This window comes from Xyrauchen texanus, chromosome 18 (assembly GCF_025860055.1).
Source record: "Xyrauchen texanus isolate HMW12.3.18 chromosome 18, RBS_HiC_50CHRs, whole genome shotgun sequence".
Classification (NCBI taxonomy): domain Eukaryota; kingdom Metazoa; phylum Chordata; class Actinopteri; order Cypriniformes; family Catostomidae; genus Xyrauchen; species Xyrauchen texanus.
The window spans coordinates 16,600,715-16,844,507 of NC_068293.1; the positions used below are offsets into that span (position 1 = coordinate 16,600,715).

Here is a 243,793-nt window from a genome sequence, read left to right on the forward strand (position 1 = left end):
GTTGAGCGTCTGGGCATGTGAGAGTTGCAGTTTCAAAAGAAATGCATATTTGATCAGCTCTAGCCTAACCCAAACCCTAAATCTAAACATCAGTAATGTTTTAAAGTAAAAATAAAATTTTACAGCAACATCAAAGTCATTGACATAAAAAAAAAAATCCTATTTCCCATGGGACCAGAACATGTGTCTCAAAGGTTGCCTGCACAATCATCAATAGTGCTACAGGGAAACATAATCTTTTCCAAATTGATGAAAAAATGTCTGATGAGGGAGGGTTCTTGTAGGTAATTTCGCAGAATGGGACGATTTCAGGGTACATTAACTTTCGGAAGCAACATGTTGTTCCCTTTCAAAAAGCTACACTTATGATGCTGGGCTGAAAAGGGCTTTGGGAACAGCTTTAGGTGTGACCAGCTGTGAATATGTGTGCAACACGTCAATGAACATTGACTGGGATTTATAGCCTCTGCCGGTGACATCATTGGATTCACCTGTGGCAGGGCTATAAATAAATGTGTCACAGGTGCATGGTCAGATCTTTTGTCTTCAGATCACTCTGTGTGTGTGTGCTTCATGAGCCTGTCAGAAACTTTCTACTTTCCTCTGTAAGGGGTTAGAATTGTTATGCAGTGCGCAGAAACCTTTCTCTTTCTCTTTTCTTTAAAAAAAAAAAGATGGAAAAGAATGACTTATAAACTCTATAAAAGCTCTAACGTTGACTGAAACAGACACACACCAGTTTTGCTTTGTGTGTTTGGGGGAAGAGCATGCTGCTCTTGCGTTTCAAAATGCTTCACACTCGTCTTGCTTACTTCCAAGAGCCAGCACCCACTCTTTCATCGTGGGGCTCTCGCATAGATCTGGCTGAGGAGCGAGAGACGGGTCTGTCCCTATCGCTCGCTCTCTCCCCAAATCTAGCTGATCCCTTTCGGTTCACGAGGGGGACGCTTAACCTCTGTACATTCCACGCACAATATTAAAGCGGCTGAGGAATTACTCAAGGTGGTTACTCGGGCTGTGGCCAGACTATAGTTAGACTATCTATTTCTGTCTGGTGGCCAAAAATAAAAAATAAAAAAAGAAAGGGAGGGAAACGCTATATCAGTTCCTTCCTTTCTTCTATGACCTCCATAACGAGCGTTCTCATTCATGGAGGAATCCTTATACTTCCCGTGTCTTCGTGCCCTCGACGTCGACATATTCGACTATCGTGGGTGCTGAGGCTCGGGGGTATTTGGTGATGCCGCCGGTAGAAGAGACACTTGCGGGTTATCTCTCGCCTGGCTCAGCATCATCGCTAAAGAGACCCACTCTCCCCACAAAGCTGTGCAGGACCACTTCCACGCTTGTGGGGAAGGCTTAGCAGGCAGCAGGTCAGGCTGATGCTGCCCTGCAAACTATGGCAGTGTTACAGGCGTACTAGGCTAATCTGTTGAAGTATTCGGTGATGCCGCCGGTAGAGGAGACACTTGCGGGTTATCTCTCGCCTGGCTCGGCATCATCGCTAAAGAGACCCACTCTTCCCACAAAGCTTTGCAGGACCACCTCTACGCTTGTGGGGAAGGCTTATCAGGCAGCAGGTCAGGCTGGTGCTGCCCTGCACACTATGGCAGTGTTACAGGCGTACTAGGCTAATCTGTTGAAGGACCTGAGTGCGGGCACCACGGTCGACGAAGAGGCTTTCTCTGAGCTTCGTCGAGCTATGGATCTGTCTCCCTGCACGACCAAGCAGATGGCCTGCGCCACTGGCCGGTCTTTGTCTGCTTTAGTCAGCACAGAGAGACACTTATGGCTTAACCTATCGGGTTCTTGATGCCCCGGTTTCGCCTTCTGGCTTATTTGATGACGCTATGAATATAGCTATCACCAGGTTCCAGGAGGCAAAAAGTCACGAGGAAGCCTTCAGACAATTCTTTCTTCGCCGCACTCAGGGGGAGCCTTTCCCTGAGTACCTGAACGACTTCTACGCTCGGTTTGAAGTGCAGAACGACGTGATGGCGAGGAAGTCCACCCCTCCTCCCAACGACCAGGTGCTCTGTCTTACCACGGCAGATGTGAGGAAAACTCTACGTAGAGTCAACCCACGGAAGGCTGCTGGACCAGACAACATTCCTGGCAGAGTGCTCAGAGGATGTGCAGACCAGCTAGCAGATGTTCTTACCGACATCTTCAACATCTCCGTTGTTCCAACGTGCTTCAAGGCCACCACCATCATCCCCATGCCAAAGAAGTCTTCAGTGTCCTGCCTCAACGACTACCATCCCGTCGCACTTACACCCATCATCATGAAGTGCTTCGAGAGGCTCGTCTTGAGGCAGATTAAGACCCAGCTGCCCCCCTCACTAGACCCACTGCAGTTTGCGTATCGTTCAAACCGTTCAACGGACGATGCCATCACCACAACCCTCCATCTGGCCCTCACCCACCTAGACAATAAGGACTCATACGTTCGAATGCTGTTCATAGATTTCAGCTCAGCATTCAACACAATCCTTCCCCAGCACCTGATTGGAAAGCTGAACCTGCTGGGCCTGGACACCTCCCTCTGCAACTGGATCCTGGACTTCCTGACTGGGAGACCTCAGTCAGTCCGGATCGGGAACAGCATCTCCACCACCACCACACTGAGCACTGGGGCCCCCAGGGCTGTGTGCTCAGTCCACTGCTGTTCACTCTGCTGACTCACGACTGTGCAGCAATGCACAGCTCGAATCACATCATCAAGTTCACCGATGACACGACCGTGGTGGGTCTCATCAGCAAGAACAACGAGTCAGCATACAGAGAGGAGGTGCAGCGGCTGACGAACTGGTGTAGAGCCAACAACCTGTCCCTGAATGTCGACAAAACAAAAGAGATGGTTGTTGACTTTAGGAGAGCACAAGGTGAACACACTCTGCTGAACATCGACGGCTCCTCTGTGGAGATCGTCAAGAGCACCAAATTCCTTGGTGTTCACCTGGCGGAGAACCTTACCTGGTCCCTCAACACCAGCTCTATCACCAAGAAAGCCCAGCAGCGTCTCTACTTTCTTCGAAGGCTGAGGAAAGCACATCTCCCAACCCCCATCCTCACTACATTCTATAGAGGGACTATTGAGAGCATCCTGAGCAGCTGCATCACTGCCTGGTTTGGGACTTGCACCGTTTCGGACCGCAAAGCCCTGCAGAGGATAGTGAGAACAGCTGAGAAGATCATTGGGGTCTCTCTTCCCTCCATCAAAGACATTTACAAAAAACACTGTATCCATAAAGCAACCAGCATTGTGGACGACCCCACACACCCCTCACACAAACTCTTTACCCTCCTCCCGTCTGGCAAGAGGTACCGAAGCATTCGGGCCCTCACGGCCAGACTGTGTAACAGCTTCTTCCCCAAGCCATCAGACTCCTCAATACTCAGAGACTGGTTTGACACACACGTGTCCTGAGTTGCACTTTAATTACTGTCACTTTATAACTGTCTGCTACCTCAATAACTCCTATGTGCATAGAACATTATCTCATAGTATGTTATATTTACATTTTTAGAAACTGTCATCTTTTTGCACTACTGAGTACTGGTCGGCGCTGCACTGTCTATTATCCTGTTCATTGTCAGTAATTTGTTGTACTGTCCTGTACTTTTTGCACATGTTTGCACGTGCACTTTATATAGGTATATATAGGTAGTTTATATAGGTATTTTATTTCGTTGTGTAGTCTCATGTGGTCCTACGTTGGTCCTTTGTTGTTTTTATGTAGCACCATGGTCCTGGAGGAACGTTGTCTCGTTTTGCTGTGTACTGTACTAACTGTATATGGTTGAAACGACAATAAAAACCACTTGACTTGACTTGACCTTTCTTCAGACAAAGAGCTGCTCAGAACATCTAAAGCTCTGAGTGTGGTCCAAATAGATACACAGAGCACGTACCAGATACAGCAACGAAAAGGCTGGGTCTGCCTCCTACCGGGGCAGCGCTTGCAGGTTCACGACCTGATCCCTGAAGGGGGTCGTAGGAACCTTGGGTAAGTAGCTGGTTGCGGTCTCAGGATGACGTGAGTATTCAACGGACCGAACTCCAGGCAGGTGTGGCTGACAGAGGACGCTTGCAGGGCCCCAATCCTCATGATGGAAGCTAGCGCTATCAGGAGGGCCATCTTCAAGGAGAGGGCATTGAGCTCAATTGAGTCAAGCGGCTCGAAGGGGGGTCTCTGAAGGGCCAAAGATATCTCAGGAGGGGAACAGGCTTGGCTTGGGAGGATTCAGTCTCCGGGTGCCTCTAAGGAACCTGATAATCAAGTCGTGCTTACCCAAGGAATTGCAGTCCATTGCGTTGTGGTGGGCCGTGATAGCGGCTACATACACCTTCAAGGTGGAGGGGGACAGCCTCCGCTCCAGCCTCTCTTGCAGGAATGAGAGCACTGACCGAACTGCACATCTCTGCGGGTCTTCAGCTCAGGAAGAACACCAATTTGCAAACAAGTGCCACTTCAGGGCATAAAGTTGCCTGGTTGAGGGAGCTCTGGCTTGGTTGATCGTGTCTACGACTGCAATGCTAGGTCACTCAGATCTTCTGTGTCCCATCCAGGGGCCAGACATGGAGGTTCCAGAGGTCTGGATGCGGCTGCCAGAGGGTGCTCCGTCCCTGAGAAAGAAGGTCCTTCCTTGGGGGAATATGCCAGGCAGGTGCTGTCGCGAGGAATGTGAGATCCGAGAACCAATTTCAAGTGGGCCAGTAAGGAACCACTAAGGTTATTTGTTCCTCGTTCTCCCTGATCTTGTACAGCACCAGTGCAAGAAGGCTCACTGGGGGAAATGCATACTTGCGCGGCCCCGGGGCCAGCTGTGTGCCAACGCGTCTGTCCCGAGAGGAGCTTCTGTCAGGGAGTACCAGAGCGGGCAGTGTGTGTTGTTGGAGGCAAAGAGATCTACCTGTGCCATGCCGAATCGGCCCCAAATCAGCTGGACCACCTTGGCCTCCACTATCCGCTTTTTGAAAACTGTTGCGACAGCGTGTCCACCACCGTGTTTCGGTTGCCAAGGATATGAGTGACGTGCAGTGACCTGAGTCACTGCAGACTACAAAGGAGGAGATGGCAGGCGAGTTGTGACATATGACGAGAGCGCACGGCACCTTGGCGATTTATGTATGTTACCGTCGCAGTGCTGTCTGAATGGATCAAGACGTGCCTGCCCCGAACCAGTGGGAGAAACCTCCACAGGGCAAGGAATACAGCCAGCAACTCTAGGCAGTATATGTGCCAATGCAGCCAGGCCCTATCCAGGAGCCAGCAGCTGCGTGTCCATTGCACACGGCGCCCCAACTCAGTTGAGAGTCCTCTGTGGTGACCACGATACCTCGGGACACCTGCTGTAGGGGGAATCTTGCCCGCAAAAAACAGAGGTCTGTCCAAGGATTGAAATTCTGATGGCAGGAAGGGGTGATCAACACACGGTATGTGCCGCAGCACCATGCCCATCTCGGGACTGGAGTCTGAAGCCAGTGCTGAAACGGTAGCATATGCATCAACCCGAGCGGCACGACCGCGGCCTAGGATGCTATATGCCCCAGGAGCCTCTGGAAATGTTTTAGAGGAACCGCTGTACCGGGCTCGAAGAGAGCGAGGCACCTGAGCACTGACTGAGTGCGCTTGTTCGTGATGCACGCTGACATTGAGACTGAGTCTAACTCATGCTGAAAAAAGAGATGCTCTGAACCGGGGTGAGCTTGTTCTTTTACCAGTCGACCTGAGGTGAGGGCTAAGGTGCTCGAGCACCTGGTTGCTGTGAGCGCATAGTAACTCTTGAGAGTGAGCCAGAATGAGCCATTCATTGAGGTAATTAAGTATGCAGATGCACACTTCCCATAGCAAGGGCTGCCTCTATGACCTTGGTGAAGACGCGAGGGGACAGGGACAGGCCCAAGGGGAGGACCTTGTACTGATACGCATGGCCGTCGAACACGCACCATAGGAAGGGTCGGTTTCGAGGCAAGTTGGATGCAGGTTAGAATCTGTCTCTGCATGAGCATTTTGAACGGGAGTTTGTGCAAAGCCCAGTTGAGAACTCGCAAGTCCAAGATTGGCCGCAACCCACCACCTTTTTTGGGTATGATTAAATAAGGGCTGTGGAAACCCTTCTTCATCTCGGGAGGAGGGACGGGCTCTATTGCATCCTTGAGTAGCAGAGTTGTGATCTCTGCCCATAAAGCACTGGCTTTTTCATGGCGTACGGAGGTGGAGCGAATGCCGCTGAAATGAGGTGGGAGCCGGGCAAATTGAATCACGTAGCCGAGTCAGATGGTCCAGGCCAATCAACGTGACTGGTTGGACAGCGAAAGCCACGCGTCCAGTGTCCGCGTGAGGGACACTAATGGGACGATCGTTTTTGACGTACCGGGTGGGGCTTCTTGGCGGGGGAGAAGCAGGTAATAATGCATCGGGAGGCAAAGGCGTGTCTGTCCCGAGAGGGACATCCCAGTCGAGTCCTCCTCGTCAGAAGCCTGAATGAGCTCCGATGCAGCGGCGATGTCCTCGTCCAATTCCAGGGGCTCAAGGGAGAATGCAGGCTGGCCGTGAGGTGAGCTGTGCTCATCCTGAGCCCGGATTTACCCAGCGTAACCGAGCCCGCTGCGATCCCCAAGTCTTCCTGAGGGAAGAAGGAGTGACGCGGGGGGTGGCTGAAGTGCCGTTCATTTTTAGGATTGAAAGCCGCGACTGCAACGCTGCCATGGTCATGTTCTCGCAATGAGTACATGAACCATCCACAAACGCTGCCTCAGTGTGATCGCTGCCCAGGCACACAAGGCAGCACCTATGACTGTCGGTCTTGGAGTGATATCGACCGCATCTGGGAACTACACAGAGGCATCTTTAAAAAGACGTGTCCTGAAAAGGACGTTCAACGCCTGCTCGTGTATTGCTCTTTTAAGAGTGAAAATAAACTCTTTTAGAGAAATCAAACTCTTTGAGGCAGGGAAAACACTCTTTCAGACAGAAAGTGCTGTCGAAGCGCTCAGGGGCGTGGACTGCACAGAGTGCAGAGAGAGAACACCGCTGGAAACGCCCCGTAGAATCCAACAACAGTGCTTCTTGACTGACAGACACACGCCCGCTTCCCTTTATACCCGTATGTCCGAGGGCGGGACAATGCAAATTCTGTCTGCCAATTTCTCATTTGCCTTTTCTCAAGTTCAGAGGTATGCGAGGCACCCAAGGAAGACCACTTGTATCACTTCATTCAACACAACGTCAAGTGAGTGACAGAAGGGGAACTAAAATTCTTTAAAACAAGATCAATCTGATTGATCTTGTTTTAGAAACAACACAGCATACGATATTTAGGTTTTTCAGAGAATGTATTTTTAACACGTGTATTTTGTCTTACTGTACTGGCAGAGTTTTATAGTCAAAACAAGTGAAAAAATCTACCAGTGCTGAAGAAGTAATCCAAATTATTTAGAATATGTTACTGACCTTGAGTAATCTAATGAAATGCATTACAAATTACATTTTACAGCATGTATTCTGTAATCTATAGTGGAATACATTTCAAAAGTAACCCTCCCAACCCTGCCTGTCACCATAACCCAGATACATCACCTCCAACTAATCAGACTCAACTAAGACCCAGAGATAAGCACCCCTTCACCTGGCAGTTGACATATGCCCCTTCCTGTCTCCAGACCTCTCCTCAGAGAGCTCCTGTGGCTAATAACTAATACCATGCCAGCCTCAAAGGCACCGGTTCTGCAGGAAGATTTGTGGGCAACTGAATCACAGGTGGCACCTAATTTGAACAGGCGTGAGCAGAGGACTGACTTCTCTCTTCCGTCTCAATTCTTCTGTATGAAAATGGTAATTTATTTCACTCCAGTCTGCCCTGCTGATGTCTTCTGGAGTCTGTCCTCTCCTTGCCAGAGCAGGTGGACTAATTCTCAGTGTGCTGTAAATGAATGTACCGCTGCACCTGGGCTCCACAGGTGGGGAACCTCTGGAATGACAGCTCACATCACAAACATAATCAGCAGACTACTTCAGAAGTGGTGCCCACCCCCAGAGGCTGTCAGATGGGCACAGAAGAAAAGCTGATGTGTGGAACATTGCTCTACAGCACAGCATGCTGGGAATTGTTACTAAAAGTTCACATTACTAAAAGGGCTCTTGAAGTATTTAGCTAATAAATAATTTAGAGCTGACCTGAGGTTTCGTTTCTTTGTTGTTGTTGTTGTTTTTCCCCATATAACTCACAAACAAAACAGTTCATTTTAAATACATTTATCACGAAAGCAACTGAAAACAAATTTATTTTATACATTTGCTCAGAATTCCACTGGAGAATCTATGACAGAAAAGAGGACAGCAATCATGGGATTGGTGACTTGGCAGTCTGGAGTAAATAACAGTTTCATGTCGTTTGAGGTTACAGTCATAGATAAAGAGAACTGGGCATTTTATTCCAAATCCATATGACTTTCTTTCTTTTGTGGAGCATAAAAGGCAGAATCTTCGGGACTGGCAGCCTCAGTCACCATTAATTTCTATTGTATAATTTTTGCTTTTTTTTCATACTTTGAATGTGATTGGTGTCTGAGTCTGTCAGTCCCTAACATTCTACTAGGGTGATTGACATAGGGTTGAGTAATGACAGAATTTTAATTTTCAGTTGAAATCCAATCCAAAGACATCAAAAGATATTGTTTAATCTAAATGGGAGTTTGAATGGAATGCCAGTTGGCTGTTATAGAGAGGTGAGATGAGATACATAATGTGTCTTTCTTTTCACTGGCTTACGAAATTGCTAGCAGCAGCCAACCGCTTGGATTGCATTGATTTTTTGGTTTATTTATTTCTTGAGGAATTGATTTCATGACAGTTCACATGCAAGTAAATTTATTTGAGAATGCATTATTTCTTAGACATGTTTCTCTCTCATGCTGATTTATATTAATTTGTCAATTGAATATGGATGGAAATACTTATCTAATAAATTTGATTAACACACTAGTCTATGCAATGTGGCAGATTTAATATTTTATGACTATATCTGGTAACCACAGCAGTTCTACTTACAAACCTTCCCATTGTTTGGCAATGTGTGATGTCTCTGCTGCTGTTATGCAATGTAGAGTGAAAGACAGAAGAAACATGAAAAATGGAGATGAACAAGAAACAATGCCTTCTAGAGTGTTTTGTTAATATCTGAGATATTTCTAATAGAGCAATTAAGAGAGGGGACATTCTTTGTCAGTAGTCATTATTCAGATACGGTCTAACTAATTTACTGCTTCAGCACTTTGCATTTGTAACAATGTTGATAAATTGGCATGCAAACAAAAGAAACAATTATGGATTTGAGCTGTAATTATAGATGTGAGAAGGGCCACAGCACACCGCCGTGCTAGTCCCCAATACAGCTGTTTCATCCAGATAATAATTTTTTATCACCATCCTAAATAGTTCAACAATTATAAATGCTGTTCTTGACAGTCCTAATTATTTTCAATATCTTCATAATCAAAGATATTTTCAAATACTGAAGGATTCCGGCCCTGAAGCATTCTGCCATCATGCGTTTTCTTTTTCTTTTCTAAATAATTAATCATTGAGATAAAATTATTGACTTAATTTGCCTTCTTATCTGGCTTTTTCCCCAACACACATCATTAATTATTAGTGCAAAAATAAACTTACCCACATGTTCAGTTGGTTCACTAGTTTTTGGGTTTTTTTGACAGCCAAGAACATAGACAGTGAAGAAACAGCAAACAGGCCCATCTCCATCCCAATACTGTGGGGTTCAATTGAAGGAATTGGACATAAGCCAAAGGTCATCATTTAGGTTAATTTACCATTTGCCTAAAAGTGTCACAAATTTCTGCTCAGATTTCTGTATCAACACATACAAAAGAAATGCCAGTAATTCACGATATACATATCCCAATATGCATCTCTGATCTAACCACTGATATACATATTTTCCTTTCAAATCATATTTAATGTCAATGTTTAATGTGTAAGAATGATAGTCTTTTTTTAGAAGCTTTTGGCAATACAACTTTGTGATAACATGGACCCCTTGGTACCATCTTATGAAAAGACACTATTTAATAAAACACAAAACTCTGTTTAAAGATATCTCTGAATTTCATAACTGTCCCCCAGTTCTCCTGATATTTTGTCTCTATATATTTCTCTATATTGTCCTCCATGTCAATATTCTCTTGGCCTCACCTGTCTGCACAAATCCTCACAAAGTAATCAAAGCATCAAGTGCATTCACTTTCCTTCAAAGTGATGTGATCGCAGTGATGTGGCTAGGATACAGGTGGCCTGTGTGACCTTCTTCCATATTCAATTTAGCTGTCCCTATGTTGCTGTGGACCGGTCATCCACCAGCTGTTCTCCCCACTTCCTTGTGAAACAACAAGAACATCAGTCTGGGGATGACTTTCAGAGCCCTTATTGATGATGTTGTCAAGGCAAGGGAAAGAGCATCTTAATCTCTCTCAAATAATACTCCTGTCTGCTGCCACAGTGTCCCAAGCGCTTAGTGGCCCTTTCTCCCCGGAGCACCCCTGAGATCCATGCTGACGCTCACCTCTCTAATTCTAATGAGTCCCACTCCAATTAGATGCCATTGCTCCAGGCCAAATATCGCCCCAAATCCCACCATATCTCAGTGGATGTTCCAGTATGTGAAGATGCTGAGAGAGAACTGTCTGAAAAAGTTTGTCACTGGATATCAGCATCATAAGAGGGGGTGAAAAAGTGTTGTGAAAAATCTAAAGGCATTTTGACCAAATGCAAGATTACATTTTTAACTCTATAAAGGGTCAAAATAACCTGAACAAAAAAGTCGGGTTAAAATAATGAAAGAGCGCTACATTGATATTACCACAGATAAGGAGTGTTACATGTGGTAAAATCTCTGTAATGTGAACTCGAGTGGCTTTTTGCTTTTATAAAATGGTGGCAACAACAACATGTTAAAAAACATCAATAAAAAGTTACATGAAAGCTGCAATATGGAACTTTGGGATCTCTAGTGACAACTGTGGTTGAAACCTAAGATTTCAAGTTACTTTCGTAGGAACATTTTACATGAGTCTTGTTTCGGCACTGCTCTTCTGCATGGATGAATCTCATAGTTTAAGGTTACAGGGGATCACACCGAGATATTCACATGCAGGGCCATCATAGCAACATATTCACATGCATAGTAATAGCATGCTATTTTTCTTATTGATATGTTATTAGTATAAACATTTATAACCGAGAAATTACTTGATTTGGGGAGTATAAACAACACTCTTAATTACATATTTTAATATCATTATTCATGTGGTTTATCCACCACTTGTTTATATTTGTATTATACTAATAATATCTAAAATTTAAGAGGTGAATTTCATGATAGAGTTAAATGTAAGACCTTAAATTATTTCTATATTACAGTCTAGAGCCTCGGTGGACAATACGTTCAGGATTTTTCTGAGGAGCCGGAAATGGTCTGGCCACAACAGTGGCTCGGCTCAGCGACGTGGCAGGGGAGACACAACGTCTCGTTCCCTCCATCGGGGAACGGAGGTTACATACGTAACCTAGACATTACCCTTCTGTCGCTCTCTCCACGTTGTGTCAGAGAAGCAACACTAGGGGGTCCACTTAAAAAGTGCCATGCGCTGAGCCGTGTATGTGAACTGCTGATACAGGAGCGAGCAGGTATTCCTACATGCAGAACGACCAACTGTATCAGGCTGCACGTACCCTTCCCCAATGCCCCATTTAAGCCATCAGACTCCTTATCGTTACCCTGGAGGGGGGAGTCAACTCGTGAGGGGACAGTAATTATAATAATAATAATAATACATAAGTCTTATATAGCGCTTTCCAAGGAACTCAAAGACGCTTTACAAATGAAACAATCAATGGTGAGAGTGGTATTATAGATTGTAGGCAAGGTGAAATAGATGGGTTTTGAGCAGTTTTTTGTAGGTGGTCAGTGAGTCCGAGTTTCTGATGTGGATGGGTAGTGAGTTCCAAAGGGTGGGGGCAGCGATGGCGAATGCTCGGTCCCCCAAAGTTCGGTGTATTGATTTGGTGATGGGTTTGAGAAGGCCTAAGTCGGCAGAACGGAGGCGTCGGGAGGGGCGGCGATGCTGTAAGAGGTCTGTGAGATATGGAGGTGCGAAGTTATTGAGGGCTTTGTAAGTGATGAGCAGAACTTTGTAATGGATGCGCTGTTGTACAGGCAGCCAGTGAAGCTGTTGAAGGACAGGGGTGATGTGGTCTCTGGAGCGGGTGTGGGTGAGGAGGCGGGCAGCGGAGTTTTGAACGTATTGCAGTTTTTTTATATCAGAGGATGGGAGACCATATAGGAGACTATTGCAGTAGTCGAGTCTTGATGTAATGAATGCATGAATGAGAGTTTCCGCAGCAGATGTGGAGAGGGTAGGGCATAGACGAGCAATATTACGTAGGTGGAAAAAGGCAGTTTTGGTGATATGACGGATATGGGACTTAAATGTGAGTGTGGGGTCAAAAATGAAACCAAGACTTCGGATCTGGGGAGAGGTGGTAACTGCATGGCCATCGACGGAGAGAGTGAAGTCTTGGGAGGAGGGGAGGAGTGATTTGGGACCAATGACGATGATTTCCGATTTATTGCAATTTAGTTTAAGAAAGTTGGCGTTCATCCAGGATTTTATTGCAGAGAGGCAGGTTGTGATGGTTAATACTGTGGCAGGAGTGATGGATCTGGTGCTAAGGTATAGTTGTGTGTCGTCTGCGTAACTATGGAATTTTAATCCATGCTTATGAATGATAAGTCCAAGGGAAGCATGTACAGGATAAACAGAAGGGGACCTAGCACCGAGCCTTGAGGGACTCCGTGATTGACAGGTATGGTGTGAGACGTACAGTTGTTGATGGATATGAATTGAGATCTGTTGGTAAGGTAGGAGGTGAACCAGGAGAGAGCTGAGCCAGAGATGCCAAGATGTTGTAGGCATTGTAAAAGGATGGAGTGGTCAATGGTGTCGAAGGCGGCAGAGAGGTCAAGTAGGAGGAGGATGGAGAGGGAACCAGAGTCAGAGGCGAGCAGGAGGTCATTTGTTACTTTGAGTAGTGTAGTTTCTGTAGAGTGATGAGTACGGAATCCAGACTGAAAGGTTTCGTAGAGCTGATTTGATAGGAGGTGGTGTTTTAGTTGAGAGGCGACCGAGCGTTCCAGGATTTTAGACAGAAAAGGTAGGTTAGAGATGGGGCGGAAGTTGTTGGGGTTGTTAGGATCCAGGCCAGGTTTTTTAAGTATTGGTGTGATGGCTGCAACTTTGAAGGAAGAAGGAACTGTTCCAGAGGTGAGAGAGGAGTTGATGATAGCCATGATGAGTGGGCTGAGGCAGGGGAGGCAGTGCTTGACCAGTGCAGATGGAATGGGGTCCAGTCGGCAGGTTGTGAGGTGGATTTTGTTGAAGTGGTTAGCGATATCAGTTTCTTTAATGACTGATAGGGAGGGGAGAATGATGTGAAATGGAACGGATGAGTCAAATTGAGGGTCTGTGCTGGGTGAAATGTTCACAGAGAGTTCTTGGTGAATGCTATCGATTTTATATTTAAAGAAGTCGATTAAATTATTGCATTTGTCCATGGTGAATAAGTGAGTGATGTTGTCAATGGGTTTGAGTAATTTATTAACTGTGGCAAACAGAGTCCGAGGGTTGGAGGCTCCAGAGTGAATGATCTCAGAGTAAAATGCTGTGCGGGCTGATGTGAGCGCTGATCTATAATGATGGCTGTGATCCTTATAGGCTTGTAGGTGTACAGTGAGTCCAGTTTTCTTATGTAGGCGTTCCAGTTGTCTGCATTCTTTTTTGAGTTTGTGCAGTTCAGGAGTGAACCAGGGAGCAGAGCGGGAAAAAATAACTGTTGCAGTTTTCACTGGTGCGAGAGTATTGAGGCTAGATGTGAGTTTGCAATTGTAGTGAGCTACTAGGTCGGCGGTGGTTGAGTTTTCAGGGATGCTGGGTATGGAAATTTTGTTTGTGATATGGGAGGAAAAGGCGGTGAGACAGAGGGACTTTAGATTTCGGTAAGATATGGTGCATGTCTGCTTGAAGTGAGGGCTGGGGAGGTTGATGTGAAATGTTATGGCGAGATGATCAGATATGGCCAGGTCTGTGTGTATGAGAGTGTCAATATTAAGTCCAGTTGAGCAGACCAAGTCCAAAGTGTGTCCACGGGTGTGGGTGGGGAAATCGACATGTTGTGTGAAGTTAAAACTGTGTATAATGTCCAGGAAATCCATGGTGGGTTTGGAGGTGGAAGAGTCGATATGGAAATTGAAGTCACCTACGAGTAATATGGTTAATGAAGTTGTGCAGAGTTGAGTTATAAATTCTGAGAAATCTGACAGGAAGGAAGGATTTGGTTTGGGAGGACGATAAATTGTTGAAATAGTCAGAGGAGTGGGGCCTAAGAGTTTAAATGAGAGGTGTTCAAAAGAGGGAACCGATGGGATGGGGAGAGGGCGAAGCTTGACAGTTTGTCTGTGGATGACAGCAATACCACCACCCCTGCCTTCAGGACGAGGTTGGTCCATATATGAGAATCCAGTGGGGGTGGCTTGGTTGAGGGAGAAATAGTCATGAGGTATTTGCCAGGTTTCAGTTAAACAGATTAAATCTAATTGTGAGTCCAGGATGAATTCGTTGAGAATGATGCTTTTATTGTTAAGGGATCTTATGTTCAGTAGTCCAAGCTTGAGAGACTTTTGTTTTGAAAGGGATGATGCGGAAATGGGAACTGACCAGAGGTTGAAATGGTTCACGTGACGTTGGCTCTGATGACGTTGTGCGTTGCTGTTTTGATGCCGGGACGTAGAAGAGAAGCAGTGAGGAAGTGTTGCGCCGAAGCTGTCATTCCCGGTGGATATGTGTATTACGTTTCTACGGGAGCCTCTGTGGATGTAACGGTGGCGTTGAAGTAGTCCGAAGGTTTTTATTTCAGCGATGAGCTCCGGAGTAGCCGATGAATAACAGTTTAGCTGGAGTAGCTGTTTGGCTGAGTACTGGAAAACCATGAAGTTGTTAGTGGATTTTGGCAACCAAGGAGGCAGGATGAAGAGCAGAAAAAGAACTAGGACCAGGTACTGCATCGTCCGGGAGGAAAGATTGAGTCGTCTTGGGTAGGAGAAGTTTGCGTAGCTGCCCGAAAGCGCGGGTGTTAACCCGATCGATCCAGCGGTGTTGCCAACTATACTATCCGTAGTCCCTAAACGCAGTCGAACCAAACTGGGTCGGGACCTTCGGTAGCAGAAACCTGCAGGCGAAAAGGTCCAGGTAAGTGCTGAGGTAGTTTTAATTCAATAAGAAGGTTTGTTTAATTCAATAAGAAGGTTTGTTTTGATTTCCCGGAGGGAGAAGCGGCAGCCAAAAAACGCGTCAGCGTCCTCTCCCCTCCTACCAGAGGAATAGCAATATTCTTCTGTAAGTCTCGGTGTAGAACAATGGACTTGGTTTTTAATGGAGCCAGTCCTCAGTACCGTGGTATTGCACACAGGGGGAGTCCGAACAGGAGGCCTTACCTGTGGAGCACCTATACCATTACAGGGTAGCTTGCGGTACCCACAGTGGTTTGGGTCGGCGAGTTCCTCCGCAGAACTGTGACCCACGAGGGCTAGGGAGGAGTCAACCAGTGTCCCAAGATGGGATCTCCTGGGAACGACGGCGCACTGTTTTCCCTTGGTTAGGCTAGGTGCAAGCGGTTCACCGGTCAGATCATCAGCGTACTACCGAGTTCTACGGGCTCGGACCTGAGAAAACACGGGATGATACTGACTCAACTCAAGCCCTAGCCAGTGCCCACGAGGACGCAACACTCCTGGTGGAGTGAGCTCGGACCCGCAAGGGGGGAGGGCACGGCCTGGGTGTGATAAGCCAGGGAAATGCCGTCGACAACCCAGTGAGCGAGTCTCTGCTTGGAGACAGCGTTCCCTTTCTGCTATCCCCCAAAGCAGACAAAGAGCTGCTCAGAGCGTCTAGTGCTCTGTGTGCGGTCCAGATAGATACGTAAAGCATGTACTGGACACAGCAGTGAAAGGGCTGGGTCTGCCTCCTCCCGGGGCAGTGCTTGCAGGTTCACTACCTGATCCCTGAAGGGTGTGGTAGGAACCTTGGGCACATAGCCCGGTCGCGGTCTTAGGATCACGAAAGTGTCTGCCGGACCGAACTCCAGGCAAGTGTCAGCTAACAGAGAACGCATGCAGGTCCCGACCCTGTTGATGGAAGCGGCGTGATCAGCAGGGCGGTCTTGAGAGAGAGGGCCCTGAGTCCAACTGAGTCAAGCGGCTCGAAGGGGGGTCTCTGGAGTCCCGTGGGGCGACCGAGAGATCCCAGGAGGGGAACAGGTTAGGCCGGGAGGGAGTCATCCTCCGGGCACCTTTTAGGAACCTGACGATTAAGTCGTGCTTACCAAGAGACTTGCCATCTACTGTGTCATGGTGGGCCAGGATAGCGGCGACATACACCTTGAGGGTGGAGGGGGACAGCCTCCTCTCCAGCCTCTCCTGTAGGAACACGAGCACTGACCTAACTGCGCACTTCTGTGGGTCTTCGTCTCGGGAAGAACACCAGTCTGCGAACAGACGCCTTTTTAGGGCATAAAGATGCCTGGTCGAAGGGGCTCCGGCTTGGTTAATAGTGTCTATGACGGCCGAAGGTAGGCCGGCTAGATCTTCTGCGTCCCGTCCAGGGGCCAGACGTGGAGATTCCAGAGGTCTGGGTGCGGATGCCAGAGCATGCCCCGTCCCTGAGAAAGAAGGTCCTTCCTCAGGGGAATTCGCCAGGGAGCACCTGGTCTCTGTGCGCGCATAGTAACTCTCGGGAGTGGGCCAGTATGAGCCAGTCGTCGAGATAATTGAGTATGCGTATGCCAGCTTCTCGGAGCGGGGCAAGAGCTGCCTCTGCGACTTTCGTGAAGACGCGAGGAGACAGAGACAGGCCGAAGGGGAGGACTTTGTACTGATACGCCTGGCCGTCGAACGTGAACCGTAGGAAGGGTCGATGTCGAGGGCGAACTGAGACATGGAAGTACGCGTCCTTCAGGTCTACCGCTGCGAACCAATCTAGATGCCGGACGCCAGATAGAATTTGTTTCTGGGTGAGCATTTTGAACGGGAGTTTGGACAAGGTCCGATTGAAAACTCGCAGGTCCAAGATCGGTCATACGCCGCCGCCTTTCTTGGGTACAACGAAGTAAGGGCTGTAGAAGCCCTTTTTCGTTTCGGTCAGAGGGACAGGCTCTATCGCGTCCTTGATTAGAAGGGAGGCGATTTCTTCACGCAGGGAGTGGGCATGTTCGCCGTGCATTGCGGAGAAATAAATGCCCACGAAGTGGGGCGGAGACCTGGCAAACTGAATTGCATTACCGAGTCGAATGGTCCGGTGCAGCCAGTGTGACGGGCTGGGCAGTGAAAGCCACGCCTCTAAGCCCGTGCTAGGGGCACCAAGGGGACGAGTATTTTGGACGTACCCGGCGAGGCTTCGCAGCGGTGCGGAACAGGTAACGTGGCGTCGGGAGGCACTGTAGCGTCCCGAGGCTCTGGTGCTGAGAATAAACTCAAACGACACGCTACACAGTAGCTGGTCCTTAGACATGATGTAAACACGCATGGGTGAATGATGTAAGCCTGCTATTTTGCGCCAAATCCAATTTAACAGCAAATAATTATTGTTATTTTTAAGGTTTTGAGCATAGATTCTTTTTTATGTACTCACTCAATTATGGACTTTTGTTAATTTTAATAAAAAAAAATCTAACATAGTGCAGCTTTAATTATTAATAATAATAATGTTTTCTAAATCTCTTCCAAATAATATCATTCATAAGTCATTATCCTAACTGTAGGCTGTTTATGGTTGTTGCTTAAATATATAATGTGCCTTCACATTTAGTAGTCATTTTGATGGCTCATACCATTGAACGTGTTTAACAAAATTAGAACTTAGATTCAGTGGTATCCATTTAATTAATACAGATATAATCCTATAAAATGTACCCATGTAACGGTATGTTTGTGTAGGAAGATTGTTGTTGTCCTAGGGGGTGAGCGGTGGCATAGTATTTCTGGTCATGTCCTCCCTGCACATCTGCTTTTGGGCTCTGCACCAACTTCAAATTAGGAAACACAAAGTGGGATTGAAAGGACATCTGTCATACAGGGCTAGCCAGAAAAACTCATCACAGGCCCAGAGCCTCTATGCTCTTTGATTGGCTTCTCAACTGTAAACATGGCTTCATCCAGCCAACAAATGGCCCATGAGGAACAGAAGGAGAGTGCAGACAGGACCGCTGGTGATGTTGAGGGAAACTAGAGTCATGTTCCGCTATTCCATCATTTAACATCTGGCAATAACTTTACTGCTCACTGCAATTGGATTCTGCACAGTGTTTGTCATTGTCAGAAATATTTGGCATCAAAATAAAAACAAATTTTAACTTCTCTATCTCTGTATTTGATGCTGTTAACTCACAGGAGACAGATGACGTGAGCACCACTCACAGTCTTCTCTACTCTTGGTAGTCGCTGCCAGGGGCGGAGTGGCAATCGGGACGATCGGGACTTTTCCCGGTTGGCCGGCCGGCCGATGAATTTGCGCGACCCGGCCCACAGATTATCCAAAACGGCCGTGAGACATACGTGGCCGGAGCGGGAGGGCGCCGTTACAGAACTTTCATGGTCACAAATAAAAAAAAATGACAATATATTTTGTTTGTTTGTTCTTAAATTAACGTAGAATGGAAAAAAAGCCTCCTGGGAATGGGGAATGCGTTTATGCAATGAACCGATTGCAGGTCAAGTCTATTTACAGAAATATAGGGAGATAAATGAGCGCCCCCTTGTCTAATGGCAATATGGCATGACCCAAAGATTACGTCAACAAGTGCTGCAGGTGAATTGACAGAAAAACAGTTAGCGGGCCTCTAAATCATTGACGTTAGTGTTAGGCAAATGCCAATGCAATATAGAATGAGGTCAACATCGAATTTACAATCTAATGAGTTGTATTTTATTCTAGCTTGACTCGATTTTGGCAATGCATGTTTAATCACATCTAAAGGACATTCAATTTTTGAAATTTTATGGTTTAGGTGGTGTAATTAGCTTTCCCTTAAATTGAAATTGCCAAAATTGTTCACCAGATTTGCCTTTGTACAATAGAGGACTGTATTGTGCATGATGTGGGGGAAGATAAATAGGTCTTGATAATTTTTATATCACATCTAGATGTGTCAACATCAATTGACATGCATGTATCCCTGGACATGTCCTATCTGATCTTTCTCTGTCCTGGATGGAAAATATTATAATGCATTAACAGTGTATTGGAAGATTGGAACACATTCATTTTCTTCACACAGATAGTGCATTCAAAAATGTTCAATGTTAACATTGAAATTCATGTGCAGTGAGTGCAGCATAGCCAGACCTTTAAAAAAGAAAGTTGGTTTGGTTGGGAGGTGGGTGCATTGTATACCCCTAACACGCAGCCTATATACTATCAGGGAAAATGCAATTATCATTATGCTGTAAAAGTTTAATTTGTATGTGTGCCTGTTCTGTTTTTCCACACAGTCTCAGAATTCAGTCAGACTCAGCCCAGCGATGATGCTGATGATCAGACAATGCTAGGAGAAGTCACGACTACAAGTACAGGTGTGCACACATTGCACAATGTTATAGGTACAACAGATGATAGAATGCAGTGTAAAGACTAAACAAAATGCAGAAGTTCATTAGTGAAATATTATAGGGAAATGTAATGATTGCAACATATGGAGAATGAGACATTATATTGGAAAGACATGCTGTCTTAGTGTAACATAAGTGTGGATTATATATGCAACTCATTGGTAACACTTTACTTGAAGGGGTGTGCATAAGACTGACATGAAACCTTCATAATCATGTCATGAAACATGTCATGCATATGAAGGAGGTTTTATGCATGTTTATGACAACTGTCATCAAGTGTCATTCGCTCAATTATGACATTTTTAATGCAAATGTGACAAAGTTTGAGATGTCTTTGTTATGACAACTTGACATTACCAAGACAACATAAATTGTCATAAATGTCATAAACATGACATAGCAGATTAATTATCAAATTCTATTGCATGATATATGAAATAATAGAGAAAAAAAATATTTCCACACATTTTATTACCAGTCATAGAGCACATTGAACAATTCAACACATAATTTACAAAAATTATAATAATAGGGGGTAGATCTAGGTATGTTACTTTGGCACAACAACATGCAATAATGGGAATAAAAACAAAAAGTGCAGTCTATTTAATATATATCTCTTTATTTCATAACAAAACACAATTTATGAAAGATCTTCAACATCAACTTCATTTAAAAAAAAACATTTGTGCTTAAAAGTAATACAGTTAAATCCAGTTACCATCTTAGTGGGGTTTGTTACCTAGAAGTAACAATGCGCATCAAAGGAGTATTATTTTTATGCATTCATTCTCATTAAATTTTCAAAAACTGGATAGAAAACCAATTTGTGTTGTTTAAAACAGACTAAAGAACAAACAACACTGGTGGATCATTCAGTATTTCTAGGCTATGCCTATGCATACTTATAGCTAAACTGTCATCATAAATATTGTTATTGTTATTAAGTATTTTAAAAAACAAAAAAACAAGGCACATACTGACAGATACTTATAAGTCTTGGTATCCTTCCATCTGTGTGAAATGTTATATTGCTGATAATATTGTATTGCTCACTAGCATGAAAACAGGGAATTCTCATTCCACTGTTGCATATTGTTGCTTTGAGGCAACATAGCTATTTTACCCATTTACAAAAGAAATATTCAATGAAAACATAATCAACAGAGTGAAATTAAATCAGAACTTACCCAAAATTGTGAAAATATTTTTTTTTCATGGAAATCCTAAGGAAAATGTCACTTTTTCAAAGTTTTGTGGAGCTGAAAAAACATGGCTGCCGCATGTGAGTGCAGGTGAGAAAAAGACATTGAAAAGGGGGTTGGACAAGTCATTTGATCAAATACAAGCATTCTATTGGCTTTTCATACTTCCTCCAGATTATAATAAGCTTTTTTTTTTTGGTGTATGATTTTGTAAGCCTGAGAATATGAGGGAAAATGGGTATGTTACCCTGAAGCAACACTATGCAATAGAGGGTTAAAAAACACTTAGATTTATGGGTTAACATTACATTAAACTGTCATGTGATTGGTTTTGACATTGGCTGTCATGAGGCCATTATAACTGTGTCATGAATATTTTTCTTGACTTCAACTACAGTGGTACAAATTTAATTTGTCATTAAAAGTTAATTAAGTGTTAATACTTTTAATGACAAATTCAATTTGTACCACTGTAGTTGAGGTCAAGAAAAGTATACGAGACAATTTATGTTGTCTTGGTAATGTCAAGTTGTCATTACCAAGACAATGACAGGTTTTTGATGTTTTGGTTTGTCAAGTTGTCATAAAGACACCTCAAACAATGTCATAATTGAGCGAATGACACTTAATGACAGTTGTCATAAACATACATCAAACCTTCTTCATATTCATGCCATGTGTCATGTCAGGATTATGAGGGTGTCATGTCAGTCTTATGCACACCCCTGTAAGTAAAGTGTTACCTTTTGTTTTACATCATCTTAACCAGACATAGAGGAAGATGCTTTGTCGGTCAATGCAAGGGAGAGTGAAGCCTCAGGGTCCAGAATAGAAACAGAAACAGATGAGGAGAGGGATGTGGAGAGTAGAGAGGATGGACCAGCTGAGAAGGAGACTGAAAGTGTAAAAGTTGGACCAACTGAGGTGGAAATTGAGAGTATAGAGGCTGGACCTGCTGAGGAGGAGATTCAAAGTAGAGAGGCTGGACCAGCTGAGGAGGTGATTCAAATCGTCAATTATTTTGCCCGTCCCAAGTCTAAAGATCTGTCTTTATTTTTCAATATCACCCCCAACAAACCCCAAGAAAAACCTTGCCTAATATTTTTCATAGTAGGGATGGGATCAACCGCAAGTGGTTGACTTACTGTGAAGAAAGCCATGCTCTCTTTTGCACAGTTTGTTTAAAAGCCCACTGCTTTTGACAGCGCTTTTGTTAGAGGAGGCATGCAATCCTGGAAGCATGTACATCAAAGAATTGAGGAGCATGAAAGAAGTCGTATCCATCGAGACTGTGCAGAGGCTTACTTCTTGAGGGCACATAAAGGGGACATTGAGAGTAGATTAAGAGGAAACCAGCTCTCCCTCCATCAAGAGCAAGTCAGAAGAAAATGGCAGGTGATGGATCGTGTAGTCAATGTTGTCAAGGTAATCGGAAAACAGGGTTTAAGCTACAGAGGCTCCGAATTTGAAGCTGCCTACACTTTGGAAGACCGAAGTTTAGACCACGGTAACTTCCTTGAAATGATCATGCTCCTGAGTATGTATGACCCCTGCCTGCAACAACATTTGACTGAATGTATCAAAAAAAGTAAAAAACAGCATGAAGCTGGGGCAAGAGGCAGATGTTCATTGGTCACTCTGCTTTCAAAAGATACAATCAACAAGGTTGTCAAAGTGATCAGTGGGCTGATAAGGGAGACAATTGCCAGTGAGGTCAGAGAAGCTAAAATGTTTTCTGTCCAGATTGACACCACTCAAGACATGACATCCAAAGACCAGTGCTCTGTGATTCTCAGGTATGTCACAGATGTGGTCCATGAGAAGTTGGTCGCTCTGGTCGATTGTGAGGCTTCTACTGGGCAGTATTTTCTCGATCTCCTGAAAGAATCACTCACAAGACTTAATCTTGATGTGTCATGTTGTGTAGGGTGTACTACAGATGGGGCAGCCAATATGCAGGGTAGTTACAAAGGCTTCTCTTCCTTTCTATCAAAGGAGGCCCCTAACCAAATCCACGTCTGGTGCTATGCTCATGTCCTAAACCTAGTATTAGCAGACACAACAGGCAGTGTTATTCAGAGTGCATCAGCTTTTCACTCTCTTGAATGACATTGCTGTTTTTATAAGGGATTCTTACAAACGCATGAAGAAGTGGGAAGAAACCAGCACAGACAAGCGACACAGAATACTCTCTCCAATAGGACAGACATGGTGGTGGGCAAAAGATGCTGCTCTCACAAAGGTGTTTGGGAGTTTTGGAAGCCCTGACAGTGCCATGTATGTAGATCTAGTCTTGACTTTATCAGTAATTCAACTAGACAGAACCATGAAGCCTACTGCTAGAGCCAAGGCCAAAGGATACATTGAGGGTCTCCTAAAATTTGAGACAATTCTCACAGCCCAAATCTTCCTACGGATTTTTGAGCGCATGTCACCCCTGTCCAAATACCTGCAGACAAACGGAATGGATCTCCTGACCGCACACCGCCTGGTAGTGGGAACAGAGGATGGGCTGAAGAAGTGTGTGCGAGACTTCAGTGGCGTAAAAGAAGCTGCAGACCAGTTTGTGGTGTGGGCTAATGGTGAGCTGCTGAAGAAGGAGGACTGTGAGATGGAGGTGGAGGTAGCACTACCTGAAAAACGGGTTAAGAAAAAGAAGATCATGCCAGGAGATCTGGCAGAAGATGAGCTCTTAACAGCAGCTGAGAGGGACTTTGAGGTGACCATACATAATGTCATTATGGATACTGTCACTCAAAGTATCCATGAGTGCTTTGCTGTGAGTGCAAAGCTTTGCTCACATTTTGCCTGCCTTTATCCAAAAAACTTCCCTGAGGTAAGGGATAAGGGACTTCCAGGATCAGCAATGCAAAACATCAGCAGTTGCTTAATGAAATTTGATGCCAGAGCCACTACTGGTACCTTACAGGCTGAGCTGGACAAGCCTAGCCACACAGTGGGAAAGACTAAAGCTGTCCCCATTAGAGGAGTACAAGGTGCGGACCTCAGGAGAAAATGATTCACCTGAAGGCACAGAGGATGGTGATGAAGAAGAACCATACGATGTAGAAAGGCCAGAATTGGTCCATGTTAACTGTTCTATGTGTAAGAATTGTGCCATTTGTGTTTACCTTATCTTGGCACAATAGAATTTACTGACAAATTCATACCATGTAATTGGACTGACCTACAAATTTCTTTTGACATTATCCACTACTCAAGTGGCCTGTGAGAGAAGTTTTTCTACCCTTAAATTTGTGAAGAACATTTATTTAATTACCTGTGTTATTAGGTTGGCATTGTCTACACTTCCTTTTCTATATACTGCACTTAAATATCTATAGTTCCTTACAAATGTATTGAAAGTGCCTGGTTTTCCAGTGGTTGATTGGCTTGTTGTATTGCATTAGCACTATCCTTACTTCCTTTCAATGTGTATACAATGCTATTACTTTGATTTATACAAAAAAATATGTTCATATTTAAGGCTGGAAATTATGAATGTATAGATTGATATGTATAGCAGTTGAATGGCCTGTTTAGGCCTGTATTGACAATGTCTATATGATGTTACATTTCAGCATCTGTTTATTAATAGAAAACCCATAAAAGCTTTAAACCTACACTTTTGTCAATAATGTGCATTTGTCTAGTGCCGTCTAGTGATCAGGTTTCATATTTCCGTTAAATCCTTCCCAAATGCTTAGACTTGGCTGGCGTTAGAACAGATGGAGGAATTCAAGAAACATAGCATAATCTGGGTCTTCATCCAGATAAAAAAAATAGATTTAGTATTTTAAACTGACATACATTTTGTTTGTGTTATTGATATATGGGTGTTGCGTTGGGCCGGTGGTGGGCCGGTGCGGTAAGAATTTTAGTGCCCCACTCCGCCCCTGGTCGCTGCCGAGTCACTTCTCATTTGCATAAAGTTAAACTTTTTTCAACTTTCTTAAGTCAGTGGACATGCCCCGTTACCAACATTTCTGAACAATTTGGTGACCTAGGCGAGATTGTGAACAAGGTGTGGAGTTTTGGTCGTCTCGGCGAAGTATTAGCAAGTATTTCGATTTGGCACCCCCCAGCCAATCATACCCTAGGCAACTGCCTAGTTCACCTATGCCTTGAAATGGCCCTGATGTCGCTCATGTCACCGGAAATTACCAGTTCTCATTGAAAATGAATGAGATCATGTTGCTTACAAGTTTCTGCATGTGTGAACGTGGCAGAACTGTCTATAGGTCTGCACTAAGTTTGGTGGATGTAGCTTGATAGCTGTAGGAGTTACACTTAATAATTGTTATCTTGTTTTAGGGATTTTGCAAAGGCTAAACCATGTCTGTAAAATAACAGGATGTTAGCTTTAATTACTTTTAAAAATATAAATCTCTTGTTAGTTTTAAGGGAATTAAAAATTAATAAAGAGATGATCATAAAAAGAATTAGGTATATAAATTCATAAAAAAATCATAGCCTTAGGATATCCTTTTCGCTTTATATATTTTTTTTTATTGTATATTTTATTTCCGTTTTGAGTGAGGCTGGAACCACTATATCTTTTCATTTTAATCCAACTCCTTCTTTAAAAGATGAGAATGGTTCATTCTTGTTCTCAGGTTGTCAGTTCATGAGAGCAGACAAAGCACAAGAGTTGGAAGGCTAAGCACACAGATGACTGTGTTAATAAAAATGTTCTTGGGAGGTTCGTCATCCAAGAGGAAATGCTTTTGAGAAACGTAGTAAGTATTAATTCTGTGCCGTCCATTTCAGCTGGAATCTTTTGCAGGAACATCTACTGGCAGTTAAATAAGGTCTTTTAATCACTTTATTTTATTCTTTCTTAATACCACTATGTTCGGTCAGCATTTTTTTCTGTTATTAACCAAAGTATAATAATAACAATTTTATTTAATTCCCATGATAAAAACTGACAATGTTGTATTTGTTCTTTGACAACATGACTTTAATTGTCACAGGACCAAATCACATTGTTACATGTTGCTTTGGCACTCAGATTCTGTTATTATAAAATTATTTTATTTTTGTGAAAAAGAAAATTGTTCCATCAAAACTATTTTCTGAGGAGTGCACATAAAATAGAACTGGCAATTAGAAGAATTATCTCCACCATCTGTTGCTAATTGTGTAGCTGCTAGCTTCATAAACAATGGAAATGTCTGAGAACCAGCAGCCATAACACCCTGCATCTCTTTCCTGGTTGCCCACTAAAGCTAAGCAGGGTTGAGCCTGGCCAGTACTTGGATGGGAGGCCTCCTGGGGAAAACCAAGGTTGCTGCTGGAAGTGGTATTAGGGAGGCCAGCAGGGGGTGCTCACCCTACAGTCTGTGTGGGTCCTAATGCCCCAGTATAGTGACGGGGACACTATACTGTAAAAAGGCACCATCCTTTGGATGAGATGTTAAACTGAGGTCCTGACTCTCTGTGGTCATTAAAAATCCCAGGACACTTCTCGTAAAGTGCAGGGGTGTGTCTAGAGCATTTTCAGTGGGGGGTGGGGGCCATGCTGGGGCACTGCCTTCAAATGGGGTGGCTGCCAGTGACCAAAAAAATAAAGCTAAATTCTACAGTATATTACATAAATCCTATTGCTTTTATTATTTTTTTAACTTGAATAAAGTTACTTGTAAACAAATGTAGTAATAAAGCACATTTTTGATTAATTTCGTTTTTTGTCATCCCTGTATATATCCATTATGTTAAATTTGAGAGCCAGTGTTTATTATTTTTAGTGTTTTCATAAAATTAACAAGTTTATAAAATAAAAGCAGTTTTAATAATGAGCAATTTTAAAAACCCAGAAGCAGAAACGATGTCAACTATTTTCTTTTAATTAGTTTGGCCATTACAATACAGTAGTTTTATTCACAATCTCTTTCAAATATTAAAAAAAACAATTCCCCCCCACTGTAATAATTCAAATGGTTTGGCCAAAACATCACAGTGTTTCATTCAACATTTCTTTCAGATTAATTTACCATAAAGCTGAGTAACACAGAGTTAAAGTTTTAGCACTGTAACAGTTCAAATGAAAACACCACAGTTTAAAAATAAAATATGGATCCATTACATTGTGCTCTGCTAATATATTAAAGAACAGTCTTTAGTTTAGAAACAATAAAAACAGTAGCAGAAAGAGAGGAAAACAGTCGAAAAAGAAAGAAGGCAGACCTCAACTAAAACAGCTGGATTCTTCTCTTTCAGTGGTGACTGGCAAGCTCACCATTATTATTTATAATGGTTGCAGAGTTATTAACTATATTGATTAAAAATAATGGTATTGAAGGTCTTTCAGTGTTGGATAGACATATACTTATAAGCCAGTTTGCTGATGATACAACATTGTTTCTAAAGAATGAATATCAAATTCCATTAGCTTTACAGTCTATTAACCAGTTTTCTAAAGCTTCGGGGCTACATTTAAACCTAAACAAATGTGTAATGTTAACACTGCATGAGTTTCCTTTGCAGTCATTATCTAATATACAAATTAAAAGGGAAGTTAAATATTTGGGGATTATTATTTCTAATGATAAAGATGTTATGGGGAATATAAATGTGTTGAATAACAGATAAATGTAAGTCCATATTGAATAGATGGCTGCAGAGGGATCTTACCATTTTTGGAAGGGTTCTTTTATCTCAAATGGATAGTTTGTCCAGACTCATCTATCCAGCCCTCTCCTTGCCCATATCGACACAAATGATTAAATTAATAAATAAGGTGAATTTTACATTTATTTGGAGAAATAAGTGTCAGTACATTAGAAAGGAGGACATGATTAAAAAATATGAAGGCGGTGGTGTGAATGCTATCGATTTTGACATTATGAATGGTGTTTTGAAATTGAAATGGTTAAAATCCTTCATTCAAAATAGCCACTCCTTTTAGTTTATTGTCCCCAATGCTATCTTTAACAAACTGGGGGAATACACTTTCTGTTATGTTGTGACTTTGAGTGCACCTCGTTACCAGTTAAACTTTCAGCCTTCCATCAGCAAGTGCTGCTCTATTGGAAACTATTGTTCAAACATAACTTCACTCCTCACAACACTCCAGTTTGGAATAGTAGATATATAAAATTTGGCAGAAAATCTGTATATCTTGAAGAATGGATATCTAAAGGGATTTGGGCTATTGCCCATTTCTTGGATGATAATGGAAATTTGTTACTGTATAGAGAGTTTTGTGTACCGTTAATATGTTTAATAGAATGATTAGAGCTATACCAATTCCGTTAAGATTAATGGTTAAAGAAGACATCTGTACTCCAAAATCTCCCCAGTACTGAGACAGCTCTCCTTAGAAGGTTATGATTTTTGTGATAAAAAATGTACAAATAGAGTCATTAGAATTTCTTTTTTACAGGCTTATTACCCAAACCCAATTAGACGGGAACACGTGCTTAAAGATTTTGATAAGGTTGAAATAAAAAAAATTAGGAAAAATTATTTGTCTTTTCCTCTCCCTCCTAAAGCTAAGGAGGTGAACTTCAACATTTTAAATGAGATTTAAAGAATTTTAAGATTGAAATGTAATTTTGATGTGAATAATTGTGTTTTTTTGTGAAACAAATATTGAAAATCTAGAGCATGTCTTCTTTGATTGTGATCTGGTGCAACCCTTTTGGAGTGAGGTGCAGAATTGGTTAAGGTCTAGGAGGGTTGAACTCCCACCTCTCACGTGGAAGTTAATAAGGTTTGGTGTTTGTCTGGAAAACAAAGATTGTGATTTTGTTATAAATTTCTTGTTATGTTTTGGAAAGTTTTTCATTCATAAATGCAGATGGTTTAAATCTAAACCCAACTTTAATCACTGGATGAATGAGGTTATGAATGAGGTTAAACTCTTGTGCAAATCTTTAAAATTTGTTAAAAATCAGAAAGCCCTTAAACTGATTTCTCTTTTGGATACGTTTAAATTAATTTAAAAAGTCCCTTTTTATTTATTTTTGTTTTTTTTTCTATTTAATTATTGGTTTGTTCATAGTGTGTTTTCTGTTCTTTGTACTAGCTATGCTCAACCTATGGCTGAACAATTGAGGTTATATTCAGAGATTTGTTGATGTACCTTGTTTGTTTGTGTTGTTGAAGGATAATTAAAAAAATAAAAAAGTATGTCGAAACAATTTACGGCAATTGTAGACAGTAGTTATTTGAGAAAATTGTTATGTATATTTTGATAAGTCACTTGTGATTTGTATCCTTTTTTTTTTGGCAATAAAGATGACTTTATTAAGCTTTAAAAAAAAAAAAAAAAACTTCTTTGAATCACGAACTTCAGTAGAGTCTATAAACCGATTGGCCGTAAAATGAACCAATCACAAGACATCTTATAGGGGGGGCACCTGGGGTGGCCAATCGAATTTCAGGGGGGGCCACCACGTAGACCCGCCCCTGGGGGTGTGACCCCGGTGTCCTGGCCAAATACCCCCCATTGGCCCCTATCTACCATGGCATCGTATTAATCTCCATCCCTGAATTGGCTACATAACTCTACTCTCTCCTCTCCACCAATAGCTGGTGTGTGGTGGGCGTTCTGGCGCACTATGGCTGCCGGTGCATCATCCAGGTGGATGCTGCACACTGGTGGTGGTTGAGGAGATTTCCCCTATACAATGTAAAGCGCTTTGAGTGCCTAGAAAAGCGCTATATAAATGCAAGGAATTACAGTTAGTACCTTTTAGTCTTAAACCAGACCACAAAATGTCATTCAGTGGTTCACAAGTGACAGATACAAGAAGAACTACATAGTTTGACTGTCCTCAAAGCATACTGAAGGATGCTGTCTATATGAATTGGTAAACGACAAACTATAAAAAACTGAGAAACAATGAGTAAATGTCATTGAATGCAATCAAATACCTGCCAGGTTTTCTGATGTCCTTTCATTGACAGAATGATATTGTTCTGTATATACAGTATATTCTTGAGATGTTGCTGACATGTTGAGCTATCTAATATGTATGTCGAGCTATACAATAATACTAAAATACACATATTTTTAAGTATTGCCTATACAGTAGCTTTCTTGTTTGCTCATATATTTGTATTACAAATATATTTGTGTGCAATTTAAACACTTGCATTTTGTGAATATCTGCCATCTCTATGGCAGATATTGGTCAATGTATTGCGTAATTTTGGTTGCTAGCAGGTTAGGAGGTGAGAAACAATTTGTATCAGGTATAGATTAAAGATATCAGGTATAGATTAAATACTCTATATTAGTATCATTATAAAAGTATTAAAATAAACAGATAGTCTTTAAATCAGTGGCTCATGTTTCCATGGACTATTATTTAGCTATCACTGCAAACAGGCTCTGTGATCAAATATGTGTGATACTGTGATGAGGAGGAGGGCGTGGCCGGGCCGTGATGGAGCACAGCTGTCGCTGAAACAGCTGGTCAGCCAGAGACGCCAGTTTGAGAGAGATGCATGTGGCCATGTTGCATGTGTGTCTGTGTCCTTATGTTTTATGTTGTTTTAAATTCATTTATATCATTGAAGTTAATGTTTACTGTTCAGCCGGTTCCCACCTCCTCCTTGCCAGTCCTTATACTGTTACAGCTGGACGAAACCCAGGATGGAGGAGGGATGCGCAGTTGTAAAGAGTCCTCGCCGCTGTGATCTGCCAGGGGAGAGAGGGATCTCTGCTGGAACCACTACCATCTGTTGAAGAAGGGGAGGAGTGGTTCCGTCCACCTGGGGCCGGAGGACACGCTGCCATCCGCCAGGAGAGGAGTGAGCTGGCGTTCGCCAGACGGTGGAGGAGCCGTTGAGGACCGGGCAGCAGTGTGTCAGAGATGGGGGGGTTTGGTCAGACTGGTGGCGCCTCAGCCTGAATCGGGCGGGGGAGGAGTGTGACGAGGGCGTGGCCGGACGGAGATGCCGGTTCAAGAGAGAGAGAGAGACACACTCGGCCATGTTGCATATGTGTCTGTGTTTATTTACGTTTGTTTTAAGTTGAGTTACTCATTAAAACTATATGTTTACTGTTCAGCCAATTCCCAGGGCAGACGGAGACACCGGTTCAAGAGAGAGAGAGAGACGCATTTGGCCGTGTTGCATATGTGTCTGTTTATTTATGTTTGTTTTAAGTTGAGTTACTCATTAAAACTATATGTTTACTGTTCAGCCAGTTCCCGCCTCCCCCATGCCATCCATTAACTTTTACAGATATATATAGTTTTCCTAGTCTATGTCATCACCAAATCTTGTGGTACATCAAAGCATCTTGTGTTGTTTAATGTGGCATTTTAGAATCAAATTTATAGTTAACATATTTCCTGAATTTTCCTGTACCACTGTATTTTTCGTGTGTCGAATGAAGTGACAAAAGGGGTCCCATTCAAAAACGCCACATACTAGTCCGTGTTATGTGAACTGCTGAGACAGGTGAAAGCAGGCTCCTGCGTGCTAGAAGCAACTGTGTCGGCTGCACGTAACCCTCCCCAACGCCCTGAAAATAGATGTCATATACAGACCGTGTGGCAAATACACCACGAGGGTTGTGAAGCCATAAGTGGGAGCGGCACGGTGGTTGGTCCTGCCTGATGAGGGAGGAGCTCTACAAGCACCGCGACCGGGGGCAGTGGGACTGCCCAAGGGAGATGAGGGTCCACCGACAGGGGGACCGTACCACAGAAAATACATCACGGGGCGTTTGCCTGAGGAGAGAACTAAGCCCGTGGAGCCCTACCCCAGTACAGAGCACCTGTGGCTCCTAGTGGGTCTGGATGCGAATTGCACTGCAACGCTTACTGGCTAACCTGGGAGAGAAGGCGCACTGGATAAACATGGTGAAGGGCACTGTGTGCAAGCGGAACACCTGGTTGATTGTGCTAAAATCTCGTAAAGGTATTGGGTGTTGACCAGCCCGCTGCTCTGCAGATGTCTGCTAGGGAAGTGCCGTTGGCCAGTGCCCACGAGGATGCCACACTTCTTGTTGAGTGTGATCGGACCCGCCGAAGCAGACAAAGACCATCTAGAACATCTAGAGCTCTGTGTGCAGTCCAAATAGATACGCAAAGCACGTACCAGACACAGCAAAGAGAAGGCTGGGTCTGCCTCCTCCAGCAGCTTGCTTGCAGGTTCACGACCTGGTCCCTGAAGGGTGTTGTAAGAACCTTGGGCACGTAGCCCGGTCACGGGCTAAGGATAGTATGTGCCGGACTGAACTCCAGGCAAGTGTCGCTGATAGAGAACACTTGCAGGTCCCCAACCCTCTTGATGGAAGCTAGCTCTATCAGGAGGGCCGTCTTCAAGGAGAGGGCCTTGAGCTCAACTGAGTCAAGTGGCTCGAAGGGGGGTCTCTGAAGGCCCGAGAGGACCACTGAGAGATCCCAGGAGGGGAACAGCCTTGGCCGGGGAGGCAGCCTCCGGTGCCTCTAAGGGACCTGAAAATCAAGTCGTGCTTACCCATGGACTTGCTGTCCACTGCGTCGTGTTGGGCCATGATAGCGGCTACATGCACCTTCAAGGTGGAGGTGGGTCTTCAGATCGGGAAGAACACCAATTTGTGAACAAGCGGCACTTCAGGGAGTAAAGTTGCCTGTTGGAGCTCTGGCTTGGTTGATCGTGTCTACGAATTCCCATCTTGTCCCATCCAGGGGCCCGACGTGAAGGTTCCAGAGGTCTGGGCGTGGATTCCAGAGGGTGCCCCGTCCTTGAGAAAGAATGTCCTTACTCGGGGGAATTTGGCAGGGAGGTGCTGTCGCGAGGAGCATGAGATCTGAGAACCAAGTCCGGGTGAGCCAATAAGGAGCCACCAAGGTGATTTGTTCCTCGTCCTCCCTGATATTGTACAGCACCAGTGCAAGAAGGCTCACTGGAGGAAATGCGTACTTGCACAGCCCCCGGGGCCACCTGTGTGCTAATGCGTCTGTCCCGAGAGGGGCTTCTGTCAGGGAGTACCAGATCGGGCAGTGAGTGTTGGCCTGGGAGGCAAAGAGATCTACCTGTGCCATCCCGAAATCAGCTGGACCACCTGGGGGTGGAGTCTCCACTGGGTGAAACCTGTCGCGACAGCGCGTCCGCCGTCATGTTGCGATTTCCAGGGATATTATCGCTGCTGACTCCAAATGAGGAGACATATGACGAGAGCGTACGCTGCCTTGGCGATTTATGTATGCAACCGCTGTGGTGCTGTCTGAACGGATCAAGACGTGCTTGCCCCGAATCAGCGGGAGAAACCTCCGCAGGGCAAGGAATACAGCAAGCAACTCTAGGCTGTTGATGTGCCAACGCAGCCGGGGCCCTGTCCAGGAGCCAGCAGCAGCATGCCAATTACACATGGCGCCCCAACCCCCACATCAAGGAACTACACAGAGGCAAAACAAAACCTATGTAGTTTCCAGAATGTTGAGGGTAGGTTTGTGTGTCAACCTTAATACAAATTTCTCTTATGGTTACCTATTTTTTTGTTCTTTTTCTTTACTATAAACAAATGTTCCGGGAACCATAACTTGTTAGCCAAGTTATGTACAGTTGTACAGTGTTCGTAATGTTGCATTTACGTAATAGATAACTCCTTCAAACGTACAGCCCACACTATTGAATTTATTAAGACCCTATGAAGTCATCACATTGCCCTAGATACAACCTTTTTATTTACATAAAAAGTGCTAAGATATTCCTAAACAAGGCTATACATATATCAGATCAGTGTATGTGCCCATTAAGATGCCTAAGATACATGTTTTGTTTTTATAATTGTTTTTCTTTTTCCATGAGTTCATGATTGATTTCTATGGTTATAACTCAATGTGAAAAATGAAATAAATGTTGGAAATGTGTGGTGCATTTATTCACAGAGGCATGGTTTCTCTCCAAGTTGTAGCACTTTTATAATTTCCAGTCCTAATGCCGTTCATATCTGATGGGTTTAACTATGACTGTTTCAATTAATGCCTCCTCAGTCCTTTAATGTATCAGCCTTTACTGGTACTAATACACGCTTCTGTGCTCTAATGTCATATTTACTGGAAGACCGTCAGTGCCGAGACGCCATCATCCATCTCTCTTAGAACCCTCTATCACCCACCCCCAGGGGGTCATTACATATAAATGATGTGCATTAAAGCAATAGAGGTGGGCAGCTTTCTTTATGGGAATGACTTCAACTCCAAATCTTCCAGTAGAATTTTCTTGTCTGGGACTATTATAATTCAATGCGGTTTTTTTTATTTTCTTATGGGGAAAGTGGCTGCAACTTTCTGTGAGGCATTGTCCACTGGTTGAGTGAAAGCTCTCTTCAGACCAGCAGCTCAAACTGGCTTATTTGTCACTTGGTGTGATTGTTCATTAGCTTTTGTGATCAGAATGAGGTGAGAAAAATATAGTGGGAATAAGAAACAGAAATAAAAGGTGCTGTCTATTCCTGTTGATTGTCTCACATAAGCATGCAATCAAGATGGAGTGTTATTTTTAAGGCACCAGGTGTGTGTTTGACAGTGTGTGTTTGGAGGTGGTTGGGTATGAAAGGTTATGTTTCTACCATTGGCAATTCTGCACTCGAAAAAGAGCTTCTGAGGCTTTTCCATCTGAGACAACTCATCAGAATGTAAGATTGTATGTAATTGGGGTGACGCTTTTTGTTTGAACTCCTATAGGTAAGCTCATTAAACCATAATCCAGCAGTAACACACTCAACGGGTGACCCAATAATTGAGCTCAAGTGATAATCAGGTTAGGCATGGTGCTCCATGGGCACAGATCTGCAGTGAGGCCTCTGCTCATGTCTTAGAAGAAGGCATAGAAAGAGAGGGTTTGGAGAGAGACAGAGAAAAAAGAAAGAGAGGGGGCAGGGGTGCAGATGGAAACAAGGGAGGTTGCACTTTTGAGAGCACTAAGGCGTTACACCACTTAACAGAGAAACCGCATAGAAAGATGAGAGAAGATCTTGATTACGCAGATGAGAGCATTCCCACTATGACAGCAACAAATCATAGCTACCTGTTAATTATACACACTTTAGGGCCTGAATAATGCCAGCGTCTCATTCACTACCAGCCATAATTTGTCTCCTCCTTGTTTGTCGCTGGGCTGAATGTGCAGAATGGTGTAATGTCAAAGCGTATTTGTGTGTAAGAGTAATGCCCATTACCATAATAGCATAATAACGTCCATTAACATTTTCAGAATTGCGACTGGACCAGATAAAACGTCCTAATGAAGGCTTTGGCAATTAGGAAAATGGATTGGGCACCAATAAGATTGTTTACATGGCTGCCTCTGCTAATGAAATTGTTATCCTAGAGGCTGCAAGCATTGCTGCTTCTTAATCATTGCAAAAAGCAGGGTGCAGACACAAATCGTAAAACGTGAAATAATAGCTGAGAAAACTGCACAACACTTCAAGTCACTGGAAGAGTGTTCAGCATTCAGATAGTTATCGAATGTGTGTGCGCTAAACCATCGGTGGTCAACTGCTAGGTCAAAAATCTTTCTAGGGTTTTGATACAGCAGGAAAATATTAATGTAAATAATAAAAAGCAACTAACCATATTAGCATGTACAGTTAGAAAAAATAAAAAGGCTTATTGACTTTTAAAAGGGAGGAGAAATCAGAAATTAATTTGTCATTTGATAGAAGCTAGCCAAAATGAGTAGATGCCAACATAGGCAGGTTGCATGAAATGCCCTCATCCTCAAAAAACAAAAATATATCTATGCACGATCAAATGATTCACACTACATTAAATATGCACCCTTACAAAAATTGAGAGTTCATAACAAATTTGTTGCAAACTCACCACTGATCATTTTCACACGCAAATGAGATTTGCTGTAAACTTGAAGCAAATTGTCCATTGTTGCCAAAAGTTTGCCGAAGGTTCACAACTAGAAGTGAAGAGCTGCAAACTTCTGGCAAACATTTGCAGTGAATCAAAAGCTCATTTGCATGTGAAAATAGTGAGCGGCAAACTTGTGTCAAATTTGCGGCAAGTTTAGATTTTTGTAAGGGCAGGTGTGGTGCTGGCTCACCACTTTATGCCAATGTAAAATCTGAAGAACCATTAAACCAGAGAACCACTGTGCTAAACGATCTTCCAATCTTATTCAGAGTACAGTTCTACCTAAACATCAGTACTTCAGAAGCTGTGACAATACTTGAATGATAAATACACTTTGGCACAGCAAGAGATACCACTCAAGCATAAGAGATGATATTTAGCATTGTAGAGCGTTTGACACTTGGAGCCATGTCAGAGTGGGCGTCTTTCACGCTTGAGCACTAATAGGTTACCCCTGAGTAGTAACCCAATATGAACGACATCCATATTCAGAGTGGCTGTTAATCACTGGCATGGCTGTGGCCATATTTCAGTGCTGGCCCTTTCTGCCTAGGAATCTATTCCCACTGACTGTGTGCGAGCTGAGGGAGATTGATGGATGCAGGGCGAAGCCGAACCGAGCAAGCCCTGCCAATGCACCATATTATTCTCACTCTTTTAGACTAACAGGTTCTTAACACAAGAGGTACTCTTCTGTTCATGGACAACTGCCAAGCCCTGCCCACAAATTTCCTCTGGCCAAAAATGTAGTGCATTTACAGAAAGGAAATACCTTTGTGGGGACAATAAATATCTTTCTTTTCAAACATAACAGACAGAGACAAATGCCCTCAATCCAGTTGAATTGACCAAGTGAGGCACACTGAATAATCCATTTCACAGTTCATTTCTGTCTCCCTGGATACCCTGAGCTCAATTATGAGAAATAGAGAAATGATTACAAATGGCTTCTTATTGGGATGGCACTGTGAAGACACAAATGTATGTGGGAAAGGGGAATAAAATTCAAAGAGATTAACACAGCTCGCTTTTCCCAAGCACAATAATTCTCTCTCTGTCTTCAGCGGGGTCACCAATGTACAGACTAAATAGTGTTATCAGGACCAAACAGCCCCCAGACTCCTGCAGTGTCGTAAGCAACCTGTTGTGCAAATCCTACATTGCTCCGAGCTGACGTGCAGGTTGGGGAAGTGGGCATGTCAAAGACCCTGTTTGTACCTGGTTTTAAAATCTGTTTCCAGTGATCCAATTACAAGTGAAATTGGATTACATGTACTAACTAATTAACTTAACTAATAATAAAAGGTTTGTTCATCCAAAAATGGACATTCTCTCATCATTTACTCACCCTTATGCCGTCCAAGTTCTGTATGTCTTTCTTCCTTCTGCTGAACACAAACGAAGATTTTTAGAAGAATATTTCAGCTCTGTAGGTCCACACAATTGAAGTGAATTGGGTGCCAAAATTATTAAGCTACAAAATCCACATAAATGCTATATAAAATAATCTATAACACTCAAGTGGTTAACTCCATATCTTCTGAAGATATGGATTTATCTTCAGAAGATATGATAGGTCTAGGGCTGGGTGATAAAACAATATCAATATTTATCGCAATAAAAAAAACTCCACATAAGATAAGCTTTTGAGTAATTTTCAATATTTAGCCTGTGTTCTACATCTAGACATGCATGTTGCTAAAAACGCTAGCAGTTTGGCTTTCTTATCATATGTTTCCACTGCCGCGTAGTGAGCGAATGTGAGTGAGCACTTTAATTCCTTCCTATGGAAGCCGAGCGTCAGGCTCGTTAGGTGGATTGTAAAATTCCTTAGTGTTGGGAGTGGCTTTGTGCGAATTTCTTCCATGTCAGTGAAAACGCAGCCTTAGACTGTATGAAGTTGCTATTGCCCCCGATATGCAGGTCACCGCGTTCTGGATCCCAGATTGATTCCATCTTGACTGCAAGACATCACGACGGTGGTTACGCCCTCTCATCGTCTCTAGTGAGCAGCGTGACAAAACAAAAGTGCCGGTTACATCATATCTGATCTTTCTGCGCTGTATTCTTGAATATTTTTATCTTGCACTGAAACACGCTTCACTTATGCCCTGTCTCTTTAGACCATAAAGTTTTTTCTTTCTAAATGTAGTTTTATTAATCAGCATGTTCCAAACCTTTAATAATAAACTAATAGATTTCTGTTCTAATTTTGTGAAATTATTCTATAAATTACATCTCTGACAAGGATGAAAGACAAAACAATTACTAGTTTGTAGCCTAGTCTTTCTAACTTTAATGAAAATAGAAAAATGGTCCATTTGGACTTTTACATTTTCAAAAGCTTCTCTCTGGAGATATCCCTGAATACCTATACAGTATCATTCCTCACTCACAAGGGCTTCTATGCCCCCATACTTGGATATCTGTATGTAAAGAAATATGAAAATAATTTTAATGTAAAATTATATATATATATATATATACTGACATTATGATTCAAAATGAACAGATCATCTCATAACTTTCACATACAACTGCACTCAATTGATAAATATTTTCATAGAAGATCCCTCAGACACCACTGCATTGGCGCTGTCTGGGCCCCCAATGCAGTTTTGTAAAGACTATTTAGGATTTTGTTTTCTCTTCTTTTTTTGGAAATCCAAAAAAAAGTGCAATTTGCAAATGTGATTGAATATAGTGATAAATATCGATATCGAATTATATGAAAATGAATATCGTGATAATATTTCTTTACCATATCACCCAGCCATAGATAGTTCTCTGTGTAACAGATCAATATTTAAGTCCTTTTTTTCTATAAACTCTCCTCCCTTGTCAGTCAATCTCAACTTCCCTATCACTTTCAAATTCTTCATTTGTTTTTGGTGATTCACATTCTTCATGCTTATCACCCTACTGGCAGGGAGGAGAATTTATTATAAAAAACTCTTAAATTTTGATCTGTTTCTCCCGCACACATATTATATAATGTCTGAACACATGGATTAACCACTCAAATCTGGATGTGATTTTACAAGACAGAAGTGAACCTCTTCGCCTCTATAAACAGCGCAATGTCTCCTCTACTTCTCCCTGAGTCAAAAACAATGGTGTTGTTACGATTGCAGATGAAGGCAGGCGTGGAGACAGGATCTAATCGCAGTGCAACTTTATTAACACGGAGAAAACTTAGACAAAACCAAAACAAAGGAAATACCCGCAATGGGGAAATAAACCAAAAACACGGAAAACATACGAGGAGTTTTAACAACTAGGATAAACATATAAAGACCAAGGAAACAGGCGTCCACAAACATCAACGATAGACAAGGGAATGGAGAACAAACAGGGTTATATATACAGACACACTAATGACTAAACGACATACAGGTGAGAACAATGAAGTGCATGGGCAGTGATGAAGGCAGGGAACTCTGGGAAATGTAGTGCATGACAATAGACAAGTGAAACACGGGGCAGACAACAAGGAAAACGTGACATGGAACGTGATCAGTGAAACAGAAAACACGGGACAGACAACAAGGGATTGTGACATAACCCGCCTCAAAAGGACCGGATTCCAGACGGTCCTAAGAAACAAAAAAAATAGCAAAAATAAACAAATGTTCAAGGAGAGAGGGCCTAGAAAAGGGGGAAAACAGACAGACCAAAGGGGGCACAAGGGACACAGAGACAGACCAAGGAGGCACAAGGGACACAGAGACAGACCAAGGAGGCACAAGGGGCAATTAGGCAGTCCATGGGGGCACAAGGAGCAATTAGGCAGTCCACGGGGGCACAAGGGGTGGACAGGCAGACCAGGGAGGCCGAGAGGGCCGACAGGCAGTCCATGGGGGTATGAGATGGGGAACGGGTCAGGTGGTCTGGGAGGCGTCGACCGGTCAGGGACAGGTTTAGGAGGCCTAGGAGGTGGAGTGGCCACTGGGGGAGCTGGCTTGGGTGGCGGTGCCGTGGAAGGCGTAGGCTGTGTCGAGGGAGGCTTCGGAGGCGGAGCCGAGGGAGGCTCTGGAGGCTCAGGAGGCGGAGCTGTGGGAGACCCAGGAGGCGGAGCCGAGGGAGACTCAGGAGGCGGAGCCAAGGGAGGCGGAACCATGGAAAGCCCTGGGGGCTCAGGAGGCGGAGCCGAGGGAGATGGCGCTGTAGGCGGCTCTTGAGGCGGAGGCCAGGAAGGCTCTGGAGGTGGAGCCGAGGGAGGTGGCGCCGTAGGAGGTTTCAGAGGCGGAGACCTGGAAGGCTCTGAAGGCAGAGCCGAGGGAGGGGGCGCCGTAGGATGCCCTAGAAGGCTCTGGAGTCTCTGGGAGCAGAGACGTAGGAGGCTCGGGAGGTGGAGCCATAGGAGAATCTGGAGTCTCTGGGAGAGGAGCCCTGGGAGGCCCGAGAGGAGCCCTGGGAGGCTCGAGAGGCAGAGCCCTAGAAGGCTCGGGAAGCTCGAGAGGAGGAGCCCTGGGAGGCTCGAGAGGCGGAGCCCTGGGAGGCTCGAGAGGCGGAGCCCTGGGAGGCTCGAGGGGTGCTGGCTCTTGGACGGTCATGGCTACTGGCGCTGGCTCTTGGATGATCCTGGCTACTGGCGCTGGCTCTGGGACGGTCATGGCTACTGGCGCTGGCTACTGGCGCTGGCTCTGGGACGGTCGAGGCTACTGGCCCTGGCTCAGGGACGGTCGAGGCTACAGGCGCTGGCTCGCTGACCGGGGCTGGCGTGGGCTCTGGCTCGCTGACCGGGGCTGGCGTGGGCTCTGGCTCGCAGACCGGGGCTGGCGTGGGCTGGGAGGCGGAAGCCCGTCTTCTCTTCCTCCTCTGGGCGGACGAGGTTGACCGCACTGGCTCAAGGGAAGTGAGTGGCGTGGGGGTGAGCTCGCTGACAGATGGGGCTGGCGTGACAGGAAGTACCATGGGCGACTGGAGAGTCATCACTGAGGGAGGAGAGGTAGGATCCTCCTCAGCGACGCCCACGGTGAACGGTGAACCACAGAGCAATAAAGTCGCTTCTATGTAGTCCCATAGTGTCCAGCCGCGCGTCGCCGGTGGCAACCGCTCCTTGAGCGAAACATGTAAATTGCCCCTGAAGAATACCACCAGGGATGAGTCCGGGAAGTCTGAGATATTCGCCAGTTTGATGAAGTCGCGGATGTGGTCTTCCAAAGGACGGTCCTCTTGCTTCAGGCTGAGCAGCAGGAAGTTTGCACGTTGCACCGCTAGATCCATTTGCGGTCTATCGTTCTGTTACAATTGCAGATGAAGGCAGACGTGGAGACAGGATCTAATCGCAGTGCAACTTTATTAACAGGGAGAAAACTTAAACAGACAAAACCAAAACAAAGGAAATACCCGCAATGGGGAAATAAACCAAAAACACGGAAAACATACGAGGAGTTTTAACAACTAGGATAAACATATAAAGACCAAGGAAACAGGCGTCCACAAACATCAACGATAGACAAGGGAATGGAGAACAAACAGGGTTATATATACACAGACACACTAATGACTAAACGACATACAGGTGAGAACAATGAAGTGCATGGGCAGTGATGAAGGCAGGGAACTCTGGGAAATGTAGTGCATGACAATAGACAAGTGAAACACGGGGCAGACAACAAGGAAAACGTGACATGGAACGTGATCAGTGAAACAGAAAACACGGGACAGACAACAAGGGATCGTGACAGGTGTGAGATATCCTAACAGTGTAAAATAGATACGTTTTTAGGTGGTAATGCACAGAAGGGGGGCTGCAGGGGCGACTTCAAGAAAAAGCATGTTTTCTCACGTTCATTTGGAACATGCTTTCGAGGGGTGTCCCTTTCCTGCAGCAGTGCCCTTCAAGGGAGCAAAAATGCAGTTTGGAATTCGCCCTGGAACATCAAATTTGCATTGCCTCAGAAGAGTAACAAGTCAGAAAAAAGTCCACTCTATGTATTGTAATGTATATTTATTAAAATAATAAAACTTGATTGGTTTTCAGATATCACATAAAACTCTCATTTTCAACATTGCACACTTGCCGTGTAGACAGCGTTATTAATTATAATGCCAGCATTCGCATTGCTTTCAGTGTAGAAAGAAATTCAATACGTCTTTCATAAAATACAGTCATAAACTGAAGGAGCTGACTGATTCAGCCTAAACCAGGTTGTTTTTTTGTTAAAACTAATAAGCCATTAAACTTATCATTTTCAAAAAGTACTATGGTATGACATTTTTTTTTGGACATGTAGGCTACAATACCAAGGTAATTATTCAGAAACATATATTACTATCTTGACACCATCATTGTACCATGGTTCTGCCACATTATTGGTGTAAGATCCTAAATATTAATGCCAGAATTTTTGTAAAATAACATACTATTAATATAAAAGGAAATGAAGAGAAAGTATTATAAAATGTGTCTGCTGTATAAAGAGGATGATGAGGTCAGAGAGGAAGCAGTGAGATGACAGGATGAAGTGAAGGAGCAGAGATGACAGAAAAGGAAGAGAAAAGTGATGAGACAAGAAAAAGATTTGAAGCCTTTGAAACAATGTGGTTTTACCAGGATAACACCATGGTACTGAATGATAACTATATTCATTTTTCATGATATTGTAATGGTACTCCAAGGCAGTGGGGATTTCTTTAAGACTGCAAGGGAAGCTCAGCTTCCCTTATAATGTAAAAAAAATAATGGTCAAATATGTACTATTGTGTAAACAATTTATTGACTAAAAATGCGTTAGAACACGTTCATCTCGAAGACGAGTTCATTCAGAATCAGCTACATTACATATAGCAGGTCGGCTGACTCGATTTACTTCTCATACATTCCCAGTAGCGTCAGTGCATTTCCCTGTTGAAGCCGAGCGTCCATTGACTTCAATGTGGCTGCTCTGAACAGTTTTTTCAGTGCTCCGAAAATAGACGGTCATTGGATAAATGCTGCGATTATGTCCCGCCCACGGACGCTCAGCGTCTCTGGGGGTGAATGAGGAGTGGGCTGGCCCGGACTCGGGCTTCCGCGTGATGATTGGAGGATCTGTCGAAAGACTGCATCTCCTTTTGATTGACAGCGAATCTGTACTATAAGAAGTCACTGAAGCTATTTCAGCACTCAGTCCCATCGCGGATTTCTCAAGTGTAGTCGAAAGACAAACTGCTGCAACCTATTTCTTTATATTTGTTTGGCGAAATTGCTAGTCAATTTGCATAATACATTTCACACAATTATACACCACATTCCTTGTTTCAGTTTTACCAAGTTTAATATATTTTGTTTTAGAGCGTTCGTTCGTTCGTTCATTCATTCATTCATACAGTAGGCTAGGCTAGCGTCGTACGGGTGAAACTGCACATGATGGCAGACGGTGCTAATATTGTCGAACTGATTTTGGCGAAGCCATTTGAAAGTCTTCCTTACGAGGAAAAAATTAGAATTAAACAGCAGGGCAGATCAAAACCTAAGATTGATTTAGTGCAAAAAATAGGGTAAATAAGTTTATAATGTAGGCCGAAAATGAGCTTCCCCTCTTTGAAAGACCAGCAGCCGCCACTGCTCCAAGGTACTTAAAACATACTAAGGTTGTCTAAAAAAGCTCTGTCATACCATCATGCTTTTTGTGATAAAAATAACAGAATAGGTTCTTATTTTCTGATAAGGGAATCAATGCAAAATTAGGATATGTACGTATATAATAAATCACTTAAATACTCTAAAAGCCAAGAAATTAGTTTAGTAAATAAGCACTATTCATTAATATATAATAATGATTGCCCTTTTTATCCTTCCATCCCTGTCCCTGCTGAGGTCTGTGCATGCCATTGATAGGTTTTTATATACACAAAGGTGTATGTATTAGATTAGTACAGTGGCCCAGTAGTGCACAACACAACGAAATTCAAAAAGCAAACATAAGTTCACAACACAACGGAAACAAGCCACAACACAACGCAAAAAAAGCCACAACACAACGGAAACAAGCCACAACACAACGAAATAGCCACAACACAACGGAATAGCCACAACACAATGGAATAGCCACAACACAACGGAAATGCTCCCGACCACTAGGGGGACAGGTGGTCTCCGGAAACAGTAAATTGCTCTCAATCTCCCATGCGTTATCGCTGGCGGTCTGGATTAGTGATGGGCAATCCGGCTCTTTTTCGTGAGTCGGCTCGTTTGACTCAGCTCACTGAAAAGAGCCGGCTCTTTTGGCTCACAAACGGCTCTTTAAAAAAAAATGTTTTCTCTATGATAGGTGTGAAAACAATTCTAATTCAATTATTAAATGAAATCATACTCGCAATGTCTCACAATTTCTTTAAAAATGAATTGATTTGTTATGAAAAAATAATACTATTAAGCATTTGCATTAGAACTTTTTAATGTATAGAAACAACTTTCAAAACAAATACAATCTGAACATAATAGAACCCATATTAAAGAAAAAGCTGTTTCTCGAAGCTCCGCTAGCTTCACAGTTGGGTGCACAGTTCGCATATGCCGGTGTAGGTTGTGCGTAGAACCGGCTTTATGCGATATTTTTTTTTGGCAAATTCTACACTGTGCTTTAACATTGTCCACATCATTAAAGTGGTTCCAAATGCTGCTGTGCTTCCGACTCATTTTCCTGCTTTTGCTTTGTTTTCACATGTGTTTTTCCTCTCCTCTCCTCCAAGTTTGACGCTGTGTGTGTGAAATATCAGCTTTTTAGTGCCGACGCTGCCCCCTAGTGGTCGGGATCATTTCCGTTGTGTTGTGACTATTCCGTTGTGTTGTGGCTATTTCGTTGTGTTGTGGCTATTTCGTTGTGTTGTGGCTTGTTTCCGTTGTGTTGCGGCTTTTTTGCGTTGTGTTGTGGCTTGTTTCCGTTGTGTTGTGAACTTATGTTTGCTTTTTGAATTTCGTTGTGTTGTGCACTACTGGGCCACCGTAGATTAGTCTAATCAAACATATTATCTGTTATCAACTTTATATTGAATTGGTATAAAAAAATTTAAATACATTACTTTTCATCCATCTATGCCTTTTCCCTAATTTCGGTCTCATTAATTTCCTTTACAGCTGTCCACTGTGTCTGGGTAAAAACAAGTATATTTCTTTAAGTTCAAGTTGAATGCATTAAAGGCATTCAAAGAAGGGTATTTTGGACATATCAGTAATACACCTCATAACATCATCTTTTTTCTAAGAGATTCACAATCTGCCATCTTGTCCATATTTGTGTGGCTGAAAGCCCAACATCTAATCAAAAGCATAAGACATTACAACACAGCACAAAAAAGGGGAACAAGAAGTTAGAATGATATGTAGAAACTAGTCTAGAGGTAAAGGTCTGTAGTCTGGTATGCATACCTGCCAACTCTCCTGGTTAACCTTATTTCTCCCGTTTTTCTACCTCTCCTCCCACTGTACTCCCAATGTACAATCTCTCCCGATTAACTCACAATTTCCGCATCCACACTTTGCTCATGAGAATATTTTTGAGCTACAGGTAGCGTTACCTGTCCCGTAAAATATGGGATCATAATGTTTTTAAATATGAAATGATGAACCGAATTAAATCAATAGCCTACGGGACGAGATTTGTCCCATAAGCTAGTCAGGTGGCATCATGGCAAAATTGTTCTAGATTGTTAATTTAACATTGATACATGTTGGAAATATTTCATATGATGTGTAATGGATCGTCTGAAAAGTCCACACATTGTGCTGAAAAGTGCTAATACTTTGGAAGATGTGGTAAGTGGAAAGGTTCGATAAATGTTCATTAAGATGTTCAAAATTACACAGATCCAATAGACTGGCATGTCTTAAAAGTAACAGCTTTCTCTAGAAACTCAATCATTGTTTTGAGGAATGAATGCTATACAATGCTTGAAATTGCAAAACAAAAATGAAGATTACATACAAAGGTGTACACTACAGTCTTCAAAGACAAAGGGCAAGAGGATAAGTACATCAGAGTCTCTAGTTTGAGAAATAGACACCTCACATGTCCTCAGCTGACAGCTTCATTGAATCCTACCCGCCAGAGGTGTAGTGTTAAAAAAAGAGGTGGGTAAACTATAAATTCTGGTGGACCACGACGTGGTCACCCGGTAAGGTGGGCCACTGCCTACCGGTGTATGTGTATCCTGATGACATCGCTATAGGCTATCATTTGATGGTACTACCAAGGGTATCACTGGTTGTTCCCTCATCATAGGTCACACAATCACTATTCAATTCATACATTAATCTAAGTTCTTGTTAAAGAGACCCAAGAAGGTATAATATGGTTGAAATCTATAAAGTTTACTAAATGACAAAACAGAGAGAACAAAAATATTTAAGAGAGATAGAGAAGGAGGCTTATATCCAGGGCTTCCAATGCAATGCACTTGTACATAATGATTAGGGATTTGGGATTATTTTCATAGTCGATTAATCTGTTGAATATTTTCTCGATTAATCAATTAGTTGTTTGGTCTATAATATGTCAGAACAATGTGGATCAGTGTTTCCCAAAAGCCCAGGAGGATGACGTCCTCAAATGTCTCGTTTTGTCCACAACTCAAAGATATTCAGTTTACTGTCACAGAGGAGAGAAGACACTAGAACATATTCACATTTAACAAGCTGGAATCAAAGAATTTTTTACTTTTGTCTTAAAAAATTACTCAACCCGACTAATTGATTATCAAAATAGTTTAGATAGTAAAATAGTGCAGATTAACGACAGAAGAATGAATCTGGTGCCATATATTTTAATTTTAAGAAAACTCAGTTTCTGTAGGCCTAATTAACAGAAGAAAGACAAAATAAGTTCCATTTTGAACACAAAATAATATACAGTGGTTCTAAACACATAAATTTAACAGATTATATTCAGATATCCATTTCAAACATCTGGCATTGAATTACAAAAAAGAAACCTAATCACAACCAGCTGACTGGTCAACACTGACAGTAATGCAGCCAGGGTTTCCCATACGTTCATTTATTTGTGGCGGCCCGCCACAATATCAACGCTGACCGCCACACATTGATTTTCGATTTATTTTTTATTTTTTACTAAGCCTATTTAAAATCGTATTTGATTGCAGAGAGCCGTAGCGCATTCGCGCAGCACTAGGCTACCTCTTGCTCGTCCCTCTCTCTCTCTCTCTCTCTCTCTCTCTCACCCGTACCTCTCGCGCTCTCTCTCCGTCATGGAACACCGCTGCATAAATCTGTCCAACACAGCACTGTCAGTTATTACTTATTAGCCAGCATGCAAGGAGCCTAGCAAATAAGGAGAGCTAAGTTATTGTTAGAATACAGCTGGATTTTTGAGGTCAGCACGCTGTATATAGCTGGTAGTAGTCAATATCGATGCACGAGCATGGGAAACACTGGCAGCAAGCGCATTATAAAAGACTTCGTCTTAGGTTTAACAACCTATGAAACTAATAATGAACAATATGAAACTAAAACAACATAAGCTTAATTTAAAATGGCTTAGGAACTATCTATTTAGAGGTGGATAAACGCAATTTAGAGGTGGATAAACCCTCTTTGGAGGTGGGTAAATGCTATTTCCGAATTTTGGGAGGTGCGTAAACGGCGTTTACGTGCGTTTAGCCTCCACTACATCCCTGCTACCCGCTCAACACCATGATGGCCCCTTTTCATATTTTTAAATTCTGTGCTATGACAACAAATTAAGCAAATGTTTATATTTATTTCCCTTGATAATATGTTGGATGATGCATCATCATCCTGTACATGCTAAAAGTTGATCTATACATGTTTGTGATGATGTGATGGGTTGCCTTTGAGTCCTACATGCCCACATTATATATTTGTATAGTTATAAGTTGTATTATATGCACTTGTTGTCTTTTGTTGTTTAAGGGTACACATTAGGCAAGAAAAAAATACAACAAGAGTTTTTCTTTTGCTTTATTAATTTGAAAGATGGTCTCTCTACCTCTCTAAAAACCCGGTTTTTAGAGAGGTAGAGAGGTTTTAGCAACCCTATTGCAGTTTGTTTTTCTCCTTAGTATGTAAGTTTGCCCAACAAACATACATTCATACATACATACATGCATACATACGAAAAAGGGTCAATGAAGCATTGTCTCCTGATGCCTTCCTGGTCAAGACCCCACAATGTTACAATTTAAAAGTAATGAACATTGTTCTTAACGGGGGGTGTCTTAACCAATCTTACCTATATGTTATTACAGTTATTACATCAGTGTGTCCTCCTGTGTATCCTGTAGGATACTGTTGTCACGTTCCTCTGTTGTCTGCCCTGTGTCATCATCACTGCCATTTTGTTAAAGAACTACACTTCCCAGTATCCACCTGTCATCATCACTGCCATTTTGTTAAAGAACTACACTTCCCAGTATCCACCTGTCATCATCACTGCCATTTTGTTCATTGTTCTCACCTGTGTCCTATTTAGTCATCACTCCCTGTGTATTTAAGCCCTGCTTCTTGTTTTCTCCTTGTCTGTCATTGAATGTTGTTGACGTTCGCGCCCATGCCCATGCCCATGCCCATGCCCGTGTTCCCGTGTTTTGTTTTCATTTTGCCCATCGTGGTAGTTTTGTTTGTTCATGTCTGTTTGTTTCCTTTCATGTCAATAAAGAGAACTGCTTTTGGATCCGCACCCCCTCGTCTGCCTTCGTTGCCTCATTCGTAACAACTGTATTATTCCTGCAGGAAATAACCAGTTGTCCTGTAGGATCGATTAAACCTTTTAGAACCTTACTTTATTCCTGCAAGATGTTTGCAGTTGTCCTGTGGAAATGACAAAATCCTGCAGGATTTGTATTCTTTGTAGGAAATATGCTGGCTATTCCTGCATGTCTCTGTTGTTTTTAGGTTGCATTATAAACCCTTTAGGAATATCCTGTTTGTCCATGTGTCCTGTAGGATTTCATCATTACTGCAGGATACCTGAAAACATCCTGCTGATAAAATTAAAATGCTGCAGGATTCCTGTAGGTTTTTTTATTTTTTTTTGTAAGGGCAGGTTGAGTGTATCATGAGGGAATTTTCAATTTTGGATTAACTATCCCTTTAACAAATGTAACCTTGTTGTGAAGTGTTACTGTTTTAATTTAAGTGTACTACCACAATGATAACAAAAACTTAAAGGAATGTTCCAGGTCTACTACAAGTTAAGCTCAATCATTTGTGACATAATTCATAGAGTGCCTCATTGCAAACCAGATTTTTGCTTTTTTTGGAGGAACCCGTAGAAATGAATTGTTGTGATAATCAATATTATGCAACAAATGCTGCAGATTAACCTTATCTTGTGTTGAATCCGGAACATTCCTTTAATTGATATTGTCATTTATGGTCCTTAACTGAGACTGTGCAGCATATATATTGCAAACTTTTTACAGATTTTTGGTTTATAGGTTATTCTGTAATTTTGCAATATCTTCTTTTGTATTTGCAGGCTTTAAATCTGACAAGTAAAATGAGAATAAAGGAAAAGTAGATGCAAGTATTGTGCATTTACTACATCATAAAATGCTGTTAGAATGGTTGGATGATATATTGCTTCTTTACTTTCAGATGATTGAAAACTATTTAGCTAGGACCAGAGGACAAACAATGCCTTGCAAATCTTGAGATGATGTGTGTGCTCTTGAGTGCAGTGTTCTGTTGTATTTCAGTAGATTTAAGTCATTTTCTAACATTTACTAATCTTTTTTTTACTATTCACTTGGTAATTACTCATAACTTTTCATTGTCACTCAATTGCTTGTATTCACAGCAATATGTTATACAATTTGCAGGTGAAAAACAACTGAGTAAAAGATAAGGAAATTCAGAAAATGCCTTCTTAAATTCAGCTAAATTCTGCGCTCTGACCATTTCAAGTTTACTTTGTGTATTGTCCTGTGATGTTATTTTATCAATATACTATTTAGCTGTCAGACCAGCTAAAATTTCTGTTCATGAGTTTGCTTGTCCACCTAGCCCCTGGAAGTGGAAACGGTAAACAGATTGTTATGGGTAAACATATTTGGCTTACTGTCTGTAAAGGGTATTTCTTTTAATTCAACCATAGAAATTAATGGGTAACCATGGCAACTGGTATTCGTTTTATCCACGCTGACACACGGCCCTATTATAGGATGTGTTGACGACTGTATCAATAAACATTTGTGAATAAGTAAATGGCAACCCGGATGAACATTAATTGGTATGAGTAAAAATAAATACATAAATATGGACATGCATACACAAACACACTCATATGGCAATATGTTTAATCTGTAGTGCATATAAATTCTCCAACAGCTCTACTATTTGAACCTTGACCTTGAATAAGAATTTACTAAGACCAGAAGTGCAGAGAGTTTTTCTTATCTGAGTTTTTGTAGCTTGTTGGAAATAAATCAATCAATGGTGAATGAAACTGAATGTTTCTCATTCCCTGTGCTCTGAGGAAATGGTTTCCTATTTGCTGTCATTTTTTTTCTTAAAGTTTTTAAAAACAGCAGTTTTTGTGACTGTGTCTACTTCCCAGAGCTTTTCATTTATATGCACTAAGAAGAAAGCCCAGGAGACAAAATATCACAATGATTATCATTTGTATTAATGTTTAATTATCAACCTAATTATTCAGGGGGATTTATCACTCCCTACCTCCCAAGTGATGCTTCATTGCAATCAAGCTGACTAGATTATATCCGTGACAATAACGTGAAAATTTGACTGAATTCACTTCTCACAAATTGCCATAAAAACATCAAGTCAGCTAATTAATTACCCAGGCAGTACGATTAATTTAGATGCCATTTACTGATTTGGATTGTTCTTTCAGGTGTGTCAAGCAAAAATGGATGGGTACCTCAGCGGAATAAATCATGGCGTGCATAATGCAGGACAAACAAACAAAAAGAGCTTGTCATCATGAAGATGAGATGTCTTTGAGAGCTACTGATCCAGTACTGTGGCAGCCTGCGATTACTGTAAATTATACCCCTGGAATCCTTGCTGTGCAGAATTAAAATTGGTTTGGTGTCTAATTTGTACTCCGCAATCAGAATTTTGATTAAGCTTGATATTGTGTCTGCAGTTATAACTTCAATGATTCAGAATAAACAGCAGTTAGAAACAGTTGGAGTGGAAAAAAGCACTAATATTTTCAGAAAAGTAATCAACGATAGTTTCCAAGTAGATCTGCATTCAGGCCAAACTAATATTTTCTTAACCACTGTCTGCTACTATAAAGCAAAGTTAGTGAGTAGAAGGAGCACCAGGGAAATAGGGAAATTGTTTTTAGATTACATTTGGGTGGAGTTGGGTCCGCTCTCAACACTTTTGCTCCCTCTGAGGTGAGACCATGGTCACTTTTCATTAGCTCTAAGCTTCCTCACGCAGAACTGTTAGTGCCCTGATATTATGCCTGATCTGGAGAGTAAAATTTAGCTTTCCCATCCACTGAGAAGTAATTTATCAGGCTGTCGGGAGGCTTAACAGAAGCTGAACACAAGGGAAAAGTTTGATGGACTTGATTGAAAAAAACAAAAAAAAACATCAGGGAGCAACTTGTCAAACATTATTAATTCTTCTGGGTGATTTGTGTTCAGGTCCCCAAAATCCATCTAAATTGCACTAATTTAGGCAAATTTGACAAATTTGATCACAAGACATATATTAATATTTTGTCTCGCATATGGTTCGTAACCTGAGATCTGTCATCATATTCTTCTAGATCTTTAAACAGACTAATCTCATGAAAATGAACATGAAAATGTTATTATGTTGTTCATGACACATATAGTTTATTGCATCAGTTTTGAGGTGAAAAAATCACAGATTGTCAGCATAAACTTCATCTATACAACACCAGCTGTTAAAGTCTTCTACTTTTACTTTTTACTTTTGATGTGAAAAAAGATAAATATTTAAGTATTTCTTTTAACTCTAAATCATGCTTCCAGTTGGCAGTGCTACCCGTGTGTGACGTAATTGCATTGGCACTTGATACACACGATCTGATGCATGTGTGTCACAGCCCGGAAGAACAGCGCTGTTTACAAGTGAGAAGGAGGAACGCTGTAAAGTAGCTTGGTTGGTTTTGGCTTCCAAGATCTGTTATTATCTGTTTACTGTGTATGGTGTGACACAATGGTGTGATTGTGTGCTTATCCCAGATGTCTCAACCAAGTTGAGAATGTGAGGTTACTGCGGTATACGTGGCAATGTGAATACGTCACACGAGAGACCACCTGGACTCCACCCTCTCCTGAAGCGTTGGATTGTAGTTAAAAAGTACTTAAATATTTAGATTTTTTTGCACCAGAAGTGATTTGTATTGCTTTAGAAGACATTAATTTAACAGCTGGTGTTGTATGGATGAAGTTTACGCTGACTGTCTGTGATTTTTGGACCTTCAAAAGATTTATCACCAGTCACTTTTATTTTAAGGACCTACGTACTAAGCTAAGAACTTTTTCTATTTTTCTTCAAATGTGTTCTGGTGAAAAAAGTAAGTCATACACACATGATATATTATGAGGGTGAGTAAATACTAAGATCTTTTCTTTTTTGGGTGAAATATCCATTTAAGATTAATGCTCTATTGAGTTTTAAATAAATAAAACCAACCTCTCTACCCTAAACCTTAAACCTAAACATAAACGATAGTGTAATAAAAATCAAAAGTGAGATGAAAACCAGATTTGTTTTTAAAGGTTAAGCTCTATCGACACAACCTAACTATCTACCCTTAATCTTAAACCTAAACATAAACGATAGTGTAATAAAAGCAAATGTGAATTTCAAAATGCAATTGCTGAAGGAATCACTGCATTTTGTGGTGCTTTAAAGATTTGAATATTATATTACATTTCCTACGTTCTTATACATTCTTCTCAGTTAGAAACAGCTGAAGTATTATCAGTGGACATACTGTGCCCCATGTGTGTAACATGCAAATCCCCATGTCTGAAGCATTTGTGTATAATACGGTTATATTCATGCAAATAAGCCTCTAACAAACAAATCAATACTATTTCATGGACAAATCACAATCACCTTTTCGACCTGTGCAAAGCCAGGTCTTTGAGGTTTCATCTAAAAGCAATTTATAGCAAGGCCTAGGAAATGCAAAGCCAGCCATATCCAGCTTGCTCTGACATTTCTGTTTGAGTCAAGGCCCTGCACTTTGTTCTCTTGGAGGACACGATATTGATCTGAGTTGGTGTCAAAGTAAACTCGACTGTAATGCTTCAAAAATGAGCGCGTGGTTTACTAAGTCAACACTTTCAGCAGTTCTGGTAGAACTTTTGGATTTATTTGAGAATGGGCCCATACATCTATAGAGTAAATCAATTGCCCCCCTGGCAGGTTATTAAACGCAGCGAAGAAACGCTTCTGTGACTCCAGACATCATCATTATTTCTGCCAAAAAGGACCAAACATTTGTTCTGGGTTTCTGTGAGAGACCAGCTATTTCTGCTTTGCAAGTGTACATTCCTTTTGAAATCCAACACACATTTGTATTCTTCAGATCAGCCTCAAAATAATTTTGCATCACTGTCCTCTCCTGTCTCCAGTGAATATTAAATCATAGCAATAGATTCAGAGGAGTTACTAGGATGATGGATCGGACTATCGCTGCATTTACAGTATTTTAGGCCATGGTCAGTTACTGAATTAACGTGTGAAAGAATATTCAGATTAATACTGTAATATGGCCATATTCTGATTATGTATTCATGGTAAGACTGATATAACCAGATCAAGCCAATAATCTACTTTTTAGAAATCTTGAAGGAATAGTTCACCCAAAAATGAAAATTCTCCCATCATTTATTCACCTTTATGCCATCCCAGATGTGTGAATTTCTTTCTTCTACAGAATACAAATTATGATTTTAGAAGAATTTCTCTGCTCTTTTGTTCCATACAATTCAAGTGAATGGGTGCCAAAATGTTGACGCTCCAAAAATCATAAAAGTCAGTATAAAAGTAATCCATAAGACTCAATCAATATCTTCAGAAGCGATATGATCACTTTCACATTCTTCTTCTTGTGCTTTTGGAGATTCACATACTTCATGCATAGAAAAGGACATAAACATTGATCTGTTTCTCACCCACAACTATCATATCACTTCTAAAAATATGGATTAAAACACTGAAGTTGTGTGGATTACTACGGAGCCCCCGAAGTGACCTGTGCAAAAAAAAATCTAAGAGACTTTCGCGTGCGCACGAGAAACTATCGCGTGCGCACGAGATACTTTCGCGTGCGCACGAGATACTATCGCGTGCGCACGAGATACTATCGCGTGCGCACGAGATACTTTCGCGTGCGCACAGTATCTATCGTGTGCGCACGTGTTACAGTTTCCGGTGTGTGTGTATAGCTCTTTTCCGATTGCGTCATTGCCATCATTCATTTACTCAAAGATACTGAGAGCATGGATGCGCATGAATTTATAGAGATATATTTTAAACTTGGCCTTCAATACAAAGACATTACTGTCTATGACATTTGTAATACTGTCATGGCTGAGACACGCTTTGATCTTCCAAAGGACACTAATCAAGCAATAGACTTGTACTTGCATTTAACACGAGAACTACCGGAATTCTGTAACTACTAGAATGGCCATAGTGGTCATTCTGACCGTTCATACTAGACTGTATCTCGTGCGCACGCGAAAGTCTCTTAGATTTTTTTTTTTGCACAGGTCACTTAGGGGGCTCCGTAGATTACTTTTATGATGCCTTTATGTGTTTTTTAGAGCTTCAACATTTTGGCACCCATTCACTTTAAATATTCTTCTAAAAGTCATAATTTGTGTTCTGCAGAAGAAAGAAAGTCATACACATTTGGGATGCCATGAATAAATGATGATCATTTTTGGATGAACTGTCCCTTTATTCAAACCACTGGGTTATTTTTGAATTAATGAGAATTTTGAGTCATGTAAATGCCTTATTTGGAATATTCACTCTAACAGAATATACATTTATATATGTGTCTATATGAAATTAATTCTGGGTACTTCATGATGCAGACAGTTGTGGAAGTCAAAACATCAAAGTGAGGGGTTTTTGTTTGTTTGTTTGTTTTGCCAAATATTAAAAGAAAAGAACATCAATATACAGATGGGCACCTCAACGCCTAAATTTTGCAATTGGTTCTTTTGTGCTGTTGTAAAAGGGCAATAGTTAGTTGATTAAATTACGGCGTAAAACCACTAAAAATTTATAAATGCTTGAGCTAGTGTTTCCTGAAGCGAATATCATGAATAGATTGTACATGTGCTAATTTTCAAATGTACAGGAATTTTCCAAAAGCATGTTAAAATTTTACACGTTTATTTTTTAAACATTTTACAGAATAAAGGCTTAATTAGAATATTAATCAGAAAATTATGCCTAAACATGTTCATGGTTGTGTATTATTGCTTAAATTGTAAAATGATGTGAAACTTCACTGAAACTTCAACTGATTTTTCACAAAATGTCACATTTCATCGTAACTTGCCATGTTTTTCAAGATAACAAAAACAACAGCACATAGAGACAGATTTGCATGCATGTGACAAGTAAACAACGATCATACAAAAAATTATGACTATTCTTTTGGTTAATTGGAACCTTAATTTCGCATCTCTGATGTCCTCATTAAAACTCTCTGAACAGATTTCAAACATAACATAATCAACTATTCAGATGGAATGAAACCACCGTGGCCTGCTACGGCTTGCCAAAGGGATTGGGTTCAAGATGGTGAAATATTAACGAGGGCGTTTGTTTGACACATTCATTCCTGGCTGTCTGCTGCCCTGCTGCCAAATGCTTAGTGTATATCACTGTGTTCATCATGTTTGTGTGCATGCATCTGTGTGTGTGTGTGTATGTTTGTGTGTGTTGGTGTAAGTGTGTGTTATCTATAGTCTGGACAGACTTAGGGCATCTCAGCAGGCTACACTGTGTTCCTGGTAAGCAGATTTGTGAATATAGCAAAGCTTTGAATCATGGAAGATAATAGGCCAGTTCACTAACACACGCACACACACATGGGCCTTGGCTCATTTCTCAGCAGAGTGCAAAAGCAGCAGGATGAGGGAATGCATCAGGACACAGCCCCACATGTCACACACAATCTATCGGCTTTCATTTACTCCCCAGGCAGCAGAGCATGTCATACAGTTAGCTCGAAGCTAAGGGTCTACACAATCCTCCTTGTATGCTAAACAGGGACAAATCTTAGAATTCACACTGCATAGATTCAGAGACTATTTAGCTTGACAGAGCACTTGTATTAAAATTAATGGGACAGACTGGAACACCCAAAATGGCGGATGTAGAAACGGAAGTGGCCTTACAGGTAAAAGAGCCAATCACTTTTTAGATAATGTCCGCTGACTGCGGAGGATTGTGTGAGAGATACACACACATGACGGACATGTCCTTAAACTATCTCTCTCTCTCTCTCTCACACAATCCTACGCAGTCAGCCTTTATCCCTCTCGGAGGCTTAATTAGCCTGATAAGGGACTGGGTGTGTATGATCACAACCCGGCCCTGCCCTCCGCCCTGCCACAAAGTATAAACCCCGAAACTGGCATATCTCTGTGCAGTCATATGAAGTGACCATGATTAAGGGGGATGGGGGGATGGGGGATATTGAAACTGCACCTGGCTGATGCACAATCTGGCATGGGCATGCTCGTCCCTCGAGCACGCTTGCTCCAGTTAGATTATAATGTGATGGCTTGCCACAAAGTGAATTATAATGTATATGTTTTGTGGTGTCTATCTTATCATGAAACAATCTGTGATATGCAGCTCTATTGAGAATAGAGAGTTTGTTTTTTTGACAGTTAAAGATGGATCGATGTGAACAGAAAGGTGAGAAATGTAGTCTTATCTACACTGCAACTAAATAATTTTATGATTGGTTGTTGTTTTGGCTTGTTTGCAGAAATAAATATCTAAAACTGTCTGATTTTAATTTAAAAAATCTTTAAAACAAGATACATTTACCTGAAGCAGCATATAATATATTTAGGGTGTGTTTATATTTGTACAGTCGTTTGGTTCTCTTGGTCTAGACCAAAAAAGAAAATGATTAATTTAGTCCTGGTTTGCTTAGCATTCACATTGGCATTTTTAACACCGTACCTAAAGATACAAAACAAAAGGCAGAAGGATAAGATCACAAACTGATTGGACAGCTTTTATGACATAAATTTTGTTGGAACTTGCCAAACATCCAAAACTGCTAGGCTAAATGTGCTTGTTGGATTTATGTATATATGATGGTATTTTTACCAGCTGAGAACAAATGAAGAGCTAATAAAATGAGTAAAGGAGTCAAAACAGCAGCAGGAAGTCCACCATTGCACACACAAACGAAGATATGCTATAAGGACGGCTAATGACGGTACTGAAATATAAAGGGCAACATAACTCCTACAATGAGAAGATCCAGGTATGCTTGAGGTCAGTATTAAAGGCAAATTACTTCCTGTTATTGGTCCGTTTAGACGTCTTTGGTCCATGATGTTTTCATATATCAGTCGAACAGCACCAGAGTTCGATTGGAAGCGGACCCTTTGTTTAATGGAAACAAAGAAGAAGGTGATAGAATCAATGTGGAGAAATACAAAGAACTAAAGATGCACATTTAGAGTTACGTCTTAACAAACACATAAGAATAAGAACTGACAAAGAACAAGAGAACATGAGGGCAAATATATACACAGACTAAATGAGAAAGATGGCAAGCACCTGTGAAACAATGATGGGAGACAATCAGGAAATAATTAACACAGACAAGGTATACTTTCAATCTAAGAATCCTAGAGGGTGTCAACATAAATGTCTTAGGAACTCAAAGGTGACAAACTGTGACCTTTATCCATCTCTGAGGGTTGATTAGCCTGATTAGGGGCCGGGTCGTGATGCTGCACACCCGGCCCCTAATAAGGCTAATCAAGCTAATCAGGCCCTCCACCCTGTCACATTCCTCCCTAGTTCTCTCAGGCTGGGGAGCCCCCGGCATGACACCTACGCGCCGTAATGGCGATAGTGCCAAATTAACAAACAAAACAATTAAAAAGACAGGGAAAGGCCAACACGGAGCGGCAGTGGGAGAGAGAGAGAGAGAGAGAGAGAAAAAAAAACACTTACTCGCCGGTTCTCCAATATGCCGTAGCTTGGTCCTCGGCCACTCCTCCAACCTCCAACGAATGACAGCCGTGCCTCCCCGGACAGATCAGAGGCAGTCTTCCAGCCCCTGGTGGATGGAACGCTCCGTCGCATTCTCAGGAAACAGAAGCGGTCTCCCCTGCCCCTGGCAGCAGTTTTCCCACTCCAGGTGGTCGCCAGGAGCCCCTCCCCACTCACGGTTGGCGGTCTCATACCCCGCCACATTTCAGCGGCTGGTAGGGGTCTCCTCCACCCCTGGCAGCTGCCCTGACCACTCTAGGCGGTCGGTTAGGAGCCCCTTCTCCCTTTGCGGTTGGCGGCCGTTCGTCTGCTCTCAGGTGGCCGGACTACTCCGTCCTCAGGCGGATGGCCTCGGCTGCTCATTGGGGTGGATGGTAGTGGCTAGGACTCTACTACAGTGCATCACTCCTCCTTAACAGGTTTCGGCACCAGTGTAAAGGTATTAAAAGAAAGGAGGAGGCGAGAACCGGCTTGATGATATAAATAATATTTTAATGAAGAACTGAAACAAAAAGACAACACACAAATGTTTCGGACAGATGCCTGTAAATCTCTCTCTCTCTGTCCCACTGCAGTCTCCAGTCGGCCTTTATCCCTTCCTGAGCCTTGATTAGCCTGATTAGGGGCCGAGTGTGTAGCATCACGACCCAGCCCTTCCCTCCACCCTGTCACACTTATTTTGTTGTGGATGTCCCAATGTGGATACTAAATTTACACTTTTCAGAGAGCTCAATAAAATATTCAAATTATATTTTGGTTGCATTTGAGGGCAAAAAAAAATTATTGATTGTGTGAAATAAGCACATAATATCTGAATATCGATCGCAGGGCTCTCAATCAAATCAAATAGAAATTGTAATGTGGCATATATGTCCCTGAATCAAATTGAAATCGTTTAATGGCAGATATTATTTTGTGAATGAAATGTCCAATTTACACCCCTAATTAGGGCGCCCCTAACGTCAGCGTGTAGCGAAGAACAGCCTGTGAAGGAAAGTCCTTCCCTTCAGATTGACTCGTTCCTTTGAAGATGAATGGCATGCACATTCTAAATTACATTGACAATTGCTATTACTGGCCCAATCTGAGGCTCTGCTATGAGAGCACAGGGATTTTATACCTCACCATTTGAACAGCCTGGGTATCTACACTCACCTAAAGGATTATTAGGAACACCTGTTCAATTTCTCATTAATGCAATTATCTAATCAACCAATCACATGGCAGTTGCTTCAATGCATTTAGGGGTGTGGTCCTGGTCAAGACAATCTCCTGAAATCCAAACTGAATGTCAGAATGGGAAAGAAAAGTGATTTAAGCAATTTTGAGCGTGGCATGGTTGTTGGTGCCAGACGGGCCGGTCTGAGTATTTCACATTCTGCTCAGTTACTGGGATTTTCATGCACAACCATTTCTAGGGTTTACAAAGAATGGTGTGAAAAGGGAAAAACATCCAGTATGCGGCAGTCCTGTGGGCGAAAATGCCTTGTTGATGCTAGAGGTCAGAGGAGAATGGGCTGACTGATTCAAGCTGATAGAAGAGCAACTTTGCCTGAAATAACCACTCGTTACAACCGAGGTATGCAGCAAAGCATTTGTGAAGCCACAACACACACAACCTTGAGGCGGATGGGCTACAACAGCAGAAGACCCCACCGGGTACCACTCATCTCCAATACAAATAGGAAAAAGAGGCTACAATTTGCAAGAGCTCACCAAAATTGGACAGTTGAAGACTGGAAAAATGTTGCCTGGTCTGATGAGTCTCGATTTCTGTTGAGACATTCAGATGGTAGAGTCAGAATTTGGCATAAACAGAATGAGAACATGGATCCATCTTGCCTTGTTACCACTGTGCAGGCTGGTGGTGGTGGTGTAATGGTGTGGGGGATGTTTTCTTGGCACACTTTAGGCCCCTTAGTGCCAATTGGGCATCGTTTAAATGCCATGGCCTACCTGAGCATTGTTTCTGACCATGTCCATCCCTCTATGGCCACCATGTACCCATCCTCTGATGGCTACTTCCATCAGGATAATGCACCATGTCACAAAGCTCGAATCATTTCAAATTGGTTTCTTGAACATGACAATGAGTTCACTGTACTAAAATGGCCCCCAGAGTCACCAGATCTCAATCCAATAGAGCATCTTTGGGATGTGGTGGAACGGGAGCTTCGTGCCCTGGATGTGCATCCCACAAATCTCCATCAACTGCAAGATGGTATCCTATCAATATGGGCCAACATTTCTAAAGAATGCTTTCAGCACCTTGTTGAATCAATGCCACGTAGAATTAAGGCAGTTCTGAAGGTGAAAAGGGGTCAAACACAGTATTAGTATGGTGTTCCTAATAATCCTTTAGGTGAGTGTATGTCAACTGGGTGAAAAGCACACTTCCCCCAGCCAACAACTCTCCTTTTCAGCTCGACTCAATGAGCATGTGTGCGCACCTCAAGACTATTCACCAGTCTGTGTCTGTCTCAGTTCAAACTGGGAAAAACATTTCCACTGAAGTCTTTTCAGAAATTGCTGGGGTTTATTAATTTATGTGTTTCTGCGGCATCTGTCTTCATACCGTTAGGTGTTTGTGGGGGTGGGCTCTTTTCATTTGGGCCAATAATCATCCAAATGCATATGGCAAATGCATTCCTAAAAGGGCAGGGCTCAAACACCTTATGATACAAAGGCTTCAACTAGGTCGTGGATGTGACAAGGCAGGCAAAGAATGAGGATCTAAGTGCAGCTTTATTAAAATAAACAAGAAAACTCAGAGCAAAGAAAAACACAGGGAACCTAGCACAGAGCATAACAAAACATGCAAGAACTGACAAACTATCTGGGGAAAACAAGGGCTTAAATATACAAGGGAACAAACAAGGGAATGAGGAACACCTGGGGAAACAATCAGGGAAAGAGAAACAATCAGGGGAAAACCAATCATAAAATTAAACTATACAAAGAACTAGACAGGACTGGGACTGGGTCAGGAGGCCAGGTAGGAGGCCACAGGACAAGGACCGGGTCAGGAGGCCAGGGAGGAGGCCACAGGACAGGGACGGGGTCAGGAGGCCTGGGAGGAAGCTACAGGACAGGGACCGGGTCAGGAGGCCTGGGAGGAGGCCACAGGACAGGGTCCGGGTCAGGAGGCCTGGGAGGAGGCCACAGGACAGGGGCCAGGTCAGGAGGCCTGGGACGTGGCCACAGGACAGGGACCAGGGGGTTAGGAGGCCTGGGAGGAGGCCACAAGACAGGGACTGGGTCAGGATGTTGAGCTGCTATAGGGGAAGTTACTAGTAATGAGGACGTAACTGTTGAAGAAGGAGTCTCTAGGGGAGTGGGCGGAGCCGCATGAGGGATGGTCTCTGGGGGAGGAGCCGTGGTAGGCGGAGCCGAGGAGGGCTCCGGGGGCAGGGCCGTGGAAGGCTCGGGAGGCGGGGCCCTGGCAGGCTCAGGAGACGGGGCCGTGGAAGGCTCAGGATACGGGCCATGGAAGGCTCAGGAGACAGGGCCATGGAAGGCGGAAACGTGGAAAGCTCAGGAGGTGGAGCCATGGATGACTCAGGGGGCGGAGCCGTGGAAGTCTTTCTTCTCCTCCTCCTCCGGATGGTCGAAGTTGTGAACGCAGGCTCTGGGACAGAGGAGGCTGGCAACGCAGGCTCTGGGACGGACGAAGCTGGCAACGCTGGCTCTGGGACTGACAAGACTTCCAGCTCGTTGGCCATGGCAGGCGTGGGCGTTGGCTCGTTGGCCGTGGCAGGCGTGGGCGTTGGCTCTTTATGAGTACTCTCAGAAGCAAACATCTCTCAAATGAAATCCACGTACTCCACGTTTAATCACCGGTCTCCGGCAATTCCTTCCATTCATGGGCAAGGAGGCCGATCTGGTAAATGGACTTCAAGTGATTATCAGCAATCCAGTGCATCTGGCAATGGTGCTGAACAGACGTGAGTATTCAATTATAGAGAGGTTCACTCGGCTCAACTGGAGGAAGACCACTGCTAGATCCATCTTGGGTCAGTTCTTCTGTAACTAGGCAAGCAAAGAATCAGGATCTAAGTGCAGCTTTATTAAAATAAACAAGAAAACTCAGAGTAAAGAAAAACACAGGGAACCTAGCACAGAGCATAACAAAACATGCAAGAACTGACAAACTATCTAGGGAAAACAAGGGCTTAAATATACAAGGGAACAAACAAGGGAACGAGGAACACCTGGGGAAACCATCAGGGAAAGAGAAACAATCAGGGGAAAACCAATCATAAAATGAAACTACAAAGAACTACAAAAAACCTAACAGGAAACAGGAACTAAACAAGAACTTTTAACATAAAAGCACAAAAACAAAAAGACAACAGGGAATGTGACAGCGGAAAAGGAATTCCCCAAAGCGTTGTCTTGTTCCCTTCATCTCAGGGAACCGAGGTTACAAGAGTTACCCAGAGACATTTTTAAACTTTTTAGCTTAAAGCTCATACACATATGTTCACAGAACTTCATAGTCCCTGATGTGAGCATAAAGTGTAACATGAGAAGCAAAGCTGAAAAGCTCAGCTAACACAGTTACTCCACTAAAATAATGGAAAATTCTGCTCTAAATTCTGCTTATTAAATGCATATATAATTGACTGAAATGATGCACTGTTTTTTTGTATATTTTTTGTTTTTATGCCGTTTGCGCTTAATGTATTATCATACAATATACGACAGTTAGTTCCGGTCCTCAATTCTGATTGGACGAGAGACGTTCCATGAGCACTGATGGTCTGACAGGATCAGCACTCAGACGCTTCACTGTGTGTGTATATCACTCCGCTTGTGTTCATGCCATTCTAAACTATGGCATAAGAGCAGTGCATATCTGTTAGGAGTTAGTCTTTATTTTTGAAATTACATATGTTAGCCAACAGGTGGTGGCAAAAGATAATTTTTGAGTGTAATATGAGCCAGTTTGTGAATTAAAGTGAATCCCTTAGTCATTGTGTACATAGAACAGCGCTCTGTGATCGCTTGTATTACCACTACAATACTTAAGCTAGGATATTGTTTTAAATGAACAATTTCAGGATTAAGGCTCATTGCAGCTGAGAGACACAAAGGACTGTTTGATTACAGAACTTGAGGTGCTTACCTAGTTTCCACATTGGACGCACACTGTTTAAAAATAGCGGCGGACAATGCTGTTTCTATAGTGAATGACTCTTGCTTGCCTACCATGAAAAAGGGAGAAATACCCCCGCTTGGATGCTGTTTTTCCACTGAGAAAGCTGACCTTCAGAACGCTGACAGCATATCTGCTTGGGAGTGGCAACAGGTGATCACACACGCGCCTCTCTCTCTCTCTCTCTCTCTGTTTCTCTCTCTCTAACACACACACAAAGACAGATAGACACGCACACACCCATCAATCCATCCTTTTTTATCCAATAACTTGTTGGAAACAGCGCAAGCCGTGATACTATTTCTGAAGTGAACTTTTTGAATTTCTAACGGAGGATTGGACCCATCATTTATATATTCTTAAACAAGTGTGGCCACTTCTAAGAAGAACCTTTTTATAGCAAGTCCCTTTGAGTGATGGAAATCATGCCACACACATACATGTACAGTAATACAGGTGATGTTCTACGTTCCAAAGGACTCTGCAGTATATGCCACTGTTAACCTGAAGCCCTGTTGTTAATTTGCCTGTTAAAATAAAAGTACAGTTATTTGTGCAGGCACTTTTCTCTCAAGCAGTGTGGCCCTGTTCACCCTTTCAACATCAACAAATCAACTGCATGCAATTCATTATCCTTATAAAAGGTTATGGCAGGTTGATAAATGGGAGCCCCTGACTCATGTATCAAGTCCCTTAGATAAAGCAAATTTATGTCATAAATTATTAACTGCAATTCAGTAGGGTGAGCTTCTAATCTCACAGTCTGTCTGGGTGGCTTAAGGGAGAATTCTCAACATAAAGGGTGGCACAAGCAAAACAGCTCTGCACCCTCTAACGAAAGCAAAATCATTACCGTGTTTTGTAGTAAACACTTGACAAACCTAATAGTTGAAACCCTCAGATTGACAAAAAAATCGGACACAGCTAGCAAAAAAAAAAAAGCTTTGCTGCCACTGCAAATATGTGTACAGAAATGTGTGCATTTATTTAAACAGTGACAAAGGGTACACTTTAGTCTGGTCAGATGTGTAAAGAATATGTGAAGACTCCTGTTCCAGAAAAACCGGTCATGTTGATTGCTGGCACGCATTCTCATCCCACATTCACTTGAGCTTATAGCCCCTGTCAGATCCAGAAAACAGAGGGGGAGAGATAGAGAGAGAAACACTTTTCTGCTTTTGTCTTTTGTCCCCTGCAGAGCTATTGCCATGTGATCGAGGGTGAACTAAAAAAAAAAAAAAGAAATGTCACAGCTTCTAAAAATACAAAGTCCAAAAGCAGAGCTATAGGCATATTTTGCTCTCCTCCAAATATTAGAAGTGCAATACAGATTCATTATTCATGAGAGTTGAGATGGAGGAGGGGAGGGGGAGTGGGGACATATGGCGCACACTGCGTGTGGTGAAATATTAAAAAGCCATGTCAGTGCAGAGGCCACAGTCCCACCAGGTGGGCAGATCTACTAGTCAAAGACTGCTCTCTCTTGACAACCAGCCCCTGCGGACACATGCCTCAACATTCTGCACCCAGAGACAAAGGCAGAGGGGACAGAAAGGTAGAGAAAAATTTCCCTGCAGAGGTCAGATGCAATGGCCAACAGTATGACATCTGTGGTCTTGGTGGATATTGGAGTGGACAAAGATAGAGAGAGTTAGAGGCCAAACAAATTAGAATAAAATGAACTGGTCAGAGTCTTGATTATTTTCACGACCGGATGCTGCATTGTAATCACATGAGAAGAGAGCTAATTAATGGTGAGCTACACTCACCATTCATTTTCACCTTAAAATAAAACAGGATTTTCACCTTAAAATAATACTTAATGGACATGTAGATTATCAGAGTCATTGGAAGATAAATGATATACTTAATGTAACTGCTGGGTTTGTTTGTAAGCTATTAGTTAATAGGGATGAAAATGAGCAGGTTGGTAAATTACCATAATGAGTCTAATAAAACCCAAATCATTTATCGCTAATGGGCTATCTACACATGTTCATAAGGATGGATTGCTGTCCATCATGGTCAAATCCTCATGTGCCCTTACCTGAATAGAGCACAAGATGTGGCAGAGCATGCAAAGTAATTCAAAAAGAGGAGCCAACAGAAAAGTCACAACGTAGAAGATACTCAGTTTAAAGTTTAAAAAATTCAACCATTTGAATTGCCCATTCTTATGTCATTCCAAACTGTATGACTTTCTTTTCTCTGTAGAATTCCAAAGGAGAAGGAGGGAATAATTAGCATGTTGCTTTCTTCCATACAATGAAAGTGGATGGGGACCAGGGGGTTTGAAAGTTAATAGAGAACAAAAAAAGCATAATAAAATGTGTCAAATTGACTCGTGCACTCCAACCAAGTCTCTTAAAGCCATATGATAGTTTTGTGAGAGGAACAGACAGTTTAAGATGTTATTAATTGAAAATGTTATCATGAAAATTTAGCATGATGGCTGTCTGTGGTGGCCATTCACCTTCATAATATGGAAATGAGCTGCTTGGACATTCTTCCATAAATGGCTTGTCTTTCACAGAAGAATGTCATAGAGATTTGAAATGACATGAGGGTGAGAAAATGATGACCTAAGTTAAATCACTATTGTCACTATTGCTTTAATAAAAATGATCCCATGCTACGAAAGTTCCTTCAAGAACCCAAGAGACAAGTACAAAAATAGAGGGGAAACAGACAGACAGACAGAGACACAGAAGGGGGCTAAGCATGTACCCACCCTCTTTGCCAAGCCTTGATCAGGCCCTCATAAAAGGTTCTTTCCGTTGCAAGCCAGCTTTCATGAATAGTGCTGATGACAGCCCCCAAATTTCCATGCGCAGTGAAGTACCACATAGGAATCACAGGTGGTGCCTGGCTCCACTGCTCCAATTAACCTCTTCCACACTGCTCTACTGCTGACTGAGTCTGCTCTCTCTTTCAGGAGGGACAGCAAAAGCTTGGAAGATGATGGATGAACCCATTGAAGTGCAGCATCTAAAAAGTCTGAGAATGACGAGGTTTAGAGCTCCATCATCATAGCTGTGTCTTTTATGTTGTAAACGGATAAACCTCCAGCAAGTCCATAAGGTGCCCACAAGGGAGCAGTAAACAAGACGAGACTGTAACTCACAGGCCTAGGGACAGATAGAGAGGAATGTTCTGGAATGACAAATGATTTTAAAACCCCTCAACCGAGAGAATGAGTGTGAAATATCTATGATGCAACAAAGCAAAGACAACAGTCCTGTCTTTGCTTTGTTGCATCATAGATATTTCACACTGAGATATTTCACAAATGACATGTCCATTTAGAATATCTCGCACAAAGGCTATGATTTATATAAGGGTTGTGTTTAAAAATGTGTAAACTTAATAGCATAAATGTTCAAGCTAATCTACCTGTATCACTTACCAAGGATTACATCTTTCAGATGAGCAAAGTAGCATTAGCATTTGCATCTCAGTTCTCCCATTCATTAAATATGTAATTTAAGGCTTACCTAGGGCTGCACAATGAATTGAAAAAAATTAGCGAGATTACAATTACGGCTGTCGCAAATAACATATTATGGAAACACTTCTCATATTTTATAACTCTGCAATTAATTGAATGGCATCGATGCTAATATTACTCTATTTTAGTGTTTCCCAACCTTTTTTCTGTCACGGCACACTTTTTACGAATAAAAAATATCATGGCACACCACTAACACACATAACCATCGTCAATAATTTTCTTTTCCATGTATTCTGTATGTCTATGTAGCATGTTTACTTGTAATTTTTTTAATTCGGCTATGCAAAAAACACAAGTCACATAGGTATGCTGTATGAGGTCACAAGTGGCAATTAGGTAATGAAAAAACAACAAATATGCATCTTTTCTAATTTGTAGATTTGTTCTTACATATTAGTTATTGCAATGCCACAGCAAATTACAGGGATGCAAACTCATGAGGGATGAAAAAAGTGAGACAATCACTGGTAAATCAAATTAACTGCACAATTTAGCAGAATTAGCTGCAAAAATAAAGAGTATTTTGGTGAGGAATGCTTCTGTTTCACAAATTTGCAAAATTGTATTAACTGATTATTTCAGTGACCCCTTCTGGAGATGTCACAAGGTGGCGACAAATGAGTATCTTATGTACTATGAGTGAGTCAGTGAATCATTTGGAGTCATTCACAATCTAAATCTACCAAGAGATTTTATAGTGTTTAAGCATTAAAAGAACAAAGCAGATCTTTAGTTTTACTTCAGTTTGAGCATGATTTTTCAATCCAAAAAGACAACAATAATAGTCTTTTAATATTCATGAGTATCAATAATGTCCTTAGCTTCTCCTTCATTAAAACTTGCATGACTACAAATCTGTCAGTTTTTCTCTCTCTTCCAAATACATGTTTTCAATGTTTATTGTGTACATCTCTCGCTTTCTTATGTGGCAAATTCGTAAAATCGCCCCTTCTTTACGCTTTCAGCATGCTTGTCATGTGAAGGACAAAGCGCTGCTTGGCGCTGGCATTGAATGGAGCATTGACACCTCGACTCAACTCATGTTAAATGCGATTTACAATGACGAAAGAAAATTATTGAAACTCTAAATTATTATTATTTGGCTATTATTGTGGTCTTTTCTGATAAATGTCATGCTCAGCTGTTTAAATACTGTAGGAAAATTATACTGTGGATCTGCTTTGTTTTAAAAATTCTTAAATATTCTGCTGAAGTCTGTAGTTTCTTTTATAGCAGAAGGTAATAAAATAACTTGTTTATGTTTAGGTCTTATCATTTTCTTGGCGAATTTAAATTAGTTCACTAACTGGGGTTTATTTAATATTTCATTTAAAAACAATTATGAGACATTCAGTATCTCTTCAAATATTTGGACAGTTTTTAAATATTTCTTCTTGCTTGGTACTCTCAAAGACATTATTTGTGAAGTAAAAACCTGTGTTAAAAACCCTTTGGTGTAAAGTGGTGTAATTTCATAGACTTTAATGTCTGCAGCGCTGATGCAAGTCATGTGAAAGCCCCTTAACATGTATAAAAGTCAATTATGCACATTAATCGTATATCTTCACTATCACAAAAGTGATCATGGTTTCAAACTGGTGAATTTCATCAAAAAGTGTGGACTTTGGATCCCTGATTTTTTTGTTTTTTTCATGCATTTGTTAATTTTCCATGGCACACCTGACAGTCTTTCACTAGTTTAACACTAGTGTGCCACAGCACAGTGGTTGGGAAACACTGCTCTATTCGGGATTCATATTCCAAGGTTTTGTTTCCCTGCCTCAACCTCAGGATTTATATTCCGAGGTTTACAGAGCCTGCCAGATCCAGCTCCATTCCTGCTTGATATCGTACTCCCACTGCTATGTGTCACTGATTGTTTGACGACTAACTGCAGCCTGTGCCAGCCAGATACATTACAGTCTACGGTGATGGACTTCACAGAGGATGGTCTGATGCCAACTCCAACCTTAAGACATGGGATACTGCATGTGCCACTGCCTGAATCTTGGACTTCACCTCACTGAAATTACCTGCCAGTTGAACTGTGATGCTTCTTACTGATCTCTGCCTGCATCACATTGGTCAAATTTTGGACTACACTCTTAAAATGGAATACATTGACAATCAATTAATTGCCAACAAAAGCCTTTATCAGTCAACTAACAAAGGACAATGCATCCATGTGAACTTCTACAGTTAATCCAAGATGAACCTCAAAGACATTAGTCATTTAAATATTTTTGGTTAAACATTGGCACTTAACACTTATATAGTTTACTACTTTTAAACCATGACTTGCACTTCACCAATACTGGCATTATATTCATGCTGTTTAGTCAGAGGGGAACTGGCCCCTACAGTGAGCTTGGTTTCTCCCAAGGTTATTTTTCTCTATTTACCAACTGTTTATGAAGTTTTGTGTTCCTTGCCACAGTCATCTTCGGCTTGCTCACATGGGTTCTAAATACAATTATTATTTACTTATTTATTTTTTAGACAATTTACACTCATATTTTGTATAAAAATGCACAATGATGAATCTAAGACTTTATAGATGTTAAAGCTTCATTTTCTGGTAAAGCATGATTTTCTGTAAAGCTGCTTTGAAACATTGTGTGTTGTGAAAAGTGCTATACAAATAAAAATGACTTGACTTGACAACTTGACAGCAATACACTGAGGTCTGCTGTTGTTGCATCAAAGTTTTATATTTACAATGCAGCTGTGTTTGCAGTGGATCAGCACCATAACCAATTACAGCCATGTCTATTGCACATAAATGCAATGGTCAATCAGAGGCATTTCAATTATTCTATAGGCCTTTGAGAAACAATAACTGGTTCTAATGAGTGAGTTTGAAGCAGTATGATACACAGATGAATGCTTCATGTATGCTTGTACCGTTCTCAGCTTGTTTTGTATGTTTAACCTAAATAAAAAAAAACAAATTGTCCATGCAGTTGCCCCACACAAAATAAAATAAGTATTTCAATGTTAATCCTATGAATCAAAATTTATAATCTTGATTAAAATATCAAGGTAAATAATCAACAGTTATAATTTTCGAAATAATCATGCTGCCGGAGAATCGTCATAAAAGTGAAAAATAAATGGAAATACATTAAATAGAAACAGCAAAGTGATTTATCAAAGTTGAAAGTACATGCAATTTAATACAACCTAAAAGGCAGGTATTAATCTGGTTTATTTTGTACATATTGTCATTGTGGCAAAAAGAAGACTTTGAGAACAGAAATATGTATGCATCAATGTGATAATAAATTACTTCACTTGAATATTTGGTAAGGAGTTGTGTGGCTGTATCTGAACTATGTACATGTGTGGCTATTTTCATTATTATTCTAAGTAGATAATCAGCAAAACAGCCACAAAGTGCACAAGCAACTTAGTACCTTTTATTTGGGATCTTAGTAAATCAGGGGCATAGTGATTTATTTGACATAAGGTTATTTCACCACACTGCTTGTTCCCCTTAAATATACAGTAAGTACTTCTTTCTTGCTGTGTATGGTTTTTGACTGATTGCACTCTCAGGGAAATACTTATTGTTTTTTGCAGTTTTAATTTACATTGTAACTAGAACAGTGCAATTAATTAACCTCCACTAAGTAGCACTTAATAATCCACATGGAGTGATGTTAATTACTTCAGTATGATAATCATAAACGGTCATTCAGTCACAGCCATGATGGAGATTCTATTGTCCCATATGGTAAAAAGCTCATTGTCCCATTTTTTAAAACTGTTTGCTTTAAAACTTTTTTGTTCCGATGTTGCTGTTTCATAACTCTAGAGACCTGTGTTCTCAGTTACATTTCATATGAGTATCAACTTTGTCTCAAATAATTATCATATATAAATTATAAAACATTTCTTAGGATGTTAAAGGAGGCAATTGTTGGTAAACAGTAAGACTACAGAGGTATAAAATTAATATATATATAGCACATCTCAGATATGTTAGTCTTGGTTGAGTTTGATGACGTGCCTTTTTTTTCTTTTTCTTTTTTCAGGAGACAAATTTGAGAAGCAAAGTTTCCATTTACTCTCCATTTCTTCTTGATGAAAGATTAAGTGAACAAGTTGAGAAATAAAGAGTGTTTTGTTCAGTTTTAGTATGTGGATCACTGTGACACCTCCACAATTTAAATGTGTTCAGAAGTTATATCAAATCTCTGCCCATATCACTGAAATGATTGCAACCCTACTCATGAGTGGGCTGCAGTATTAAAAGACTGACCTGAACTTCCCTCTCAGGTCAGGAGAAAAATGCTAATGAAATCATGCAATCACAAGCAGAAGTGAAAAACTTTGTAAACCTTCACTGTATGCTTTATTAATGCAAGAGCAGCAGAACGAACAATAAAGAAGAGGCTTGACTGACGCAGAATTTTGGCAGGGTACAGAGGAACAGGATCTGCCCCTGTCATCTGCGCTTTACAGGCAAGCACTGCTAAATTAGCCAGCATGGCAGAACCACTTCGTTATGCTGAAGAATAATGCGACCGCCATTGCTGTCCCATGCGCGCAGACAGGAACTACAGGGGTGTGCGGCAGCAAACATCTCATTCGAAATTATAGCGCAGGCGCATAGTTGAACATCCTTTAACTTAACACACAACACACACACACATTTGCTCACGTGTACTTTACACAATCTTGGTTAAGGATCACCTATGATTTCTTACAAATACAAATATAGTATTTAGTATTGCCTAAATACTTTTAAAGAATAGTTCTGGCCCTAAAATCTGAGCATTTGAACCCACTGTAAAACAGCTGATATACATTATTCACATTTATTAAAACATCTCCTTTTGTGTTCTGTATAAACCAACTTGAGGTTGAAGAAATTATTACATAACTTTCATTTTGGGGTGAACAATTCCTGTAAGTCCTGTCTAATAACTTATTGCTTCCAAACATACTGTTTAATCTTATAAACTGTGCTGCATGCAGACTTGTACCCTGAATACCCTGAGTTACATAACATATTCAGCCAAATATCAGAGAGTGTGGGGAATGTGCTCATGTGTTCTGGCTCATTCTGTGTGAGCTGCGTTGGTCGTTGTGCCATGGCGTGACCGTCTGGACTCGACACAGGGATTACAAGTGTCCACTGTGAAGAGGGATGGGTTTCGCAGGAAGTGACATGTGCTGTTTCACACCCCGCCCACTCGTTGCTGGTGGTTAAGTGAGGGTTGGAGGCTCTAAGATTACTAGAAAGGCTTTACATTTATTATCATACTAGTTTATTCATTTGGCAGTGATCATAGCGATCATAGCTGGTGACAGGCATTACATGTCAATGCCAAAACTGTCATAAAAAGGAGTAGATATTTGAATTCTGACTCTTGGAGATGACAGGTCAAGGCACAGTTGTTTCAAGTACATAAAACAATTGCCATGCTCCCATTTTCAAAGCTTTAGGTAGAACATGTGACTGGACAAAAATCTGTCTTGTGCAACATGAGTCAGCAATACACAAAAGACTGTATATTTTAAATTCATATTTTTTATAAAAGCTGATAAAAACTTTTAGCTGGCCTCACACATAGACTAAAAGTCATTAAACTTTAATATAGATTTTATGGGGTGTTTGAACTCTAAGGGGGAATTGACTTCCAAATCATGGCCGTTTCCAACACACATGTCATTGCTGGGCCCAGCGGATGTTTTCAAAATGTATTTTCTTGTTTGATGTTGGCCATGCTGGTTTGTGATTAAAGTACTTGCAACAAAGTTCTACTCAAATGCATTTCAGTCAGTGGGTGGTTCTAACAGCAGATGAAGACTGTGAGAAAACTTGCTGTGTTGTTGAAGATGCAGACCTGAGCCTTCACTGAAGATAAAGCGATTCCTCCATCTGCAGTGTCTGATATGCAGCTTCACTGTAACAATCTTCGTGTTCAGAAAGTTTCCAAGCCGCTTTGGTGCCACAGCTGTCAAGTGACATCAGCCGAGGTTTCCCTAAATTGATCAAGCACTGAGAGATTACTGGTCAACAACAACTATTTCTCCCCAGTCACTCAAATATCTCCCCACACACAGGCACACACACATACTAAATATCGCCCTCTAATGGAAGGTAAACAGACTGTACTTTCTTTCAGCACAAGCCTTCCTATCCAGAGGTCACGCAACAAATAATTATTATTTGTAACTTTGACGGACAGAGTTGTACAATTTCCATCATGGTCTAGTTTTATCTGTAATGTTTAATTTAATTTACCCCAAAAATTTTATAGACAATATTGTCATTTTTAATTATTAAGAATGTTGATTCATGGCCAGAGATCATTTTCCCTGGGAGTAGTTAAGCTTAAAAGTGCACTCAGGAATTAAAGTTTAAAGTTATACTGACACCTAGTGAATCCAGCATCACGCAAAAGTTTTCACATACAGATGCAATTGTGGAAATGTGCTATTCACAGTCATCCATGATTCATCTATTCCTTGAGTAATAATAATACATGGGTCTTCGCCTTGAGTGGCCTTTTTTAAAATTACCATATATTTCTTTAGGAGTAAACATTTTCAATGAGGAAAAATTACTGAGTGTACTTTTAAGAAGTAACACAGCTAAAATGGTATGGTATACTATTCATGCTGTAGGCAATAATTTAGGCCTATATTATGTCTGAGTGTTGTCATCATTTACTGTTATGTTGATACAAGAATTTTTTTCTTCTGTGTAATACAAAAGGCGATATTTAGTAGAATGTTCAGGCTGTTTCTGTTCTCATGAATATTCTAGCTTTTCCAAACAAGAGAGACATGCTAACCCAAATGTCAAATTGAAAAAAGTTTTTTAAAAAAAGGACCATCAAATTGGCACAAAATTAATCCATATGGCTGGTGCACTATATTTGAAGTCTTCTCTGATTAAATTTTTTTTATTGATTTGTACATATCACAATCAAAAACAAAACATATATATATATATATATATATATATATACACTGAATAAACATTTAACCCCTTCTATTACCCCTCCCCAAACACCAACCCCACCCTGACCCCCAACAAACATCCCTGTGGTCACATATAAATATGCACACACACACACACAAAAAATTTAATTATATATATATATATATATATATATATATATATATATATATATATATATATATATATATATATATATATTATTATTTTTATTAAATAATAAATAAATATTTATTAATATTAATATATTATTAAAATAATATATATATATATACCCAAAATTAACTCTAACTAAATCACACAAATTAGCTAGGAATAAAATGGTCAAATGCTTAATGCCCGGCTGAAAAGCCGTTACTTGACAGTATGCTGTCAGAGACAAAGCTTTGGATTTAGACCAATTGACTCCTGAGAATTTAGAAAAGGAAATAATAATTTTGTGGTGGCAAGGCATAGAGCTAGTGGAGTCGGAGACAAATAATAAAATATCATCTGTGAAAAGGAAAAGCTAATGCGTCATACCTCCTGCCACCACCCCTGGAAAATCTTCTTCCTTTCTTATCGTGGCTGCTAATGGTTCCAGGGCAAGACAGAACAATAATGGGGATAGAGGGCAACCCTGCTGGGTTCCCTTATCCCGAGTATAATAATCTGAATATTAATTTGTTAGTACTGTCGCTACCGGTTGTCAACAGTATGAAGTAACTTAATTCACCTATAAAAGTATTCCCGAACCCGTATATTTCCAAAATATTACAAATATAATCCCATTCTACCATATAAAACACCTTTTCAGCATCAAGTGAGATGGCAGTGACCGGAGTCTGATCATTCACCACTGACCACATGATACTGATGAAACACATAATGTTATCAGAAGAGCTGTGGCCCCGAAAAAAACCCCACCTGATCTATATGTATAAGAGATGTTATAACTTTATTTAATTGGTTATCCAAAATTTTTTACAGTATTTTTACCTCTAGCTGGATCAGGGAAATTGAATGGTAACTCTTACACTCCTTGCAGGCTCAAAAAATGCAGTTTTTTGAGCCTGCAAGGTGGGAATGTCCAGTGGAAACGAAATGAACTGCGACACAATAAGAGGTTCTGAAAGTGCTGTAATTGTTTGTGTGATCACTCTGCTTACAGAAGGTTGTGACAGACCCAAATCATCACTGCTGCATTGTTGCATTTTCCCAGTTGCCAAATATCGTAATGTAGTGATTACTTTCATTTCTGGCGTTATGGCATTCCTGCGCTGTGTCGGTGATGTTAGCGCATCTCTAATAAGATCAGTCACAAACATGATCCCTGCACGATCTAATCTATAGCGTCTTAACAACTCACTGTCATCCATTGTCTGCAACACATTTCTTCTCTCTCTTCGTCTTTCTGCCATTTTCTCCTCTGCTAAAGAAACTCTTAAGCCTCTTAGAAGTCCTCGTCCGTGCTCCTAACAATTTTGACCTTAAGACCTCTTTTAAGGGTTAAGATACTCTCTGAATTACTTTTTTCTTTACTAGGATTTTTTCTTTAATTTTAGGAGTAAACGCCCACATTTCTAAGAATTTTCTTAGAATTTTGTCACTAGGAGCTACTTTTTGCATTAAGATTCTTTATGAATACGGGCCCTGATCATCAGTGTTAGGTGTGTAAATATTATTCAAAATCAGCCTTTGCCCCTAATTTCTGCTAAAACAATAATGATTCTTCCTAATTTATTTTTAATCTGTTTAAGACATTTTAAGTGTAGATGCATACTTATGAGTGTAATGACTTGAGCCTCTTACTTGAGCCAGCACTAAAGAAAACATGTCCACCCTGTATCGTCCCAATTTTTTCAGCTTCCTGTGGGGAAAGATGCATTTCTTGAAGAAAAACTATATCATATTTCTCACATTTAAGAAGAGAAATAAACTTCCTTCTTTTTATGGGGTGCCCCAACCAATTCACATTCCACTTGGAGAGAGACAATTCACTCATATTAACATTTTACATTTTGACATATTAGAAAAAATAGATTGAGTGTCAAAAATAAAATTATAAAGACCACATTCCAACATTAGTGTAACAATTAAACCCCAAACTTCCCCCCAATCCAAACAAATAGAAAAAAGAGAAACATGCGCATTAACCCCATACACAACAGTGCAAATTGTCATTCAACCCTCTAAACTCTAAACAGTCCATGTACGCCTTCGAGAGTCCCTGCAACAACTTTGCCATTTTATTGCTCAAGTCTGGTGTTTCTATACAAATTTTGTGCGACAGAATTACCCAACAGAAGATAATCTATAAAACAAACTCCATCCAATTGGTGGGATAAACACAAAGAACATGTAGATTCATCCACATAACTGTCCCAAAGTTGTGTTCCTCCACAAAACAAGCTCCAGCCACCAGGCGGAACCAGCAAAAAAAAAAAGCTGTTCAGTTTCCTCTGGCAGGCAAATGAATGTTCAGTGAGCCGGCATTTTCCACTTCTACATAAGTGCAACAAATTACCCTGTTACTTCAATATCCTCCAATAAATACTCCACAAAACAAACTCCAACCAATAGGAGGCATAAGCACATAGTATGTGCTGATTCATCCACATCACTGTCCCAAAGGAGTGCCACTAAACAAAACAACTCCAGCCTGTAGGTGGCACCAGCACAAAAAGAAACAAAAAAGGTGCTCAGTTTACTCATACAGTCAAGTTAATGTTCAGGGGGTCCACTTGGCTGCAACGTGAGAACCACAAAATAACTTACTCATTCAATTGACTTTATGAAGAACATCACTTGCTGGGGACATGTAAATATTTTGCAGCCATCCTTAGCATCTGGTCTCGATTTGGCCAGGATCATCAGTGCAAAAGTGACCTTCCATTGAATCGATCACGCTTCTCTCTTGAATTAATTTGCAAAGTCTGGAAACAAGAAAATGCTGTGGTTCTTCCAAGAAAGCCTTCCTTTACTCCTTGCCTTGCGTAAAACATGAGATCTTTATCAGATGAACTCAGAAATGTATCGGTGCCTGTCTCCCTGAGTGGATTGCCGAGCCTGAACCCTGTGAGCTCACTCGATTTCCAGCTCATGGCCTGTTATGTCAAGCAGACTCTGGAATTTCACCATATCCTGACCTTCTTCGTCCTCAGGAATTCCAACAATTAGGACGTTATTCCGCCAGTTCCAATTCTCCAAATCCTCCAACTTCTCCCAAAATCCACCTTGGTTGCTAGCGGATTAGCAGATAATTCCCTCTCCAATGACTCCAAATAATCGATAATCCGTTTCTTGACATCCCCCACTCTTGCAACTACCTCAGTGAATTTAATCTCCATGGCAGTTATCGATCAACATATTACAGCAAGATCCTCCAAGTCAGCAACGACCTTCGTCGACATTGTCGACATGTTCAGGAATTATCAACAAATTTTCCCCAATTCTCTGGCTAAATCGGCTCCCTGGCTTATGGCCTGCTGCTCAGGGGCGTCACCTTGAGCAAGTAAGTGTCTTTTAATGTCTTCAGAGCCCGAGGATTTTGAATTGTTTGACATATTGTCTTCCTAGAACAGTTAAGGATCAGGGAGTGTCAAATCTCACGGTTTATGACATACAAAATATTAAAACTAGCAAAGTGCGCAGAGCTCACCGTTCACATGTCCGAACCTCGCTCGGCATCACGTGACTCCCCTATTTTAGGTCTTCCAACATCATATAATAGCTGTGTGTGAGGAACAGACTGAAATCTTAAGCATTATTCAATAAAAAAATTTGCCTTTTGCTCATTCAAATTATAATGTTTTGAGTACTTCTAGTGCATTCCAGACAACTCAGAATTTTCCCTCCTTCTACTTAAAAATAATGACTGGAACACTGCTTGAAGTCATGAGAAGCATAATTTGATGCAATTTCCAAGATGACAACAACCAACGAGCATAACATGCTGCTGCTTTTATGTATCAATGGCTACGTTTTAATATCTTTTTTCTCGTAAAATAACTACTAGATAGCCAGCAAGCTAGCATCTGGAAGACAATATATTTGACGTGTAGATCTGACCTTGACGTATGTTGATTGACTGGACCATTGAGGAAGGAAATGGGAAATTTAAACTCAGATATTCCCGCCTCAAACTTCATATGGAACTCTGCATTATTTGTTATAATGGTTAGAAGTGCAGTGCACTCAACACCATATGAGGAAACAGAGAAAAAAAGAGTGCACAAATTTAGTTTCTCACATTTGCTGGTGCTTAGGTAAGAATGGTTTTGTTTTATCTCAGTCAAAATGTGTGGTCAAATTCATCACATGAGGGTAAATTTCCAGATAACGCAACCTCTGTTCGCATCATACATGAGATATCCTTCATAGTTTTAAAATAAGGTAGCAACAGCGTTCAAAAACGTTTTTCAGTTGTCATGAGAGGTGCAAGCAAATTTTACTTTCTGCAAGACAAGCAATAGATTTTCATCACACGTTTCTACAAATAGTTTCACACGTGCATCTTTATTTGGGATGTATTTTCCCACCACAAGGAGGAATCTAATGAAAGTTAGGTCTTTTCCAACCAATTTTGCCTTCTATCGACAGCTCAGTTTTTACATCTGAAGCTTAATTGTTCATGCGATCCCTGTATGCCATTTTACAATTCTCAAACAGATGAAACAGTTGGGAGTAAATGTGGGTAACTCGACTGTGGTAGTGATCTAAACCCCATTGTGCCACATATTATAGTGTCCTCTGTTGGCTGCCCCTGAATTGCAAGACACATATGAGGAGTGAGGTTCCTCTGTTTATGACACAAAACCACAGAATGGCATAGAGTTCCTTGGTCTGTTTTGATGATCCTATTAATAGCATTTTTGGTGGTCTAAAGTTATGACTCATTAAGGGGGAGAAAAAGCAGGCAGCTCTTCATAAGCAGTTCCAGCTTCTTCCATTAAGAAGTCCAGCGTTGATGCATAATATGCCCTCTAAAACATCTACACAAAAATCTATAATGATTTGTGGGATACCTTGAACCTGCTTTTGTGTGCACCAGATAGGCAGCATGCATTTATTTTATCTTTAATTATCATGCAGGTTGTGCAATCTGTGGTCAGGGACATAAAATTAAAGAATTAGAAAAAAGAAACATGCTTCGTAAACAAGTGTTTGTCTAAATATGTGGGATTCTGTTTATTGTATATTAGAGCATTGACCTGTCAGTCCTTTCCCATGATACATTCACCCGGGATATTTAATCGCAGGTTTTTCAGCTCAAGCACTCTATGGTATGATAATAGAGGGAAATGTGGTCTCCTCTGCTGTTGTGTGGCAGACTTATTGACTTTCTTATATGCTCAAGAATAATGAACTTACGTTCTGAAGTTTTTTTTTTTTTTTTTCTCCAGACATCTCTATCCAGCATTAATCAAGGACAAATCCAGCTATTTTACTTTGAGTTAGTTTCACTGTCTGTCGAAGTAAGTTGGAGTTTTGTTTCATTGTAATTTTGTTCTGCACCGCTGTCATTCATGATGTGCGTAACACAGCACTACATAATTGAAAACCAAGTGCTGCATCCCAGAATGTCTTTCTCAGCAGATTCCGATGCTGTAAGCCCTTGACCAGCAGAGAATTAATAATTGTTACATGGGTTCCATTTGCTTCAGTCACCCTCTATTTGGAGCAAAAGATTTAACCCTTTTATTATTATAGTATTATATATCTATCAGCAAATACATTGCTGAAATATATTTTAAAATCTGTTAGACACATAAATTGGTTTGTGAATATGGGTTCTTTCATTTAAGCCCTTTAATTAGTTATAAGCCTTTCACCATCAAACAATATGCAATTAGAATAATATTACACATTTTGTCTCAATTTTGTCGCACATTAAGCAGGCAATAGACGGTGAGAAGAATGAGTGCATTTTGGTGCACATGTAAAGGTTGAAATCATGGTTTGTGTTTTTCTATTAGTGGTAAAGGTATAGTTCTCTCATTCTCTCATTATTTACTAACCTTCATGCTGTCCCAGATGTGTATGACATTCTTTCTTCTGCAGAACAGAAAACAAAGAGTTTTAGAAGAATATTTCAGCTCTGTAGGTCCATAGAGTACAAGTGAATGATGGCCAAACTTTTGAAGCTCCAAAAAGCACATAAAGGCAGAATGAAATGAATCCATAAGACTCCAGTGATTAAATCCATGTCATCTGAAGCAATGATAAGGGTGGAGGTGAAACAGATCAATATATAAGTCATTTTTTACTATAAATCGCCACCTTTGATCAGCCATGACCAGTAGGTGGCGATACATACAAAGAATGTGAATTGCCCAAAAATAAAATTAGTGGATATTTATAGTAAAAAATGATTTATATATTGATTCTATTATATTGCTTAAATAACTAATATTGCTAGGGTGGTCAGACATCTCGTTTTTCCAAGGACAGTCCTGTATCTAAGCACATTTTCTAGTGTCCCAACTTATTCTGAAAGAATCTTGTTTTGTCTCGTATTTTCCTTCTCTTTAAATGTCTCTATCGCCAATGCAGCTTTCTTAGTCATGTGAGAGTTCTGATCAAAGGTAGCCAAGGATACGGCTTATAAAACCAATAAAATCACACATGTTATTTGAAGTACATGATTAGAAAAAACTATCCAATCACAATCCCCTATCAATATACGTTCAGTTAGTGAACTGATTGAATGGTCAGTTTGAAAGAGCACACAGATGAAATGCGGCTGGAAAAAATTTAAGTAAGCGTGCATGTACATTTAACGAGGCTCTTCAAATAGAGTTTACATTTCTAAAAAAGGGAGTCACAGACAGAGCCTAGTAAAATGAGGTGCGAGATTTGTGGAGCTCCCTTTTCCATTGCCCATGGAGGCCGCACCGACATCACAAGGCATGTTCATACAAAAAGGCATGTGGATGCTGCTAAAAGTAAAAAGTGTTGCCGATTTTTTTGTGAAGTAAAGTTCTGAATCTGACAAGGTGAAGGACTTTTTGCTGATCATTATGTTGTGCAAGGCCATAACTTTGCACATTCATGACCTGAGAAAAGTCTTGCAGGCCAGGCTGGAGGAATCATTTATAACCTCTGACAAGCAGTTGGATGCCCTGGTTGAAGCTCATGCAAGTTGTTGATTCCTTTTGTGCAGTCAGAAACGTTTCATCTACATCGTTGGATTACCTTCAAAATTGGAGCCACTCATTGAAGAAAACAAGAAAACTTGAGTGGGCCCTACTGAGAGACATCCCGGAGTAGAAAGACATTCAGAGCATCGTCGAACACTTCTATTCCAGAATTCCCGCTTTCAGTTTGACTGACGAAACCATGCATCTTGATGAGTGGGCTTGCACGAAAAATGTTGTCACTCCTTGTATCACTGAGTGGAATATGAACAAGACAGCCGTGTCTGAGAGATGGACAGACGTTTTTTGTGAGATGTAGAGCAAGACCATTAACTTTAGAGTCTTAGCCAAGGTCGTAGAGTTTGTTTTACACCAGCCTGGGACATTTGCATCTGTGGAGATTGTGTTCTCATTAATGCACTGACATGGGAAAGCACTGACACCGGATAAATCTCGACTCTGTGACAGTCATGAAGGCAATGCTTTTCATACATCTTCATTTTAGACTGGACTGCTCTGCATTTTATGATAAACTCTTGAATGACAAGACTGAGAAAAATTGCTGCCAGTGAAAAATACAAGGTGACAACAGTTACAGATGCAGATGCACCCTCTACTTCGCATTAACCAAGTAAGGATATGTCAATTTTATTTTGGCTGGGAGGGGGTTGTCCCATTTTCAACAAGCAGGAATCGGGTCACCCTACACAGAGCTGAGATATTCTTCTAAAAATCTTTGTTTGTGTTCTGCAGAAGAAAGTCACATCTGGGATGGCATGAGGGTGAAATACTGAGAATTAAATTTTCTTTTAGGTTACCCCATTCATTATACCAACATGATCATAGGGTAATCGACATGTTGCTTCTGAAAGCTGCCTTAAATTGAACCACATACTGCCGAATTACTGACAAACGCATCCACAGTCAGACAATATTGCATCGATTCAACCGTGAACACATTTCCCTCTAGCACTATTGAAAGCACATTGTGAGAGCAACATGGGCTCTGGTCCCATGGGAACCAGGAAGTAATAAAGTAATAAATGAAATGTAACCTTCGATTCATGTTCACCATGGTTTATGTGAACACGAATCAAAGGGTAAATTTTCATTCTGAAATTACATTTTTACTCCACTGTTGGTTAGGTCTAGGGTTGGGGTTTGTGTTTGGGCGTATGGTTAATAAAATATGCATTCCTGTCAGGGTCAGATTATGACCTGGTCCCACTGTGTCCAATTATATTTTAAAGTTGAGATCTTCTCAATCTATTTTCATTGATTTAAGGCTCTTTTAATACCAGTTCAGTAATTTACAGTCAGATTAATTCAAGAAACCATTCAATGAAAAGCCACTGTTCTTAAAGAGACAGTACAATTTTAAAGTTTGTCAAACACAATGTAAACTCAATGTAAATACTACAAATTATGCATACATAATGCATATATTTACAGGGTCACAAAAATCATGAAATATTTTAACCTCATCAAACACTTTAAATATTGATAAATTTAACAAATACAGTAGACTTCTACTGTACATATGCAAGGGTTTGGTGAAATTCGGTAAAGAGTTCAGGTAGTTCTGGCTCACACTGCTTTACCTTTACTAACTCATCTGAATGATGGAGAGCGTTCCATTCAGAACTGATCATCCCTACACCCTATTTCCTACAAATACTTTACCCTCCATTGTGAGAGCTTTGAAGAGCTGAAAGGTGTGGGGCTTAAAAAGAGTGGTCTTTTGGTCATTTGTTTGGGGGAAATTCTGTTTGGAACTACCCAACAGCTTAGCTACCATTTTTCTTCTTCCATCGAAAAGCCCTGCGAAGGCATCATTTAAGCCTTTTCAAAGTGTCAAAAAATCCCTTAGACTACATAACATTGACAGAATGTTAAAATGAGCAACGAGTCTGTGTTGGAATGTTCATAATTTCAAACTTCAGCTGTCAAAATTTACACACAAGAAATTGAATATGCTTTAAGATGCTCTTTTTTCTTTCTTATTAAGATCCCACACAAATTCGAGATTAGGAATCGGTAACACTTTAGAATAATGGTCCGTAGTTAACAAGTAGCTATGCAGGAAGTAATAGGTAGTACTGCATTAACACCGAACTTAATACTATTAACTAATATGGAAGCAATATTAACTAAGCAGTAAGTAATAGGTAATTTAGTACAAAGGTAGTTCCTTGGTAGGTATTTGATTATTACTAAAGAAATATATCCTCATTGAGAACTACTTGTGAACTAAGAAATAATAACCAATTAATTACTAATCACGAAAGTAACATGTCTAAAAGTGAACAATTGTGGAGGTATGGTCATCATGGTCATAACATTTCAGAAGCATGTGCCTCAATTGGGTTCTTTGTGGAAACCAGTTTATGAATATTATCTCCCCAAATACATTAGCTACAGGTTGAGATTGTGACTACTACTCTTGCCAAAGGATGGACGTATGTTCTCTGTTTATTTCAAACTTAAACATAGAATAATACTAATAATGATATATTTTTTAAATCTTAAATAATTAGGAAGTGATGTTGACACTCTCATGATTGGATTAGTTCACTATCATGAGCTCTATTGAGTGTCAGTTCAATATATCTCAGACTCCAAAGACCTACCTTTATGTTACAGTAGCTGCCTGAGGAGGACTTCTCTTTAGGATATGAATATAAACATTGATGTTCTCTTGTCAAAAACAATTTGCATCTTTAATGAAGAAATTGGCTGCATTTATGTTGCGATAAGCGCAAAACCACATCTTCCAGATTACAGTGTTTGTTATAGTGCCTCACAGAACCTGTACAGTATGAGTCAAATATAAAATTAAATAACTTGTATTATTTGTGAAAAACATGTTAACTCCTCACTAACTACTCAAGCGTTACCTTATCATCCCACGAGGAACTACTAGTGATGTGGTCCATTATTCTAAAGTGAAAAACATGTTAACTCCTCGCTAACTACTCAAGCGTTACCTTGTCATCCCGCAGGAACTACTAGTGATGTGGTCCATTATTCTAAAGTGAAAAACATGTTAACTCCTCGCTAACTACTCAAGCGTTACCTTATCATCCTGCAGGAACTACTAGTGATGTGGTCCATTATTCTAAAGTGAAAAACATGTTAACTCCTCGCTAACTACTCAAGCGTTACCTTGTCATCCCACGAGGAACTACTAGTGATGTGGTCCATTATTCTAAAGTGAAAAACATGTTAACTCCTCACTAACTACTCAAGCGTTTTTTTATTATAAGCACTGAAACATTTCCACAAAATCATAAAAGAAATTTGGCACAGTTATGAAACAGTTGAGAGAACTGAGCCACAGTAATTTATCCTACAAAGACATGCACATACACACCAACCACACATATGCTCACCCACACACAGGTACAAGCAATTTATTTTTTAGTACTGTATACTCCAAAATATTAAACTCTGTATTGTCTTCTAATATCTTTTAGCAAACGTCCTAGAGGACCATCCCTGTGGTTGTGTCCAAGCCAGTATGTCCACTCAATGCAGGTCAAGTGTTCCTTTAACAGCTTTTCTGTCCTATTGCCTCTCAACCTCCAAATCTGGCTTTTATATGTTGACCATGCTCTTTCTATTTTCTGGGTGTGGCCTCCATGAATTGGGTCTACAAACCACCTGCTATGATTCACAGCGTAGTGAGTGTAGCCAAGTGTGGTCAAAGCTCTCCTGTAGGGTCTCCATTCGTCACTCAAAATGGTTGATCCCTGGCGAACATATCTTGTTATAATTGGAATCAGGTGATCTCTTGAGCACCGTTCAATTAGCCTCAAAATTGGTCGTCTTCTAACACCCTTAATGGCCAAGATACCAAAGACCCACTTTTTTCTTCTCCATGTTCCGCCAGCTCTTCCTCGTCCATACTAAAAAATTAAATAAAATAAAAACATTCAATAAGTTTCTTGCTTTCTCTTACACTTTTGTCTGTGTTATCTTGCATATTTAGTTTGTCATCAGTGTCCATACATTTTACAACATTGTTTTGTCTTTAAATCATTCTATTCAAACAATTTTCTAGAATAGCTAATATAACTTTTGCTCAAGCAAAACTCACTGATGTTACTCCAAGCATGTTACTCCAATCATGATGCTCCTTGCTTTGTTTTACCTTTTCAAAAGGCAATTTATTTTTGTGATTTGATTTGAAAGTTAAGTTGCACAAGATCCATTATATATTATAGCCTTAGAAATACATGTAGATATTCTACCTTTCTTTTGTGACGGAAATTGCTTTCATCTATGACTGACAAACTCTGTCCTTCCCCCACAACCTGTCCTGTCTTTCTTTTGTACTTTCTCAAGGCTTTTCTACAGACCATTCTTAGCTTCTTTGTCATTTTGCTCAGTGTTGCTGAGCTTCCAGCTATCCCGTCCTTGATCATATCCACTTGTCGTAATCTCAGTCCTTGACTATATCTGTTAACCAGAGAGAAAATGTGTAAAAAGATTGGTCATTACAGTATCACAATGATGTTTGCTTTATCTTTGCAAAAACATATTCGCCCAAAGTTAAATTATTCAGTCTGCCAATATGACAGGGTCTTTTAGTCTGTGATTATGAGAATAAAGTTGTAGCAATATGATGACTTTTATTTTGAGGATAATGTCAAAATTATGTGAATAAGGTCATATTACAACAATAATGTTGTAACAATACATGAATTATCATTCATGAATAATCATAATATTTTGAGAAATAAGTAATATTGTGTGAATATTTAATCCTTTAACTGTCACACCTTTTTTTTTAGAATAGACGTGAAAATGCACAATCCAAACTTAAATGGTTGCAATGAGAATGCTTTAGAGACATAGACGTATGTTTGGTCTTGTTTTAAAGAAGATACCCAGCAGATTATTTATTTTTTTATTAAAGTATGACAAAAGATATAGAAGTTTTAATGTACAGTTAATCAAATATACTGTAGACATTTTTATTTTATATAGAATACATATTTTACTATAAAGTATTTTTTTATAGTTTTACTATAAAATTACTATAAAATCAAAGCCATACATCTAAATAAGTAACAAATGAATAAATTATGTTCTAAATATCACTTCTATCACAATATAGTTGCCAAATATGGAACCTCGAGACTTTTGTGTTTTGTTAAGATTAGAAAAGTTTTTGATTATAAAAATCCTACATTTTAGAATTTAAAGTACCATTTCCATGGTAACACAACGTCACATTTCAAAATGGTTTTCACAGGATAAATTTTGAGTTTGTAAGCTTTCAAATATTACCTAATTTATGATGATTGCTAAAATATGTGATACGAAAAAGGGAGGGAGGTGTAATACTGTAATACATACCGGTAAACAAAAGTCATCCAACTTTGTAAGCTGGTCCTGCTGTTTTCGAATATCGATCCAGCTCTGCAGCTCTTTGTTAATTTTCTAGTATGTGATCTTCAGCGACATACCCTAAAATCACAAACATTCAACATTAGTGTAGGAGTGTTTTTAATTATTTTAAATAATTTCCTTTTAAATAATTTCCGTTCCTTTTTTTTTTTTTACCATTGATATCCATCGCGTGTATGTGACTTTTGTAGTTTCATCGATTTCTTACAGATGTTACACTTCATTCTTGACTTCATTAGATTATGTTTTTGTAAAAAATCGATTATTTTTTTAGTCCCTTTTCTATCCCTGCGATTACAAAGAGAGAGGATTTTCTTCGAAAGTCCCATAACAACAGGCAACAGTTACCATCTACAACCAACTCTAAACCAAAGAGAGTGATGATGGCGTTAGTGATAGTAGCGCATTTGACTTGACCCCTGAACTTCGGAAGTAACGTACTGCCTGAATTATTTTCTACATCTACTCCACCCACAGTTTTCAGGAAATATTTAAAAAAGAAAAAGAAAAAAGAAACTAATAGCCTAAACGCAAATTCGATGTTAATGTTTATGTCCTTTCTATTTATTTTTATTTATAAAGTAGTTTTACTGAGTTATAAAATTGCACCAAAACACCTAAAAAGTAAATATAGCATAATTAGGTAATAATTTGTTTATTTGTAAAAATTTTGATTCTTGTAACTATTTTAATCAAGTAGTTTTACTATTGTCCTGGTTCAATTTGGATGGATCACCTGACTCGGATCAAATAAACGTCACAGGATGACACTGATTCAATTTAAAGGAGAACATTTTAAAACAAAAAACATAATTAAAGTTTTGGAAGGCTTAAAATTGAGTGGATTGATGCCTACGGTCAACTACATTTCGTATTGGGACAATATACTCGAAGAATCGTGTCCATCAGTAGAATTCACGTGCAGAGACGGTAGCTTATGCAATATTGCATTGACGCGGCGCCATATTGGAGTTAGTGAATCCGATAGTTCACATCAGAAGACAGCAGCATGGCGACGGAGCGAGAGCGCAAAACTGTGCGCAAGAGAACTGCACCTCAGCGACTAATTGAGGATGACAAGGAAGAAACCGGTAATGTATTGTGTCATTTATGTTTCTTTGATGTTGGTAGTGTAATCCATGGGTTCTCGACTGTGGCCCTTAAAGGTCCCCTGACATGAAATTTTCACTTTCTGTCCCCTCGTGTCTAGAAATTTCAGTCGGTGTAAACCGAGTTTTGGCTATCTTTCTCTGTCTGTGAGAAAATGAGATCTCAAACGGGCAGCGGGCTGATCTTGAATCTCCCCTATAAGACGTCATCCCCCTATATGACGTCTGCTTTGCCCGCCCAGAGAATTTGACCCACCAATGAGAAAACGAGCTAGGAAGTACGAACGCGCGCGATTTTAGTTTATCCTCGAGAGATATTATGGCGTGTGACCGATCGAAGCACAAAAGTTGCTCAATAATTGAATGCACAAATGATCACAGAAGTCTTTTTTTACTTCATCCAATCCCCAGAAGGATCAATGGATAAATTTAATTTACTCGGTCACAGTAGAGCGAGGTTGTGGAGGGCTTTCTCGGTTACCATGGATTTCTAAAAGCGTTCGCAGCTCTTTGAATAAACGTAGGCTATTTGTAAGAGAAATCCCACCACTATGAAGGAAAACGACCATCGCGCGAAACATTGCGCTGACAGTTCTCATACGCAATGAATAACAGCTCACGCGCTGCGGTGTTCGCACTTCACGTACGAAATCACTACGGCAGCGACGCGAACAACTCCGAAAGGTAGGTAATTTTTCTTTCTTTTTTTAGGAGAGGTAAAGGTTTTACTGTTGATATTTCTTTAAATATGTGGATATTAACACTTTAATATCGTCTTATGGTGTGAATGAGTGTGAAAAGATGCGTTCGCAACATCTGAACGACTGCGTGTCTAAGTGCCATTGCAATATATCCAATGTAAACACCCACACTACACCTTGCCCCGCCTTTCTCCTCCTCATTAGCATTTAAAGCTACAGACACCGAAACGGCACGTCTGAAGGAAAGCTCATTATGGGTTGGCTTGTAGTGGCTATAATTCTGTACCAAGGCTGAATTTTGTAAAAGAGATTTCAGATACAGTACTAGGGACCACTAAGGCCTATATCAAAGCCTACAAAAAGAAGCATGTCAGGGGACCTTTAAGCTCCACTTTCCTGCAGTTTAGCTCAAACTCTGGTCAGTCTCACCTTCCTGTATCTTTCTCGTATTTCTGAGGATCTTGATTAGCTTGTTCAGGTGTGTTTGATTAAGGTTGAACGTGGATCTCGAGGGCCAGAGTAGAGAACCCTGCTGTAATCAAATCTTAAACTAACTTTAACATTCTTGGTTAACATACAACATTCTTGGCAGCCTGTTGACAATTTGCTAGCAAGCTAGCTGGGTTTGGTATATGGGTAATGTAATTTCAAGACCAACAATTATTGTTATCAATATTAAAAGCAAAATTGCATATTCAGTTCCCTCAAAACAAATTTGTCAGAAATGTTTATTACAAAAACATGTTATGATGTTGGAAGGGTGATGAAGAGAATGAACCCAATCGCAGCCAGTAGTCACAGCACACGGTTTATTATATACAAATAAAAGGGAAAACAAAGCCCACGAGGGAGCAAAACAAGACGGAGTGGGTCGTTCCTGAACGATCCGTTCATCGCGTCTGTCACGTGACAAATGAACGAAATTCGGAAGGTAAATTAATTATGTTCCCTGTAAATTATTTTTGACTGCATTATAATGATTTCTTTATTCAGAATATGATCAAGATTGCATAGATGGATGTGTTCGGGGAATTTGGCGGTTAGAAGTATAACGTTTAAAGACACTTGAATGAACTAAATTACTCGAAAAAAGATTCGTTCATTTTGATGAACGAGTTCGAACAGGAGAGTCAGTAAAATGATCCGAACTTCCCATCACTACAATGGTGACTAACTAGACTATGACTTAGACAGATAACTACAAGAAAACAAACAACTGATACAAGAAATAGCTCAACAAGACACCAACTCTTGACAGGATACTCACAAATGTGCTTGACAAAGTTTGACAATGGACCGACACAGGACAGCAAACACGAGGGGATTAAATAGAGAGAAACTAATGAAGGAAACAGGTGATAATGGGGAAGCGTTAATGACGAAACAAGGAGGGCGGGGCTAGATGACGAGACAACACAAGCACATGGCCCAACAAAAGGCCATGTGTTTGCACATAAAACATGGGTCTGTCATGTTCCTGCCTCAAGACTAATAAAAACACAAGGACTATATGGCACGATCATCACAACATGATTTTACTTTTTCACCTGGTGTCCTAACTGAATATCGGTGGGATAAAAAAAAAAAAATTATTTCCATAGCTAATGTTTATGACTAATTGTGTTTTTTCCCTTTACATAAAAAAATCTAAACATTTTGCAATTTTCACACGTGTAAGTATAGTCTATATATATATATATATATATATATATATATATATATATATATATATATATATATAGGCTGTACACACACATATCCTAATGATAATAATAACAGGCTGTCAGATTAAAAATAAATCATCCTTATCTCTTGAAGACATGAAAGTGAGTTGCTGTTAACTTGGAGACAATTTATGATGTAAACTATAGTTTTTATACAATATGTGTTTCATGTGGAAGACACATTCTAAATAATTTCTTGACAGATTATTTGTTTGTTTTATATTCCAGCACAAGCACCAACCCAACAGGTGACCATCAATAAACTCAAAGAAGAAAACTCGTTTTTGAAATCTAAAGTTAATTTCCTTGAAGAAAAATGCAAAGATGTGGAAAATGAGAGGGATTTTCTTCGGAGCAGTTTAACCAATGGTGAGAACTGTTTTGGAGTGTTAGCTATTTGTATTTGTCTACAATTAATATCATTATTATAATTTTTTGGCAAACATTTGCTTAAAAACACCATGTTAGTGTAAAAGAAAAAACATGTGTACTCTCTGTGTAAACTGTAATTTGATTATCATTTCCTTATTTCCATTTTGTTCCAAACTTTTGTGATTTCTGTTTGTGGAAAGCTGGTTTAAAATAATGCCTATTGTAAAAAGCACTACACCGTGAGTCTTCACAATGTTCCTGAAGCCTCTCCAGCAATGCACATTTTGTAGGTCTCCCTTATTTAACATAGTTAAATTAACTCATTGCTGATTAGCACACTATGACCTGAACTGGGTGTGTTCAATAAGGGTGACATTCAAATTGTGCAGAAGGCTTCAGGAACGGTTTGACTGCTCTGCACTAATAAAAATGACTCTAAATGATTCTTTTTTTTTTTACAGCACTGTCAACTAAAGAAACAAAAGAGCCAAAGAGGTCTATTGTGATCACAGATTCTTCTGATGAGGACCATGTGCGAGCAGAAAAGAAAAAGTACAGAAAGGGAAGCAAGAAGACCAAAAGAGATGACTCTCCTTCGAGTTCCTTCCAGTCCTCATCTTCCTCCGACTCTTCTTCAACACCTCATAAGACTAAGAAGTACAAGAAGGGAATGAAAACACAGAAAAGTGCAAAAAGCAGAAGAGGTATGTTCAATGGCCTTTCAACATTCTTTTTAATTAATGTGCACTTTGTGCTTGCTTCTCTTCCATTCAGAAAATTAAAGTTTGGTTATCTCTTGTACTGTAGATGTTGATAACGTACCTTTGTTCCCTGAGAGTAGGGAACTCACACTGCGTAGATGACGCTATGGGGAATGCCCTCCATGTGAGGGCATTCCCCGAAATCAAATCGAATTTGACCAGCGACAGCCTATAACGTCACTGCTAGTGCGACCCGGAAGTATAAAAGGGGCGACTAGAGAGCATGTCATCCACTTCTGAAGGGACTGTTAAGCAGGCATCCCCGAGGCATGGGTAACGATGCAGTGTCTCGTTCCCTGTTCTCAGGGCACAGAGGTTACAGTCGTAACCTAGACGTTCCCTTTTAAAAGGGAACTCGCACTGCCTCTGTTACTAGCTGCCTCAGCACTAGCTGGACCTGAATCGCCTGGCACAGATGTCTGTCCCTCTTCCCTTGAGAACAGGGCAAACAAGAGCAAAGTTTTCTCAAGGGAAAAAACTCACAGTTGGCACAAGTTGTGTGTGTCATCTGATGTCAATATCTTAGACACGGATCCACACACTTCTTGAAACGCTTATCACTTGCCATAATTGTTCTTACCTTTTTCAGATCATTGTAAATCAGACAAAACAGTCCCAAAGACGAAAAGAGGATGACATGTTCTCTAGGCGCTGCTTTTATACTTCTGGGTCACTCTAGTAGTGACGTCACAAGCCGGTTAATTTCGATTGCCGTGATTGGATAGTTTTTCAGACACTGGTTCGCGTAAAGGGGGCGCGTTCCCCAATAGCATCATCGACATGGCGCGAGTTCACTTTCGAAAGGGAACATGAAGATATGTGACCTTTAGGACATTGGCTCAGTACAAAACATTTTATAGTGTAGCGCAAAAGTAAATTAACAGTATCTTTTAATATTTTGTATAGTATTATATTATACTGTTATGTATTATTTATTATACTCCGAAGCCCTTAAATATGCATGGGTGGCTGTGGCTTTACACTCACTTCAGAATTCAGGTGGTCTGCCTTTACTAGCAAACAAATTCCTATATTTATAAATGTATTTATTAATACAATATATTCTGTAATGTATGAAATGCAACTCCCATGTAGAGTCTGCATATATGCTTTGAGGAAAAACTACAAAATTATGTTATTTGGAGGAAATTGTTAAGATGAATGGATTTTAGTGTTTTGTTCTTTGTCAGTATTTTTACCAGAGCAAGTCATAGGAAGATACAAAAAGGTCCTGAAGTACCTGTCAAAAGGAGCAACCAAAACGGAGGCATACCAAAAGTGCGGTGTGGATAGGAAAACGATTGTCGATACGTCTGCCATTGCTGAGTTGGAAGCCTGTGACATCACAGCGTACAATAAATTACGTGCTGCGTTTCAAAAAGGGCAGAAGCTGTTTGCAGACCGTTGCCGACAGTTGTGCACACAGGAACCAGTGTGCAGTGCCATAGAGGAAAAAAAGAAAAATGGAGAGCTAATAGACATTCCACAAAAAAATAAATAACATGTTGCCAGGAGATGTATGTACATTCTTATGTACATTCTGTTTATCCTCACAATCTAATTGTGTTGAATGTTTTTATTTTATTTTATTTAGCCATTATGTTTGACTCAGTTTCTCATCACAGTTTGTTGAATGTGTTGAATGTTTAATTCCAAAATACAGAAATTTTGTTTAGTTTATGGCTAGGTTTTATCATTGTACCAAATTTGATTGAATTTACAATGTTTAATTCAGATATTATATTTTGAACAGTGCTTTATTCTTGCACGTCCAGTTGTGCATTTTTTGCATTATGCACTATTTTCTTTTACGATTACATGGAAATCTTCCAGTGCATTTAATTAAAAAAATGTTGGACCCAATCACTGCAGTTGTTTTATGTTTTATATAGTTTTTGTGGGGTGACATGTTAGTGAGAAGTTAACATGTTTTTCCATTTAAAATAATAGGCCACATCACTAGTAGTTCCTGCGGGATGACAAGGTAACGCTTGAGTAGTTAGCGAGGAGTTAACATGTTTTTCACTTTAGAATAATGGACCACTTCACTAGTAGTTCCTGCGGGATGACAAGGTAACGCTTGAGTAGTTAGCGAGGAGTTAACATGTTTTTCACTTTAGAATAATGGACCACATCACTAGTAGTTCCTGCGGGATGATAAGGTAACGCTTGAGTAGTTAGCGAGGAGTTAACATGTTTTTCACTTTAGAATAATGGACCACTTCACTAGTAGTTCCTGCGGGATGACAAGGTAACGCTTGAGTAGTTAGCGAGGAGTTAACATGTTTTTCACTTTAGAATAATGGACCACATCACTAGTAGTTCCTGCGGGATGATAAGGTAACGCTTGAGTAGTTAGTGAGGAGTTAACATGTTTTTCACTTTAGAATAATGGACCACATCACTAGTAGTTCCTGCGGGATGACAAGGTAACGCTTGAGTAGTTAGCGAGGAGTTAACATGTTTTTCACTTTAGAATAATGGACCACATCACTAGTAGTTCCTGCGGGATGATAAGGTAAAGCTTGAGTAGTTAGTGAGGAGTTAACATGTTTTTCACAAATAATACAAGTTATTTAATTTTATATTTCACTCATAATGTACAGGTTCTGTGAGGCACTATAACAAACACTGTAATCTGGAAGATGTGGTTTTGCGCTTATCGCAACATAAATGCAGCCAATTTCTTCATTAAAGATGCAAATTGTTTTTGACAAGAGAACATCAATGTTTATATTCATATCCTAAAGAGAAGTCCTCCTCAGGCAGCTACTGTAACATAAAGGTAGGTCTTTGGAGTCTGAGATATATTGAACTGACACTCAATAGAGCTCATGATAGTGAACTAATCCAATCATGAGAGTGTCAACATCACTTCCTAATTATTTAAGATTTAAAAAAAATATATTATTAGTATTATTTTATGTTTAAGTTTGAAATAAACAGAGAACATACGTCCATCCTTTGGCAAGAGTAGTAGTCACAATCTCAACCTGTAGCTAATGTATTTGGGTAGATAATATTCATAAACTGGTTTCCACAAAGAACCCAATTGAGGCACATGCTTCTGAAATGTTATGACCATGATGACCATACCCCCACAATTGTTCACTTTTAGACATGTTACTTTTGTGATTAGTAATTAATTGGTTATTATTTCTTAGTTCACAAGTAGTTCTCAATGAGGATATATTTCTTTAGTAATAATCAAATACCTACCAAGGAACTACCTTTGTACTAAATTACCTATTACTTACTGCTTAGTTAATATTGCTTCCATATTAGTTAATAGTATTAAGTTCGGTGTTAATGCAGTACTACCTATTACTTCCTGCATAGCTACTTGTTAACTACGGACCATTATTCTAAAGTGTTACCTAAGAATCAAATAAGAAAATTTGTGACTAACTGTTTTAACTCATTTTGTACAAAAGGACAGGTTTTCTTTCATTAAATCCTTTCACATGGATCATGATTATATCATAATCATTGGGTTTTGCACAAATGTTTCACTCAAACTCTTAAAAATAAACAATGAAATTAGGAAAAATGCTAAATAGAAATATTTGTGGACTCAAACATCGGAAAATCACATCGATGCGCTTGTTTTTGTTATTTGTTTTTGTTTTTTTGGGGGGGGGGGGCACTCCATGTTAAAAAGGTTGCTGACCCCTGTTATACACACATAATGAGATCTCACCAAAATGTTCAGCTGATATGGAATGAGCAGATTGGGTTCAATTTTAAGTGTTTCCTCTGTCCTCTGGAAGCAATTAGCCCACTGCACAGTGAGCTCTCTAAAAGAGGTCACAGTAATTGCTAGGAGGTGGGTGATAAAAACGAAACCAGTTAAATTATTATAGCCATACAGGCACATGGTTTGCGACATCAGGTCTTCATCATTAAACTGCCTCTGTCGTTAACAGGGCCTGGGAGGGAGATTGTAGATTTAATATGGGTGTTATCTTCTTTGGAAACCCTACCGAGGTATGGATTGTATTTTAGATCGTATGGCGTTCCTCTTTTTCCTTGTGTTATAGATTCATAGTACATACGTGTCTCATAAATTGAAGACGACTCACTTTTTATATCAATTCTGTCCAAGCCTTCCTGATGTCGAACGAGATTCTGTATGAGTGAGTGAACTTTCTCAGCCCCAAATTTAAAGCAATTTAGAGATTTCAATAGAAAGCCAAACATAATGACAATGCAGGAAATGGGCTGAAAGCCTAAGGAGCAGAGAGAGTCTTTCTGAGTGGTTTGTACATGTCAGATAGTTTCTATGAAAATATTTAGTCCTTGTGAAATGCACATGAATACATTTTATCATCAAATACAATGCCTGACAGAGATTAGAGCAGAGGAATCAAGCGTGATTGAAGGGCCATTACCAGGAGCAGTTCTCTTCGAATGCTGTGAATTTCCTTTCCTTAAGGCTGGAAAAAAGTTACTTCCATCTACCTCATTTTGAATGAAAAAAATCTTCTAATGATTGCGTTTGAAGTCTAAATTGTCAGCTCTACAATTTCATAATGGGATTTACCCATAGGCACACTACCAAAAGTTATGGCCAATCAAATGCAATTCTTAGCTTTTTCTTCATTTGAATGAATAGATCAGAGCAAATTTACAGTATTCCGAACAGAACCTCTGTATTCTTTTTGAATGCATATTTGAAATCAATAGTGGAATTTAATGATACAAAGCTAGTTTATCCATTAGCATTATATAGTGGGGGTGTTTCTTCCTCAATCACAAGCCTGAAAATCTGTGAAAAGTTTATATCAGTCTGTGTTGTGCTCTGGCTCACAAATTGGTTCTCATGGGGAAATCTTTATCTAGCTGTTTATGAAATGCTATGTATTTTTCCATGTCTGAGTTTATGATGCTTTTTCTGTTCTCTTGTAAATGGAGACATAAATCTTGTTATTCACTGAAATATTAACCAATTTCTATCAAACACCATTTATTCAATCCACAAATTGAGTCTATAAAATCTAAAAGCATTTTGATGTATTGGTGCTGCAGCAGAGCTGAGCAATTTGTTTAACTTTCCAAAGATGAGCTTTGCAGTTTTAGTTTTATCAAGACCCATGCCAGATGTTATTGTTATGGATTAAATAAACTCATTAGAGGGCTAATTGCCTTGTATAGAATCACTATTCCCAACAGAGAATACTCCAGATGTGTGAGCTACAGTGGTTTTATTTCCTGTGGTACTCAGCTTGTCCTTATTTTTGTTTTTAGAGTGTTTGAAATTGTAAGTGCTTCAAAAACTGTCAGGTCTTTGTGCTTGTGAATTCGTGTGCTTGTTGCAGAGGAACTCCACCAGGCACAGCATGCCATAGAGTTACAGAGCATTTCATTGATCTGCTCACATTAAATATGTCCAACACCGTCTGCCTGACAATTGAAAAAATTTCACTCACAAAGACCCAGTTTGATCTCTCTTGCTTTTCCCAGAGACGTGTGCCATTTAAAATCACACATCCTCTTTAATTAGTCAGGTTTGGAGTCGCCTGTGACATTTACAGTATGTTTCCATATTATACATGCATCTGTTCTCTAACCCATACCTACACACTCTCACAGCGAAATCGCAAGGATTCATACGACTTTTCTAAATTTGGCAAACGACTGCACTTGTATGAATTTCTACGACTTTCACTTCAGCCAATGACGTTGCTGGACATCGTTTCCATCTAATACGCGACAAGTACTAAATTGTCACACACAACAGCTTTCTATCATGTTTACACACTCTAATATTATGCTCCTTGTTGGCATAATAAACTCTGAAAAAAAAGAAACGTCCTCTCACTTTCAAATGCATTATTTTCAGCAAACTTAACGTGTAACTATTTTGTATGAACATACAAATACTCAACAACTAAGACATCAACTGAACAAGATTCACAGACATGTGACTAACAGAAATGGAATAATGTATCCCTGAACAAAGGGGGTCAAAATCAAAAGTAACAGTCAGTATCTGGTGTGGCCACCAGCTGCATTAAGTACTGCAGTGCATCTCCTCCTCATGGACTGCACCAGATTTGCCAGTTCTTGCTGTGAGATGTTACCCCACTCTTCTACCAAGGCACTTACAAGTTCCTGGACATTTCTGTGGGAATGGACCTAGCCCTCACCTTCTGATCCAACAGGTCCCAGACGTGCTCAATAGGATTGAGATCCGGGCTCTTCGCTGGCCATAGCAGAACACTGACATTCCGGTCTTGCAGGAAATCACACACAGAATGAGCATTATAGCTGGTGGCATTGTCAAGCTGGGGGGTCATGTCAGGATGAGCCTGCAGGAAGGGTACCACATGAGGGAGGAGGATGTTTTCCCTGTAATACACAGCATTGAGATTACCTGCAATGACAACAAGGTAAGTCCAATGATGCTGTGACACACCGCCCCAGACCATAATGGACCCTCCACCTCTAAATCGATCCCACTCCAGAGTACAGGGCTCAGTGTAACGCTTATTCCTTTGAAGATAAATGCGAGACCGACCATCACCCCTGGTGAGACAAAACCGTGGCTTTTGCCGGCCCTGTTTGGTCCAGCGAAGGTGGGTTTGTGCCTATAGGCAACGTTGTTGCCGGTGATGTCTGGTAAGGACCTGCCTTACAACAGCCCTACAAGCCCTCAGTCCAGCAGTCTGAGCACTGTCTGAGAGATTGTGCATGTCATAACTCAGGCAGTTGTTGTTGCCATCGTATACCTATGCCTCAGGTGTGATTTTCGGATATACCGATCCTGTGCAGGTGTTGTTACACGTGGTCTGCCACTGCGAGGATGATCAGCTGTCCTTCCTGTCTCCCTGTAGCGCTGTCTTAGGCGTCTCACTGTACGGACATTGCAATGTATTGCCCTGGCCACATCTGCAGTCCTCATGCCTCCATGCAGCATTCCTAAAGCATGTTCACACAGATGAGCAGGGACCCTGGGCATCTTTCTTTTGGTGCTTTTCAGTGTCAGTAGAAATGTCTCTTTAGTATCCTAAGTTTTTATAACGGTGACCTTAATTGCCTACCATCTGTAAGCTGTTAGTCTTAATGACCGTTCCACAGGTGCATGTTCATTAATTGTTTATGGTTCATTGAACAAGCATGGATAACATTGTTTAAACCTTTTACAATAAATATCTGTAAAGTGATTTGGTTTTTTACAAAATTATCTTTAAAATACAGTATCCTGAATAAGAGCTGAGTTTATTAATAAGCATGTCCTTAAAGCTTACTTCCACATTAGACATCCGGGCATTTGTACATGATGAAATCCAAGGAACTTGTGTGAAATCATACGAAATAGCCAACTCGTAAAATATGTACAAATTTAGACTGGGTTGCCCATACTGCACTTTCTTCCTCCTGGACAGGAGTTTCTTTAATGATCTGCATTTTTACAGTTAATATTTGCTTAATTTCATTGGTATTTGACTTAAACCTCATGTTTTGTTCACATTCTGAAGGACAATGTCTTTTTTGTAGGCTATATAAAAACTTATTTAAGTATTGGGTTAATAATTCATGACTTTTCCTCATCTTATGAGAATCGATTATGGACAAACTTTTAACTTGACAACCTGCTTCAAAAGTACTTCAAAAGAAAAATGACCTTTACATTTTTCAGTTTAGGGTCTTACTGACTCCAGATATAAAATATTATTAAATCCAAGAATTTTCACCTGCTAAGACACTCTGATTGGTGTATATATTGTGATTTTTTTTTTTTTTTCTACAATGTGTTTTTACATGCGGTCAAATTGACCACAAACTGAAAAAAAAAATAATTTCCCATTCATGAACATTAGGTCTAACACAAAATTAAAGCTTTCATCATTCCTTTCCTCTGGGCTTTGATTAGGTCAGGGGAAAAATGCAATAATCTAATGAGAAAATGAGAGGTTAATTTTGAAAATGGAATAATTATTTTTACATTTACATCATTGTGGTCTTTAGAACCACAATCATAAAGTCCCAGCAGAGCATGAGGGTTAAATATAAGCCTATCCTGTTGCAAGGCTTCAACTCAATATTAATCGAGTAGACTTTTAGTTCTTATTTCCTACCACTATCTGGTTTTCTGTTCATCCTTCCGTTTGGAAATTAAGACTCACTGTATATTAAAGAAGATTGTATTTGAAGGTTATGAGACAGTTTCACATCCTCAGGCTGTAATTCCCTTTTCATTTTAATCTCAACTCATGCACAATGAAAATAAAATATCACCCATCTGGAGGATAGCAAGAAAAAAACACATCATGCATAGACTGCTGCTGATCGTAAACAGTTTAATCCTCTTGACTTTTGTATAATTTCTTTAGATACTGTTGTTGCTAGGCTATGTGCAAGAACCACAAAAATAGCTGCAACAAGTAGAACATAAAAACGCTTATAAAACTCTCGCATTTGTGAAGTTTACAACATCTGCCAGAGAGAGCACGAATGCTGTGCTTCAAACTCATACACCATGTCATTGTCACGGTTGTGGAGGCATGTGATAACTGTAGTCAAAGTGTTCCATATTTACAGCAGTGTTTGAACAATCCAAGGAAAGCGAAAACCACTGGGTGTCATAGAGCAAGCCGCAAGATTGGAGCTGACAGCTTCTCTGAGGTATCGCCTCAGGGGAAATTGCAGACAGTGCAACTAGTGGTCTGTTTGATAAATCAGAGGCCTTTAACCAACGCAGCTGATGTGTGCCTAGTAGCCACTGTCAGAGGTGATTCAAACAGAGATGAAATGGTCTGATTACATCACAGAAAATGAACAAACTAATTAGGAGAGCACAAAATTCTCCTGCTTTTCCTCTTCCCCAGCCCCCATGATGTCAAACAATAATTGATGACTGTCATCTGTAAAACAACATCTCAGGACATATTGTGTAACTTTAGGTACTCTCAAAGAATGTCTGATTCTAATGATCAGAGAACAACATGAAATGCATGATGTTTTCATTGACAAGCATGTGTCCTGTCAGATTGCATATGTCTGTGCAACAAAAGCATTTTAACTTACAGATTCTCAATGTCCGTTATGAATACTATAAAATATTTACTATTTCCAGTAATGACAGTGCAGTTCCTATCTACTTGAATGGAGAAAGACCAAAAACTCAAAAACGGTTGGTCAAGATTAGGATCAAAGAACATATTTCAAGTCAGCAATAAAATCTGACAAGACTGGTATCATAAATTGTAAATCTTTACCGCATAGTATGCTAAAAAAAATTATTATTCCAGTTTGTAAGCCAATGCACATTCTAGAATTGATTGACAGGTGATGTCTGTATCTAAAATTGTATTGGCTCTTTACCGTAACTGTAAGGTGGAACTTCCTTTCTACATCTGATGAAGTTTGGTGCTCAGAGCTCCTTGGTTGAGCGTTCCAATTTCTCCATTTATTTAAATAGAAGTGGCCCGTCTCTGCTAAATAATCTCTGGTCCGACTAAATCCACCAATCAGAACATTCATTTCATACATGTTTGGATATTTGCAAACCAGTCATATTTTCCATTTCAGTATGGGGCAGGATATTTCGAGCATCTAATGATGATGCACAAGCATCCCTGGATTAACCATAATTTGCACTGTAAATGTAAAAACGTGTATATATATGTATGTATATATATATATATACAGTAATAGGCAAAAAAATATATAATTATGGGACTCAGTTGCCCAGCATCTTTGAAGAGCATCAAAAATAAGCACTTTTGACGCTCTTCGCAGATGCTGTGCAACTGAGTCCCGTAATTATATCTTTGTTTTGTTTTTTGTCTATTACTGCTTGCTTTTTCTCGTGATATCAAATAATTCCAATTTATATTTCTAAGTATATATATATATATGGTAATACAAGATAACATGTTAACTTGAACATAATACTACACCCATATTAGCTATATAATGCTTAACAGTTTATTGAATACTTTGTATGTAAATTAGATTAGATTAACTATAAAATATTAGCAATTTTCATAGTAGTCTAATGAAAGGAACATTAATGACACCTATTAAATGACTTTAATTACAACAGTCTTTTTTTATGGAAATGGAAAATATCTCTTACACATTTTAGATATGTAGTAGCCTATATGTAAATGTAAATATATTCATTTTAGAGACCGGATCCTACCTAATTTCAATGTATGCCCACCTCTTCAGACACTACTACACCACAGCATTAATCCATATAGACCAAATGAAATCATTTACACTTGACTTAAATCTGGCTAAATATTTTGCAGACACTTTGGAGATTATAAGCAGATGCAAAGCATAACTTTTAAATCATTATAATTAGCCAATTCTAATTGGGATCACATGGTTCATGTGGAGAAGAGATCAGGATTAGTCTATAAAGCAGATTTAAAGACCATGCTAGTGTGAAGGCCTAGGATTTTGTTGATTATTTTGAACTGAGCTATAATGATAAAGATCATTAATCATGAAAATGTATGAAAGGTCATGCCTTTCATGAATTGCAAATAGAAAATGTACTGTGCTAATAATATTACAGCTAAATACATACATTCATGTTTAGTGTCTCTGGACTGTCATGTGTGATTTGCCTGATGGTATAATAATGTCTTTGCTGCATAATAACTTGTGCAGTCGCTTATTGTGTTTTCACCAAGTAGGACACACCCCTGAATCAACATCCTTTGCTCCTCTCTTAACCTTATATATATTTTAAAAGTTAGATTTTGATCTTTGTTTTTCGTTTTATGTAAAGAAACCCTTAGGGAAAGGGCTATGTTTGTTTGACAGCAGTGCTGTTCCAGAAGATATATAATGTTAGCTCAAACAGCTCTGGTGATGTAATTGCAAGTCTTCCCAAACCTCACACCAGCAGCTAAAGGTTAATTTGCTCAGCCAGGCTGCTTGTGCCTCATCAGCATTTCTATAGCCCTGATGTTAAATGATGAAAACTTCCAGTGCCAAGTCAAACAAGAATTTTGAATTTTAATCCTCTAGCTGGAGATGAGCATGTCTCACTGTCTCTCTTTTGATATTTAAATGTATTCCCCACTGAAAGATGATGTTTGACTGAACTGGGACAACCCAGGCTTGTTTAGAAGAGTTCTGGGAAGGACTTCTGGAAGTCGCACAAATAAATAGCATCATGTGTAATCAGGACATATGCTTAAATTGACAGAAATTATGTTCCAGCTTGGATGGACTGCATGGTTGAATTTTCTTGTCAGTGTACAAGACTGGCCAAATATTTAAATGAGTGTTTGAATGAATAATAGAGGAAATGTGACATTTGTGGCAAAATTAGGATTTTTGTGCATAAGCATCCTTCACTCCTCATTGGTTGGAATGCACTGCAGTGTATGAGAGTGACATTGTCATTTTGTGGATATTCTGGACATAAAACCTTATAACAAGAATGAGGTTGTTTTTCAGAGCTGACCTGAATTAATTATTGTCTGGCACATTTTTTCTTTTTTTTTCTTCAGATTTATCTCCTCAGCCAGCTGAACACAAGGTTTATTTTTACATCAGGAACAAAACAAATTTATTATGAATCAGTTTGGCATGCTGATATCGTGAGAGAATGGAGAGAGTACGGTTTAACAACAAAATCTTGTTATAAATCATGTTGTTTTCTACCAGTTCACTATCATTTTTGTTCATTTCTGTTTTCTGAAATACAGAAGAGCACCCCAGACATAGAGAAAAACGTAATAATAAACAAAGTTACATAAAGGGTCTGGAAGCCTCTATGTTTGACGGAGCTCATTTATTAAAGGAATAGATCAGGTAACGCTTTAGATTACAGCACGCAATTTACAGCGTGAGTACACCGATTTTACAGCAAAGTGTGGGGAATAAAGGGGTAACATCCTGGAAAATTACAAATAATTTATACTGTAAGTATTTTATAACTAAGGGGTAACTATTCTATTACGTGGTATGACATTATACTATGCTAAACAACAATCTTACTTTGAGAGCAATTAAGCAAGAACATACACAGCATACCTTTCTGTAATAATAGTGTACCCATGTAGGATACTGTAGGTATTTTTTTAACTACAGGGTACATCCTCTATTATTACAGGATGGATTAGGTTTTTTTTTTTCACTACTGTCATCTGATTTTGGTTCCTTGCCATTGTTCCCTTTAGCTTGCTTATTGGGGGCTTAAATTGCTAATAATATTCAGAAAATATTATTGAACTAACTGTATTGGCACTATCGGATGAGAATACAATTGAGCTGAATTGAGCTGAATAATTACATTACCGTCTTGAGCTGCTTAATAGCTGAAATTGAAGTATTTTTCATAATTGATGCATTTTGAAACATTACTGTTATTTTTCTCTTCATTACTGTGAAGCTGCTTTGAAACAATATGTAGCCTATAGTATATAGCGCTATATAAATAAAGTTGATTAAAGTTAATTAAAACTTAACTTGACATGATGCAGCTATTACGTGGTTTATGACCTACTATGCTAAACAACAATCGTTTGGGATTTAGCAAGAACATACACTGCATGCCTTTTTGTAATATTACATAGGTTTTACAATATATATATATGATACGTATGATTGTTGTTTAGCATAGTAGGTCAAATATCACGTAATATTACAATAGTTGCATATTAGCTATAAAATACTTACAGTATAAATTATTTATAAATTTCCAGGTTGTTACACCATTATTCCTCCAACTTTGCATAATTGTTTCCTCATACCTACAAGTAATTTATAGGTACACTATTATTACAAAAATGTAAGCTGTAAATTCAGTGTACTTACGCTGTAAATTTCGGGCTTTAATCTAAAGCGTTATCATAGTTCACACAAAAATTATAATTCTTTATCATCAAAATTTCCATCATGCTGTAAGACTTTCTGTCTTGGACCAAAAAAGGCATTTCAACCTAGTATACCAAGTCAACCAAGTGGAATAAACATTGGTACAATAAATTTTTGCAAACTGACTCTTATATGCCGCATTTCATGTTTCGCTGCAATTTACTGGTAAAATTAACTCTAGATGTGCTATAACAAGTGTACGTTTTGTTAACTTTCACACAAATCACATCTACAACTGTTGATTATGATAAAAAAAATAGTATTTTCGTACTATTATTCACACTGCTGTTATGATATTGAAACACTTTTACTATAATGTATCATTTGAAAAAACACTTGTATGACAAACCCACCTACTTTTGCACACTAATTCCAAACTGATTAACTTCATGTTAGCTCACCACTTAGATGAGTGTTGGACTTTGGACTTGAGAGACACAAGCAGACAAGTGAAATAGAAGTGTCATAGAAGTGACTTGAAATTATGCAGTTTCCCTCTTGCATAAAACTCTGGGATTTCCTCAATGTACCAGCACATATATGTGTGAACGTGAAGGACAGTCACTATTTTGCATTCGTTTGTACTGTATAAATGGGTATAGTTTACTTATGTATGTGATTTTCCTACTGTATTTCCAGAAATTTTGAATTCTTTCCACTGTGTTGACTTGTTGTTGGGCACCATCCCATGACGTTTGTTTGGAATTTGCACGAGATGAAGTTATACGAGTTTATGCGACCAACATCACGCAAGACCATACGAAATAGCCAACTCGCAAAATATGTATGATTATTCATGAGATCGGGTTGGTTCCACAGAAGAAAGCATTGTGGGTTTGGAACACATGTGGGAATGAAACACATGTGGGTGAATTAATGATGACATAATTTTAATTACTTTTCCTATCCCTTTAATTATTATGATTTCACAGTAATGACAAATAACTTAAGTAACTTTGGCATTTTGGCAGAAACTGTTACCATGGTAAATGTTTAAAAGGGCACCCTATATTTGATTCTTATTTATTTATGCTCTACTTTTCCCTTTATGTTTTTGCTGAGCTAATTTCCAAGGCATGGCCTGCAGCTAACTTTTTGTGCAAATAAATAAATAAAAATGAAGATATATTCCATCAGCCCTCTCAGGTGAATTATGTAACCATATTTCCATTAATCTGAAACATGTGTGCTATTTTCCCATTGAAGCAGGTTTATTGTGGTTGAAGGGCATGGCCATCACAATTACATTAATCCATACAAAATCCAGTGCCAGGACTTGTATTTGTTGCATGTGGTTTCCTAGGCAACATTTTCAACACTTTGTGCACACTGCTAGACAAGAAAAAAAATATCTACCTCTTTGAAAGTGCCGTCATTTTTTACCTGTCACTTTAGCTTTGTTCTTTCAAACTGGAGCTACAGCACAAGGGATGGGTACAGTAAAACAAGCATCCATTTTCACATCCAATCAAGTAAGTAGATCTGAAACACAGGGGTTTCTCTGAAACACCTGTTAACAGCTCTTTTGTATTGCCGCAGGGTGGAGGAACATCAATGATCTGCAGAATATCCTCAGGCAGATCTTTAAAACAACTAATTTAAAGGGGTGGAGTAGGAGAGGAGTGTGTGCGACAGGGTGACTGATGAAGGTCTGGTGGGTGGGCCGCAGCGCTCCTGTTTTCACGCTGATGGGAGATCGAGTCCCCAGCCATCTGCTTCTTGGCCCACTCCAGGGACGCCTGTCTAGATGAATATGCTCAGCTAGCAGAAAGGATGACACTGTGGTAGCACTCCTCCTCTCCTGCCCTCTCGAAACCCACCGCTACAGACAACACATAACTGCACCGCGTGAAACGAGTGATGGGCGACGACGTGACATCCATGGTGGGGGTGGGTGACTACCTTGCTTTGGCAGCGCTCCATCAGATAGTTGCAGCCATAGAGCTGTCAGGCACATCTGCCCACACCATTCATAAGAAGACATGCCCAAAGATGTACCACACAGGTACGGTGGTTTCTGTTATATTTGCATGTATTTATCACATCAGCATACTCTTGCACTAGCTGGTAATTGCAAGATTTAGCATTTTAAAAGCAATAATACCTTTTACGTTTTATAAGTTTCTTTGTTACAAATTCATATTTGTGCTTTGGGTTTCTTTACAGGAAGCAGGAAGTGGTATAAATGCGTTACGGTTTCTTGGCTTTTTTTATAGGTATTATATATTTTTAACTATATAAAAAAAATAAAGATTTGTCCAAGTTAAATACAAATTAAAGGTGCACTCAGTAACTTTTCATCAACAGTTTTCAGTTACAGATGCCATTGTAGAAATTCACTATCCACAATCAGTCAAGTCTTTTCACAACACACATCGTTTCAAAGCAGCTTATCAGGAAATCATGCATTTAAAACAAATAAAATATCAAATGAAACTGTAATATCTATAATGTCTTACAGTGATCATTGTGTAGTTTGATTAAATATGATTATAAAATGTGTATATAAAATAAATAATTAAATAATAATTGTATTTAGAACCCCTGTGTGCAAACCGAAGCGACAATGGCATGGAACACAAAACTCCGTTAGAAAAATTGCTGTGTGGGCCTGTACACTTCTGGATATCAGCATGAATATAATGTCAGTATTAGTTATTTGTGTGCAGTGCAAGTCGTGGTTTTAAATTTGTAAATTAAGTAAGTGTTAACAGTTTTATAAAAATATAAATAAACGTTTTTTTTTATGAACTTTACGATGAATGATTTAATCGGAGGCTTTTGTTGGCAATTAATATGTATTCTATTTCAAGAGTGTAGTCCATCAATAAACAAAGGTGATGCAGGCAGAGATCAATGAGGTCTGATGCATCTCAACTCATCGCATTTCAACCTGTAGATCATTTCGTTGAGGTTTGATGGGGTCCATCCTAAATCAAAGGTTCAGGCAGTGGCGTATGAAATATCAGATGTCTTACAGTTATAGTTTGCATCACTTCATCCTCTGAATTCAAAAAAATTAAGGGATGTCTGGCTGCACTGGCTGTAGTTGGTCGTCATCTCTCAGCGACACATAGCAGTCGAGTGCGACACCAAGCAGGAACGGAGCTGGCTTTGGTATCCTCGGGATATGGAACAAATAGAATAATATTAGGGTAGATGCCAATCAGCCATGAATAATTTAATCCAAGAGTGAAAGTGTCCAATAACAAAATGGTTACTGAGATTAAGTGAGCAGTATGCAGCTGGTCATGTGATTCTAAAATGGCATCTCCCATGAGGCGCCCCTGCCCCATGTAGAATAAAACAGCTTTTATAAGGTTACTGATATGACTACAGTCCTCATCTCATGTGAGTGGTCATGATTTTATACATATTTGTGTTTCAAAATTACAATAAAATTTTGTTAGGAGTAAAACTTTTTTAATCTGGAAAAAATTACTGAGTGCAACTTCTGTGGCGTGCAATTCTTAAACTTGTCCCTCCAGTTGTAAAAACAAACAACAAATGTGTTACAGTAGTGCACCTACAAAAGGACTCTATGTGACAAGGCATTCCAAAGGGTAAAATGTGAGGATCATACTTTTTGTCCAAGCACTTTAATTTATTCTTGTATACAAAAATGTGTAATTTAATCTGAAAAATTGTCTAAATCATCTTTGCAAGTCAGTCCACTCCTCGGCCATCTTGAGAATGCCCCTGGGTAGCTATTTTAGATGCAAGCAGCATAAAAGTATAGCCCCATATACTTGAATGGGGAAAGGCAGAAATCTTCAAAATGGTTGGTCTGTATATAAAAGGAGATTGGCTGTTTTACCTGTAAGGTCTGTATATAAAAGGAGATTGGCTGTTTTACCCGTAAGGCTTCCTTTTCGACATTCGCCATAAAAAGCACAACAGTGCCCGCCCATTTTTTCAGCTGTCGGGTTTCCGGAAGTATTTTTCCCAGCTCCAAGGTAAATCACAACATTACAATCTTTTTTTTTTTTTTTAAGCAAAAAATTACAAAATCTGACAAAAAGAAAGGTGCAATACTGAAATTCCTGAAATAGAGATACTGAAATTGAGAAATACAATCCCACGAAGAATGATGTAATCGAATATAGAAATATGGCAATATATAAAACTGTTCATTTTGTGTTGTTGATTTAAGTATAGAAACAATATCATTTATGTTTATGTGAAATATTCAGATTTATACAAATATATAAGTAGTTTGAGGGTGAAGGGAGACTCTTTTGTGTCTTTCACAGTGCGTCACGCAAGTGGGTGGTCCCTTCCGTGCTTGTCTGGAGGGATTTCTTGGCCGTTGCTCTCTGATTGATGGATCTTTCTCTGCTGGACCATGGGTAGTGTAGTTGAATTCTGCTATTAAACATGATTTTTAAACAATAAAGTTGAAATAACATGGATTGATGCTTCATTGATGCTTTAACTGAAACATCTACCATCAATTAACAACTTCTGCGCTTACTGAAGGTCTGTTTTTGAAGGTTTGCAAGTTAAAATCTGTAAAAATACATTTGTCTATGGAAAACAAATTATTACATTATTTATTTTTGACTTCCAGAACCAGACTCTTGTGCTCTACAGGGCATTCTAATTTCTCCCATTCATTTTAATACAAGTGGTCTGTCTTGGGCTAAAAAGTCTTTATTCATAAATTCACCCACCCATATAATCTTTGAGTAATAAAGGGTAAATGGATGTGGCTTGCTGTCCACAAAAAAGGGGCTCGAGGAAGAGGCTCGACTCAAGCTTTAAATTAAAAAGCTGCTACTGTAATGTCAAGTCTTGTGGCTTTACTTTCGAAACGTGTATTTTAACGTATGAGTGCACGGATAAGATAACACAATGGACGGGGCTACCCAAAGTGGTGCTGCAAAATAGAAACTACATCTTTAATAAAAACGTCTTGTTGCTTGTAAGACAAAAAACACAGATTAAATTGTATTAGATGTTACTTTATTGCATTATTTAGGACACCGTTTAAGGCAGTTACCTGCATGAGCTAAGGACATATTAGAAGTTGAACAGTATTTGTTAGAATGCATTTTTTATATTGTATGATCTCTAATTATCCTTACGCATTGAAATAAATTATCCAAACCAAATCTGTACTGTTGTTGGCCTATAGTATTTGGTTCTTCCATTTGCAGTTGCAGTGGTTTCTCACCTGTTCCCTCCTCTGAGACGGTACATTTGAATTTCCTTCCATCCATTTACCTCTGATTGTGTGATGTTCTGCAAAAGATGCACGGATTCAGTTCCTGCTGAATGTCATTTTTAACTGCTATGCATGAACGAGCCAGACGTAATACACTAATGTCTCTGTGTGGGTATGTGTGTGAGTGTGTCTCTCTCTTCTGGTGTATGTTAATCCCTTGAAGAAGCTGGACTTGTGATCAGCATGTTAGTTTGGTTAGGTGTGGAAGCTGCGGAAAGCAAAAAAGCCATTTCAAAGCAGGACTAGAGCAGAAGCATATCAGTGTCCCAGCAGAAGTCTCAGTGCTGGTATCAGGGGAGTCTGTAATAAGAGCACACTTTCTGTGGGCTGATTAAAAGGCCTGTCATTCCATTAGCTTAACACTCACATAAATGTGCACACATAAACTTAGTAATGGGCTGTAATAACATGTTGAGAAGATAGTATTTCTGTATCTACATGACGGATGGTCTTTCCATCTGAGCATGTTCAAGCTGAGAGCCATGTGGCTGCTAAATATTACCATTACAGGATTTGGTTAGTGATGCAGGCAGCAGAAGCCAGTGGGGTATTCTGCACATCTGTCGTACCCAGGGAACTCAGACTTGTAAACTCCATTAAGTATTTGTGAGGGTAATAACTGATTCCTGTCTGATAAAGCAGAACTGCAGCCTTTCTCATCTTCTGCTTCTCGAACACAAACACGTCTCTGGTGTTCCGGTCCAGCAATTTTCAAAACAAAACAACACCACAGCAGGAAGTGCTGCCTGTACCACCCATGTTCTCTGCCGCTTATCATCAAAACCATATAGGTTCTTACAGGTATTTGGATTATATCCTTTCATTTTCTCCCTGTCTGAAATATGGCTCTCGGCTATTTATTTTTGTAGGCTTCCCCCTTTGCTTCTCTGAGGAATTCCATTAAGATAATTACATCGAGGCTGTGCATCCTCACACCCCTACAAACATGTTTACTCCTGCGGGCCGCAGGTTATTGCAAACATTTTAAAATCAAATTATTAGAGTGATTGGCAGCCTGTGGAGGGACCGTCTGTTATTAAAGATCCCATTGCACTCAGAGATACTAATAGTGTCTGAATCACAGGGGTACATGAACACCCAAATCACTGGCCTCTGAGCTCCAATTCTGCATTCATTTTAACAAAACATTAGCTATTTAATATGAGGAAAAGGGAGTGTGATCAAGTGTAAATGCATTTGTCCATATCAAAGCAGACGAATGCAGTTTTTTTGCCCTCTGAACCAGGTTGTTACCCCCAGGCTTGCCCATAAAAATACATTCACATTCTAGCTGAACATGATCGGAATAACTGTGTATTGCCTGACATTTATGTGCAAAAATGGTTTTAGAACCTCCTGAATTATATCAATTTATAATGCATGTGTTGATGAAAACATTGTTTAAATCCCACATGTTTTTGGACAAACTAACAAGGCCTTTCTTTCCCTAGGCAGCCATGTTGTGTTTTCTAATGATGCTGCTCTGTGGACTTCTGAATACAAAATAAATTGTAAATGTTGTTTAGAGCAGAACTCTTGTTCTCTGATTGAATTTTGGGCATATGAAATCCAGTAATTAGACATGCACATGTCTTCCCTGTAGAAAGCCTTTGGCTGTATTTCATGCTTAAACTAAGGGCAAATAAGATTTTGTTTATAGCATCCATAATTTGTATCCAGTTCAAAATTTGGATCATCTCTACGCACTGTAATTTTAACAGAAATAACATTTGTAAAAATGCTACGATAAAAACCTGATACTTGGTTTACTGTGAGTTATCTTACCATATAGTGTGAATTTTACATCCAGCCTAATCTCGTGAAATTTTTTTGCAACATGTCATTATGTGGTTCATTTTATCTATAGCGGCAGTTCTAAGTTATCCACTTAGTGGCACTAAAAGCGAGTTCAAATTGATGAGGATGAGGATTCTACGGTTAATGCTTTATCAAGTTTTAAATCCACAAAACCAACCTCCCTACCCTAAACCTTAAACCTGAACCTAATCAATAATTTCAAAAGCAAATGTGTGGTGGCACCTTAAGATGACACACACACTAGGCTGAGAGCTAGGTGGATAGGTCAGTCCTTCCACTGTTCCTTTTCAGCTAAGGCCAGGGGTACTGTTGTCTTAATCCCCTTTAAACACAGGACCACGATTGCCGATATAGAGGGATGATTCTACATAGTCACAAAATAAATAATTTCAATGTCAATGACTGTAGTTAACATTTACGGGCCACACTTTCATGAACCACAGTTTTTCCAAAAGGTGTTTTCCAGGGGTGGAAAGAGTACTGAAAAATAATACTCAAGTAAAAGTACTGTTACTTCTTAAAAAATTTTGTTTGAGCAGAGTAAAAGTGTTTGTCCTAAAAACTACTCAAGTAAGAGTAAAAGAGTAGCTCATTTAAAAGTACTCATGAGTAGTGAATATTGAGTGCTGAGTTGCGAAAGCTATGTCCCTTTATAATAAAAACTCTATGCTGCAATTTAAAAATGTAGCACACATACTGTCATTTACATTCCCTTTTATGGCTGTTTGCCTGAAAGAATAAAAAATATACATATTTTATAGGTGTTTGTGACTGACAACTTTTAAAATACATCACTTATCTATGATTCTGTAGACACTACATGAATCTGATGGGGGAAAAAATTATTAAAAGGGTGACATGATTACAGACATAAAAATATGAAAATGTTATTTTCAATATCATTATGTTTGAAACAATTATACTAAAATCAGTGTATGTGTAGGGTCTAAATTTCCCTTAATGCCGACTGAGAGAGTTATTGTTACATAAAGCATGTTCATAACAATGCAAGGAATGCAAAAAAAAAAACACAAAAAAGCAGGGTCACTTGGCACAATAGAGGCGGTAGAGTAGTTGTATGGTACAGGGGCAACATCGGGCTTTAAAGGGAGGGCTGTCCACTCTCTCCCCTTCTTTTCACCCTGGCCATAGAAGCCCTTGCAGAAGCAAATCGCTCAGTTGAAAAAATTCTCAGGTTCTGTTCAGGAAATCTCTTTGTACGTGGACAACGTCTTGTTATATGTAACCAAACCTGCGTTGATTATTCCCGTAATTTTAGATGTTATTGAACAATTCAGATCATTCTCTGGTTATAGAATAAACCTAAACAAAAGTGAACTCATGCTGGTAGGGATTAAAGGTCTCTATCAAATTTCTCAAGTTCCCTTTAAAGTTACTAAAGAAAAGTACAACTACCTCAGAATCGTTGTCACCGCAAGCCACCGGATCAAGCAAATGCACCTTTGTGAGACCAAATGCGAGGGGGGCCTGGCACTCCCAAACATCCGTTTCTACTACTGGGCTGCGAATCTGAGAATTATGACAATAATGTTAAACGATAGAATTGGACAATGGGATTGATTTTGTCATGAATGAAGCTAGGAAGCAAGTTGCAAGTGACACTCTGTTTATTAACAGTAAATGTGAAAAATAGGGAAAAAGTCCAGGGTGAAGGTCTAGTGACGCAGGGACTCCAAAGGTCAGATGAATGAGGTGAGAGAAGTGATGAGGAGTGCTGAACAAACAGGACGAATCCAGATAACAGCCAATTGAACACGAAACAGGGACAACGAAGGCGCTGGGCTGGAACTCACAGGGATCAACACAACCGGACATCACAAACAACGATCTGACAAAGGAGATGAGAAAGTGGTGAGTATTTAAAGGGAAATGGAATGAGTTACAGCTGGTGAAGAGGAGTGATTGCAGCTGATCGCTGATCACGTAACGAGTGGTCATGCCCACCACATCCACGCACACACACACACACATGTAACTGACAAAGCACGAGACAAGGAAGAGACATAGGATTTATAAACCGTGACAGATTTAGGTTACAACATAAGGAATGTTCCCCGTACGACATAGATGCCATGATACTTTCACCTATACACTGTAAAAAAAACTATCTACAAAAGTAACCCTATCATTAGTATCTGCACAGTAGGTGACCTCTGTATGGAGGGGAATTTTGTCCCCTTCAAAATGATTCAGGAAAAATACAAACTCCACAGGAGTAATTTTTTTAGGTTTCTGTGAGTCAGAAACTATGTGCAGTCTCATTCAAAGAGTTTGTATCAGTTGGCCCTTCCTGTCTAAATTGATGGCTTAAGGATCATTCTGGCAAAGAAAAAAAATTTCCTGCATATATAATACCCTTCAGTCCTCCCAATTACCATCTACATCCTCATTTAAGGCTGCTTGGGAGGAGGAACTAGGGACGGAGATTCCCAACGAGCTGTGGGCGGATAGCCTCAAGAAAATTAATCAATTCTGTATAAATTCCAGACGCTGCCTCATCCAATTTAATATCTAGCACAGTCTTCACTTCTCAAAGACTAAACTACACCTTTCCAGATGTTTCTCTTATATGTGATAAATGCAGGGCTACTGAAGTGACCCTACTTCACAGTTATGCACTTTGTCCTAGGCTTCAAGATTTCTGGCACAAGATTTTTAACGTCATCTCAGAAGTCGTCAGACATCCCATTGACCTGGACGAGTTTCTAATAGTGTCCGGGGTTCAGAGGCACCAGATTTGATTATTTAATGCTCAACAACAATTTATTTCATACAACTACAGTTTCTTTCATACAACTCATTCTCCAATATAGCATATTTGAAGAAAAAAAAATGAAAATTTGGAGGTGAAAAATGCAATTACTGAAGCAACCACATAATTCTGTGGTGATTTTAATGACACTTTCAACTCATGTGTTGACTGCTGGACCCATCCATCCATCCATTCATCAAATGTTATTTTGTTCTATAGAACAAAGCTTGACAAATATTATTCAACAGATGCATTTGGTGAATACAATGTATGAACTGCTATAACAACTCGACTGATGGCATAGAGGGGTCTTGACTGAGAGAATCTCTGTGCAGAGAGAAAAGTAAAAGTCAATGATTCAAATATGAGGGGCCATTCTACATCTATCCTCCCACGCTCTCTTATGACCACACTCGGCTGATCAGCAACACAAGGCCACTGTCACGGAGCGCTCTGCTACGCCTCCCGCTGGTTTCATCCGCTCCCTCTCCCCAGACTTTTAAGAACTACACTTCCCATCTTCCCCTCTGTCATTATCTAGCTCCATCCCTGCCTGGTTTACCTGATTATCCTCATCACTGTCACCTGTGCATCATTATCTCCCCTATATCTGGACTGCCCCATTCATTGTTACTTTGCGAAGTGTTGTTCTGCTCTGCTGACATTACCAAGCGTTATTCCCTGATCCCCATTATTCTCTGGACCTTAGATCTCTGCCTGGACTCTAGACCCTGTGATTCTTTGCTGCCTGCCCTGACCCTTGCCTGTGTCTGACTATGAGTACTGGATTGCCCCTTTATCTGTGCCTGCCCTTGTTTATGTCTGCTTCTCTCTGTTTGATCATATGTTTGAATAAACTACTGCAAATGGATCCAAACGCCTCTGCCTCCATATTACAGAACACTTCGCCGCCACAGGATCCAGCAGATTTGTTCCGCCTAGCCCACGAGGTTTCTCTACAAGCATCAGAGTTGGTTACACACCGCCAGCAGCTGGTTAAATTGACTACCCTCACTGAGGAACTGGTGAAATCCATACAAGCACTCACCCCAGCGATCACGGCCGCTAATCAGGCTCCACCATCTGCCGCACCTGCGCCTTCTCCGCCTGTTGTGAGTACCTCTTCCAGCAATCCCAAGCTGTCATTCCCCGAAAAATTCACTGGGTCACCCAGCTCTTGTAAAGGTTTTCTGATGCAATGTGAGAACTATTTTAACCAGACACAGGAGCATGCCGCCGACGACAGCCGTATCTCATTTGTGTGTTCGCTCCTCACTGGAAAGGCGCTGGAATGGGCAACAGCGATGTGGACAGGAGGTCAGCTCTCTACTCTCTCTTATGATTTGTTTGTTACTCACTTCAGAGAGGTGTTCGAACACCCAGCGGGCGGAAAGGATCCGGGGAACTCCTTCTTTCGTTACGCCAGGGAAGCTCTACAGCGGCTGATTACACTCTCGCCTTTCGAACGCTCGCTGCACAGACGGGCTGGGCTGAGGACCCGCTCAAGCTGTTATACCGTAAGGGTCTCATCTCTGAGCTTCAGGGAGAGCTAGCCTGCCGCGATGATGGAAAAACTTTAAATCAGATTATGGAGCTCGCCATTCGCCTCGACCATCTCATCCGGGCCCGCCGCTCATCGTACAAAACTAACTACTTTGTTAATCCCCCAGTAGGCACGGAACCAGAGCCTATGCAGATCGGCTTCACCCATATCTCTACGGCCGAGCGTGAGAGGAGAAGGCGGCATAATCTGTGCATGTATTGCGCCCAACCTGGTCATCTGAGAGCTGCCTGTCCAGTGAGACCTCCTGGGAGACCCACACCCCCAGATTCGATCGCGGTGAGTCCCCATGTTTCATCTCTAAACTCACTCATTTTGGAGATTTCGTTAAGTTCTAATGAAGAGTGTGTCAAAACTAAAGCACTGGTTGACTCAGGAGCGGCAGGGTGTTTTGTTGATCTTGCTTTTGCCAAAACTCATCGTCTTCCTCTCGTCTCTTGCGATCCCCGGATAGCAGTCGCAGCGCTGGATGGGCGCCCCCTGGGGACCGGGAGGGTACAGTATATCACACAACCCCTCACGCTTAACATCGGCTCTCAGCACACTGAAATTATACGTCTATTTACCATTAATTCACCTCTTCATCCAGTAATACTAGGATTTCCCTGGTTGAAGGATCATAACCCCCAGATTTCCTGGTCAGAGAGGAGGATTTCCCTTATGGACGATAGCAAGGTCCAAGCTGTGGTTAACTGGCCCCAACCCTCTTCTGTGAAGGAGTTGCAATGCTTTCTGGGGTTCGCCAACTTTTACCGCAGATTTATACGGAATTTCAGCATTATCGTGGCTCCCCTCACATCCCTTCTCCAGGGAGGGGGGGAAGAGGTTCAGATGGTCTCCCGAGTGCACTTCTGCGTTTGAGCGGCTGAAAGAGAGGTTCACCACAGCTCCCATTCTTCACCACCCTAATCCAGAGAGTGAGTTTATCGTGGAGGTGGATGCTTCTAACACAGGAGTAGGTGCGATTCTTTCACAACGACATGGCAACCCGGCCAAGATGGTCCCCTGTGCGTTTCATTCTCGCAAACTCAACTCAGCAGAACGTAATTATGATGTGGGCGATCGCGAACTCCTGGCGATGAAGGCAGCCTTTGAAGAGTGGAGGCACTGGTTGGAGGGCGCACGCCAGCCTTTTACTGTCCTCACGGACCACAGGAATCTGGAGTACATCAGATCCGCCAAGCGTTTGAATGCGCGTCAAGCTCGCTGGTCCTTGTTCTTCTCCAGATTCAACTTCAAAATCACTTACAGACCGGGGTCCAAGAACGGGAAGGCTGACGCTCTCTCTCGCCTGTTTGATAGTCCCCATGAACCATCCAAGCCCGAGTCTATTCTTCCCTCCACACTAATTGTGGCACCCGTGCAATGGGATATAATCGCTGAGGTAACTGCTTCACAGCAAGATCACGCTGCCCCGCCAGAATGCCCTGCAGATCGCCTCTATGTTCCCCTCGAGCTTCGCCATCGTGTCCTCCAATGGGTTCACTGCACTCCCAGTGCGGGCCATCCTGGTATCACGGCTACCACTCAGCTCGTCTCTAACCAGTTCTGGTGGCCCACTTTGCAAGCCGACGTCATCACTCTCATCCACCAATGCGTAATTTGCAACACCGTCAAATCCTCTCATCTCAAGCCTGCTGGTCTGTTACAACCTCTGCCCGTCCCTCAGCGCCCCTGGTCCCACATTGCCGTGGACTTCGTCACCGATCTGCCCCGGCCCCAGGGGTTCACTACCATTCTGTCAGTGGTTGATCGCTTTTCCAAGTCATGCCGCTTCGTTCCTATGGCTGGATTGCCTACCGCCCTTCAAACAGCTGAGGCCCTCGTGAATCATGTGTTTCATCTCTTTGGACTTCCTGATGACATTGTTTCTGACCGCGGCCCCCAGTTCACATCTAGAGTCTGGAGAGAGCTCTGAACCAAACTAAACATCAACGTAAGCCTCACGTCGGGTTACCACCCTCAGGCCAACGGTCAAGTGGAGCAGCTCAACCAGGACCTCATCCGTTTTCTGCGCACCTATTGCCATCAGAATCAACACGACTGGAGTCGCTTCTTGGTCTGGGCAGAGTACGCCCAGAATTCTCTGGTGAAACCAGCTACAGGATTAACCCCATTTCAATGTGTTCTAGGCTTTCAACCCCCGCTCTTCCCATGGGCTGGTGAGCCATCCGATCTCCCCGCAGTGGACGCATGGCTACGGCGCAGCGAGGCTACCTGGAACTCCGCCCACGTCCACTTACAGCGCGCTATCCGCCACTATCAGCAGCACGCAGATCGGAGAAGGCGCAGCGGACCTCAATACAGGCCTGGCCAGTGGGTGTGGCTCTCCACCAGGGATCTCAGTCTTAAGCTTCCCTGCAGAAAACTCTCCCCCTGGTTCATCGGGCCATTCGAAATTCTCCGCCAAATCACTCCTGTCTCTTTTCGTTTGGCTCTACCTGCTCATTACCGCATCTCACCCACCTTTCATGTGTCTCTTTTCAGACCCGCTACTACTCCCAGGAGAGAGGTGGTCCAGGAGGAGGTCACTCCAGTGCAGGCTCCCCCCATTGAGGTCGGCGGCGCAGTGGCATACCGGGTGCGGATGGTCCTGGATTCCAGACGCCGTGGCAGGGTACTACAATATCTCATTGACTGGGAGGGATACGGTCCCGAAGAACGCTCCTGGGTGAGGTCTCAGGATATTCTAGACCCCTCGTTACTCTCCACTTTCCATCAAGACCACCCAGATCGACCCGCACCAAGACCCCGTGGAAGACCCAGTCGTCGGCCAGGTCCTCGCTTCCGGAGCCGCTCGCAGGGGGGGGCTCTGTTACGGAGCGCTCTGCTACGCCTCCCGCTGGTTTCATCCGCTCCCTCTCCCCAGACTTTTAAGAACTACACTTCCCATCTTCCCCTCTGTCATTATCTAGCTCCATCCCTGCCTGGTTTACCTGATTATCCTCATCACTGTCACCTGTTCATCATTATCTCCCCTATATCTGGACTGCCCCATTCATTGTTACTTTGCGAAGTGTTGTTCTGCTCTGCTGACATTACCAAGCGTTATTCCCTGATCCCCATTATTCTCTGGACCTTAGATCTCTGCCTGGACTCTAGACCCTGTGATTCTTTGCTGCCTGCCCTGACCCTTGCCTGTGTCTGACTACGAGTACTGGATTGCCCCTTTATCTGTGCCTGCCCTTGTTTATGTCTGCTTCTCTCTGTTTGATCATATGTGTGAATAAACTACTGCAAATGGATCCAAACGCCTCTGCCTCCATATTACAGCCACAGAGATACATAGCAGGGAGCTGTAATTACTGCCTTAGCCAAAAAGAGCTCTCAAAGATGGAGAGGAGGTGCTGACCATGAGCACGCTGTTATGGAGTGGACGCTGAGATTAAGTGCATACTTACTGTTCCCTTATTCTTGGAAAGATTATCCCATGTTCTCATGCAGATGCACTACATACATTTTTATATTTGAGAGGACCATGCACAGATGATCAGATACCATAATTGTCACAGAATTGATGGTTATTATTTTTTGTTAAAACATGGTTCTGATGGTACAGATGAACTGATTTAACCATAACACAATGACCACTTCTGGTTTTCTCTTATGGTTACACTGTTCTACAGTTTCTTTGATAACCTGTCTGTCTCTTTCCTTCCACCTGTCTGTCAGAGGCTGATGACTCAATATTAGTCCAAATAGGAGCTTGTTTTTTGTGCACTAGACCCTCCATTAAGAAATCATTTAAATGTCAACATAGTACATGAAAGTGCAAAGAGATGAGTCATGGCCACCGTTTCATGACAAGCTGACAGAATAATGATAACTTCTAAAAAGGAAGTTCTTTAATGTTTCTCGGGGGAGTGACAAGACACAACATTAAGAGTCTGTGGAGGTTTTCAATAAGAACTTGGATGGATGGTTGTAAATTAGGTTACATTTCAGGAGTGAAACTACCACAAGCAGACATCTCCCTCATGCATGATAAATAGACTATATCAAGCACCGATTTTCAAACAGGGTGCACTCCACGTACCCCAGAGGGTTTTTGTTTTGTTTTGTTTTGTCTTTACAATAAGGTTCCATTTGTTAACATTAGTTAACATCATTAGTTAACATGAACTGACAAAGAACAATACTTATTAAGCATTTATTAATATTAGTTCAAGTTAATTTTAACATATACTAATACATTTTAAAATTCAAAAGTTGTATTTTTTAACATTAGTTAATGCACTATGAACTAACATGAATCAAATATGAATTCTATTTTTATTAATTAATATTAATAGAGTTTAATACATTCTGTAAATATGTATTGTTCATTGTTTGTTCATGATACCTAATGCATTAACTAATGTTAACAAATGGAACCTTATTGTAAATTGTTTTTTGTTTTGTGAAACGTGTTAAACAGAAATAATGACTTTGAAATACAGTCGTCAATATCGTCAATAGTTTTGGTGTCAATGAAGAGGACATTTGGGCTTTCCTGATTGTCCTCCCCTGACAACGTCCAGCAAGTAGGTGATCTTTCTATATTGATACATAATGTATTTTGGTGGTTAGGCAGTGTTCTTAACAATTTATTTGTTTTAAGTGTTAAGAGATCTAAATACATTTTCATTTTTCATTTTCTTTATGTTAAAAATTAAGATAGGACAACAAATGTATCATTTTGTAAAGAGTGTGGTAAAAACCTCCTGAGGAATGTTTAGTCATTCATGATTGATAGTTTGTGGGATTGTGTCATTATTTGTGGATTAAATTAGTATTATTATATGTCCAGTGACTACACTGGCTTCAACAGGTGACTCATTGTACACGATATGATTGACTGAATGGGAAGAGAAAAAATCATGGATTGAATTGATGGAAAATGACTATGCCACATCATAGTAAAACAAAACCAATTTGAATGCTGAACAAAAGCGATTTCTATAAGTGCTTGATGAATAGCTTAAATTAGTTTCTTAATTTATGTTAATTCATAGTCTCGCGGTAATTCAAGTCTCCTGCTACAACACAAATTTGATTAACAAACATTTAAATGATCATTTAGCCTAAATTATGCAATGAATGTCATTGTTCCGTTGTATTCTGCTTCTCTGCTCTTTACTTGGCCACATCGACAGTATGTGTGCTGATAAATATTGCAGAGGGTTTTGTGGGTTATTGCGTACTGCGCTGAGCCAGGAGGACATTGCAGAAGGCTTTGGATAATTTACTGTGCCATAAAGGCAGCATGAGTGATTTTCTGTAGTATTTATTACCCCCACCCGATGAATTGCCAAACCATTTCATTCAGTTTATAGCTTTATGCTAATGTGCAAAAATTAAATTAAGTTGAGTTTATTTATTTGATTTTGAGTTTGTGCACTTTGTGATTTATTTGACTCTTAAAGAAATGGCAAATGATGGAGAGCTAATAGCATTTGACACCTGGACATTAAATAGTACTCTGAGTTTCCAAATGAAAATAAAATAAAAAGTTGCAAAGCACAAATACACATCAATGAAAATATTATTATTTTAAATTCAACAAGAAATTATAATTGACCCTATATATTTCTTAATACCATTATTTTTACTTATTATGAACCATGCATTTGTGGGGGTTGTTTCTAAGAAAAAGTTTTTCTTCGTAATCTTTCATCAAAATGTAATAACTTGCTCCGCCCTTTGACAAACTTTCAGTCACAAAGCCTTGTTGAATATCATGTTTCCCGGAACAACATCAAATTACAGAATCAAATGGATTGTGAATGGCCTATCTTTGAGGCCTTTGAGAAATAAATTAATGTGTGTGTACTACGATGCATTACTTTACAGAAATAAGCCTCTGACCTTTTCAGTGGTTAGTTTAAAAAGGGCACTGCTTTGATTTAGTATCATCCCATGGGTATTGTGAACAAATGTATGGACTTATTAAGTTAGACCTGCCACTGGTAGCAAACATTCATGTCATTTATCCATTTTCTGTTGGTCTGTTTCAACTCAGAATGTGATGATGGATGCAATAAATATTAGTGTGTGACTAAATAAGTTTATATATAAGTCAGCCGAGCACTTGAAGCCAAGCCATCAAAGAAAGCATTTATTTAAGGCCAGGGTTTTCAACCAGGGGTCCATGAAATTACTGCATGTGGCATGGAATGATACATAAAACATAAAGAAATTTCTCAAGAAAATGTAAAAAAATTGATATATTTAAATAGGGGTGGTCCCTGGGTCAGAAATGATTGATTGCTCCTGATTTAAGGCCCTGTTGGACAGGGTGGTAATGTGTAGAAAGCTAATAAAATAACAAGTCCACAAAGACCCTAAACAAGGATTTAAAACACAAGTGTTATATAAAAGAAAACATATTCAGAGCCAAATAATTGACTGGCCATTAAAGAGTTCTATTTAAAAGCAATAATTAGACTTAATTTATAGGTGCTCGATTATATTGCTCTATATGTTTGAAAGATAAAACGAATAAGATAAAACGATTGATCTGTAAATGTATACCTTTGTAAAGACTGTACATTAATGCTGGTTCAAGATGAGCTACTTGTTAATGCAAGAGACTGCCTACCCCCTAGTGGACATTGTGGAAACATGCAACTCAGTTCACTGATTTCGATTTTAATATAGCAAAAAGATTTTCCTTGGACTTTTCTGTTAAACAGTACATTTTGAACTCTGTAGCTTAATCTTAACTTCATTTAGATTTAATGTAATTTAAGGAAGTATTTCTATAAAGGGTATACCAGACTCTCAGAAAGCATGCTCTGGACAGGCTCAGACATTTAAACTTTTTACACAAAGGCAAGAAAATCAACAGGATGTCTAAAAGAACATAACAGGATGGAAATAAAGACCTAAAGTTAGCCATTGCACACTGAGGGATTGAGAGTTGGCTTAGATGAGGTTGCCAATTTTAATTTCATGTTGAAATTATTAAAAAGCCTGCAGTAGATTTCTGTAATTCAAAAAGGACAGAATGTTTTTTGGACAGAATAAAAAAAACACAACAATGAATATAGCAAAATATCATAGAATTCAAAAATACATTGCTAATACTTACAGATATTTGCACTGTTGTTTTCCCACCAAAAAGAAAATGTAAAAAATAATGATGTCACTTCCTGGTTATTTCACCTCTCCCTGTTGGATTTCTCACAGGGAGGACTGTTGCAACAGTCTACCATCCATGTGATGAATCAGAAAAACGGTAATGCAATGCAAAAGGTGTGACAATCTATACAGTATGTAACCCGCACACACAAACACAAGACGAGACAGTCACAATGTCGGAGAAAACTGCTTTATTCCAACAAAGCAGGCAACAGTACAAAAACAGGGCAAATCCAGTGACGAATGGTCAGGGTGAGCGTTAAATCGAAGCCGTGGAATCAAGATAGGGTAAAGGGGCAAATCCAGGAGAGAGTGGTCAACGAGAGCGTAGGGGGTCAAAGCCGGGGTAATCAGAATCAGCGAGACGGGACTAGAGGGAGCAAAAGACAGGGGAACAAGGGGAGCTCGAAAGCCGGGGAATCAAGAGGAAAATGACGAGACTAGTGGGAGCAAAAGACAGGGGAACAAGGGGAGCTGGCAAGCTAAGAGGTGAACGAGAGGAGGTCAAAACTAGACGAGACTAGCGGGGGGCAAAGACACGGGAAACTAAATACAATAACCAACAACCGTGAGACGAAAGGGTAGTGATATATATAGGGGCGAGTGCAGGTGTAAACCATGACAGGTGAAGAGACGAGTGCAGGTGAAACTAATGTGCAGGAGTGCAGATGACGCGAGTGCAGGTGGTCATAATGTTCTGGGGGATTGGAAACGCGTGAGAAACTCGAGGAAGGGAGATTGCCTACGAGCATGTGAGCGAGTAGGAGCAAAGTGGGCGTGAGGGCTTGAGCGAGCAAAAAGAGCATGCGAGCTCGAGGGGGCGGAGCGAGCGTGGGAGCTCGAGGGGGCGGAGCAAGGGAGCAGGGTTCGTGACACAGTATGGGCTGCTCAGTACAAGACTTCTTCTTTGATTAAACTGTGTCGCTTTAAAAAAGCTTTTAAAAAAATGCTATATAAATTAACAAATCTATAATAAATGGAGAGTGTTCAGACACAGACTGGGTTAAGGGTCTAAATCGGTGTTCCTCAACCAAGGGGCCTGCCCACTTGGGCCTCGCCAATCTTCTGCAAGATGACCTAAAATTATTTGACATGAGTTATACTACAATAATGTAACTTAATTAAAAAGCTAAAATTGCTTATAGTTACAGAGTAGGCCTACAATATATTAACACGCTGTTCCTGAATCTGGCTTTAAATATGGTCTTGGACAGTTGGGAGTCAGAAAGGATGTCATCGCCAGGGTTGGAACTTGGGAGAGTTACTTTTGAAATGTATTCCACTACAGATTACAGAATACATGCTGTAAAATGTCATTTGAAACATATTTTGTTAGATTACTCAAGGTTAGTAACAAAATATTTTGGATTATTTTTTCAGCACTGGTAGATTTTTACACTTGTTTTGACTATAAAAACTGCCAGTGCAGTAAGAGAAAATACACATGTTAAAAACACATTCTCTGAAAAACCTAAATATCTAAAACAAGGTAAATCTTGTTTTAAGGATTTATTTTTATATTTTTACAGGAAAACAATACAAAGATTATTATCCAGAACACAAACACTAATATCAAAGTTCTTACTAGAAAAAAAAATATTATGATCTAACATGAATTTTCTTGATAAAACAATTTGATTGTGGCTGGTAAGATGTGCATATAAAATGGATAGAAATAGCATTTTAGCTTAGCGTAAAGCTGACCATTTACACAAGGTTTATTTCTATTTCTTCTGCTCCAAACTTACTTCAAACGTACTTCTCTGTCTGTGTGTATGAATGTAACACATCATGAGCAAGTGTTTCACCGCTGTTCAAATTCAATTTGGATCGTGTCATTTATATGTATAAATGTTTTCCATCTGAATGGACTAAATATTAAATTAAACAAATGACAATAAAATAATGTATTCTAAATAACAATGATTTAAATTGTAACTGCAGTGGAATACATATTCCAGTTACTTGTATTTCGTTACTCCCCAACTCTTGTTATCACTAAAGTCTAAATAAAGAGTCAATAGAAAATTCTTTGAAACTCTGTTTTTCTTTCCAAATCCTCCAGCAATCCCTCTATACGTGTACTCAGTTCAGTAGAATCTAGATGAGTTTTTAGTTTTGCACACCAGAGTACATTCTCTCATCTGCCACATATTCCTCTGAACCTCCTGAGGCAAAGTTAGCTAACAGAAGACTAAATTGCTGTGGATGGGAGGATCTGATCTGCGGCAGGAGGAGAAAAGAGCAGTAGTTTGTAAAAACTGCCAGAGTAACAGTTTATTTGTTCTCAATTTGATACATTTCACAGAATCATTGACTCATTTCCTCAAACTACATACATAAAGCACATTATAAAATACCACATTTCCAAAATATTACACACACAAGGAAAAACTCACTATTTGCTGAAAAACATTACCCAGCAGTCAACACTTCAGAAACAGACATTTTATTTCTCAATTTACTGTATTTACTGCATACTCAAGTCTCAATGTAGTGTCTCCTTTTGAAACAAAAACTTGGCCACGTATTCTAAAAAGTTGCCAAACAATTGTGATATCATTACAGTATTGGCCACCACCATACTGACTATTTGAGCTTCTTGATTTGGGGTGAACCGACGTTTCTTTTTCCATTATTTGATGGTGTTCTCTCAATTCCATAGAGGTTGAAAAGTTGGGTTTCCCAGACATAAGAAAGCGAAGTATTGTGCAAATAAACAATACTGTAAGAAATATCTGTAACCAACAACTTACATGTTCTCAGTTCGAAATGTCCTAATCATTCTAGCTATAACAATTAAGATGTGGCAGCCCTCTCTGTCCAGCTGCTCATGGTTGATGACACTATCATTCACAGTTGTGATTTCTCTTACTGTATCTCATTTGATATATTTCTGAGTATTTGTCTTCTTCCACCTCCTCATGCTCTTTGTTATCCATGGTTTTTATTTTTAAATGAGCAATTGTTTGACTTACATATTTGAGACAGCTAAATTTTGGCTGATTGCGTTTGCACAGGTGAGATGTGTTTGCTGAATTATCTCATTGAGTTTTCTTTGTTTGACTCCCTTGGTTTTAGATTTGAAGAAGGTGTATTTACAATAACAGTTGTGCTGGACTGCGAGTGTGAAGAGTTTTGCAAAAAGAATGCACGAGAACTGCAAATTGTGTGGAAGCAGGAAAAAAGTGTTAACCACTTTGCATAACGGGTATATGTTTCTGACACATTAGCAAGAGAAATTGATGAATTGGTGAATTATTTCAGTCACAGTGTGTTTCCAATTGCAAAAAACTTTAATGATGGCTACTTACAGCAGGGTGTCCGTTTGTGATTAGACACCATCCATCACACGGACAAGGGGAACACATTTGGTGTGATGTTGATAAATCAAATCAGCTCCTAATGATATTGCTCAAGGGGTCTTCCTCCTCATTTATAGATGTGCTTATCTTTTTGTTAATCTCACAGACACCTCTCCCCATCCCATAAATGACATTCATTTGAATCAAAATTGTTGCATACAAGCATCATGTTTACTTAACCTCTTTTAGGCCTCTCTTGCACTATAACTAAATTCTACTATTAATTCAACAAGAACTACCAGTCCATTTGCAATTATTAAATAGATAGTTTCAGCCGTGTGCTCTCTGTGCGTGTGTGTGTGCGTGCGCGCGTGTGCAGGTTTAAGCGGTTTACAAGGACATTTCTTTTTAGGTTACAAACTGGTAATTACAAGGGTATTATGCTATAAATGTGGTTTATGAGGACATTTCTAGTGTCCGCATAATTCAAATAACTTAAACATGTGTGTGTTTTGGTTTAATATATTCAAGATTCTCTCCCGTTGACAACATTCGACACGTAACACAGCAATGGCGTCATAATAACATTTTCCTAATGAATTGTATTGTCTTCCTTGCATATATTTAACTTTATAAATTTACTATAACTATGTACTGTAACTATAGATTACACTGCACACTGACTATATGACTACATTCACATCAGTGTATATTTTTGTGGTGATTTTAAATGTGCTCATATCAGACACTAAACTGAATAGGCAATGCTCCTAAACTGAACCACATGTGAAAAACCCTCTACCCTGGCATGTTCATAACAAGTAAACAAATAGAGTTTATGATTGCAAAACTAATCAGATTTTTGCTGTTCACACTGTCATCCAAACACAGACCTGTGTTGGATTTGGGCCAGATTGAGCGGCAGTGTGAACGTTGCCTATATGTTGATTTCAGTGTTGTATAAAGTATCCATTTGTCATACTTGAGTAAAAGTAAAGTTACCTTCATGGAAACTGACTCAAGTAAAAATTAAAGTAGCTCACAAGAAAATTACTTAAGTAAAAGTATTAAAGTAACTGATATTAAATTTACTCAAGTATTAAAAGTACATATAAATTGCATAAATTACGGAACAGTTCATTAAACCCATGGCAACTTATTTGAATGGTGGTGCTAATCATTTACTCACCCTCATGCCATCCCAAATGTTTTTGACTTTCTTTCACCTGCAGAACACATTCAAAGATTTTTAGAAGAATATTTCAGTTCTGGGCAGTTTAATCAAACTTGAAATCCTGATCACCAAGGAGACTGCTTATGTCAAGATTTATAGTCAAAAAAGGAGTTATATTTTTGTCTTTTCTCACCAAAAGAACAATTGGATCTGTTCAGAAGACATTGGTTGAAACCACTGGAGTCTTATGGGTTCATCTTATGCTGCATTTATGTGCTTTTTTGAGCTTCAAATTTCTGGTCACCATTCACTTATATTGAATTGACCTACATAACAGCAATATTCTTCTGAAAATCTTTTTTGTTTGTGTTCTGCAGAAAGAAAATGAAAGTTATACACATCTTAGCAATGTGCTGTAACACAGTTAAAACAACTTTACAACAGCATAACAAAAACCTGACAACCACCTAGAACACCCTATAAACTGCAGAGCAATGTGCATAAACCATAGAAAACAACTTAGCAACAGCATAGTAGCAACCTGACAACCACATACTGTAGCAATGCGCCAAGAACACAGCAGAGATCACCTTGACAACTGCATAGCATGCCCTAGAAACCATCCAGAAAACCCTAGTAAACACATACTGTAGCATAAATGTGCAACAAAGCAAATATAACACTATAGCAACCACCAGAAATCTAGTTTTGCTTAAGTAAAGACCATACACGTCTTCATAAAATATCAAAATAAATATTAATGGACATATTCATGAGCAAATATCAAAATAAATATCGTTGGACATTTTCATGAGCGCCGGTAATTATTCATACACATCATATCTTGTTTAAATGTAAAAAAAATTATATGAACTAAGATTGTTCCCTTGTCAAAGCAAGTGACACGGACTTCCACGGCTCCGCCCTCTAAGCCGCTCCCTCCGGAACCCTGTCCAGCGGCCGCAGCCCAGAACTCTGTCCCCTCGGCCAAGTGGCCGCCTCCCAGGCCTCCTGACCCTGTCCTGTGGCCACCTCCCAGGCCTGCTGTCCTTACCCTGTGGTCACCCCCCAAACCGCCGGACCCCGCTCCCTTCCTGGAGCTGCCCCAAACCCACCATCAGCTCCGCCCTGTTTTCCTGCTCAACGCCCTGTCTCGTCAGTATCTGAAAAAACATCCAGCTGGAGAAATACTCATACAAACACAGTTAAACTGCAACTGGATGTTGCATTAAAAATGGAGAAAGACTCCGATTACAAAAGCTGATGGATGACTTTGTCTTGTATTGTAGAAAACAAATGCAGCTGAATATCACAAACATAAAAAAGCTGGTGGTGGACTTTGAGGGAAAACCTGAGTCTGACTATCATTGAGGCACAGGACGCAACTGTACATCAGAGCAGATGACTAAAAATATGTAAAGGAAATTATCAGAAAGGACAGCTATACTAGATTTGATATATAAATTTACTGAAGACAGATGTTAAAGCATCCTCTCCACAACAGCGATTTTATGAGCACCGTGCTCTAAGTGATAGTGGAGATCTCTCTTGCCGTCAGCGATCAGACTTTATTATGCCATCTCTCCAGTAAAGCCTATATTACAGGAAGCAGATACAGTATTAACAGAAATTTATAGAATTATCTCTAAAAATAATGTATTTCTGTTCTCATATAATTGATCATACTGTAATAAATTTACCTGTTGTAAGTCTGTATATCCTCTGAAAATTTCCTACAACATTTAAAGTGAGAAAATATAATTTTGGTGAATTTTAGTGATTTCTTTTTCTAAAATAATTGATAACTGTACTCATATTGTAATAATATCACCTGTAGTTAGTTCATCTATCCTCTAGAAAGTTACTACAGACTTTAGAATGAGAAAATATAATTTTAGTGAATTTTAGTGAATACTTTTCTAAAATAATTGATAACTGTACTTATATAATTGATCATACTGTAATAATCTCACCTGTAGTATGTCTGTCTATCCTCTGGGAAGTTGTTAGAACATTCTGAATGTGAACATTTATTTTACGTCTTTTTTGTTTTTTTCATGCATAATTTACACGTCAATTGAATGTATGAGTGGACATCTCCTATGTTATGGCGTAGTGAGTGGAGTTTTCAGATAGTCCCTTAAGAAACCGAATGTAGGCTACAACGAATGTCGAACGTCAAACTAACTTTACCGCGGTTCTTTCATAATGTTTAAGCCTAAACTTATCTAATTAGTTAGTCAAAAAAGTACAATAAAATAACTCACTAGAGCAGTTTGTTCCCCAGAGGAGACACATAATCTGGCGCGCGCTTCGCTTGTGATTTTGATTCAGATTCGTAATTCGCAAAATGAATCATTCAGACCGCTTTTTTCAGTTCAAATGAATCAAATTTAAAAGATTTGTCTCTTTTGATTCTTTTAACGAATCAAAAAGAGTCACTCTCGCTGATCTGCATGCATTTTTGCACGTACAGCTTTTTGTTGCGTTCAGTCGCAAAAGTAACGAAAGGGTCTGGATTAATTAATTGGAGTAAAAATATCAATTTTCTCATAAAAATTTAGTTACGTGAAAGTAAAAGTCCAAAGAAATATTTATACTCAATAAAGTAGAATAATAATAAAAAAAAACTGTAGGCTACTTAAGTACAATACATAGTATTTGGTTACCTCTGGTTGATTTATGTGCATAGCCAACTGTAAACAAAAGGCATGGTGAATGGCATAATGTTCGGATTTGGATAGTTTATTACAAGAGAGAAGAGCAGTGAGGGTGCACTCACTTTTCTTTTCCCACAGTATTTATCATCAAAGTTGTATAAAGTTGACTGGGTTGATTGTTTAATAGCTCCAGGTGAACATGTACTGTGCATGTGCTATAGGTACACTAAAATAATACAAATAATTCTGGCTGCATTAAGTTGAAATTTTTTTTTTTTTTTTCAAAAAAGGCCATAAAATTAAAATGAGTTAGACACACCTGTGGTTTCCAAATTTGTTATGGTTTTATGGGATGGCCTGGATACGTGTGAGACTCCCGGCCTGAATTTTTCCCCGAGTCTGGCCCTGGTCATGACAACAGAAAAACTCAATTTTATTTACACATATCCAAAGCACTATACTAAAAGCTAAGTTTACATAACATTTTTTACTTAAGAGTTTTAGAGTTTTAATGGATCAGAAACAAATAGATTTAATCAGTGCCTCAGATTCAGATTCGCTGTGTTGACCCCTGTTTTTAAGGAATAATTCACCCCAAAATGTAAATTATCTCATCATTTACTCACCTCTCATGCCATCCCTGATGTGTTTGACTTTCTTTCTTTTGCAAAACACAAACAGTGATTGTGAATGGTGAACAAGACTTTAAAGGTACGACAAGCACATAAAGGCTGCATAAAAGTAATCCATACGACTTTAGCAATTAAAGCCATGTCTTCAGAAGCAATATGATAGGTGTGGGTGAGATCAGATCAGTTTTTAAGTCCCTTTTTACAAAAAATTTCCACTTTCACTTTTAAATTCTTCTTTGGTTTTTGCCGATTCACATTCTTAGTGTATATGGGCACCTACTGATCGGGGCTGGTCAAAGGGGGAGATTTATTGTAATAAAGGACTTCAATATCAATCTGTTTCTCACCCATTATATCACTTCTGAAGACATTAATTAAACCCCTGGAGTGTTATGGATTAATTTTACGCTGCCTTTATGTGCTTTCTGGAGCCTCAACTTTTTGATCACCATTCATTTGCTTGGAATTGACTAATGGAGCAGAGAGTAAATGATGAGAACATTTTTTTTTTTAACTATTGCTATAATGCATTAAAAAGCACTTGCTGCAGTAGACGCTAGATGGCGCTGTAGTGTCACACGTGCACTGACATCATGCGCGCTCTACACTTCCCAGAATGCACTTCTGTGCTGCTAGCGCGGTTAGCCTTAGCTTGCCGATCACATTCATTACTACAAATACGGCATCTGTACTACTTTAATTTATAGTGGTCTGTTAAAACAGATATGCCTCCGAAAAAGCCAGTTCAAGCTACAGGCAATAAAAAAACACAAGAGAAGAAGAAAGAAAAGATCATTGAGGTGAGATATTTTTAATTTAGGAACTCGAGCACTATGATGAACTCTGGGCCCTGTGCTCTGATTCACTGACGTATTTCAGCAAAATAATCTGATGACCTTTTTCATTATACAGAAGTTTTTCAACATCACAGGGCTTAATAGGTCATATTAACTTGTCATGATCAGCTTTTATGAAGATTGGCTTTTATGAAACACATTGGTGTACATTTTTTAACGGAGGATTAATTTTGGCCTTATTTTACAAGATCACATATTATTGTGTTCTGCCTTATCAACTGATTATGTAACCTGTTGGTTTCACCAGTTGTTTGCTGGATTGTTTTTTGATAAAAAGGACTTATTAGTGTCATTGTCACTGAATGATTTTCTTCAGGATAAAACCTTTGGACTGAAAAACAAAAAGGGAGCTAAACAACAGAAGTTCATCAAAACGGTCACACAGCAAGTCAAGTATGGACAGCAGAATGCACGGCAGGTAACATTACACTGATGTCAGTGTTCTTATCTTAAGTCTGAAATCCCAAGCCAGTGATCTGGAGTTCTGTGATGTGTTTTGTTTGTCTGTAGATTGCGGCCGAAGGTGATAAGAACAAAAAGAAGGATGACAAGAAGAAGGAGCTGTCTGAGTTGAACGAGCTCTTTAAGCCAGTGGTGGCTGCTCAGAAAGTCAGCAAAGGTTACTGATGATGTATATAAATTGAGCACTGAATGAGAGAGAAAAATCTATTTCTTCGTAATCGATAGCTTGACTGAGATATAAAACTGGCAGCCACTTTAATGTGGCATTAAAGGAATATTCCGGGTTCAATACAAGTTAAGCTCAATCAACAGCATTTGTGGCATAATGTTGATTACAACAACAAATTATTTTGACTCCTCTCTCCTTTTCCTGAAAAAAAGAAATAAAAAATCAAGGTTAAAGTGAGGCACTTACAATGGAAGTCAATGGGGGACACTTTTTGGAGGGTTTAAAGGCAGAAATTTGAAGCTTATAATTTTTATAAAAAGCACTTAAATTAATTCTTCTGTTAAAATGTGTGTATTATTTGAGCTGTAAAATTTAATTTGTCATTTTACATTTGTTTTAGGGTTTGTGTTGACATTACGTCATTGGCAATGAAGTTGTAAATTTGTCTATAGCTTTATCACACTAAAATTGTTCACACACATATTGTTTATGCCTTGTGGCTATTCTTGGTCCATTTTTACTTTAGGCCTGCAGCTAACAATTAGTTTGATAATCGTTTAATCTAATGATTATTAGAATGATTATTCTGCGATTATTGCGACGATTAAGCATAAGCTCTTAATTATTCAGCTTATGCCACGGTTGTATTAAACGTACTTAAAGAGGACAAAATCAACTTTTAAAAATACCTCCTAAATGACATTCACTGAAATAAAGGAAAAAAATAATTTTAACTTTAATTCACTGAAAAAATCCTATTGTTATCAAATGTTTTGTCTTTTTTTTTCCATTTAAAATGGTCTAAAAATCCTTAAAAAAAATATGCATTTACTTGAGAAGCAATATAAGATATTTAGACTTGCTTTAAAAGAATGTTTCTGAAATATACACTCACCTAAAGGATTATAAGGAACACCTGTTCAATTTCTCATTAATGCAATTATCTAATCAACCAATCACATGGCAGTTGCTTCAAGACAATCTCCTGAACTCCAAACTGAATGTCAGAATGGGAAAGAAAGGTGATTTAAGCAATTTGGAGCATGGCATGGTTGTTGGTGCCAGACGGGCCGGTCTGAGTATTTCACAATCTGCTCAGTTACTGGGATTTTCACGCACAACCATTTCTAGGGTTTACAGAGAATGGTGTGAAAAGGGAAAAACATCCAGTATGCGGCAGTCCTGTGGGCTGAAAATGCCTTGTTAATGCTAGAGGTCAGAGGAGAATGGGCCGACTGATTCAAGCTGATTGAAGAGCAACTTTGCCTGAAATAACCACTCGTTACAACCGAGGTATGCAGCAAAGCATTTGTGAAGCCACAACACGCACAACCTTGAGGCGGATGGGCTACAACAGCAGAAGACCCCACCGGGTACCACTCATTTCCACTACAAATAGGAAAAAGAGGCTACAATTTGCAAGAGCTCACCAAAATTGGACAGTTGAAGACTGGAAAAATGTTGCCTGGTCTGATGAGTCTCGATTTCTGTTGAGACATTCAGATGGTAGAGTCAGAATTTGGCGTAAACAGAATGAGAACATGGATCCATCAGGCCTTGTTACCACTGTGCAGGCTGGTGGTGGTGGTGTAATGGTGTGGGGGATGTTTTCTTGGCACACTTTAGGCCCCTTAGTGCCAATTGGGCATCGTTTAAATGCCACGGCCTACCTGAGCATTGTTTCTGACCATGTCCATCCCTTTATGGCCACCATGTACCCATCCTCTGATGGCTACTTCCAGCAGGATAATGCACCATGTCACAAAGCTCGAATCATTTCAAATTGGTTTCTTGAACATGACAATGAGTTCACTGTACTAAAATGGCCCCCAGAGTCACCAGATCTCAACCCAATAGAGCATCTTTGGGATGTGGTGGAACGGGAGTTTGGTGCCCTGGATGTGCATCCCACAAATCTCCATCAACTGCAAGATGCTATCCTGTCAATATGGGCCAACATTTCTAAAGAATGCTTTCAGCACCTTGTTGAATCAATGCCACGTAGAATTAAGGCAGTTCTGAAGGCGAAAGGGGGTCAAACACAGTATTAGTATGGTGTTCCTAATAATCCTTTAGGTGAGTGTACAGTAAGTGTATTTTGTATGTACGTGTTTTTTTCACTTTGTTATACTTCTGCGAGTGCAGTAAAGACAAAATGTACTTCTATTCAAGATCTATTCTCTAAAAGAAAGTCTAAATATCTTATAATCTGCTTCTCATATGAATGCATCTTTTTTTAAGGATTATTAGATATTTAAAAATATTTGTATTTTTAATATTTTATTCAACATTTCTCAGATAACAATTTTTTCTTCCTTAGTGTAGCTGCTAAAGAAAATGTATGTTGTTTTAAAAGAGTTTTAGATATGTATATTGGAAAACAAGCCAAAACAAATAAAAAAACATGTTTTTGGGGTGAAGACTACCTCTCTCACCTTTCTGTTCATAAAGCTGCGTATTGGCAATTTTCTTCATGATAGATAATGCACAGTGACGTATTTTATGATTCAATAAATCACGAGCCATCACATTATAATCTAGCTGAATTTAAGCCTGCATGCTTGAGGTGCGAGTGTCAATTTCTCCCCCTCAGATTGGGACATTAGCGCAACTCATAGTGCTGACCGCACAGAGAAATGCCGTCTTCGGAATTTGAAGTTATTTACATGATCTGCTTCCATATTATTTGAACTTTAATAAATCTATAATGCATTAAAGATGTAACGCTGGGTGTTTCCTTTAAAGAGCTCCAGCTCCACTTATTCCACAATGAGAGTGCTTCTTTTATTTACTTATTTTGTATTTTTGTATAATTCCCTCATACTTTGTGATCTACATCATCTGAAGCTGTTTGGAAAGTTTAGAGTGCAACTAGACTGTGGGCTGTGTTTTAACTGCAGAGCAGCTCTCGCATCGTCATTACAGTTTAATGTGATCTCATGTTACGTTAAACGAGATCAAAGCGACTGTTCGACAATTAATTTTTGTCGACAACTTTTTATTGTTGATAACGTCAGTTAATCATTTCAGCCCTAATTTACTTCCATTGTAAGTGCCTCACTGTAACCCAGATTTTTTTAAAGAAAAGGTGGGATGAGTCTAAATAATTTTTTGTGGCAATCAATCTTATGCTACATGCTGTCAATTGAGCTAAACTTGTATTGAACCCTATTGTATTGAAGTATTCCTTTAAGAACATAAAAATCTGAAATATATGATATCACAAGAATAAACCAGTGTACCAGTTGCTCGTTCAAACAATGGTGTTGTTGGTTCTGTGAATGTTGGACAGAAAACAGAACACATAGAAACGCCGAAAGATTTCTGTTCTTCCAAAAGTAAAGACTACAGACTATTTCACGGGCATAACTTTGCAAACAAATCTGTATATAAATGGAATATGCAGACCGTCTTCCAAGTGAGCTTATAAAACAAACGCTGTGCAGCCTGAATCCTGGGAGATGTATAAGACCAGCCATTCAGATTGGAACTGGTGATTTAATTGTTTTGCCAACCCTTGCCTTTTTTGTGTACAATAAGCATCAGACAGTATATTAACTGTCCATTGGTATGCCATCTGAGGATAATTTTGTCTACACCCATGTGTCAAATGTCAATTACTTTTGTCTTGGTTAGAGTTATGCAGATGTGTGATAAAGAAAAAGTTCACACAAAAAAAAAATTCTCACCATTAACTCACCCTCATGCCATCGCATGTGTACATGACTTTCTTCTGGATAAAACAAATGAAGATCTTTAGAAGAATATCTTTGTAGGTCCAATACAATGCAAGTGAATGTTGACCAGAAATTTGAAGCTCCAAAAAAGAAGGCTGTAAAAAAAGTAATCTACAAGACTCTAGTGGTAAAATCCATATCTTCAGAAGCAATATGCTAGGTGTGGCTGACAAACAGATCAATATTTAAGTCCTTTTTTACTATAAACGTCCACCTCTGACCAGCACCAACCAGTAGGTGGCTTTATGCATGAAGAATGTGCCAAAACACAAAAGAATGTGAAAGTGGAGATTTATAGTAAAAAAACATTCAATTGACCTGTTGCTCACCCACATCATATCGCTTCGGAAGACATTTGTTTAACTGCTGCACTCAAATCGGTTACTTTTATTCTGCCTTTATTTATGTTTTGGAGCTTCAAAGTTCTGGCCACCATTCACTTGTATTGCATGGATGTACAGAACTGAAATATTCTTCTAATAATCTTCATTTGTGTTCTGCAGAAGAAAGAAAGTCATACACATCATGGATGGCATAAATGTGAGAAAATAATGAGAGAATTTTCATTTTTGGGTCAACTTTTCCTTTATTGAATATTTTTTAAATCAAATAATTTTTCAAGTTTTGTCCCTCTTTGGAATAATTATTACTCATCAGTATGTATTGTTTGATTTCTGAACTACACCGTTCTACCTTTTGTGATGATTTGATGTTTCCTTTTTTGCTTTTTAGGTGTGGATCCCAAGTCAGTGCTGTGTGCTTTCTTCAAGCAAGGCCAGTGCACCAAAGGTGATAAGTGTAAGTTCTCCCATGACCTCAGCTTGGAGAGAAAGTGTGAGAAGAGAAGTTTGTATGTGGATGGCAGAGATGAAGACCTGGAGAAAGGTGAGTTCAATATTACGTTTTAATATTGTAATCTAGTGGTCGAGGCCAATAAATCGGCCGATATTCAGAATTTTCCAGTTTGGCTGTTTTTTTTCTTTAAAGTGCTGAGAATCGCCTGCTTGCACGTGAAGGAGTCTTCTGAGACATGTAAACAACAAATCTAAGTTTGTTATGTGCCATCTTGTTACTACAATAATAGACCGGTGTGCAACACTGTCATTTAAATGGTCCACATATCAGAACCGCAGCAGATGCTTTTGAGCTCATGATGTTGAAGTGCTCGCCTGTTTCATTCTCTCTCCTCAACAGTTCCCTGTAACTTTAAAAACAAATTGTCTAATGATAAAAAGGCAATTTTCATACTTCTGTCATTTACCGTCTGCTAATAGGCAGATATCTCGATTAAACAGAAGTTATTCATGAACCTCACTAGAATCCACCACTTTCTTCCTGTCAAGCGCTCATATCTTCATCTGAAGCATCTATCAGCCAGGATCAAAACTCAGTTCCTCTAATTTATGGATGCAGCATGACTGTCCGTTCAGGACAATCCAAGCAGGCGATCCAGGCCACGTAAACTGTTTGCTGGATATATTTGCAAATAAATAGCTAAAATTGGATGACTTAACAGAAATCTGAAGCACACAATCTTATTTTTAGTTTTAGTATTAAGTTTTGTTTGAAATTATAAGTAAATATAGTGCTAAATAATATTTTTTTTTTTTTACAATATTATATATGTTATTTACTATATTAAATTGTGTGGGATATCAACATCGGCCATTAAAAAACTCCATATCTGTAGAATTACACTATTTGAATCATTGTATTATGTAATTCTGTTTTTAACTTACATTTTGATTTTGAAATTGCAGACACCATGGACAATTGGGATGAAAAGAAACTTGAGGAAGTTGTGAACAAGAAACACGGAGAGGATGAAAAGAAGAAGGCAAAGACACAAATTGTAGGTTCTGGCGCGATTGATAATTTCAGACATTACACCAGGTCTTGGCGATAGGACGATGTTATTGGATATTGACAATATCTTACAAAGATCCCAATGCCGATTGTGACACTAAATTGACAGACGATGATCGACAACATCTGGAAATGGCAAAACCATGGATCTGGGAATTTAACAAATATATTAAACAATGGCTGGGGTGTAAAACAAGCACCGTACGGCCAAATGCGACGAGGCTGAATCCAGTTCACAAGCTTCTGTCCAAATGTATTTCATGCAGGGGTCATTTTGTAAGTTCGTGGTTAACATGCGTTGTGAACTTAATTCTGCAGGTTCAGTAATAATAATCTTTGTATTTAAGAAACAAAGACAAAAGTGGATAAATTAAGACGCATTCATCTTGAACTTGAAATTGAGTTCTGTTTAATTTTCTATAGGCGGCATTAAATGTACTACCAAAACGCAATACACAAATTCGATAAGAACACACATTTGGCTGCATTATTTTGGGTATTTATTAGGTTTTATTATTATAATTATTTTATTATTATAATTATCTTTACATTTAGAATTGTCTTTAGTTCTTAATTTGTGGGCTATTAGTAATTTTCCACTTGTTGTCACTGACTGATACGGGCGTGATGGCAAATGGTGCTGTTGGAGATAGTAAATGTTTGGATTTGGGGAGGTTAATATATGGTTAAATATAAAAAAAATGTATCACTTTATTTTAATTGCCTTTTTTGTTTAGTTTAACGTGCAATTTGAATTTAGAAACATTTTTTTTTTTGTTTCAATAAATTAATAACATTTTTTAAAGCAAAAATATTCACCGACCCTCGGTAGTTGAGGTGACGATATATTCATATATTGCAATATTTTTTAAGGTGATTATCGATAAAATAGTTTTTACATATCGCCCAGCCCTAAATCACACCTCACTGTCCGTCACTAAATATTAAAATAAATCATGATTAAGATCATCAGTATTTCTATCTTGACTTTAACATTAATGCAATGGTAACATTTCACAATAAGGTTCCATTTGTTAACATTAGTTAATGCATTCAGTATCATGATCAGTGAACAATATATTGTTTACAGCAGTAATTCATCTTGTTTAATTTCTATTAAAATAAATCGTTGTTCACGTTGTTAGTTCATAGTGCATTAATGTTAACAAACAACTTTTGATTTTATAAATGTATTAGTATATGTTGAAATTAACATTAACTTAGATTAATAAATGCTGTAAAAGTATTGTTCATGTTAAGTAATGGTGGAACCTTATTGTTAATTACCAATGCAATTTTTATGGTTATGATTTTTTTGCTCCCCTCGAAAAAAACAATTAACAAATATTGTGCATTTGTTTTTAAGGTGTGCAGATATTTCCTTGACGCCATTGAAAACAACAAATACGGCTGGTTTTGGGTTTGTCCTGGGGGAGGTGACAACTGCATGTACCGCCACGCTCTTCCTGTGGGCTTTGTTCTGAAAAAGGACAAGAAGAAGGAAGAAAAGAATGAGGTTGAGATCTTGCTGGAGGATTTAATAGAGACTGAGGTGAGAGACGAGCAAAGAGACAAGAGTGTCTCTCAGAGCAGCCTGTATTTGAGAAATGAATGAGTCTTGAAACGGTGCCATCAATTTCATCTGTTAGCAATTTTCTGAAGTTTTGTAAAGATCACCTGTCATTCTAGCGATCTGCCCTTGGACCAAACGTCACTCGAATTACTCTGGAAACATTCTTGGCTTGGAAGAAAAGGAAAAGGCAAGAGAAACTGGCTAAAGCCGAGCAGGACATGGAGAGAAAGAAAGCCGACTTCAAAGCTGGCAGGGCATTTGGGGTGAGTAAATATGATGTCACTTGTAATGACCTTTGTTTGCATTAACAGCAGTACAGTTCAACTGAATTAAATGGGTATTTTGACAGTGATGTCATGATTTTACCAATGAGTGGCAGTAAAGCTTTGGGATCAGGGCTAGCTGTTTTTACTGTAAAGACTCTTTCATGTTGTTCTACACGTTGTCTTTAGCTTTAAATGGCACACATCTGTTTCATGGATTGCCTTGTAGGTCAGTGGTAGAGAAGTGTTCGAGTTCCGACCCGAGCTTGTTAATGATGATGATGAGGAGGCTGATGATTCTAAATATGCTACAGATGATGATGATGAAGATTACAATGAACTTTATAATCAGGTATGAATATCTCCTGCTTTTTACCCAGAATAGTTAAGTGGTTGGTGTGAATACATCACCCCATTAGCTTACAGACTAAACGAAAGAACTAATTTTACTTCAGCCTTTTAAATGAAAATAACATCTTATTCTTAGTCATCTTATTTTCATTATTAAAGGAATATTCCGGGTTCAAAACAAGTTAAGCTTAATTTAAAGCATTTGTGGCATAATATTGATTACCACAAAAATCTTGTCTCTCCTTTTCTTTAAAAAAAGCTAAAATCTGTGTTAAAGTGAATGTGGCCAAATTGTGAAGGGTTTGAACAGAAATGTAAAGCTTACAATTTTATAAAAGCACTTAATTTTTCTGTTAAAACTCATGTTTTGTTTGAGCTGTAAAGATGATTACATTTTTAGTCATTTTAAGGTTTGCTGACAATACATCGTCATAGCAACAAAGTTGTCAAATTGATTATAACATAACACAGAAAAGGTAGGTAATTTTATCACACTAAAATGATGTTTACATGAATATTGTTTATGTCTTGTGGCTATAACAGTCAAAAATTGACTTTCATTTTAAGTGCCTCACTGGAACCAAGATTTTTGCTTTTATTTAAAGAAAAGGGGCAAGTGAAAATACATTTGTGGAAATCAAAATTATGCCACAAATGCTGTTGGTTGAGCTTAACTTTTATTGAACCTGGAATATTCCTTTAATGTCAAGGTTGCCATGTAACCTTGACATTAGGTTGGCAGGCTCTTGATTTGTCTTGATATACCCTCCCCTTAGTCTTTCAGCCTCATTAATATGATTGCATCTGCAGGTGGAGGATGGAGAGGACATTCAGGATATTGATATTTCTAGATTTATCCCTAAAGAAGTGGACCACGCAGGTATAACAGTGGCAGCAGCTGACCGGTTCACTGTCAGAGCTCCTCCCACAAATGACACTGATGGTAAAAGGCTTTTCAGTATCTTCCATCATTCATGCAGAATTCTTTTAAATGCAATTTATTTTTTTATATTTTCACAATTAAGTTTTTTCATTTAACAAATTCTGACACACCTAAAATATATTCCTTAAGATATGCATATATAAATATATTTTTGTTGTGAGGCCAGTGAAAATGTTGTAAGATCAAGTAAAAATCTGTGTAGAAAGTGTGGTATAACTGCTCTTGAAAAAAATAAGTGTAAATGTAACATTTCACTTTATCTTTTGCCCTCTCTAGGGATATTTTAGAGTGCTTTAGCTTTGTACCAACCTATCTTACCTCGTTCTTCCTGAACTAATGTAATAATTCATGAATAGCACCCCCCTACATTGCAAGTCACTGGCTTATGCGACTAAATTTTGCGCAATGAGACTAAAATATGTTGTCTTAGCCACTGGCTAGAACATATTCAGATTTTACTCGCCAGAGTTTTGTATTGGCGAAGCAGAACTTATGCACTGCCATCAATTTACTGAATAAGTAGCTGTCCATTAGGAAGCTGACTCAGCCTTTTCTTTTACAGCGTGTTTTGTCTTGTAAATGCCCACTCTGAAGGAAATTGACCTTATTTAGCTGCAGCTGCTCGAGTTCCGGAGGTGTCGTAGTCATACTGTCTCCATCGCTTTAGTTGAGCCATGACATGCCATAATTACATTTACATTGCATTTAACGATGTCAACTCTGATTTTGCTTAAACTTTTCCATGGACTGTTTTCATGTCCGTTTTAAAGCATGGGTAGAGACCAGTTACAGATGTCTGTTAGAAGGTAAGTGTTGCAAAACTCAAGAGCTTGCAGATTTAATTATGAGAATGTGTAAAATATTTGTACAAGCACTTCACACTCATTATGCAAGTAAAAGTCCAAAGACAAGATCATGTCTCTTAAAATCCTTTATTTACAGTAATTTGGCAATCAAAAAGATAAAAAGAAACATAATTTCTAATCATTGCACGATGAGGGAAAAACAACCTTGCAACTACTCTCTCTTAAATGTGTGCCAGAGATGATCTATACCGAGATAACAACCTCCCCGTTTTTACTGAAAGAGAGTGTAATGATCAACTAGCGTGTTACAAAAGTCGCTGTTTGTGGATACCATACAAATGAATGGGAAGAGCCATAACCGATACCTAACTGTTGCAAAATTGTCTGTGTCTTCTCTTATAAAACATAAACGTTATCATAGTAATTTAAACTTCACACATGGTTTATTCCAAATTGATTGTTTAGTGCAAAGTTAGTTTTCACCAAGGGCCAAATTCTGTCAACAATACAAGGTCAAGGGCCGGCCCTCAATGAAATGACAATGTTTTTGCTGCTGCTACTATTGTTGATTTTATTAAAAAAGTGTTTTATTATATTTTTATTTATTCATTAAGATAATTTTTTTTTAAACAGATACTCAAAACTACACAATTTTGCCTTCTAAAAAAAAAAAAAAGGACTGGATCTCCTCCCTGCACATTCCCCAATTGCAGCTTCAATTATTAGACCTATTGGCATATATAGCAATTGTTCTTAAGGATACTATTATAAAAGTATTGCAATAATGTCAATAAAGAAAAGATAGTGAACCAGTGTTTTCTAATATATTATTTAAAATATTAGGCTACTCGTCATATTTTATACTGTAAAATAGATTTTATTCTTTTTGTCCACTATTATTGTGTATTTGTTTCACAATACCTTGTGTTATATTATTCGGGCATTAATCCAGACATTATAAAAAGAGTAGTTGTCTTCAGGAGTAAACATGTTAAAGAATAGAGGATGGGCTCAATTCATTAAGTGATGAGCGGTTTAGTTTATTCAGCGCATTGAAGGAAATTAACGTCCTCCATAGGCATCCATAAATTTAAAAGAAAAAAAAACAGTCTTGTCTCATCGCCAGTATACCACCATAGAATATCTATAGGACTGCCACATTATGCTATTTTATGCCAAGCTTGTAGGTTCCATTGCTAGAAGGGCTCTTTTGTGCGTTGTACTCATTCAACCATAAATATTTGCTTTCGGAGATGCCGGTTTTCTTGAGGAGAATGTAACAACAATTAAGTGCTTTGTTTACATATCAATGAGCTGTTATATTGGATTTAGATAAACGTTTTTCCTTGCTCTTGAAAAAAATATATATATATTTTTGGAGATACATGCTTCTCATCAGACAGCGACGATATGTGAAGATGCTCGCTTCTCGGATTGCTTTTATTTCAGTTTTCAGTTGCATTACACTTTCATGTCATCAAAAGTCTGGTGAGTAAAAGCAAAAACTTACTAGCCTAGCCAGTGGCGACCTTTTCCAATGTGTCTGTAGATGGTTGATTAGGTGTCATATCTTCTGTAAATGGCATTCTTTGTAATTTGCTGATGTCCCAGGGATCTCTTTTGTGGTTCTGTTCTTCCTATAGACAATAAATTGAGCGAGGCCTCAGGCGGCTCTATGGAGAATGGAGAACACAGCCAGGATGAAACACTGGAGGATGGGGCCAACGAGGAGGAGTCGGAGGCAGTGCCAGTGGATGAAAACCTTTTCACGGGGGAGGACCTAGACGAACTGGAGGAGGAACTTAACACACTGGACCTAGATGAGTAAAGACTGGGACCATTCCATCATTCATGAACTACACATGGCTTGAAGTGAATGACAATATTTTCACAAATAACTGCTACCAAAATTGCCATGTCAGAAACAACAGCTCTGTCTGCGATATGCGCCCTTATCACTCGATGTGTCCCAGGAAGCTACAAGAGAGAATGGAGTACATATGTCTCGTGTTCTTTCTCGAATTTGATTATTTAAATTTTCCCTTTTACCGTTTTTTTTTTTTTTAATTGCTTTCTACCCCAATAAAGCACAGTCAGAGGGTCTTCCATTTAGATCCATGTGGTTCAACTGCAGGAACATAATATTGATTAGGCTATTGATTTTGATACTTCTGCATTCTCTTGTAATAAGACTTAATTTAATGATCATCTTCGTACGATCATGCTACTGAAATAAGGCAAAAGTTAGAATTTCCCTCTTCAAGCACTCTTTAGTATTGGGTTCCCCTTTTCTGGTGATATGAAATGTTGCTTTAATGAATACAAAGGATTCGTTCTGTGGAATCATTTCAGTTTTTAAAATGTAACCAAATGCATGCCTGTATCAGGATCAGAATGTAAATGGCGAATAAGTGTGACGCTGATTTTCAAGTGTTCAATAATCAGTTGATGAGATTGAGGTGTCGAATGTGAAATCTATTGGATGCAGATGTGGCATCTGGCCTTACAGAAGGAAATATGGGAAAAGACATCATTGCTAGTAAGATTTGATGTTTTTGAGTGCTTTAGGGATGTTTCAGAGAGCCATTTATGAGCTTGAAAGATGTACTAGTAATGTGTCTTTCCTTTAGTATTTAAATGTTTTAAACTGCCTTCTCACAAACGCCACAAAAAATTGTAAATAAAAGAATATCAGATACTGATTTTGAGTTGATGCCTAATTAACCTTTAGAATAGAGTGTGGGTCATTTAAGACTTAAAGTGCTGTTTAGTAGTAAAAAAAAATAAAATGTTTGCCTTGCATCCCAATTTAAAGGGAACTATTAAAACGTTTTGGCTGTAACTAATTTTGGTGCATTGGCACGTCAAAGCTGACAGTTTGTTCTAAGATAATATTTTAGTAATGTACAGATCATCAAACAACCTTTAACAGATGTTTAGCAATAGCAACGGACCATAACGATTCTTAACGTGGCACCAATCCACTACTTGCTTAAGTTGGGCTGTTGAGAGATGCCTGACTTACAGAGAAATGGTCAGAGGACCGGCATTTCCTTTGATCTGAAGGAGAAAGCACCTCTCCCCTCTACTCCTTCATATGAATAGATGGGGCCTTATTTTGAATGGAATGACTGTATATATTGAACAAAATTCCCAGTGTCTTGGAACATCAGGGATCAGGCAACTTTACAATAGCGTTTTCCTGGAAAAGTCATGGAAATTTCCATTGTGTATATCAATTTTTCTAGTAATGCTCTACTCAAGCCATATTGAGGTCTGAGTTAAGAGTGAATCTTTTGTTTAGGTGGGTTTTATTAAATGTGGATAGGTGATTGTCCAAGAGTGAGTTTCTATAAAAAAAATCCCAGCCATGACTGGAAAAAATATGTTTTTGTTAGGCAGAGGCAAATAGAGTTAGAGTAACTAAATCACTGCAAGAAATTAACCTTAATTTTTATTTTATATAGTATTAAAGGAAATATAAAAAATGGAGGCAGGAAACAGGAAAGGAAATGGGACAAAATGGTGGAATCGAACCTGGGTCCTCCACACGAGAAATTCACATACGAACTGTCATTACACCGCAAATGAGCCGCTGGCGTGCCCCTATGCATTGCAGACATGCTACAGACATGTACTAACGTCACATTTGCCTCCTTTTAAAAGTTATTTCGATAACACTTTACAATAAGGTTGCATTTGTTAACATGAAATAACAATGAACAATACATTTTTAGCCTTTATTAATCTTGGTTAATGTAAGTCACAACATATACTAATACATTTTTAAAAGCAAAAGTTGTATTTAACATTGGTTAAAACACTGAACTAACACGAATTAATGAACAATAGTATTTTTATTAACTAAAATTAATAAATACTGTACACAATATATTGTTAATGGTTTGTTCATGATACCTCATGCATTAACTAATGTTAATGTATGGAACCTTAATATAAAGTGATACCATTATTTATTTTAACAGTGTACATGAAGTGTACTAGTTGTAAAAAATAAAAAGCAAAAAAGACACTATACAGAACATTTGCTGACCCTTCAAGTTGTACAATGTTGTGGTTCGTTTTCTATTGGTTAATCATGGAATAATTTGATTTATGGATTTTTATGTATTTCCTAAAATAAATCAAATTAGCTCTCAAACCCATTGGGGCTCTAAAACCCTTAAGATCTATAAGCCTAAAATAAAACTTCTAAATGTATACAATGTCCAAACTCATGTGGTTATCTTAGGTTAGATATTAATGCCCATCTGTTTCTCATATAATTAATTCTTACCGCATCTGTCAATTTTGAAAGATCTAGCAGGGTGTATTCAGAGTTGTTTACTAAAGGAATAACACTCCACTTTTGGCTTGGAACAAGAACAGTGTCTACACATTTTGAATCCTGTATCCTATGTTGTCAGTGGCCAGAAGGCTGACAAAGCATTCAAAGAAAACCTCCAGATTATATCATAACAATTCCCACAAAAGAAGGGTGCCGTCTTTTCCAATGTGCCACTGGTGCCTTTCATTTCCACAAGAAATGCAAGCTTTTCAAACCAGTTACAATAATAATGTTTTCCCATCTAATTTATTGAGTGGTTACTTTGTGTTTAGGGTTAAAACTTAACTGAGACCAGCCAAACATAAAAATCACCCTTTGTGATGAGTCTGTTACCTCTCAATGAGGGACTCAGGGGGATTTACACAGTGCATTTTTGTAGACATTCTTCATCACTGCGTGAGTCACTGACAGATATGAGTAAAATACTCTCAGATTGGATAAAATCGTATTTCATATTAACTTCCCTTTATGAAGTAAAACGTTAAAAGGGCAATTGTTTTCCTGTATTTCAATAACAGTGTGAATCTGAATCAAGTAAAGATTGACAGAAATGAAGGAATAGTTCACCCAAAAATGAAAATACTCACTTTTACTCACCCTCTTGCCATTCCAGATGTGTATGACTTCCTTTCTTCTGCAGAACACAAAGATTTTTAGAAGAAAATCTCAGCTCTGTAGGTCCACAGAATGCAAGTGAATGGTGACCAAAATTTTGAAGTTCAAAAATCACAAAGGCAGCTTAACAGTAATCCACCCAGTGGTTCAATCAATGTATTGATAGTACAAGATGATAGGTGTGGGTGAGAAACAGATCAATATTTAAGTGCTTTTTAAAATTCAATCTTCAATTTCACACTCTAATTTATTGTTTGTTTTTGGCCATTCACGTTCTTTGTGCATATCACCACCTACTGAGTAGGGAGGAGAATTTATAGTAAAAAAGGACTTAAATATTAATCTGTTTCTCAACCACACCTGTCATATCACATCTGATCTGAAGATATGGATTTAACCACTGGACTGTACTTTTATCTTTGAAAAAGGTTGAATATTTTATTTGAATATGACAAAAATGGTTCAAAGTGAAGAACACCCTTTAGAAGTATACTGTAGTACTTAGTATGTTAGTTAGATGATCACCAGGCAAACATTATTATTCCACCACTCAATGTCACATGGTCCCAAAAGCCCCTTTGACCACATGCTCTAAAACAAAAGTGACTTTGTTCCCGAGAATGCCGTCTGTTCCAATGTGCCACTGGTGCCTTTCATTTCCACAAGAAATGCAAGCTTTTCAAACCAGTTACAATAATAATGTTTTCCCATCTAATTTATTGAGTGGTTACTTTGTGTTTAGGGTTAAAACTTAACTGAGACCAGCCAAACATAAAAATCACCCTTTGTGATGAGTCTGTTACCTCTCAATGAGGGACTCAGGGGGATTTACACAGTGCATTTTTGTAGACATTCTTCATCACTGCGTGAGTCACTGACAGATATGAATAAAATACTCTCAGATTCTGAATAGTGATTTGCCACAGCTATCTTGACCTTGTTGATAAAGTCTGGTTCAAGGACTTGTACTGATAAAAAGGCGACAGCTGGTTTTAATATTCCGGGTTCAAAACTATTTAAGCATTTGTGACAGCATTTGTGGCATACTATTGATGACCACACACATTTATTTTGACTTGCCCCTCCTTTTCTTTTTAAAAAAAAAGAAGAAGCAAAAATCTGGGTTCCAGTGAGGCATTTACAATGGAAGTGAATGGAGGCCAATTTCTGAATGTTAAAATACTCACTATTTCAAAAGTATAGCCACAAAACATAAACAATATGCCTGTAAACGTGATTTTAGTGTGAGAAAATCACTTACTAACTTTGTGTAAAGTTAGTCAATTTAACAACTGTGTTGCCATTATGATGTAATGTCAACAAACCCTAAAATGACTGTAAAAATGACAATTTAAACAACGTTAAAGTTCAAATAATACAGTTTTAACAGTGTTTTTATAAAAATGATAAGCTTCACATTTCTGCCTTTAACGCCTCCAAAAATTGACCTCATTCAATTGTAAGTGCCTCACTTTAACTTACTTTTTTTTAAAGAAAAGTAGGGACGAGTCGAAATTCGTTTTTGTGCAAATCAACATTATGCCACAAATGCTGTCGATTTATCTTAACTTGTGCTGAACCCGGAATATTCCTTAAAGTGCTGTCTTTGAATATTTTGTCTTTTTAAACACAGGGTGGTGCTGTTTCACTACAAAGCATATGACATGCTCAAGGTCATAAAATGAATTCCTCTTCCCTGGGATAAAAACATTTTGCGGCATTTAAAAATATTCAGCCGCGAGCCATTACCAGCTCACACATGCCCATTTAAGTCATGCACGCTCACCGATAAACGCTCCGCTGCGGAAATCTCGCATGACGTAACCGTGACGTTTCAGTCGCTTGGTTTATTTTCACTTCCTGTAGAGTGGGACATCCCGCTGTTGCTTCATCCGAGTTGGACTGCATCAGTTCTATGTCCTACTTTATAGGGTTGCTTTTATTTTACAGGATAATTAGAAACGGATGGGCTGTATTGCAATAATGTAGGAGACATTCCTTGGAATTGTTATCGTGCTAGTGTTTGCGGTGATTTAAACTTATTTTGTGTATATTATGGAGTGTGGCATCTGTGCGAATCTTTTGTGCTGCTGCTGAACTAGACATCCACCCACAAACACAGGCGCGAGCTCCGTCTACTCTGAAACTCGACAGACCTCAGAGATACAAAACATGGGCGAACATCTCTTTTCCTGCTGGGCGCTAGTGGCTATTATCTACTTCAAGCATGGAGTTTCATTTAATCTGGACATTAGCAAACCCTCCGTTTTCTCTGGACCTCCAGGAAGTTATTTTGGATTTTCTGTGGCTTTCTTCAACCCTGACAACAAACAGTGAGTAAAGTTGTATCCCAAATTCTAGTTAGCTGCCTACCTAGACAGACACGCATTTTAGACATCATAGAATCATGCTAATGGTTAGAAACTGTACAAACTCCTACAAACAATACTTTTTGAGACATATCGATTGACAGTTCATATGCTCTAGAGCAGTGGTTCTGTGGTCCAGTGGAACTGGTTTTGCTTCTGGACCTAGATTTTACATTGGACATCAATTGGCAACCCAACACAGTAATTTTCTTTAATAATTTATTTATTTTTTTTTTTTCAAAGAAAAGGACATTTATCAAGTGACTATATATATATATATATATATATACACCATAATTACTTATTTATTTTTTATTTTTTTGCTGATGTCGACAACAAAAGATATATAGGAAGTTTTCCTGATCCCTTTTAAAAGTTGATGAACCTATTTATTTATTATACAATTTATTTTCTAATATCAAACGTCATTGAAACAGATATTATATTACACAGGAGGACAACGTTCTCCTGTTACTTGGCCTTATCTTTACAGTGTAATGCCACAGAACCACAGGAAAGACCATGGATGGCTCCTCGTTACTTTGGTTAGGTCAGTGTAGTTAGTCTTTATAGATAAATAAAACATTTTAGCCTAAACACATTTAGAAACTCCAACTACAACTGCCACATTTGTCATAAAATAAAATTAATTTTAATTAATTAATCGATCTCTCTCAGTTTCTCTCTTTCAATCCCTCAAATACAAACTCGCTTGCACACACACACACACACACAAACCCACTACTTGTTACTCCAATAAGCGCTCCAGTAAAGCAGTGCAAGCCACGCAATCTTCAGCTGCTAGTTCTAAAGTGACGATTTCGAGCTAACAACGATGGCTCGGACTATATCAAAGCAAGACACTGAATCTGTGGCTAAAGAAATAGTTCCTCTCATAATAGCATTTTAGGGACGAAAACCAGAAAATGTCTTGAGATAAAACCCTGAACAATGTTTTAAGGTGTGGTAACTGTGGTTTAAGTGGAATAATTGATGACAGACCGTTAAATTGTTTAAAAATAATGCACACCAGAGGTGTAACCGTCCCATTAGCACAATTCAACGGTCCGTCGTCAATTATTCCTTACTCAAATTTTTGTCAAAATACAACAAGTACTGTTACTATTGTAAAATCATGATACATTGTGATGTGTAATTTGAAAAACCTATATTTTGGCAGATGCACAGTTTTGTGTCTTTTCCTAGTTAGTGTTGTTTACAGAGGCAGGGCTGTCTAGCTGTTTGAGAGGTTTGATTTCATCTTTATACTAGAAAATTCTCTCTAGAATTCTAACGTGTTGCATCAGTTTTGTGGTCTGCGGCACGATATCGAGGGAAGCCTGGTTGACGCGTGCACACTTCAGACATACATAGAGCAGAGCGCATCACTTGTGTGAATTGTTCATGTTTGCTTTCAATGGCATCACATTTTCAGATAAGAAGCATATTTATCAAAGTGCAAAATCTTAGATGAATACCATTAAATTTGCCTCGGCGGCCCAACATTTCTCTTAGGCCGTTGAAAAATTTAAATGGACCCACATCCATTAAGACACACTGCTCTAGAAGAATAATGATGTAACTATGTTGGAAAGACAATCATTCTGTTGTAAGATGGGAAATTTGTTTCACACATTAAGGCTTTTTGAAGATCTAATTCAGTTACAGTCTTGTAATGATGTTTTTTAAAGTGTAAATACCGTTTCCCCTGTATTGCAGTTTTGGAGACTGTTTGAACAGCTCCTTTAAGGACAGGCTGCACAAGTTTATTTTACTTTTAGTTATTTTTGCACAGTGTCTGTGTTACTGTGCATTTCCTTATATAAGTTCAAAGTAACATAAATGAACAGCTAAATTCCAGTTAAACTATTTTGCATGTAAATACACATGGTTTCTCTCTATTACTACAGTAGTTAATTTTTGGAACATATAGCTTAATATGTGTAACAGACACTGTAAAATAAAGTGTCATCCTTTTAATTTATTTTCTACCCTCTGATTACAGATTAAACATACTGGTGGGTGCCCCCAGAGCCAACACTTCAGATCAGACTCCCTCAGCAGTCACAGAGAGGGGTGCTGTCTTCAGCTGTCCTTGGCAAAAAAGCGGCACATGCACACAGATTGAGTTTGACAGCTCTGGTAAGCATAGCAGTGGGTTTTCAGCCATTATAGTGTAATTGCTTCTCCGCCTTGCTGTTATTTAAAGCTTTTTAAGTGTATAAATTCACATTACATGCTAGTGGAAGAGGAATCAGGGTTGTTATGGGACCTTCTGAAATGCCTGTGGCTTATAAAGATTTATTAGGTCATGTGCCCGCTTTGCTCTACATATTTTCAATAGATGGAAGAAACATAACAGAGGAGGGAGCCTGGAATTGTGTGAAGCTCATCTAGTGCAATTGTTGTCACAGAGTGTTGTTTTGAATTCACATGCTTGGCAATGACCTACAATGACACTTGTTTTAAAAGAGTGGACAGACAAGGGGGTTCCTTCACACTTCATAAAATGTAGTCCTGGCCTGCTAACTGGTCTGCAAATGTACATAGGGGATTTTTGTTTTTGATTGTTTGTTTAGTAATAGCAGGCTATATTTATTAAAGAATTGGCCACAGAATGTATGCAGTTCAAGAAGTGTTTGAATAAACTCTTTTTAATTAAAAGAGCTAAATGCTGTATTGTTGTATTGAAAGTATCTCTATCACACTACTACACCTTCATAATGAACGCTTCTGAAAGCATAAGCAATCTTAACTGTAACAGGATTTTGTTTAGTCTTCAATTTCTATGAGGCGAATATATGTGCCAGCTTGTGCCATATCTCATTGGCATTCAGTGGTGCTTTTAGGCTGGCCTGACCTGATTTTCCCTACAAGCTGGAATGTTACAAGAGCAGTACCAGGCTAAATTAAAAAAGGTCTTCATTTCGGTGTGCTTAAGAGTTCTCACAAACTACTCCTCTGTGTCATTTTCACCCTTAAAAAATTATGTGTAATATAACCATGCACTGGCCCCAATTAGTATATTGACACTTAAATAAGATTTTGGCTAAAATTTCATTTTAGGTCATTGCATCATAAAATTTCACAATATATCTAACCAAGTGGCATTTGCAAACAAATTAAACTAGATCTTTTCTCAGAACTATCTTCAGTTTGCCATTTTTTTTTAAATGACTTTTTACCAGAGGCGGTTCTAGACCCTATAAAGTCTGCGTTTTTAGATGAGCACAAAATCGCATATTTTGAAGAACGTTTGAACCACTGTTTTCAACATAAGGAAAGTGGATAGTTGACAGTCTGTAACTGTGTTTGAGGAACGGATCACAATTCAAGCTGTTATTCACTGATAATATTTCCCTTCGCCACAGCTCTCAAATCTCATTCACTGTTGCGTGTATTCAAATATGTTGCACGAAGACGTGTTGTGCCAGTTTCATAACTGACATCAATTATGCCAAAGGCTGTTGGTCATGTGACTGATTACATCAGGGCAAGTTGGAAGATTTTAAGTGAATTAGGGATGGGAATTTTAAAGTAATTGTTTAGTCGACTACTCTAACCCACAAAAAACGTATGGCTATACTTTTGAAAAAGTGAGTATTTTCAAATTCAAAAATTGGCCCCATTCACTTCCATTGTAAGTGCCTTTCTGTAACCTAGAGTTTAGCTTTTTTTTTAAAGAAAAGGAGGGACAATTCAAAATAAATCTTTTTGGTATTCAATATAATGCTACAAATTCTGTTAAGCTTAACTTGTATGAACCCAGAATATTCCTTTTCAAGTTAAAAATAACAAGCATGACACGTAAATGCATGAAATTAATATCTTGGTGTACTTGCAAACATACCAAGAATGGTTTCCAAATAGGGTTCACTTCAATGCTTTTATTTTTGAGAGAAAAAAAAAAAAGAAAATTAAATGAACAGTATGGCTAGTAAAAATTGAATGGTAAATGGTCTGCACTTATATAGCGCTTTTTTAACCTTTTCAAAGCGCTTTACACTGTGACTCATTCACACACTCACTCACACACCAATGACAGTAGAGCTGCCATGCAAGGCGCTATCCTGCCATTGATAGCAACTTTGGGTTCAGTGTCTTGCCCAAGGACATTTCAGCATGTGGAATCGTGTGGGCCGGGAATTGAACCACCAACCCTCCGATTAGTGGCCGACCTGCTCTACCACCTGAGCCACAGACATTAGGCCAATTAAAACTGGAGGAATAACAAAAGATTTAGTAAAATTAAAAGAGTAATGCACATATATAAACTTTGAGTCTACATAAAGCTATCAAATATTTTTAATTTCACATGTTTTTATTCAGAAAAATACACTGTAACGTAGTTCAATGGACAGGAGGAGGCAAGAACCGGCTTGATAATATAAATAATAGTTTAATATAAAACTGAAACAAAAGACAAACACACACGTACATGTGCGTAAACGATCTCTCTCTCCCGCACCACTGCCCGCAATCGGCCCTTATCCCTCTCGGAGGCTTAATTAGCCTGATAAGGGACTGGGTGTGTATAATCACGACCTGGCCCTCCACCCTGCCACATTCACATTCACACACAGAAATATTGGTCATAAAAGCTTTTGAGTTTCTGGTACTACTTTGCATTTTCTTACCAATTTAAAAGCAGATCCTCATCAAATGCGCAAATAAAAATAATTTGGCTATTTTCCAGTAGTGTTTTTTGTAGTCCACAAGCTGGTGCAGAAAGATTACTTGATTAGACGATTACTTGCACACAAATTTACATATGCTGATTAAACAAAGCTATCAAATGACAGAATACTTTGAATATAGCGCACACATCTTATAGACTATGGCTGTTCTACCAGAAAATCACCATCAACTTTCATTGGATGAAAAACAACAACCAACCTTTTGCAAAACATCTTTTGTGTTCCATGTAATAATAAAATAAATATAATAAAGGCAAAGGTGTTTGGAACAACATGACGGTTAGTTAATATTTATAGAACTTTCACTTTTGGGTGAACTACTCCTTTAAGTGTCCAAATGCTTGTTGGCGCCACTGTATCTTCCAATGACCTTCAAGATACTTTAGATTTCAGTTGTCTTTTTATAGTTGTTTATTTAGCAGTTACTATTGCATGAAAGACATTTAAAAATTATTCTGTTTAGTACTGTGTTTACTCATGCATATCATTGTCCTGACATGTTTTTATTGTTAAATATGTGGCTTTACAATAGTGTTCTCTGTTCTGGCTGACCCGCTTAATCTGAGGAGCAAGCTCAGTCTAGATTACAGCAAAATGGCAAAATACGAGATGGAAACCATTCATGTGGAACCAGCATGGTTACACAACTGTTTCCATTGGGCATCTGAACCGCCAGCCTCCCTTATGTGTTGTTTGGCAATAATTAAGTACTTAATTCTAGTAAAGCCTGGGTGTTGTTGACCAGTTGGATAACTGTGTTGACCACGGCAAACATTGGGAAATTCCCAGCTCAGTAATACAGACAGATGAACAGCGGACGCTTACTGAGGCTGAGACTGTGGCTAAGATGAACTAAGGCTGCAGGGAGGGACTAAAGATCTGTTTGACAAAATGTGTGTGCGTGGATGAAGTGTAAAGCCCTAAACAGATCAGCTAACAGCTCTGTGAGTGTGAACATGTAGACTTCACACACTGCTCTGAAAACTCATCCTCAACATATTCTTAAAAATATTTTAAGTAATAGTTTACCCAAAAAAGAAAATTCTCTCATCATTTAGGCTACTTAACCTCATGTTGTTTCAAACCCATTTGCTGTTTTGTGGAGAACTCCGAAAGAGAATTTTGAAGAATCTTCTTCACGCAGGTCTTTTCCATGCCATGTAGTCAAACTAAAAAATCACCATCAAAGTACTCCATACTTGTGCACTATATTCCAAGTGTTCTAACGATTCAAAGTAATGGAGTATGGGTATGGCCATGATACATGCAATAATCAGTGATATTTGACTATTTTTGAGTGCTGTATTTGATTTGATATCAGAGGTAAAGGAGAAGATTATCAGTGAATAAAGAATACAGTTTCAGTCTGTTCCTCACACAAAACTAATTTATCTCATTTGTCCGAAAAGATAAATGAGAGTTTAATAAAACAGACATCCTTGCCCTTAACCAACACCTAACCCTGATAGAGTTTTAAAATGCAAATTCGGAATAGAAAAAAGAAAATGCATTAACTGAAGCAAACATGTCATTTTGTATCGCTTCTATGCCACTTTCACTTTAGTGTGTCTTTGGCTGGACTCAAACTGCGGCCATCGATCCTAAAGTCCATAAGATGAGCTACCAAGTAAACTAAAGACATAGGAATAAGTGTGTATATGTAGGTGAGTCTGTACAAGTGTTAAAATGTTTTGTTTTTCAAATCATGCGTTAAAGTAAAAGTTTTTGATATCATAACATAGCGGGGGGTCAGTAATAGAATGAAAAATGTGTTTTTGTAAAATCAAATGATTCACAGTTGTTGTAGCACCTCTAGTGTTAATTTCTCCAGGAAACTGCAGTGAAACGTAGAGAGCAGCACGTAGTTTGCAAAAATGTATAGTAACGTTCAGTCTATGAGACCAGGTTGTTGAAATGACATGAGTAAAAAAAGTTACAGAACTATAGATGGACATTTTTTTATTATTATTCAAAATGTGAATTAAAAAAATATCCACATTTAAATATCTGTCAAAGTGCAAATATTATAGAACTGTAGAATGATTTAATTAAAATGTATACAAATTCTCTCTACATTGGTGCACTTCATAGTCAGTTAAGCTGTCACGTCACAGAAGGATGAACAGTCCAGAGCTTCCATGTCACTATGTCGAATAAGATTTTAATTTACATGCCTTGCCTCATAACCTGTGTCATTAATGTCTATATAATTTAGCTGTGCTTGCTATCAGCTGAACTGAAAAGCAAGAATGGTAGTGTGCGATATTGAACATGTCATGAATAGATTCAGCTGTCAGTGGTCGTGACCATGGATTGAACTCCAGGAGGTTAGAGAGAGAGAGAACTCAACTTCATATTTGCATTAAAGTGTTTCATTTATGAACTGATGCTTCTGTCACGTCATCCTTTTGAAATCATCTGGAATTAGAGGAACATGGCAGTGGATGAGATTGAAGTGATAGGAAGAGCAGAGTTGTCCACTACAAAGGGCTCGATGGCAGTCTTATGAATCTAATTAACTGCCTTTGAAGTTATATTTCTGTCCCTCCTCCCTTCATTTATTTTTTCTTTCCTTCCCCCTTTCCTCTGTCTTCCCCATCACAGATGACAGGAAAAATTCCAAAGGACAACCAATGGAGTTTAAGTCCAATCAATGGTTTGGGGCTACAGTGCGTTCCTCTGGGGACCATATACTGGTCAGTCATTTATAAGTTTACTCTAAAATAAAATTGTACAAGGCTCAACAATAAACATTTTTTTTTTCTACTTGCTATGTTGGACCAGTAGCTAAAGAAATGTACACCCAAAAATGAAAATTATTTCATTATTTGCTCGCTCCTCAAGGTATTTATGACTTTCTTTCGTCACCAGTAATTATTTGAAGAAAAATAAATGCAAGTGAATCTCTTTTGGTGCAAAAAAAGATTAATATTTAAGTACTTCTTAACTATAAACCATCGCTTCCGTTAGGCATTCACAAGTGGTTGGAGTCCAAGTGGTCTCTCTCATATTCCGTTGCCATGATACAGATGTAATCTCATGTTCTTCACTCGGTTGAGATATTCAGGAAAAGCAAATAAATGTGGCAATGCGAGTACGTCACACGCATACTGCTGCAGAACAGAAGCATGATTTAGTTAACTTTTATTAACTTAAATATTTGTCTTTGTCACACCAAAAGTGATCGTGTCACTTTAGAAGACATTCATTTAACAGCTGGAGTCGTATAGATGATGTTGTCTGTGATTTTTGGAGACAAACCTTCAATTGCATTTTAAGGACCTACTGAGATAAAATATTTTCTATTTTTCTTCAAATGTGTTCTGGTGATGAAAAAGTCTTACACACTTGGGATATCGTGTGGGTGAGTAAATAATGAGAGCATTTTCATTTTTGGGTGAGCTTTCCCTTTAGGAATTTTACTTGATCTGGGAAAACTTTTAGGCTATTGCTTTGACCATCCTTATTGTTAAGCCCTGTTGCACATTAGAATAATTGTATCACTATAAAGCAAGTCTTAAGTCTAAATGATTTAACAAGTCTAAATTAAATAACACGTTTTTTATTATATAGACATACTGTTCAATATGGAACCTTATTTTCAGATGTTGCTCTGCACAGTTACATTTACAGAGAACATGTTTGCTTCTCACTTACTGATCTGCACTTACATAGTTTTTTCTCTTTGCAGGCATGTGCTCCCCTCTACCAGTGGAGTACATATGGATTAGAAGAGAGAGAGCCTGTCGGAACATGTTACTTGAAGAAAGGCAATAGCATTGTGGAATATTCACCCTGCCGCTCTAGTACGTACATGATCACCATTATTTACCTCATCTCAGACTAGCTCTAGTAGCCTCCCTCAGAAATGTCTTCAGTTATATGGGATAGTGTCTTAGTTAGGTATCATATTAGTCATGTTCTGTCTGTCTCTCATTCTCTTATGCACACATGGTTTTAAGATATGTCTGAGTTAATATGTTCCTGTTAATACGTTCCATGCAGTGTACCAGCTGTGATAGAGTAATGACTTCTGTCTGAAGTTTGTGTTCCTGTTTCTTGCTTTTTTTTATTTTTTTTATTTTTTTTTACTTACAGACTTCCTTTAAGCTATTTCTACTTGTCTTGAATATATGAATGACTTTGAATATTTTTGTCCAGCCTCAAACTCACCTGAGGGACAAGGCTTTTGTCAAGCAGGTTTCAGTGCTGACTTTGTGAAGGTATCAGTTTAATCATATCATCTCAGTATATTTTTTTATTATCATTTTATTTTAGTGTGTACCAAAAATGTGTGTGATTGCATTTGAGATATGTGATGCTTAACTGTTAGAGAATATTAATAATATTACCTTCTTATACAGGTACAGTACATATCTTCTCATATACAGTATATATAGTACTGTACACTGGTGTCCAGATGTCCACTTTAAAAATCATTAGTTCAAAATCTAATTTAAACCTGGAAATGAGTGTGTTTTAACACCATGGTATAAAATTAATTAGAAATATTATTCTTAACAAATAAGCATAATTCATGTCATATTGACCATGTTAACTCTATTGTACGAAATGTCAGATTTCTTGCTTCCCTTGAAGCGCACAAGATGCTTTTTGAAACATTGTCAAATCTTGCTGGACTGACATGGATCATCAAGTGTTGCACAGTTTGTCATAACCATTTGAGTGCATGTTGAGACGTGAAAAAATACTAAAAAATTCTGACAATGTGTATTAGCATTGTGGTTCATGTTGTATTTTTTAATAACACTCATATTGCTGTTTTAACCCTGCTTTTTATGGTTAAGTTATAGCTTAGTCTTTAAACTTAAAACATGTTTTCTTGTCTCCTTCAGAAGAATCGGGTTGTTATTGGAGGACCCGGAAGCTTTTATTGGCAAGGTAAACTGGTTTATTTCATTATCCCTCTCTGGATTTGGCACTGAAAGGCATAGGGGAAACAACAATGTGCTCTGTCTGGATGTTTTGTGACTAAAAGAATTTCTGCAGTTTCTTGCTTACAGGGCAAGTTCAAATACATCATGCACACACAAAACAGGCCACGGAATGTTTGCACTACATCACCTTTCTCAGAGGAGAGGGAACAATAAATAAAGCAGAATCATATGCTATCTCTTGCGGTGGAGATGTGGCTGCGGTTTTGCTGAAATAGTATTTTGTGTGTTGCACTGTGTAATGTTGTAATGGTTGTTTACTGAGTCGCAGTAATTTTATGAACTCATAGGGTGGGGTCACATTAGGGGCCGTGCCCAGAAAATGCATTTAATGTCTAACACATCTTTCACTAATTTTATGATATGCGGTGGAGGTTTTTAAAAGTTAATTTTAAAAGCATTATTAATAGCCGTTTCTTTTTACTGCGTTTTGTTTTTCTTCTGAGTCTTTTTTCCTGCGGGTAGGATAATTATACACGGCAGTGTGGGTAAAATGGTCTCTTATATGTGAATCTCAGCGTGAGATGCTGTTATAGATAAGAAGCTTGATTGTTGGCTAATTTTAGTGTTAAGGGACAGTGGAGTAAATCACTGAAGAATTCTTGTGTTTAGAAAGGACCTATGATGAAAATAAATAGGTTTTGCACAACAGTGAGATTAATTGATAACTTAAATCATTGTCGGGTACACGTCTCTGTGTATAGCATGTTGGGGAAGCTACATGCCAAGCTACAAGCAACTAATTTAAAGTAGTTAAACTACAGTCAAGCTGTCTGCTTGAGAGAGAAAGAGAGGAGTTAGCTATATTACAAGGTACTAGCGAAGTAAAGTTATTTAAGAGGGTAATATATTTTTTAAATGAAGTAACTTGGATTAATATTTTTTTGCATTGTGTTAAACAGCAGTTTTAAGCAGTAACTAATTAATTTTTCTTCAAAAAGGTGGCAAAATGCGACACTTGGACATCTTGGAACAAGCGTGATTACTCTGTTTTATTCAGTTTCACAGTATTTAGTTAGATGTGTGACATAAAAACTGTGATGTAGCGTTTTGTCATGCTGCATCAGAAAATGGCTTACTGGTATAGCTACACTGCTTTGAAAACAGCTGAGCTACAGTCAAACTACTGACAATGTAGTTATGTTAGTCCCATCATGACCTTAAGTTAGTTACTCACTAACACTGATGTCAAGGAAGTCTGTAAAGATTAGAGACCATAAAAAGAACAACAAAATGCATATACAACCTTATTTATAATCTGTAATTACATATTTCAGAAGGATGTAATAATTTGATGGTTTGGAATTAGGGCTGTCTATAGATAAAAATGTTTAATCTAATTAATTACAAGACAAGCCGGTTAATAAGCGAATTAATCGTATACATCATTATTTGCTGAGAAAGGCCCCCAAATAATAAAAATATATAATAATTTAAATATTTATAAATAGAATATGTTGGGCAAATAATAACTATATAATACAGATTGAAATTCAGTTTTGAAATAAATTGCTTTATCGTGGCAGATGAGTAAAGCATTAATTAGATGATTCAAAATGTGTCTTTAAAAACTCACAGCAAGTGTTCTTGTGTTCCATCTGCACTATTTTTAATTCATGCTGTATGTGCATGAATCAGACGGACGTGTTTAGAGCATCTCACTGGTATTAAGCATCATAAACGGCAAATTCGCATTATGGTTTGTCAAGTTAAATGTAGTAGAAACTTTGAAAATTGCGTCTCATAATTCCTGTATTTTGTTGTGCTTCGCCCACCAGTTGTGATTCCTCCTAAGTAAGCGGTTTGCATTCTGTGGCTGCATTGCTTGTGAGGTTTGTTGAGGCACGCTGCCATCTATTGACACGGCTCGTAAAAACAGATGTACTTCAAGCTTGAATTGCTCATATGGTAGGAGAATCCGTACTTTTATTATGGAATTTGGGTACGTGTCGGGGGCATGATTAATTGTTTGTTTTTTTTATGCGCTATTTTTTATATAGTGAATCGCACTAAATGAACGTGTTAAATGGACAGTGCTATTTTAAAAACTTTTTCGTCAAATTCAAAATTAATCTTTCTGGTTTAAGAATTTTACCTGCCCATTTCTTTCATATGTAATTGTAATAGAAAAGTCTGTATTTGTGCAGATGATATTTGTGCTATTTCATAAACCGTTTTTTCTTCCCAGGTCAGCTGATCTCAGATGACATCACTGAGGTCATCAGCAGATACAATAAGGAGTTTTTTTCTCCTTACAGTAACCAGTTATCAACCAAATCAGCTGGGGCTCAGTATGATGATAGTTATTTGGGTAAGTCTATTTGTGTCTTTTTGTTGTCTCCTAAAACTTGTAATTATGTTTTTGTGGTGATTTATATTTGCTATAGTTACCAAAACTCAGGTGAATCATACGGCAGATGACTCTCTTTTAGGTTACTCAGTGGCTGTTGGTGATTTTAATGATGATGGTGAAGATGGTAAGAGTTGTATCTTTAATCATTTCAATAGGTCATCATTTAATTTTAGTTAAAAAGCACTATGAAAATGATGAAATGATACTAAGAAACTTTAAAGACGCCATATTTCATTCTTTTTTCTCTTTGAGTGGGTCATGTGGAAGGGCTCGTCCCTTTTTATTTTCTATATTTATTGAATTATCTTTACGTAAGGGATAATCCCAAGGCTAGATGTGCGTTAAATGGTTTTAATCACGACGTGGAGGTGGAGAACCAAGATCGTGAAGCAGATCTTTTAAAAATCTTGTTACACACACCTAGCCGTGCATTATCCCGCTTATACGATGGTCACATGACAGCATTGATTAGTTACAGCTGTCATTGATTTTTACACTACAAATTTTGACTGGAAGTATAACTTCCAGAATATCTTTATCTACAGGTTGTTTGATATAGTTCTAAATCAGAAACAGAGATGGTGTGATTTATATCAGCCCAAACACTCTTTAAAAAATGTTAATATAAATACTCAATCCAGAAATAACAAAAAGCCACATAATGTAGAAGGGTTAACACTCCTCAGAACATGTAATATTTACGACGAAAAACCGGCGTTGCTGACATGACAGTTGTAGTACTTACTGCAGCACTTGTAGCACTTACTGTTCATGATGAGGAGAACATTATCCAAAACACTGTAATCCTGCAGACTTTGACCTCTGAGACATCCATATGGTGTCAATCAAGGCTGCACAATTGATTAAATTAAGGATAAAACTGCAAAATGACCTTGCACGATTACTATATTGCCAAAGGCTTAGTGTTAGGAAACACACTCCATTCAGAGACTCTAGCACACATGTTGAGCAGTGCAGCAATTTTGGATGATATTTTATCATATTACAATTTAAATCATCTTGCCTCGTCTTACCAAAGACTCATTTGATGAGCCTTGTTTACTTTCGCTCCCCCTCCATGCAAAACAGCTGAATGTCAAACCATAATTTCCTCTCAAGAACTTTGGGTGAATAATACTGAATGATGATATAGGAAGTTTGAGCGGGTCATGTGGAAGGGCTCATCCCTTTTTTTATTAGCCGATTACATTTACTTTACATAAGCGATAATCCATGGCTAGGTGTAAGTTAAATGGTTTTAATCATGATGTGGAGGCGAAGAACCACCCGTCATGAAGCGGATCTTTTAAAAATAATTTTACACAGCCATGGGCTGATGAACACCGTAGTCTTTTCCATTTTTCCTGGATAGCTTCACAGTTGATTTTATGATGGCACTGCATGACATGATGATGTTGTTTTGTGATGTGACAGTTAATCACTGCTCTGAGACTATATTTGTGTCCGGAGGTTGTTTGAACAGAGGCACACAATGTCTTATTAAGGAGGATAGCAGAATAGGCACATAGAACAGGGATTTGAACTACTTGTGCATTAAACAGTATTAACACATGCATTCCATCCAATCAGAATTGAGTATTCGAACGGACCATAGTAAAAATCAGTAATGAACTTTGATTTGCTATTGCTAGTCGGTTGCAGGTGGTATTAGGGGGTGGGACTTTCTTATTCTAGAAAACATTTGATTTGACAAAAATCTGTGTAGTGCAAGATGAGTGATTTATATTTTTGGTCCATTTTTCTGGGAGATAAAGAGTGTACATTTGTCTGCTACAGATTTGTCATCTTTTTGGAGTACACTAGAATATAAATGGCTTAAAATCTAATAGATGCACTAAAAGCCACAAATCCTGCCAACAAACGGTTTTGAACGTTCGTTTCAAGAGTATACAGCCCCAAGCCATTGGGATATTGTCATAATGACACGACATTGCTTGCGACCGGTGTACACAGGGAGTCAGTGCCTCGATACAGCTTACCTGCTCCAGATACCAGGCTCTAACATTTCTTAGTTAAACTGCATTAAGGGAATTACTTATCTCTGGTTGTTCTCTGCAATGAGATATAAGCTTCACTGCTGAATGAAGGCATTGTTTCCAACTTATTTCCCATTTTTTTCTGCTTTTAGATTACATCACAGGAGTTCCTAGAGGGGAAAAGGCTCTCGGTTATGTGAGTTCAATACTTAATTGGTCATGATAAAAATGTATTGAAGTGATCCAGTCTTGCTGCAAACAGCTTGCATGAGTCTAGCTCTGATTTTGTCTTGTTAGGTCAACATTTTCAACGGGAAGAACATGGAGTCTATGTATAATTTCACAGGCACACAGGTGAGCATTAAAATACATTTTCCCACCTCTTTTGTCAAGTGTTACGCTGATCCTCAGACATCAAAATATGTGTCATACAACAGCATAAAACACAGCTGAGTAGAATTGCCTATGAGCAGCCGCTGGTCACATTTCATGGCCATGTTATGCCATGCGGTGACCCTTGTGGTTATGACCCAGCTCTGTTCGACATTTGTTTACCAGCAGAGAGTTCTAAACCCACTACAACATCTGGAAGCTATTGACGACAGTGTCACAGACACATAACGTTGGAGCCAGAGAGAGAAAGAGGAAGGGAGGAAGAGGTGTGGTATCGACACCCCAGGGTTTTCGGCTGATTGTGATTTCTACTGTACCTGAGTAGGGCTGGGCGATATGGCCAAAAATATTATCACAATATATCATTTTTTCATACTGTTCGAAGATATTGATAGTTATCGCAATATATATTTCACCCATTAATCGGGGAGGAAATGCTTTCCACATGTTTGTTAGACCTCAAGAATGAATGCAAACATAACTTGTTTGTTTACAAGTAAACCCCAAATGTTAAGCTATCTTTAAAGTATACTCAGTGTAGGATTTAATACTACATAAGGTCTGTGACCTGTTTTCGATGAGATTTCGCCAATTTCATTGTCTTCAACGGACGTTTGACTCCACTAAAAGACTTGCTTGTGACGTGCCACACTCCTCAGGTTGCATTAATGCAACATAAGCTGGATTGCAAACCACAAATAACCATCACAAGAAGATTGTAATGGTTATTTGTCAGTGCTGTCTTGTTCAGTACAAAACAATTTCATATTAACCGGATAGCTAGCTAGCGGCTACCAAGCCTCATTGCCAGTTTGCATGACATCAGGGCGAGGTAGCCGCAATCCTGCAAATATTTCCAAACAGGCTGATTTTATGACTGTAATTTAGTTAGATAGTTGTGTGTATAACTTTGCTGAAATGCTTGTGTTTTTTGCAACACTTATCTGATCCAACCGTCTAGATGTAGAACATAAGCTATATATCGAAAATTACTCAAAAGTGTTTCATCGATATTGTTTTTTATATATATATATATATATATATATATATATATATATATATATATATAATTTTATCGCCAAGCCCCAGTACTGAGTCATCAATCAATCAATTTATTTATATAGCACAATAAAAACAACACAGTTGTTGTACAGCACAGTTGACCACTGTGCTGTACAACCATAATAAAAGAAATATCACAAAAATACATCACCAAAGTACATCAATGCAGCTATGCTGTGCAAACCACAATGTAAGATAAAGAGAAACATCAAAGCACACGTAAAAGTTTACACCTTTGGACTCTTAAGGACAATTGTAAGCCTGCGTGAAAAGAAAAGTTTTTAACTTTGATTTAAATTCTGATTCTGTCGAAATTCCTTGAAGGGATAATGGCTAACTATTCCACAGATTAGGGCCGGCAATGGCAAAAGCACGGTCACCCTTCGACTTTAGTCTAGACCTAGGAACCATCAATAATCTCTGATCAGATGACATTAGATGTCTAAGAGGTGTATTTGCGCTAAGAATGTCAGAGAGGTAATTCGGTGCCAGTCCATTCAAGGCTTTAAAAACATAACGTAAGATTTTAAAATCAATTCTATATCAGACTGGCAACCAGTGTAAAGACAATAAGACAGGGGTAATGTGTTCATAGTATTTCCGAGTACAAGTCAAAAGAGTAGCAGATGCATTTTGAACAGTTTGTAAACTATTAATGTACGATTGGTTTATCCCTATATAAAGTGAATTGCAGTAGTCAAGTCGAGATGAAACAAAAGTATGCATCACTCTCTCAAACTCTACAAATGATAACAAAACTCTTAACCTTATCTAGGAGCCATAAGTGAAAAAAAGCTAGATTTGACTACTGCATTTATCTGTTTGTCAAATATCTGTGGAGAATCGAATATGACTATATGAATATGAAATATTTCACAGAGTGTTTAACATAAGATGCAAAATCTCCCAAATCATAATTTGTGCTGCCTGAGATGCCTGAAAGTCATCAATAGATAATCATGCTGGATTCGACAAGCTTTAACAGAGATTAATGGTTTAGAGGTAGACTAATATAACGGTTGTAAAGTTTAGTTGGTGCCTATTGTTGCTTTTTGGAACTATTGTTATGGGCAAAAATCTGTCAATAGTTGCTGATAATTTTTGTTTTGTTATTTCTCTGTGTTCCTCTGTGGTTGACACTTGAGGGTTCTACAGTTAGAATGGATTGGTTTATTTAGACATTATTTAAACAGGGGCCTCTAGAAGTGATATTAAAAAAAATATATCGACACCTTGTGGGGATATTTTTTATCTAAATTTTTCATCATTGACAATATTCATCAATATATTTATTCTCACTTCATTTGCATATTTTGTTATTTTGATTAGATAATCATGTGTTCTTCGCAAGGGCATGCAATAGAAAAATTAAACCATGTGGAAATGTGCTCCGTCAGCATAGTGATCTGTTTTATGTGATGTCACTTTATGACCGTACTTCCATTTTTGTGACCTATATTTCATTTACCTTCATTGTGCTGCGCTGTGAGATGCGACATAAACCCTCTTCAGGAGTTATAAGAAGCCCCTACATTCATACAGATGGGATCATCACAGACATTTTTCTCCCCAATTTGGAATGCCCATTTTCCAATACACTCTTAAGTCCACGTGGTGGCGTAGTGACTCGCCTCGGGCCAGGTGGCGGAGGACGAGTCTCAGTTGCCTCAGTGTCTGAGACCATCACTTTATCACGGTCACGTTATCACGTGGCTTGTTGAGCACGTTATCGCGGAGACACGGCATGTGTGGAGGCTTCACGCTATTCCAGAGGATGCTATTACGCTAGTACAGAATAATGTTTTGAATGTATCATTTCTGTAAAATTAGCATCACCAAATGGAACAGATAGACCTACCCCAAACTCACGCCATTTGTTGAGCCAATTAGTATGTTTACATGCACTTTAAAAGTTTGATTTTAGTTGGACTAAAACAATAATATGCCTTTTATAAAATGTCATGTATGCATTTAGTCTGACTAAAACTTATTTTTGCACTAATTTTTGCTACTAATTGTAGCTTTGCATCATTTTGGATGAATACATGTTAATCATATCACAAATGGTTCTGCAATTTGCTTGTGCTTCGAATGACAGAGGAGATGCACGACGTGCATTTAACCCACTGTATTTGATGTCCTTTCTTAAAATATTCAAGTACACGTCATTGTCATGTATACTTAGACAGACAGATGAAGAATGTTGCTTGTCTATGCAAAATCTTCAGCTGTAGCTCTATTATAACTGTGCATGTTAACACACTGAATGTTTGTATGTAATGCTCAAACAAACACAGCTATTTTTTATTGTGTCACAGAGTTTACACTTTTCATGATGACTGACTTTTATACTGATATATAAGCACTGAAGCAGGGCACAGAGCTGGGCATGAAGCTGCAAGTGTCATAGTATAACATTCAATAATAGCAGGTTGTTTTTTCAGAATATTCACTAATACCATTAGTTAGGCTATATGATTTGTAAAGAAAACAGGATGGGATTGTCATTTCAAAGTATAGTCAAGGTACATTAGGGATGCTCCAAAATAGAAATAATGTCCTAGGAGCATTTTCTTTTTTTTTTTTTTTTTTTAAAGTTGTGTTCACACTAAAGCTAAATTCTAATCATGTCTAAAGTCTTTTTCTCTCTCAAACCTAGATGGCGGCTTACTTTGGTCATTCTGTAGCAGCTGTTGACATCAATAATGATAAGTAAGTAATGCTCTACACTCTGCTATTTAATGTTTTAGAGGTTGATGATTGCTACACAGACCACAGTGTCCTCTTCTGAATTCTTTGACATCCTTGTTTGCTGTATACACAATAGCCATTCATGGACTTTTTAAATTATATTCTTCTTTGCAATCACTTTGCTACTTTGTGGCAAGTTAACCTAACTTGGATTTATGCACAGCAATGTTTCAGAGCTCCTACTGATGGCATTTAAAAAATTAAAAAATAGCTGAAAAATTAGACTTGAGCATTGTGCAACATTGAAGATAACATTACCTACATTTCCCCAACAAGTTGCTCTGTGTCTGAACTTGTTGGCCATTTATGTGTACGGAAAGGGCCCTCTTTTAATACTGAGCTTAAAAGTTAGTTCTGATAAGCTTTATCTTTTACAGTACTTTTGTGTTAATTACTATTAGTTTAAAAAAAGTATTCAACAGTATTCTACTAGAAATGCCAGCATGACTTTCCATGCTGGTTTGGTAGTGGTAATGCTGGTTTTTGAGTAATTTATTTCTGGTGAATCTGGTTGACAAGGAAGTCTTGCTAGTTTAGCTGGTTAACCTAGCAACCTGGTGATTAGTGACCTGCACACATTTGTTTTTTTTGTTTTTTAAGAGAAAAGAAGGAACCGACTTTTTAACAACTTGGTTGTAAAAAAAAAAAATTGTAGTGTAAGGCCTGTTTGTCTTTGACATTTAATTCAGCTCTGGGACAGTTCTGAATACTAGTTGGAATATGGCGGAACCTTTGCTATGTGCCCGGTGTTATTATACTGACACACAACAGTGATTCAGTGTCCGTGATAGGGAAGGGACCTCTTAACCATATTTGATTTGTGAGTGATGCCTCTGTGTCTCCCTGGCATGGTGTTGCACTTCCGTATTCCCATGCAATTTGGATACAGTTTCATTACATGTACAGTGCCTGCGCTAAAAGCAAAACAAGATGTTCTCTGCAAGCGCTTCTCATGTGGAGTTCAAAATGGCACGAGTGCTGTAGCAAAGTGGATAGTCATAATTAATATTAAGGAGGATGATCATTTAAAAGATTTAATGCCCATTCCAATAAATTCTATTTTTTTCAGTTAGTCAACCTCCCACTTAGACTTTGGGAATTGCTTCATGTTACCTGAATAGGTATTATTGTGCCATATATTTGCATATATTTATTTTATATTGTGGAATAATTTGTTTGGAAAATGTTAATAAAACATTGTTACTTATTAATCTTTCACACTTAAAATTTAAGTAAATTTTAAATGGAATATTCCAGGTTGAATACAAGTTAACAGCATTTGTGGCATAATGTTGATTACCACAAAAATAAGTTTTGACTTGCCCCTCCTTTTCTTTAAAACAAAATCATAATAATCTGGTTTACAGTGAGGCACTTACAATGGAAGTGAATGGGAAACGTTAAAATACTCAAAAGTGTAGCAACAAGACAAACAACATGCGTGTAAACATGATTTTAGTGTGATAAAATCGCTTACAAACGTTTTCTTTGTAAAGTTATAGCCAATTTTACAACTTCGTTGGCATGACAATGTCAAAATTGCAGTTTAAACAACTTTACAGCTCAAATAATACACAAGTTTTAACAGAAGAATTAATGTAAGTGCTTTTTATAAAATTATAAGCTTCTATTTTTTGCCTTTTTAAAGCCTCCATAAATTGCCCTCCATTGACTTCCTTTGTAAGTGCCTCACTTTAACCCAGATTCTTTCTTTTTTTTTTTTTTTATAGATAAGGAGGGACTAGTCAAAATAATTTTTTGTGTTAATCATCATTATGCCACAATGCTGTCTAATGAGTTTAACTTGTATTGAACCCGGAATATTCCTTTTAAGCACTTTTAGAATATGCTTAAAAGCCATTTTTTCAATAATAACCAAAAATAGTTATTATTGAAATGTCAAAGCCATTTTTTTTTCTTTACAATGAAAATGCATGGTGACCACTGAATGTGATAACTGTGTATATGCTGTCAGTCAATTAAAATACTTAAATCACGATTAATCGCATAATTTGACACAGTTCATCACAATCAGTGGTCACCATGCATTTTCATTGTAAAGAAAAAAAAATGGCTTTGACATTTCAATAATAACTATTTTTGGTTTTGACTGAGAAAGTTTCGTTTAGACTGACCTCATTTAGACATGTGAATTTTTGCCACAGAGTTTTAGACAAACAATTTTCAATTGAGTAACTTAATTATAAAAATAATCATATCTTTAAAAAAAATACATATTTGATTGTGTAAATAATGTAAATAATTATATTTACATAAAAAGTCCAAATGCACTTTGCTCAAAAATAGGGCTGAAATTAACAATTATTTTGATAATCGTTTAATCTAACGATTATTAGAACGATTATTCAACTATTTGGCGATTATTGCGACGATTAAGCATAAGCTCTTAAACAATTATTCAGCTTATGCCCCAGTTGTATTAAGCGTACTTACTTACAATAAAGAGGACAAAGTCATCTTATAAAAATACCTCCTAAATGACATTCACTGAATTAAAGGGAAATAAATACTTTTTATAAGTTTAATTCAGTAAAGAAATTCACTGCAAAATAATCGTATTGTTATCAAATGTTTTGTCTTGTTTTCCATTTAAAATGGTCTAAAAATCCTTAAAAATATGCATTTACTTGAGAAGCAACATTTAAGTTATTTAGACTTGCTTAAAGAGAATGTATCTTAAATATACAAAATATACAGTAAAGACAAAATATACTTATATTCAAGAGAGAAGTGGCAGCTCCAGCTCCACTTATTTCACAATGAGAGTGCTTCTGTATTTACTTATTTAGTTTTTTGCATTATTCCCTCATACTTTGTGATCTACATCACCTGAAGCTGTTTGGAAAGTTTGAGTGTAACTAGACTGTGGGCTGTGTTTTCTTCCTCTCCTCAGTCGGGCACGAACTGCAGTGCCTCTCGCGTGTCATCATTACAGTTTAATGTGCTCTCATGTTACTTTAAATGAGATCAAATGCCTATTCGACAAAGATAATTGTTTTCGACAATTTTTTATTGTTGACATTGTCGATAACGCCAACTAATCATTTCAGCCCTACTCAAAAATCTGAGATGGCACATGCTGATCTTCTCAGCAGGGTAAACCTTGTATTGTCCCTAACAGGTTGATGGATCTGTTGGTTGGGGCTCCTCTGTTTATGGACCGTGGCTCAGATGGGAAACTGAGGGAGGTTGGCCAGGTGTATGTCTACCTCGGCAAAGGGGGCTTCTCCTTCAACAGTGTCATCAAACTCACTGGCTCTGAGATTTATGCTCGATATGGAAGCTCCATCAGCAGCGTGGGAGACCTCAACATGGATGGATATAATGGTGCTATTTTGTCTCGTCTCACTCTATGTACTGTATCTGTATGCTTTTCAAACAAACATAACAGGAAGTCTGTCTAGCCCTGATCTCTTATGTGCCCACGATGACTTGTACATATATGGTCAAATATGATCATGGTTTTGTGCTGTTTCCACTGTTGCAGACTTCCGTGCCCTATCATGTGGAACAGTAATCTTGACACTTGAGCTGTGACTGTACTATCACGGTGTACAGATATAACAACAACACTAGTCATTGTTGTTGCTTGATAACCATGACTCGACCAGTGCTATATTTAATCCCTCCATTCTTTCTCAGATGTGGCCATTGCTGCACCATATGGAGGGCAGTTCCATCGCGGCCTTGTGTATATACATAACGGGCGTCCCACAGGGCCAAATCCTATGGCCTCTCAAGTTCTGGAGGGGACGTGGGCATCTGCTTCAATGCCTTCCAGTTTTGGTTATGCCATGCACGGAGGCACTGATGTGGATCAGAATGGATACCCCGGTTAATTTACAACACTCACATCCTCTTTTACACACACATACACTTTGAATTTGCTGAAACTGATTAGATCCTGTCTTTCTCTTGCTTTGCTTCTCTAGACCTGATTGTAGGGGTGTTTGGAGCTGACAAAGCTGTTCTGTACAGGTACAGTACACTCATGCTTCTTTCACTTTGAAGTCACACATGCATTTGATAGATTTTATGATCATGGCCGGATAAGCTATTAAAAGTGCTCTCATTTCAGCAGTATTTAATTTGCTTTATGTGCAAGTAGTGAAGGCAATTACAGCCTGTATTAAAGGGGAAAAAACATTGAGGAACATTCCCATGTACACTTGGAAGACCACCAGACACTGATAGACATTCGTACTACACATATGTGTAAGGGAAAATGTACATTCACTCAGTCAATAAAGCAAAATAAAGCAAGGTGCATCAGGATCTTATGTTCAACTTATTACACAGCTACTTAAAGGGATAGTTCACCCAAAAATGGAAATGATTTTCATCATTTACTCACACTTATGCGATCTCAGATCTGTATGCCTTTCTTTCATCTGCTGAAGACTTTTAGAAAAATGTCTCTGCTCTTTTGGTCCATATAATGCAAGTGAATGGGTGCCAAAATTTTGAAGCTCCAAAATCCACATTAAGGCAACATAAAAGTAACCCATAAGACTCCAGTGGTAAAATCAATGTCTTCAGAAGTGATATCGGTATTGATTTCATTGTCCTGTTTGTGAGGAAGTGTTCAATCTATACCTCATCACATCTAAAATGGCATAATGGTAATTCTTGCCCTTTTTGTGTGTCCCCAGGGCTCGTCCGGTCATCAGTGTGAACACCACACTAGATATAAGCCCACAGATCCTGAACCCTGAGGACAAGAACTGCACACTACCTGGAACAACCACTGCAGTGTCCTGGTGAGTTTGTGTTCTTTCATCACACTGCACTCCAAACATCATTAAAATTAAACTTTGTCAAACCTTGTTTGTCCATAGTCAAAATGTTTGCGGGGCATTCATTATGCTCCTGTCAAAACCAGACAGGTTGATTGTGACATAAGTAGAGGTAGACCGATATATTGGTTTTATCAGTTAATTGATGGCCATAGTTGCTTTTTGGAACTATCGGTTTTCTATCTATGCCGAAGTTACCAGTATTTTCCCTCCGTGTATCTCTGTGGCTGAGCCCACCCAAACATGAGTCTTGCCCACCCAATCAAACAATTGGAAACATGGTTTTAAATTAAAAAAAATAAATATTCTTCCAATTTGTACATTGTTTAAAAGCAATATGGGGGCAGTCTGTGTGTTACAAGCACTAATGGTGGGCTGGAGAATTCCCAACCAATCACAAATAGCACAGGAAATGCATAGTGTTTTTCTATTTTTGTCATTGGTCGATAGCAACGACATGCTCAAGAAGCGGCAGAGAGTCCGAGACATCACACGAGCGAGAATGGTAATAAGAGATATTTTTGTGCAATGCGTAGGTTTTTAATGCCCATAATGAAGCCTGGTGCTGTCTCAGTGTGGAGGGGAATGATTTTCAGACCCGCTCTCACGAGATTCTGTCCCACTCCTGCAAATAAATATGCCGCTCCCATCTGCAACTTTCATGTTTTGTCCCGCTCAGGCCCACAGGTAGTGGTCTGTACACATTTTTCAGTCCTGAAAAATTAGAGTCCCAGTCGCTCTAAGATTCTGTCCTGATCCGGTATCAGACTTTTTTTTTTCTTTTTTCTTCTTCTTTTTTTTACATTTTTTTTTACAATTCCCACCCATAAATATATAAATAAATGGAAATAGAGAGAGAAAAAAACCCCACAAGTTTTGTTATCACTCTAACATTGCCAAAAATCTGATTGACCTTTGGTTGATTTAAAAGTTTTGTTTGTACATTTCTTTAATAAAGTATTAACATCCATAGCACTTTCCACCACATGGAGCACAAAGAATAATTTTTATGAATTAGCCACCAACCCTGCACCTGTAAATATTTTTTTTTTGTTTGTTGGTCTTGCGCAATAGACGTATAACACAAATAATACTCTGTACCTTAAATACATTAAATACATTTGAGGAACATCTATTTTGTTATTTAGATATCTCGCGAGTCATTTCTTTTTCCTGCTCCCATGCACACATCATCCTGCGCAGCATCCCATTGATTCCGCGGCCAATATTAACTTATAGTACCATACGTGATCATGATTCATAGCTGGATACAGTGTTTTGTGGGACGTGCGCTTCTGTTTCCCCTGTTGTTATTTTCGTATCGATGAGAGATGCTGTCTGTCTCCTGTCTTACATCTCTTTTTTATACCAGTTTTTACAGTGCTGTGATAGTTTTTTGTTTATTGTTTGTCATTGCGCTTTAAACTAATCTGTTTGCCTTGAAAATAACCTTTGGTGCTTACATGGCATTTCTTTCCATACATCAAAATTCCTGTATTCCCAAATTACATTACACATATATTGTCACTGTTAAAATATTAATAACCTACTACCCTACAAAGGCCATCCTCATTAACTAACATTGAAACTGAGAAAAATGGCTTGAAATATTTTAATGTTGATTTTGTAGTTACTCCATTTTCACACAGTGGTTACTCTGAATTTCAGAAAATGAGACAAACGCATCTGTCACTAGACAGATCATAAGAGACTTGTTTCATTCATAACTCTATTTTGCGTTTTGCCTTTATGGGGCAGGATCATTGCTTATTACATTTCTGTCAATCAGAAAAGTCAAACAGAAAGAATCGTCATCATTTAATATTATATAATTACTTCACTTTGCATTCGTGGGGACTCTGATTTGTCTTTGTAATTTGCTTTAAGGCTGTAATTCTAATTACTCTGAAAGTGTAAAGTTGTCAGGGCCCCATTTCAATCTTATGATTATATACAATGATTATCAGTTTATTTATTTCAATTAATGTTTTAAAATGGGGAATAAGTGTAAAATATAGTTATATTGGGCCTTATGGTCTTGACAATTACACCATGTCATGCTCATTAAAGACATTCAATTAGAAGTCTTAGAAAATCTGCTGCTGCGCTGGGGGATTCTACCGTGACTACAAGGAAACGTGAAGTTGGTTGTTTCGTTTTTTTAAATGACACTTTTCAAGGGAAATCAACCAAATGGTTGACTTATGGTTTTCTCTGCACATTAACCTGTTGATACGCAATTCACCCGCATGCGATAGTGACGTCACTCTGCTTACAATTTAATATACAAGTTACAGTCTATAAATGTAATTAATGTTAAAAAAGTATGCATCTTTTCAAAGGTCTAAGGGTTCAACATTGATATCTGATCTCTGTTTCACGATAGCAATGCTCCAAAAACAGCAATTTAGTTATTTGTGCCAGGAGTACAAATTGAACACATGCAATATCAAAATGGGACGTCGATACCCTTGTTATGAAATCGCGATCGCCAGATGAATCCAGTTCGCCACACTTGGGTCAATTGTCAATGACAAGCTTTAATTGAAAAACATCCAATAGCACTTTTTGTCCATAAAAGTGATAAATCTGAGAAATGTCGAGATATTCTCCATTGTTTACATGAGATCTCGCCTGAAAGAATTACCCTTCGTCATCGTTCTTCAACAAACTATGCGATCTGAGCAGCATTCATATTGTAAAACTGTATATTATCTTATATATTAGAGCCTCATTAACAAAATGAGCCTGTCTCCAAAGTCTATTTTTTAAAATGTGGCATTGTTTATTTATAATAGCCAGCAGTGCAGTCAGATTTTGTGTCGTCTTGAAAGGCGGAGCCTTAATTTTACTCTGTATGCTTCCAGCGATTTTACAGAGAACAAAAGCTTGCAGGAACCTCATTTTTTGTTAGATCATCTTCAAATTTGAAACGTGACTTGTAGCTTTGAGAACATTGTATTTCAGGGTTGTCTTGGTACTTTTATTATTGTTTTTGTTTTAGATTATAAAAACATGTTCAGCACAAAATATTTCCATTACTATAAACTTCAGCTTCTCTAACTTTAAAAAATAACACCATATATTAATTCTGAGAAATAAGAATGGGAAATAAAGCCCAAAGTGTCTTCTTTCAAAAGATACTACAACCTCCAAAGGGTCCAGTAAATACAACCATATAAGTTCAGGTATGTCATTTTCATGGTTTGTGCTCAAAAAGGGGGTGCGTATCAACAGGTTAAACTGAGATAGGAGAAGTCTTTTAACATTGAACAAAATTATACAATTCACCTTTTAAATTGAAAATAAAATTAATGTGGTTGTTATCATCAGTTACATCTTTTTGATACCTTTTTTGACTTCATGCATTGAGAATATTATGGAAATTACTATGCATTAAACAATTCTCCCTAATGTATTCTCTTAGCTTCATTGTGAAATACTGTCTGAAGGCAAGTGGCAAGGGAGCCCCATCCTCTCTTCGTAAGTACTTAGACTTTCTATATGCAAATTATTAAAATGTTTGAAATTTGGGTCAGTCGATCCTTTTATTGAAAGTAGCAGTAGCACATGGCAGTTGTAAATGGAGCCCTACTGTTGCGGTGAATGTTATGAGCACTGCTGTAGGGGGAAAGCAGAGCTCAATGTGTCAGCCCTCAGTGTGTTTTGAGCCTGACATAGAGCACAGAGCCGTTAAAAGACCAGCGTCCGGCGCTCTCAAAGTATTCACAGGGATCTCACTGTCTGGGGTGTAATGGCTACCAGACCCATAGCCTATTTTTCACAGACTGTGATGCGAATTCATTATTTCCTTTCATCCTTTGAAGTTCCTCTATGCTCTGCTTGGGCTAATAGCTACTGTTTCGCAAAGATCAGTGTGCAGATGTGTGCATGGTGCTTGTCTTAACAGATCTGTGCACATATTCACAAAAAATCTTAAGGCTTAAAATAGCTCCTAATGCAGAAATTTAGGAGCAACTATTAAAAATTAGGGGTGTGTCACTCAATGTATTAGAATAGTATTATGACATCAACCTTTTAAAAAGCTGTCGCTTGGTTTGATGTATTTTAATAATATACTATTATAAACATTGTAATATTGAAATTTAAAAAGGGTATAGTCTAAATCACTGTGCTTTTATTATTGCAAGTTAGTTAGAAATGCAGTTAACTCTCATCCAAAACAACCCAATTACACAGGAGATACAATTTGACAACTTCGCGTTCTCTCACCACAGGCAAAGCAAAAATTTGTAGTATGGATGAATTTCTGTCATCCATGTGTAAAATCATCCATCAAACTATATATGCCCTTTCCTGATCGCACATCGTCTGACAATTTATAGTGTAGCCTATGTTTTTTTTTTTATTATTATTTTTTTTTTATTAAAATAGTTTTTTTATTTATTCAAAGAAAATAACACCACAGAGAAAAACACAACACATACACACCAAATCAAAAAAACATTTTTTTTAATCCTCACTAATATCCCTCCCGAACACCCCTGTGGTCACATAAAATAATACAGACACACACACACAAAAAGTTAATTATATATATATATAAGTATATAATAAACATGCATAATTAATCTAAACTTCAGCACAGAGCTGGAAAACTGCCAAAAACCTTCCCCACTGTCTGAAAAACAAATTAAAATTTGAGTGCCTAAAACATCACACAAATAATTCTGAACCTTTAACCAAAAATCTTGGATCTTAACACACCCACAAAAGACATGGGTTGTGTCTCCAACTTCTGATTGCATTGCCAGCAGGTGGGTGGGCCTAGCCTATATAATCTAGAGGGGGTCCTATAAACTCTATGTAAAGTCTTAAATTGCATAAGGTGAACCCTTGCATCTCTAGGTGCAGACTTGACATTGTTTAGAATCCTAGCCCACACTCCTTCCTCCAATACCAAGTTCAAATCTTTCTCCCATAATCTTGATAGAAGTTAAAGCTCCGTGCCCCAGAATCTGAATTAGCAGGGAGTAATACACTGTTGATATATATATGTACATATGTAGTTTTCATTTATCACTTAATGTCATACAAAGTCCAGTAAACATAAAAAAGCTAAATCAATATTCGGTGTGACCCCTTTGCCTTTCAGTCAAAGGTTTTGAAACGCTTGACTGAAATGTTCCTCATGATCTTAAAAATCTTTTGATCTGAAGGCATATGCTTAAATGTTTGAAATTAGTTTTGTAGACAAAAATATAATTGGGCCACCATATCAATTAATTTCATTATAAAACTTTAATAAAAAAATAAAAATAAAAAAAATAATATAGATGGGAACGCCTTCAATACTGTTTAAAAAGCATCCCAGGGTGATACCTCAAGAAGTTGGTCGAGAAAATGTCAAGAATACATGTCTGCAAATTCTAGGCAAAGGGTGACTACTTTGAAGATGCTAAAATATAACAGTTTAATTTTGAATAAATAGGAATAGTTTTGATTTATTTTGGATTTTGTTTAGTCACAACATAATTGCCATAGTTCCATTTATGTTATTCCATAGTTTTGATGACTTAACCATTATTCTAAAATGTAAAAAGAAAAAATGCATTTAACAATGGTGGCTGGAGTCTCTATTTCCAAGTTCCTTACAATAGAATCACCCATGACCAAGGCTCTTTCAAAATGATTCTCAGTTGTACATCACTGAGTGGGGAGAATCGATTGGAAACCGTAACAGGAGTGGGAGAGTGGTGTCGCTTTGCTGTGCAAGTATGCCGCTGAGACGTCACCCAAATGCCCTGCTGTGGGGGCTCTACAGTCGGAACCAAAGTGTGTGTGTTGCTCGCTTTTCTACCCGCATCCAAAACAGTATCTACCGGCTTCACTTTCTCACTAATCTCTGCTAGTGTTCAGATGCGTGTCTCTAACTCATTAAGCTTCTCCGTCAGCCTGACTAATTCCTTAAGTTTATCACATATAAATCCCTCACTGTTGACGGAAGAAGCTATAGTAAACATGTGGCATGCAATGCAGGAAGAAATAACATGAGCGAATGCCATGACTTACCATGTTTGTTGTTGTTGCTGTTATGGTTGTTCTTGAGCGGCGGCATAAGTTTGAGATTGATCGGGTTCCCGATCAGCAGAGGTTTGCAACTGATGCAGTAATCCATGTAAAACACAGTGGAGAAAACTAATCCACGCAGGCGAGATGCAAAATTTAGACAAGTGGAGAAAAAAAGAAAGAAAAAAAAAAGATAAATCGGGTGAGTGCTGTAAAATACACGCAGTTGAAACAGTATAAAAGCCGAAGCACGTGGTTCGAGCTGAAAGAAAGGCTACAGTAACTCAAATTACCCCTCAGTACAATTGTAGTGAGCAGAATAGAGACCACGTCGGGTCCCACTTCTGTCAGCCAAGAACAGAAAGCTGAGGCTGCTGTTGGCACAGGCTCACCAAAACTGGACAGTTAAAGAATGAAAAAACATAGCATGGTCTGATGAATCTCGATTTCTGCTGAGGTGCACAAGATGATAGGCCCAGAAGTGGAACCCAACATGGTCTTCTGCTGTTGTAGCAGCAAAACTACCAATTTTTATAACAGATTAGTCAGTCGGTTGTTTGAAAGACTAGGCAGTGTTGAGGATAATAATGTATAATTATGCTCTGTTGTGGTCACGTGACCCTGATCAGACACGTTTCAGAGGGATATACGGATGCTAAGTGTAACACTTCAACATTGTAACTTCAAAGTAATAGAAGAAAGAAAAAAGAAAGGTTTAACATCCAACAGTGATTGTCTTGTAATGTATTGTTGATGCGGTGCATAAATTGACTACATTTTAAGCATTAAAGTGATGAGACTTCTTCCAGAATATTTTACTCTTCTGACTATTATTCACTTTTAAGCACAGCAAGCTATAATCACGCAAAAGAAGATTGGTCCCTCAATTAATTTGAGAAATTAATTTGAGAATTGCATCTCCCGTTAAAACCACCACTACTCAATTAGTTGAAACATAAATGTGCAGTAAGACACGTCATATTAAAGAAGGCACCCTGGAAAACTTGTAGCTAAAGATGGCTGATTTTTTTCTTTTCTCCTGAGATTCAGAGCATAACAGCTCTTAAAGGTGTCAGGGTGAACTGCTTGTGTTTTAAACTATTTCATTGGCATGTTTCCTGGTTCTCAATTTTAAAGGAGCTATTTTTATTGTAAAAAAATTTATTTAACGCTCTGCTTTGGTGTGACACTTGTTGTACTTTTCTGATTATTTGTGCTGCCTCTAATTCGATTACAATTTGCATGGAAAACTGACCTGGAAAACCCTATCCTAGATTTTCAGGTGGATCTGACTCTGGACCGCCTCAAACACAAGGGAGCCATCAAGCGAGTGTTGTTCCTCCACAATAAGATGTCTCATTATCCAAAGAACATGACTGTCTCCAACAGCCAGGGACCAGCCTGCGAGGAGCTTAAGGCCTATTTAATAGTGAGTGAATCCATTGATATGTATGCATTTGGCAGATGCTTTGATTCTGAGCTGCTTTAAAGGTATACATGTTATCGGTACTTGTTTTTTCATCCACTAGTTGAGCTGCAGGAACACAATTTATTTTTGCTGGTCACTAAGCTTGTTCGTGACAGTGTTGCTCTTTAAAATGATGTAGCTGTATTAAGGTTTAGTGTAGTTCTGCTGTATTTGGCAAGCTAAAAGAGTGCTGATGCTTTTACGTAATAAAATATGTGTTTGGGCAGATAGCCCAGATGTTTGGAACTGGAAAATACTGTTATTTTGTTTTTAAATAAGAACAATGTGTTACAGAGCTCAAGAAGGGATGACCTGTAAAGTCAAAGCTTTATTTCCTGGACATAAATGAGCATGTTGTATAGAATGTAAGCTGCTCTGAAATTCCCCAGCCTTGAGCTCACTGACACAGAGGCCTTGTTTCTATGTTGTGTGCTCTCTCACTCTCTCACTCTCTCTTTACAGGATGACTCAGAATTCAGGGATAAGATCACACCCATTGCAGTCTTTATGGAGTACAGCTTGGATTTCAAAACAGCTGCAGATAAAACCGGCCTGTTGCCCATCCTTGACCAGTCCACCCCTACAAATATGACTAAGCAGGTATGAACATCTGTATCATACAGTGTGTATCTGAATATACTCATGGGAGGGGAAATTATGTGGTGAGGTTATAAACTCCAGAAAGTCTCCAGGACTGGGTGAAATGGATGACCATGGAATGGATTAACTGGTTTTAAACATTGTATACATTTGCGGTGATAGATTTAATTTCTACCTATTTATAGATTTCATGAGATATGGCTTTTACCAACATTTAATATTTTTTTTTCCATGTTTTAGTATTTTATTTAAAAAAAAATGAAATCAGGGTTCCCACAGTCATGGAAAAATATCAGGGAATTTTATATTGTTTCCCCAAATGTATGCTTTGCTCTTAGATATTCTGTTGGCCAGATGTTGCTCTTTTGTCAAGAACCAATGAGATTGGTTCTTGAACCATTTCACAAATTTCTCTGATTTAATTAGCAAATTGTTCCAGATTGACCCTTCACTAAGCTCCACCCCCCTTGGTTATGGTCACTCGCTCTGACAATCCTGCAGAATTCCCCATAGGAATGAATAATAGATTGTCGTGAATGGCTTGTTTTTTTTTTTTTATTTGTTTTTTTTAATAAATATTCTCATAAACGAAATGGGTACTATTCTTAAATGGCTGGTATGAAGAGACATTGTGAGGCATATTTTTCTGATGTTTTACACAGTAATTTGATTGAAAACTGCATAGACTGTGAATCAGAATATAGCAGGGTTCAATGGAAAGAAGTAGGCGGGAACCGGATGAAGCATCAAAGTAATAATTTTAGTGAGACATTAAAACTAATTAAATTAAAACGTAATGTCAAAACATAAACACATACAGGGCAGCTGCCTGTAGCTCTCTATCTCTCCCAAACTGCCGCATCTTGCATTTATCCCTCAGCTGATTAGCCCGATTGGGGGCCGGGGGTGCGTAGTCACGGCCCGGCTCTGCCCTCCTCCTTGTCACACTCCTCCCTCCTTTGCCTCAGGACGTACAAAATACAAAAATACAAAAAGAGGAGAGGGAAAAGTCAACGCAGAGCAACAGTGCGAGAGAGAGAGAGTAAAAACGTACTCGCCGGTTCCCAGACACGCTTGGTCCTTGATCGCTCCTCCCCGGGTGAACCGGAGCCGGTCCTCCAACCCCTGGCGGACGGAACACCCCACCCCGCTCCAGGCAGTCGGCAGCGAGCTCTTCCTCCCCTCGCGGACGGCGGGCGTTCTTTTGACCCCGCTGTGTTTTGGCAGCCAGTAGGGAACTCCTCTGCTCCTGGCAGCGGGGCTTAGTGAAGGGTCAATTTGAATGCTTTTCAATATTCTTATTCACTTCTTAAAAACGACTGGAAAAGTAATGCAAATGTATTGGTAAAAAACTGTGATAACCCTGAACTAGTCATTATATAATAATTCGGACACTCAAAAGCTAAAATGTGCCTCTAATAAAGGATGAGATAGAAATAGAAGCTGACTTCAGATTCCCATTCCTATTCCTTGTGATTTTCCAGGCCCACATATTACTGGATTGTGGTGATGACAATATTTGCAAGCCAGACTTAAAACTGTCTGTTGTGAGGTGAGTCATTTGTTCATCAGAGCCCTATTTTCCATTTCCACTGTATTGTCTGGTTTGTGGAGGAGTTTAACTTTGTGTGTCTACGCACATGATTCCGTTTTGTGCTCCAGTGATCAGAAACAGATCTACATAGGTGATGATAACCCCCTGACCCTAGAGGTCACAGCAGAGAACGGAGGAGAGGGTGCATATGAGGCTGACCTAACCGTCACCTTACCATCTCAGGCAGATTTCATTGGGGTGGTGCGGAACAGTGAGGTGAGCAGCTCCACAAGATCTAGTCAATAGATGTATTAACATGAGACCGGTGTGATAAAATTGTTTACCAACATTGTCTGTGCTTTTCCCAATCTTTCAACTGGTACATCCTGTAACTTTCATGGTATACCAGAAAGAGACTATCAGTACAATACTGTTTGTGTTGTTTTGTTGATAATGCATAACTAAAAATGTTCATCTGCCTAGAGAAGTAGTCCCAACGCTAAAAGGATTAAATCACTTTACTTCTTAAATAGCAAATATTTGTATGAACGTATTTGTTGAATTGCTTTAAATAAAAGCTTTATATTTTTGCTTTTAAACTCTTTGAAATTCCTTGCCTTATAGACCTCCATTGTAAGCGCAATACTGTACACACAGTTTTGTCTTGTTTTTACAAACTGAAGGACGAGTCAAAATTATTTTAAGTGGTAATCAACAGCATGCCACCTATGCTAGTAATAGAGCTTAACTTTCACTGCTTTTTTTTCTCAGTGTTTTTTTAATTTTTGTATATGTAGTAAAGTCATTTAAGATTGTTTGCAGTTTAATTTGTTATTTATGGATCTCAGACATTGTCTAGACTGTCCTGTGCATTCAAGAAAGAAAATCAGACCAGACTGGTGGTGTGTGATCTAGGGAACCCAATGAAAGGAGGCACTAAGGTGACAAACAGCTTTTCCAAATGAAATATCTGCACATTTGCTTCAATATATCGTTTTGTTTTGGTCCATTTCTGTAACACATAAATTCTGCTAATTTTTTTGTTAATATGGCATGTTAAAATATATTTCTGCAAAATTCTCTTATTTCATAGATAATTGCTGGATTGCGCTTCAGCGTGCATCAACTCTCTGAACAGGACACAGAAGTCAAGTTTGACTTGCAGATACAAAGGTAAACCCTATTTGCTATTATCACAAAAATCTGGTTTATAAGAGATGGCTTTAGACCCCAGATTTGCTTTAGAATGCTAATTACAAAAGATTTTGCTCAATGGGTCCATTCTCTCTCAAAATTTAGGAAATGTCTACCTGTTTCTGAAGCAACAGTGCCACCCTCTGCTTGATTGTGCAAGTTAATGAGTGTTGTCCTTTTGTTTTCAGCTCTAATCAGTTCAATAACACCAGTAATTTGGTCTCCATCGTCACAAAGCTTGCTGTGCTGGCCAATGTGGAACTACGAGGGTAGGGTTCATAATGTCTCCGTTTCTTAATATCCTGATACCACTCTGTTTAAAAAATAAAATACAAAAAATAGCATGTTGCTAACAAATTGCTTAAGGACTACAGCTACCAGGAGCATGTGAGTGTGCATACTTGATAGCAACTTGTTAGCAATTGTTTTTACTTAAAAAAAAAAAAAAAACGGCAGGTTCAAAATTCACATTTGTGGTAAGACTGGGCAGGTTCGTTAACCACATCGTTAAATGTTAACCATTTTTGAACCATTTTAAATTCTAAACTGCCACTAAAAACCCATTGGAAATTCCAGAGGGAATGTGTGGCGAATTAGCTGTCTGGGCTAGCATACAGATTGATGTCACGGCTGAAGAGCTCTATAGATTATGACCCCTTTAAAGGAATAGTTCACCCAAAAATGAAAATTCTCTAATCATTTACTTACCTTCATGCCATCCCAGATTACTTTTCTTTTCCTGCAGAACACAAATGAAGATTCTTAGGAAAGAAAAATTCAGCTGTGTTGCTCCTCACAATGCAAGTGAATGGTGGCCAAAACTCTGAAGGTCCAAGGCATCATAAAAGTAATCCGTACGACTCCAGTGGTTTAATCAATCTCATCTGAAGTGACCCAAACGGTTTTGTGCGAGAACAAACCAAAATATAAATAATTTTTCACTGTTCATCTTGCCATAGCAGTCTCTTGGCAATATCATGATTTCAAGCTTGATTACACTTCCTAGTGCTTTATGCAGATCACTAGATTGTGCTAAGAAGTGTAATTTAACTTGAAGTCATGATCACCAAGGAGACCGCTGGTGTCAAGATTTGTAGTGAAAAAGGAGTTACATTTTGGTCTGTTCTCACCCAAACCAACTTCAGAGGACATTGATTCAACCACTGGTGTTGCATGGATTACTTTTATGATGCCTTTATATGATATTTGGATCTTCAGAGTTCTGGCCACCATTCACTTGCATTGTGTGGACCTACAGAGCTGAAATATTCTTCTAATAATCTCCATTTGTGTTCTGCAGAAGAAAGACAGTCAAACACATCTGTGATGCATGAGGCTGAGTAAATGATGAGAGAATATTCATTTTTGGGAGAACTATCATTTTAAGTCTGAGTGCTCTGTCTTCAGTGTTATATTGTCTGTCCTACTATAGGGTGTCTGCTCCAGAGCAGGTGTTTTTACCCATCGCTAACTGGGAGCCAAAAGCGCATCCTGTTTTGGAGGATGACATTGGACCTCTTGTTCAGCACATCTATGAGGTTGAAAATGCACTTAAGATCATTAATTAAAATACATTATATTCAATATCAGACTTCTGCAGTGTGGAGTGTACAACTGAGCCCCTACTTATGGTTTTTACATTGAAATGTTCTTTATCCTAGCTACGGAATAAAGGACCCAGTACATTCAGTAAGGCCATTTTGGATGTGCAGTGGCCCTACAGATTCAACAACGGCTCTCTGCTCTACATCACCAAGTTTGAAGTGGATGGAAACATGAATTGCACCTCAAACAGGGAGATCAACCCTCTTAATGTCACTGTATGTATCCCACAATGTAAACAACAACAAAAGCATTACAGCATTGTTTGTATACCCACAGTGAAATCTCATTTGTCCTCAACCCCATTTACACGTGGTAATTTTGTCATGCTGTGCATCATTTTTGCTTTCAGTGGGAACGGTCGAATTAGTTGCCGCTGGAAACTTCTTTAGCACCTGGTTAGGGCACAGAGAAACATCCGTCTCGGGTGGTCAGATCACAATTTCACAGTGCTAAATACAGCTGTGAATGCTGTCCAAAACGTTTCATGATTGGCAAACCATATCTGGAGGTTGTTAGTAATATGGCCACATTCGAGTTCTATTGTGAACAACAAATGCGTCTTTTACATCACAAACAGAAATTACGTCATCTTTGGTGGACTTTAAGCAAAGGCCTGGTCAAGGAATGTCAGAAGGATTGTTGCTGGAGTGAAGGAAGCAGCCGCTTTTATATCCTTAGGATATGATTGGCTCTAAGATCCCCAAAAAATGAAGGGGCTTGAGCTCCCCCCAAAAAGGTGTAAAATAACTTATGGACAGCACTCCGTACACAGCTTTAATGAAAGGCTGTGATTGTGTATAACACTTGTAATTACATTTTACCATTAATTCCTTCCCCAAAGAGTGTATATAGGTTATTCGTGCCATGAAAACTCTGAGAAACTCTGGATAAAGGCCTGCTTTGGCAGCACCGACAACAGAAATTACGTCATCTTTGTTGAACTTCTAGCAAGTCTGTGAATAAGCAGGTGTTCTTCAACAATGAACATGGATGCTACTGAAAAAAAAAAATTCAGAGTCTGTCTCTTTGTTTGCTGAACAACAACAGTGACATAGTTTTTGTGTGTGGCATACAACAACATCGAGGGGGAAGGTCTCTGGATCCAGACACAAGTGATCACTGTAGATGCATCAGTGCAAATGGCAATGCATCACAGCTGTCCACGAATGGTGATACCACATCTGAACAGGGTCTTTGTGGTTTGTGTGAAACAGGCATAATATTCCAGAGATTAAATATGCTTTTTCATTTACCTAGCATCCCAGAATACTTGACAAAAATGAGACTTCCGCCAGTGGAGACAGGGCTGAGGATAGGAACCGACACAATATCCACCGCAGAGATTTGGAGGACAAACAAGGCGAGGAGAACTTTGAGAAACTGGTATAGTTGCACCTTTTAACAGTTGCCATCTTACAGTCACCACAGAATGGTTTTGTACTAAATTGTTGTTACAATTATTCATTTATTGAGTTTGTCATGGTTTTTACACCCTCAAAACAATCATGAGAACAATTGTTAGTGTAGGCTTAAATCAGAGCAGTAATATATGGCATTGAATTGCCCATTACACCAGTGTGCTTGAATATAATCCAATTGTTTGTGTGCATCTGCACAGGATTGCAGGACTGCAGAGTGTCAGGAGATAAAGTGTTGGGTTGGACGTCTGGAGAAAGGCCAGAGTGCCATTCTATTTATTTACTCCAGACTCACCGTGAGCACATTTCTCAAGGTGAAATCATTATTCTTTTGACTTTTAAAAATGTGTAATTCTTCCTTTTTAAAGACGTAAAGATCTTAAACATCCAATTTTCGCTCCTCAAATGCTATACACAGCAAACTCTTTCTTTCCCTTTCAGGCTGAGAGTCAAAACAAATCATACACTGTTCAATCCTCTGCCTCCTTCAGTGTCGTAGAGATGCCTTATAAAAATTTGAATTCTGAGTTCCCAACCAGCAAAACATTAGTAAGTATGCAATCTTCAAATAATCATGAATTTAAAGGGGACTTTCACCCCTTCAGCAGCTGTATTTGCAACCCTATTACAGCAGTGTTGATTAGTTCTTTTTCAAAATATTGTCAGGGTAATACAATAAAGAATAATGTTATAAATTTACACTAAATAATAAAATAATTATATATTTATGCTTCTAAATTAAGGCATAAATGTGTGAGGAAAAAAAGAGGTCATTTATATAGAAGTCTTAAAATACAGTAGCAAAAATAGTCTTTAATTTAAAACTTGTCATGAAAAACGAAATTACAAAACATTTCTGCACTGGACCTTTGCTTGTCATGACTATGTGAAACATGATGATGTTAGTTTTGTGTGGTAGTGTTTGACAGATGCTGTATTTACAGAGGGGATATCTGTGTCATGATCTCTCTTTTATCTGTCCTCCAGGCCTCTTTGAAGGTGATCTGGGTAAATTCAGAGCTCACTCAGCCTGTTCCTGGTTGGGTGGTGGCTTTGGCAGTACTGGCTGGACTTCTGCTCCTGGCTCTGCTCATCTTCGTAATGTACAAGGTAAACTACTATACGTGTAGTGGTCTAAAGCACATAACTGGTAATCAGAAGATCCCCACAGTCACCACCATTGTGTCCTTGAGCAAGGCACTTAACTCCAGGTTGCTCTGGGGGATTGTCCCTGTAATAAGGGCTCTGTAAGTCGCTTTGGATAAAAGCGTTGGCCAAATGCGGAAATGTACTATACACATTTGTTATGCTAATTGATTGATAGCCGCTTTTTCAGCACAATAGGGGTATAACCCACAAATAGGGAAGTCTTGGGTACTATGTCTATACCATAATCGATAAAATGTAACAATATCTGTTTTTCCTACAGAATCAGTACTACTAATACACAGTACACAGATGGTGAAATAAGTTCTACTCTTAAAAAAAGCTAGTCAAGCAATTAGAGTAGAAGCGCTGCTGCTTGTCAAAAATGCATATTTCATCTTCCTATCTCTCCTCCACAGCTGGGCTTCTTTAAACGTGTGCGGCCGCCCCAGGACGATAGCACAGAAAAAGAGCAGCTACAGCCTCAGGAGAACGGAGACAGAAACACTGAAGCCTAAGATCTTAATTTTACCAGTATATCACAGTGCCAGCACAATAATGCACATCTGCAGGAGTATGCCAGACTCACAGGCTAAGAGCACTAATGCACTGATGCTGATGAGAATGCAGTACATCCATTAGAACACTTTGACCTTTGCCACTCACTTCCTTAAAACTTTGACATCCTGACAGCCCTGATGGGTGAGGTGGCTGTTGTCACTGGAATGGTACACACAGCTGTGGTGGTTTTGAATAATGTGATGTTGTGTTAATAAGACTAAAGCCCTGTGCCAACCCCTTTTCCTCTGTAGCTTTTCTTTCACTGCACTGAGACAAGATTTGCTTTTAACAGTGGGGCTTAGAGATTAATACATTTAAATCTTTGTTTACAAATAATAATATAATACTAATGGTAATGAAATTGATATTTTTTAAATGTCTTAACTTCTCATGTGATTACATTTCATTTTGAGGTAAAGTATGTAACAATAATGGTACATTGTTAAATTGCTGGGTCTTGGTCTTCTGTGGAAGAATCTTTTATTTTGTATTAGTTAGGACTTTCAGTTCTCGTTTTCTTTGCAGTTGTTTCACTTTGTTTCTGCAGTTGGTGTAAGGACTCTGTTTGTCTACTGTAAACTTTGTTTCAAAGCAAAGGCTTTGATTAGTTAGATGTGTATCATGAAAAAGCAATCAACATCTTTGCACAATAGAGCAAAATACTGAAACCACATTTACAGTTTTTTTTGTTCACCTTTTATTTTTAAGATTCCCTTTGGTCACAATCCTAATCTAAGAGAAAGACATTTTTTCATAATTAAAACCTACCTTGTTCTGAAAGATCTATTTTACCCAAACACATGTCAGTTAGTAATAAAATGCTGATGTTCAGTTTGATTGTGGACTAAATGTGATTTTCCAGAATTTAATTCTGCAGTCATATTAATTGACCAAAAGTGAACAAAAGAGTTTGACAATGTAAAAAATATATTTTGTAATTTTACAAATCTGGAATGAGGTTGGAATCCTTGGGAACAATATTGGCACTATTGAACATTTTTCTTTTTTGCAGTTCTTAAAAATATATTTTTTGACTGATGTTTATTTGATTGTCTGGCTTAAAGGGTGCTGTTCATAATTAATGGTCTTCATTTTAACTGCAGATATACTACAATATACAACCCACATACTGAAAACATAACCTGGATTGATGTTGCTGTATTATAGTAATGCTGCTGCCCATATACATTTTCTCATATCGGGTTGCCACAATTATGTTGTCTAAATGAAAATTTGTATACATTTATAATTCAAAATCATTAATTTTGCACAAATAAATGACCCAGAATAGTGTTTTTTTTTTTTTTTCAAATAAACAATATTTTTGGTTAAAAAATTAATAAAAATATAACATATTCATTGTAACATAAACGTGTAAAAGAAATCCATCACTGCCTCTTTATTTTTGCCTAGTCCCATTTTCCTTAATTCAACCATAAGTTGTTAAAGCTTCCATAATTCAAATAAAGAAATATACGGAAGTAGTTTGGATTTTGTGTCTCATTCATCAACATGCTCGGTACTCATACTTCAGGTTTATTTGTCCATGGCTTGAATTTAGTTTATAACTTTTTAGTGTCCAAAGTTCCTGCTATCTAACAACACCCTTTGTAATCTGTGATAATTGACCTCACAAGATTTATGTAACATCACATATCTAGTTAATAAATAACCAAATGCATATTTTCAATTTACAAGCGGCTCCAGTGCTTTTGTCATTGGAAAAAGTATTCAAATAAAGCAAAAGAGCAGTGAATGAGATTAAGTTCTGTTATTTTTATAATTTATTGTAAAAACTAAAGTTTGTGTGCATGGTACATTATTACAGTTATATATTTTGTGCATCTGTCAGTAAGAAGCTCAGATCACTGCCTGGTTCATATTCTGTGGTTTGCTTTCCCCTGAGAAAGAAATCAACAAACAGTGTTAATGTGCAATCTTTGGCATTGTTATTTGCTCTCTGTGTTTTCTGTATGTGTGCATGAGCAGGAATGTCTATATTACTTCTGGAATAGTCGTGCTTTAGTGCAGCCAAGTAGGGTGGCCTTGTTTCCCTCCACAATGAGCATACAGCCTTCCCTAAGAGCCTGTGATGAACAGTATAGAGTATAAGTGCTCAACTGCATCTAGATTAATCACACTAGTGAAGAATACAGTGCACTGGATATTGTCAACATACCAGCACACATGGTGTGTCCGGCTCCTCGTGGAACTGGATAATTCTCTGCTCACGTGTTTCCTATAAAATGCAAAATCAAATCTGCATTTATGAAAAAATGCAATTGTAAGGGACACCTAAAAACATTAAAGGGTGTATCTTGAAAATGTGTTTTATTAATTTCAAGTAAGGTTTATTTGTATAGCGCATTTTCACAATGCATATTGTTTCAAAGCAGAAGAATGCTTCCTTGAAGTTGTGTTGTGCATGTTAGCTGCACATACCCCCATATGTTTGCTGTTGGGATCAGCATCCAGATAGTGAGGGTTAATGTTAAAGGGCACAAGACCAATGGCAGCAAACGTGGGTGGGTAAACGATGGGCATGTCATTAGTGGTATTGATGCTGATGGTGGAGACATTAGTGCCTGCACTTGATCCCATATAAGGTATTCCATCCTATAAGCATATAAAGCATGCATACATTACAGGTCATTTCACTACAACTTTTTTTTTCGATTTTGATAAAAACATAGTATAAAATTGCACATCCACTCACGTCTAATACTCTCTTCCTGATCTCGGTTACCAGCTTGTTATCATAGAGAGCTTTCAGCAGGCGGAAAGTGTTCCCGCCACCTAATGGACACAATTAAGCATCAGGTTTGCCTTAGTATTGTCACCTATAACTCCGTGTTGACTTTGCAAAAGGTCAGATTTCTTGCTTCCTTTGAAGCACACAAGGTGCTCTTTGAAACATTCTCAAATCAAGCTGTAACAACATGGCTCATCAGGTTTTATCAAATTAGAAAATAGTGCAGTATACATTAATTTTCACTAGTGGTCCCAGACATTTGAACGCCACTGTGTATCAGAAAGACATGTTTTCATAATGTTTAATCTCAGTATATGTGAGCGAAATCCCTCCATACCGATGAATATTCCTTCAGCTTTCCTGACCGCCTCCACAGGGTCTGGTGTCTCATGGACACTATCCACCTCATAACCTGGAAGAAAATTCAGAAGTGCACAACAGAGATGAGGGAAAACATTGCACTCATAACACACGTGACAAAATGAGCTAAGAAACAAACCCAGTGTCTTGAACTTGTCTCTAGCAGTCTTGGTATAGGCATCTCGATCATGTAGAGCATACGGCACAAACAGGATCCTCTTTACTCCCCTTTTGAACAAATAACAGAAACTATGAACTACGTCATACTGATGTAGATTAGTTGTAGATTAGATTACATTTGATAATATTTTTATTCCACAAAATGTTTCTTATACATATACACACTTATAAACATAGAATGTGTCATTCTAATGGACTGTAAGTACTAATCCAGAGAAAAGACTGTATACAAGCATGCAATTATAAGATAATAACAAAAATGCAGGTTTTATGATTGTACTGGCTAAATACTTAAATAATAATAGCTAAGGTTGCAGAATTAACATCTGAACAACATTTATAGTTTATAGCAACTTACTTTCCAAAAAATACTTGTATCTGTTGCTGACAGTGTTGAAGATATCCTCCACCGTGAAGTGTGGAGTTAGATACCAACAGCAGTCTTTTGTTCATGGTAATTTCTAAACTGTCTCAGAAATAAAGTAGACCAGCAGACAGTCAGCTCAGCACGTGACCAGCGCTTCATTATGCTGACAACACATATTCTCACGTCAGTGTTTTCGCTTTACCTTTGGTCTGACAGTATCACTGAGATGATAAGAACTTCACAGGAAGAATTGATAAGAAACAAGGCAGCAAAATCGCCAAAATAAGGATCCTCTGTAACACGTGAGGCAGTTTTTAGAATGTTGATATGTATCATGATGTGCACGTCTTACTCATATCAAAATAAAAGTCTGGAGGCCTCCCCTAGGACAAGCTAAAGATATTTTGATTTGTATATTTATATTCTCTTTATATCTTTATATTAATCATTATCCACATTTAAATAATAATTTATTTTGAACAACCTCCTTCATGTGAAATCATGCTCCGTGTTTCATTTATTAATAATGGGATGCTGTGATTTTACAGGTATCGTAAACACTGGCACAGATAGGTAAAGTACATTTAGAAAATAAAAAAATAAAAATGGAAGAAGGAAAGAATTCTCAAGAGGTCGCATTTTTGGCCTAATACGTCATCGAGGCTGTCTCGTTTCGGTGAAGTGAGTAGGGCCAGAGATTGTTTAGCAGAGACGGGTCACTATTAAATGAATGGAGAAATTGTAAGAAGTCCAAGCGTTTAGGTGAAAGAGCCAATCACCTTTTAGATACAGACATCACCTGTCAATCAACTTTAGAACGCGCATGCGCATTAGCTGTACAAGCCGGGAAAATTACGTGCTCAAGCGTAAAATGAGGTAAAGAAGCACTGTTTATGATTCCAATATTATAACATTTTATTGCTGATTTGAAATATGTAATTTGATCGTTGAACAACCATAATTATTTTTTCTTCCCATTTTCTCCCCAATTTGGAATGCCCAATTCCCTTTGCACTCCACAGTGACTCTGAGACATCAATCCACACATCTTATCAAATGGCTTGTTGAGCCCGTTACCACAGAGACAGTGCATGTGGAGGCTTCACGCTATTCTCCGCCGCTCAACTCACCATGCACCCCACCAAGAGCGAACCACATTATAGTGACCACGAAGAGGTTACCCAATGTGACTCTATCCTACCTAAAAACCAGGCCAAATTGGTTGCTTATTAGACCTGGCTGGAGTCACTCTGCACACCCTGGATTCCAACGCTCAACTCCAGGTGTGGCAGTCAGCGTCTTTACTCACTGAGCTACCCAGGCCAACCATTTTTAAGATTTCGGTCTTTCGCCATTCAATTATATAGGAGCTGCACTGGCATGACTGGAAATTTTATAGTATCCATAAAGGACATTGAGAATCTGTAAGTTTTCCACAGATGGTTGACAGTTGACTGACTTGCTAGAAAGACTTTGGGACACTCCAAATGCGACCTTTCATGGGAGGATGCATGAGGTGTATCTTTTGTGGGCACTCACAACCCACAATTCTTTGCTTCAACGGAAATTAATATCATTTGTTTGAATAAAATGTTGTCACCGGCTGTCAGCAGGTGGCTCGCACAGATCCAACACTTACAGTGCAATATTAATATATTACAGTATATATTAATACACAGGGTTGTGAGGGTTACTTTTGAAATGTATTCCACTACAGATTCCACTACAGATGTAAAATGTCATTTGTAATGTATTCCATTAGATTACTCAAGGTCAGTAACATATTCAAAATACTTTGGATTACTTCTTCAGCACTGGTAGATTTTTTCACTTGTTTTGACTATAAAACTCTGCCAGTACAGTAAGACAAAATACACATGTTAAAAATACATTCTCTGAAAAACCTAAATATATTACGCAGTGTTGTTTTTAAAACAAGATCAATCAAATTTTTTTTATATTTTTACAGGAAAACAATGCAAAAATTATTAACATGAAAACTATTTTTGCCCTAATATCAAAGATCTTCCTGGAAAAAAAAATATTATGATCTAACGGGAATTTTCTTAATAAAAAAATATGATTGTGGCTGGTAACATGTGCATATAAAATGGATAGAAATAGCATTTTAGTTTAGCGTAAAGCTGACAATTTACACAAGGTTTATTTCTATTTCTTCTGCTCCAAACTTACTTCAAACTTTATTTTCTGTCTGCTCGTATGAATGTAACACATCATGAGAAAGTGTTTCACCGCTGTTCAAATGAACTTTGGATCACATCATTATATGAATAAATATTTTCCATCTGAAAGGACTAAATATTAAATTAAACAAATGACAATAAAATGCAAATAAATCTCTTCAGTAATCAAAATACTTTTGAATGTAACTGTATTCTAATTACCAATGTAAATTGTAACTGCAGTGAAATACAGTTATTACTTCAGTTATTAAGATTCAAGTATTAAAAATGTATTGTAAAATAATACAAAATTAGCTGCAAAAATAAAGGGCATCTTGAGGAGCACTTGCTTCTGTTTGACACATGACAATAAGAGACTGAGCACAAACTGGTCCTGAATAAATTATTTAATCAATTACAATAATGAGAATTGTGCATGTGCACAGTTAAATGATTTACTCTGTGCTTGTGCATTGTGGGATTTAAGTGTCTCGAGTGTTTCGACTCGTTCACCAAAATTCCTTCAGATTCATTTAATGATTCGTTCAGTGACCATTTCTGGTGATGCCACATGATGATGTCTTTAAAAAATGAGTTAGTCGCTGAATCAACGATCAAAATAAATTGATCCTTTAAAATTTGTGTCTACAGACCAACAAAGAGACTTTAGTAAAGGTTTTATGAATTATAAGAACACAGCAGATCTATAATTTTACCTGCAGTTTGTTGACTGCACACCAACATAGAGTAAAAAAACAGGAGCTGATATTAAATATAGCTTGGCTATTTATCACAGATCTCGTAATCTGCATAAATTGGAAAAAAATATCTAACTATTCCTACTGATCAAACTATTACCGTACAAACATAATGTAAAAAGCACAAGTTAATGAAGACTCATGTGCTGATAAACTCACTTACAATGTGTGTTTAAAAGGATTGTCCTTTGTTTTTTTCTGCAGTGCATTTCACGAAATACTGCCAATAAAGAATGATATGCCGATAAATATTCTCGTTTGTTTGTTCCTCATCTCTAGATTAATAATTTAGATCAACATCAATGCCGATAATAAAACATGGATTAATGAGCAGTGTTGAAAGCATCTTCGTAGAAATGAACGGAACCGCGTTGATTAGATTGTCTGATTTACGGCCTATTACGTAAGGGTTGTTTTGGCTCAAAAGCTGGATTTTTAGGATTATATATATATATATATATATATATATATATAATATTACAGTATACTGTATATATATTATGGAATGTTGGAATAGTTCACATAGTAGATAGTTCACCTAAAAATTTAAATTCTCTCATAACTTTCTCAACTTTATGCTGTCCCAGATGTGTATCTGCAACTTTCTTCTGCTGAAGACAAATGATTATTTAGAAAAAAAATATCTCAGCTCTGTGGATAAGAGACAGATACATTTTTAAGTGCTTGACTTTTTTATATAACTCTCCACTTTCACAGTCAATTTAAACAGGCGCCACATGTGGCTTACAGAAGTGAAAGTGAATGTGGAGATTTATAGCAAAAGAAAAAGGAATTAAATATTGATCTGTTTCTCAACCACACATATCACATAACTTCTGAATACAGATTTAACCACTGGAGTCATATAGATTACTTTTATGCTGTCTTTATGTGCTTTTTGGAGCTTTAAAGTTCTGCCCATTCATTTGTATTGTATGGACCTACAGAGCTGAGATATTTAAAAAAAAAAAAAAAAAAAACTTAATTTGTGTTCAGTAGAAGAAAGTAAGTCATACACATCTGGGATGGCATGAGGGTGAAGAAATGATGGGAGAATTTTTTGGGTGGTGAATTATACCTTTTGTTAATTATTTTAAACATTAGGGGTGTAACAGTTCAATTTTCTGATATAGATCTGTTCTGTTGTCACTGTGATTGTCAGCTGACAAACACCATGACTGTCAGAGGTGGAAAGTAATGAATTACAACTACTACAGTACTTGAGTACAAGTATAAATAAATAATAGTAGGCTACTTTTACTTTTGTTGATTGAAAATTTGTATTCAACTTCACTACAATTATTTTCACCACAATTACAAAGGACAAAAAAATACATAAGATTTCAGAATTTTTGGGAAGAAGAAATCGGCAAGTTATAAGCGCTAAATCTGTTTGTAAACTAAAATGAGCTGTGTGCCACACAACAGAAGCCTGCAGGGCACAGCAACTTGCTGGCTCCGGTGTCCTCTCTTCTCCAACCCTTTATGTCCTGTCACTATACAAGAACTGCAAAACTGTGATTTTCTACATATTTAATTTCAAGGGAACCATCTGAACACGTTTAACCACTGATCAAACTTCACTTGTTTTTGATGTAGTCAATGTTTTAACTGTGTCAAGCATTAACAAAATGTAGTTTGACATATGTGGGGATATCTTGTTTACTTGCTTACTATATGTCTAAAACAAACTTTTAAATACCTTAGAAAGATACTGTGCTAGTAGTGTCAGAAATTAACCGGGACTCCAAAATTAACAAAATATCCTGAAATTCATAATATGGAGGCAAAAAATGCCCACACAACAAGTTCCTGTTTTTTATTAATAATATCTGATATAGTTACATACATTGCGATCTTCTTTTGACTTTTCACTGAACATTATTTTTTTCAGCCATCCGGTTCCTCACATCATTGCGTGACAGAGAGTTTCTCCACTTCTATCATTCCACATCAGATCGGTATTGTACTCCTGTTGAATTCAATAATCGTTCAATCCTCTTGTTCAAAATAAACTGTCTTAGCGGGTAACAATCTTGCTCACTGTGCTGTACTGTACATCTCCTCTGCTGCACAAACAAATATTCACTGTAAAATATACCGTAAAATGTTTTAATTTATTTTAAGTCAGTACAGTAGTTTTTACAATAAAATGATGTAAAAATGTTATAATTTAAATGTAAAAAGAATGATTTTCCTGTATAATTAATGGTAAAAAGAACAACAGAGTACATGTAATTTTTTAACAGTAAATTATTGTTAAAATTACAGTAAAAAAAACAGTAATCGGGTGTTCCCACAATTCCCTACATGACCATTACATTTCATTATATTTTATGGGAATAGTTATGTTTCTTCTTGTTTTTAATATCAGTTATGTACACTGGGGTGTTCTATGTTATATTTGATGTAATTTAGTTCATGTTACTGCATTATTTATATCTCACATGTGTTATCACACACAAGATGGTGTCATGATTGTGCATGTCAGAGCACAAACCAAGCCATGAAGTCCAAGGTGTTGTCTATAGACCTTCGAGATAGGATTGTATTGAGGCACAGATCTGGTGAAGGGCACAGAAATATTTCTGCAGCATTGAAGGTCCCAATGAGCACAGTGGCCACCATCATCCATAAAAGGAAGAAGTTTGGAACCACCAGGACTCTTCCTAGAGCTGGCCACCTGGCCAAACTGAGCGATCGGGGGAGAAGGGCCTTAGTGAGGGAGGTGATCAAGAACCCGATGGTCACTCTGACAGAGCTCCAGTGTTTCACTTTTGAGAGAGGAGAACCTTCCAGGAGAACAACCATCTCTGCAGCACTCCACCAATCAGACCTGTATGGTAGAGTGGCCAGACGGAAGCCATTCCTCAGTAAAAGGCACATGACAGCCGGCCTGGAGTTTGCAAAAAAGGCACCTGAAGGACTCTCAGACCATGAGAAACAATGGTCTGATGAAACAAATGGTCTGATGAAACAAAGATTGAACTCTTTGGCCTGAATGGCAAGCGTCATGTCTGGAGGAAACCAGGCATCGCTCATCACCTGGCCAATACCATCCCTAGAGTGAAGCATGGTGGTGGCAGCATCATGCTGTGGGGATGTTTTTCAGCAGCAGGAACTGGGAGACTAGTCAGGATCAAGGGAAAGATGAATGCAGAAATGTACAGAGACATCCTTGATGAAAACCTGCTCCAGAGCTCTCTGGACCTCAGACTGGGGTGAAGGTTCATCTTCCAACAGGACAACAACCCTGAGCACACAGCCAAGTTAACAAAGCAGTGGCTACGGGACAACTCTGTGAATGTCCTTGAGTGGCCCAGCCAGAGCCCAGACTTGAACCCGATTGAACATCTCTGAAAAAATGCTGAAATCCACTCTTAATATTTTTCCTTAATAATACTAAATAAAATTATAGTAATATTGTGACAAAAGTTAATGTTAAGGCACATATTAATTTGAATATTATATGCTGTTATTGTGACTTAATTGATATTAATAGTAATTCATGAGTAAAAAATGTGTTTGTGTTGGGAAAAAACTAGCAGCTGTTTAAAGACGTTTATCTCTTTTAGAACTGGACATTTAAAACAAATCTTGTGGAGATCTTGTTTGTGATCTGCAGCTCATGCTCCTTTCCAGTCGAATCGCCAAGAAACATGCATACAAATGTGTCCCCACTCAATATTTACGTCCACTGAAGAATCTTTGTTTATTAAAATAGAAAGTTGCATCTGGACTTATTATACATGAGGTTAAATTGATACCACTTGACCACCCAGACTCTCGTGAGTTGAGCTGATTGCTGTACTTCTCCACTGACCATCACTATCTCATGACCGAAAGTAACATAGAGCTAAGTTTAGCAAATTTATTATGTGAGATATTTATTTTAGAGCTGGAATTGATAATCAAAACTGACTGTTCATTAAAATAGCCCATTTAATATAATATTTTACCAGCGCTCATTTCATCGTTGCAGTGCGACTTCAAATTTACGCCGTGTAAAACTCTCGCGAGATTGATCCCGTTTAAACGCGACCGTTGAGTAGCGCTGTTCTAGGACGAACCGGAAGTAAAATTAATCTCTCAAACAGTTGGCTCAGTTTTCCTAGAAGCGAAAAGTTAACAGATAATTTCTGAATCAGTCTAAAATGGATGGAGCAAGTCTTGATAGTTTGATCTTGGATCTGCACAACATCCAAGCCGTGAAGTTTGGGACGTATCAGCTAAAAAGTGGACTCGTTTCACCGATATATTTTGATCTTCGAGTAATGGTTTCATATCCTGCGTTAATGAATCAGGTAAAAGCACGTGTTCATTTTGGAAAACCGTTCAGTGTCCACTGATAACGAAAAAAACTTTTTAAAAAATGCTGTTGTACCTTAATGCCAACAGTGTATTATAATCATACATCATTTGTCTATTTATCCCCCCAGTTTTGTAAAACAAATGGGTAAATTGCTTCTCTAGCTTGATGCCATTTTGTTAATGTTATATTGTTTCTGATCAGATAGCAGATCTTCTTCATAAGTGTGCTGCGGAAGCAGGGGTCCAGTTTGATTGTGTGTGTGGTGTCCCTTACACAGCTCTTCCTTTGGCCACAATCATCTGCTCTACCAATAAATATCCAATGCTTTTACGGCGAAAGGAGGCAAAAGACTATGGTAAATAGAAATTTAACTAGGCTCCAACAGTTCTTTCGATCGATGTAGGCACACTTAAAAATATATGAAAGTAATATCATTATGTAACAAGTGGAGTGCATTTTTTCTTTTTTTAAATGTCAGAAGCACACTTTTCAAACAAGATTTCAGAAGCAGCTTGTTCGGTTTTAAATTATAAAGCAAATGATATGTTCTGTTAAAAAAGCATTTGTATACTTTCTGGTTTTCAATTTTAGTGAGACATGTCCATAGTTAAATTAATAGTTCATCCAAAAAAGAATAATTCTCTCATTTACTCACCCTTATGCCACCCCAGATGTGTATGACATACTTTCCTCTGCAGAACACAAAGAATTTTAGGAGAATATCTCAGCGCTGTACAATGCAAGTAAATAGTGACAAGAACTTTGAAGCTCCAAAAAGGTAACATATGTAATTCGTAGCACTCCAGTGGATTCATAGCAATCCATGTCCTCTGAAGTGATATGACAGGTGTGGGTGAGAAACAGATCAATATTTCTGTCCTGCTTTGTTGGTGGCGATATGAACAAAGAATCAAAAACAAAAGAAAAATGTTAAAGTAGACATTTATAGTGAAGAAACATTTGAATAACATTTATTCAAAATCAAAGTATGTGTTTTTTATCACAAAACATGAAAATAGGCTTAATCTGTGGTGTGTTATTTTAAGTTATCATGACATGAATATAAATGCTATTAAAATATGTAATTATCTAAAAATGTTGGTACATGGTTTAAATAAAAGTTGATTGATTTATTTTGCCGCGTATATCTATCTACCACTATAACAAAATATAGTTATGTTTGTAAAACATTAAACATTCAAATTAGGACAAGGGAGTTTCAAGAATATTTAAACTTGCGTAATGATGAGGGTTAAAGTCTCAGCCTCAGACTTAATACCCATGTAATACCCACACACCATTCATCATAAACTTGATGAAATTTGCAGCACAATAGCAAGAGTTGGCAGAAAGTCCATTCTGATTAGAATTCTGGTTAGCAGCAAGGAATCTCTTGTGAGACAGGCGAGCACAGGCTTTTATCAGTTCATCAGGTAACGGTTTTGTTTAAAATTTATCAAGCTTGTAGTTTATGGCACTGAATCTTTAAAATAAATTGGAAGCATTTTACGTGATTATTTGAATGGGCTACCATTTTGTTGCATGCCATACCACAGTAAATAATAAAGCTATAATTAAAAATAATCATATTATATTTAACACTTTAAAAAAAATCACTTTTAAGATGGTTCAGAGTAAATACATAATTATATATATATATATATATATATATATATATATATATATATATATATATATATATATCTCTATCGATTAACTATTGTCTAAAAAATATAGAGATATAGATTTTGTTGCCATATCGCCCAGTCCTAGTCAGAATGCTCCCTGAACCACTGTATCAATCATTTTATTTACAAATAGTTTATTAATGCTATATTTTCTGATGTCATTTACAATATGAAACTTGCATTAACTTTCATATTACCCAGGAACAAAACGTCTTATCGAGGGAACTATCCACCCTGGTGAGCGATGCTTGATAGTAGAGGATTTAGTAACCAGTGGAAGCAGTGTCCTCGAAACCACTGTGCTGCTTGAGAAGGAAGGCCTGAAGATAACAGATGCCGTTGTTTTACTGGACAGAGAGCAGGGTGGCAGTGCCAATCTAGCTGAGAATGGCATCACACTACATTCAGTCTTTTCTGTCTCCAGACTCCTGGATGTGTTACTTCAAGCTGGCCGAATTGACATGGCCACTTCTCAGAATGTAGAGAAGTTCATTCGAGAAAATAACACTCACAGACCAAAGCAGAATGGCTCCTTTGTTCCGAAAAAGATGTGTAAGGAGCTCAGCTATGGATCTCGTGCTGGGTTGCCCGACACACACCCTCTAGCTGCTCGGCTGCTGAAGATCATGGAGGAAAAGAAAAGCAATTTGTGTGTGTCTGCAGATGTGTCTAGTTCTGAAGAGCTGCTGGAGATCGCTTCGATGTTGGGTCCAGTGATTTGCGTGTTAAAGACTCACATGGACATCTTGCAGGACTTCACTGTGGATGTTACTGGCAAACTTAAAGAGTTAGCTATAAAGCACAACTTCCTAATTTTTGAGGATCGCAAATTTGCAGACATTGGGAACACAGTTAAGCACCAGTATGAGGGTAGGTGTTGACATTTGATCTTGGGATTTTTAGTAAAGGCATAATTGACCCAAAAATGAAATGTCATAATTTACTCCCCCCTCATGTTGCGCCAAACCTGTTTGTGAAACACACGGAGATCTTAGGCAGAATGTTAGTCTCAATCACCATTTACTTTCATTGTAAGGGAAAAAGATTCAATGAAAGTGAATGGTGACTGATGCTTACATTTTGCCTAACATTTACTTTTGTGTTCCATGTATGGGTTTGGAGCAACTTGAATGGGAGTGAATGACATTTTTTTTTAGAATTATCCCTTAAGTCGTAAGGAAATTGGTATACAGTGCCCTAGGTGCCCATTTCTATTACAAATAATCTACAAAGCCTTTTTTTTTTTTTTATACAAAGGTGGTCTCTATCGGATCTCATCATGGGCACACATCATTAATGCCCATGCATTGCCAGGTCCGGGTGTGCTGCAGGGTCTCGGTGCCGTTGGCAAGCCTTTGGGTCACGGCTGTTTGCTCATTGCTCAGATGAGCTCTCAGGGTTCCCTAGCAACAGGGGATTACACTCAAGCAGTGGTACGCCTTTTCTGTGAAGAATTAGCACAGAAAACTGTTCTCACTTCCAAAAAATATTATATTAATATTTATAGATGTTCTTTTATTGCAACAAGCATTCATTTCTTTACAACTGAATGTTCCAATTTTGTAGAATGATGTCCATTTTGTTAATTTGTTTATTCCTTGAAGTTTAGTTCTTCATGACTTATATATTGCTCTGGAATGATATAATCAAGTCATTTATTTGAGTTGGTTGAAATGCTTTTTAGGTGAAGATGGCTGAAGACCACACTGATTTTGTTTTTGGATTTATAAGTGGATCAAAGATCAGTGAAAAGCCTGGTCTGGTTCACATGACTCCAGGAGTGCAAATGGAGACTGGAGGTATGTTCTACTATCCACACAGTGTTGGCATTATCTTTCCTTTCTGTCTTCTAACAAAAGGAGTCCAGTTATAGATGAGGTGAATGTGTTGCTTCAAAAATACTACTCTTAACTATACTGTGTCCAATAAAATAGTTAATATTTTATTTTAAAGATGCACCTTTTTTAGAGATTAGATTATTATTAATGTTTTATTATTTGGTTGTTTATCATTTGTTCTGCAGGGGATGGACTTGGACAGCAGTATTCAAGTCCAGAAGATGTGATTTTCTCAAAAGGCTCTGATATCATAATTGTGGGACGAGGTATTCTTTCCAGCCCAGATCGGCTCAGAGCTGCAGGAGAATACAGGAAGGTAGGCTGGGAGGCTTATCTGAAAAGACTGTCACAGGCCAGCTAATGAAGCTCTACAGAAAAGGGAAGAAGTTTTGGGACCAGTTGAAGCATGTCTGGCTTATGCGGTTTAGAGTCCGATCATTCTTTCTACACTAACACTGTGCATATGCCTGTATCATCACCCTGTCAACAAGAACCTGATTCAGATTTGTTTTTGTACACATGGCAATAAAAACCTAAAATAATTTCAACAGTATTAATATTTTTAATGCATTTTTCTTTTTTTGTGAAATTATACCAGAATTTACAGTAATGAAAGTACAAATGAATGTGAAGAATAAAAAAGACTGTTATATCTTTGCAATCATAGCTAAATAGAGAAAACCAGGACTAGATGTTGTCACACACTGAAATTGTCAGGGTTATATCTCAATGACCTGGGATATAGAATTTATGTCTAAAGTCCAGCTGCACAAATGTTTTTCTCTAGCAGTAATTTTTGATGGTTTTAAATATCTAGTGCAAGACTTGGCTATATAATGAAGGTATTTCAACTGAATTGTTTGATATGTGTTCTTGGGGCAGAGTGTTTGCATAAATGTCTTGATGCAATTTCTGACATTTGTTTAAATGTTTAATTTTTTTTACAATTGATTGTTTACAATATCTGTTGGCCAAACATTGTTTATTGCTGAAAGCTATTACGTAACCTAAAATTGTTTAATGGTATTGTTTCAGCTTACCACATGTAGAGTGGCTACATGCTGTCTATGCTTTAAACCAATCAGTTATTAAGGTATTGCCACCCTTGTTTGTTTTTCACAGTTAAATAAATTTCACTAAATACTCTTTGAAAGCCTCTTTACTTTCAACATGTCCCATAAAAGCCAGAAGGGGGCAGACTCATACTAGCTGTTTTATGGTTATAACTCTGCCAGGTAATATTGTCAAATTAGGCATATTAGCTAAAACACTTTTTTTAAATACATGTCTACAATTTAATATCAAGCTGAAAGTGTAAATGAGGGATGTTAGTCAGAAAAATCTTAACGGGTCTTCCAAAGAATACACTCTTAAATGCAGTGTAGGCCTACAGAGCCTTGACATTTCATTTCCTTCTTTGTCATTGCCTTACTTCCTCTTTTCATTGATAATTGGGTTGTTGAGGTTTAACGACAAGCACTGACTGACAGCAGTATCCTGCAGTGTAACAGGCAGTTCTGCATTGAAAACTATTTTAAGCAGCATTTTAATAGACTAAATCAAATATATTTTTACTTGTGAACTGTTCTTTTATTTGCCACTGATAAAAGGTGATTCACAAATCTTGATGTTGAAAATAAATGGACTGTTGTTTGTCAACTGCTAACGCAGAAACGCACGCACACACACACAAAACAGAATACGAATTAAAAAACAAAATTGACAAAGAACTACGTGTTCAATCTGCATATGCAGCAAATGTTGCATGGAGGATTTGTTTCTTTATAACATACCATAATTCGTTTCTTTTCATTTAACATTATGCATTCAGCTGTAAGAGTTTTTCCTCTCTCTCGGTGAAACATGAGGTCGGTTTGCACAGAGCAACCTGACTGACATAATAGAGAGAAGTAATCTACTCTGGCCCTCCCATTTGACTCCCTGTGTCAATATTGGATGAGAGGAAAGCGCCGTGTAACAGGTGTCCACGACAGAGTTCCGCGCGCTACACAGACGGCACAGATCGATGTTCACACCCGCGTGCAAATTATATGCACCAACGTTATAAAGCCTCATGAGAGATGAGAGGTGAGTTGAATTTGTCTGCTCTGTGTGACAAACTCAGTTAAACACTATACAATGTAAGTTAAATCAAATAGCGTTACCCAAGTTTAAAACCGACTTGGAATCATTTTAACGATGATTTAAATCTTACTGCTATTGTTCTTCTGTTGTTCTCAGTTGTCTTAAATGGAAACGGACAGGTCATCTTCCGAGACATAATGGATTAATCAGTACGAAGGATGGATCTTTTGTGTTTTCTGTACTTGTCTCACGTTGAGCCTCACGCACAATACCTGAAGATGAAAAAGGTTTTGTTCGTTCGGCTCGCGTTACGCAGATGCAGACATGCTTCAGTAAAACACGAGAACAACTGGACGCATCGACAGTTTCACTGCTGGCAGAGTTGGAAGATTATGCTATTGACCGAAGTTTTGGCACAGTTTAAGGAAAGAAAGAAAAAAGAATAGACTAAAAAAAAAAATCAACACATTTAATGTGCTTATTAACAATAATGATACATTCTTAAATTAGAAATAAAAATTGAGCTATGGATTTGATGCAATATTATTGTGCTCACTATTTAGACTTTTTTATTTATTTAAACAGAAGGGTAAAAAGACAAAAGGTTAACCCAATGTTAAAAGCATCAGTAATTAACAGTTTTTTTTTTCAACAGCCCTTTTAATATTGTAAAAAGTGACCATTGTAGTATGAATTGATGGTCTGTGGTCCTTTCTTTGTTTTCTTTGTTGTGATTTACATTTTTATTTTATATATCATTTAAATAAATACATATTTTTTAAGAATGTTTCGTGACATTGAATTACATAAATATATATGCTCCGTTCAGTATAGCCTATATTTAAGCGAAATCTATTATTTACTTATTTTGTTTCCTGCTGTATGTTCTACCCAATGTGTACATTTTGTGGCAGTCCACTTTATAAATGCAAGTTACCCTCAGCTGTCTGAATATTTCTTCTCATAATGGTTCATGTAACATCATAGTTAATCTCTTGAGATGATCCAATAGCCATTATACTGACATGATCAGTTATTTTAATAAAATGGAGACAGAATATTCATATTCACCATGACATCAAAATACCAAATTAAGTGGAAAGAGGAGCTGTATATGAGACAATAATACATATAAATCACTATTTGTGATTTGATTATGATCTGATACAACTACAGTTGGTAACAGTCACAAAACAATTCTCCCTTAATGTTGCACATCTCCCAAGAAACAGTATTGCATTAGTCTGTAAAGTGCTTGGCAAACAGCTACCTGCTGGACAGGGATTGGCTGTTGGCTATGTGGCAGTTAAAAGGGTTACTGTTGATAATGCAAATGATGGCTCTTGCCCTTGGCAGTAGATTAGATGGAAATGTCTGTATCTGCCTTCCATGGCCATGTTCTGCAGAACAGCTCAGCTTGTGTGTTTAAACACATAAAGGACATTATCTGAGCAGATGTCACCTGCAATAGTTGTCTGGACCTGTTCACATTTGCCCTTAGAAGGATTAGTTTCCATGGTGCCCAAATGAAAACGTCAGCCAGGACACTTTGAGTTCTATTCAATAAATATTCAGATAGCAGGCCAATTTCAGAGCACCATCACACCTGTTTAAAAACCAGAAGTTACATCTATGGCAATCAGAGAAAATACTATGCTCACCTATGGAGTTTGATGATACTGTACACATCATATACACAACTTTTGTCAAAAGAAGTATTTTAAAAAGTTGATCTTTGCCTTTAAATGACATATAACAAATAAGTGAATTGCTTCCAGACTCAAACCACAGAAATGGATTTAGCCCTGAAATGAAATGTGTGCTATGCCAAATCCTGCCATTACTAGGATACAATGAAACAATATACTCTTGGAGTGATAAAGAACCATAATGCTTTCTGATATGCAAAGGTTTGATTTGCATGTCAAATAGCTCTAACAGTTTCACCTTGTTTTTGCATTTGGAATGTTTACATTGATCATACACCATTATTTTCTGATGCATATTTTAATTAAGGATTGTACAGTTGTATAGGCTTGTTTGAGGTATGTTGTTGCAAGCAGTATCAACTACAACACCATCACATCACAATAAGGCAACGAGGAGCTTACAGGTGGATAGATGTGCTCTACTGATTCATAACCGTAATTTACCATAACTGGATGTACCCTAAATTTAAACTGTACATTTTAATTCCTTTAAATTAACTCAAATGTGGAAATGCCTAATTGATCTTGAAAGGGGTTCTACAGAGCTCAAAACATTGAATCCTTTTAGTTTTCTAGACAAGACTACTCTAGATGCATAGTGGATGCTTTTCAACATGTAGACAATTTGTATCCAAAATGACCTCCTATACAAAAACAGGCACATCCACCATGGAGTGAACTGCAGCTAAACTCCTTGCTCAAGGCCAACATTGGAAATATTAATTCATGGTTTGCCTGTACCTGGATTGAAACCAACCCAGAGCTTTACAGTTTTTTTTGGATTGCTTACACACTAAAATTAAAAGTAGTACACTATTAGCAAAACCTTACACTCAAGAAGCAAAACATCAGCCCATATTTGCACAACTATATGTACATTGTCAACCTCACACTTGTTGCAAAACTCTACACACAGTGATTTGCAAAACACTAAACACACTTAACATACATTACACACAAAAATCTATCATGAAGTCACTTCCTTGCAATACCAAAGCACTGACTGTCAAATTACCGCACCGTCCAACCAATTGGTTCAACACAGTCATCAGGTGTGCAAACACTTGTTTGCTTAATTGTAGACTCACCAATCAGGTGTATAAGCACTATAAAATGCAGCAGGTGAGTTCATCGGTCTTCAAGCACAATGGAAAGAGTCAGAGAAAGAGTAAGACGAGGAGGAGAACGAGGAGGAGGACAAGGAGGAGGAGGAAGGGGAGGAAGACGAATCAACAGAGGAAGAGGAAGAGATGGAGGCCATGCTGGAGGTAGAGGTAGAGGTAGAGGTAGAGGTAGAGGTAGAGGAAGAGGAAGAGGTAGAGGAAGACAAGAAGGTGCTCAAAGAGGACCGAATCTGAGAAATGAGATCCACGCAACACTGGCCTGACGCTGAGGGAGGCTGGACTGCGAGTACAGCCCAATCTAAGCCGATACACAGTGGCAAGTGTGATAAGAACATTTCGACTGGAAAATAGGGATTGTAAAAATATCATCATATCAAAAACATCTGCACGGTTTCAGTAACTGCTTACAGTACTGTATTCTATGCACTATCAGCACTTCTGTTACCTTTTCCTGTGAAATTACTGTACTATTGTATACTGTTTTTTTTTTCTACATAAGATTGAGGGTCAGGAACGACAAGGGGGAAGGCTTCCTATGTTCACAGAACAGCAAGAGAGGGAGATAGTAAACATGATTTTGGCCAACAATGCTATAACACTCAATCAGCTCCAAGCTAACATTGTCAATAACCACGCCAGTTTCAACGATATCCATCAGATCTCAACATCAACACTGGCACACATCCTAAAACAAAACATATTCAAATGAAGCAAATTTATCGAGTGCCTTTCGAGCGCAATTCTGAAAGGGTGAAACGACTGCGGCATGATTATGCAGAGGTATGTATTCACTTTAGCAGTGTGATCTTGCATACTGTCGCATAATCTTTTACTGTACTGTAATATGTATACTAGATCTACACTGAACTACACAATTTTGCCTGACACTGTTCTTCAGAGAGTTTTACGAATGGATGGAGAGGAGATCCAGCATGAGTTCATTTACGTAGATGAGGCTGGGTTCAACCTGACGAGAACACGAAGGAGGGGAAGAAACATCACTGGCCACAGGGCTATAGTCAATGTCCCAGGGCAACGTGGGGGTAATATAACACTTGGTGCAGCCATTACACAGAATGGGGTCCTCCACCGCCATGCCCATATGGGCCCTTACAACACAGCACTCATACTTACATTCTTGGACCAATTGCACAACATAACAGCAGCAAATCAAATCGATCATATGCAATACATTGTTGTCTGGGACAATGTGTCTTTCCACCGCTCTGCTCTGGTTCAGAACAGGTTTCAGCAACATCCACATTTCACCGTCCTATATCTTCCACCATACTCTCCATTCCTCAACCCTATAGAAGAGTTTTTCTCGGCATGGCGGTGGAAGGTATATGATCTCCATCTCCAGGCTGAGGTACCCCTCATCCAACCCATGGATGAGGCCTGTGCCCAGATGGAGGTAGCAGCAATGCAAGGATGGATTCGTCATTCAAGACATTTCTTTCCAAGGTGTCTTGCTAATGACAACATTGATGAAATTCTCTGGCCAGATCCAGCTAGGCGAAGAGACAAAGTCTAGTTTTTTTTTTTTTTTTTACAGTAAACTTACAGTACAATACGTAAAGTGACATTTTGTTACAGTATTATGAATCTCCATGTCAACATTTTGGGCGTGTTGAGAAATAAATGAGTTTCTTCAGTCTGCAACATTGGTCTTGTGTAGTGTTTGGTGAATTTACATTATATTTGTACTTTGTTGATGGTAGCCTACTCTAATCATAGGGAAGTAGAAGTGCTAAAAGTGTTTTAGGTTTATCACAGCAGAGTGTAACTCGTGCAAACAGAGTATAGTAATGTGAAACGTGTGTGTTTCATATGGTAACAAAGTGTGGTTTTTAAACAGAAGTGTATAGTTTTTACAAGAGTGTTTAATTATACAAAGGATCTGTAGTGTTTTGCTAATTGGGTGTGTGGTTGTGCTAATTGTGTGTAGTGTTTTGAAAACACGGGCCCTGTTTTGAAAATCGTGCTTAAGCAATCCAAAAAAACTGTAACAGGTGAGCAGTCGCCTCCTAACCATTTGGTCAAATGAGCTCTTACAGGAATACCACTATATTAAATGTATTATATTGGGAATTGCCACATTTAAATGTGTTTTTGTTCATGTTTTGTGTTCATGTCTTTTATTTTGGAAGTTCCTGGTCATGTGATATCATGTTTCCCTCATGTGATCTTGTCATGTGTTTGCCCATGTCCATGTATTTAAGCCCTCATATTTGACATTGTCTTTGGTCGAGTATGGTTTTGTGTAACGTAGTTGCACAATTCAAGCCAAGTCAAGTCTAGTCGTTTATGTTTTGGGATGTTAGTGCAATCATTTATGTTTGTTTGGTGTTGTACTCACATTTGGATAAATTGCACCTTGTAAATAAACTGCACTTGGGTTCTCACGTCAGCATCGTCTTCGTCTGCTCCTGTGTCCTGTCTGCCTGGTTGCGAGAAACATTAAAGAATACTCAAACGAACTTGAACCCAGCAGTTGCATTCCGTCCCCTCGAGGATTATGTTGTGGACTTTTACGGATTGTGTCACATGGTGAACATTAATGAGATTGCCCTCAAAGACTGTTTCCATTTTGGGCTAAATGAGCCAGTCTTCTCCATGATGCTGATGGTTGGATTACCCTCAGTCTGGCTCAATACATGGATTTAGCCCTGCAACTGAGCGGTTCATCTTTCACTGTAGGACTATGCACTTCTACACTGACTGCCATTTCAGAGCCATCCACTGTCATGGCCGCCAAGCCAGAGTTCCACTGTCATGGTCGCCAAGCCAAGGTCCCACGTCATGGTCGCTGAGCCAGGGTCCCACATCATGGTCACCGAGCCAAGGTCCCACATCATGGTCGCCGAGCCAGGCTCCCATGTTATGGTCGATGAGCTTGTGCCACTTTCTGACACAGCCACGCCTGAGTCTGCTCCATGCCATGTCACAGCCACGCTTGAGTCTGCTCCATGCCATGTCACAGTCTCGTCCATCCCAGAGTCAGCGTTGCAAGCCTCATCCATCCCAGAGCCAGTGTTGCAAGCCTCGTCCATCCCAGAGCCAGCTCTCACTGGGCTATTAGACCTGGAGTTGGTTCCCGCCCTTGTGCCCACTCTGAGTTCTCTTGATCTCGACCATCGCCCCCTGTGACATCTCAGACAAGGTGGACTTCCGACCCTCTGACTCAGCTTAGACCCTCCGAGCCTTGGACCTTCGATCCCTCAACATCACCTTGGCTCTAAGTTCCCTCGGCTCCATCGCGATCCTCCAGCCTATCGGCTCCACTGAAGTTCCTCATCCCTCCAGTTCCTCCTTGGTCTGTCAGTCACCTGGCTCCACCTTGGCTCTCCGATCCGATATGTCACGTTTAAATGTGTTTTTGTTCATGTTTTGTTCATGTGTTCATGACTTTTATTTTGGAAGTTAGTTCCTGGTTTCCTGGTCATGTGATATACTGTTTCCCTCATGTGATCTTGTCAATCTTACATGTCCATGTATTTAAGCCCTCATGCTTGTCATTGTCTTTGGTCGATTATTGTTTTGAGTAACGTAGTCAACTCAGGTCAAGTCATGTCAAGTCTAGTCATATATGTTTTGGATTCATAATAGTGGAAGTAATTTATGTTTGTTTGGTTTTCTACTCATGTTCGGATAAACTGCACCTTGTAATTAAACTGCACTTGGATTCTCACTTCCTTATCATCTTTGTCTACTCCTGTGTCCTGTCTGCCTGTTTGCCAGAAATATTACAGGATTATACAATATATCCTATATTATGTAATCTCAGAAAAGGCAACTGCGATTATGGAATACATAGGAATAGTAATTATATTAATGAAATTTGTATAATTTTTTTAATTTATCTTGTCTAAATTTGTCACAATTTCTCAGTTTTCTTTCTTTTTTTTTTTATGAAATTAAGGTAAGGGTGAGATAACATTATCCTATGCATCTCTTTTAATTGATAATCTTCTAAATGAATAAGAATTACTATTAGGGGTTTTTGAATTGGGAGGTGTGAGACATAAATTAGATTTCCTAGGAAAATTTGTATGATCCAGATCTGTCAAAATAGGATAACAGATAGTACAACAGCTGTGTGTCCTGCTTCCCTGCTGCACCTGTTCTTATGCAAACAACACTAACAAGTGAGAATAATCACATGTGCTTGCACATACACACATATTCATGACTTGACAATTTTTTTTATATTTTAAAGGTATTTGTTTCCAACATCATTTTAAGAAACTTGAATAATAAAATTAATGCTGCAATCTTAAAGGTCATTAGAATTATAAAATGTGCTGCTATTGTTCATGCAATGAATTATCACACCACCAGATGTCATCAAGTGTGCTGAGCTTTGGACTACTTTTCAAAATAGTATTTATTTTTAAAATGTCTTTTTTTGATCCTGTTCTGAAACAAATCTTATAGAATCTCAAATATTTAGCTTGTTATTTTACATTGTGTATTATTCCAAGTTGTGATTTACTGAGCTATATAGGTCTAACCTAAAAATCAATACCTGTCTCTGTATCTGAACAACAGCAATTATTAGCAGAAGATAAAAGTGTACTAAATTAGATGTACTGTACACACATTCACATTAAAAAAGAGCAGAAAGGCAAAAGAGAGATCAAAAGAGGTGGGGGGTGGGGGGATTAGTCATTAGTTATTGGACCAAAAATTTGAAATTCACAAGTCCACTACCAATATTTTGACATTTATGTCTAGTGCTGACTTGACCTGAAATAGAAAATGAATTATTTTTTCCATTTGTGGTGCATTTAAAAATTTTACTGCTTCCATGGTAGTAATGCCATTTTGTTATATAATATGGATCCATAGTTCATATCACAAGCTAGCTATACCACAGCACTTAATCAAACTCTGTCAGATACAAAAAGAGCAGAAATATCTATGACATGTTTTGCAACACACTGAACTGATTTTTCAGAAATAAATAAATAAATACGAGCTCCCCCTCATTGGCATGAGAGTGAAAGGAGTGCTCCTACAGACCAGCAGCACACAGCTCTGCCCAAAGAGACCACCTGCATCCAGCCACCAGAGAGTAACCACCATCACTCAAGCTAATCTCCCACAATTCTGCTATTATCTGCTCTAACCAATCAAAGTCTTCTGCCAAAGCATCGGCATTGTGCCCAGCAGAGGGGCAGAAAGTGGAGTTTTGATGAGTCAGTGAGTCTATAAGACCTTCACAATGGGCCGTACTGGGCTCCACAATAGTCAAGGCTAATGCGGTTTTTCAGTTTGCTGCTGCTGAGTGTGCAGGCCTGTTGCGCATTCTGCACTAAATGAGGGGCCCTGTGCTATAAAAACACTGGACAAGGGCTTTGCCACCACATTGATTATACTGGATCTGTCCCACCTCGATATGTGAGTATGCCACACTATCTTAGCTCTCAAAGTGATACATCGGATTCCTTTCCAGTTATAAAGAGCCCAGACAGAGAGAAAGTAATCAAAAAAGATCATGCAAGTGGGAACACATACTTTCCTGCTTTGTCAAAACTCTAGGAATCGATTTTCACTTAATCTACCAAGGAATTTGATACATGGGTGCATGAATTCACTCTATGGTCCCTGTTCTCTCCACATTTTTCCCAGTAGAGAGTGCGGTGACTGACAGCAACCATGAACCCACAGCAGCAGTTGGAGCAGAGGGGGAAGTTTAGGATGACCGTGTTCGAGGAGGAGTTCTTCCAGGGCAAGAGCTGTGAGTTCACGTTTGAGTGCCAGAACATTTTGGACAGAGACTTCAGAAAGATTCGCTCTGTTAAGGTGGAGAACGGCCCGTAAGTCTAATGTCTGCATTTCTTTTGTGCAAAAGGTAAAGCAAAGAGGATATATGACAGAGATGTTTAGTATACTGTATAAGACTGTATATTGATAAGGTATAAGTTGAAAAGCTAAAGTATTAGGAACTGTGTACTTAAAGGTAAGTGTAATCATGCCTACATTAGAACTGATTTGACTGATTGCAAAAAGTCTTAGATGCGAAAATATTACACTCTGAAAACCCAAATAAGTTGACTCTACTCAAATGATTGCGTAAACTCTTTCCTGAATTGAGTAATGACGTCTCCAAAACTTGTGTAACTAAGTTTGCTTAACTTGGTTTTCATATAGTATGAACTTAACTCTTTAAGTTAGGGTAATTAGATGCAAGCAGACTTAACTCAGATTTTCTATTTAGAAGTTGTTGTTTCAACTTAATAATTTTAATTGAATGGACTTGAATGTATATAATTCAATTACAGCTTAAATAAGGAGACTTATATCTTTTTCTATGTCAATCACATTAAATAAACGTATTTCTCCACAGAAATGCATATATACTCGAACTACAGTTGCACATGCACTAGAAGAAAGGGGTAGTGTTAACAGAATCCAACTTGACCAAAGGGGACACAGATCACCCTAATGGTGACATCACACGAAAAACTATTTGCAACAAGAATAATACTACAAAAGAGCTAAAATTCTAAGAAATCTTAATAACAACCATTTAAATGCCCCAATACGTTCCCCTTTGATTAAATGATTCAAGCAAGGAGTTGCAAAAATTCCCCAGAGCCTCAATTTTTTACTCAATCGTTTGAGTTATTATCATCTAAAATCTAAAGTATATCAGTTTTTAAGACAATGTTTTCAAGGTACTTAATGAAGACAACATTAGTGTTTACAGTGCACTATCCACACAATGTCCCACAAAACCACCTATTTAACAGTATTCACAGCTATTTAAACTGCAATTAGTCTGTTACGCTAGTTTGAACAATAGTTTCTGTATTTTTCTGAAGGTTGTAACTAACTGATTTTGAATAAGAGGATGTAAAAGCAGGTTTCCACAGAGTGTATGCAATAGAGTTTAAACAAAAGGCAGGCAGAGAGACAGCAGAGATAGTCTGTGTGGTTGGCAGCTGCCTACTGTGTTGTGGCTGCCTGCAGTGACAGTTGAGCTGATAAAGGAACAATAGAGAAGCTCCATTCAGCCCACACCATCATGTTTGCTTTTGATTTTGTATCCTGATCAGCAGAGATCATTCCCATGTAAAACGTTGTTGCTTCCTGGTTTGTGTTGACTATGACATTCTCTCTTTCTCTCTTTCAGCTGGGTGGGGTACGAGTATCCTGAGTTCCAGGGCCAGCAGTTTATCCTAGAGAAAGGAGACTATCCCTGTTACCAGGCTTGGAGTGGCAACAGCAGTTACAGAACAGAGCATATGCTCTCTTTCAGACCTATTCAATGTGCTGTAAGTTTATCTCAGTGGGCACAATATTACGTCAAACAACTGAGACGAGTCCTTTTGTTTTAGGCAGACTTGTAGCCTAAGCCTTTGCGAAGTCTAATACCATCGCCTCTATCAACATCTCATCAAGCTCAATGTTAAAATGGCAGGTTATAATTACTACATAACAAATGTTCCGTCTGAAAAATCCTCAGAATCGTCACCTCATTTCCCATATTCACACTTTCTCTGACAGAACCACAGTGACAGTAAGATTACCCTCTATGAGTGTGAAGATTTCATGGGACACAAATTTGAGATGTGTGATGACTATCCCTCCCTCCAAGCCATGGGTTGGTGCAGCAAGGAAGTTCCCTCAATTAAAGTCAACTCTGGATCGTAAGTCTTTCCTCACATGGCTTATTCGTCATTAACAGCTATTTATTATATTTGGTTTAATAATGAAATCACTGCTTTTTCTTCTCTGTCATGAAAGCCAATAATATCCAACATCAGTCTCTGATAAGTTGAGAGAAAAGCATTGACACAACTAACCATTGATTATAAAACACATTTTAAATTCCATAAAAGAGATATTAAACATGATTTTCAGTAAATATCTTCAAAAGCACATCTTAAATGCTGCTTGTTTGTTTTTACTTTGTGGAACTCCATTTCTTTGTGACAAATAGTGTATCACTTGCATAATGTAGCAGCTCTGATTGGTGTGCGGTGCAATAAATGAGGTTTCCCCTTTTCTCTGGCAGCTGGGTAGGCTATCAGTTTCCTGGTTACCGTGGATATCAGTACATTTTTGAGAGAGACAGACGCCAAGGAGAGTACAGATGCTACCATGAGTTCGGCACCCAGGCACACACCAATCAGATCCAGTCTATGCGCAGAATTCAGCAATAAGACCAAACACTCTTATGTACCCAGCATGTCATGCCATGTCACTACAATAGGCAATAAAGACATAATTTAAATAGTGGTAAAAGAGTGCTAGTGGCAATGTGTGTTTTTTTTTTTAAATAAAACAACTTCCCTGCTCAAATCATGGATCTGCTAAGTGGTATTTTTTGGTAATTCTTGACTCAAATCTAGCAGAACTATTTTATGTTTTTAAGGTATTGGTGCATTAGAACTGGCCTCCCAAAGTCTTTCAGTGATCCTGAAAGCCTATAGACTTTTGATCTAATAAGCCACTCCATCATATTTAACAATAGGTATATATATATATATATATATATATATATATATATATATATATATATACATACATACATATATATTTATATATACCCACAAACATGCATGCACACGCACACACACACACACACACACACACACACACACACACACACACACACACACACACACACACACACACACAGTGTATTTATAAATACTATACCTTTAAAAAAAAATATTTCAGTGTATTTAAATTAAATTAGCCTTAGAACATTTTGTTTAAACATCAGATCTATTTTAATAATTTTGTATTATAACAATTTTGAATTAACATTTAATTATTAAAAATCTTTAATTATTTAAATATGTATAATTATTTAGTGAGATTTTTCAGTACTGTCAGTGTCAGCACAAGGTATATATTTATGGTTTCTTCCTCAAAAGAAAGAGTGAGAGAAACAAATCTATAACAAACCTGTGTCAACCCATTCACCCCATCCCCTCAATAAATAAAAAACAAACAGACAACATAATTATTAATCAATAATAATAATAAGAAAATAATAATAAGAAAATATTAGCTGACAGATAATAAACGTGTACACAAATATGCACAGATAAAAAGGGAATATGTTCTCAATATCAATATTTTAAATATATGTGCATAATTATTTTTAATTATTTAAAACTTAGTTACTTAGGAATAGCTTGGTGGGCAGTGCACGTGCTCTGACAGATTGCCATGTGGCCCTTGTGCACGTTCGAGATCATTTTAACAGGGGTGAGGTGTCAGTAGGTGGATCGCACTGACCCAACACTTACAGTGCAGTATTTATAGATTACAGTATATATAAATATACAAGTATGACATGAGTGTTATATTAGTTATTAGTATTATATAATAGTAGTATTTGTAGTATTTTAAAGATTCAAGTATTGCAAAATTCTACAAAATTAGCTGCAAAAATAAAGGGCATCTTGAGGAGCATTTGATCATGTTTGACACATGACAATAAGAGACTGAGCACAAACTGGTCCTGAATAAATTATTTAATCAATAACAATAATGAGAATTGTGCATGTGCACAGTTAAATGATTTACTCTGTGCTTGTGCATTGTGGGATTTAAATGTATCCAAGTGGCTCGAGGGTTTTGAGTACGTTCACCACGATTCCTTCAGATTCATTTAATGATTCGTTCAGTGACCATTTCTGGATGCCTCCTTTAAAATTTGTGTCTACAGACCAACAAAGAGACTTTAGTAAAGGTTTTATGAATTATAAGAACACAGCAGATCTATCATTTTACCTGCAGTTTGTTGACTGCACACCAACATAGAGTAAAAAAACAGGAGCTGATTATAGACTGTTGACTGCGTTGATTACACTGTCTGACTGACGGCCTATTACGTGAGGGTTGTTTTGGCTCATGAAACTCAATTGTGATTGGCTGGATGGTCGCTCAAGCAGCCCAAAGTAACAAAACGCAAAGAGTATACAAATCCACCATTTTGACTTGGTATGGGTTTAGCTTGGAAAAGTGCGGGGGACCGAATCACCTTTTTTAAAGATCCCCCCTGGCTGCTACACCCTTGCATTATAAGATCCCACCCCACATCTCCCTGTCACATCTATACTTTACAATCAATAAAAACATAAAAGTCAATTAAAAGGAATAAATAAAACAATACAAATAAAATAAAAAATAAAAACATCGAAATCAGTAAATTATAAAGGAGAGGGGTGGGAGTTCTCTGTTGTGGGTTTCCCTGGAGCTGTCCCAGGTCCTGACATTTCGGAACATTAACTACATTATGGCATACATTCTTGTTTGAACATAAACATTTTAATCGTTCGAAACGAGGTCCAATGCAATGTGATATATATGTATTTATTTTTTGAATTATGAAAAGGGCAAGGCCGGTTTCTTTGTCCAATCAAATCTTTTTTATCAATGGGATCCGGGTGTGATTCCGCCTCTTGTTTGTTCGTCGTGCAACCGTTCACGACTCGAGCAGTATTTGGATGCACACGCCCACAGACAGAATCAGATGAGACTGGCACAGTTGCTGTTTGAAAACTTGCTCCCACACCCAGTCCAGGATCTCCTAATAAATGTTCACCTGTACACACCTTTATCAAATACACATTTCACTACCAGCTGACTTAAAGTGAAGCTCTGGTTTGTAGTGCAGTGTTAAGACAGACAAGAGAGCTGAATGCAGGTGGATCTGAGAGAGGTTGCAGTCTGACATAACAGGACGGGGTAAGTGAACCTTTAAAGGGAGCAAGTCATAGACAGGAACAATTGGAAAATGGCCGACAGGCAAAGCTATAAATCACAAATCAAATCTAACTATTCTAGCTATTTTACTACAGGCCAACAACAACCATCCTAATACAAGAACCAAAATAAACATCTATAAAAATTCCAGATGTAGCCTACTGTGTGATAAATTCACAAGATAATTTGTCTGTGTTTTTATTCTCTGTTATGGCATTTTTCTTTTATTATGGAATTCAGTATTATAAACTTCTACTGTTTTAGGTTTCATTCAACTATAAGGTCCAAACCAACTTATGTTCTTTGCCCAGACTGCGTAAAGTTACGCATTATCTTGCATTCGAGGCTTGTTTTAAGTTGCCTGCGATTTCTTTTATGACTCAGGCAGCTAAAGCAAGTCTGGGACGCAAGAGACAATCCGACAGAGCACGACAAAGTGGAAGGAGTGGACAAATTGAATGACATTTTTTCCAGCTATTCTTATCAATTTGGTATTGTTAAAATGCCAAATGCTGGAGCTGGAAATCCACAGCACATTTTAAAGGGAAAATGTGCAGCATTTTTAGGTTACAATTTGTATTTTATTTTTTTATACCGTGTATAAACTGCTTAAATGTTTCTATTTTTCTGTGTAATTATAATACAATTACTGTACATTATAAGCAAGCAACAGTACCTACAATCATATACACTAACTGGCCTATTTCATGCACTCTCATTGCGCCTTTCAAACAAATATTTGGACGCCTATCGTCCGTTTTAAGTAATTATCCATATCCCAACACAACCAGGGAATATTAGCTGAATAAATGTTTCCTTGAGCGCATTTAAAATATAATAAAGCACACCTTCCTTCTCTTCATTGTTTTTGCTTCTTCATGAGTCCATGAGTGTTGTATTGGATTACAGATATGCCTATGACTGAATGTGTTAGGATTACTGCCAAAAAAGCCAGTTTATCCACCCAGTTCAAAGATCAGCAAATGAATGATAATTCTGGAAAACAACCAGAACACTCGGATATCACGGGGGAATAGTGAAAATGACATTAGACATAAATACTTTACAGTATATCTAAAAGTAAATATTGCTACGTGACACGTTTCTATGAGCAATTGGTCTTCAACTGACGAACTTATTATTATTATTATTTTTTATTTGTATTATTATTATTATTATTATAAGCCCTATAATTACCTGCTGATTTATCATTTTGACTATTTGTCCATTTGATTATAAGGCTCTCATCTCTCATCTCACATCTGCTGTGTATTTAAGCAGCATAAGTTTGGGATAAAATGTTCTTGTTTACCTATGCCTATGTTAGCCTATGCATTGAGGCATGCGTTAAAAGGCAAATATTCTCTTCTAACATGCAACAGGCCTTTCTGTTTGCAAAGAGGTAAAAAGGCGGAAAAGAAAGAGGGTATGAACCTGTTTCCATGTCAAACATTTCAATTCTCCATAGAAACTCTGATCTTAACGTTGAAACTTTATTAAATATTGATGCGGATTGATAAGGCCGAATTTCTATCGGTTCCTTTTTATTGTGGAGACGGGGAGGGATGGCAGAGGTAAATTGCTCTTTTAATTAAACCAATGCATGGAAGGAAATTGCTGTCTGAATATGGTCTCAGAGATGGGGCTTGTGACAGTTGCCTGGAAACGTCAATCTGTCCACATTTGTTCCAGATCACCGTTTTGAGATAAAGTTTAATAAAACATTTTGTGCCAATGAAAGCCTATCCTTTCACATCCACCACCACAATGAGACAGAACAGCGGAGGAAGCCTTGTGTTTAACATGTATCTCGCAGGTACAGTCTTTTGTGGGTAAAAGGAGAAATATTGCTGGAATTATTGAAAGAGAACAGGGCGAGACAAGGTGTCTGCGGATGCATGATGCGCACCATTGCCGCTGTCTGTGAATTGTCCATATTGAACGCATGTCCTCTTTTGTCGGAAATCGGATATCCTTTTTCCTGGACGCGTTTCCTGACCTCACCGCTGAAGTTAGGCAGAAAATCTGGGCAAATAGGCTACATCGTGAAGAAATAAATGAAAGCTCATATTATTAACCTCTTTTAGAGAAAAGTATTATTTACAGACACGTTGCATTTAGATGTTTCTCTAACATTATTACAGAATAGGGAGAAATATTAGTGCATCTCTTTTACTATTTTTATAGTGCAAGCATTTGAATCATTTTCAAATATTTTCAAGAGACTTTTAGAATATGACATATTTATAGGTTCATTTTAATTGCCAAAATGTAAACGTTTTTTTCCAGACCATACGGGAAATCTACTGAAGGAAAGCAAAAGCTCCTCTTGGACCCCAATCAACACAGGCGTACAAAAAGGTGAGTCTGGCTAATACATGTAATAAATTGAATTATGTTTTGACAGATAATTGCTAAACAAAAAGACGTAATACAGCGTAATTAATAAAATCTCTATAGCTTATATGTTCTTATAAGCTATAAGCCTAACATCGTATGTGTATTTACAAATATTTTAGACATTTCAGATGCATTTTATGTTTATGTGTAGGCCTACTTCATCGTATTTACTCAATATTTAAACAAAGGATATTAATAAGATATGGTCTGTTTTTATGATCACCACACATTTAGATAGCCTATACTTTTGTTACATTTTAGGAAGTGGACAAATCCAGCTATGGCAATTTCTTCTGGAGCTGCTGTCAGACAGCGCCAATATGTCATGCATCGCCTGGGAGGGGACCAACGGAGAGTTTAAATTGATAGACCCGGACGAGGTAGCCAGACGGTGGGGAGAACGCAAGAGCAAACCCAACATGAACTATGACAAACTGAGCCGAGCTCTGCGCTATTACTACGACAAGAACATCATGACCAAGGTGCACGGAAAGCGCTACGCATACAGATTTGACTTTAACGGCCTGGCACAAGTGTGCCAGCCCTCTTCCACCGAACAAGCGATTTATAAGTTCCAGAGCAACTTCGCACCCATACAGATTTCAGGCATTTCCAAACTCAATCTGGTTGCTCCAGGTGTTGGTCCGTCAGGGTTCTCCTACTGGCCTGGATCTCCTCCGACCCTTTACCACAGCCACAACCTGCAACAACCAGGACCTTTCGGTGCCATGTCTGCGTCGCATTTAAGTTGCGTTAATAATATCAATAGTTTAAATAACTTCAATAATATAAATAATCACTATAACTGATATACTATATAGAGCCTATATATATTTCTATGTGTCAAGAGAGCGCCATTGAAAAGCAGATATGCCTAATACTTTAAACCATTAAGACATATAGGTCTAAACAATCAATATACACAAAATTCGAGTAAAAGTGATAGTCTGAGCATGATATACAGTGCACCAAATGTAAAGGTTTTGCTCCTTTGGAAATAAATTGGTACTTTTATTCACCAAAGTGGCATTCATCTGATCACAATGTATAGTCAGAATATTAATAATGTGAAAAATTACTATTACAATTTGGAAAAAAAAATATTCAGAACTTTTTAAACTACTTCAAAGATGACAGCTTTGCAGATTCTTGGCATTCTAGCTGTCAGTTTGTCCAGATACTCTTGTGACATTTCACCCCATGCTTACTGTAGAACTTGCCATAGATGTGGCTGTCTTATCGGGCACTTCTCACGCACCTTACAGTCTAGCTGATCCCACAAAAGCTCCATGGGGTTAAAATCCACAACACTCTTTTTCAATTATCTGTTGTTCAATGTCAAATTCTTTGCCCACTCGACCTTATCTTTTAGATTTCTGTTTCAAAAGTGGCTTTTTCTTTGCAACTCATCCCATAAGGCCTGCACCCCTGAGTCTTCTCTTTACTGTTGTACATGAAACTGGTGTTGAGCTGGTAGAATTCAATGAAGCTGTCAGCTGAGGACATGTGAGGTGATCTATTTCTCAAACTAGAAACTCTGATGTACTTATCCTCTTGTTTAGTTGTACATCTGGCCTTCCACATCTCTTTCTGTCCTTGTTAGAGCCAGTTGTCCTTTGTCTTTGAAGACTGTAGTGTACACCTTTGTATGAAATATTCAGTTTTTTGGCCATTTCAAGCATTGTATAGCCTTCATTCCTCAAAACAATGATTTACTGACGAGTTTCTAGAGAAAGCTGTTTCTATTTTTGTTTTTTGACCTAAAGACATGCCAGTCTATTGCATACTGTGACAACTCAAAAACAAACACAAAGACAATGTTAAGCTTAATTTAACCAAATAGCTCTCAGCAGTGTTTGATATAATGGCAAGTGATTTTCTAGTACCAAATTAGTAATTTAGCATGATTACCATCTAGATTTGATCAAAAATCATTTTTTCAAATAGTGATGGTGCTGTTTTTTACATCAGTAATGTCCTGACTATACTTTGTGATCAACTGAATGCCACTTTGGTGAATTAAAGTACCAATTTCCTTCCGAAACAGCAAAATATGTAAATTATTCCAAACTTTTGGCCGCCAGTGCATATATATTTTGTTGACTGTTGATTGCAAAAGCGTCCAGCCTATGATAAGGAAGCAATTTAGCGCCACCCTATGGACAAAAAACGATATCATCAACCTAGTTGCGTTCGTCATTTGCATCAATTCAAATTAGATTTGCTTGAATTACGTAAGATGTTTAATTCATTAAGTTAATTCAAGAAACTTATAGGCTATTTAATCAAGGTCTAACTTTAATAAATTATCGAATGATAAACATAAATGATGAAATTAACGTAGAGTTAATGCTGGAGATTAGTCATCTTTGTTCGAGAACAAATGCTATATAGCCGTGAAAAGCAAAGCTGGTAAAATAAAGTGTGTGCATTTGGATGCTGCACTTCTGTAACTGAGCAAATTTGTAGCATATGCAACGCTAATGCGCACTGATATATGAACAATTATTTAACGCCGATGAAGGTCTGGGTCTGAACACTGGGCATAAAAAAGCGAAATCGAGTGAATCGTAAAGAATGGATTTCACGGGTACTTGCCTATGCCCAGGTCACTTTTCTTTTTGGTATGTTGATTATTTGGATACATAATATATTTTACCTGGAAAAAATACATTAAATTGTAATATTATAAATTAACATAAGGTCTTTTGTGTTTGTGTGTGTCTAACGAATCTATAATGTCAATAAATCTTAACTTTTATTATTATTATTAATATTATGAAAAATGAAAAAACGTGTCACATTGTGGGGCCTACCAATTTGCCATACTTAGCAAACATAGACTAATGTTTAAAGAAAAAAGAAAGAAAGGAAAAAAAAAAGAAATAAAGATTTGAAGGTTAGGGATAGGATTAGGGGACAGAAATGTCATAAACTCACAACAGAAGTCAAAGGAAAGTCCCCACCCTTATAAAAACAAACACAATGTGTGTGTGTGTGTACTTACTTGACTATACAGTTTGAAAGAAACCTTTATATCAGGAATAAACCTGAGATTTTTTTTTAGATGTCCTTATTTGAAAAAAATAAAAAATAAAATAAAAAAAAAAAAACACAAAAAAATAAACAACAACTAAAAACTAAAACAGAAAAACTATCCAAACATAAATTAAACAATGATTAAATTTTTTTTTTTATTTTTTTTTTTTTATATATATTTTCTGTTAGGGAAATTATAATAAGCTTTATAAAAACAGAAGTGTATGATATGTGCTTATTCAGATATCTGCGCAAACACGTGTGTGTCTATTGCGCAACTCATCGCTGAACAATTCTGCAGTTAAGACACACGATGGCACCATGTAGCTATTTTGATTATGGGACTCATAATCATGAGGGCACTACAGTTATGTTTCCCATCAGAAAATTGTTTCAAAGAGTACATATCAATATTCGAAAACAAACAACGTAGGAAAACTCTAAGAAATGAATCCTGTATATTTACTCAATATCCAGAGAATATATAAACAACATACAGTATATCCAAATGGCAATGCATTTCATAGTAAGTGGTTTCCTTATTTAACTGGCTAGTTTCTTATATGTTGTGAAATGTGAGGAATTTCTCCAGCATTGCTGTGTATTGTGAGGAGACCTCAGTGTGATCTGCCTGTCAATAGCACCTTGAATGGGCCTGCCATTACGTCAAGAAATGTTTGCACTGTCACACAGGACGTGTTTAAAATACAGCTCTGGCCTGACTTACATGAAATGATTGGTGTATCTGTTCAGCCAAGGCTTCATCTTTATCTGAGTGTAGCTGAGATAAATGACAATAAAGCAGTCTCACAGTTTCGAAATCCAGTTCACATGAATCAAAATACAGTATAACCCCAACGGAAATGATTGAAACCACCCAGTCACTAATATAGCACTGATCAGACACATATGATTTTACATACTGTACATGATGTGTGGGATAAGTCATACTGCACTGGAGAGATTGCCCCAGATAAGTAGAGATGGACCAGAAGAGGATAGAAGGAGTCTTCATGTACATACTTACATAACAGTTAACCAACATGTTGTTGCAAGAAAGAAAATTGGCACACAAATGGAACAGGTAGGTAGCTACAGGTAGGAATCCAATAAAGAAATGGATTGTTGATGCACTATAAAATCATGCAATATAATGATTGCATACCAATTGGTCTTGTAGAAAATGCATTTAGACATTATTACTAACAAAATGCTCTTTTTTATTATTACTTAAAAAAGTAATCTTATTTGTAAGAGGTAGAGAGGAGACAGAAAATATAAAACATTACAACAAAGACCTCCTAATCTATAAATAAGGTCTGCCCTCCGTAGGTCTCCTCAGTACTCCCTGAGCTAAATCACTTTTATAATAAGCTCTCCTGAGTTGTAGTGCATGTGTCATTGAGTAGGTGGAGAACGGATAAGAGGTAATCTGGATAGCATCTATACTAAGTAGAATGCAGCAGCGTTTGCATAACACGCAGGTGAGTGGAGAACATTTCCACCAATCTCTTCTGCCCTAAAGCATGAAAAAAATCAAGCATATCAAAACAGGTCCTAATTTATTTCTCCATTATAGGTTACCTACTTTGTTTACAATACATGTTTTAAAGCACTAGATAAAAACACACACACACACACACACACACACACACACACACACACACACACACACACACACACACACACACAAAACCCCCAATGATTTAGTTACTAACAACACCGTTGATGAGCATGGTGCCACGGGTGAGTAATCATTGTTATCACAGTGAGTAAGGAATAAAAGTTAACATCATAGCAAGTTTAAGATCAATCAATGTGGGTTACCCTAAAAACAACTGACATCAGTGTGAAACGTGCTTTCTGGTAAACACAAGACTCTATGACAGGAGGGAAGTGTTGGCTGGCTGCCCCTAGAGAACTTTAATGAGCATTTTTGCTTTGAATCTCTCTGTGTGATCCAGTGACTACCTCCCAACCAGTGGGTTGTACTGAATGCTTCATCCATTCAAGGACATCACAGAATGCCCAGTCTGCCTCTAACGGGGCTTTTCCACTGCACGGCACAACTCGACTCGACTCTGCTTGCTTTTTGGGGGTTTTCCACTGCGGATAGCACCTAGTACCTTTTTTAGTACCACCTCGGTCAAGGTTCCAAGCGAGCCAAGCCAATACTAAATGTGATGTCAAAACCATGTAGATCACTGATTGGTCAGAGAGAATCGTCACTACCAGCATCACTGGATTTTCGACACGGGACATCAACCCACTAGTTTTAAAGTTAGCTACAGCAATAGCAGTATCATTTGTTCACGTGACTTTCAATTTGTTCACGTGACGTTTATTGACCATGCCGTGGTCAATAAACGAGGCGTAGACGTTCCTCTTGTTAGTGACGAATTAAATGAAAAAGTCTTTCAGGATGTGCCTCAGCGGTGCCTCACCGGACCTACCAACAGTGTAGGGAAAAGTAAAAATAAAATCTTAAAAGTGACTACAGAACCATCAAGGAAAAGTGGAAGTGGTTTGACCAAATATACGCTATCTAGACCAGAGAGCAATGGGAGGGAGAGTGCCCTGGACTCAGCCATGATGGAAGATGGTATGTTTTGTTATGTTAACTCTATACTCTGCTTGAAAGCTTCACTTTATTTAGTTGTCCAGCTAATGGAAAGCTTGCTTCTAAAACAACCAGGCCAATTTAACAGTTACACTTGTGTAAAATCACTATGCAACAACTGCTTTATGCAGCACAATGAGCTAGTAGCTAACAGCTAGCGGTCGTGTTATTGTTTATTGTTTTGTGTCATGATTAAGAGGATGTCACAGCAGTAGAGGAGGTGCAACAATGATGATCAGCCAATAATCCCACCCACTTTGAGGCGGCACTAAACAGCAGTGGAAAAGCAAGCTCAGAATAGTAAAGCTGAGTCTAGTTGAACTGTAACGTGCAGTGGAAAAGTGCCAATATATTCAACAAGTCAACAACCTCTCTCACCCTCTCCCGCAGAGAAAGTGTAAAAAGAATGAAACCATGCCAGTTGCTCATACTTTACTGAGGTTTTCATTTTCTTGTTGTTGTTGTTTAGATATGTCTGAATAAGGTGGAATCTTTAATGCTGTATCCTGTAGTAGACCTACCATTAATTTATTACATAGACTTTAAGGATCAGTGTGCTATATATTGCTTACAATATTCTTTATTATTCATGCTCAAATGTAATGCACAGGAATGGTACTCTGGTGAGGTCAAGAGGGTTTTGTATAACTATGTGTTATCTGTTACGTAAGTCATTTTGTTTAGACAATACCCAGAATAAACAAGTAGGATGAAGCACTTTTTTGTTTCAAAGAAAGTAAATAATATAACATTGAGCTAAGACATCTGTTTAGCTGTTTACGAACAGCCGAGATGTGCCGTCATTTATTCATGTCCAGAACTGGTCATGGGAAAATACAGACTTGTCTCCATTTAAGACCCATCAACAGAGTAATACTGACACTTTGATCTTCTACCTGAGATAACCTATTTTCACTAATCTGGGATCAGTTAGTGGAAAGTGTTAAGTAAAGCTTCTCACATATAGCCATGGCAGAGTGTCAAAAGGTCAAAATGACGGGGAAAGCCTGCTGGCAGATTAAGGAACAGTTTTAACAATTACAAAAAAGGAAGTAATCTCTGAGCTTGTACTCCATTCATGGTCTCTGTGTAATGCTCTCCAGTTGAAACAAACTAAAAACGTCACTTGTTTACTTATGATTCAGAAGTCTCTTGAATCAGCAATACGAAATATTTAAACAGACAGACAGAACATATTGTGGCATCTATGGTAATCTCTAATATACTGTATATATATATATATATACTTATATTGAGCCAGTTAGTTGACATCAGGCAAATATTTTTAAACATTCAGATGTTCAAATGTCTCATACTAACTTGATTAACAAATTAATTATTAGAAGGGTAGCAGACTCTATATATCTGAATGTATTATTCTGTGCTATTTGAATGTATATTATTATATCACAGCAACTGGAAAATAAAAATGTATCTGTTACATATTTTCTTGGTTAGTAACTAACAATTTTACTGTATTTTTTTCTTAACTTTTTCTGTCAGGAAATACAGAATATGATTAGTTTAAAATAAGTTCTTTAACTGCCTTAATGTCCAGTTATATATATAAAATATATAAATTGAAATAATGTGATGCCAAAATTTGGAATAATGTACATATTTTGCTGTTTCGGAAGGAAATTGGTACTTTAATTCACCAAAGTGGCATTCAATTGATCACAAAGTATAGTCAGGATATTACTGATGTAAAAAACAGTACCATCACTATTTGAAAAAAGGATTTTTTTTTTTAATCAAATCTAGACAGGCCCCATTTCCAACAGTCATCACTCCAACACCTTATCCTTGAGTAATCATGCTAAATAGGTAATTTTGTACTAGAAAATCACTTGCCATTAGTAATTTTTCACATTATTAATATCCTGACTATACATTGTGATGAGATGAATGCCACTTTGGTGACTAAAAGTAACAATTTCTTTCCATAATAGCAAAATCTTTACATTATTCCAAACTGTTGGCTGCAAGTATATATATATATATATATATATATATATATATATATATATATATATATATATATATATATATATATATATAAAACCCAGGTAGCCTGTAATGCTAAAGCACCACACTGTATGGCAGAGGCTAAGAGCACTGTCCACAAAGCTACAGCTCTGTTCAAGTCTTTGAGCAGTCTCTTTTATACATACATTCTAAATTCCCTGTAACCGAATGTTTTCCGGAATTAGTTTTTAATCATGTGTGAGGCAAAACATGTTCGAAATTATGCATAACTCGGTTTGGATATGGGAGCATTTTTAGGATATATCAGCACAATCTGCCTGTGCAGTGTTTGACATAGCAATGTACAAACATCCTACTCTGTATTTTGTGATAACATTTTGACTCTTCACTTTAGGTTTTAGTTCTTAATGAAATTATTTGTTTTTGCTTGATTGGACCAAAAGTGTTCAGCCGAGACAAATGGAAGTCTATAATTGTTTAGAAACCCAACTTTAGTGTCACAAACTGTTAAATCGTTACATCAATAAAACAAGAGCTTGTAGAAATACGGTCTAAGAAAGAAGACTTTTTGCAATTTTGTTTATCTTTTTCTTCCTAGTTCTTCCCAGAGTTGCTAGGCACCCACTTCAGATAATTTTGCTTTTGTGGTTTGTGATAGCAACCATAACTTTTCAGATTTGTGTAAACCTGTCACTGTGTAATCGGTAGGTTACAGAATTTCGACTCAAGATAAATGATATCAATTCTAATGAAATAATTGAAGAATATATTTCACTTAAGTTGGAGTTAGTATGTGAATATTGTCCAGGCATCTACAGTTAGATATGGCCTTAAAACAAAGAGAACTGGAAGGTAGCGTCTATTGCATTTGTCCAACAGCATTATGCTTGTGAATTTTTTTATCTACAATCATAACTTATCAAAGTTATAATTGTCATAAATGTAGCACTTTTTGTTTGACAAATTACGACTAATTCATGGGTGCAAATTTTAATCAGCTACAGATTTTTACAGCAACTTAAAATGGACTGTATTTGAGCTAATACTGCCATGATCTGCCAGCTCCTAACAGCCAGGGGGAGCTATCACTGGAATTCAAGCTCAACACTAGTCTATTTTTTGAGTTTACCTGTTTCACTTCCTGTAAACCTGTATAGAAGTATTACATTTTTTTTTTTTACTAATTGTGTGGTATTGGTAGTCAGGGCCGTTTCTAGGCATACTAGGCAGTTGCCTTGGGCACCACCAGCTAGAGGGCCCAAATGAGGATGAGTTTGATGATGCTTAAATGATTTCAGTTATTGAAGTTATTTTTTACTGACAACGTCAACTTGTCAGGTTTTTTTTTTCTTTCATTTTTTGTCACAGACCTATGTGGGTTTGATCTAACTAACAACTGAAAGCATGCCAAAAAATAAAAGAAGCAAATGCAACAAAACTACATTTATTTATAACAATAAAGATACAAATGCATACAAATAATAAATTTGGTCTAATTTATTCTATTGATCACATATATATTTATAAACATTATCATTGATATTTAAGGTGTTTTTTTCTCAACAATCTACCGTAACTGAAAATAAAACGTTTAGTTAGATTAAATTATCACTAACAATCGAGTCACTTTTATATTAATTTTTTCCGAACATTAATATCTCTGTTGGTTTTACTCAAGATTGTAGTCTATCTCATAATGAAAAGTTTAGTTAGATCAGGAGTTCTCAATGGGGGCGGTACCACCCCCAGGGGTGTTCAAAGGATGCCAGGGGGTGCTGAGAGCAAATTGGTAGAGACGGGGGCATTTATCAGTCATAATAATAAAATCTATTGTCAAGTATATCAGTTGGCTCTAAAATATACGGGTTGGTACGCATTTGTACCGCGGTTCATCTGATTTTGTAATCTAGCAACACATCTGAAGTATCTGGTTTAGCAGCGTCAAATACACAGTCAGAGGCACAACCTCGGCTAACACACCTGTACGGCTCTGTAGATGGATACGGCTCAGTGGACAGAGCAGTGTGAGGGATTGAAGTACGCAGTGTTCATAAAAAAAAAAAAAAAAAAAAGGTTGAGAACCATTGAGTTAGATTAACTTAAATCTAAAAATTGAACACATTTATATATTCATATCATTAAGATGAATTTTGATATTGGTTTTTACTTAACATTCCACCACAACTGATCAAAATGAAAATCAAAATGAGTTACAATTACTTAATATAAATTAAGTTTGATTCTCAAAAAAAGCTATTGCCACTTACAGTAATGATAGTATATCTCATGTTGAATTTATATATAAAAAAAGAAAACAAAAATGCATGCAGATTGTTTCCTCAATTTTTCCATTTGATAAAGTGAAATGTTTTTTTTTTAGAGTTTAATGTTTGGTAATATTATACATAGCAATGGAGAAAAAGGGACAGTTCACCCAATAAAGACAATTCTCTCATTATTTACTCACCCTCATGCCATCTAAGCTGTGTATGAACTTCTTTCTTCTGCAGAACACAAATTATGATTTTTAGAAGAATATTTTAACTCTGTAGGTCCATTCAGTGCAAGTGAATTGTGGCCAGGCATTTGTAGCTCCAAAAAGAGTCAGCATTGACATAATCCATAAGACTCCAGTGGTTGAATCAATGTCTTCTGCAGTGATCCAGTTGGTTTTGGGTGAGAACAGAAGAAAATGTAACTCCTTTTTCACTGTACATCTTGAGAGCAGTCTCCTGGGCGATCATCATTTCAAGCTTTCAATACATTGAGGTTTAAATTAAAATTGTGCGTAGAGACTGGAATGGCAAGCTGTATGGTGAAATTGTTTTATATTTCGGTCTGTTCACCCAAAACCAACTGGATCGCTACAGAAGACATGGATTAAACCACTGGAGTTTTATGGATTACCTTTATACTAACTTTATCTCCTTTTTGGAGCTTCAAAGTTCTGGCCACCATTCACTTGTATGCATTGTATGGACCTACAGAGCTGAGATATTCTCCTAAAAATCTTCGTTTGTGTTCTACAGAAGAATGTCAAACACATCTGGGATGGCATGAGGGCGAGTAAATGATGGGAGATTTTTTGAGTGCACTATCCCTTAAAAGGACTTACAAGAACTCTAACACTAGTTGATTGCGTGCAACTCGAATCCACTCGAGAAAATAGAAAAGCCTTATTGACGTATTTGTAACTATTCCTGTGATGTGCTTGTGGCCAGACTCTACTTGAAGACAAAGTGTGTGAGGTTCCGCAGTGCTGTGAATGAAAATAGAGTGCGTGCGAGTGGTCTTGCAGTTACTATAGCGACAGACGAGAGAGACTGAAACTCAAGTTCACATGTATTCCGCTGACCAAGAGAAACCCCTCTCACACACTGCAGCAAATTCCGGCCAATCAACTGTAAGATCATTCATCTCAAGTGTTTTATTCACAAATTCTCAGAGACCATCTCATTCTTGCTTTCAGATGAACGGGATTGGCTGATGATGGAAAAACAATACAGCAGAAAATTATAACGTAGACTTCTGAATTTACCTTTACAGTGAAGCCGTAAGCAGAATGTATCTATCTTTAAATGAATCTATCAATATTCGTCATGAAGGGACAGCTTTAACAACTTACAAGACCAAAAAAGGATAGCCAACACGTTTATTAAGCAATCAATTTGACATGACGTAAATCTCCTAACGCTATTTTGCAATACAAACTAATGAAAAAGTTACTTAGGATGCCTCAGAACCACAGTCAATTAATTGAGATTAAAGATTTAAGATTTTTTTTTTTTTTTTTGGAGAATTAAGAGATTGCTAGAACACTGTTAAGATCAGCCGAAGAAAAGATTAGTTGGATGCTAAATATAATCTTATAATCTTTTGCCAATTGACACGAGGTCAGTAGCATTAATGAGCCTGATGAATGCAGTATGCATCAACATAACCAGTCAGACTGGCATTTATTTGGTAAAAAATAAATACAAATAAAATAAACTCCAAGCAATAACCCCCCCACCCAATCCAATGTAAATCAAAATAGACTTAGTCGTTTCCATACATACTGGCACATAGAAAATCTGATAAACGGAAAATGTTTCTAAGTTTCAGATTTAGAATGAATGTCTGTCAATAGAGCCTGAACACAAACAGGTCAGCACCTTGGATAGTTCCATTCACATCTCTTCAAAATTATAGCTTTTATCCTCCCGAGTCCCAGCAAATGCCACTGTTTTAAAGTCTGCGTGTATCTTGAAGATTTCGGACCTTTTTTGCAATATCAAAAATTGGCAATAAATACATAAATAAATAACTAATAAAGGTTTAATTATAATAAAAACACAAATGCTGTAAATAATTATAAATGATTAGTCCTATCTAAAATTCTAAAAACTCTGTTTTCTTTCTGGGTCTCGGGTGGATAGTAAACGATGACCCAGAGATTGACAACTAACTGGAATAAACGTTGGCATGTTTTCACCTTCTCTTTTTATGACTGTGGACAACAGTTTAAAATTACAGCAACTGTACAGATTCAAATCTTTACGGCATGCATTATCTGCAGCTAAACCGGTGAAGCATTTGACTACAAACCACTACACCGGGGGTATTTAATACTGTTAAGACAAATCCACCTAAACAGTGACAAAATAATGGATAAACCATTACAATTTAGCAGTCACTCAAGTATAGTTGATTACAATCATATTCAATCCGTCAGTAGCAATCATCATATTGATTGCTGCACGGATTATGATCACACTAACGGTCCAGCTCACTTGCACCCTTCTTGGAATCCCCTTCGTTTTTTAAGTCTTGAAAAACCTCCGTGAAAAAGTGCGGATCTACATTAATCTGCAACATTTTGCCACTCAGTTTATCGATGACATCCAAAGAACGTTCCCAGAAAACGTCCTTATTGGTCTCGATCATGAAGGGCTTGATAGGGTAAGAAATCTCGTTCCCTATGTATGAATACGCCAGATAGAGGCAGGTCAGAAAGGTCCCGTGGAGTTCACGTGGACTGTCAACATCATCGGTCACCGTTTCCCTACAGAGCAGATAGACGAACACGAGACTGGCGGGCGTGATGAACCCGTGTTCCTGCCAGCCTTGCAACAGAAGAGTCCTGTCCACGTTTCGGAACCAGAGAATGACCTCGTTTGGACGGAGTTCCTTGAGTTTGAAGCATCGTTTGCATACAAATTCTGCCAAGCAGTGGAGCAGCTCCCCGGTGGAAGCTTGAACGATCACGCGTCTCGGGGAGATAAGCAAACGGCTGCTGGGCTGTTTCTGAACCGAAACTAGTTGCTTCGCCTTTGGAGATAGCTGGTCCTGATCGAGATGAAGATTCAGTTGGGTAGGAACCGTAGGGATGTGCTCATCAAGAGGTCCATTTTTCGTTTTTCGATCGGTGTTGGTCGACTGTTGCGATTTCTTCAAGTTCTCATGGTTGAGATGCTCGACCTGACAGTCGCTGGTCGGTGGTGGTTGTGGAAGAGGATTTGGAGTAACTTTCTTGGCACTTGTCTTCTTAGTTGATGCAGTAACCATTCGTTTAAACGTGAGAGTAGACACGAACACCGACTGTTTCTTAAGGCTCTTCTCTATTTTCCCGTTGATTTCGTTTACTGGCTTACCTCCCTCGTCCAGAACGGTCTCCTTGCTTAATAGTGGGGATATCGAGAGCACAGTCCCCATATCGGAGGAGCGCGCTACGCGCACGCGATGTGCGACAAAGTGATATTAAACCACCCTGTGCGCGAGGAGACGTCGCAACAGAGTTTGAGTTTAGCAGGTTACACGTCAAGTTCCATTTGAGCTGTCAAACAGGCTACCTAGGGGCTGACAGCCCATCAAAGATGTTCAGAGGAAATTTCAGAGCTGGCAGACACTCCCTCCACTCCTTCTGCATTAGTGACGGCAACCCAGTCCTGCATTGCCTACCTCAACTAAGGGGATTTGTGGTGAGCCAAACCAATCTGACATCAGCCTCTGTTAACTGAGATTATCCTACTGCATCTGTGTAATTAGCCAGCCTCGGGGCTACAGAAGAAGACTGACAGACTAAAGCACCAATGGAAACAAATATCTGTGTGCACATTTTCACTTCAGAAGGTAGCTATAGCGTTTTTAGACTGCGTGAGCCAGCTCTGCTATTCACAGACTGCTTAAAATTCTCTCCTAAGATGCTCTGTTTTATCCACTTAGCACTGAAATAGTTAACCTTTCCCAAATTAAAAAGATTAATAGCGCCTATTTTGAGTAAATCATGTGCCACGTGTCCATTCTGTTGAAATAAGTGACGCTTGAGTTTTGTTTACACACAGACAACTAAAGAACGGTCTAATTTCACTCAGTTTTAAAAATAATACAAATAAATAAGGCCTATATATATTTTTGTAACCCTTTGAAACTCAGTAAAGCAAATATGTGAAATGGGTAGGCAAGTTTATGTTTTTCTTTTCTTTTTTTTAAAGGTGAACTCATCTTAGACTTACAGTGACACCTATCGGTGTGGATGCAGCATCATTCAGTAGTTTTCAGTTACAGATGCCATTGTAGAAATTCACTATTCACAATCAGCCATGATTAATTTATTCAAAGTGTGAAAGTTTCCAATAACAAGATGGTTACTGAGATTAAGTGAGCAGTATGCAGCTGGTCATGTGATTATAAAATGGCAGCCCCATGATGGCACCCCTGCCCAATGCAGAATAAAACTGCTTTTATGGTATGACTAGAGTCCTAATCTTATGTGAGTGGTCATGATTTTATACATATTTGTGTTACAAAATTACAATTAATTTCATTTGGAGTAAAACTTTTTTTATGGGGAATAAAAATTATATTAAATTGAATACCAAATTGTTTGCTCTGTGAAGGTTAGAGGATGCACAAGCTGTCTTTAAAGGAATGTTCCAGGTTCAATACAAGGAAAGCTCAATTATCATTTGCATAATATTGATGACCACAACAATAATTTGTCCCTTGCTTATGAAAAAATAAAATAAATAAATGATGGCGCTTACAATGGAAGTGAATAGGGCCAGTCCATTAACGCTAAAATACTCAATGTTTCAAAAGTATAGCCACAAGATGCAAACATTATACATGTTAACATGATTTTAGTGTGATAAAATATCTTACTCAAATTTATCTGTGTAATGATATATTCAATATAACCTTTTTGTCATGAGGATGAAACGACGTAATAAGTTTTGGATTTAACTTTACGCAGGTAAGGTTAGCAAGCGATTTTATCAAACAAAAATAATGTTAACATATATAATGTTTAAGTTTTGTGGCTATACTTTTGAAACTTTGCATATTTTAATGTTTTTAACTGGCACAATTCCCTTCCATTGTAAGTGCCATAATGTAACTGCAATTTTTGCTTTCTTTTTTATTTTGTATTTTTTTTGTATAAATGAGGGATGAGTAGTAATCATTTTCTGTGGTAACCAACATCACGCCACATATGCTGTTTATTGAGTTTAACTTGTTTTGAATCCAGAACATTCCATTTGAATGTTTCCATGAGATAAGGGGAAGAAACGCAAATTCATCCCAGGAACAAGTTGTTGCACCTTATGTTTAATCAAAATGATCTTAATAAATTCTGAATATATTTACTGTTTTAATGTTCAATACTGTACAACATAGTCCATTTACTGCCAATCATGTCGATTTGTGCAAATGTCATTTACAGCCTGGAATTGAAATCCTAACCTTACAAAGGATACAAGAAAACAACCAAATACAGTCCATCTGACCCCTGCTGATCTTCCATCTGTGGCTCTGCTGAATGACAATATAACTTGTCTGATCACAACAGCTATAGCATGACAGACAAACTTATGGTTAAATGGTTAAAGGAATATTCTGGGTTAAATACAAGTTAAGATCAAATGACAGCATTAATGGCAAATTGATAATAAGCATGAAAATTTTTTATTTGTATTTAAAAAAGTAAAGGATCAAAGGCACCAATGAAAGTGAATAGGTCAATCGATACATATTTCACTTTTTCAAAAGTATAGCCACAAGATGTAAACAATATGAGCGTTAACATCTATTTAGTGTGAAAAATTGCTTTTTTTTTTTTTTTACAGAAAATTTATTTATCAAAATAATTTTTTTGTAATCAGCATTATGCCTCAAATGCAGTTGATTCAGCTTAACTTGAATTGAACCCTGAATACCGTGATCCTATTACTTTACAATAAACAAGGACACACTACTCATATTGAAAATATGACATTTTATAATGCAGATAGGTGAGAATGAACCATTTTGGGTCCTGCTTCTTCAGTTAACCCAAAACATCCTGTGAAAACACAAAAAATCAACATTTGTATAGCAATGCCACATAATGCAGTGCCATGATTTGATCATCTGACAGTGCTTGCAGAAGGCTTCTGCAGACATCCCTGTCAATGAATATGCAGGCAGAAGATTATGAATATTCCCCTCTTGCAGCAGCATGTAGGCCCTTACATAATTTAGTGTGAAAGGTAATCTGTGTCTGGAGGAAAAATAGAGTCCATTTTCTATCTTTCTCTGTCTTCTAACAAGTACATTTGTACTGAAGTACAAGGTCATCAGAGCTGATCTAAGTGATTCAACTTAACATAGACATAGTGGCTCTTTCCAGTATTAAGAATGCCACAAAGTCAGTTGAAGCCAGTGCCAAGTTTTTCCAATATTAAAGTAGTTAATTAGAGACATAAATCAGTGGCATTGTAAAGTAATGGTTGTGAGGCAACTGTTGGAGAGGAAGCACTCGCTGAGAGTTGAGAGCAAAGATATGAAGGTTACTTCCCAGATTTACTGCCAATTCTTTCACACACTCTTTCCCAGAACATTCTTAAATAAAGCCAGATGATATAGCAGTTAAATAAAATCTGCTCAGTATCAATGTCCTAATTTGTGCTTTTTATTTATGACTGCTCTTAGTTTTACATTGTCTAGTCATTGCCTGGGCTGCCACCGTGTGGTCCATTGGAGAAAATACAATCTACAAGTTATTTTGGTGTTAAATGAGACACACTGTCAAGACAAGAAAGCTACCAAATACAGTTAAAAAAGATATTATTATAATGTTGCTTAAAATGAGCTTATGAATAATTACTATGCTGTAAAGTTATAATATCAAAATATATATTGGAAAAGTACACTTTTCATAATGAAAAAGATAAAATAAAATAATCTCTGATCTCTTGATAAAATCACTGGTACAACCTCTCTGTTGAAATATATATATACGGGCTATTGCAAAGTATCTGAAGCAGATTTCAGTTAATTTAATCACAGTATTTTGCAAGGACAGAAGAGGGCACCATATACTCAGTCAAGTGTGTGGAAGAAGTGAAAAATCCTGATGATAGGGAGTGCTGATGATAGCTCCTGTCAGCAACACCCTTCAGCGCCTCAGACTAATATTTAATAACCCCAGGCAAGATGGCGAAATTATACACCCTCGGGTCCCTATCTGTCTAATATTCTCCCTCATGACAGAATCCTGCTGTCAGCTGAGACACCGATGCCAAAAGCAAAATGTCTCAACAAATGCTGACTATAACTCCCCAGCTGTTAGCAGAGGAAAGAGCTCTTCATATGAAGGACATTCATTTATGCAATTTTTCCACATTTAGGAGGAAATTCTTGGAACAAGAGCCATTCAATTTAAAGAACTGTGTAATACGGATTTAAAAAAATCTCAGTGCTCACACAATTGTGTGTATCGACCTTATTCACAGCAGCGCCTTCTTTGATTTTTAATAGGAATGACAACGAGGCTGTGAGGGATAGATGCACAAACTCTTCAATGGACTGTACAACATTTTAAAGTGTTTTTGGATTGTTCCACATACAAAACATTGAAAATATATCTTAGAACATTCAGTATACAAAGAACTCCAGACAAACTGGGTTGTAGAAAATCTGATGCGATCAAGGAGCTTTTTACAGCTTTATACTGTGCTGTGCCATTGAAGAGATGGTAAGTCTATCTCTTACAGCCTCGTTGTCATTCCCATTAAAAATCAATGATGGCACTACCGTGATTAGGGTCTATAGTATAAATATAATTCTAGCACATTAATTATATAACACATGAAGGCATTTATAGAACTGTATGTATGACTTATCCACGCCATTGACAATGAAGATAAAAACTCAAAGGACTCAACCTGTGTCATTGTTCACAATAAGTTGTGACCTGTTTCATTCCTCGCTTTGCCCTGTGAAGCACACAGTGCTGCAGAAAAGAATTTGTCCACCTCTTTGTTGTAGGTCACATCAAAAGAAAACACAGAGATCATGTTGCTGCTCTTATCACAGGGTTGTCCATCAGGACTCCAGAAAGGGCTTAGCAGCACAGCCAGGGGCAGGTGGGCGGCAAAGCACATCACAGATACTGCAGCTGGTCAGCACTGAGCGATAAAACACACAGGCCCTAAGAGAGACACACACACAGGAGAATAGCTTATGAAAAAAATGGTTAATGTTCAAACAGATACAGTATATGTGCTATGTAACACATATATGCACTCTCACTATATGTAAAAGGAGTGAAAAATGGAAAAGGAAATTTGAAAGACTATTAAGGCTATTAAAAATAAGTCAAACCTACACTAAAATGTTTATTAAAAATATGCAGGTTTTATATAGGCAAAAACCAAGCAATGATAATAAAAATTAATCATATATGCTCTGTATGCTCAGTAGCTAAAGTTTCTAGAATATCAAATATCAGTACTGAGGTGTATATTTATAAATAAATAAATGCTACCTTGCATAGTAGCAACAATGGAAATGGACCACACTCTAGCATTTGAGCTGACAACTTGGTCTATCCTTACTGGGTCAGAAAAGGAAGACCAAACATCACTGGTTAATAAATAAAGGCTTAATATGATAAACACTGCATTGGCCGAACTCTTTTGAAAACAGACACACCTGCCTTTGATTAAAGCCTGCTGCTTCAAAGCCATGCACAGTGTGACACGGCGTAGTCCTGTCATGCAAACAAACCTGACGCTACGTTTAACTGGCCTGTTATCTATATAAAGGCCTGCTTGTTTTTATCAAATGCTGAATGAAATGAGATGGCATCTGCAACATCAGGAAAATGAGGTGAAGAAATCTGTAATGTTGCGAGCACACCACGTCACCTCGTTGATTACATCCCATAAGATTTGTCACAGCGAATATCTTTCTAAGAAATGCAGCAAAGATTACAAATGCGATATATGTTAAAATATTCATTGCCACATATCTTTTAGAAATTTAAAATGTTGGGGTTTTGCAAGAGAAAACTTGATAAGATGTACTACTCGACCACTGATATATATACATCAGTGTACATGACCCAAGCTGGCATTTAATAGTGGTTGGAAAACCAGCTTTAACCTTTTCATGAGTAGGGTCTAAATTCCTCGGCAGTGCCCCCTGCCTGCTGAGTTATTTTTGCACCTGACACTGCACAGCCGGTAGATGGGGGCAGAATGTAGAGCAGAATTTTTGTAAAATTTTATTTTCATTTTTGATGTCTTGTCCTAAAAAAAAATACTGTATATAATATAGTAAACGTGAAAAAATGGTTTGTGTCTGCTGCACAGTTTTTGTTTTATTTATTTAGTTTTTATAAGCAAATGCATAAATAATATAAACAGTCTGGTTTGCCTATACACTGTTGGACATCTCAGACATTGTGTGTGTGTGTGTGTGCATGAGACAAGCGCAAAAGCAAACAGACATGGCTGCATCGGATAATCACGCTCGATCAGCATGTTTTCAATGTAAGTATACGAGTTTTGAAGTGCTTTTGTGATAGTTTGGCTGACTGTTTAGGAAAAAAAAACATATTTAATGCCTGAGAGGACTGTTTGAGTTACTGTTTGTGTGAATGAAAACAGCATCTGCACCTAATCAGCAGACGTGGCTGCGTGCATGGGAAGATCACGTTTAGATATGATGGCTGTGCATATACAAGCTGTGAACCGTTATCGTGGTACTTAGGTGACAATTTGGCTGTTTGTTACATAAAATAAACATATTATGTGTTTGAAAAGACTCTTTGAGTAGCTATTTGTTTGACAAATTACAACCGCTACTAATGTAAACAAATGGCAGCATGCGTCGGAGGAAGATTGCATTTGATGTATTGACTGTGTGTATAAGAGCTGTAAACTATTTATCATGGTACTTTGGTGATGAGTAGGATGTATGAATATAAAATAAACATATTTTTTGGTTTAAAAGACTATGAGTCAAGTCAAGTCAAGTCAAGTCAATTTTATTTGTATAGCGCCTTTCACAACACACATCGTTTCAAAGCAGCTTTACAGAAGATCAGGCATTAACAGACGATAAAACTGTAATGTCTATAATGTCAATGAATCATCATTGTGTAATTAGATAAAATACGATTGTTTATCGTGTTTAAAAATAAGTAATTAAATAATAATTGTATTAATAACCCCAGTGAGCAAGCTGAAAGCGACTGTGGCAAGGAACACAAAACTCCATAAGATGTTGATTAATGGAGAAAAATAACCTTGGGAGAAACCAGACTCACTGTGGGGGCCAGTTCCCCTCTGGCTAAACATCATGAATATAATGTAAATATTACTTATCTATAGTTAAAGTCATGAGTAATTGTTTGAGTGAATTTAAATAACAGACGCTTGACCAGCGCAGCCTATGCGAAAGCCAATTTGAATATGGCAGCTTGTAATGTAATTGGCTGTTGCAGAAACACATATGTGTGACGTTACTCTGCAGGGCCCAGTTATTATCCGTTAGAGTTAATGTGCATTTCTGCCACCTATTGGACTGGAGTGTGGAGTGAAAAAATGTATATACAGTGTACTATGTGTGTGTAAATATATATATATATATAGACACACACACGCACACACACACACACACACACACACACACACACACACACACACACACACACACACACACACACACACACACACACACAGTATACTACTGCTTAAATGTGCTCTAATATTTCAGTGCCCATTATACAAAGGGGCCTAGGTTTGTTCCTGGCAGGCAGAAGATGCCTTAACCCCGCCACCACCCTTATGCTAACTGCCATTTTGTAAATATTTGGTGTATTTATTCTTTGTTATGCACATGTATTTTTAGTATTTTGTATGTTATATTATCAATTTTGTGTAATATTAAGGGGCCGTGGTCACTGTAATTTATGTGAAGGAAGCAGGTGTGCCAGGAGAGCGGAACTGAAGCAGTTTTTAGAACATGCATTAGAATGTGCTAGCATGGAACATGTTCTATGGAATTTCCTGTAATGCGAAGGTTATATGGAATTTATTGATTGTTTTAGTGGATATGTTTTGTCAAAATAAAATGAACACTCAACACACGTCAACTGAGCTGCTCTCTTTTGTTTAGTGGCATGATTTGGCCGCTACATTAAGTCTAAGAACTCCCTGGATTACTGGATTGTGTATTGAAGATACTGAAACGGCTGTGTGATGATCTCGAACAGCAGAAGATGGATGGGATTAATTGTTCATCGTGAGTAACCTGCCATACTTTAACAAGCTATTTGCTTACTGTGGAATCAAGCATAAAAAGACTCTAGAAAATGTATGATAATTACGAAATCAAAGCAACAATGAACAAAGCTTGAAAATGATTGCAAATCCAGAAATAAAGAACCACTGCGTTAAAATGTTGTATCTTAGATGCAGAGAGGAAATTGTATGGAAACATTGAAACGATTTCATCGGATCATACGAACGAAAATGAATGAGAAAATGTGTCAAGTAATGCAAAGAAAATTATTTAAAAAATGAAAACAATCAAGTCGGAATGAATAAATTCATGGAAGCAACACTTTGAAAGTTTAAATATGGCTGATGATTCTGAAAGCACCGACATATCTGCTCCAAATCTAAAATCACAAGAGAACTTTGTTATAAAAATAAGAACTTTTATGGATGCAAATTAATGTTGATACTGTGAATGATTGTCTTGAGGATTTTAAAATGGCATTAAAATAATTTAATGATCTTCATGAATCTGTACAAAATCTGTTAAACAAGGATGCTAAGGAAATGGTTTGATTGGGGATTGATTGGTATGAGCCGAGAAAACTTTTAATTAATTTTTGAATGAGGCGGTGTGGAGGAATGCTCATTATTATCCACAAATACTGGTGCAACCAGGGGACAGTGCTTCAAATGTTTCAAAGAAATCAAATAGTTCAAAAGTGACAAAGGGTGGTTCAAATGTATCATCGATATCTTAAATACTTATGAAGGTTGCTGCAGAAAAAGCTGCTCTATTAGTTAAAGCTGTGCTCTGAAAATGAAACATGAACTGGAAAGGGAAAAGGCTGAATTACAATCGAAAATGGAAGCAATGGAGATCCAAACAGATCTAGCAGCAAAGTATGCTAAATTAAATGTGTTGGACATTTTTGAAACACAATCCAACATAAATTCTCTGCACACGCCTCTTGAATCCTCCTAACCTGGAAATGGCATGAATGAATATCTGGAGAAACATCTCGCAGCAACATGTTCAATGTTAAGTAATGCAGAATGTGGATTATCATCTCTCGACATTGCAGAGCTTTGTGCAGTGCCCAAAACACCACTGCAAAAAATTGTGAATGTGAAGCAAATCCCTTTGGAAAATGACCATTGCAATCAACATCAGTAGCCAACAATGGTTCAGTTTCTAACAACAACCAACATCCAACAACTGGAGTTTCAAGCAAGGACAGTTTTAAACTTACAACCATCATGCAAAGTCAATTTGGTTTGACAGACATTCTTGTATCAAATCAAAAGCAAGCAACACTTCCTAATAGGGAGGTACCAGTCTTTGATGGAGACCCTCTGTAATATGTAGTCATTCAAGCCTTCAAGCACAATATAGAGGACAATACTTGCAACAAACTAGACTGTCTGTACATTTAGAACAGTACATCTCTGGTAAACCAAAGGACTTAGTTCAGAGTTGTCTCCACATGGACGCTGACAGAGGTTACGCTGAGGCAAAGCGACTACTTAAATATACATTTGGGGATGAGAGGATGAGTTCAAAATCACTATGTTGAAAAGGATTTAAGTTGGAAGAGCATTTGACCAGATGATGGCAAAGAATTGCATACTTATGCCTTGTATTTGAAGAGTTGTTGCAATGCAGCACCGAATTTACCCAGCATGTCCAAACTGAACTTCATGATTTTCATGATTAACAGATAGTATATAAAGAAAACTAGTCAAACCACATGTTCTATTGCAATCTATATCTAGCAGCAATAGGAGCTTTGTTACCACCATTACACCTGTCAGTACTATAGTTGATACCAAATCTGAAAACAAAAGCATCGAGAGAGTGTGTCAACTCTTTTAATATTCAAGCAGATTTTATGAAGCCATGCTGTTTTTGTAAAGAGGAACACATAATAGAGACATGTCATCTAATGACAAAGACTTCTCATAATGAAAAGATTGAATTTTTGAAGACCAATGGATTCTGAAGACCAATGGATTGGATTCTGCAAACCATTCTGCATATTGAGGAAATTAAAAGAAATACACCACCTGTAAGAAAACAAGAAGTTGAAGTTAAAAGCAATCCAGTCACAATTACAATGGTATCCATGGAACATGAAGGGGCAGGCACCTTGGACTGCCACTTAACAATTATACCTGTTAAAATAAAGGCAGCCAAATGTATTCAAGTGATTCAAACATATGCTTTCCTTGATTCTGGAAGGTCAACAAAATTTTGCACAGGAATACTAACAGAACAACTTTACATAAGAGGAAGAAAAACTGACATCCTACTGAGAAAAATGGGTAATTAAAACCCATAAAAACCTACAGGCTAACAGGTCTGGAGATAAGCAGCCTTGACGCCAACAACTTAATTGAATTGTCTGAAGTGTTCACACAAAAGCCAATACCCGTTGGCACAGAGAACATACCTACAGAAGAGGACATTAGGAGATGGCCATATTTGAGTAATGTTCATCTGAAATCCATTGAAGCTGATGTTGGGCTTTTGATTGGGATGAATGTCTCAAAAGCAATGGAGCCTTTGAAAGTTATTAACAGTCAAGGGGATGGGCCTTATTTAGTCCAAACCTGTCTTGGATGGCTTGCTAATGGACCTTCGAGTAGAAGCTCGATGAACATGGTCGACCATAAGTTGCTGGTAAAACATTTCAACCAGGATTTCCCAGAAAAGGCTTATGATAAGAAGGAACTTTCCTTTGAAGATTCCTTTGAGAAAGTTCTTAAACATTGTGAATGACCAAGAAATGAGAAGGTCATTATGTAATATGACTTCCATTCAAAAGGAAATACATTAGCCTGCCAAATACCAAAGAAGTGGCTGAGCAAAGAGCTCTAGGCCTCCTTAAAAGATTTAAGAATGATGAAGAATTTCATAATGATTACATTATCTTCATATCTGACATTCTGAATAATGGATATGCTTAAAGAGTGCATGATGAACAGCTCCACAGGAATGATGGGAACCTTTGGTACATTCCACACCTACGGGGTCTACCATAAAAGAAAGCAAACAATAAGAGTTGTCTTTAAACGTACTTCATCTTATAAATCTCTTTGAATTTTGAACTACTTCAAGGACCAGACCTTACTAACATCTTGTTAGCTGTTATTTCGACAGGAACCAATTGCTCTTATGGCAGACATCCAAGGAATGGTCCACCAAGTCATGATTCCTGAAGAGCAAGCTGACTTTTTGAGGTTTTTATG

General features: G+C 38.4%; 8 protein-coding genes and 1 long non-coding RNA gene across 11 annotated transcripts; 6 read left to right on the forward strand and 3 right to left on the reverse strand.

Moving 5' to 3' along the window:
• The first annotated feature begins 87,155 nt into the window (after nucleotides 1–87,155).
• On the forward strand, nucleotides 87,156–92,314 carry LOC127658787 (coiled-coil domain-containing protein 106-like). Its single transcript, XM_052148341.1, has 4 exons — nucleotides 87,156–87,237; nucleotides 89,909–90,049; nucleotides 90,514–90,756; nucleotides 92,004–92,314. The coding sequence occupies exons 1-4, from the start codon at nucleotides 87,156–87,158 to the stop codon at nucleotides 92,312–92,314; spliced, it is 777 nt and encodes a 258-aa protein (XP_052004301.1).
• Nucleotides 92,315–127,992: 35,678 nt separating this feature from the next.
• LOC127658601 (uncharacterized) lies at nucleotides 127,993–128,948 on the reverse strand. The gene is made up of 4 exons (XR_007972412.1): nucleotides 128,616–128,948; nucleotides 128,474–128,513; nucleotides 128,343–128,375; nucleotides 127,993–128,236 (listed from the first exon to the last, which is right to left on the reverse strand). It is a non-coding gene; the product is annotated as an uncharacterized LOC127658601 (long non-coding RNA).
• A 1,611-nt stretch (nucleotides 128,949–130,559) lies between these two features.
• LOC127658961 (zinc finger CCCH domain-containing protein 15) lies at nucleotides 130,560–143,657 on the forward strand. The gene is made up of 10 exons (XM_052148546.1): nucleotides 130,560–130,734; nucleotides 131,108–131,209; nucleotides 131,302–131,410; nucleotides 135,892–136,044; nucleotides 136,920–137,011; nucleotides 138,392–138,577; nucleotides 138,715–138,861; nucleotides 139,091–139,213; nucleotides 140,023–140,155; nucleotides 142,605–143,657. The coding sequence occupies exons 1-10, from the start codon at nucleotides 130,660–130,662 to the stop codon at nucleotides 142,787–142,789; spliced, it is 1,305 nt and encodes a 434-aa protein (XP_052004506.1). The 5' UTR covers nucleotides 130,560–130,659; the 3' UTR covers nucleotides 142,790–143,657.
• A 4,134-nt stretch (nucleotides 143,658–147,791) lies between these two features.
• Nucleotides 147,792–188,358, forward strand: LOC127658756 (integrin alpha-V-like). Its single transcript, XM_052148242.1, has 30 exons — nucleotides 147,792–148,257; nucleotides 150,299–150,435; nucleotides 155,595–155,686; nucleotides 156,682–156,796; nucleotides 157,152–157,213; nucleotides 157,847–157,892; nucleotides 160,134–160,256; nucleotides 160,378–160,422; nucleotides 162,448–162,491; nucleotides 162,593–162,649; nucleotides 166,410–166,462; nucleotides 169,644–169,849; nucleotides 170,165–170,356; nucleotides 170,455–170,500; nucleotides 171,175–171,282; nucleotides 174,746–174,801; nucleotides 178,623–178,777; nucleotides 179,279–179,416; nucleotides 180,901–180,968; nucleotides 181,079–181,226; nucleotides 181,799–181,891; nucleotides 182,044–182,123; nucleotides 182,333–182,413; nucleotides 183,577–183,682; nucleotides 183,806–183,964; nucleotides 185,007–185,132; nucleotides 185,368–185,481; nucleotides 185,609–185,716; nucleotides 186,155–186,277; nucleotides 186,733–188,358. The coding sequence occupies exons 1-30, from the start codon at nucleotides 148,097–148,099 to the stop codon at nucleotides 186,829–186,831; spliced, it is 3,141 nt and encodes a 1,046-aa protein (XP_052004202.1). The 5' UTR covers nucleotides 147,792–148,096; the 3' UTR covers nucleotides 186,832–188,358.
• Nucleotides 188,359–188,458: 100 nt separating this feature from the next.
• Nucleotides 188,459–190,873, reverse strand: si:dkey-69o16.5 (Alpha-aspartyl dipeptidase-like). Of its 2 annotated transcripts, XM_052148244.1 has the most exons (9): nucleotides 190,736–190,873; nucleotides 190,525–190,632; nucleotides 190,126–190,214; nucleotides 189,964–190,038; nucleotides 189,591–189,670; nucleotides 189,317–189,490; nucleotides 189,054–189,113; nucleotides 188,879–188,961; nucleotides 188,459–188,775 (listed from the first exon to the last, which is right to left on the reverse strand). In XM_052148244.1, the coding sequence occupies exons 1-9, from the start codon at nucleotides 190,867–190,869 to the stop codon at nucleotides 188,703–188,705; spliced, it is 876 nt and encodes a 291-aa protein (XP_052004204.1). In that variant the 5' UTR covers nucleotides 190,870–190,873; the 3' UTR covers nucleotides 188,459–188,702. The 2 variants fall into 2 exon arrangements, with proteins under 2 accessions (XP_052004204.1, XP_052004203.1); XM_052148243.1 differs by having other exon boundaries at nucleotides 189,964–190,214.
• A 6,672-nt stretch (nucleotides 190,874–197,545) lies between these two features.
• Nucleotides 197,546–202,452, forward strand: umps (uridine monophosphate synthetase). The gene is made up of 6 exons (XM_052148586.1): nucleotides 197,546–197,778; nucleotides 197,988–198,141; nucleotides 199,676–200,344; nucleotides 200,732–200,907; nucleotides 201,159–201,273; nucleotides 201,498–202,452. The coding sequence occupies exons 1-6, from the start codon at nucleotides 197,629–197,631 to the stop codon at nucleotides 201,671–201,673; spliced, it is 1,440 nt and encodes a 479-aa protein (XP_052004546.1). The 5' UTR covers nucleotides 197,546–197,628; the 3' UTR covers nucleotides 201,674–202,452.
• Nucleotides 202,453–211,493: 9,041 nt separating this feature from the next.
• On the forward strand, nucleotides 211,494–214,542 carry cryba2b (crystallin, beta A2b). 2 transcript variants are annotated; one of them, XM_052148763.1, is made up of 5 exons: nucleotides 211,494–211,633; nucleotides 211,865–212,052; nucleotides 213,372–213,513; nucleotides 213,746–213,888; nucleotides 214,257–214,542. In XM_052148763.1, the coding sequence occupies exons 2-5, from the start codon at nucleotides 211,892–211,894 to the stop codon at nucleotides 214,402–214,404; spliced, it is 594 nt and encodes a 197-aa protein (XP_052004723.1). In that variant the 5' UTR covers nucleotides 211,494–211,633; nucleotides 211,865–211,891; the 3' UTR covers nucleotides 214,405–214,542. The 2 variants fall into 2 exon arrangements, with proteins under 2 accessions (XP_052004723.1, XP_052004722.1); XM_052148762.1 differs by having other exon boundaries at nucleotides 211,506–211,633; nucleotides 211,868–212,052.
• Nucleotides 214,543–218,143: 3,601 nt separating this feature from the next.
• On the forward strand, nucleotides 218,144–222,383 carry LOC127659120 (protein FEV-like). Its single transcript, XM_052148779.1, has 3 exons — nucleotides 218,144–218,780; nucleotides 219,254–219,325; nucleotides 219,626–222,383. Exons 1-3 carry the CDS (start codon nucleotides 218,699–218,701, stop codon nucleotides 220,171–220,173), a joined length of 702 nt encoding a protein of 233 aa, XP_052004739.1. The 5' UTR covers nucleotides 218,144–218,698; the 3' UTR covers nucleotides 220,174–222,383.
• A 7,724-nt stretch (nucleotides 222,384–230,107) lies between these two features.
• On the reverse strand, nucleotides 230,108–233,035 carry LOC127659230 (cyclin-dependent kinase 5 activator 1-like). The gene has a single exon (XM_052148952.1). It carries the CDS (start codon nucleotides 232,704–232,706, stop codon nucleotides 231,768–231,770), a length of 939 nt encoding a protein of 312 aa, XP_052004912.1. The 5' UTR covers nucleotides 232,707–233,035; the 3' UTR covers nucleotides 230,108–231,767.
• Nucleotides 233,036–243,793: the final 10,758 nt, after the last annotated feature.

Bases quoted from the DNA above. Each gene is read 5' to 3' on its own strand.
- LOC127658787 (XM_052148341.1), top strand. From the start codon at position 87,156: ATGGCGACGGAGCGAGAGCGCAAAACTGTGCGCAAGAGAACTGCACCT. The intron at 90,050-90,513 runs GTGAGAACTGTT...TTTTTTTTACAG, and splicing joins TCGGAGCAGTTTAACCAATG to CACTGTCAACTAAAGAAACA. The intron at 90,757-92,003 runs GTATGTTCAATG...GTTCTTTGTCAG, and splicing joins AAGTGCAAAAAGCAGAAGAG to TATTTTTACCAGAGCAAGTC.
- LOC127658961 (XM_052148546.1), top strand. From the start codon at position 130,660: ATGCCTCCGAAAAAGCCAGTTCAAGCTACAGGCAATAAAAAAACACAA. The intron at 130,735-131,107 runs GTGAGATATTTT...GATTTTCTTCAG, and splicing joins AGAAAGAAAAGATCATTGAG to GATAAAACCTTTGGACTGAA. The intron at 137,012-138,391 runs GTAGGTTCTGGC...TTTGTTTTTAAG, and splicing joins AGAAGGCAAAGACACAAATT to GTGTGCAGATATTTCCTTGA.
- LOC127658756 (XM_052148242.1), top strand. From the start codon at position 148,097: ATGGGCGAACATCTCTTTTCCTGCTGGGCGCTAGTGGCTATTATCTAC. The intron at 171,283-174,745 runs GTGAGTTTGTGT...GTATTCTCTTAG, and splicing joins ACAACCACTGCAGTGTCCTG to CTTCATTGTGAAATACTGTC. The intron at 180,969-181,078 runs GTGAGTCATTTG...TTTGTGCTCCAG, and splicing joins TTAAAACTGTCTGTTGTGAG to TGATCAGAAACAGATCTACA.
- si:dkey-69o16.5 (XM_052148243.1), bottom strand. From the start codon at position 190,869: ATGATACATATCAACATTCTAAAAACTGCCTCACGTGTTACAGAGGAT. The intron at 190,215-190,524 runs GTAAGTTGCTAT...TTTGTTCAAAAG, and splicing joins ATACAAGTATTTTTTGGAAA to GGGAGTAAAGAGGATCCTGT. The intron at 188,962-189,053 runs GTATGTTGACAA...TGTTCATCACAG, and splicing joins CGGACACACCATGTGTGCTG to GCTCTTAGGGAAGGCTGTAT.
- umps (XM_052148586.1), top strand. From the start codon at position 197,629: ATGGATGGAGCAAGTCTTGATAGTTTGATCTTGGATCTGCACAACATC. The intron at 200,345-200,731 runs GTAGGTGTTGAC...TTTTATACAAAG, and splicing joins AGTTAAGCACCAGTATGAGG to GTGGTCTCTATCGGATCTCA. The intron at 200,908-201,158 runs GTACGCCTTTTC...AATGCTTTTTAG, and splicing joins GGGATTACACTCAAGCAGTG to GTGAAGATGGCTGAAGACCA.
- cryba2b (XM_052148763.1), top strand. From the start codon at position 211,892: ATGAACCCACAGCAGCAGTTGGAGCAGAGGGGGAAGTTTAGGATGACC. The intron at 212,053-213,371 runs GTAAGTCTAATG...TCTCTCTTTCAG, and splicing joins GTTAAGGTGGAGAACGGCCC to CTGGGTGGGGTACGAGTATC. The intron at 213,889-214,256 runs GTAAGTCTTTCC...TTTCTCTGGCAG, and splicing joins ATTAAAGTCAACTCTGGATC to CTGGGTAGGCTATCAGTTTC.
- LOC127659120 (XM_052148779.1), top strand. From the start codon at position 218,699: ATGAAAGCCTATCCTTTCACATCCACCACCACAATGAGACAGAACAGC. The intron at 218,781-219,253 runs GTACAGTCTTTT...GTTTTTTTCCAG, and splicing joins GTTTAACATGTATCTCGCAG to ACCATACGGGAAATCTACTG. The intron at 219,326-219,625 runs GTGAGTCTGGCT...GTTACATTTTAG, and splicing joins CAACACAGGCGTACAAAAAG to GAAGTGGACAAATCCAGCTA.
- LOC127659230 (XM_052148952.1), bottom strand. From the start codon at position 232,706: ATGGGGACTGTGCTCTCGATATCCCCACTATTAAGCAAGGAGACCGTT.